The sequence below is a fragment of the Arvicola amphibius genome, chromosome 4 (genome assembly GCF_903992535.2).
Source record: "Arvicola amphibius chromosome 4, mArvAmp1.2, whole genome shotgun sequence".
Taxonomy (NCBI): domain Eukaryota; kingdom Metazoa; phylum Chordata; class Mammalia; order Rodentia; family Cricetidae; genus Arvicola; species Arvicola amphibius.
In genome coordinates, this window is record NC_052050.1 from 18,574,941 (window position 1) to 18,857,071 (window position 282,131).

General features: G+C 48.1%; 12 protein-coding genes across 21 annotated transcripts in view; 6 read left to right on the top strand and 6 right to left on the bottom strand.

Moving 5' to 3' along the window:
- Nucleotides 1–19,958: 19,958 nt before the first annotated feature.
- C1ql1 (complement C1q like 1) lies at nt 19,959–26,532 on the top strand. The gene is made up of 2 exons (XM_038328585.1): nt 19,959–20,555; nt 26,353–26,532. Exons 1-2 carry the CDS (start codon nt 19,959–19,961, stop codon nt 26,530–26,532), a joined length of 777 nt encoding a protein of 258 aa, XP_038184513.1.
- An 11,275-nt stretch (nt 26,533–37,807) lies between these two features.
- Nucleotides 37,808–58,411, top strand: Kif18b (kinesin family member 18B). The gene is made up of 16 exons (XM_038328742.1): nt 37,808–37,922; nt 47,207–47,533; nt 48,090–48,247; nt 48,557–48,661; nt 48,892–49,002; nt 49,081–49,278; nt 49,369–49,545; nt 50,123–50,197; nt 50,332–50,429; nt 50,835–51,003; nt 51,469–51,584; nt 55,282–55,487; nt 55,752–56,277; nt 57,222–57,305; nt 57,776–57,861; nt 58,082–58,411. The coding sequence occupies exons 2-16, from the start codon at nt 47,215–47,217 to the stop codon at nt 58,156–58,158; spliced, it is 2,505 nt and encodes an 834-aa protein (XP_038184670.1). The 5' UTR covers nt 37,808–37,922; nt 47,207–47,214; the 3' UTR covers nt 58,159–58,411.
- Nucleotides 58,412–66,774: 8,363 nt separating this feature from the next.
- LOC119812825 (glial fibrillary acidic protein) lies at nt 66,775–74,531 on the top strand. 2 transcript variants are annotated; one of them, XM_038327780.1, is made up of 10 exons: nt 66,775–67,229; nt 68,111–68,171; nt 68,386–68,481; nt 69,504–69,665; nt 70,472–70,597; nt 70,790–71,010; nt 72,106–72,149; nt 72,476–72,595; nt 73,831–73,916; nt 74,469–74,531. In XM_038327780.1, the coding sequence occupies exons 1-10, from the start codon at nt 66,775–66,777 to the stop codon at nt 74,508–74,510; spliced, it is 1,413 nt and encodes a 470-aa protein (XP_038183708.1). In that variant the 3' UTR covers nt 74,511–74,531. The 2 variants fall into 2 exon arrangements, with proteins under 2 accessions (XP_038183708.1, XP_038183709.1); XM_038327781.1 differs by lacking the exon at nt 72,476–72,595.
- Nucleotides 74,532–76,644: 2,113 nt separating this feature from the next.
- On the bottom strand, nt 76,645–77,907 carry Fam187a (family with sequence similarity 187 member A). The gene has a single exon (XM_038324796.1). The coding sequence runs from the start codon at nt 77,905–77,907 to the stop codon at nt 76,645–76,647; it is 1,263 nt and encodes a 420-aa protein (XP_038180724.1).
- Nucleotides 77,908–79,071: 1,164 nt separating this feature from the next.
- Ccdc103 (coiled-coil domain containing 103) lies at nt 79,072–82,413 on the bottom strand. Of its 5 annotated transcripts, none has more exons than XM_038327422.1 (4): nt 82,283–82,413; nt 80,635–80,786; nt 80,161–80,293; nt 79,072–79,509 (listed from the first exon to the last, which is right to left on the bottom strand). In XM_038327422.1, the coding sequence occupies exons 2-4, from the start codon at nt 80,775–80,777 to the stop codon at nt 79,072–79,074; spliced, it is 714 nt and encodes a 237-aa protein (XP_038183350.1). In that variant the 5' UTR covers nt 80,778–80,786; nt 82,283–82,413. The 5 variants fall into 5 exon arrangements, with proteins under 5 accessions (XP_038183350.1, XP_038183349.1, XP_038183348.1 ...); XM_038327421.1 differs by lacking the exon at nt 82,283–82,413 and adding an exon at nt 82,128–82,170; XM_038327420.1 differs by lacking the exon at nt 82,283–82,413 and adding an exon at nt 82,068–82,150.
- Nucleotides 82,405–124,989, top strand: Eftud2 (elongation factor Tu GTP binding domain containing 2). 3 transcript variants are annotated; one of them, XM_038327415.2, is made up of 28 exons: nt 82,405–82,502; nt 84,377–84,485; nt 95,183–95,348; nt 96,154–96,232; nt 97,486–97,561; nt 98,053–98,118; nt 98,851–98,886; nt 100,023–100,113; nt 100,547–100,629; nt 102,391–102,557; nt 105,711–105,835; nt 110,196–110,259; nt 110,576–110,666; nt 113,750–113,885; nt 115,889–116,016; nt 116,345–116,538; nt 116,863–116,974; nt 117,316–117,456; nt 118,765–118,866; nt 119,616–119,698; nt 121,271–121,357; nt 121,519–121,645; nt 121,820–121,907; nt 123,054–123,172; nt 123,308–123,402; nt 123,863–124,016; nt 124,166–124,273; nt 124,564–124,989. In XM_038327415.2, exons 2-28 carry the CDS (start codon nt 84,381–84,383, stop codon nt 124,657–124,659), a joined length of 2,919 nt encoding a protein of 972 aa, XP_038183343.1. In that variant the 5' UTR covers nt 82,405–82,502; nt 84,377–84,380; the 3' UTR covers nt 124,660–124,989. The 3 variants fall into 3 exon arrangements, with proteins under 3 accessions (XP_038183343.1, XP_038183345.1, XP_038183346.1); XM_038327417.2 differs by having other exon boundaries at nt 95,186–95,348; XM_038327418.2 differs by lacking the exons at nt 82,405–82,502; nt 84,377–84,485 and adding an exon at nt 95,082–95,101.
- A 512-nt stretch (nt 124,990–125,501) lies between these two features.
- On the bottom strand, nt 125,502–127,233 carry Higd1b (HIG1 hypoxia inducible domain family member 1B). 2 transcript variants are annotated; one of them, XM_038329113.1, is made up of 4 exons: nt 127,148–127,233; nt 126,902–127,051; nt 126,075–126,209; nt 125,502–125,563 (listed from the first exon to the last, which is right to left on the bottom strand). In XM_038329113.1, the coding sequence occupies exons 2-4, from the start codon at nt 126,999–127,001 to the stop codon at nt 125,502–125,504; spliced, it is 297 nt and encodes a 98-aa protein (XP_038185041.1). In that variant the 5' UTR covers nt 127,002–127,051; nt 127,148–127,233. The 2 variants fall into 2 exon arrangements, with proteins under 2 accessions (XP_038185041.1, XP_038185040.1); XM_038329112.1 differs by having other exon boundaries at nt 127,128–127,227.
- Nucleotides 127,234–159,506: 32,273 nt separating this feature from the next.
- Gjc1 (gap junction protein gamma 1) lies at nt 159,507–168,588 on the top strand. Its single transcript, XM_038326994.1, has 3 exons — nt 159,507–159,603; nt 165,472–165,547; nt 167,068–168,588. The coding sequence occupies exon 3, from the start codon at nt 167,088–167,090 to the stop codon at nt 168,276–168,278; it is 1,191 nt and encodes a 396-aa protein (XP_038182922.1). The 5' UTR covers nt 159,507–159,603; nt 165,472–165,547; nt 167,068–167,087; the 3' UTR covers nt 168,279–168,588.
- Nucleotides 161,804–162,734, bottom strand: LOC119812378 (cytochrome c, somatic). The gene has a single exon (XM_038326995.1). It carries the CDS (start codon nt 162,668–162,670, stop codon nt 162,353–162,355), a length of 318 nt encoding a protein of 105 aa, XP_038182923.1. The 5' UTR covers nt 162,671–162,734; the 3' UTR covers nt 161,804–162,352.
- Nucleotides 168,589–187,751: 19,163 nt separating the features above from the next.
- On the bottom strand, nt 187,752–204,289 carry Adam11 (ADAM metallopeptidase domain 11). Of its 2 annotated transcripts, XM_038326984.1 has the most exons (27): nt 204,226–204,289; nt 203,566–203,750; nt 196,058–196,134; nt 195,848–195,914; nt 194,633–194,718; nt 194,458–194,533; nt 193,975–194,041; nt 193,844–193,911; nt 193,397–193,471; nt 193,248–193,319; nt 192,931–193,097; nt 192,445–192,529; nt 192,250–192,340; nt 192,086–192,137; nt 191,557–191,656; nt 191,396–191,467; nt 191,186–191,278; nt 190,762–190,842; nt 190,239–190,289; nt 190,078–190,141; nt 189,775–189,874; nt 189,503–189,622; nt 189,250–189,418; nt 189,024–189,138; nt 188,849–188,939; nt 188,323–188,340; nt 187,752–187,859 (listed from the first exon to the last, which is right to left on the bottom strand). In XM_038326984.1, exons 1-27 carry the CDS (start codon nt 204,287–204,289, stop codon nt 187,844–187,846), a joined length of 2,322 nt encoding a protein of 773 aa, XP_038182912.1. In that variant the 3' UTR covers nt 187,752–187,843. The 2 variants fall into 2 exon arrangements, with proteins under 2 accessions (XP_038182912.1, XP_038182911.1); XM_038326983.1 differs by lacking the exon at nt 187,752–187,859 and having other exon boundaries at nt 188,292–188,340.
- A 55,804-nt stretch (nt 204,290–260,093) lies between these two features.
- On the top strand, nt 260,094–272,819 carry Ccdc43 (coiled-coil domain containing 43). The gene is made up of 5 exons (XM_038329042.1): nt 260,094–260,315; nt 263,618–263,705; nt 266,242–266,374; nt 267,876–267,925; nt 270,954–272,819. The coding sequence occupies exons 1-5, from the start codon at nt 260,118–260,120 to the stop codon at nt 271,139–271,141; spliced, it is 657 nt and encodes a 218-aa protein (XP_038184970.1). The 5' UTR covers nt 260,094–260,117; the 3' UTR covers nt 271,142–272,819.
- Nucleotides 272,820–277,657: 4,838 nt separating this feature from the next.
- The window catches only part of Meioc (meiosis specific with coiled-coil domain), an 18,787-nt gene continuing 14,313 nt past the window's right edge, over nt 277,658–282,131 (bottom strand). The window contains 6 exon segments of the mRNA XM_038324676.1: nt 277,658–277,723; nt 277,725–277,814; nt 277,816–277,886; nt 278,683–278,779; nt 278,781–278,801; nt 278,803–278,868. Of these exon segments, the coding sequence (XP_038180604.1) occupies nt 277,658–277,723; nt 277,725–277,814; nt 277,816–277,886; nt 278,683–278,779; nt 278,781–278,801; nt 278,803–278,868 (411 nt within the window).

Consider the following 282,131-nt stretch of genomic DNA (forward strand, 5'->3'; position numbering starts at 1 on the left):
AAGAGCTGTAGACACTGGATCTCTGTGAGTTCGAGGCCAGCCTGGTCTACAAGAGCTAGTTCCAGGACAGGCTCCAAAAGCTACAGAGAAACCCTGTCTCGAAAAGCAAAACAAAACAACAACAACAAAAAAGAGCTGCAGACACTTCTACTCTGACCCTCTGCTGAATTACTGAATAAAGATTGTCAGAGCTGCGTGAGATCTCAGACACCACCTGACCCTGCTCTCCCATCTTGTAAATGGAGAAAATGAGGTCAAAAGAAAACCTTAAATTCCCCAAATCATAGTGAATCTTGGTAGAACTTGTGTGAGCAGTCAGGCCCCGGGCTCAGGCCCCTGAGCTTCTCTCCTGCTATCACCTCCCACCTCTCCCTCCTTTCATGCACCTACTCCCTGTCCTGTTACCCTAGAGACACACGCTTTCAAATTCAGTCAGAGCTGAGTGGACAAGGCAGGGTCCCAGCCTGCAGTAGCAAGAACTTCAAACTGTTGTCTCATGAGGATGAGTAAAGAAACAAAACAGGGTATACAGTTCCTCATAGAGACAAAGTATCCGCTGGCCACTACACACAATTGTGTAGCAATGTCTACCAGAAAATCGGCATGAATCAGGAAGGCTCCAGGGAAGAGTAATGTCGGCCTGGGCTTTAAAGGATGAAGCAAGGAATAGGTGGCTGTGTGGCTTTTCCAGTAAGGGCAAGGGAAGGTGCTGGAAAACACTGGGAGTTCAGGGCCCTGATAATCCCTCTTCTCTGTCCTCCGAGTTCTGGGAAGATGGCGTAGGAACACTAGGAGGTGGAGAAGGAAGCGATGGCCTTTCCCTTCTGAGGCAGAGGGATGATAGAGGCCCTTAGTCCTGTAAAGCAGGCCAGGAGCTAATTGTTGGGGGTGGGGACCGCGGTGAGGGGCTGCTGCCTTTCTGCTTGCGTTCACCCATGTCTTGCCTGTTTCTGATCTCCGGTTCAGGTGGGCCAGTCAAGGGAGGACAGGTACTGACTCAGATCTTCAGAAGGCCTGGCTGATAGCCCTGCTACGTGATCTGGGCTTGGCTAACCATGACAGCTCACTGTGACCCTTCATCCTCCTTGCCACTCAGGGGGCTGAGGGAGGCAGTGGGGGACAGGGAGAGAGAAGAAAGACCTGACTCACACTTAGCCCACATCCTTGGCGAGACAGCAAGGAATATTTTTAGGAGCTCATTAAACAGGGAAGAAAGAAAGAAAAGGGAAGGAAGGAAGACGAGGATTATGCATTATTTTTCATCCAAGTGACAGCTCCGAGCATCTCCACTGGAACTGTCATGCAAAAGAAATGGCATGTCTAATATTATTATGGAACGGGTGTTCGCCAGCCTGCGTGGCTATGCACGTGTGGGAGGGCGCTTGTGCCACCAGTGTGCCACCCTGTGAGGTAGTGGGACCAAGGGTCTGTGTATGTGACACCAGGCAAGTGTTCCCAAATGTGCGGTGGAATAAGGACAGCTGCACGCGAGCATCGGATGCCTGGGATTTCAACGGAGGAACAACTCTCGAAACTATGTGTAATGGGGCGTGCAGTCGGTGTACAACTGTGTAATTGGGTGTGTGTAACTCGAGTACGTGAGGCATGGATGAAAGGCCTCTACCTCTGGAGCTGGGGGTAGGGGAGCATGATCATAAGTGAGGGAGCCATCAAGAGGGTGCGGCTGTGAGCGAGGGGACAGAGACACAACTGATTCCAAGGCTACCCCCAAAAGACAGTGGGGAAATGCCGAGGGTGAAAGGGGCCCTGCATCCATCTATCCTTGTCGTGGAAGGAAAGAGAGCTCCGGCTGGAGGGTCCCAGCTTACACCCACGCTTTTCTGAGGGGAGGACACTGCCCCCCTACTGTGAGTTCAAAGTTCTTTGGATGGAGCTCAAACTACTTAGTAGGCACTTCCCCAAAATGATCTCTTTGGATTTCCAGAGCGCTCTGGAGAGGCAAGCACTGTTATTCTCATTTTCCCGGTAAAGTGGGCCTGAGGTATCTGTCACTCGGACTGACAATTACTTCCCCGACATCATGGAATGCAGGTGATCAAAGCTAAGATGTGAATCTCCTACTGACTTCTTGGAATGGGTAGCGCTGAGCTCAGGAAGGTGACAGAGGGAGACTGGGCGTTTGGGAGGCTTCTCAGGGCTTGTCTGGGGTTAGATGAGCATCTGCCTAGATGATGAGAACCCAGAGCACTCTGGGAAGGAAGGAACCGGGAGAGATGCGGGGAGACAGAGCCATACAGCAGGGCTGGCGAGGAGATCCGCTACTGTCAGCGGCTGAGCTGTGGCGCGGGCACTGCCGACTCGGTAACTAAAGCCAACCTCGTAAGTGGCTAATTGATTTCTGTTCCCTGATTAAATGTGCAGCGCTTTACACGGCAGCAGAAGGAGGTCAGCGCTCCCCCCCACTTCTCCAGCGCGCCTCGTGCGGAGAGACAAAGAAATTGATTTTCCAATCGATGCTCTGAGCAATGATTAAATGTTCTCTGCACAGCGGGCCTAATGAGTCCCAGAGGGGCGTGCCGGCCCTTTAATTAGAGATTCCCAGGGGGCCCGGGATAGGGGCTGCCCTAGAGTGAGGGGGTCCAGCCAGAGAGGAGACATTATCTCCAGAGATTTGGTGGGCTTCCCCTCCAGGGAAGCGTCCTGGCCTGAGAAATGCTGTCTAAAGAGTCCCGGGATAGTCCTGTGGAGGGGTCACTAGGCGGTCTCCATGGAGGAACCCTCCATCAGGGAGATCCCATGAAGGGACTTATGGGCTGAGGGTCCCTGAGCTGAGCCTACCAGGAAAGACCTGGGCGAGGAGAGTTGGAGACTGAACCCCTACCTCCCCCCTCCCCCCTCCCCCCACGGAATCCATAGACCCATCTGCGTGGGCATGATCCATGGCCTCCACCCAGTGGGCTGGGGGCTCAGGCCCTGTGCCACGACCTCCGGGTAGGTAGCAGTTCTCCCGCCGGTCTGTCCAGCTCCTCCGGCAGCAGAGACCCAGACAGGAAATGAATCCCGTCTAAGAGGCTGCTGCGTTTTCATTACCCAGCTGCCCCATTGGAGGAGCCGACTAAAGACTTTAGAAATTCAAATGAGGCTCTCGGGGGAGACCCGGGCTTAAACATTCCCCTGCGCAGGCGGCTTTATTGAAGGAATAAACTATATTTGCAAAGTAAGATATTGAGGCTGTCAGTTTCTCTTAGGGATATAATGAGATCCTGAGAGGGAGGGAGGCAGCAAGTTGGAGCTCCCAAGGGCGGGAGCCCCAGGCTGGAGCTTTGGGGTGAGCTGACTCCCAAAGGTCAGACCTGCCCTTCCTGTGGAACCCAGTTCTCCCCACATCCGCTATCCCTCCTGGTGTCCAGGGAGGAAGAGGCTATTGTTGTGACCTGGAAATCCCAAGACAGTGGAGACCTCGGAAGTCCCGCTGGTCTCTCTTGGCTCTTGGTCTAATACAGCTCTACTGGGAACACAGGAATGGAGGGCAGGAGTTGAGACTGGCTTGTAGGTTAGGGCTAGCTGTATGACCTTGAGTAAGTGAGGTACTTAACCTCGCCATGCCTCAGCAACAATTCTTTCAAATATTAATACCTACTTCATAGGGTTGTTGGGAAGAGTAAATGAATTATTATGTATAGAGTGTTTGGCATGTTACTTGCTTATGGGTAACACTCCATAAATCACTGCTACTATTAAAGAATTGCACGGGGATTGGGGGCGGCGGCCATGCGCTCAGCTGGGATAGTGCTTGCCTAGCACGCGCGTGCGCGGTGAAGTCTAGGTTCAGTCCCAGCATTCTATAAAACCAAGTGGGCCACACCTGTAGTCCCAAACTCAGGATGTTTAAATAGGACTGTAAATTCAAGGCCATTCTTGGCTATGTAGAGAGTTCGAGGCCAGCTCGAGTTGAAGTAGAATTGGCCAGTCGGCCTCTTTCCTGAGAGAGCTTAGTCTGTGGTGACCACCCAAGAGCTACTAGGCCACCCTCACATCCTCCGTCACTGTCACCATCACCGTCATCGGCATCACCATCACCCCTGGCATCACCGGGATTTGCACTCTAACACATTTCCTGAAACAGAAGGAATGGTGCAGGTGGACCAGACGCCTGGGATGATGGGAGGAATCCCGGAAGGCTTCCTGCTGGGGGTGTTTGGGAATCATATACAGCAAAGTTCTCTTGGCCAATAAAGAACTAGGATAGCAAGATCGCTAGATCCCCAAACTTACCATCTCAAAGCTCAGAGACAAGGGAAGAAGGGTGCCAGCCAGTGCCTTTCCATCTCTGTGCCACTCAGAGCCACTATAGCATGGTGTCGAGGCCAAAGGAAGCCCACAGTCAGACCTGGGAGCGGAGCTATCGATTTAATGGGTCAGGCGGCGGCAACCGGGCTGCCTGCCACTCTCATCTGAGGCCAGAGGGGAGATTGCACTTGACAGTGGACAGGGTGAGGAGACCACAGACGACAGACTCAGAGTCTGCCCAGGAGCGGAGGAGGCGGAGTTAGCAGAACTCCGAGGGTCTGTGGGCTCGTGGTCTTCACATCTTCCTTGGTAGGACCTCAGTCTCTGCTGACAGGAGGGCTCCCGAGATTGAGAAGTGCAAACAAAATGTCCGGGGCCTGCTGCTGAAAGTGGTAGTCACTAAAGCATCCAGAATGGCCGTTTCCATCCAGTTGGCATGCAGTGGGTGGCCTTGTGATGGCACAAGAAGGCAAGAGGGAGTGAGGGGTGCAGTTCACAAGTGCACCACACTAGTAGGCCACCTACCAAGAATCTTCAAAGCCCAGCGTAGCCATTTTTTTAAAACAAACAAAAACCAAGAACTTGGGTTAGAAGCCAAAGATAGCTCTGGGCTCAGAGTTTTGTTTATTCAGAGTCTCACTGTGTAGCCCAGGCTTGCCTGGAATTTGTGATTCTCCCCTCAGACTGACTGCACGCAGTTCTGTGTACTCCATCTGAGGAAGGAGACAGCACTCCCCTGGCAACGTTGTGAAATCGAGGCAGACACCACAGGACCTGGCATACAGTAGGCCTTCCGGGCTCAGCTGAAACAGAGCTCCTTCTTCTAGCACTCATCTGAGTAGAGCGATCTTTTTTTTTTTTTTTTTGGTTTTTCAAGACAGGGTTTCTCTGTAGCTTTGGAGCCTGTCCTGGAACTAGCTCTTCTAGACCAGACTGGCCTTGAACTCACAGAGATCTGCCTGCCTCTGCCTCCCAAGTGCTGGGATTAAAGGCCTGCGCCACCACCGCCCAGCAGAGCGTTCTTTACTAATCTTTTTTTTTTTTTTTTTTTGGTTTTTCGAGACAGGGTTTCTCTGCAGCTTTTTTTTTAAGAGCCTGTCCTGGAGCTAGCTCTTGTAGACCAGGCTGGCCTCGAACTCACAGAGATCCGCCTGCCTCTGCCTCCCGAGTGCTGGGATTAAAGGCGTGCGCCACCACTGCCCGGCCAGCAGAGCGTTCTTAAATGAACTTCCAGCACGTGGTCACCACTCTTGCCATCTGTCACCGCCGTCTCCTCCTGCAGCAGCAGCAGAAGGTCCACGATTACCTTCCCCAACACTATCATGACCACCAGCAGCACCTCCTACATCACCACCATTGCCACCTCCACATAAGGGTCACACACGAACAATACGCTTTTGTCCCTGAGTCAGGGTGAGGAACAGTGATGTATGCAATGTCTGGGAGGTACAGAAGCAAAACCAGACCTCCCGACTCCCTCCCACACAATGAGATACTCCCATCCAAGAGCAGTCAGACTTGGAGAACAGCGTGAAGCAAAGGTACGTGGGGCAAGGGAATGCTGGGTCTCCTGCAGCCCTGACTCCCAAGCTTTGGCACCCAGTTGCTGGCTGTTAAAGATGCAGCAGATACATAAAATTGGCAAAGGTGCAAGCATTAATTTAGGTCCTACTGTGTGCCAGGCACTAACTCTGGTGTCTACATGTATAATCTTTTTGACACTATGCTAGCATATGATGGGTATTAGTTACCTAATTTCAAAAAGAAAGAAGCAACAACTCAGAGATGGGGAGGATTTGCCTACAGTCACCTGATCAGTTACTGTCCAAGGTGGGATTCATACCATACCCTTTTATTATTATTATCTTACTTCATGTGTACGGGTGTTTGCCTGCATGTGTATACTTCTCCGTACCACTTGCATGCCTGCTCCCTGCAGAAACCAGGAGAGGGCATTGCGTCCCCTGGAACTGGAATCACAGATGGTTATGAGCAGCTATGTGGGTGCTGGGAATCAAACCTGGGTCCTCTAGAAGAGCAGTCATCTTAATTACCAAGTTGTCTCTCCAGCCCATATCACACTCTTGCTCCCATTCCTAGATGGCGTACTCAGGAGAGCCAAACTGCAGGCATATGGCAGGAAGGTGTTGATCCTGGCATGGTAGTGGCTTCTGGACCACATTATTTTGTAGCTTGTTTATTCATTTATTTTGCCTGTGTGTTTTGAGTCCCCAAGAAGGTATCATAAAGCCCAGGCTGTTTTAAGCATGATAAACAGCTGAGGATGACCTTAAAGACCAGATCCTACTCCTTGCATCTCCCAAATGCTGGGAGTGTCCAGATGTTTGCTACTATACCAGAACACCCAGCTCCTCCTTGTTTTTTTAAATTAATTATTCCTTCCTTCCTTCCTTCCTTCCTTCCTTCCTTCCTTCCTTCCTTTCTCCCTTCCTTCCTTCCTTTCCTTTCCTTTCCTTTCCTTTTTGTTTGTTTTTTGAGATAGGGTTTCTCTGTGCAACATAGCTGTCCTTAAACTTGCTCTGTAGATCAGGCTGGCTTCAAACTCACAGAGATCCACCTGCCTCTGCCTCTCGAGTGCTGGGATTAAAGTCGTGCGCCACCACCATCTGGCTAAAAATGTCTTACATTTATTTAGTGCACATGCACTCGAATACATGCGTGTCACAGCACATGTGTGGAAGGCAGAGGACAGCTGTGGAGCTGGAGGTTGGTGCTCTCCTCCCGCCCTGAGGGTCCCGAGGTCGCCAGAGTTGGCAACAGGCACCTTTACCCACCGAGTTGTCTTACTAGCCCCAATCCTTAAAAAACAGAACCAAACCAGGTGGTGGTGGCGCACGCCCTTAATCCCAACATTCAGGAGGCAGAGGCAAGTGGATCTGTGAGTTCAAAGCAAGCCTGGTCTACAGAGTGAGTTCCGGGACAGCTGAGGCTACACAGAGAAACCCTGTCTTGAAAAACCAAACCAAACCAAACCAAACCAAACAAAACAAAACCAAAACACACACACACACACACACACACACAAAACAAAACCACCACCACCAACAAAAACAACAGGGTCCTGTTATGTAGCCCAGGCTGGCCTTGAACTTTTTTTTTTTTTTTTTTTTTTTTTTTTTTTTTTGGTTTTTCGAGACAGGGTTTCTCTGCAGCTTTTTTAGAGCCTGTTCTGGAACTAGCTCTTGTAGACCAGGCTGGCCTCGAACTCACAGAGATCCGCCTGCCTCTGCCTCCCGAGTGCTGGGATTAAAGGCGTGCGCCACCACCGCCCGGCTTGGCCTTGAACTCTTTATCTTCCTGCTTCTTCCTCTTCAGTGTTCACGTCAGACAGGCAACACCACATATAGCTTCTGGATCATTTTCAAACCTTCTGCTAGGAGAACAAGATGTCTTTGTCTCCAAGCTATGCACTATGACGTTGCCCCTAGACCCCGAGGGAGTCACTCTGTCTTGCATTTGCTCGTCTTGAACCAGTTCTTAACATCAAGCAAGCAGGAACCTTGCTGGCTTTTCTCACTGGCTGCAGAGACACGGCACAGGGCCTGGCACTCTGATGAGTAATGGTGGCTGAGTGAATCCATGAATGAACCTGTAAAAGCATGAATCAATCAGGACGTCGGGACCTGGGGAGAGCTGCACTGACGACCAGAGAGCAGGAAAACAGTAGTGAGCACCATTTCCCCTGCATTTTCTTCTTCTTTTTTCCCCCTTTCTGATTTTATAGAAATGGTTCTCTTCAGATTGCTGAGCAGAAACTGACTGATTGATGCCCCGGAACTAACACCCTCAGACAGACCCGAGGCGAGAGGACGATTATTTAACACAGCACCCAGGGGCATGTGGTATGGGAACATCATTCTTGTGTAGTATAAAGTCGATGAAATAAAAAGTTTATGCCAAAAACAAGTCAGGCTCCTCCTCAGGGTGGCTTCCATTTTCCCCGCAGCCCCTGTCTGTGCTCCCTTTCCTCTGCATGGCTGGCGGATCCTGGATTCCTAGAAATAGAGAGCGGCTCCATGCTCCCCCCGAGCCCCATTTGGGAGCCCAGGTCCCTGGGCAAGGTCTGATTAATACTGCCCATGCTTTCTTCCCCTAACGCGACCCTTCAAGGTAAGGCTAGTGCTGATCTCCGGTCTCATCTGGGTCCTTTTGGGTGCCGAGATGGACACTGATGGGTGAGCTGGCAGTCAGGCTGGAGCGGCACAGTCAGATGCCCTGGGCGCTGTCTTCCCTGCTTGTCACCACTCCCGGCTGCCCAAGCAGCAAAGCAAAGCCACACTGACAAGATCCAGAGGGGAGAAGCTCCAGCTGGGGCTGTGCTGGTCTCATAGTCCACTGGAGCAGCAATGTGACAGTGTCTCATACGGGAGGGGGGCACTGTCCCTACTTTCTGCCCTCCTCTGCTTCAGTCCACGTCAGTCTCCATTTCTTTGGCTTGCTTTTATTCCGTCTTTTCGCTCCAGACTGACCTCAGCTCCAAATGGCCCTCAGTCCAGGCCTCTATCCATTTGCTCCTTTTTCCGTTACTCCTTAGACGCACGCACACACACACACACACCATCTCTCCTGGGGGACCTTCATTAAGACTGCAGTGAATGACTGGGACTTGATCCCCCTGTAGGTGGTTGTGAGCTGGTGTGTGTGCAAAGGCACGAGCCTGAGCGCATCAGTGCAGATGTGGGTGTTACAATGTGTGATTGCCACACAAGTGTGCAAGTAAAGGTCCTTGAAAGTTGAAAATAATGTGTGCGAGTTGGGGGTGAGTGTGGCCTTGGCCTCGTGAGCCCTCGGGTAGGCTGGGTGAGGAGGAAGGATGGGGACGACTCTGCGTGTGGAACCCCAACTGGGGACAGATGGACAAATGCATCCTTCCAGCTGGCCTCTCTGGATGTAGAAGCAGCCAGCCCCACAACCTATCTGACCACCCGCTTTGTCAGTCGAGACTTTCTCAAATCAGGCCAGAGAGCAAGGAAGCTGCTGAGCTGCAGGCAGAACCCTTGCCCGCTCCCTGGGCCTGTCAGCCACTGATCTGTTCGTGTTCCTATAAATATTTACAAATCCCAGCTGCTGAGGAGCAAGACATCCCTTGCCAGCTGGGGCTCCCAGGCTGGAAGCTGGTGGGAGGGATCTGGCAAGTGAGGACCATGGGAGGGAGGGTAGGGCTGCTGTGGAGAGACAGGTGTTCAGGACTCCTGAGTTCACGGCTTCTGACTTTGCAAAGCTCAGCCCACTGCCCCTGTAGGTCTAGAAATATCAGCCACAGCTCTGGATCAGGAAGACTGCACTGTCCTTATCTAAGAGAGGGTCTTTCTCTGGCACCTACCCACGTCTCTCAACTCAGATACAGGAAAGGGCCTTCCTACATCTTAGATGATACGGAACTCCCCCGCAGTCTCTGGAGGGTACGGCCAGGAGCTCTCTGGATTGGGGGAGGCCAGTGGGCATGCAGTTGGGAGCTCCTCTCTGTAGACTAAAGCATTTTCAGCTGGAGTTATCCTCTGCCCCAGTCAGCCCCATCACTCCTATTACTGAACTGGGGCCTGCATGCCCAAAGCTGTCCACATTATGGTCCAAGGTGGGTGCTCAGGCATCATGGTGAACTGGAGGAGACGGAGTACCATTTCCCAGACAGAGACTGAAAAACTAATCCTCCATGTCTGTGCCTGGCACAGTGCCTCACACGCACAGGCTCTGGGGCATCGTAGGAGTTTTGAATATGCTATGTAGCCTAGGTTGGTCTCTGTCTTATGACTCTCAGGTGCTTCATTTACAGATGTGCTACCATGCTTGGCATCCCCATCCTTTCTTTTTTTCTGCCTGGCCTGGAACTTGCTATGTAGACTAGGCTAGCCTCCAAGACCCAGAAATCTACCTGCTTCTGCCTCCTGAGTGCTGGGAACAAAGACATGGGTCACCACACCCAGCTACAATCACCGTGTTCCCAGAAGCACTTCAAAGCTGGCAGACTCCAGCTCTTTAGTGGCAGAAGGACCCAACACAGACTATCTATGATTTCAGGCTCCTTGCTGGTGAACCCCTCTGAGCCTCAATGGTACAACCCACTTTTACCTTGCTCAGACGATACCTTACTGCCTAGGTGTTTTGAAGATGTCAGGCTATGTAATAAAAGGAAAAATTTAAAAAGTAAGCAGGGGACCTGGTGACTCTGAGGGTCTCTGGTGGCTTGTTTGAGTCACCCAGCTGGAACTGTACAGGCAGACAAGGGCTATGCTCTGCCAGGGAGCACAGAGAGCCCCAAGGGTTTCCATCTTACTCTCTGGCAATCAGGTCTAACCACTCCACATTTGGGTTGGTTTTTGGTTTTTGTTCCTTGGTTTGTTTGTTTTTGAGCATGGATTCTCTGTAGCTTTGGAGTCTGTCCTGGAACTCACTCTGTAGAGCAGGCTGGCCTTGGATGTGCATAGATCCGCCTCTCTCTGCCTCCATTCCACGTTTTTAAGACGAGAAGGGGGCTCAGTGGTTAAGAGCATTTCCTGCTCTAACAGACAACCTGAATTTGGTTCCCAGTTAAAAAGACGAGAAGGGCTGGGAAGATAGATGCTCAAAGGGATTGCTCTCCTTACTGCCGGTAGGTAAAGAGCAGAGAACTGGGTTCAGGGGCCAGGCGTTTTCTTTGGCGAAAGTCAACTCCAACCTTCTCAACTTGGGAAGAAGAGCAGAGGCTGGGAGGAGGGAACAGAAGGTAGGGACAATTTTGAGCCGGCATGTGTTCTGGAAGAGAGATCTGGTGATGGCAGCGGTTCGGGAAGGGTTAAGAATATTCCTAAAATAGCTGAGCCTGAGCCCAAAGCAGCCAGCTAGTGCCTCTCCCAGAGAGCGTGGATCTATAGCAGGGAAAAGCCAGCTTACTCTACACCCCACCGCCTGCTGCTTGGCATGGCTGCTAATTAATCTCCCAGCACACCCCCAACACACATACACCAACTCCTTCTATCCCAGCAGGAGGCCAAGGGAGGAGAAAGCAGAGGGGCTGAATTTCATTTTGCCAAAGGACAGGAAATTCCAGCTGGGACCAACAGTCTGGTGTCCAGTGCCCCCATTTCATGTATACCCCTGGCCTTGGGTTAGGAATGAAACACAGAGGGACAGCCAGGCGCAATGCACTGACGCTGACAATACACTGTGCCAAGTCCTCCAACACATGCATGGTTGACCATAATAGGTGAAGACCCTAGGAGGCTCACCAAACACCGGTTTTTCTTAGATCTGTGTCCCCTCTCCACTTTGGGATATTGGAGTGGTGTTTGGGCATGGGGATATCAGGGAGATCTCTCCAAGATGAAACTACATTTTTAATCCAGGAGCAGAACCAGCCAGAGTCTTTGCAGAACTCAGTGGGAAGTGAACGTGGTTCAAAAACTGGTAGGAATTTCAGGGTGGTGAGAACAGAGCATTAAACCAAATTCAAGTCTGTTCTGAATGCAGGCCTCATACTACTGCACAGACTTCATGCCCGTCCTTGCAGCCAGCCCTGTGTAGGGCTCCATTTAGTGAACATGTACTATGTGCCCCTTGCTCAGTTCAACTCGTCTCCATGGCTTTCATATACCCCTCTTTATAAAAAGATGAGACACATTCTGAACACAACAGGAAGGAGAGCACCATGCTACCCCCAGGCCCGGCTGACTTGGGCTCTCCGAAGATGCCACCACAGCCATAGTTCCAGCATTCCTACCAACTGCTGTAACTCCCCGAAGCCTTAATCCTCCATTACCACCCGAGAGGGTCTGTCTGTGTGGCCCACCCAGTCCAGTGACGTGTTGTCTAAGCTTCTCACCAGCGTGGCCTTGGAAAGAGTCCCAGGGATTCGTGATGGTTCTGTCTCCGATTGACCCTGCAACCTTGGGCAAACCAACCCTCCCTCCCTGGGATGACTCTGTTTCCTTCTCTGTGAATGGACAGGTCTCTAAGACCTCTCCAGATCCCGTCTCTGCCTCTTGAAGTAGGTATAAGCAGGGAGGTTTTTCCTTAAAAGGGAGGTGCTTTTGAGTTGGGTTCAATGACACAGGCTTATGCTCCCAACTGCTAAGGAGAATAGTAACTCTAGCTGGTCTACAGATAGAGTTCAAGGCTAGCCTGGGCAATATAACAAAATCCTGTCTTAAAATAAAAATTAAAAAGTGGGGGCTGGAGAGATGGCTCAGAGGTTAAGAGCACTGACTGCTCTTCCAGAGGTCCTGAGTTCAATTCCCAGCAACCACATGGTGGCTCACAACCATCTGTAATGAGATCTGGTGCCCTCTTCTGGCCTGCAGGCATGGAGGCTGAACACTGTGTGCATAATAAATAAATCTTAAAAAAATTAAAAAGTGGGCTGAGGGTATAGCACTAGGAATAGAACTCAGTGAGCTGGGTGGTGGTGGTACATGTCTTTAATCCCAGTACTCAGGAGGCAGAGGCAGGCAGGTATCTGTTCAAGGCCAGCCTGGCCTACAGAGAACAGTTCCAGGTCAGCTAGGGCTGTTACAGAGAAACCTTGTCTTGAAAAACAAAAACAAACAAACAAAATAGAGTTCAGTGGTAGAGTGAGCACTTGCCTAATAGGCATGAAGCCCCAGGTTCTGCCTCCTGTTTCTCCCCTCCAAAAACAGAATCCAGTGCTTTGGAAGAGAAAGCCTTTCCAAGTCATCTTTCTTGGGAACAAGGCATTCTCCCCCACCTCGCATCTTAGACCCAGAAATCTCTGAAACCCCTCATGAGTTCTTCAAGAGTCCTGGTTTCTTCTCTATCCTGGTTTCTCCTGCTTTTCTGGTGGGACTGGAAGAGTTAAGGCCTGTGGCGAGGGAACCTAAGGGAGCCTGCAGATCCTACTGGCCAGATGGGGCTTCGCAGTTGCCTTTGCAGGAGGCTCGGCATAATTGCACTGCCTGTCACTCCTGCGTCCTGATATCTGCCTCTCCGGCTGACCCTGCGCACCCGCTATTATATTGGTTCCTGTTGGGCCTGTGGAGCCTCATCACTTATACATGCAGCTGGGAGAGGCAGACTGGGCTGGGAGAAACAGCCCCTCCCCTTAGTTCTCCTCCACCCTCAGCCAGGGCCTTTTTTGAGCTGTCTCCCTGGAGTTGGATCTGAGATGGCAATAGGCAGCTACTGATCAGAATGGGTGGAGCAGGGTGCACAGGCCTGGGCAGGTCCCTGGAACTCCCGCACCCCCAGGCATGAGGTCCAGGTTCTGTGGTGACAGAGGAATAAGAAAACCTACCAATGACCTGGGAACTTTGTTTTTGTTTCTGGATCCCTCTGTCCTCCACAGAAGATGGGGCTGGAGGCAGGGACCTGGAGGAGGTCTCCTTTCCAACCTCTGAGATGGGTCAGACTTGAGTTCTGAGAGCCAGCCTGGATCAGCCTGCTGAGGTATGCACCCCTCCCCCAGATCATAACTCAAAATCTGTTCTCCTGTACTTTCTGACCCAATGTCATACTTCTCCAAGGGGGAGGGGGGCCTAAATTATGGAGGGACTTTCATGAAAGCTCTGGAAATATCTAAATTAAAATGTCATGGAGCGAATGGAGATATTTTAATGGATGCCACTGGGGAGATGTCCTTACTGTGAGTAACACATCCTTCCAGAGCTTTCCTGGACAATTATTCAGTCCAGAGAAGTAAGAGGAAGTCCTAGCCAGGCAGTGGTGGTGCACGCCTTTAATCTCATGACTTGGGAGACAGAGGCAGGTGGATCTCTGTGAATTTGAGGCCGGCCTGGTCTACTGAGCAACTTCCAGGACAGTCAGAGTACCCTGTCTGGAAAGAAAGAGAGAGGGGGGGGGAGGGAGGAGGAAGAGGAAGAGAAGGAGAAGAAGAAGAAGAAGAAGAAGAAGAAGAAGAAGAAGAAGAAGAAGAAGAAGAAGAAGAAGAAGAAGAAAACAAAAATTCTAAAATGTGACAAGACTTCCCCAAACACACTACACCCACTGCTAACAAAACTGGGCATCTAAGCCAGTCTTTGCCTCTGATGCCCAGTTCCTCATCTAGGCCAAGCTAGAGCTTAGAGATTAGAAAGGATATATGCTTTCATCTATCTGGGCCTTGATCCTAAAGTCCTCTTCTTTGTCCTCCCTCTCAGGATGTACCTGGAAGGGATGGAGAGATGAATGGTCCCAATCCAGGCTCCAGTAGACCAGTGTCCCTGTCCTGACTCTCTCTTTTACTGGTTGCATGATCCTGGGAAAGTTACTTAACCCCTCTGTTCCTCAGTGTCCTCCCCTTCCACGTGGAGATGGTGGCACTGATTCTTTGGACTCTGGTAAGAAGTCAATAACTAGAATGCAAAAGAACATAGTCCGTATCGGTACCCAGGCAATAGCACTAGTATCCATCCATCCTTCATTCCCATAATACATACATTTCAAGATTCCTCCAGAAATCTGGAAGTCCTCTGTCCCCCTCCCTGTCCTTTTAGGATCCCTCTCATCAGTCGCTAACGTAAATTCTTGTCTGCCTATTCTAGGCTATCATGTCTTACCTGGACCACAATCACCTCCTAGTCTCTCCACAAATGTTCTATTTTAATCTTTCTTCCCCACAGGAGCCAGAGTAATCATTCTCATGCAAAAAATTCTGATCATATTTCTCATTCAACATCCTTCAGTAGTAGTCTTTAATTGCCTTGGGATAAATTGTAAACTTCATCACAGCCCACAGACACATCCCCCCCCCCCACCGCAAGCTCAGTCCTTAACACATGCTGTTCTTAACACATGCTGTTTTCTCTAGCTATACCTTTGTCCTATCCCCCTCCCCAATCCCTTTGATAGCCAGCCCCTCACCTTGCTGACTTCCTTTGTCAGGGCTTAATTTAAATAGCACCTGGATCAGGAAGTGTCCCCTCTTTCCAGCCTCCAGAAGAATTCTGTGTGACTGTCACACATTCCCAGGCAGCAGGCTTGTCAGGCTTAATAGCCACTGCTTGTTTAATAGTCCAGAGTCCAGTGGTACGCTGTAAACTACATGAGGTCGGAAGCCTTTTCTTGCTCATCATTATGTCCCGTGGTAATAAATTGGACCCCGAGTCAGTTAAAATTATGTTACAGAATGGATGGAAGAAAGATGAATGAACAGACAGACAGGTGCAAAAAAAATGATGGCGCCTTTGTAATGCCTCCCTAGAGTCCTGCGGGCTTGCCAATCTTCATCTGTAAATCATTTATGCTTCATAACATCTCGTGCAAACCCCTACCCAAACCCGGGCTCCTCAGTCATAGAACAGGACAAATAACAGTATCTACCTTGAGGATTGTACTATGAAGACGCATACTAGCTGGGCATGGTGGCACACGTCTTTAACCCCAGTACTTAGGAGGCACAGGCTAGTGGATCTTTATGAGTTCAAGGCCAGCCTGGTCTATATAGCAAATCCTAGGATGGCCAGTGCTATATGGAAAGAACTCATCTAAAAATAAATAAATAAAGATATACAATAACTTCAGCATTTAAGAGCACTGGCTGCTCTTCTAGAGGACCTGGGTTCAATTCCCAGCACCTATACGGTAGCTCACAATCACCTATAACTCCAGTCCCAAGGAATCTGATGCCCTCTTCTGGACTCCACAGGGCCAGGAATATAAGTGGTGCACAGACATACATGCAGGCAAAATACTCAAATACACAACACACTAATTTTTAAAAGACACATAATGACTTTAAGTCCATGATAATCAACTATTTGTTTTAAAGAGCAGAATACAAATAAAGTGCTTGAGGTAGGTTCTGGTATTTAATAAGTGGATCAAAACTCACACTGGCTGCATAACATTATTTTATAATTTATTTCTGCCCATGTCTCCTGCCCAACGGTGCTTCCACTGAGCTCTTCCAGTGGGGCAGATCACCACTACCATCTTGCAGCACCCAGCTAGGTGCCTCCAGTCAAGGCAAACACCACTGACTGCGGGCCTGCCAGCTGCTCAGCCAAAGTCTGTTTCCCTTCATCCGCTCACATCCCAGACACTGCTAACACAGTCTCTCACAGCCACGCCCACCCACTCACACTCATTCAAAGCACCTCCAAATACCAAGGACAGCTACGCATTTTCAAAGGCAGCCATATGTAAGTCAGAAACCTTGTACTCCTTTTCCTGTGCCCTCCCCAAGCAATTCACTCCAGCACTGAGGACCAACCCCCACCACGAAAATGGAGGGACCAGATGGATGAATCCTCCATCAGAAAAGTCAAAGCCACATATGGCTTTGCCCTCAACAACTACGGAATCCCAAATGTGGAAGGGTGCTGCCTGCCCTCCTGGCAGGCAGAGTCCTCACTTCTGGGCCTCCCTGAAGACCTAAGCCCTTATTTTGCCCCTTAGTTAAGGCCTGGAACCTGACAGTGGTGGCACATTCCTTTAATCCCAGCACTCGGGAGGCAGAGACAGGAGATCTCTCAGCTCAAGGCCAGCCTGATCTACAAAGTGAGCTATAGGATGGACCAGGGCTACACAGAGAAACCCTGTTTCAAAACGAACAAACAAACAAAAATTAAAAATAAGAAAAGATTCGTGTGCCCTCTCTAAACCTAGAAACATGCATACATCCTCTGTGCTCTCCTAGCCCAAATACGGCAATCTTCAGGAAGAAGACAGTTTAACACACAGCCAACTTAGGCCAAGGATGGGTGGTAAGAGGACTTTCTTAGGTGGCACAATTATATTAGCAACTAAGGCCCGACATTCTACATACATTGTATCTCATTTAATCCCCCACAACCACCCTTTTTCCAGAGGAGGACACTGGAGGTAATGGACACAAGGCCATTGATCTAAAATCACCAGGGGTGGGGGGTGGAGATATGGCTCAGAGGTTAAGAGCATTGCCTGCTCTTCCAAAGGTCCTGAGTTCAATCCCCAGCAACCACATGGTGGCTCACAACCATCTGTAATGAGGTCTGCTGCCCTCTTCTGGCCTGCAGGTATACACACAGACAGAATATGGTATACATAAAAAATAAATAAATATTTAAAAAATAAAAATAAAAAAATAAAATCACTAGGTGGAATTGGCACTTAGTTCTTTAATTCCAGAATTTTGGATCCGGCTTTTGAGAATGAAGAATGCTTGGAGAAGGTTTTTACGAATTAAAATGAGGAAACGACGTTAATGCAGCATCCTCTCAATCCGTCCAGACCTGATCTCTCAAAGGTGCTGAGCTCCGGTGGGGTGGGAGTAAGGATGGTCTCCTATGGGGACCTGGGCGGGGCCGGGAGAGCCTAGGGGAGGAGCTCAGGGGAGGAGGCGGTGGCTCAGGCTCACAGGCCAAGATGGCTGTTAATTAAAGTGCTGGCACCAGCTCCTTTCTGCAAAGTTTGAAGCCGTTATTTTCCACTCCAGCGAAGCGGGGAGAATCCGGCTGGGCTGACAGAGACGCCACACCGCGCCTGGAGAGCGGGCGCGCTTTTGGGGCGGGGAGGGGAGCGCGGTTCGGCGACGAGCGCGCCTCTCGGAAGGCGAGGCGAGCGAGGGGGTGGCCGCCTTCGCCCCCACCTCGGCGGCCACATGCTGTTGGGTTGGTTCCCCCGCCCGCCAAGCTACGGTTGCGGGCAACCAACGAACGCCAGTAGCCTAAGGGACTAGGGTCTCTAGCGTGTGTCTTGAAGGCTAGGGGTCTGGACAAATTAAACTCCCATGACCGCGCATGTGCCCCTCGGGTCACCAGCCCGATCGCTCTAAAAGGAATTGTACTTAAGAAACTATCCCGAGAGATCAGGAGGTCTCCTTAGCCTGCGTCTGCCTGGAGAAGCGTAGGGGCACTAAGGTGTGCTCGCATCACCTTGCACTTTGGACAGTAACTAGTCCCCAGGGACCCTGTCGCGTTGAGGTTGGAACAACTGGGAATGAGGCTGCAGGCCTGAATGCTAGCCACCTCCGCCATATCTTACTTTGGTGACTTGGGGGCAAATCTCTTAACTTCACAGAGCCTCTGCTCTCCATCTGTAAAATGAGGCTATCGGTGGGCTTTATGTCTAGATTGATTTGAAGATCAAATATGTTCATACATACACAGCATCCAACGCAGTTTGTTTGTTTTAGCTCCCTCCTTCTTGGTGATCCATGTCATTCTGACCTGGGTTAGTGCTTAGAAGGTCCTCTCTGGCAGCATCCCGCCCACCCCCACTCCTACCATCGGTTATTCCTGTGTCCCTTAGTCTCAATCTTAGGTAGGAATAGTCACAGAATCAAGTGGACCGCAGGGGGCCGGGGGTGGGAGTGTGAGCTGGGAGGAGTCTTGCAGTCAAAGAGAATGAGCTGGAGTGTCATTGTTTTTGGTGACCAGAGGCCTCAGAAAGACACAGTCTTCCTCTGAAGGGGAGGGGGGTGAAGGAGGAGCAGAGTGCAGCAGCCCATGCTGGGCCTCAAATAATATGACAAATATTTTGATGGAAGCAGACACATTTCAGTTTATGCAACCTAAACACTTTATTTACTGCGCTCAAGGAAAAAAGAGAGCCTCATGCAACCTGATGGGGATAAGAGTTAGGGAGTCCCCTAAGGGGTTAGGGGAGATCAACCCCTCCTCTTTTGGCAGCTAGAAAATAGCACTATCCAGGACTGGTGAGCATTAAGAGGTAACATGGGGCGTCCTTCGCCTTCTCACGGGCCTGTTTCTCCCTTGTCTAGCTAGTTACTGGGATCAGAGGAAGCCGCCGCGGGAAAGAGGTCCCAGGCAGAGGCAGCCTAGCAGATAGCCCCAGGGGCAGTAGAAAAGAAAGGGTTGAAGATGTTGACACCCTGGGAGAGGGTGTTCCTGAACAGTTATAATTAAAAAAGAAAGACGAGGTGGCTGCTTTTAGAATTCAGAGATCCCTCTGGGCATCCTAAAAACAAAGTATTCAGACTGGTTATCTGGATGCTAGACTCCCTAGTCTTCCTTTCCCGCTGTTTGGCCTTTATCCTGTCCCTCTTTCTTGGTCTGTCCTCTTGCTCCTCACTTTGCACTTCAACATCTCTTTGTCCCCTACAGATAAGGGAAATGTTTCATCCTTCAACCTCCTGCGTGTGGTGGTCTTTTGCCCTTCTGTCACGGTTTTCCTCGGGACTGACCCCTGGGACATCTATCTTGATGCCACTCTGAGCTCTCTGCCTCTCCCTTCCGTTTGCTCTTTGGTCCTACTCATCCCTCCTCCCTCTGGGATCCTCCTCGTTTACCTGACTCTAGTCCCCCCACTCCCCATTTCCGAACCTCTCCAGCTACCTCTGTGGCGCCCACCCGAGTCTCATAAACCCCGCCCCTCTCTGCCCCTCCCTCCTCACAGCTTCCGCGGCCCAATTAGGCGCGTGTCCCGCCCGCAGCCCCACCCCTCACCCTCTCCGAGCCCCGCGAAGCGGGTGGGCGGGGCCCAACGGAGGGGGCGGTGGCCCCCAACCCGAGAAGGCGGGAGGAGCTAAGCGCAAGGCGGGAGGCGGCGGCACCGCGTTCAGTCCGGCAGCGCAGCGGGAGGGAAGCACGAGGCCGAAGCCGGCTGCTGGGCTCCGCAGCGCAAGCAGCGCAGCGCGGCGCCCGGGCCCCGGCCCCATGCCCGCAGCCCCGCCGGACCGCTCTTGAGCGCGGGCGTTACGCCCGCGCCCCCTACCCGCCGGCACCATTGCCCCGACGGCGCGGCCGGGTGGCCCGGCTCTCCCCAGGCTCCGCGCTGGCCGGAAAACACTGCTGGCAGCTGCCGCGGGCGTGGTGATGCTGCTCGTGCTGGTGGTGCTCATCCCGGTGCTGGTGAGCTCGGGCGGCCCGGACGGCCACTATGAGATGCTGGGCACCTGCCGCATGGTGTGCGACCCCTACCCTGCGCGGGGCCCCGGCGCCGGCGCGCGGTCCGACGGCGGCGACGCTCTAAGCGAGCAGAGCGGTGCGCCCCCGCCCTCCACGCTGGTGCAGGGCCCCCAGGGGAAGCCGGGCCGCACCGGCAAGCCGGGCCCCCCCGGGCCTCCAGGGGACCGGGGCCCTCCGGGTCCCGTGGGACCGCCCGGGGAAAAAGGAGAGCCAGGCAAGCCTGGTCCTCCTGGCCTGCCGGGTTCAGGAGGCAGCGGCGCCATCAGCACGGCCACCTATACCACGGTGCCACGCGTGGCCTTCTATGCCGGCCTCAAGAACCCTCATGAGGGTTACGAGGTGCTCAAGTTTGACGACGTGGTCACCAACCTAGGCAACAACTACGATGCGGCCAGCGGCAAGTTTACATGCAACATTCCTGGCACCTACTTTTTCACCTACCACGTCCTCATGCGCGGCGGCGACGGCACCAGTATGTGGGCGGACCTCTGCAAGAACGGCCAGGTGGGCCATGAGGGGGCATGGGGCTGACCTGGGGGCAGGGCACCCAGGGAGCCCCAGCAGAATGCGTTTTGAATCAGAGTCGACAGGCACACCAGACAGGCGTAGGTGGAGACCCTAAAGCGGCCCCCCTAACTATCACATGAAGAATGGTTGCAATTAACAGGCACCCCTGACTCTTCAGCCCTTGGGCTCGAGCTCTTAAGGCAAGTGGTTCAGGGCACCCGGGGAGTGAAAATGCCTAAGATAAATCCAGCTAGTCAGATCATAGGGCTCTAGGGCGCGCGGACTGGTCCTTGGGGGTTTGGCCCTTGGGAGGCTGATTCAGGTTGATTTCACTCGAGAGCTAAGATTCAAGCTGACGCCGACTGGCTTTAAGGGAACAGCAAAGATGTGCTCTAGGGCACGGATAAGGAGAAACAGTCTCCGCGCCGGAGGACGCTAAACCGAGTGGCTAGGGCGCGCAGGAGAAGGAGGGCTGCAGGAAATGTTTTGGGCACAAAGGCAGAGGGAGTCCGGCATCCAATAGCCTTAGCTGCAGTACATCTCTGGCTCTAGAGAAGGAATCCTCGAGCTGGTCTGATACGCTTTGCAAAACACCGTGGAATGCGCAACCTTTTTCCAGAGTCTCAGAGCTATCCAGCGCCTCCGGGGAAAAGTTTCCTCCAGAGGCGGGGCGGAGTGATAGAAACTCCCCTCCTTAAGGTCTCCAGGTCCAATTCCTCCATTATCCTAGAAGATAGGGAGGTGGAAAGGTTTTCCTTGTTCCCTGGATTGCTTGGGTCTGAGATAGGGACGGCGGGCGGGCGGGCGCACAGCGTTTTCCTTGGAACCACCCACCCTGGTTTCCCAGTTTCCAGCGCTTTCACCTCTGGGTTACGTGAGCCCCACCCCGGGGGCGTGGTCAGGTTGCAGAGGCCAGGGTCAGAACTGAGGTAGTCTAGTGAAGTTAGAAGGAACCCCCTGTGATTGAGACTCCAGATCTTCTCGGAACCCCTCCCACTGCAGCACTACCCTGCTCTCGGATCTGCAAAGTTTGGGGACAGGAGAGTGGGCAGAAAGCCTATCAGTATGGAAGTCTGTCTTCTTTTTTCTATCTTCTGCCTGCTCCCTCCACTCCACAGTATGGTTTCTGCCTCTTCTTTCTCTGTCTCTTGACCATTTCTTAGCAGAATCTGCCATTCATCTCTGTCTGTCTTCTCTGGGTGCACCCCCCCCTTCTCTAGAGCTGTATCTCTCTCCCATTTGTGTCTTTCAGCTTCTGGTGTCTCTCCTCTTTGTCCTTGGTTCCTGACCAAATGGGAAAGCCCCAGAATCCAGAAAAGGCTCATTCTGCAGACAGCCCCACAAGTCCCCTTATTAATCACCAATAAGGCATGCAGCAATGTCACCTTCATTGATGACATTCCTTCCTTCCTCAAAGAAAGTTTGAGCTGGCCCAAAGCCGAGGTTTAGGGGACTGGAGGCTTGCTGGAATTGAGTGGTTACTAGGCCTTTAGACTCTGCCCCACCACAGGGTTCTCCCAGCAGGGTCCCAGCAATAGAGCTGAGGAGGCTCCTAAGATAGCATGTACTTGGAGTGGGGCCACTTGCCCCAAAAGTCTTTCCCCTCCCTCAGAGACACAGTGTTAGCACAGCCTGATGAAGAAGAGTTCTCAAGGCAGGAGGACCACAGGCTGCCAGAGGCTCACTGAGGGTGATTTTAGGGTTTCAGAGACTCTGCACATTAACATTACTCAAGACATCCCCCCCCTGGGCAGTGGTGGCGAGCGCCTTTAATCCTAGCTCTCAGGAGATAGAGACAGGTGAATCTCTGTGAGTTCGAGGCCAGCCTGGTCTACAAGAACTAGTTCCAGGACAGGCTCCAAATCTACAGAGAAACCCTGCCTCAAAAAAAAACAAACAAAAAAACCCCCCATCCCCCCCCAAAAAAAAACAAAAAAAAGACATCCCTCCCAAACAAAAATAAAAAATATGATAAGAATAGCAATGGAGTCTGCGGCCTCCTCCCCATTATCCTTTTGTGCCTTCTAGATTGTCCAAGAGGCTCACTGAATCTCACCAGTTATTCCACATGTTTGTCATGACCCCCCTACAGGAAACAAGGTGTGAGGCTTGTTTGGCAAAAAGGGTTGAGCCCATTTGCCCACTGAGTCTTTATGACTTATGTAGTAGAGACAGTAGTGGTCATATAATAACCCACTCAATAGATACTGCATTGAAGGTGGGCTTGGAATGCATCTGGCAACTCTTGTCTCCAAATGTGTTGTTTGAGAGAGTGATTCAGTCGGCCGGTCCTACCCTAGCTCAGAGCCACTTGGCAGGAAGGAAAGGATGCTGAACCTGGGTTTGCCAGGTAAGGAGAGGCCACTAAAGAGGAAGGAAACAATCAGAGGAAGGTGAGAACATTTTACTAAGGAGAGAAGAAAATGACAGGGCTGCATGGTGGGTGGAAACAAGAAAGGAGCTTCTGTCTTCCGTGCCTTCAGGACAGAGGTCACCAGAGTGTTGAGTGCCTAGATTCCTGCTTTCAAAGAGGTTGCAAATTCTTTGGTAAGGCAGACCAACTCTGGGCAAGAAGAGGGGAGAAAGGGGTTTGCCATCCGATGCCTAGTGCCCAAGGACCTTTGTCCAAGTCCACTGCTCTCCCTTCACAGGGATAGCCTTGTGTCAATCACCCCAATCTGATAGCACCTGGTACTAGTGCTTAGGATGAGGCGGCTTAGGAAAGGGTTCTAGGATGGAGTGACTGTCTGCCTCCATATCTGGTTCAGACAGGTTGGGGTGGACACAAAATTGATCAACATGGCTATAGGAAGAGGCCGTGTGAGGACATGCCAGTGGTCAGTGTTGTTTGTCCAGGGAAGAGAACACGGGGAGGTGAGTCTACACATGGGTGAGGGCTTGGAGGGCTAAGGCCAGCAGAGATATGTAAATTGAGGTTTGTGCCATAAAAATACTCCTGGGGATCACTTTCTCACCTGGAGAGTGGAAAGAGACCCAGCTGTCCTCGCTAATTTCTGGTACCATTCACAGCACAGAGCCTAGTACCACGCATAGAAAGGGCCCAGTAAACCTATGAGTCTCTATGAACCAGGCATCTTGGCCACTTCTGGGAGCCACATCTGTATACCCAAGACCCCAGCCTGGACTGGGGACAGGAGCCATTTCCCTGACTATAGCCTAGCAACTCGGTTCTCTTGGTTGAACTACTGCCTCAGTTTCCCCTCTTGGCAGTCCCTCCTGACAAGGAGCAGGCTGCTTTCTGAATTCCATGGCAACCTCAATTCTCCCATCTTTCCTACGGTTCCCAAGAGGAGCTGGATGCCTCAACGGCTTCCAGTCTGGAGTGGAGAACTGGGACCCCTGGGTTCCATTTCAGGATCTCCCACTGTCTAAGGACGGAAGGGCATCAATTCTTGCTGCTTCCATGGATAATTAGGATAATTACAGCAACAATCATGGTGATGAATAAATAATAAACGTAAGCATAACACTTCTGATGCCTGTCACATCACCCGGAGATTCCTGTTGACGGATGGCTGTGTTCTAATGGATTTGGCTATTAAAGAGCACACTGTTTTAATGAGTTAAGTCTAAATTAATCTGGGTAATAAAAATAATTGTTATTAGTAGTAATTTATTAGCGAAGATAATGAAGTGCACGTGTAATAATAAATACTACCAGGATTAGGGCCCAGGGAACAATACAGAAGTTGGCTGTTTGCTTTTTGCTCTTCTCTGCTAGTTTAAAGCCCTATCAAGGCTTAATTTTTTTCTTTGCCATTTAAAGGCATTTGTGAAGGTGGCAGTAGTGAGAAAGGGACTTCTCATCCAGTTTTCTAGACAGAGAAACCAAGGCTTTAAATTAACAGAGTCTCTTCCTCATTTCTTCCCACTTTTTTTTTTTTTTTTTTTTTGAGGGGTGGAGAGACAGGATTTCTGGCTGGCCTTGAACTCCACCTGCATCTGCCTCCCAGGTGCTGGGATGAAAGGCTAGCGCGAGTATTGTCGGGCACACCTTTAAAATTTTATTACATTTATTGAGGTGGGGGGGGGACACAACACTTTTTGTTGTGAAGATCAGAGAACTTGCAGGAGTCAGTTCTACCCTACCATGTGGGTTTCCATCTGGGAACTGAATTCAGGTCATCAGGCTTGGCAGTGGGTACCTTTACCTTCTCACCAGCCCCTTCTCCTGCTTTGTTTTAGGAGATGTCTCCCCAGTTAGAATCCACATAGTTCCAGCCCTGGCTGGAGAAGAGGTTAAGGAGAGATAACATTGGATAACAATGGAAGGACACTGACTTTTGGGAAGCTGCATTCAAATGTGCTGGGCCCTCTGGGGTGCTGCTGTGCTTTCCTTATCTCCTCCCCTGCACCCCGCGCTTACCCCCACTGCCCGCTGTGCTTTGGCATCTGCCCAGGTTGCAGGAGCTGCCTTCAGAGGAGCTGGTAGAGAGGAACTGTGGGAGAGCCTGCTTGAGAACCCAGTTCAACGTAGCCTTCCCCACTGCTGGCCACAACCCAGGGGATGGCTTTTCTTCTCTCGCTCTCTCTTTTTAATTTTTAAAGTTTATTTTATGTGGATGGGTGCTTTGCCTGTACATATGTCTGTTCATCACATGTGTGCCTGGTGCCTTTGGAGGACAGAAGAGGACATAAGATCCCCTGAAGCTGGTGTTACAGGTAGTTGTGATGTAGGTTCTGGGAATCGAACCTGGGTCCTCTGGAAGAATAGCCTGTGGTCTTATCCACTGAGCCAACTCTCCAGCCCCTCTTTTTCTGTTCCTTACTCTTTATTTTAGGGAGGTCCTAAGTCTTAAAGCTTAGTTCTCTCGTTGCTTCAGAAATGTCCACAGATAATTCAACCACCAATATCCTCCCCTCAATGTCTTAAAACTAGTCAGAGCATCCAAAAGTCGTGGCAATATTCAAATTTCTTTGCTAGTGCTTCTCTTGAGCGGTCCCCTCCTGTCCTCATGTCCCTTCAAGACAAGGACCACTGAGTATGTAAGGCCTCAATTCCTTTCTTCCCATCCCGTTTCTCTCTGCTATCCTAGGATGAGACATGATCATCCTTTGGCCAGGGATATAGCTGTAACTCCCAGAGGCCTTAGGCAGGGAGGTCAATCAAAGGCCAGGAGAGGAAATAATTACCAGGCCTTGAGTCTCAGTGGCAAGGTAAAAGAGACTCTGGAATGAGCTTTGGATAGGACCAAAGGTTCAGCCCCTGTTCTTGGGTGGCTCCTTACTGGCAGCCTGGTATTACCCCAGCTGCTTTACCTCTGGCCAAGCTGTATCCTTTGTCCATCCATTGCCGTGAGAGCAGGTGGGTGTGAGAGAAAGGAAAACATCGTCGATATTGAAGCAGAGAGGAAGGAACGCTAAGGACAGATCTTCCATCTCAGGAAGCACAAGGCAGCCCTCTATGCAAGGAAGGACTTCCAAGCTGGGCCACCCTGGAGGCCCTGAGGTGGGCAGCAGGCAGATGGTAAGACCTGCAGGAGTTACAGAGGAAGACTCCATCTGGACTTCGGATTCGGGCGCAGATGTGCCCTGCCCTAGAATCCAGGGCTTCTCTATGGCTGCTCCCAAAATGTGATGCATGATTAAAAGGGGGTAGGGTGGGCTGGTGGGTGGCAAAGCAGGCAAAGTCCGGAATGGCCGGAAAACTGGACCTGAGGGCCCCCAGATCCTCACCGTGTGGCTGCCTCACCTCCTTCCCCTCTCACACTGCCCCATTCCCCATACCTAACCCCACCTCCACCCCGCCCCCGTGCCCCTCCCCCACCCGTAGGTCCGGGCCAGCGCCATCGCCCAGGATGCAGACCAGAACTACGACTATGCCAGCAACAGCGTGATCCTGCACCTGGACGCAGGCGATGAGGTCTTCATCAAGCTGGACGGAGGCAAAGCGCACGGTGGCAACAGCAACAAATACAGCACTTTCTCTGGCTTCATCATCTATTCAGACTGAGCCCCTGCACCCCTTTCCATCCGTTACTCTTCGTCCCTGGGGCTCCCCTCTCCGGAGAGGCAAATGAGAACCCATTCCCTACTCATTTTCAAATTGCCTGGCCCAGACTGCCAACCCTCCCAGGCTGAATCGCCCCCAGCCCGCCTCCAATCACCCAGTCCAGGCCTTTACTCCTTGGAGCGCTAAATCCCCTCTACGGCTCTTCCCCCCAGCCCCCCACCCGCACGCAGTTCCGGCTCGGGTGGCAGGTCGCCTTCCTGGTCCCAGCCTGCACTGTATATGTGTACAATAGGACTGTTTACTGCCCACCCTGTCCTGCCAGCCAGCCCCAGTCTGGGGGGCGGGGAGTTGGCGCTGTTGCTTCCTGCGGAGTGACCCCGCCTCGGGGAGAAGCGGGTTAGGGGCTGGATAACTTCCTAGCACCCACAAAACCCTGGAACAGCTGCAACTGGTCTGACCAAAGCTATAATAAAAACATTTCCACCCCGTGGGGATTTCAGTCTGTGCCCTGGGCAAGTCTGTAGGAGGTACCCTTGACCTTGTCCTCTAGACTGGGAAGAAGCATGGTAAAAGTTTCTAGGGACAGCCAGATGCTGGAATCAGAGCTGCTCGGGGAGGACCAAAGGTTTGGTGCTCACCACAACCCACGTGGGCAGCTGGAGTGGGAGGAGTGGGAAGCAATGCGGTTATATGTTACGTGGGGGTAAAGTGCCATTTTTGCATTGGCTACGCTGGGAACTAGGTACAGACAACTTTTTAAGCAGAGAGCCTAGGTTCTTGTGAGGCTGCCTGTGATCCAAGTTCCTCTCCAGCTGGTGAAAGCCATAGAAAGAACCAAGCTTTGCACTAAAAGCTAGTTAACCTTGTTCCGAGTGCTACTCCTGGCCTCTGGTTTTTCATCGGTAAAATGTGGGAAAGGAGACCCACTTCCCCTGATTGAAGATTAAAGAGGTATTATGTACATGCTCAAAGTCCATAGCTCTTCCTGTTTAGATGTCATTTTAAGGTTTGCAGAATGCTTTAAGGTACTCTCCCACCCACGCTGGAGTTAGGTGAATGGGTAGGTTTGGTTGTCCAAGTCACCCCAAGTCTCTTTGGCCCGCCTCTGCCTCTTTCGACTTCTTGTAACTGGCAAGCTGCAACACCCAGACAGAACATTTCTAAATAATTATAGCTAATATTTAGAAAACCCCCACTGTGTGTCACACTGGGTAGGCACTTTATAAATATTTCCTCACAGATGCGTGTAAGGTGCAAAATGGGTTCATGAAAAGATTTCCTACGCCCACAGATGCTTTTATTTTGTCTAATTTTTGTTTGTTTTTTGAGACAAGGTTTCACTGTGTAGCCCTGGCTGGCCTGGAACTCACTCTGTAGACCAGGCTGGCCTACAACTCGCAGAGATCCGCCTGCCTCTGCCTCTAGAGTACTGGGATTAGAGGTGTGTGCCCCCACTGCCCAGCATGTTTTGTGCATTTTAGCGATATGTTTGAGATGGAGTCTCGCTCACCATCTTACCCAGGTGGGTCATCACTCCTGAGCTCACATGGAGCCTCTTGTTCCAGCTTCTCGGGGATTACAGGTGTACTGCTTTACTCCTGGCTATTTTATCCACTTTTAGATAAAGAAACCAAAGCTCAGAGAGGTTACCAAACCACAGGGCTACAAACCAGCAAATGCCAACCTTTGAGCCGAGGATAGTGCTCTTACCTAGTGCTCCTACCTAGTGCTCCATATTCATAAGGAACTGTCATATTCAAAGCAGAGCTGAGACAGGAGCTGAGGTAGTCCTGCCCCTTTCTTCTTCCACCTCAGCCCTACAGAGGCCTGATGCATTAATAAGCATCTGCCATGGGCCGCAGCCACAGGCTGGGGCTTTTGGAGAATGCTAAGGCTCTACATTGAGGGAAGGTCCCATCTGGCTCGCCAGTCTGGCTCAGCTGGAGAGACAGGAAGGAGGGGTAGCCACCCTCCTGGCCAGGCCCCATGTATGGACCCTTGTCGTGGCTGGCAGATTTGAATGGCTTTCTTTATCTTCTCTTCTCTCCCCTATTTCCCCCCTCTGCCAGCTGTGGCCATTTAATAAAATTAGTTTAATGCTTGTTCCCTCCCTGTGGGATCTGGAGATTGAAATCTGCAGGTCCCCACAAACCCAATAAAACCCCTGGCAGCTCTGGATGGAACTAGAGACTCCGTGAGAAGTGTGATTAGATTAGAAGGTACTCCTCCTGCCCCCAGGGATGTCCACAGCTGCCTCTGACTCTTTAATAGCCACACTGGCTCAGAAATACCCAGTGACATACTTGGGGGTGTCTGCCCTAACCTAGAGACCAATAAGGACTGTCCAGGACCTCTAGTACAACCAAAAGCATGCTAATTATGTCTACAGTGAGTGCTTGGCTAGCTGGCTGCTTTGCATTTCTTTCTGGTGACTTGCTAATCCTCATGTCATTTTGAGAGATGGGGGCTCACAGACTCGTGACATGCCTATGGCCAGGTAGGATGTCAGGCACATCTAGGAATGGATTGAAGCCAAGGTGTTTTTCTACCTTTGCAAGGCTTCAGGAATGTCCTGCGATGCCAGCTGCTTGGCACTTAGGCGATAGCCTAGCTGCAAGGGAATCTACTAGAAGGTGTCTTCTCCATCAAACAGTAACTCCCTAAAGACAAAAATCTGTTCTCTCCCTCAGATGAGAGACAACTGATGAGGGGCAAGAGCTATATCTCCACTATTCAGACTGCAAAGTCTTCTGAAGGCAAGGCTTGTGTCTCCTGCATCAGACTCATGGGACCTCAAAGTCTGTATTTTCTTTAAACACTGTCATCTGACTCCTTGACAGAGAGCTGTATATCTGCTTCCAACAGTAACTGATCCCTCAGTGAAGTGGTGGTGGTTCCCACTAGCAGGTCTGTGGGTAGTCACAAGTTTACTTTTCTGTTTGTCTAGGCCTTTCTGAGATGAGGGGACTGTTTCTACCCGTGAGCTATGGTAACCTTGAAGACAAGATTGTCTCCTTTAATCTGGGAGTTCTCTAAGAGCAGATGGCCTGTCTCGCCTCAGCCTCCTCAGTCAGGGGCTTTTGAAATACATGGATATTCCAGGGCAGGGCTAGGTGGGGAGTGGAAGAAGGCTGGACAGACAGAATGTGAGGCCACTGTAGGGAATGGAAGCAAGAAGTCTCCCCATGTTACCCCCACCCCACTCTAGGGAGTGGAAGCAAGAAGTCTCCCCATGTTACCCCCCCCCCCACACGCTGCTTTAGAAAGATGTGTGACTAATTAAGGAAGAATGTCTCTGTCAGGAGGGGAGTGAGGATGGAGATATCCCCAGAGTTCACTCACACAGGAATGGCAGCCCATTCTCTATCCAGGCAGCTGCCAGCCGAAGGTGCTAGCTTCACCCTGGTTTCTGAGGTTACTAGGTCCAGAGGGGGCAGTGGGGCCCACTGCTGGGGACTGCCCTAATTGGATGACTTTGCAGGAAGGCCAGGCAGGTGCACTGAGCCCTCCGCTTCAGCTTCCTACAACACATCTGCCATGTCGAGGTCTAGGGGTTAATTGGCTCCTGCCTCACTCCCGGTGACCAATATTTCATTTACTGCTCAGAGGGGGAGCTGCCCAGACAATCAATCCTGGACAAGTGTCCAGGAGGTAGGGGAGCTGGGCAGGCACAGGAGCTGTTCGGGGAGGAGTTTGGGGGCGCTGGGGAAGGGGCGGTGGCCGACTAACTCTTCAAAGTAGCTCTGACCCTGGCTGGAGTTCTGCTGACCATGATAACAGCCCAGGACCCTCAAAGGCCAAGAGCAGATTCCAGGGGTCTAGAGGCTTCTGCACTGCAGCCAACCATGCTGTTTCCCTGCCCTGGCGCTGCTGCTTTCCTTGATCTAGATGCTCCCCAGACGAGGCTATGACAGGTTAGGTACTGTTAATAAGGCCTCTTTTCACACGTCATGAAGGTATATATGAAAAACCAAATTGGAGGTGTGAGTTCCTAGCTCCCAGGTAACGAACCTTAAAATTCTACAAATGAAGTGATAATGGGGTGGAAGTGGAAAGTCTGCATGCACTTGGGACTGGAAGGGCCCGGAAGGGTGACTGCGAAACAGCAGCTAGTGGCTGAAGGGGACCAGAGGACTCTCCCGCCCCAGGCACTTTCCACATGCCACCCAATTGTCTTATCTGCAGAAGCTGAGAATCAAAGCCACAGAGTGGGTGGCTTCCATTCCACAGCTGGAAACACAGGGGCCCAGAAAAGGTTGTCCAGGGCAGAGCTCGAACCAGACATTGCGGGACCTAGTGGACAAGCAAGGAGTGAGGGAGACGAAAGACCCGGGTCAAGTCCTGGCCGTGGTACATGTTCTAGAAGACACTTCATTTTCCTGACCCTTTGTTTCCTCATCTACAAAACAGGGCTGGGTGACAAAATCGACTTGCAAGGCTCTTGTGAGGATGTGAATGAGAACTTGTAAGTTACCACGAAAAATGCGTATGTGTTGTTATTGCTGTAATCCAAGTCCTCTGAGCCCTGCAACGTACTGCTCTTTGTATGTCAGGGCCTGGGGTTAACATGATGCTTCCTAAGAGACAACACCTGGGTTGTTTTCCAGCCTGGTAACAACCAAGTAAGCGGGGGACTCTAAGGGGAGGATCTGGTATGGGGGATCCAGGAGGGAGAGCTAAGTATTCAGATGTGCTCTCTGGTCTCCATTCCGGACTCTACTACCCTTCTGCTGTGTGGTTCCCAGTTGGAGTGAGAACAAGGCCTCTATCTGCTCCTGTCTGGATCTCCTCTTTACGCCTCTGAACACCTGTCTATAAACAGCCAAGAAGCCACTAGAGCAGTGGTTCTCAATCTGTGGGTCGCGGCCCCTTTGAGGAGGTCAAGTGGTCTTTTCACAGGGATCGCCTAAGGCCATTGGAAAACAGATGTTTACTTTACAATTCATAGCAGTAGCAAAATTACAGTTATGAAGTAGCAACAAAAATAATTTTGTGGTTGGGGGGCCACCACAACATGAGGGACTATATTAAAGGGTCACAGCATCAGGAAGGTTGAAAACCAGAGCACTGGAGATTCAAGATACCTGTGGAGACAGTGTACAGCCACCCACAGCATGGTGGCATGTGAGGGCAGGGGAAGCTGCACCAAGTGTGAACAGGGTTTGCTGTGGTGCAAGTACACTAAGGGGGAATTGCTTTGTTCGTGTTTTATGCACATATGCTGGTCTCTAAAATCTGAGCCCCTGTACCAGGAATTGTTGTAGCTGAACTTTTGGGGTGACAGTGTTTCTTCTTCCATTCCAGGCTCAGCAGCTCTCCTTCCGCCTAGTCACCCAGCAGGCCTTCTGTAATGCCTCCTTCCAGATGGCAAAGGGCAAATCTGAAGGCTTCTCCCCAGGTCCCCAAAGGAGAAGTCCCTTAGGTCCCTCAGAAGGAAGCTCCAGCCTGGGCAGGGAAACTCCAAGGGCAAGAAAGCCACAGACTTCTCCCCCTGACTGACTGACCAGATGTAGAGATGGATCTGCTAGGACCCTTGGCTACCAGAGCTGCCTGTAGAATACCTGTGCACTAGTCAAAGCCCAGGTCCATCGCCTGTTCTTCCACAAAGCCTTCTGGTGAGGGCCAGGCTTTTCCATAGAGGACAGTGTTTCCTTTAGTACACGACACTGTGCCAGCCACATAAGAACCATTCTGCCATAATGTTAGCTACCCCCTTCTCTCTTTTTTTTTTAAAAATATTTATTTATTATGTATACAATATTCTGTCTGCGTGTATGCCTGCAGGCCAGAAGAGGGCACCAGACCCTATTATGGATGGTTGTGAGCCACCATGTGGTTGCTGGGAATTGAACTCAGGACCTTTGGAAGAGCAGGCAATGCTCTTAACCTCTGAGCCATCTCTCCAGCCCCCCCCTTCTCTCTTTATCCTTCCTTCTCTCCTTCCCTCCTTCCCTCCCTCCCTCCCTCTCTCCCTCCTTCCCTCTCTCTCTCTCTCCTTCCCTCTCTCCCTTTCTTCCTTTCTTTTTTGGTTTTTTGAGGCAGAGTCTCCTCTGTGTAACTTTGGAGCCTGTTCTGGCACTTGCTCTGTAGACCAGGCTGGTCCCAAACTCACAGAGATTCCCCTGCCTCTGCCTCCCAACTGCTGGCATTAAAGGCATGAGCCACCACCACCTGGCAATGTTAGCAATTTCAAATGTCTCTCACCCTCCTTAAACTCCCCCGTTTCCCTCCATGCTGGCGGATGGGCACTGCAAGACACCAGTCAGGTGTCCTTCAGGGTGAAAGGATCTGTTCCCTGACTGCTGGGGGTGCTGCCAGCCAGCCATGTGCAGCTGCTGAAACTCCCTCTCCTGGGGAACTTACCTCTGCCAGCGTGAGTGCGCCTGTCCTCTCATAGCTCGCTCCCGCATCTGAGTTTGCCAAGGGCTTTGAGGCCACAGCTCCCTGCCCAGTCCTCCCGCCCCACACAGGACCACTCTGAGGTGCCCTCCTAGCTTCAGAGAGCTCGGCACAGTCTCTCCCTTTGCTCCACCCTGCACTGTCCTCTTCCACAGGCACTAACTCCCAAAGCAATATGGCCGAAATTAATGAATGAATAAAAACTTGGTACACATTGATTTGCTCCGTGGAACTCTGCAGTGTACCCAGCCTGTCACACTTTGTCTGATTTAAAAAAAAAATTTTGAGTCAGGGTTTTACTATATAGCCCTGGCTGGCTTCAAATTCTCTATGTAGACCAAGCTGGCAGAGAACAGAGATCCACCTGCCTCTGCTTCCCATGCTGGCATTAAAAGTGTGCTCTACCAATCCTGAGCCCCTATTTTGATTTTTTTGTTTGTTTGGGGTTTTTTTGTTTTGTTTTCGAGACAGGGTTTCTCTGTAGCTTTGGAGCCTGTCCTGGAACTAGCTCTGTAGACCAGGCTGGCCTCGAACTCACAGAGATCTGCCTGCTTCTGCCTCCCGAGTGCTGGGATTAAAGACGTGCGCCACCACCACTACCTGGTCCTACTTTGATTTTTTGAGACAAGTTGCTCACTGGGGCCTGGGAATTTCTCACCAGGCTGGAATAACTGACTGGTGAGCTTCCAGGATCCACCTGTCTCTACTTCTCCAGCCCTGAGATTACAAGTGCATGCCACCATGCTGAGCCTTTTACATGCGTGCTGGGAATGGAACTCGGGGATTCATGTTTGCCTGGCAAGCAGCTGACAGACTGAGCCAGCCATCTCCCCAGCCCTGATAATCTCGGTTTTGTATTAGTCTTCAACTGCTCATACTTCATCAGCTCCTTTCCATCACGGTTTAAATCTTTCTTCTGTGTCAAAGGCCTCCTTTGACACTGTCGTCCCTCTCACCTACCTACTTCCTATCTGTTCCCCTTGAGAATTAAATACCCTTAAAGAGTGGTTACTACTTTCCTTTGTCCCATCCTGATCTGGAGGCTGCCATCCCTCTGAAACTGTGCAAGTCAAGGCCACTGAGAACGCCTCCATGATAAAGCAAATGGACTCCTTAGCCCTCATCGTGCTTGGCTTCTCTACTAGGTTCGCCTGGGTTTGATTTAAGTTGGTAAGAATGATGTTGTAAAGCTGTCCCTGATGAGCCCGGCGGTGGTGGCGCACGCCTTTAATCCCAGCACTCGGGAGGCAGAGGCAGGCGGATCTCTGTGAGTTCGAGACCAGCCTGGTCTACAAGAGCTAGTTCCAGGATAGGCTTCAAAGCTACAGAGAAACCCTGTCTCGAAAAACCAAAAAAAAAAAATAAATAAATAAAAAAAATAAAAAAAAAAAGCTGTCCCTGATGGTATAGGCTTGTAAACCCAGCTACTTGTCAGGCTGAGGCAGGAGGATTTTGAGTTCAAGGTCAACCAGGAAGACAGTGAGTTCAAAGGCATCTTGAGCAACTCAGCGAGACCCTGTCCCAAAATAAAAATTAAAATGGAGGGCTAGGGCTATAGCTCAATGGGAGAGCACTTGCCCTAGTTTGTGGGAGACTCTGGGCTTCATTCTCAGTATTACTAATAAATAACAGAATGATGGGCTTGATCCAAGGAACTTTTCTTTTAGTTGTTGTTTCTTTTGTTTGTTTGGTTTTTTGAGACAGGGTTTCTCTGCGTAGCTAGTAGTTCTAGTCCTAGAACTGGCCTTGTAAAACCAGACTGTGTTTGAACTCACAGAGACCTACGTGCTTCTGCCTCCCAAGTGCTGGAATTAAAGACATGTGCCACCACTGCCCAGCCAAGGACCTTTTCAAATTTTCTATCTTTTTAAATTTATTTGTTTTATTGTTTGCTTACTTGTTCATGTGGTTGAGGTTTTGTCTGCATAGATGTCTGTGCGTTGCATGCATGCCTGTATCTGTCTGTGGAAGCCAGAAGAAGGTGTCAGAGTCCCTGGGATTGGAGTTATAGACCATGGTAAGTAGCCATATGGGTGCTGGGAATTGGATTGGAAGATCACTTAGTATCTCTCCAGCCCCTAAAATTAGTCTATTTCTGAAGCATCTAATGCCAGACCTTGGTGCAAAGATTGTATAAGTTAGGCACATAAGGGATGTGGCTTGGTTGCACAGGGTCTGCCTGGCATGCACCAGGTCCTAATTTTGAGTCCTGAAATTTAAAAAAAAAGGAAAAAAAAAGAGTGTCCAGATGTGCTTCTCATCTGCATCCCCTCACCACCTAGGGCTGGCTGTTTCAGCAGTCACAGAAAGTAAGACATATACACCCCACTGGATGTAGACCACACCAGCCAAGAAGCCCTTCTTGCCTGAGCAGAAGACCAAAGGCTAAGACTGCACAGTCTTCAGGGTTAGAGTCTATGTCTTGAGGGTATTTTTCTACATTTATTTATTCACTGTGCATTATTTCACATTTATTTACGTGTTGGGGCAGCTGGCCCAATCCCTGCGTTCAGGGGCGTGGCTGCTCCAGCGGGGTAGCATTCCCCTTAAATAGGATTGGGGCGCCGGGAGGCGCCCTGTTCTTTTGCGCTCCCCCGCGCTCACCTTCTGCTCCGCTGGACCCTTGGTTCTGTAAGTTCCCTTATCTCCCCTTGTATTAAAATTGAGTAATTATAAAAGGACTATTTTTGGTTATTTCCAATCTTCGCCGCATCAATTTATGCACACCACAATAGGCATGTGGAAGCCATAGACAACCTGAGGAAGTTAATTCTCTCTTCCACCATGTGAATTCTAGGGATTGAACTCCAGTCATCAATTTAGCGGCTTTTAGCACTGAACAACCATGACAACCCTGCCTTGAGCTTGTGTGTACTCACATACATATTCTACAGTGTTGGGCATCGAAATGCAGCTTCCTGATTATCAAGCAAGCACTCTACCACTAAGCTACATGCTCAACCCTAAGCCTTGAAATCTTTGTGTTTTGTTTTGTTTTGTTTTGTTTTTAGACAAGGTTTATTTTATCTTGGCTATCTTGGAGCCCAATAGGTAGACCAGTCTGGCCTCAAACTCAGAAAACCTCCTGCCTCCTGAGTGCTGGGATTAAAGGCATGCACCACCATGCCCAGCTGAAATTCTTTGGGTGGGGGAGGGTGGTGAATCAAGACAAGGTTTCTTTGGGTGGTTCTGACTGTCCTGGAACTAGCTCTGTAGGCCATGCTGGCCTCAAACTCAGAGATCCACCTGCCTCTCTGCCTCTCTGGGTGCTGGGATAAAAGGCGTGCCCCACCATACCCAGCTGAAATTATTTTTTTAGGATTTAAAAAATAATTATGTGTACATGTATTTGTCTATGAGTGGGTGTTTGCATGCGTGTGTAGGTGTTGCAGAGACCAGAAGAGGGTGTCAGATCCTCTGGAGCTGGAGTTACAGGCAGTTCTGAGCTCCCCAATATGAGTGTTGAGAACCCAACTCAGATCCTCTGGAAGAGCTGTAAGTTCTCTTAACCAGTAAACCATCTCTCCAACCCCTAAGCTTTGAAATTCTTATTGGACTAATTGTAAAGTCAATTGACCTTCTCACAATAGATAAATAAATAAATAAATAAATAACTCTTATCTTGGCTTCTAAGATCCAAGCAAGAGACACTTTGCCAGACTATCCCAGGGGCTCGCTCTATAGTTCCAGCTGGCCTCACAGTTACTATGTCTATGAACCCGGCTTTGAACTAGTAACATTCCCACTCTTTTTCTGCCTTAGCATATACCGCAATCCCCACCCCTGATACATACCTAATTTTGCTTATAGATTGCGAGCTCCAAGTATCACTCATCGCTGTATCCTCTGAGCCTGGCTCTCATAACAACCGTTGAAGGAATATAACAACACCTAGTGTCAGTTCACTGAACGTCTACAAGATGTGTTGCTCCCATTATGGCTTTTTAATTTTTTTACTTATGGGGTTGGAGATTAAGCTCAGTGGTAGAGCAAAGGCCCTGGATTCAATCCTCAGCTTTGGGAAATAGGGGTCGGGGCAGGGGGAGAGGGAAACAAAAAGTGCCAGACTTGGTACCTGTTCTCTTCATGGCCTTCAAGGTTCTGAGCCCTAACTACACCTAACACCTCTGTACAAACACATCACTGTAAGAGGGAGAGCACTGTTAGCCTGGAAGCTATCCTTAAACAACCGATGCCTTTTGTTGATGGAGAAGGCAAGATTATCCAGTGTTCTGGCTGCTTTGCAGCAACTGCACCTTCATTCAGTTTTCTTGTTTTGTCCTCACTAAGGGCTGTTCTATCGTTTTGGGTCTAAGAGTTCGGGTCACGTCAAGCAGGTATTCAATAAAGACGCTACAAACCTGTTGACAGTTGTGCTGGAGGAAATTTTTTTCCTTCCTTATATGATCTAGATCAGCACACAATGTCACAATTTACTGAAAACAGAGAGCAACTAGAGGTCTCGTTTTGTAGTCTTGGCTGGCTTGGAACTCACACAGATCCGCCTACCTTGAGAGACGAGATTAAAGGAAGGCGCCACTACAGATAGGAGGGTGCCCGTTAGAGCAACAGAAGCAGATTTAAAATCCTGTCGAATACGTGGTCGCTGTAACTGAGGCGGAGCTCAGCAAACAGACGACAGAGATGGGGCGGGGCCCCTCGTTTTACAGCTGGGGGTGGGGACTGGTTTCGGGCGGCAACTATGGTCAGTCTGGTCTCGGCCAAAGAACCTCCGGCAAGCTAGACCGCAAGTGCGCAGGCGCAGCTCGGGCTGTCTTTGTTACTTAGGAAACAGCCAATTAGCGAGCTCGGCGGCGGCCAATGGGAAGCGCGGATGAGCGGACCGGCTAATTTGAACGCGCCGCGCCGGAAGAAGGCTGGCTCGGTGGAAGAAGGTGTGGGGGGAGCTCTCTCCTGAGTCCGTGGGCTCGGGTCTGCGGCGGAGGGACGCGTGATCCACCCGCGACACCAGCGGCGGGAACCGACGTAAGGTAAGCTTTGGCCCACGACGGGCTCGGTGCGGAGGGCTCGGACGCGCGGGTCCGGCTGCCGCCGCCCGGAGCCCGAACCAGCGCTCGTTTGGCAAGGGCAGCGACGAGTAGGAGGGCACATTACACCAGACGTACAGCAGATCGCGACCCCTGTGTCCGCCGTCCGGCACCCATATTGGGCCCGGTCAGGTACATCGGTCCTTTGAAAGATGCACCCGGCTCCCTAGCAGCTACCTCTCCTCGAGTGTGAGGTGGAATTGAGACTTTCTATGTGCTAGACCTGGAGAGCTGGGACGCCCTGCGGCACGCTCCTCTACACACATCTTGTCAGAGTGGATTACACAGCCTTGTGCGCCAGGGGTCGGGGGTGTGGAGGCGGTGCAACTTGGTTTACGAGGCACTCAGTAAACACTGTCGTGAACGAAACAGAAAAGGAGTGAAAGAAAACCAGGTCTGTGTTTTACCAGGAAGATCGATTTTTTTTTTTAAAGCTTTGAACAGTTGAGCTGCTGACGTGACATTTCAAAGACAGAGTCAAAGAACTTAAAATAGTTTATTGAACTTACTGGTTCTGTGTATCAGGAGAAATGCTGTATCCTATAATTTTACTAGCAATGTCTAATATTTATTTGTTGGGCACTTACATGAACTCAATTTCAGGTTGGAGCGAACTCATTCAAGCCTCACAATAACCTAATGAGACAGATAATAATATTACTTACAATTTGCATATTGTGAAACCGAGGCACAGAATAGCTAAGCCTGACTCGGCAGAAGATCTATAATTTTATTTTTCCCAATGAGCTTTTTGGTGTTAACACTACTTCCCTCAGTTTCCCCGCCCCATTTTTTTTTTTGCCTATTTCATTATTGAACCCCACTCCCACCCAGGTGTCTCATTCTCAATTAATTGATAATATATGTATACAATATCAATTTTGCTCCATTTGTACTTTTTTTCCCTTTCTCTTTTCACGGTCTAGGGATCAAATCCAAGACCACGAGCACTCTACCAAGGAGCTCTATTCCCAGCCCTGGTACCATTTAAAGAAAGTATAAAAGTAGCATATTGTTAGAGACGTTTGTAAAGCCTTTCTCTGTCTGGTGACAGAAGTGACTGACTGTGGGGAATTATCGTAATCCTGTATAAACTGCATACTCTCTCTACAAGCGGCTAAATTATAAACACAAACCAGGCCCAGGAAAATACTTTCGTGATCCTGGCACCTGTGATCCCAGATGAGATGTGGAAGAGGAGGATCTCAGAGTTTAAGGCCAGTCATGGTGAGACTCTTTCAAAACAAACACAAATACCAATGAAAGAAATAAATTTGTATTTGGGAATTTAAAAAAGTACACAGAACTCAGTTAAATAGAACGTCAAAGTTAGAATTAGAAGGTGAGTAGTAGTTGTTGGGGACGGGATTTAGTGGCAAATGCTTGCCCAGCATGTACTAAGGCCTGAGTTTAGTTCTTAGCACCCCCACCCATTCCTCCCCAAATAGAAGTTATGAAAATTCCTAATTGATCTAAGGCCAATGAGGAGATTAAATTAGTTTAAAATTTACCTTCACACAAATGGAAACCCCCGACTGAATTCCCAGATATTTACAGTCAATTAGAAAAGCAAACATTTGCATTCTATCTTAAGATTTAGACTTTATGTTGAACATGATTAGAATTACAAGTACATAAAAAATAAGTGTGATTGTTAAAACTTCAAATAAAACATCAGGAATCAGAAACGAGCATGTTCAGGGCCCTAAGTTCAATCCTCAGCACTGCCCACATCCAGTGTCTGTGTGTATTTGTGGGGTGAACTGGAAACGGAGACAAATACCCTTAAACTTACACTGTATGAAATAATGAGAGCATTTCCTTTACAGCGAGGAGAGATGAAAAATGCTCACTATTGCTGCTTCTGTTCAATACTGTAATAGAATTCCTAGCCAGAACTGTAAGACAAGAAAAAAGAAAAGTAAATCACGATTTAGAAGATAGGAAAGGATAAGCGAAGGAGACATGGTGGCCCGTGCTTAGAGTCCAGCACTTGGGAGGCTGTAGTGGGAGGATCTTAAGTTCCAGGCCAACCTGAGCTGTGGATCCAGACCACAGAAAATGGCAAACTAAAAGGACAGACAGAACTATTAAACAGCTCAGCGCTAGGACACCTGCCTGGTATGCGCAATACCCAGCCCTGGATATAGAAAGAATAGCCTATGATTTTCTATTTAAAAGTCAAGCCATGCATAAGAGAATCCAGTTATTGTAGCACACTGTTCTCTGGATACCAAGGGGAGGGACATACAAAGCCCACAAGTGGGACAAAAAGACTAAATTGGAGCCGGGCGGTGGTGGCGCACGCCTTTAATCCCAGCACTTGGGAGACAGAGGGAGGCGCGATCTCTGTGAGTTCGAGACCAGCCTGGTCTACAAGAGCTAGTTCCAGGACAGGCTCCAAAGCCACAGAGAAACCCTATCTTGAAAAAACCAAAAAAAAAAAAAAAAAAAAAAAGACTAACTTGGCTGAAGGGCAGGAGTAGTGTGGAAGGGTGGAGCAGTGCTTACCATCTGTTGGATGGGTTGTCTTGCTTCCACGTCTCGGGTAAGAATCCTATTCACAGAACGGGCTTGTTTTGAGGAAACTAAAAGAAGCCATTTGTAAAGCATTTAGCATCGAGTGCTCGGCACACAGGCACACTCAGCGAAGCGCTCCGTAAATGTTAGCTATGACACTTATTGTTAGGCTTTCGGGTTCCAACTCTGTTCTTCTCTGGCCCTTATTCCGTCCCAGGACGAGTATTGCTCAGCACCTGCTGCATGCTGGGACAGGTCCCCAAATGGCTGGGGTGCGTGGTGAGACAAGACACACATCTGAGGACTGGTAAAAATCAGTGAAGGGGCTGTAGCTGGGCCTGCTCCAGGGGTGCTCTAAGGATGCACCCCTTCATCCCCCTCCTCAGCTCCCATCATCTGCAGGGGCATCCCCTCAAGTCCTAAGAAATTCTCCTCCAGGGCCCTCAGAGGTTGATCTCATCCCTACAAGGATGAGCAAAAGAAGCCACCCCTAATACATCTAAATCTTGGTTTCCCGGCCCCAGCTCAGCAGCGCACTTGCCTCTGGGTTTTAATGAGCTGCCCAGGGTTAGAAATAGGACTTGAGTGTGCCTGCCTGAGAACCCTGAAGATCTTATTAAAGAATCATCTCCCTTGTACTTTGGGCTGAAATGCTCTTTCCAAGCGAGGATCAAAGCAAACTTGACAAACGTTCTCTCATTAATCTCCCCATCCCCCTGGGGTGGGAGCAGATTGGTAGCTCTTCTCGCTGGCTTCCAAAGCGGGAAGCTGATGTGCCGCTGACGGTGGCGTGGCTCTCGGAAAGACCACCCCACTAGTCGGAAGCAGAGGGCAGACCAGGACCCAGGTGTCCTTGGGGCGCCCATGGCAAGTGTTACCCTACATTCTGCACCTGGTGCCCTCAGCACTGTCTCGGGAAGAAAGAAAACATCTCATTAGGCAAACAGACTGGCCTCTCTGGCCCTCAGGAGGCGGGAGGAGAGAGCTGTAAAGGTTACTCGCACTCTTTGCCAGTGCCCTTTTTAATTTCCTGCTTAGAATGTTAGGCCGCTCTGAGGCTCCTCCTCAGCCAGAACCCTCCCCATAGGCCTCTGGAACTGCCAGGGAGGCAGCCAACGCAGACCTAGGCATGCTCTGCCTTCATTCTCCCGCAGAGAAACGGGTCTCCGGGGGCTGTGAATGTAGAAACAAGAAAAAGGAACTCTGGTGTTGAAAATTTGGTAGAGTCCATATATCTGCAAGTACTTCCGGAACATGCCATCTAGTCCCTAAAGAGGGATTATAATTATACAAGCATAAGGGACCGTTAAAATCATGTGATCATCAGAGCATAATACATAATATCATTATCAGACAGGATGGCAGGCTCTGCGGTCAGACTGCCTGGGATGGAACTGGGGCCCCATCACTCACTAGTATTGGAACCTTGGGCAAGTTGCTTAACCCTCTCTGTCTCAATTCCTCACTGAAAAATGAGTGTAATAATGCTATCCATCTTGTGAGACTGCAGAGGAGATAAAAGGGGATGATGTGTGCACGGTGCTTTGACCGGACCTTGACAGCGAGCTCTTTGCTAATGTGTGTATTATGACAATCTGATTGCTGGGACAAAAACTGGATTATACACACATAAAAGGATTATTGCTGGTTGCTATCTTTCCCTTGTTCAGTGCTGGGAAGAAGTTAAGTTTAAGGGTGAAGGAACAGGAGTTTCAAATCAGCTCACTTCTACCCGAAGCTGTTGGCCAGAATACTCAGCAGAAGCCCCACCTTGCTGAACAGCCTTCATTATGACTGATCAGCAGACATTACCTTTATTGGGAAAGCATTCATCTGTTCGTGTCCCTCAGGAACAACCCCATTACTCCCCCATGTTAATACATCCCTAGAACCGGGATAAGCTGCCTGACTCCTGCCTGCATCCCCCAAACTCCACTCCTACCTTTGGTAGTCTGCTCAAAGGAGAAATGAAGAGGCAGGCGCAGAGGTATGAAGGAACACCAAATGATTACAGGCAGGAAACCTCTGGAATTATTACCAGATCAACATTGGGGAATCTGTTGTCTTACCCTCTGCATCAACAGATTTGGGGAGCGACACAGAGAAACCATCTCACCAAGTACCCATTCCCACATCCCTAATGGGCAGTGGAGGGCAGGCAACCAAATAAAGAGAGCTGAAAATAGAAAGCAACTGTCATTATTTGCAAACTGTATTATCATGTAATTGAAAGGCCTAAGAGAATCAATGGCAGTCTATTAGAACTAATAAGGACATTTGGTATTCTGGGCAGATGCACGGTATGCGTCCAGATATACAAAGCTTTCCTATATTCTGGCAAAATATGGTTCTGAAAATGCAATTTTAAAAGGTGTCTATTCACAATATAACAAAGACTGTAATAACTAGTAATAAACCTAACCAAGAATGTACGATACTCATGGGAGGAAAATTATGAAATTTTACTGATGATTATAAAGTTGTAAGCACATGGAAAGAGATAGCAAGTTCCTAGGTGGGAAGCTTCCGTTTCATCAAGATACCAAGTCTTTTCATATTAACCTATAAATTAAAAATAATCCAAGCCGGGCGGCGGTGGCGCACGCCTTTAATCCCAGCACTCGGGAGGCAGAGGCAGGCGGATCTCTGTGAGTTCGAGACCAGCCTGGTCTACAAGAGCTAGTTCCAGGACAGGGTCCAAAGCTACAGAGAAACCCTGTCTCGAAAAACCAAAAAAAAAAAAAAAAAAAATCCAAGTTTCCAGGTGGTGGTGGCGCATGCCTTTAATCCCAGCACTCAGGAGGCAAAGGCTGGTGGATCTCCGTGAGTTCGAGGCCAACTGATCTACAAGAGCTAGTTCCAGGACAGTATCCAAAGCTACAGTGAAACCCTGTCTCGACATTAATATTAATAATAATAGTAATAATCCAAGTTAAAATCTTAGCAGGATTTTCTTCATGGAGCTTCACGAGATAATTCTAAAATCACATGCAAGGCAAGATGTCCAAGAATAACTGAGAAAAAAGTGCAAGAGGTGGCACATTACAGAGGAACTATAGCTGTGGTGTGCCAGAAAAGCGGAGTAAAGTCACAAATCAGTGCGTGTCTCTATAAAACATTAGTTGTATTTGAAATAGGTGGGAAAGAAATTGTCTTCAATAAATGATCTTGAGATCACTGATTGCCAGTTGGAAAGAAAGATATTTCTAAAATTCCTTCACTATTCACAACAAATTATCTCCGTAAAGCACAAAGTGGAAGAAGGGAAGATATTGGACAGGAATGGAAGAAAAGCACTTGTTGCTTTGGAGAAAAAATGTCTTCTTTTTTTCTTTCTTTCTTTCTTTCTATTTTGATTTTTTGAGCCAGGTTCTCACGATGTAGTCCTGGCTTCCCTGGAACTCACCACTGTGTAGACCAGGCTGACCTCCAACTCAGAGATGGACTCTCCTGCATCTGTCTCCCCAGCGCAGCAACAAAATGTTTTATAAGTCATAAAAAAAAATACCTGGGCATGGTGGTATGTACCTGTAACTCCACCATTTGGGAAGTAGAAGGATCAGCATTCAGGATCATCCTGAACATACTGATGCTGAGTTCAGGGTCAGCATGGGTGGCATAAAAGGAAAGAATAGACCTATTTGACCATTTGAAAATCTATATCAAAAAAATAAAAGTAAGCCAGGAGTGGTGGTGTGTCAATCCAAGCACTTGGTAAGTAGATGCAAGAAGATCAAGAGTTCAAGACTAGCCTCGGCTTCGTAGTTAAAAAACCAATATGGGCTTCATGAGACCCTATCTCAAAAAATAAAATAAAATAAAAATTGTTGCATAAAGGATAAAAAGCCACCTGAAAATTGCTGACTATACTTGTCTGTCCTTTCTGGGTATACCCAGTAAATTGTGTGGTGCACACATCTGTAATCCTGCCGGGCGGTGGTGGCGCACGCCTTTAATCCCAGCACTTGGGAGGCAGAGGCAGGCGGATCTCTGTGAGTTCGAGACCAGCCTGGTCTACAAGAGCTAGTTCCAGGACAGGCTCCAAAGCCACAGAGAAACCCTGTCTCGAAAAACCAAAAAAAAAAAAACATCTGTAATCCTACCACTTGGGAGGTGGAGGCAAGAGGGGCAGTAGTTGAAGCTTCTTCTTCTGCCGACAAGTTCAAAGCTAAGCTGAGCTACATGGGACCCTATCTCAACACAAATAAAAATGTTACAAGTTTACCACATTTGAGGCAGGTTTTCCCCTATGAATACATGGTTGCTTTTGATACCAGTAATAGCCAATGATGTACCCCAGGCAGAGAAGACACATAAACATTATCAGAAGATGTTTGGGTTTTTTTTGTTTGTTTGTTTTGTTTGTTTTTTGATACAGAGTTTCTCTGTAGCTTTGGAGCCTGTCCTGGAACTCTCTGTGTAGACTAGGCTGGTCTTGAACTCACAGAGATCCACCAGCCTCTGCCTCTTGAGTGCTAGGATTACAGGCATGCGCCACCCCACCTGGCTTCAATAGCTTTCTAATAGCAACTCTATTTAAAATAATAGAATACACTGGAGAAACGGCTTAGTAGCCGGTAAAGGTGCTTGCTGTACAAGGTATTCTCTGACCTTCTCACATAGACATGGACTTGGTTTTCTTGGTTTTTCGACAGGGTTTCTCTGCGTAGCTTTGTAGAACTTGCTCTGTAGACCAGGCTGGCCTCGAACTCACAGACATCTGCCTGCCTCTGCCTCTCGAGTGCTGGAATTAAAGACATATACAATCACTACTACCAGGAAGCGCCACCACTACCCAGCGACTATTTTTTAAGTAAGAAAAAAAGTTGTTTTAAAGATGGAGAAAAGAGTGAGGGGGAAATCCTCAAATATTAAGTGTTTGACAAGTCCAAGAAACATAAAAGTACTGAGATTAAGCTTGGCAGTGGTGGCACATACCTTTAATCCCAGCACTCAGGAGGCAGAGGCAGGTGATATCTGAGTTTGAGGCCAGCCTGGTCTACAGAGCAAGTTCCAGGACAGCCAGGGCTACACAGAGAAACCCTGTCTCAACCCCCCTCCCCCAGAAAAAAAGTACTGGAATTAAATAAGAGAATTTGAGTGTGATCAGTATAAGACCCATATCCAAAGCTCAGTTGGAAATGGAAGTGGGGAAGATGTTCCATTTATAATAGCAATTAAAATGGACCAATCAGATGATTTTGTGGGTAAAGGGGCTCGCTGAAGAACCCTGGCAGCCTGAGTTCCTGTGTAAATATGAACGTAGAGAGCCACTTCCACGAAGTTGTCTTCTGATCCCCTCTCACACACAATAAATGGGTATTTTTGAAAAGCAATTAAATCCATACTTTTGCATATACATATACACATAATTAAAATAAAAATATAATATTTTGAAAATGTAGTAACATAATATCTGGAACTTTTTTAAAAACAGAAAATCTCTTGTTGCGGTGCTGTCCTAGAACTCAGAGAAATCCTCCTGCCTCTGCCTCCCAGTGCTAGGATTAAAGGCATCTGTCATCACACCCATCCTAAAATGTTAGTAAATATGTAAATTTGATGTAATTTCAGCTGTAATCACATCGGGGTTATTTTTGAGAGGGAAAGGGTGTTGTGGGTTGGGGTTAATAATACAATTTTGTTTCCTTATATATTTAGATATGTATGCATATATGTATTTATTGGTGCTGAGTATCAAACCCAGAAACTCATGTATGCTAGAATACATGTTCCGCTACACTACATCCCAACTTCCAATTTACTTCTTTTTTACTTCCCGTTTGGTACTAGGATGGAAGCCAGAGCTTTATAAACACTTGGCTTCAACCTTCTTATTTACTTATTTATCTGAGCCGGGACCTCACTCTGCAGCCCAGGCCGACTCCGGACTCGTAGTCTTCCTGCCTCCTCCTTTCCTATAGCCAGGACTGTAGTCTTGTATAACCAGGGTTAGTGCCAATAAAATTTATTTAAAAGTCAAATGGCATAACAAATGCCTGGGGATGACTAAGAAAGTTACAGGAAAGTCCAGTGAGGGCATCTTGCTGCTAGCTTTAAAGTGTGTTTAGCAGTAGGAAAAGTGTGGCACTGGTGTAAGTATGGACAGATTGTTTACTATGTTTTATTTATCAGAAGGGGCCATGCCACAATGCATGTGTTGCAGTCAGAAGACAACTTGCAGAAGTCCTGGGGATTGAACTTATGTCATTAGGCTTAGCAGCAAGCATTTTTGCCTGCTGAGCCATCTTGCTGGCTCTATAACCAAATGACTTGGTTGGAAAATATTGGAAGTTCACTAAAAGACTTTTGGAAGCATAGCCATTTGAATATGACAAAAGTGGTATTTCAAGTGAGAAAAATATGCCTTCATAATTGATACTGCTGCTGGGCGGTGGTGGGCACACACCTTTAATCCCAGCACTTGGGAGACAGAGGCAGGTGGATCTCTGTGAGTTTGAGGCTAGCCTGGTCTATAGAGCTAGTTTCAGGATAGGCTCCAAAGCTACAGAGAAACCTTGTCTCGAAAAACAAAAACAAAGCAAAATAATAATATAATAATAATTGATACTGCTACTGATGTCTTGCTTCCTTGGGGACAAAGTAAAATGGAGGTCAGCCACTTTGGAAGGTGGGGAAAGACCCTTTAATGTTGAAGCATACTCTTGAGTTGGCTTGGTCCTCATCTCAGTCATGTCTCTGCACAGGTGTTGCCATGGTGATGGCTGTGGAAGACAGCGTGGTTCGAGTGGTCGTGCGGGTGAGGCCTCCCACCCCTAAGGAGTTAGAGAGTCAGCGGCGGCCTGTGATCCAGGTGGTAGATGAGCGGGTGTTGGTGTTTGACCCCGAGGAGTGTGACGGGGGATTTCCTGGCCTAAAATGGAGTGGCTCCCACAATGGCCCCAAGAAGAAGGGCAAAGATCTGACATTTGTCTTTGACCGGGTCTTTGGCGAGGTGGCCACTCAACAGGATGTGTTCCAGCACACTACACACAGCATCCTTGACAGCTTCCTCCAGGGCTACAACTGCTCAGGTGAGAACTGCCTGCTGGGTAGTGGGCTTCCCTTTCTGTTCTGAGATAAGGGGCTCATGGATCTTCTGATCTCTGCTTTGGGTTCCATTCATTCACTTGACTAGACAATGCATTCCATTGAATCCTAATCTACAGTACTAGCCAAATAGTTAGACATGGCTATGAACTCCTGGTGCTTAAAATGCTCTAGAGGGAAGGAGTGTGTGTGTGTGTGTGTGTGTGTGTGTGTGTGTGTGTGTGTGTACACACCATAAACCCAGGTGAGTGATGGCAAGAGAAAACTGTGAACCTCGATCAGTTTGGAGAAGGAAGGGGTAGTCAGTCCTCAGCTCCAGTGCAGATCCACAGGTCCTGGGGAGCCAGGATGGGCCCAGGGAGAACACGACTAAACTTGAGCACTGAGGGAACGCCTGTGGTGGAGGCCTTGGGACTGCGGTCTCAGACAGCAGGGGAAAGGGACTTGGGAAGGTTGAGCCTGGCGGAAATGTGCTGGGATAGCCCTAAGAGAGGGAGATTTGGCCCAGCTGCCACCCTCTTCCCCATTTTGTCCTTATAGTGTTTGCCTATGGAGCCACTGGGGCCGGGAAGACACACACCATGCTGGGAAGGGAGGGAGACCCTGGCATCATGTACCTGACCACCATGGAGCTCTATAGGCGTCTCGAAGCCCGCCAGGAAGAAAAACAGTTCGAGGTGCTCATCAGTTACCTGGAGGTAGGGCTGCTGCCTCTCTGGCCCACATCGTACTTTATTCTCAGAACACCTGAAGAGGGGGTGGAGTGGGACCTGGGGAAGAGGGTCCAGGGGACACAGACATCGCCCAGTGGGAGACCATGCAGAAAGGAAACCTGTCCTCCCTACTCATTTCATCGGACATGACCTGCAAAGTGCTACTTTCAGGCTGGTGTCTCAATGCCAGTTCCACTAAGTCTGTCCCCTCTGCGTCCCCCCAGTCAATGCTCTCTTGCTGTCCCAGGGAGCATGCTCTTCCTTAGGTCTCTTCTTCTTGTCCTTTTTCCTAAGGTGTATAACGAGCAGATCCATGACCTCCTGGAGCCCAAAGGACCCCTCACCATTCGTGAGGACCCTGATAAGGGAGTGGTGGTGCCGGGACTCTCTTTCCACCAGGTACATGCTGGGCCTCAGGTGTGGCAGCCACTCCATTGGTCCTCTGGGGTTCCCTCAAATGGCAATTTGGGAATCTCCTGAATGCTGTGGTGGTGATGGTGGCGATGGTGGTAGTGGTGGTGGCAGCAATAGCAATGGAGGGTGACAGGCTCTGAAGAGCAGCCTTTTCTGCCAGGAGAAAAGCCCTGGTGGTAAGACCACAGCCCCCTTCCTGGGTATCTCCTCTGTAGCCAGCCTCAGCTGCACAGCTACTGGAGATGCTGACCAGAGGCAACTGCAGCCGCACACAGCATCCCACGGATGCCAACGCCACATCTTCCCGCTCTCATGCCATCTTCCAGGTGAGTGACATCATGTGCTCAGTCTACAACTGGGAGCCCTGATGTCTACACTCCTCATTCTACCCTCTGTGCCCCCAGATCTTTGTGAAACAGCGGGACCGGGTTCCAGGGCTGACTCAGGCCATTCAAGTAGCCAAGATGAGCCTGATTGACCTGGCTGGCTCAGAGCGGGCATCCAGCACCCATGCCAAAGGAGAGCGGCTACGGGAGGGTGCCAACATCAACCGCTCTCTGTTAGCGCTCATCAATGTCCTCAACGCCCTGGCCGATGCAAAGGTAATGCCGAGCAGAAAATGAGCGCCTGAATCAGTGGTCTTTACCCCCAGCACAGGACGATCTAACCCAGCTATCCACTTACTTCCCCAGGGTCGCAAGTCGCATGTGCCCTACCGAGACAGCAAACTGACCCGCTTGCTCAAGGATTCCATTGGGGGCAACTGCCGCACTGTGATGATTGCTGCCGTTAGCCCTTCCAGCCTGACCTACGAGGACACTTACAACACCCTCAAATATGCTGACCGCGCCAAGGAGATCAAACTCACGGTACATGCCGCGGGGATGTCCTGCATGTGGAGGGTGCCCCAACCTGAGAGGAGATGGGGACAAGCTCTAGACATCCACCTTAGATCTCTATTTATTGTTCCCTAGCGCAGGAAGGTTCCCTGTGTCATGAATGCTCTTTGTGATAGAAGCAGTAATATTTTGTCCTGAGGAAAAGCTCAGCTCCACTGAGGCAGAATGTCCAGACTTGCTCCAGGCAACAGAACTGTATTGCCAATACAGTGATATCAATACCCATGTTCACTGACTCAGACAAAAGCAGAGGAATTCCGGTCTCCCCTGCCTGTCTCCGCAGTGAACCCCGCTTACCTGGAACTGCTACAGAGCAGGCCGCTGCCTGGGTAGAGTGTTAAGGTCAGAGTCAGGGTTCAGGCCACACACAATCCTCTGCCTCTTGCTGTGGTCCTAGGCACGTTACAGTAGACCTCTGGTCCGTTACCTGACTGGGGAGAGCCAGTCACAGAACCATGAGTGAGGCTTTGCACACAGCTCGTGGTCATGGAGAGCATTGTCATTTGTTTGAATAAACAAACGAGTCTCTTCTGTGTGCCCACTGCAGCTGAAGAGCAACGTGATCAGCCTGGACCATCACATCAGTCAGTATGCCACCATCTGCCAGCAGCTCCAGGCTGAGGTGAGGAACCATCTAGTAGGCAGACTTGGGGCAGGGAGCAAGACACAGAAGCTTGGGATCCTGCTGAGGTTCTGTGCCCACCCTGGCTTTTGTGGTCCCCTGGGGCTCTGAGGACTGTGCTGCTCTTGTTCCAGGTGGCGGCCCTGAGGGAGAAACTCCAGGTGTATGAGGCAGGAGCCCAGGCCCTGCAGCAGAACTCCCCACAGTCCCCCAAGTTGAGCATACCACCACAGTGAGTTTGGCTGCCCTTTCCTGCTTCATCCCTTAGATCAGCTGCGGAAAGAATGAACCCCATTCTTTTTTGCCACTTGCTAGGTTAGGAATCTTTGCCTGCATTCTAGCACCTAAAACGAGGGGTTCCTAGCCGGGACCCAGCAACCAGCCACTAATAGTAACCTAGATGAAGCACTAACACCCAGCCATATAAGCAAACAGTGACTTCTCATCAGGAAAAGGTCAACAGGGATCGGGTGTCATTGTCTCTTGAACCAGAAAATCTCTGACGCCTCCCACTCCCAATGGCTTCTCACTTGTCACTCAAGTGTTGCAGATGGACTCTGCCACCAGATTCCAAAACATTCTGCCTCCCCTTGCTTACTCCACCTCTTAAGCCTCTCAAAATTCACTTCTTCTTTAGCCTTCCCAGCTCCCCATTACAGCCTGGGCGCTCCAGCCAATCCTACACCCCAGAACTCCATGCACAGTGTGGGACCCTTCAGGAGGAGAGCCTGGAGTCAGAGGTTCAGGACCAGAAGGTTTTGGAGGACAATACTTTTGAGCAGGAGCGGTCCCCACAGGACAAGCAGGTAGGACATGTAGGTGGGAAGCCTAGGCCTTGAGAAGGCTTGGGCTGGTGGAACATCATAAAGGAACTCCCTTTCTCCACCCTGGGAAGTGGCTGGGAGAAGGGGGAGACGGATTCTACTATTTTTTTAACACTTATTTATCTGTCTGTCTGTCTATCTATCTATCTGTCTATCTGTCTATATCTATCTATCTATCTATCTATCTATCTATCTATCTATCATCTATCTATCTAATGTGTCTGTGTGTGTGTGTGTGTGTGTGTGTGTGTCCATGCCATATGCATATGTATGAGTCAGAGGACGAGTGACAGTTGGTTCTCTCCTTCCTTCATGTGGGTCCCAGTGATTGAACCCAGGGTTTCAGGCTTAGTGACAAGCCCTGTTGTCTGCTGATTCCTGTCAACAGCCCAAGGGAAGGATTTTAGGAGATCATCCTAGCTATACTACTAATGCCGTCTCCTTTAGTTTCCAGACCAGATGCCAGAGCCGAACCTGCCAGGGTCCCCTAGTCTAACTTTGCAGCCGAAGCCAGTCATGAGTCAACATTCATCACAGAAACTGGACGGGAACCACTTTAAGCAGTAGGTGTCTTCTCGCCAATTGAGTACAAGGTGGGGAGGGACAGGTCAGGTTCCTGAGATGGGAGCTGATGTTCAGATTGTCATGAAAGTTCCAGTTCTTAGCTGACAGTTAAGTCCCTTCTTTTGTTTGTTTGTTTGTTCATTTGTTTGTTTTTCATGATAGGGTTTCTCTTTGTGACCCTGCCTGTCCTGAAACTCACTCTGTGGACCAGGCTGACCTCAAACTCAGAGATCCTCCTGCTTCTGCCAATGTAGTTCTAAGATTAAAGGCATGCGCCACCATGCCCAGGTTCAAGTCCCTTTTTGTCAGCCTTACCCAATGCAGTTTTCAAGCCCTTGCTGTGGTCATGGATTCCATCTTTATTCTGCCACATTGTTGGCAACCTAACAGGCAAGGAAAGCAAAACAACCATAGACACACACACACACACACACACACACACACACACACACACACACACACACATATGCGCGCGTGCGCTCGTGCACGCACGCAGGCACACCTCTCCTAGATAGACAGCAACAGCTGAACTGGGTAGGGCAGACTGCTAGGGGTGCTGGCAGGCAGCTTTCCAGTCTATGGGCAGAGCTGCTGTCCCCATACAGCCAAGAGGAGCCGGGTCCCAGGTAGAAGGGGGGCAACCTTCATGAGTCAGGTTTTCCTATGCATCCTCAACAACAGATTGTAAATAAGATCTCCCACCCCAAGCCAAAGAGGAAAAGATTTGGACCATTTCTTCTGGGCCACAGAGTGGGGTTTTCTCTGGTTTTCCCATGGCCACCGGTACACAAACCCCCTGCCACTTAGCATCGCTACTGTCAGCCCCCTCCCCCTCCCCTGCACGGTTCACACTAGGCAGTGTATTTAAAGCTTCCGGACAGAAGGGCCTGCTTAATTTTATTTCTTGTCGGGGAGTGTCTGTTCCCGACTCAGCAAAAATGCTGCGGCCTGAATAATCAAAGGCTCATTATCTGTCTCCTGCTGCTGACTCCCTGGGCCCCCGAGGAGGCAGGGAGATGTGGGTGGGGTGTCCCATTGGCCTCCCAACTACTGGCTCCCATGGAGGACTCAGTGTCTTTCTGCTTGGTGTCCCCCATTATAAAGAGAGGCCACTTGGACATCATTTTTGCTCTGCCTGTGGTTTAGTGGCCTCTGACAAGTTATTTTTATCTAGACTGATTTGAAAATCGCAAGTCTTACACTCTCTGAGTTCTCTGAGATGAAATACTAATAAAATATGGCACAGGATCCCAAGTATCAGTTGCTTCAGCGCATAGTGGTATCCTTTGCATTTGAAAAAGTTCTGACAACCAGATAATAGGAATTTCCCTTTGACTTGATTAGAACCCAGAGCTTTGGGCCACCAGAGCACAGAACAGATTTGAGATTTATTTTTTCCTGTTCAGTTTTTCAAGACCTTTTTTTTTTTGTTGGAATAATCTTTCTTTTTTATTTTATTTATTTGTTGGTTAGTTGGTGTTTTGAAGTAAGGTCTCTATAACCCTGACTGTCCTGGAATTCACTATGTAAACTGGGTTTACTTTAATTCACAAAGATCACCTGGTTTTACCTCCCATGCTGTTTTACAAATACTGGAAACCTGATTTGAAAGTCCAACTGCCCATGTGTCAACTGGGGAGCTGTAGCCTTTGTACAGGGTGCAGAGCAAGGACAGAACCCAAACCTGAGTCATCTGACATCCGGGCCAAGTATTTCTCCCAATGCACACTCTTTTTAAGTATTCAGAAGGGGAGCCGGGAGGTGGTGGCACCAGCCTTTAATCACGGCAGAAGCAGGCAAATTTCAAGGCCAGCCTGGTCTACAGAACTAGTTCAGGACAGGTTCCAATGCTACAGAAGAAACCCTGTCATGAAAAAGAAAAGAAAAAATTTCAGATGGGGTGGGAGCAGTCTGGAGAGATGGCACAGCTGTTAAGATATCTGGCTGCTCTTCCAGAAGTCCTGAGTTCAATTCCCAGCAACCACATGGTGGCTCACAACCATCTGTAATGAGAACTGGCACCCTTTTCTGGCCTGCAGGCATATGTTTAGACAGAACACTGTGTACATAATAAATAAATACATCTTTTAAAAAAAAAGAGAGAGAGAGACAACCAGAACTATTTCACAGAGAAACCCTTTCTCAAACAAAACAAAACAGAGAGAAAGAGAGAAGAAGAAAAAAGAGAATTCAGATCTTCCTCATAATAGTGGCTCAGAAAGATATAGAGCTTCCTCTGTGTCCTTGTTAGTTAATGTCCTGCCTGCTTTCACAAAGTGAGGCCTTGAGGGTCCTTTGCCAAATGAGTTTGTGTTTCCTGAGGACACGCTGACTGGCCAGTGAAGAGGTTCAGAGAGTCCAGACAGGTGGTTACCTGAGGATAAATCATTTGCCATAAATAATCCTTACCAAGGTAATTGTGTTTATTTCTTTTATCACAGGCATGCCTTAGAGGAAGAAAATTTGCTTTATGAGATTCTAAATTTACAATATCAATAATCACATTACCCTCAGAATTTCCTTTAAATAGTCCCCTGGTGCATGTGAAATGTGTGTTGATTTTCAAACACTTTTTCAGGGTCCCTTCTATTAGCTAGCAAACACAACTCCAAATGCATTTCAAGGGTCTTTTCAAAGCCACAATCAACATAGCCTCTTATTTAATCTCCTCTTATTCCAACAAGGGTAGATACCATTTTACAGAAACACTAGCTTACAGTGTGCCAGGCATTCTTTAAATATTCTGCATCTAAAATAAGTCACTTAGGCCAGGTGTGTGGCTCACACTTTAGTCCTAGAACTTAGGAGTCTAGACAGGTGGATCTCTGAGTTCTAGGCCAACCAGACTTACGTGATGAGATCCTGTCTCAAACCATAGTAACAAAACCAGATGTGGTGGTGCACCCTTTAATCCCATCCCTTCAGAGGCAGAGATAGGTGAATCTCTGATTTCTAGGCCAGCCTGGTCTACAGAGCAAGGTCCGGGACAGCCAGGGCTATCCAGAGAAACTGTGCCTCGAAGAACCAATAAATAAATACCTCAGCTAATGTCCCCAGCAGCCTTGTGATGTAGTGGTACTTGTTACCACCCCATTAAAGTTGCTGGGCCTGAGGTTAACCAGTGCAATGAGGATCCTACATTGAGATTTGAATAGGACTGATTGAATCTGGGCTCTTAACTAACCTTGAGGGTAGAGATAGGACCACAGCTCTAAGCTAGGAGTGGTGGTGCCATCTATAAACTTCACGCTGGGCGATGGGGACTGGAGGGAAGATCAGGAGTTTGAGGTCATTCTCAGAAATGTAGCATGTTCAAGGCCACTCTGGGCTATGTGAGACTAAAGACCACACTATTTATTAAATGGCAGAGCTGAGGAAGAACTCAGACTTCCCAAGTCCAAGGTCACTTGGCACCTTTTTCCTATTTCTCAAGTCACTGCCTTTGTCATAGGGAATGTATAATAGGGGATACCTCCCACCATGATCTGTGGAGGTGTTAGCTTTCAGTAAGGGTATGTCAGAGCAGGATCCATGGCCAGGGGGAGAGTGACACAAGCCAGTGTGGGGCAAGGCCGGAGGGCGATAGTAGACCAAGTGCCCTAAGCCACATCTAGAGCGATGGGTCAGCATACAACACAGACCTGCTCGGGCTGGGTCTAAATAAGTTACATACAAATTCTCTGTCCTCTTTTCTAGGTTGGCCCTCCGGGTGTTATGCCTGGCACAGCGACAATACTCCCTGCTGCAGGCAGCCAACCTCCTGACTCCTGACATGATCTCAGAATTCGAAACCCTACAGCAGTTGGTTCACAAGGAAAACACGGAACTTGGGACTCAGAGCCCCAGGACTCCTGGTCAGGCGAGGGGGAGCCCTCTGGCTCAGGAGCTGTATTTGGAGTCCAGTGAGTGTCATTTTTGCTCTGTCTCACCTGCTGTTGCAGTCTCTAAGGCCCACTTGTAGCCAGGAGCTAGACTGGGGCCTCAGATGCTGGGGTATGCTATGGTGGGAGGCTGGAGCCTAAGGTCGTGGGTTTCTGTGCACAAGCAGGCCAAAGAGAACTGAGGAGTTAAGGCCTCTTCTGTGCCTCCCGTGTCTGCTCCCATGTTCTGTACACTCCCTCTGGCCAGCCCCAGGTCCCCTTTCAGCATGTTCCTTCTCTATCCAGAGTCTTCAGGGTACTGTGGTCCTGTGACCCGGACCATGGCGAAGCAACTGAATGGCCTCACTCACAGTCTGGGAATCCCGCTTGGACCTGACCACACCTCAGATAAGACATTCCAAAAGCCCGCCGAGGAGAAGAAGAAGAAAAGGAAACTAAATCCTAGAGAGCCAGGCAGTCCTCCAGACCCTAATCAGGAGACTAAGCGCCAGCGCCAGTCCTTTCTTCCCTGCCTGAGGAGAGGCTCTCTACCTAAGGCCCAGCCTTCCTCTGAACCCAGAACTCCCAAAGGAGAAAGGGCCTCCTCCCCCTCCTCTCGAATCTGCCCATCTACAGTCATTAAAAACCGGGCACCCCTGGGCCCTTCTGCCTTACAGAACTGCTCCACTCCTCTTACCCTACCCACTCGTGACCTCAACACCACCTTCAACGTCTATGAGGAGTCCCCCTTCAAACCCAGCTCTCATGAATGTGCTGGCTGGAAGGAAGTCCCCCAGCAGCTGAACAGCACAGATCAGCCTTTCATCCCCAGGTGAGTTCCCAGGCATCTCCCACATCTCTCAGAGTGGAGACCTTTGCCATCGGTCTCTCCTTGGTCACTTGTCAGCCCAGGCCCAGGAAAACAAAGCATGCAGTTGTAAGGCAACATGGCTTATCTTAGAGTCCCCTGTGCCCATGCCTCGTCCCGCCAACTCTGCTGGTTCATGGCATGCTAATGGGACGTCAACTTAAGAAGGGTCATCAGAGAACCTGGAATTAACAAGTCCAGCTCCATCTGTTCTTGGGCTTTGCTTCGGTTCCGTGACAAATACCTATTTCCTCTACTTGTACTCCAGATTTTTCTCTCTATCCCAGCATCTGGAATAGGGAAGGAAGGCTGAGTGTGGTGGTGCCCAGCATTCAGGCAGCGACAGGCGGATCTCTGTGAGTTCAAGACCAGCCTGGTCTACAGAGCGAGTTCCTTTCTAACCATGGCTCTGTAGGGACACCCTGTTTCAAAAATCCAAAAGGAGATGTGGAACACTAGGAAAGGAAAACTTTTCTTCCGTGTTTTCCAGTGCAAAGGTGAAGCTGTTACCTTTGCCCTCGAACCACATGATAGGGGAAGGGAATGGCAGCCAGCTCAGGACTGAGACCGAGGCCAGCAGACTGCCCAGCCGCAGCCCCACACCTTCCGTGCCCCTGAGCCAGCTCTCAGTAACAAGCTCAGAGCTGGGCAGGTGGAAGGGTGAAATTGCTTGAACTCCAGCTCCCAGGACACGCCAGAAACTGACATCTGGATGTTCTCCCAGAGCAGGGCTGTCACTCAGCTGTCAGTGCAGGCTGAGAGAGGCAGGGAGAGAGACTACCTCTTAGCAGAAAGAAGCCTCAGGTCATTTGGTCCAACCTCTCTCCCTGCGAGCTTGGGGCTGGAGGGAGGAGACTGGTCAGTGGCATTTCTGGCTTCCTCCTGATCTGTCCCTCCTACCCCCACAGTGCACCTGTGCTCCTGTTCACCATGAAGGGCCCCAAGTCTTCTCTACCTACGACCACTGCCGGCAAGAAGAGGCAGACTGTGAGGTGAGGCTGGAGGTGGGGAGAGGAAAGCCCTAACCAGATCAGTGGGTGCCAACTAAGCACAGGCCCCCACCTGGTTTCCTCTGGCCTCCTTAGAGAAAGTAGCTGAGGTCCTATGAGCAGGGCCAGTGTTTAGTTCTCTGACGGAATCTCTCTGGTCTTTGCTTATTATTTATCAGGAAGTTTTCCCAGAGGTGATATGGTCCTTAGACCCCTAGCCCTGAGGGAGATTGGCATCATTCATTGGCTAATCCACTGATTGGATGGTTTCTCTCACCTCACCTTTCTTGTGTGTCCCTCAAGCCTCTCCTCTCCTCATTGTGCCTCCCATTCTCTCAAGTGGTTTTGAAAATGGCTGTTCAGCTTTTGCCCTTGAGGTTTAGCGTCTAGCTGCCTCCCTTCGGCACGCATCCCTGTCCAGGACACACCTGTGACCTTCTCACCTTCTTGCCTCCCTGCCTTCCCTTCTTCAGGGCTTCAGTTTCCCGAGGCCGCAGCTGCATTGCCCGCCTCCCCAGTAGCACTTTGAAGAAGGCAGACAGAACCTTCACGGTCCCAGGTAACTGGAACTAGGAGCAAGTATGGCTGACCAGTGGAAGCAGATGAAAATGGGATGTGGGACAGGGTGGATGGAGAGCCGGATAGAAGGAGGGCCTGAAAAACTTGCAAGCATTTCAGGGACCCTAAGAGGGAGGAGAAGGATGGAATGAGAGGCAAGGGGACTGGGACAAAACCTTACTTTGTCCCTCTGTACCCTTCTCTGTCTAACTGGCCTGCAGGACCACCCTTGAGTCCCCAGTGCCTTGGCGACCAGAGAACTCACAAGGGACTGAGTGGGGTGACAGAGTGCTGTTAGCTGACCGTGAGGCCTCCAAGTTCATCCTGATCCGCCAACACCTCTAGGCTGACAGCCTTCTCTGGAGCTGCCAATACCATGAGCCCCTGACCTGCCCTCCTGACCTTGGAACAATTAACACGTGCCTTTTTGGTGTTACCACCCCTCCCCAACCATCCATCTGCCATTTGCCATCTCTATTAATCTCTGTTACACTCAGCTTCTTGGTATATGTGTATCGTTTGTGAGTATTAAACATGTCTATGTTAAAGGATCCTGTCAGCCTTTCTAATTCACAAAGCCTCCATATGAGCAGGGAGCTCTTGAGCTCTCTTCTCTACCCCTAACGCTCATATCTGACAACAGGCTCTGCATAGTGGTGGCCTCTACACAGTGAAGGTGGATGAGGACCAAGGGGGGATTTGCTGGCAAGTATGGCATCTTCAACCCTGTGCCCACAGCCTGGGTTGGGAATGCCTCACCCCTTGTTGACAGTAGAGCTCCTGACAGGTGCTTTGGCTCATAAAGCTCTATTACTTTCACTCACTAGACACAGGGCATAGCCCAGTGTATAAGAAGAGAAGGGAATATAGCCTTAATGTTACCACCACTTAGATATAAATGCAAGCTGTGTTACTGGTATTTAAGCGTCCTTCTCATCCTTGGCTTCTCCATATGTGTGTGTGTGTGTGTGTGTGTGTGTGTGTGTGTGTATATATACATATATATTTTGTATTTATATGTATATGCACAGGTATATGCCTGTAGATCTATAGATTTTTCTGCTGTAATGATCATCTCTCTCCCTGGAATGTATTCTTTCTGCTACACCCTCATGGGTTAGTGGCCCCTTTCCTTTCTTACCCCAAGCTGAGTGTGGTTGACACATGCCTGTAATCCCAGCACTTGGGAAACTGAAGCAGGAGGATCATGAGTTAGAGGCCAACTTCTGCTACATAACATGAAGAAAGTCAATAGACAACTTCTGGGGCTGTATTTCAGGGGTAGGGTGCTTGCCTAGCTGCCTGCAGCCTTCTGTTCTGGGGTCTGAACCTGGCTCTTTGCTCCAGGGAGGAGCCTCTCCATGGGCCTAGGAGACAGCTCAGCCAGTAAAAGCGCTCGTTTTGCAGGCCTGCCTGACAACCTGAGTTTAATCCCCAAACCCACCAGAGTTGTCCTCCAACCACACACACACACACACACACACACGTGCTGTGGCATGCATGTTGCCTGCGCATATGCACATACACGATATTTTCTTCCTTATAAGATCTTTGCTCCCAGCGGGTTTAAAAGAAATCTCACTTGGATGTCTATTACACCCTAGGGATGGGTCATTCTGCTGTCAGGAAGGGCCTTTCGGTACAACCCAGGCCCGGGGTGAGGCTCCAAATGGATCCCAGCTGGAGTACCGTGCAGCCTGCTCCTCTCCCTACTCTACTGCTCTTGGGGGGAGGGGACTTCCTTCCCACTTGCCGGATTGTATAGCAGCAGTTCAGCATGGTTATCTCTGTTCTCCCCATAAAGACATGGTTGGCTGGCTGAATTAATAGTGTAAACAAAATTACAGGAGCTGTGTTGCACTTACTCCTGAAAACAGACATTGTGAATAGTATGTAAGTAATGCTGCCAGGTTCCCAGAATGCCTGGCCCCTCCTGCTCGGTTCTGTCACTTATCTGGAGAGTGAGGAAAAGCAGGTAGAAGAGCTTCCCTGTGCTGCCACTGCTGGGCTGTGTCCCAGCTGACGTGGGCCCTGCTAGCCTGATAAGAGAGACAAGGTAAAAAGCCCTCAGCCCTGTTTGCCCACAGTTGGACAGCAAGTGTTTGGGACCCAGCCCATGTTCTGGTTTTGACATAACACGGGACTGCTTCCTTTCTGAAGTGAACAGGAATAATTTCTCTTCCCAGGCATGGGGTTCCCGCCTCCCCAATTAGTCTTAATGAGTTTGTTCCCCTGGGTACCATGGCTCCCTGGAAGCAGTCACACTCACATCTGTATCCCCTGGCGGTTGGCACAGCACTTTCACTGAGGGATGGATTCCGTTGGAACAAAGTCTCCATTTCCTGGGGTCTTCACATATATTACTTCTTCCGATCATCACTGTTGCCCTTCAAGCCCAGAGGCAGTCTGCATGGGGCAAGGCAACCGGTAACGAGGGCCAGGAGGGCACGCTCTGCACCATGGGGGCCTTGCATGAGGCAGAGTTTGCCAGGCCGGGGGCAGTGTGACAGTGGAAGAGGTCACTTTTGACAAGGGTGTTCGGCAGGCGGCTGTTCACCCCGCAAACATTTGCAGCTCTGTGATGCAAAGTGTGCTCTTGGGTGACCCATAAAATGTACAACGTCTCTGGGCTGATAGAGCTAAGCACGGGTGGCTCCTGCCCTCAATCACAGGAGGTCAGGCTGAGAGCTTGCTGTGTGATGTCCTGCATGCCATAGGCAGTTGGGCTGGCAGGGACTGCAGGGGGGCAGCAAGCTGACATCCAGCTTCCATCTGACTTGCATGGGTGATGAGCCTCTGAAATTGGATTGTTCTTTCATAGAGTCATCCATGAGGCCTGATAATCAATGCCTGTCCATGTACCACAGACCCAGCCTGGCCTAACACTCCCTCTCCCTGCATCATCTCAGGCCTGCTTCTGTGATTTTAGAATCTTGTCGCCCCACACCCCTTGTAGCCACTCCCTTGCTCACGCTGAACCTGCCATTGAAGTATTCATTTCTACCCTGTTCATGAAACCAGGCTTGTGGCAAAGAGCTGAAAACCTTTGTGTTGGGAGAAGGGGCAGCACCTGTCCCTGTAACAGCAAAATCTACCATCATTGCTGAAAACTGTCAAGGGGAGGGATCTGGTCTTTTCTGTGCTCCCCCCTTATATGTAGCCTTCAGCTTGCCCCTTCCCAAAGAAGGTGGGCATCATTCCAACCTGGGGAATCTCCTCGACAGTTAATTCATGAGTTCTCTCCTAGAACCCCACTTACCTGTCTCCAGATTCTCCCTGGAATGACCCCACAGCTCTCTTGGCTGTGCTTGAGGGTTCCTGGCTCCAGGTAGAATCTAAGTCATGACTGTCTTCTCCAAAGTTTTTTTTTTTTTTTAATTGGTGTGTGTGTGTGTGTGTGTGTGTGTGAGACCGGGTCTCTATGTAATGTTGTCTGTCCTGTAACTCGCTATGTAGACTACCTGGAACTCACAGAGTGCCACCATGCCTAGCTTTCCGTAGTTCTGTGAAGAGGCATCCAGGGTAGTTGGGGATGGATGTTGGGGGAGGAAGGGAACAGATTCACACCCAGGAGTCTGAGGACTATGTTTCGTTTCATCTAAGCTTCGTGGTTCCTCTGCTCCATCCGTTGGCCCATCCTATCCACTTGGAGAACTGGAGGCTAGAAATAGTGGGTGATTGTCTACCCTCTTCTCCTACTAGGGCCACATCTAGTCCCCACCTCTCACCCCTAATCAGGCAGGAGTGGGAGGAGGGATAAGAGGGAGGAGGCATAAAGCAGACTGGGAAAGCAATTAAAAAGCAGATCTCAGGGTTGGAGACTGGGAGGTAAAGGATAAAGGACAAGCTGAAGTGGGTCTGACTGGCCCAGTAGAGGCGAGGGAGAAGGGCCCGAGCTTATTAACCCTGCCACAGCAGCCTGGCCCCAGGACCTCTGAAAATGAATAAGCTGCCCACTCCAACCATAGGAAGAGGCGGGGCCCAAGGAGGAGGAAGAAGGGATTCTGGGGTCCGGTCTGGAGTCATTCTACAGCCACAGGCACCGATTTCTGGCCAGCAGAGCCTGGCTGGGTGTAGGCTAAAGGTGGCAGAATGAATGGCTCCCGTTCTGAGGCTCCAACTGAAGCCTCCTGCCTGCAGAAACTTCCATCAGTAAGAAGCTAGCCCTATGCTGTGTCACCTTAATCTGGGACGTGTAAACCCTGGTCTGAGAGGGAAGACAGATTCTAGCATTGGGAAATCTTTGCCTGCAGGAGAAGACACAGCTCATCTCCCCCGGGGGACTCGGGCAGAGGTGCACAGGGAACCCATGGGGATCCAGGCATGAAAGGCATCAGTAGGAGTCATGATCCTACTAGGGATCATGGGATGGGGGAAGGCAAGTGAGACCAGAGCCCACGAGGGGATAAGGGAGGCAAGAATGTGGCTTAGGGGGCAACATCTACTTCAGTCACCAGTTTCAAAAAATTTGCATGTTGGACTGAACTGTGGGTGTAGCCAAAGTGATTGCCTAACACCCATGATGTCCTGAATTTGAACATCAAAGAAACCAGGCGTGGTGGTGCACACATGTAATCCCTAACACTCAGGAGGTGGAGGCAGGAAGGTCAGAAGTTCAAGGTTATTCTTGGCTACATACCTAGCAAGTTTGAGGCCAGCCTGAGATATAATGAAACTGTCTCACAAAACAGTAATAAAAACAAAGAAACAACTAAAACCTAATTACATCCCCTTGTAGGACCTGAAGCCAACAGCTAGAAGTCCAGGAGGAAATGATATTGACCCCCACTCTCTCTACTCACTGCTGTTCCTCAGTCCTATCTGCATGGCCATGTGACCTCCTTTAGAAATGGCTCACACACTCCCAGTAGACGCCGTAGGACTTGGCAGCCCTTTCTCAGGTTCCTGCCCCTGCTGGCCAAGCCATCACAGAAGCACTGGCACGGGTGAATGGAGCACACGGGAGGCAGGAGATGAATGCTGTTTGTCGACAGTGCCTGCTGTGGCTGTCTCTCGCGGACTTCATTCTCACACAGTTCTTAGAAGGTGAGTCCTCGTTTCACAGATCTGGAGATGGAGATTCAATAATGGTTCCTGGGTCATCCAAGACGTCACAGCCCCTGAGAAGCTGTGTTGCTTTTTTCTCAGGAGGGCACCATCACGGCAGTTTCTAAAAGAAAAGAAAACAAAACAGAATACAAACAAAGGTGGACTCTAGAGAAACCACCAACCTCTAGGAAACCCTATTTCCTTCCACTTTTTGGACTTGGGCAGCTGAGCTCTGCCATCTAGTGGCCCTGGGGCTCAATTCCCTTCTTTCCAGCAGCACCATGGGAAAGGGTCAGCCAGTCTATCTCACCTCTGTGCTGTGCTTGCACCCGGCAGGAGCAGGTGACACTCAGGTGGCAAGGCCACTTGGAATAGAGACTGGCATCAGTGGGAAACACCAGGCACTGTGTAGATGGGTTGAGACCAGAAGTGGCATTGTCCCAGGAGGCACTGAGGCTTTGCCCTGTGAGCAAAAGATCTGTCAGATTTTAATACAGGCAGAGGGACAGAAGGAAGTCATCCTTCCCCACTTTGGCTTGAAGCAGGGCTCAGTTTGGCTGTAGACTCTGTAGTGAGGTATCCTAGCATCTGTCTCCATGGTTGGCAGCACCCTGCTGTGGAGTCTAAAAGTCGCTGGAGTTTGGCCTGAGGCTTTTGTTGTTGGCGACTTCTGCTTGGGAAAGTTGAAAAGGAATAAGCCTTTTCAGGATGAGGCATGAGCCAGGCTAGGAGGATGGGAATCCCTGTAGCAACTGGGAGGGCAGAGAGCCTGCCTGTTTTCCTACCAAGTGCCTGTCTTGGGCAGATATACATGAATATGGTAAGAAGTGGGCTGGGAACTTGGCTAGAGAGCTGCCCAGCAACAGGGCTTAGTCACATGGGGGCATAAAGTGGAAACGATGCGGCTGTTAAGTGATGATGCAGGTAAACGTTTATAGATTCGGAAAGATGCTCACAACATATTGTTGAAGGAAAAGCAAATTGTAAAATAATTGGTGCAGTATGGGCCTGTTTTGAAAAAAAATGTATTTATATGTGTAGAAAAGTCTGGCAGTGTTTATCTGCATGTGGCAAAATTATGGCTAATTAAATATTTATATTGCTTATGTGTACTTTCTGATTTCTCTACAGTGAATGTATAATAAAAACACTAATAAAGTTTGTACATCAAGTGCAACCAAGAATGTCTTTTGTCTCTATACACAAATACCCCTTGAGAGAGTGTAGCAAGGATCCGAAAGCCCAGTGCAGTTAGAATGGAACTTGAGCCTGCATCAGTGGTCTAGGGAGGGGGCTGAGGGACAGAGGCTGGGGGAATCCTTCTTTGTACTGAAACAGACTCATATAGACAGGGGGAATTCTCCAGTTCTGTTGACACACCTCTCCTGCCCTTGATCTTTTCCTTCCAGAACCACTTTGCTTACACCTAGAAAGGTAGGCCACTCCCACCCTGTGAGGTGTGTCCTAAGTTAAAGGTTGCCCTCTAGTAAGGCTCTTCCTCTAAGTTCCCTGTTCTTTAACGTCCCAACTTTTAAGAGGATCAGTAAGTCAAAGGGGCAGGAAGTGGTCACACAAACCTTTAATCCCAAAGGGGCAATTGGATTGCTGTGAGTTCCAGACCAGCTTGATCCAAATAGTGAGTTCCAGGGGACACAATGAGATCCTGCATAAAGGTCGCTGGGAACTGCTCTCAAGATCTATATTACAGGGCTAGAGAGATGGCTCAGAGGTTAAGGGCTCTCATTGTTCTTCCAGAGGTCCTGAGTTCAATTCCCAGCAGCCACATGGTGGCTCACAGCCATCTTTAATGAGATCTGGTGCCCTCTTCTGGCCAGCAAGCATACAGACAGAACATTGTATACATAATAAATAAATCTTTTTTTTTTAATCTACCTTACTATGCCATTGTCCAAGATGGGGGCGGGGAGATATGACTAGATCCTAAGGAGCTCCTTCCTTCCCATGCTGGGACTTGCTAGGGGACCCTCAGCACCCATTGCATGCTCAAATACCATGCAATAACATGAATACCATGTCCCTGATATGGAATAAGGGATGTCGCTATGCCAGGAGTTTAGGGGTCTGAACTGGCTCGAGCAGTGGGAGGGGCAAGCAATCAGGCATTGTGTGTAAGCTGGAGACCTGGCAGTGCTGAGCTGGTCAACCCCCTGCCCCAGGACCTCCTCCTTGTGCCCACTGAATGACTCACCTTGGCATAGGCACAATGGTCAAGGGTGGGCACACAGCCTGCTTCCCGCTGTACTCCAGGCCCCCTTCAACGCTTTCTGAGAAACCCATTGAGCTGGGAGCTTGTACAGCACCCGGGGCTGACATCCTGGCATCTTGGGATAAAAGCAACCCAGCCCCTGTGGGGCTGCCCTCGCCGTATGGCTCCCTCACTGGCGGCAGAGAACAAGGCTCTATTCAGCAAGTGCCCTGGAGTAGAGATCAGAAGCTCAGGCATGGACAGAGGAAGGCAGGGGTGGGGGGAGCTGAGCTGTCTGTTTTCCAGAAGCCCAAGGGCACAGATAACTAAGGAGCCTGGGAGGGACCAGAGTGGAGAGGATAGATAGACCTGAAGTCTCGTGGCAACAGCCTCATCCCCACCACTGATGATGGTGAATTCTGATTTCCCAGACCTACATATCCCCAGAGGCCTGAAGTGTGGGAACTCAAAGAAGATAAATCTCCTGGGAGAATGAGGGGTGGCCAGGGGGACAGGGTGTTACAGAAATAAAGACCCTAGCATGTACAGCCAACTCACTGAGGGCTACTCTGTGGAGCTGTCAGGGGCCAGGCTCCGGGAGGAGCAAAGGGAAGCTGGACCAGGAAGCCAAAGAGGGGCTCAGGAAGGATGCCTGCTATCTTACCCTATTAGGAGCCTCACACATTCCTTCTGCCATGTCCCCTTGACACACTGCTAGAGGCTCAAGGTGACCCTAGAGTTATAGGGAGGACCCCAAGCCCAGCCCTTTACTCCTGAACACCAGGAATGAGAAGACACGATGGTGGGTTCTGGGGAGAGGACTCTGGACATCTGTTGGGAATAGGAGTCAGCAGGAAACCATAGTATTATAGGCTGGTCCTGGAGGCAGGGCATACGTTCTTCAAGTTCCTAGCATCTCACAGGCCCATGGAGAAGTGCAAAGTGAGGGTAGCCCTGGCTTATAGGCTCTAAGAGCTGGAGGCAGCTCACCATCCCAGCTTCTTGTTTGCTCTCTCTCTCTCTCTCTCTCTCTCTCTCTCTCTCTCTCTCTCTCTCTCTCTCTCTCTCTCTCTCTCTCTCTGTGTGTGTGTGTGTGTGTGTGTGTTGTGTGTGCATGCGTGTGCACCCACATACAAGTGTTTGTTCACTGCATAGATGTTCATGTGCTGAGACCAGATGTCAAGCTGAGGTATCTTTTTGAAACAGCATTTCTCCCTGGGACCTGGAATTCACCAATTAGTCAGTGAGACCCAAGGATCCTCCTGATTTTCATTCCCGGGCACTGGAGTATGCATTGTCAAACCTGGCCTTTTGTGCTCGTTTTGTGGCTAGAACTTGGAACTTCATGCTTGCCTGGCAAACAATTTATGGACTAAGCTGTTTCCTCAGCCGCTCTAGCCCTCTCTTGACCCCTCTCACCAGAAAGGGGGTTTTCTTCATCACTAGTGAAGCTAAGCTGGTATGCCCAGGGAAGCCTTGAATCTGATACAAAGACCTCAGTGGGGTGAGAGGAGCTCGCCCCATAGCTGGGTTAGGGCCCAGCTCCACCCCCTCAGGCTATTCAGTGGGGTGCTGCTGCCGGGAAGTCAGGGCAGAGCCAGTTCAGCCCATTCCTTCATAAAGCCCTGACATCCCAGGTGCCAGCAGATGCAGGGAAGGATGGAGCGAAGACGCATCACCTCTGCACGTCGCTCTTATGCCTCCACCGAGACGGTGGTCAGGGGCCTGGGTCCCAGCCGCCACATGGGTACCATCCCGCGCTTCTCTCTGGCTCGAATGCCTCCCCCACTCCCTGCCAGGGTGGACTTCTCCCTGGCAGGTGCTCTCAATGCTGGCTTCAAGGAGACTCGAGCCAGTGAGCGCGCGGAGATGATGGAGCTCAATGACCGCTTTGCTAGCTACATCGAGAAGGTCCGCTTCCTGGAACAGCAAAACAAAGCGCTGGCAGCTGAGCTGAACCAGCTTCGCGCCAAGGAGCCCACCAAACTGGCGGACGTCTACCAGGCAGAGCTGCGGGAGCTGCGGCTGCGGCTGGACCAGCTTACTGCCAACAGTACCCGGTTGGAGGTGGAGAGGGACAATTTGGCACAGGACCTCAGCACCCTGAGGCAGAAGTGAGGAGGGGGACAGGGGAAATGGCTAGTGAGCAGTGAGACTGACCCGAGAAAGGTGCCTGTAAGGAAGGGTGCTGATTCTGTCAAGGGCAGGGCCTCTCAGCTGCCTTGTGTGTTTCCCCATACCTGGGAAAGGGGGAACTATCTTCACTCCCTAATAAGATAGAAATAGCCAGGACACGACCAAACCTTCAGGGGTCTGATTCCCAAAGGTCTGCTGCCAGGGAGCTGGGCACTCTGGGGCACCTCCACACTGAGGAAGGCTGTGTGGGTAACAATGGCACCAGCCACCAGCCAGCGGGTGCTCTGCCCTTGCATTCATTTGTCACTGGGAATGGTCAGAGTGGAGGTCTGTGCCCACAAGGAGGCTCTGGTCTCTGAAATATAGGAAATGCAAGAAAGAGCAGGCTGGCCTGGGTGCAGAACCCAGATGGCGGTCTGTCACCAGCTTTTGACCACACTCAAGTCATTCTGATCGTCATAGCTGAGAAGTAGAGGTCATGATACGATCTGTCCTAAAAGACAGTGACCAGGGGTCACAGTGTGGGGCGTGGTGCTTTGCATGGTGGACGTTCGTGGGCCCCTCTGGTGCAGGAGGGGCACTGGCGTCTGCACAGAGAGCGCATGGTGGTGGGTGCATCTGTGAGAGCAGGAGCAGCTGCACCGGCTCTGATAAGGCGCCTCAGTAATGAGTAAAGCAGAAGCCCGTATCTGCTGCTCACTCTCTCAGCCAAGGCCTCTGTCTCGGAACCCTCTGACCCTTACTTCTCCTGCCATTCTGTGGGTCCTGTGAGAGCGTTTTATGACAGTCACCTCCAGAGAGGTTGGGACATGGATCCGAGAGTCCTCAGGAAATCCTAAATCTGTGTCCCCTATCCCAGGCTCCAAGATGAAAGCAACCTGAGGCTGGATGCTGAGAATAACCTGACTGCTTATAGACAGGTCAGAGAGATGGGAGGGATGGGCGGCGAGGTGGGGGAGAGGTCGGACAGACGGACAACAGGGAGGTTAATGGCAGCCCACCCAGACACAGTCCCTGGACTTAACCTCCACAGCAATTGCCTGCTTCCCAGAGCCCCACAAGGACAGGGAAGACAAAACTGGAGGTTGTCATGGGGCAGGCTCTGGGGTCAAAAAGGTCCTCTTCCCATCCCAGGAGGCTGATGAAGCTACCATGGCCCGTCTGGATCTGGAGAGGAAGATTGAGTCGCTGGAGGAGGAGATCCAGTTCTTGAGGAAGATCCATGAGGAGGTGAGGCCAGGTGGAAGGAGGGAGGCCCAGCAGGTAACTGTAAGTAAGAGAAAGAGAGAGAAATACTCAGAGAAACAGAGACACCAACTGTCAGGAGGAAAGAACATGGAAGAGAAAGAGTGAAGACAGAGAGGCTAAGGGATATGCTTTCCAGTATCTACTACCCCTGGAAAATGCACACATCCCTCTGCCACCACCGTGGTCTGAGAAACACAAGGCCAGGTCTTTGGTTTCTCCTCATCAGCTCTGTGAGCCCCTCTCGTGGTCCCCTTTCACAATGAGGAGGGCATTGAAACCCAGAGAAGCTTTTTTTTTAAAAGACACCCTAAAGTCAAAGTCACACAGCCTCTCTGGTTTCACCTGCTCCCCCACCTGTCTCCAGTAAGGTGGGACCCTCATGAAACCCCCGCTGAGGACATGGTGGCACACTTTTCAGAACCTGGGAGATAGAGGTAGGAGGTTCAGTGTTTAAGGCCAATTTCAGCTATACAAAAAAGTTGAGACCAACTTGGACTACATGAGACCCTGTCTCAAACACACACACACACACACACAAACACACACACACACACACACACACACACACACACACACCTCTGTTCTCTGACCTCAGGGCCTGGATACAAGACATATTCATGTCTGGTTCCTGGCTCTGTGGCTCTGGGAAGAAAATGCCCTCAGACTTCCATGCCATAACCATTAGGGTTTTTACTTTTACTTTTTGACAGGGTCTCACTGTGTACCCTTGACTGACCTAGAACATGTTATGTAGACAAGTCTGACCTCAAAAATCATAGAGATCTGCCTGCTCCAGCCTTCCACATGCTGGGGCTAAAGGTGTGTGCCAGTGAGCCTGGTGCATGCCTGTTAGGTTAGGTCGTATGCCTCTTCCAGTAAAGACTGCCCCATTTCCCTGAGCCGATGCCATATCTGTGCAGGCAGAAGTGTGATGCTAGGAGACCCCCCAGAGGTACTCTGGACCTGAGATTAAAGCCCCCAAACTCCCTCTTCCACCCTACTAGGAAGTTCGAGAACTCCGGGAGCAGCTGGCCCAACAGCAGGTCCATGTGGAGATGGATGTGGCCAAGCCAGACCTCACAGCAGCCCTGAGAGAGATTCGAACTCAATACGAGGCAGTGGCCACCAGTAACATGCAAGAGGCCGAGGAGTGGTATCGGTCCAAGGTACCTGTGGGCCAACCTGCCTCTTCCAGGCAGCCCTTCCTGATCCATCCTGGAGAATAAGGAAAGGAATCTTGGAAAAGCACCCATATAGGTGACCAGACTTCCTCAGAGAAGTGAGATGTCTTGCTCAGGACCACATAGGCATCACTACTTCCCAAACTACTAACTGTTATTACGACAACTGCTTTTAACCAGCAAGGTTAAAAGGTTGACTAGCTTGCGCAATGTCACACAGCTCCTGAGTGATACAGGGATAAGGCTATCCATTCTAACCCATCTCATTTGAAACGCCGCCTTTCGGGCATCTCTGCCAGTCTGTGTCCTGTGCTCCTGAACATCTGCTGTGTGCTGGGTACTCCCGAGACACAGAAACATTTGGTCAAGGTGCTGTCAGAGTTCATACAGACTGTGGGAAACAGGGAAGGTGAGGGGTTGGGTCTTGTGCTAGACAGACAGCCTAGAGACTCAAGAGAAGAGGGAAGGGCATCTCAGGCGGAGAACAAGCTTTGCCTGGAGGACTGAGACAGAAAAAGCACAGACTGGAGATGCCACTGAGCCAGGTCACCAAGCCCAGTGTGAACTGCCTAAGGCAGAGACAGCCTGAGCAGAATGAAGGCCTGATAAATCCTTCAGTTACAGATGCTCCTGGGGTGGGGCGGAGGGGGGGACCTCCTGAGGTCGACCCCACTTTTCTGATTTTCCAGAGACCATGTCTATCACCCATCCCAGGCAGTTCCCTGGTCTGTGCACTGTGCCATTGGGAGGCTCCAGTCCTCCCTTCAACTTCAGGTCCTCTCTCGCTTTAGTTTGCAGATCTCACAGACGCAGCTTCCCGCAGCGCAGAGTTGCTCCGCCAGGCTAAGCACGAGGCTAATGACTATCGTCGCCAACTGCAGGCCTTGACTTGCGACCTGGAGTCTTTGCGCGGCACGGTGAGCGCGGGCAGGCACCGCTGGTCGGATGGGGGCAACGCCACCCAAGATGTTGCTGGAAGGGGACCAGGGTCAGGGGGTTGGGAGGGGTGGTGATATCTGAAAAGTTGGAAGCGGCATAGGGGGCCGGGGCAGAGCCTCGAAGCCTCTTGGAATCGCCAGACTCTTGGATCAGTGGGCTCTATCCGGCAGAACGAGTCCCTGGAGAGGCAAATGCGTGAACAAGAGGAGCGCCACACACGAGAGTCGGTGAGTTACCAGGAGGCGCTCGCCCGGCTGGAGGAGGAGGGTCAAAACCTCAAGGAGGAGATGGCCCGCCACCTACAGGAGTACCAGGATCTACTCAACGTAAAGCTAGCCCTGGACATCGAGATTGCCACCTATAGGAAACTGTTGGAGGGCGAGGAAAACCGGTGAGCTCATCTCCGCCCTAGGGAACTGTTGTCTCCGAAGTTTCAATTCCTCTTGTTCTCTTAAGTACTCCAGCTTTGTGTCCCCTCACACCCCCAGAGTCCAGCCTAACACACAATAGCTATTAAAGAAATGTCCGAAGAATAGATATGTATCCAACCAGTATTAAGTACCAGGGCTGAGACTTGAATTATTCCCCAAACTAAGCGGCTGACCCCCAAGACTGGCCACAAAGATGGCACTTCCCAAGGCCTGATGGGTTTGTTCTGCATCCTTGGAGCTATTGTGATCTTTTTTTTTTCTCCTCCCATTTCCCAAGCCTCCACTCTCCTTCCTGGAGGTATTCTACGGGCAGATAACACACAAGCTCCCTGCAGACTTTTTCAGCTCCGGGAGAGTATTGGCTTCTGGGTTGAAAGTTAGGTGGTGAGCCGGGCGGTGGTGGCGCACGCCTTTAATCCCAGCACTCGGGAGGCAGAGGCAGGTGGATCTCTGTGAGTTCGAGGCCAGCCTGGTCTACAAGAGCTAGTTCCAGGACAGGCTCTAAAAAAGCTGCAGAGAAACCCTGTCTCGAAAAACCAAAAAAAAAAAAAAAAAAAAAAAAAAAAAGAAAAAAGAAAAAAGAAAAAAAAAGAAAAAAGAAAGTTAGGTGGTGGAGGCCGGAGAGGTTACTCTGTAGTTAGGGGTTAGGTTCCCGGCAGCCGTTTGATTACTTGCAATGTCCTGTAGTAACACTCCAGTTCCAGGAGATCCAACACCCACTTCTGCACTCGTGTATGTATAGGCATGGTAGCTCGTGGCCTTCATCCCTTGAGAGGAAGAGGCAGGCAGATGACTGTGAGTTTGAGATCACTCTGGTCTATATATTGAATTCTAGGCCAACCAAAGCTGTATATAGAGAGATCTTGTCTGAAAGAGCTGGGGCCAGAGAGGAGAGAGAGGAAGGGAAGGAGGGAGGGAGGAGAGAATTAGAGGATGTCGGGAATGGAGTCAGACTGGCCTGACAAAGGACTTTGAGAGTTTCATGCTGTCCCTGGCCCAGGACCTGGGGATGTCTCAGGGTGAATCATCATCCGTATTTCTCCTCTGTTTTTCAGCATCACTATCCCTGTACAAACTTTCTCCAACCTGCAGATCCGAGGTCAGTATAGTGGGGCCTTGTGGGCAAGGGTGTTGAGTTCCCACCTCCTCCCCCAGGCCTGTGGACAGCTCTTGGGAACTGGGGGCAAAGGGATCCGGGTTCTCCTTGGGAGCCCTTATGACCCTTCACTGAGATCCTAGACAGTGCACAGAATCCTAGGGCTCATTGCTGTTCCTGTCTCACTCTGCCCTGGGCCCCCACTCCCTAGCTGTGCCCCTGCAGAACCGGTGATGTCTCCACTGATGCCAGGTCTGCTAGCCGTGGACCAGCTCTGCCCTTCTGAATGTTTTCTGTTTTGTTTTGTTTTGAACTGCTTGTCACTACAGGGGGCAAAAGCACCAAAGAAGGGGAAGGCCACAAAGTCACAAGACATCTCAAAAGGCTCACAATACAAGTTATACCAATACAGGCTCACCAGATTGTAAATGGAGCCCCGCCAGCTCTCGGTTAGATAGATACCTGCTTTTCAGTTGTGCGCTTTCCCCAGCTTGACAGGGAGTAAGCCTTCCCAAGCCTATTTCCCCAGTCCTCTCGGCATCTTCCTCCCAGGCCTCCTCTAAAGGACTGGGACCTTTTCCCAGAAGCTTCAGTCCCCAGTCCAGGTCTTGGTTCTGTGTAATTAGGTTATACCGACAGAGCTAGCCCATGATAAAGGGGCTTGTCCCTGGGAGCTAAATGAGAGGCTCCGAAGCCTCTGAGCAAATGCCAGCCTCTGCCTCGCCTCTTTTCTGTCGCTAGGTGGTCCCCTTGGGTCCCGCAGTGCCTCTGGGCAGGCTCTGTGTTTGATTCATGTGTCCCCAAGGTTCTGTTGCCTCACTCGGCGCTGATTCAGCCCAGAGGACTAGTTCCCTCTAGACTGCTGCTCTTGTAGTGAATAAAGTTTTATGTTCCCAGCTCTTCATTTTAAATATTAGTGAGTGTGACATGTTACATTTTTCTCTCTAAGGGGGGCTGACCAAATTGCTTTTTACTGGTATGCGGCCCTTAAATGATTCTTGGTTACAGGGGAAAATTCCATTTGGGAATATTGGCCATACATATTTCAGAATGTAGTTCAGCATTAGAAAGTTAATTATGCTGACCGGGTAGAGGTAAGAGTGCCAAATGTTAGACAGTCAAAGGTCACTAGAGTCCAGACAAGTGACAGAAAAAGGTAGGAATGGGGAAGGGTCCCACACGCATTAATCACTCATTTGTGCCATACATTAACATGCATTAGTTGCCCCCCCCCAATTTCCTAGGAGAGTAGGCACCTTGAACCCTTATTTTAATAGAGGAAACTGAGGTTTCTTTCTTGGCGCAGCCTTTGGTTGTCAGGAAGCCAGGTACCAGAACAGAAGGCCAAGTGAGCTACAGGACAGCTGCGGGACATGCCCGCACTGGGGAGGGGGGGCAGCAGCAGGATATGCCCGGACTGGGGAACAGCTGCGGGACGTGCCCACACTGGGGAAGGGCGCGGCAGCAGGATGTGCCCGCACTGGGGGGGGGGGCAGCAGCGGGATGTGCCTGCACTGGGGGGCAGCTGGGAGACTCCAGTCACTTTGGATAAGTCAAGGCTCTCCCTGCCTAGTTAGATAGCCCTGTAGTCATGACCCTGGGTGCATGATTGGGAAGTTGGGCACAGGACAGGATGCTTAGTATCCCAAGAGCCCACGGAGACTTCCTCTCCTCACACCTGCAGAAACCAGCTTGGACACCAAGTCCGTATCAGAGGGACACCTCAAGAGGAACATCGTGGTAAAGACAGTGGAGATGCGTGATGGTGAGGTGAGGAAAGGTTCTGGTCGGTCCCAGGAGTTCTTTAAGCTAGACTAGAGAAAGCCTGGGACTAGCTCACGGAAGGTCCTTAGCTAAGTACCGGGGACTCCCAGTGGAGCTCTGGAAGAAGGGACTGACCTTGAATGTAAGTCTCCTTTCCCAGCCCTTCCCCAGGTGGTGGGTTAAGGACAACCCATGTTCCAAGGCTACCTGAGGGTCCAGCTCTGACTGGGACAGTTAGGGAAAGAAAAGGCCTTCAAATTTTACTCAAAGGAATTTTCCCGAGAGGAATGGGAATAGGAGATAGGTACAGCACACATGGGGTGGTGGTGGCAGCAATAACTACTCTTATGCCATAGTGTCAGGAATGGCATTCAATGCTTTATAAATGGCATTTCACACCCCAACTGGACCTCAGCATGATGTAATTACAATGACAGTCAAGGGAAGACAGATCTAGGACAGTTGGGGACTTGTGTCGGGATGCACAGCCTAGCACATGGGCCCAGAAGCTGTGTCAATCCCTAACTGTGCACTGTGCACCTTCTCTGTCCCCTGCAGGTCATTAAGGAGTCCAAGCAGGAACACAAGGATGTGGTGTGAGGTGTGCCCACCTGCTGGCTCCTGCCACACAGCGTGAAGGGCCCAAAGCTCCTCCTCAGATGTCCTCTTCCCATCCATGTCGGCATTCCCCTTCCCTTTGTTTTCATGCCTGTCTGCTGCCCAAGGCTCAGTCCTTACTCAGCCTGACAGATGGCACATACCCTGCACCTCCAACTAACAGGCTACTCACCCCAAAGGGGCAGTCAGAGGGGAGGGGCCGGCAGCTGGGTTAGAATTGGAAAGAGGAAAGTTGGGCAGAGCAGGGAGTCTTAACGAATCCTTGTTGTTATGGAAACCGTTGCTAGAGCTGGAAGGCTCTGGGAACTGGACTTTGAGTTTTCACAGGCTGCTGGAGGGAGACAGAAAGTCGGACAGAAAGGGGAGGTCCCAAGGCAAAGTAGCTCTAGTCAGAGACTTAAGCTTCTGGAAAAGTCCTGACTGATTGAGGAGTGGGTAGGGCAGACCTGCTACCTGGAATGGCCACTGAGGCAGTCCTAAGGGTCCTCCAGAGTGGTGACTCATGTCCCAATCCCACTGAGTTGCCACACAGCTCAGCAGCCTGTGAGCATATGGAGACTTGGTTCTCAGCGCTTGAAGGGGGGTCTATAGCATAAGTGGAGAAGGAAGTAGTACTGGGAGGGAGTATAGATGGGGTGCCTGGCCCCTAAGTGTGGGTACAGAGAGCTCAAGCCCTGGAAGGCTCCCCTACTCAGGCTGGAGGAGCGCCCATGGTGGTGGCACCGGAGGAGATGATTTGGACATTCGAGTGGGAAGTTATAGGCAACCAGTTACGCTTGGCTCTGAATCCTGGGAATCAGGGAAATGGCTCATTCTCCTGAAGACAGCGAGACGGGAGGGAGGGACTTCTGTCCGTTGGGTAGGGTAAAGCTGTACATCAGTAGTGAAGGTCTGTTCCTGGCTGCCTAATCCCTACCCGCTCAATTCTCTGCCCCGTGACTGCTGCTTCTCAACCCTGATGAAACCACAACCACCCTTATGAGGCTCTCCATCCCATAATTACTAGCTGTTGTTCTCCAAGGCAGGGGCCTGTGTCCTTTCTTATGCATATACGTAATACTACTTATATTTTAGGCATCATCCTATATGACAATTTGAGAAACTGAGGCATGAGCCTAGTGGACTGGCTCATATACAAGCCGCCTGGAAGCAAGTGACATCAGACTGTCCTTCCACACCAGAGCACCCTCTCCCGGGCTGGCTGGTGGGCAGGTGATGGAGAACTGTGCCCAGAAATGGGGCTGAAAGTGTCTGCTCCACTGCCCTTTCCTCCCCTCTAAGGTCGAAAAAGGAGAGTGGGGCCCCCTCCTCCTCCCGGGACATTGTACTTTCTCTTCCCATTCCTTGGCACTTCTACTAATCTTCAGAACAGCGCCGTCACCTTTGCTTACTAAGAAGAAATAAAGACACGTGTCACAGCCTTCCACAGAGTGGGTCTGATTTGTTCAGAAGGTGGGATGAAGACCAATCAACTTGCTTATCAACACAGATAGCACTGAGATCCTGAACTTCTATTGCGGCTGCCGCCTGTCAAATCCACCTCCTACAGAGCCCTGGGGCCATGACCTTTGCTCCAGACCCTCTTCTCATGCCCAATCCCTAGCCTGGGTGCTGCCATTCAAGAAAGTCCCATGTTGGAGCTCCACTTTCTCCACCCATTTCTGGTCCCCAACTTTATCTTCATCTTCATGCCTGCTGCTCTGCTCTTCCCAGAACAGATATAACTGCTCCCTCCACTTTTCTTCCTTCTTCTCCATCCCACCCCATCCAGTTCAACCAGAGCCCAGCTGTAGTCCTTAGGAGTAAACCACTTCCAATGTCAACGACACTGATGGGTGACCTGATGGGTATCGGTTCACTTCCTCCTGTAACCTGAGTGTGATGTGAGAAGACACATGTACCTGTCCACTTCCCTCCTGACTCCAGTCTCTGACCTCTGACCTCCCTCAGGCTTCTCCACTTTCCAGATTAGACTCAGGTGCCTCCCACATAACTGGGGGGTAAGTTGTAAATAATAGACTTGTATATACATCACCTTGTTATGTGTCCCAGCCCAAGGTGCCCATCCAGAAGCATCTGGTATCATTTAACAAACATATTAAATCACAACTGTTTTTCACAGCTGGAGAAGGGTACGGGTTGAGAAGTTGGGACAATGGCGAAATGAGTAGCAACAGCAATGACAGATGTGAATGGTGACAAAGATGGCCGTGATGAGCAGGTAGGCTATCAGGGTGAGTTCCACAGCAATGCGAGTCTCAGGGTCTGAGAGTGAGGCTGGGTAGCGTCCGCGAGACGTTACTCCCAACCGGAAGCCAGCGATCCTCAACCCTTGCCGCCAGCAGTAATAGATGCCCCGGTCACTCAGCTGCGTGAAACGGATGTGGAGATGGTTGCCATGGTCGATGAACACTCTCATGGATCTGTTAACACCTTGTAGGTACTGTGTGCGGTAGAGGGGCTGATGGTCTTTGTCCCAGGCCACAGCATGTTCTGGCCTGGCCCCGGGACAGGAGATGATGAGGCCATGGCCTAGCCTCTGCTGATGGAACTGAATGGGCACCTGAGGCAGCCAGGGCCGGCTGCCCAGTTTGGACACGTAGTTGTAGATTGTCAGCACACCCTTCTGGACCTGAGTCTTCTTCTCACAGGACACTAGGCAGCTCTGGATCAGCAGCTCAGGCGTGTGGTACCTGGTCTTGGCGCGCAGTTTCCTTGGCACAGCCCGAGAGCCACAGGACACAACATCGGGCAGTGTCTTCAGGTACCGAGGGGAGAGACCAGGGTTCTGCAGGTAGCAGAGCCCAAGGCGCCACTGTTCCCCATGCACCCCACAGCGGTCACAGGGGGTCCACTCCCAGAAGGTGGTGAAGACGTGGAGGCTTCCGTAGTATTCATCTGGCAATGGCTCCTGGCCCTTGTCCTTGAAGGTGGCTACCATTCCCTCATGACTTTGGATGTCCACATCATAGGCATAAAAATAGTCCCCCTTACGGGTGCCACAAAAATATAGGCCTGAGTCCTCTGGCTGAGCCCGGAAAACCAACAGGCTGAACATGCGTATGCTGAAGCGGACCAGCATGCTGCTGCCTACTCGAACATGAGCTGCCTCTGTGAGCAACCGCCCATCGAAGTCAGTAAGCACGACGGTGTGGCTGCTCCCCAGGTGCTTTTGGTAATACCAGACCACGGTCGAAACATCCTCAGGTTTGCAGTGGCAGGGAAGCTCAAAGCTCATGTCAGCCAGATAGGCAGCGTTATCAAACATCAGGAAAGCAGGGCAGGGCGTCCTCTGAAAGATGTTCTCCTTCTCCACGATTTCAAAGGCCTGGAGACTGCCCCAGGCACACAGGAGCACAGTGGTGTGGGCCAGCCTCATGCTTGTAGGAAGGAGGGTCTTGAGGGGCCAGGGAACCAAAGACCTGTGGCTTTTTAGAAATCACTGCTGAGAGGAGGCCACTACATAAAGAAAGGTTCAAATAACCAATACAAGAAGCCAGAAAGTGCAGGGGAGAGAGCCAATGCAAGACAATTTATTCCCAGCTGATGTACAAGGTGCTGTTCTAATGCACAGGACTGATCTGGTGGGGGTGGGGAAAGTCATTCTAGAACCTAACACTCTCTCATCTTTCTAGAACACTGGCACTCACCTAAGAATGAGCTAAGGGAAACTAGAATGAGCTCTAAGCACCCTTGGCCCCACCTGCCCTGGAGAACATCCCTTCAGCAATCTGAGAGATAGGACAGAAACCCTCTGGTCATCTGGGTTGCTGGCCAGACCTGAGCCAATGGACTGGGGATTTCCCAGGCTCAACCTGAGAAAGAACTAGGCCTCTGGGGGAAAATTCTGCATCTTAAACAAAGGAGCCTTTGCTTATTATTGATTGGCTGTTCATTCACTGGCTTTGGGTTATAAATATTCTGGTTAAGTGTTATGATCAGTGTTTATCTTTTACCAGAGGTCAGTGAGTTTGCTTTTTTTTCCTCTAGGAGGGATTTTTGTGTGGCCAGAATTTAGTTGCAAATACACCCACTTCTCAAGGCTAGGGACATGGCCAACTCATAAGGTAGGGAGCAAACACTCTCAACCAGTAGGGCCCTTGGCTATCCTGGGGAGCCACATAAATAAGATTATGGGTTGGAGAAGTGGGCAAGCCCACTGCTTGAAAAGGGAAGTGGGCGTGGCTTTCTCATGATAGTTCTTTCAATACTTCTGCAGAAAACCCAAGATAACTACCATAAAATGCCTTCCAATGGGGCTGGCGGGATGGCTCAGTGGTTAAGAGAACTGGTTGCTCTTCCAGAGGACTGGGGTTGGTTTGATTCCAGCACTCAAATGGGAGCTTACAACCATCTGTAACTACACTTCTAGAGGCTCCAACACCCTCTCTGGCTGCCTCAGGCACTGGGTACACACATGGTAGACATACATACATGTAGGCAAAACACTCACACATATAAAATAAAACAAGTCTTTTTTTTTTTTTTTTTTTTTTAAATGCTTTCTGAGACCACTGGGGATTGCTGAGGGCAGCCGGTTCCATCAGTGGACCCCATACAGCCCTCGCAGCTCCTGTAGGAGCCCCTCCTCTCCCTGTAGCCCAGCAGATGGCTCCTCCAAGCTGAGCCCCTCCTGCATGTGTCTGGTGGTGCCCATGGCCTGTAACTTCTGAAACAAGTGCTGGCAGCTCTCGCGTTCTGCCTGGCTCAGCAGGCTCAGGTTCAAGGTGAACCGCCCCGTGTTAGCCAAGCTGTGCAGAATCTCTAGCACTGCCCCCCGGTCACTTAGCCTCACATGCTCAGCCAGTGCCACCAGCAGCTCCCCGAGAAGTCCAAAGCCCACATCCATCTGGAAGAGGTGGCCCAGCGTGGGACCCCCAAGCTGAAGCAGGGCTTGGTAGCGCACTGGCCCACCTCTAAGGTGCCTACGCCAATCGCGGTAAAACTCTGCAGAGGTTGCAGGCTGGAAGGGTGATGTCTCCTGCATTACAAAGGGAAACAAGGCCAGAGCTCAGCTTGCCACTCTGCAGCTGTGATGGGGAGGGGGTTGTGAGTTCTCATCTTGGTGCTGCAACTGTTCCCTGAGCTCTGGGAAGGCTGGCCTCTGCGGCCTCATTTTCAGATGAGGAGCTGAGGAGGGAGGAGGAAAAGAGCTGGGGAGGGAGGAGGGAGGAGGGCCCAAGGGATCCAGGCTATGATTTGAAGGTCTCCTTTGTACTGGGGTTTTCCTCCTGAGAAAGGAAACATAGCTCTTGGCCTTTTAGAGTAAGTCAGAGCTTGCTGGAGAAAAGGCGGCCGGGCAGGGAGGGGGGAGTTTACTGTCAATCTCTGACAGAGAAGAAGGAATTCAAAGTAAGCGTCAAGGGTCTATCAGGCTAGGTCCCTCTGTGATACTGCCGCAGGGTTGTTATACCATTTCCCATGGGTCTCAGAAGGAATGCTGAAGGACTGCTGAGCCCAGCTCATCCCAGTCCCACCATCTGACTCCTGTTCTAGGATTAGAGGGGGAAAGCCTGTTTCTGTTGGCTTCTGGGAGACATAAGGAAGTGGTGTGTGTTGTAAGAAGACAGGGCCATAGCTTTAGCATGGAGAAATCCCGCTGGGCTAAAGAGGCTGGCTGGCCCGCACCTACCTGGGGTATTTCAGTGGCCACGTCCTCAAAAGTCCTCTCCCTAGTAGTGTGACAGTTCCAGGGCACAATTCCTTTTCCCCTTGTCTTGTCCTTCCGGTCCAGAGGTTTCAGGTGTGATGCAAGGACAATACCTCTGGGTCAAAGATAGAGATTGACACTTCGTTTCCCTGAGTGTGGGGCAGCTACTCGGCTGGGTCACAACAGCAACCGTGGCACAGTTAGCTAACAGCACTCAAGCACCTCAAACGGGCGACATGCTGTGCTTACACGTGATAACTCAAACAACTGTAGCAGCCATTTCTCTGTTACAGACACAAGCGAGTCTCAGCTGGTTAAGGAGCTTGGGCAAGATCACCCAGTAGTAGAGGGTGGGGCCAGGACGGGAGCTCAGAGAGATCTGAATCTAGACTGCTTGCTTTTAACTTCTGTAGCCCACCATGCCCGAGGGGCCTGATAATAGAGCTGTACACCAACCTGAACTCCTCATAAGACGGCACTCTTTGTTCAACCGCCCGTAACTTGGCAGCGTTCTCCCTTTGGTACTTCTCGTCGGCAGCAAGTGCAGCCTGCAGCTCTCTCTCCAAAGCCTTGAAGTTGATCACATCATTCTTTTCCATGGCTCAGGCCTGGAAAGACAAGAAGAATACCTATCAGCAGAGGTTCAGCATCAGGGTAAAGGTGATGCCTTGAGATTCTTTGCCAGAACGTGAAACAACCCAAAGCAATCCAGTATGTATCCCGGAGTGCTACAAAAACCTAGTTCCCTCCTTTAGAGATCAAATGGAATTGCATGATGAAGACGTATTCAAGGCTTCTCACAGAAACAGAACAGAAAGCTTCCAGTTTGAAGTCTCAATTTTGTTCTCTGCTTCTAACACTATGTTAGATGCCAAGGGCTAGTGCAGCGGTAGTTTGCCTAGTGAACACAAGACTTTGGGTTTGTTATCCAACACCACCACAAAGCAATTAATTTGGATGTTTCAGTTGAGAAAGCATTTAGATTTTTGAACCTTTATTCTTTCACATAGGCTTTCTCTATGGCAGGTGTTGCCACAATGGACAATGGAGCACACCACACACACACACACACACACACACACACACACACACACACACACACACACGCACGCACGCGCGGGCGTCCGAGAGAGAAACCAGGATTCTTGAGCTCAGGAACAAAATTTCACACTTCACTAAATATTTTTAATGGAGGAAAAACATATTTTCACCTAAACGAAAATCAGTGACTACTCACGGAGTCGAGGGAAAGCGGCAGAAGGGAAAAAGCTCAGTGGCTTCCATCCCCAGGGAAAAAAAAGTTCAGTGATCTACATCCCCAAGTCCCTGATCAACGGAGGGCTGCAGGCACAGGTTGCGTGGTGAGTGGGCATTAACTCCAGTCCTACCACTGCAGTTCTGCAGCCTCCCGGTGTGAGTCTCACGGGCTGATTTCACCAGAATCTACGTTCCAGTCTGAGCTCTGGCATTCACGTATGAGACTTCTCTCGACCTCAGAATTCTGGTGAACCGGAGCTAGATAGCGTAGTTCACTCATGATTGTCCCTAGGGCAGGAAATGAGCTGGTCCGCAAGCAACTCCACCACCACCCACGCCGACCCCAAACGAGGGGAAGCGGAATGCTAATTGGGCTGTGTTAGCAAGCCAGCAATGGATTCAAGTGTCTCAGATCCTGTCCAATCATTTTTGTTGTGTGTGTGTGGGGGGGTGTCTCGCTATGTAGTCCAGGTTGTTCTCTCCAAAACATCTGAGTTCATGATCTTTCCTCCAGGCTCTGCCTCGGGAGCAGCTTAGACTCCCACCACCCGCCCATCTCCCTGACGAGGTCTAAGCATTCCCCAATCATAGAATAACTAGAACAGTCCTCTTTACTGTCCCTAGACCCTCACCCAGAAGCCCCGGTCTTGGACCCCTTGCTTTGGGGGAAAATCCCCGATCTGTTCAAACACCTGTGTATTGCCCGCCCAACAGCGGTCGTCGCCTAGCAACGGCTCTACTAGCATGATCTCGGGGCCCGTCCGAAGGCCCTCCCCTTCAGGGTGTCCCAAGGCGCCTGGTCAGATTCGTGAATCCTCCGGCTTTGTTTTTCTTGGGAGCAACTCACGCTTTGTTTCGAGGACCAACAAGTTGGTCTTTCCCGTTTCTGTCTCCGAGGCCAACATTCCTCGAAGCCGTTTTTCAGGCAAAGGGCTGTCCGCTCAGGCGAAGCGGCCGGCTACGCGCTCGGGGTCCTTCCTGGAGCCTGGCGCCGGCGTTGTCGCGGCGTGCAGCGGAAGCGCGGGCTCAGGCAGCGGACCAGGAGTGCTCTACTGAGCAGGAGGCGGGTGAGCTGACTGGGGAAGGTTGGGACATGAGAGGACATGAGCTTGGGAGAAGGCGATTTATATAGTATTTATCCCTTTCCCTTAACATAGGGACAGAGTGAAGCCTGGAGTGGGACAGGGAATGAAAGCCCCCCCCCCCCCAACACACGCACCCACCGACGGTTCCGGGGTGTCCTCGATTCCCTGCATGGTTTAAATCTCGTCCCTGGGTAGGGAGAGGTGGCGCTCTAACGACCCAGACCCCTGCCACTCCTACTTCCATTGGTGCTTCCTTCACTGCCAAGCTTCAAAATGTTCGGTATCCGAGCTGGCTGTGATGGCTAATGCCTGTTTCTCCCGCTCTGGCGATCGAGGCAGAAGATTGTCGCAGGTTCAAGGCCAGTCTAGGCTAAGCATTGAGTCTGGTTCAAAAAACTAAAGCAGAAAAGATTGAGCATTCCTTTGAGGATCTGCGTTGTAGCGGTAAGATGCAGGTTTAGTATTTAGAGACTAGCTCTTAACTAAGCATGTTATTAATTCACCCCACCCCCCAAAAAACCCCGAAAAACTTGTTGAGGGCCTATTGAGGGTCTGTTTTGTGCCATACGCTGTTTTTGTATGTTTTCCCCTCCGATTTATTATTAGCGTTTATCAGTGACAAATATACACTCCCGTTCCCCAAGTACTAGTCAAGCAAAGGCTTTGTTTACTTGCTGGGGATATAACTCAGTGGTGGAGTGTTTAGTGTGAGGCCCAGGATTTGATCCTAAGCACCAAATTAGTATGGGGGGGGAGTGCTTGGCAAGTGTGTATGGGGGGATTTTTAGAGTGACAGATAGGTAACATTAAAGGAGAAACTAACTTGAATGTGTTGACAAGGTATAAGTAGCCTGAGATGATGGGAATGACCAGTCCAGTGGTTCTGAGGCAGAAGTGAGCCTGGCTTGTTCCCTAAACAGCTTTCTATACAAGTTTGTGCCATCACCTGATGGGAGTCTTGGGAGAATAAAATGAACATAAATGGGGTAGTTTCTTAGAAGTAAAAGTATATATATCAGAGTTTCTGTAATGATTTACACTTAATGACTGGTGACCAGCACTCTGATACTGTATTTAATTTACAGTCAGTACTCAGCAGATCTCCGTGAGGTATTCAGTCTGCTACAGAAAATATCAGAATTTCAACCCTAAACATTACACTCATTTACCATTATTAAGTTTCTGCTTGTGCAGGGAGCTGTCTGGGCTGTTGGCAGGTGAGCACAAAGGAACACAGGGGTTCTCATGCTCAGGAACGGTCACGTTTTATGCTCACCAACATTTATTGTTTGTTTGTTTGGTTTTGGTTTTGTTTTTGGTTTTCTGAGACAAGGTTTTTCTGTGTAGCCCTGGTCATCTTGGAACTTGCTTTGTAGATCAGGTTGGCTTCGAACTCAGAACTCAGGGGAATCTCACTTTTTTGGTTTCTGTGGGCATCATGTATGTGAATGTGGTCTACAGACATACATGTGGGCAAAGCACCTATACACAGAAAATAAAATAAATAAATAAAATTTAAATAAAATTAAGCCAGGCATGGCACATATGTTTATCCCAGCACTTAGGAGGCTAAGGCAGGAGGTTCAGGAGTTCAAGACCAGTGTGGACTTTATAGAGTTTGATGCCAGCTTGGGCAACAAGAGGCCCTGTCCATTAATACAGTGGAGTGTGGGGTGTGTGCAAATAGATTAAATGAGTAGGGCAGAGAAGTGGAGAAAGTACTGGATTCTGGGGAGATTCTTCAGTAGATTGGTCAGTCACGAGTTAACTCCTGAAGGATGGATGTAAAGGAGACAGTCTGTGATGCAGGCTTTCAGGACTTGCCATGTACTGACTGTTCTCTTCTTGAATTTTAGCATCATGGATACTGACTTGTATGATGAATTTGGGAATTACATTGGACCAGAGCTTGATTCTGATGAAGATGATGATGAACTGGGAAGAGAGACAAAAGATCTTGATGAGGTAAAACAAAACAAACATTGGGTTTTTTTTTTTGTTTGTTTGTTTGTTTGCTTTTCTTTTTTTGGTTTTTTGAGGCAAGGTTTTTCTGTGTCATAGCCCTAGTTGTCCTGGAACTCGGTCTTTATACCAAGCTGGCCTCAAACTCATAGAGATCCACCTGCCTCTGCCTCCCGAGTGCTGGGACTAAAGGCATGCGCCACCATTGCCAAGCTGAACATTGTTTTCTTTATCCCTCTCCATTTTAAAACAATGCTCCCGTAATAGCCTGCATGTATTTCTAATATTGCCTTTTTTATAACATGACTTTTATTGGGATTTTGTGTTGACCCCTGAAAGCTTAGGCAGGACTATTAGAGTTTCATTCATGAGATGGTCTTGGAATCTGGACTCTAGTAACAGTTCTGTGGACTCTTCTAGTTCCCTGCAGTGTCTCCTGACAGGCACCAGCGAACTCGTTCAGGACGGGCAGTCAGCTACATCAGCACATCTACACCTGGAACAGCCTTGTAAACTCAGATTTTAAAAGTGGCATGCAAGCCGGGCGGTGGTGGCGCACGCCTTTAATCCCAGCACTCGGGAGGCAGAGGCAGGCGGATCTCTGAGTTCGAGGCCAGCCTGGTCTACAAGAGCTAGTTCCAGGACAGGCTCTAGGAACTACAGGGAAACCCTGTCTCGAAAAACCAAAAAAAAAAAAAAAAAAAAAAAAAAAGTGGCATGCAAAGCTGGGCGGTGGTGGCACATAGATTTAATCCCAGAATCGGGAGGCAGAGACAGGTGGATCTCTGAGTTCATGGCCAGTCTGGTCTACATAGCAAGTTCTAGGACAGCCTGAGCTACACAGAGAAACCGTGTTTGGGGAGGGGCGCAGCATACAAAAGGAGGGTGCAGATTCCTATTACTCCAGGTTAGGAGTGGGAGATAGTTTAGAATAGTTTAAGGCTTGCAAAAGGCACTTTATATAAGGCACTATATATAAGCCAGGAATGTTATGTAATCCCAATACTTAGAAATGGGGGCAGGAAATAAAGAGTTCAAAGTCAGCCTTAGTTTCATAACGTATTTGAGGCAAACCTGGGCTACATGAGATCCCATCTCTAAAATATAGCTCTAAAGAATTAGTGAGAAGATGAGGGGTACGATTCTTGTTTTTTTGTCATCACAAATACCTGATGAGAACCAACTAAAGGAGGAAGGATTTATGGCTCATGATTTGAAGGACTTCAGTGGCTCATGGTGGAGAACACATGACAGCAGTTGGTTCTGTGACAGCTACTTATTCACATTTCAGGACACTAGGAAGCAGAGAGAGGACAGAAGCCAGAGCCAGACTGTAAGGTTCAAGGCTCTGTCTTCCTAATGTTCCATAGCATCCTGAAACAGTACCACCAACTGGGGGCCAGGTGTTCAAACAAGCAAGTGCTGGACATTTTCATCCAAATGGCAACAGGTACTGAAAGTGGCTCTAATGTTTTAGCATTGTTCAGAACATGAGTAAAACGTAGATTTAAAGAAGTAGGGTCTTTAGGGGATGAATGATTTCAGTGGAAATGAGACGGGAATGGGGTGAGAACAGCTAGCGTCATTGTATAAACGTATAGAACTGTCAATGAAAAACAGAGTCATCCCATTTCTTGGCAATGGATTAGTCAGCTAGCAAGGAGATGATATTCTTGGGACAGCAGAAAATGGAAACAGTTTTGGCTGCCATCAGTCGCTGTGAAGGGCAATGTTACTCAAGCTAGAAAAAATACACTCTAGAAAAAAGAAAGTTGAAGCTAGCCAGGCGATGGTGGTACACATCTTAATCCCAGCACACAGGAAGGCAGCGGCAGGCAGATCTCTCTGAGTTTGAGGCCAGTCTGGTCTACAGAGTGAGTTCCAGGATAACCAGAGATACACAGAGAAACCCTGTCTCAAAAAACGGAAAAGAAAGTTGAAGTTTCTTGTAGGTGTGGTGAAGGAAGGGTGGCTTTCATCTTCAGTGTGTTCAAGTCTGCAGGTCCAGGTGAATTGCACCCTATGGGGTGTTAGGAAAATTTTGAAGAGATAATCTGAGAACCACGGGAATATGCTTCAGAGGGAGAGTACTTCCCTGGTGTGCATGACAAACCCTGGGTTCAGTCCCTAGCCCTGCCAGATTGAGGGTGGAGAGGAGAGGCCATGGAACAAAAAAAAAGAAAAATGAGTCAAGAAATTCATCTTAAAATGGAATTCGAGTCAAGTGTAGTAGTACACACCTTTCTTCCTAGTAATTAAGAGGCAGAGGTAGGTGGATCTCTGTGGGTTCAAGGTCAGCCTGGTTTACATATTGAGTTCTAGGACAATCAGAGCTACACAGAAAGACCCTGTCTCAAAACATTAAACAAAAGATGGAGGTAGGACACTACATTTTAAGATTGTTAAGTGTGAAATGTATCCATGTAGAAGTAGTGACTGGATGATTTTGAGGGGCTCCAGGTTGAAGCAGTATCTTACAGCATAATCCAAGCTGGCCTCAAATTCATGACAGTCTTTGAGGCTCACAAGTATAAACTACAGGAAAGTAATTTTAGGGGCTGGAGAGATGGCTCAGCAGTTAGGAGCACTGGCTGCCCTTCCAGAGAACTTGGGTTCAGTTCCTAGCACACAGTGGGTAAGTCACAACCACCAAATAAATAAAAATAACCTTCTTTTGGTTTCTGAAACAAAGTTTCACTGTGTATCTCTAGCGGTCCTAGAACTTACTCTTTAGACCAGGCTGGCCTCAAACTCATCTGCCTGCCTCTGCCTCTTTAGTACTGGGATTAAAGGCGTGTACCACCACCACCTGGCCCCAATAAAGTAATTTTTTAAAAATAAAAAGTAGTTTTTAATATAGATGACCATTGAATACAACCTGGGAGGCTGAAGAGATAACTCAGATTAGGAGCATTGGCTCTTCTTGCCAAGGACTCAAGTTTGCATCGCAGCTCCCACATGACAGCTCACAAACCATCTATGACTCTAGTTCTTGGGGATCCGACACCCTCTTCTGACCTCTGATAACACTTCTGCAAGGGCGGCACACGGTGCACAGACTACAGACAGACAGAAGACTCAAGGGCGACACATGGTGCACAGACTACAGACAGACAGAAGACTCAAGGGCGGCACATGGTGCACAGACTACAGACAGACAGAAGACTCAAGGGCGGCACATGGTGCACAGACTACAGACAGACAGAAGACTCAAGGGCGGCACATGGTGCACAGACTACAGACAGACAGAACACTCAAGGGCGGCACACGGTGCACAGACTATAGACAACACTCAAGGGCGGCACATGGTGCATAGATTACAAACAGACAGAACACTCAAGCACATACATGTACTTATTTATTTTTAAGCTCTTAAAATTTTTATTTATTTATTAATATTTTTGGTTTTTTGTTATAGAATTTTTCTGTGTAGCCCTGGCTGTCCTGGAACTTGCTTTGTAGTCCAGCCTGGCCTCAAACTCAAGAGATCCGCCTGCCTTTGGCTCCCGAGTGCTGGGATTAAAGGTGTGTGCCACCACCCAGCTCCAAGCACATAAATTAAAAAAAAAAAAACAAAAAAAAACAAACAGATAAGGGTTTTGTAAAAATGGTGTTCTCATGCTTTGTTGCTAAGTTGAGATACAGGTCAGGAATATGCTATGGAAATCATATATGTAAGTGTTTTTAAATGTGGTACAAGGGATGGGACCCGTGACCTCAAATTTGCTAGTCACATGCTTTACTAGACATTTGAATTTACTCATGCCTTATGAACTTCTTTTTAAGATTTAGATTTATTTATTAATGTGTGTGAGTATTTTGCAGGCATGTAGTCCCTAGGGCTCACAGAGAATAGAAGGGTGCGTTGGTTCCCCTGGAACTAGAGTTACAGGCAGTTGTGAGTTGCTTTGTGGATCCTGGGAACCAAACTCAAGTCCTCTGCAAGGGCGGCAAATACCATTTTTCCTTTTTAAATGATTTTATATGCATATGTAGAGTGAATGGTCCTATGTGTGCAGGTGCCCCTGTGTGCTAGTGTGGAGGCCTGGGGACAACCTCTGGTGTCATTTTCAGGAATGTTGTCCACCTCCTTTGAGACAAGTTTTCTTACTGGGAGGTTAGTCTAGACTGGCTGGCCACTTAGCCCGGGATAGCCTCCTATCTTGTCACACAAAGACCTCTCTGCTTTGTTCTGTCCTTTCCAACCTTTCTGTCATTAACTTGCATGCAGGTAGAGACTGGAGCTCATCAACTTCCACAGCACATTAAAGCTGACACATTAGATAACAGAGTCAGAATTCAAAGTGATCGCAGCAAAAGGAGTCCAGACGACGTAACGCCCAGTGTTTCATTCAGTAGTGTTTGCAGAGCTCTTTGCAAAGATTCAGGATGCAAAGAGAGTGGGCTGCAGCTTTGCCTTCCAGGAGGAGATGAAGTACAGAAGTATTTACCATAGGAGACAGGAGGAGACAGGAGGAGACAGGTGCCGCTTAGGTGATGCACATTCAGTACCATAGTAAGAGTCTGTGAGGAGGCATTCCTGACCTGGGGACCAAGAGATGCATCTAAGGAAGCAGTCTTCCATGTGGACCCGGAGAATGGGGGCGCAGCTATAGAAACAAAGGGTGACCAGAGGGTGCTCAGATTGGAAGGCAAGAACTCAGGAGGACAGAGTTCCTTTCAGGGATAAAGTGGAGTTGTTCAGGTAGACAAAAAACACTGAACTGTGTTTAAGATGGTGGGTTACAGCTCCATAAACCTGCTAACAAATGCAAAGAAGAGAAATGGAGAGTTAGGAACACCGCTTCTTCCAGAGAATCTGGGTTCAATTCTCAGCACCCACTTGGCAGCTCATAACTATCTGTAGCTACAGTTCCAGGGGATCTGTACACCTCACATAGACATGCATGTGGGCAAGATACTAGTGCACATAAAATAAATATAAATCATAATAAGAAAGTGAATGGGGGGGGGCATATGAATGCTTTTCCTGAGCTCCTCGGTGTCTTTGCTGTGTAAGTCTCTGCTCTTGTTTAGTTAATTTGTTAATCAGTCTTACTCCCACACTGCCGCCATAGTAGGCATTCTAATAATGGGTGTTTGGTTCTGTTGGTGGGAGTTGCTAAATGCGTAGTCTATACTTTGTGCATATGTTTAAACTTGAGTACATGGTGTTGTGTTCCATTTCGTGCTGTGTCCCCGCTTTGTGATTAGTGGAGCATTTGGGAGTTCTCCCTGTAGCAGACCAGCATCTGATGATGCCGACCTCTCCCTAGTGTGCAGCACTCAACCCAAGGCCTTGTATTTGGTATGCAAGTGTTCTACTGAGGTTTACACCAGCTATTTTTTAAATACTTTCCTTTGGGGGGGGTAGAGGGGAGCGGGCACTTGCTATTTATGTAAGAGTTAGATAAGAGTACCCTGGAATTCACTATGCAGCCAATCTGGTCTTGAACTAATGATCCCTCTTCCAGGTGCTATTTTAGGTGTATACTGCTGTGCCGAGACAACAAGGTTTTTGTGATCTTTTTTTTTCTTTTTTATATGAGACAGGGTCTCACACTGTAGTCCAACCTGGCTTAGAAGTCATTAAGTAGCCCAGGATGGCAGTGAACTCGTGATTCTTGTGCCTTGGTCTCTCAGGTTCTGGGATTATAGGGATACATGTGATTTGGCTAGTGGAGATGTGCATAGGATTTTGGGGCTTGTTGGACATGGTAGCACATTCCTGTAATCCTAGCAGTTGAAAAGCAGGAAGATTGGGCTGGAGAGATGGCTCAGAGGTTAAGAGCACTGCTTGCTCTTCCAAAGGACCTGAGTTCAATTACCAGCAACCACATGGTGGCTCACAACCATCTGTAATGAGATCTGGTTCCTCCTTCTGGCCCACAGGCAGGCAAACCACTGTACAGTTAATAAATAAATCTTTTTTAAAAAGGAAGAAAAGCAGGAAGATCACAAGCTCAAGGCCAGCTTGAACTCCAGAGTGAAACTCTTTCTTAGAAAAACAAAAGAAAACTGGGTGCACATCTTTAATCCCAGCACTTGGAGGCTGAGACAGGCAAGACTCTGAGTTTGAGGCCAGCCTGGTCTACAGAGTGGGTTCCAGGACAGCCAGAGAAACACAGAGAAACCCTGTCTCAGAAAAACAAAAGCTAAACCAAAACAACCTATTTGGAGCTCTAATGCATAAGAGTTTGTAAGAAGGTTGCTCATTCTTCAGGGAAGGGTACAGTGAGAAGGGTCTGCAGGGAGCCGGTCAGCCGGCACTAAACTTACTTCCTCAGCTTCCAGAGTAGCTGAGATGGCAAGCAGAGGGTTTTTGTTTGTGAGGTTTGTTGGTGGTGGGGGGGTGAGGCATGATTTCTCCATTATGTAATTCTGACCATAGACCAGACTGGCCTCAAACTCGCAGAGATCCTGTGAATTTGCCTCCTAAGTACTGGGGTTAAAGGTGTGTACCATCATACCCGGAGTGAAGGTTTAAGGCACACTTACTGGATGACCCACCAGGGAGGGAGAACTAATGGTGCAAGACAGGGAGGGAGGAGTGCTGGGTGAAGGTCTCAAGTGGTGAGGAGGGATTGGGGATGGGGCTTAGTTGACTGAAAACAAACAGTTCACCCACAAGAACAGAGCGGAAGGCATCGCACACAGTGAGGTGGGTAGATACTGTGGTGGGCGTCTGTTTTCCTTCACACAAATCCCAAAATGTCAACCAGTTTTTTAAAAAAGAATGCAAATACCTCCAGTGGTGGGCTGCCTGGTTACCTCCTGCCATCTGTATGTTCTACTTCTGCTAAAGCGGCCTGAGATTACATCAGCTCTTTCAGTAGCCAAACATATCCTCCTGATGGTGGCTTCAAAATAGCTAAGCCAGTCTTCTGCCACATACGGCTGAGTGCGTTAGGAATGTAACCGTGGGCTTTTCTGTAGTAACTTCAGCTCCTCTAATGTCTCCACCTGCATCATGCAGCAGCTCAGACAGACCTAAAGCGAAGCTAATGAGCATCCTTTGAGCATTCCCTCCTGTCTGCTGACAAGCAGCACTCCTGGGCCTTCCCTCACATTCAAGCAGTGGCCCAACCCCACATCTTCACATGCATGCTGGGAGCTCTGTGGTGAGCCCCTGGCTGGTTTCAGGCCTTCAGCCCTCTGCTCACTGAAGGAAGAATGCCAGCATTTTGCTTTGACCATGCCATCCCTTGCTCTCGGTTTTCTTTTCTTTTGATACAGGGTCTCATTGTGTAACCCTGGCTGTCTTAGAACTTGCTGTAGGACCAGGCTGGCCGTGAACTCACATCTGCTAGCCTTGGCCTCTCCTGGAGTTCAGATGTGCACCACCTCATGTGGCTCTTACACCCTGATTTCTATGCAAGGCCTTCCCTTCAACTCTCTGGCCACCTCCTGTGCTTCACACCCACAGTGGTCCTCTAAGGACTAGATGGGTGGTCTGGAGAGTGATCTGGACAGCTTAGTGAGATCTTGTCTCAATTTAAAAAAAAGCATTTGTCTAGTTATATGAGGACTTGGGTTCCATTTTTAGTATCACCCCAGAGCTCTGACTCCATGCCCCTGCAGGTATCCTCTATTTCTTTGCTTCCCTAAATGCAGGTGTCCACGCCTTCCATTTGCTCTCAAACCTACTCCTACTCCCTGGACACTGCCCTAGTTGGAGTCACCAGTGACCTGGCCTGCCAGCCTCAGAGTCTCACTTGACCTGCCGGCAGGATCCGGTGAGCTGATCATTCCCTTGTTTTCCAGAGAGGCCCCTGGCTTTTACCTTGTGACCATTCTTAGTCTTTACTGCTGGCTCCTTAGCACCCAGGCCTCCAGATGCCAGCATGCCTAGAGTTTCATCTTTTTTTTTGTTTGTTCTTTGAACAGGGTTTCTCTGTGTAGCTCTGGCTATCTTGGAACTTACTCTGTAGAACCGACTGACCTTGAATTCTCAGAGATTGGCCTGCCTCTGCCTCCCCAGTGCTGGGACTAAAGGCATGCGCCGCCCCCGCCTCGGCTAGAGTTCCATCTTTCTACCTCTCCTCCACCCCCATACGCTGTACCAGTCATCGTATCTGGGCTGTCAAGTGACTTCTGTGTCCACAAACTCTTGGGTTTCTGTCTTCAAAGACCTTTGTCTTGTGCCTCAGCGTTATGTGTCCTGTATCTGTCTTGCCTTCCCTCCTTGGTGTCTGGTGGAGGGTCTCAAATGTAGCATCTCTGCCATACTGCTCTTAAATTCTTCCTCATCCCTGTAAAAACAGTTCCGTGCTCTGTTGCTCATGTCAGAGGCCTCTCCCCTCATATGCATACTTTCATTTATTAGAAAGTACTTGGTTCTACACAGTATTTCTAGGATTCAACCTCTTAAACCACCTTCACAGCTGCTGTGTGCAAGGACTGTCTTTACTAAATTCTTGCAGTAGGCTCCTAACCAACATTCCATTCTGCATGTTCTCAGGGTGGGAAACAGAACAAGTCATCCAATCCTCCCCCATCACACACAGTGCTGAAATTTGAGCCCAAAGCACTGAGCTATAACTGCTCCTGCGGATTACCTAGTTGAAAACCATTATTCTGAAAAAAGTGAAGTCAGTGCTGAGGACAATTTCTCAGTTGCCGCATAAGCATAATGGCATAAAATCAGTTCCCAGAACCCACAAAAATGCCAGTTGTGGTAGTGTGATCTAATAGTCCCACTGTTGGGGAGGCAGACACAGGTGGATCCCCGGGGCTAGGACTGGGTGGTCATCCAGTTTCAGCTAATCCACAGGCCCCAGGTCACAGTGAGAGAAAGACAGCACTTTGCCAGCCTACACACACACACACACACACACACACACACACACACACACACACACGTGCGCGCACACGAGAGGTTGGGGGGTCAGATTACTTAAATAATCTGGAAGGTCCTTCTCTGTGGCTTCAGTTTATTGTCCCATTGTTCCCTTTACTCCTAAATATGTTGGATTCCTGGCTAACCCTTAGAGTCTCCACATGTGCTTAACTCAAGTCTTTTCATTGCTGTTTCAACTAAATAAAATGTTCTCCTACCCCCACCCCAAGACCCTTTTAGCTAATGAAGAATAGTTTTGCTCAGTATTGCTCATAACCAAGAGTTGATACGTAAGGACTTACATTTGGGGCCAATCAATTGTTAAACACTTAATTGTTTTTTAGGATATTCACAAAGTCATACAGCCATCATCATTATCAACTTTAGAACATTGTCATCATCCCAGGGAGAAACTACACCTGCTAACCCTTGCCTTCTCTGAGCCCTGTTTTCTTTCCCTTTGTATTTGCATGTAAATGAGATGATACACCTTGAAGACTTTTATGCCAGTTGCCTTCGCTTTGCATCATGTTTTAGAGTTCATCTGTGTTGTAGCTTTATGTACACAGGTGATATGTGCATTTCTTTCTTTTTATTGCCAATATTGTTCATATGAAAACAGTATATTTCACTACCCAGTCATAAATTGGTCTTCTTTTGGGTTTCTAGTTTTGGTTTTGTTTTTGCTACTATGAATAATAGTACCAGGATAATTATTTAGAAGTCTTTGTGTATCTGTAATTTTGTGTATTTGAGGTTTATACTTAATACCAGCTAGTTTTATGTCAACTTGACAAGCTAGAGTCCTCTTAAAAGAGTAAACCTCGCCAGGAAGTGGTGGCATATGCCTTTTATCCCAGCACTTGGGAGGCAGACATAGGCAGATCTATGTGGTAAGCATGTGTTGCATTTTCTGGATTGACTGATGAGGAAGGATCCAGCTCACTGTGGGTAATGCCACCCCTGGGCTGGTGATCCTAGGTACTATAAGAAAACAGACGGAGCAAGCCAGTAAGTAGCATTCCATTCCTCTGTGAGTTCTTTTCAGCTCCTGCCTCCATGTTCCTACCCTGACTTCCCTCAAATGTACTATGATTTGGAAGTATTAGCAGAATTAAACCCTTTTCTCTCCGAGATGGTCATGGTGTTTTATCACAGCAATAGAAACCCTATGGATGGTGGTGCACACCTTTAATCCCAGCACTGAGGAGGCAGAGGCTGGTGGATCTCTGAGCTTGAGGCCAGCCTGGTCTACAGAGTGAGTTCCAGGACAGCCTGGGCTACACTGAGAAATCCTGTCTCAAACCACAACAACAAAATAGAAGCCCTAACTAGGACACTGTTTAGGACTAGAATTGCTTGGTTGTATTCCATACTGTGTTGACCATTTTGAAGAGCTTTCCAGAGCAGTGGCACTGTTTTCCTGCCTCAGCTTTCACATTCTTGACATCTGTTATTTCACATCTGTTATCATTTGTAACCATGATCATTTTCCAAAGCCAATTTTGTTAATCTAAGTGAAAAATGTAAAGATAGAGGTTTGTTCCTGATTTCTACCTCTGACTCTTAATGTGTGCCTTGGAGAAAGTGGGGTGTTTTTTGTTTGTTTGATTGATTTTTCTTAATCTCAATCCACCGTGACCAGTGATCCCATGATCCCATTAGGAGAGGGGCAGGTTTGGTGCAGCTGAGCTGCCATAGCCAAGGCCCCCAGTGTCCCTCGAGTGGAGGGTCTTCCAGGGAGTGGGGGCCCTCCTCACCACACAGAACTTAAAGGAAGGTACAGAAGGTCCACTCTTCTGCAGAAGGGCTGTCAAGCAGGAAAAGGTACCGTTCTGTCCTCCCTCTCTCTCGCCTCTAGATGGATGATGATGAGGACGAGGATGACGTGGGGGAGCACGATGACGACCACCCTGGGATGGAGGTGGTGCTGCACGAGGACAAGAAGTACTACCCCACCGCCGAGGAGGTGTACGGCCCTGAGGTGGAGACCATAGTTCAGGAGGAAGACACCCAGCCTCTCACAGGTATGGCTGGAGGAAACCTGCCTAGCTGTCAGTGAATCTTCAAAGTTACGTGAATGAATTGGGCAATTTTTTTTCTTTAATTTCCGGTATTGTTTATGGATTAAGATTCAATTAACTTTGTTTTAATATTTAGCGAAACTCTTAGCTTGTTAGTAAACGAAGAGTTTGTACTTTTGACCTGTGGCGAAGGCTCGGTGGTTAAGAGCACTGACTGTTCTTGCAGAGAACTCAGGCTCAATTCCAAGCACCCACATGACAGCTCAAAACCATTTTTCACAGAAAATCCAGTGCCCTTTTTTTTTTTTACCTCTGAGGGCACTAGGCATACACATGGTGTACAAACATACACAGGCAAAACACTCACACACATGAAATAAGATAATTAAAAATATACATAGTTTTAAAGGAGTTAGTGCTTTACCTACTTCTTGGGGCTTAAACACTGCTGAGTTCTCTCTTCGGTCCGATGTCTCCCGTGCCCTTCTCAGCAGTCCTCAGTGGTGCAGTTGTCCAACTCTGAGTAGTGGTTCTGGAAAGCGATTCCATTTTAAAATGTAAAGAGATTTGGGGTTTTTGTGTCTGTTGTTTCTCCATACCACACCAAATAAGCTCATGCAGTTCATGTCTCTTCACTGTCTCATGCTGAAATAGCATCCCCAGCTGTCAACCTGAGTGACAGATCCATGAGAATAAAACAAATTGATGTTATATATCATAGACTCTAAAGCCCAGTCCAGCAGAATCGAGCGCTGTATTTTTGGTTTATTCCTAACTACGTGTCACTACTTTTTCTTTTTTCTCCTAGAGCCCATTATAAAGCCAGTGAAAACCAAGAAATTCACGCTGATGGAGCAGACATTACCTGTCACGGTGTATGAGATGGAGTAAGTTATAAGGTCTCAGTTCTCCAAAGAAATGCTGCAGCCATCTTTTCTTAAGGCAGGAAAAGGTGGTTTATGATTGAAGGAGCCAGAGAATTACAACAGCAGTTTTTTTGTTTTTTTTTTTTTATGATCTGCCAGAACATGGCTGCTGGGATATTTAAGTTCAGTCTTCTCTCCCTGCTCTCATCTAGATGTCAGCTTTTTCCTCTGCCTCTGTCCCAGCACAACCTCCATCTCAGGATAGTCCTGGGTGCCAGCCTTTGAGACCAATGAGGTGTTACAGTTATCAGTGTTGAGATCACCAGAGCTGTGATCAGCAGCTGAAAAATGGCTTCAGGAAGCCCCTGCTGATAACCTTTTTTTGTTGTCTCCTCTCTCTGTCTGTCTGTCTGTCTGTCTGTCTGTCTGTCTGTCTCTGTCTCTGTCTCTGTCTCTCTCTCTCTTTCTCTCTCTCTCAATGGTGGTGGAGTTTTTTTGTTTTTGTTTTTTTGAGGGGGTGTTTTTTGTTTTTAGAACTCACTCTGTAGACCAGGCTGGCCTCAAACTCAGAGGTCGGGCTCCCTCTGCCTCTTGAGTACTGGGATTAAAGGTGTGTGCTGCTACTGCCCAGCCTGATTTTTGTTTTTTTGGCTTTTTAAGAAAAAAATTCACTAGATAGCCAAGGATGACATTAAATTCCTGCTCCCCCTGCCTCCACCTACTAGGTGTTGAGATTATAAACCTATACCACCATGCTCAGCTGATCTTTGCATTCTTCTCATCCTCCCCTGTCCCAGGTCACATGCATCCTAGGCTGGTCTTGATTCGGCTGCCTCCACCACCTAAGCACTGAGACTACAGGTGTGATCCACCATGCCTGCCACTTCTTAATTCAACCTTTTCTTTTCCAGTCATTTTATTGTTGAAATCCCTGTGAGGGTGAGCATGATGGCCAGGGGGAGACAGGTGTCAATCTGAGTTGATTCCTGAGACTTGCATGGCAGGAGAGACCCAGTTCCTACAAGCTGTCCTCTAGTCTCCCCATGTACTCTGTGACGCATGCACGTGCCCTTTCATCTAGAGGGCACCGGTCTGTTTCTGGGTTGTGTTATGTCATGGGCACCGCAGCCAGGGCTCTGTAGATCCAGATGCTCTGCCTCCTTCTGCAGCTGGGCTGACAGTTGTTCCTGGCTGGAAATTTCTGAAAATCCTCTGTGCCATCGTCTTGGGGAGCTTTGTCATAGTTCCTCATCTCTTTGCCTTTCCCCTTCCAGTTTCTTAGCAGATCTGATGGACAACTCAGAGCTCATCCGAAACGTGACCCTTTGCGGCCATCTCCACCACGGCAAGGTGAGAGACTGTTCTGCTTCCCTTGGAACAGGATTTCTCTTTGAACCTGCTCATATTCTGAGCCCTTGGAGTCACAGAGATTCCAGTTTGAAGTCCTGAGGCTAGGTGGGTGGGTGGTTGGGAGGACAAGACAACACTCCTGCATGCTCTTATGGAACTGTTGTGAAATCCCAGCATTTCTGAACTCTGTTCCTGACCACTTACATACCTGAGTGGTCTGTTTACATCTGGACAGAAAAGGGGAAATTGAGCCTTACTCTGATTTTTATAACCTTTTATTTCCTGAGGGAGGTCTTTCTATGAAAGATTTCATCTTTCATTGAAAAATAATCTTGTGGCTTCTGTGTTAATCCTTTGCTGTCCCATAATCCTCCTCGTTTTCCCTCTTTCTCTCTTCACGCCTGAATTACATGGTGTGTATTGGGAGCTTGGGGAAAGGGCACAGATTTTCCTCTGTAATTGGCAGGTCTTACTCATCTCTTCTCTTTCAGACGTGTTTTGTAGATTGTTTAATAGAGCAGACGCATCCGGAAATCAGAAAGCGCTATGACCAAGATGTGAGTATAACTTGGGCCTCGCTCCTTCCCTGTCTTCACCCAGCACTCAAATCAGTGCTGTCTGCAGACTGCTGCTGTGGGATTGTACTTTATTAATAGGTGAAAGCAAGTAATTTCAGCTTTCTCAGGAGCATAGAGAATATTAACCTGCAGTAATTTTAGATGATCTGTTCTGCATTTGGGATCCCTCCTCAGTAATGTATTCTGACTTTTACAGTCTCCTCTTTCCTGTTGTTTTATTAATAGCCTGTTCTATAAATATCATACAATTGAGCCTTGTTGTTTTCGTGGTAAATTTAAATGCCTGTGAACAAGGCCAGCAGTGGCAGCTAGTCTCGGTGCAATAAACATTCAGACTCTGCCAGATTGACTGTCGAGACATGTGAGACTTGAAGGCTGGCACGTGTCTCCTTTACTCCTCTTTAAGATCCAGTGTAGTGTATACAGCTTAGCTCTCTAGCCATGGCGTGGTCTTCAATGACTGTTCACCCACCCCACTCCTGTACACTCAACCTTTTCCACGCATGCAGGAACTTTCTCCATCTGGGGGTGGGGACACTGGTCTCATTCTCTGGAATTGCTGTGGAAACACCCTCCTGTCCTCAGTGTAGTTTCCTCCTGGGAAGACCCCCTTGAGTTGGGAGGAGGTGAGGGAAGGTGATTAATGATGATGGTGTGCATACAGGAGAGAAGTCTGAATTCAGGTGGTAACATCACTGAATTTTTTTCCAGCTGTGCTACACTGACATCCTCTTCACAGAGCAAGAGGTAAGTGTGTCTTGGGAAATTAGATTTTGCATGCACAGGCCCACCAGCCATAGTTTTGTAGCGAATGGGAGGGGTGCAGTGGCAGGGGGGGCTTTGCCATGGCATTCCCATTTAGCCTTGCCCTACATGTTTGCTGCCCTCGGTCATTGATTGCATAGTGAGAAGTGGGAAGGCAGGCTGGAGCTCGGGTAGGGAGCCTTCCAGGCCTTGAGTGGACTTAATTTTACCTAATAAGACAAATACTGAGAGGTGACACTCAGATGATCTTTACAACATCTGGACTCTGTAAGATGCCTACTATGTGCATCTCCTTCGGGTGGGGGGGATTTTCTGTGGACGGCTTGTGATTCTTTTATCTTTCTGTCTGGATCTTTCTCCCCTGTCACTCTTCTCTTCCCCCTCCTTTATTGTCTGTCCCCCTTTCCCCTCAAGAACTACATGGAAGGCTCACATACATACACAGGGTTACTAAAGGAATTTAGGGCAGTGTGCACAGAATAAGCCATCATAATAACATTCTTACTGTGCTGAGGCATGCCCATCAGAAATTCAAAGTCAGCTGAGTGTAGTGGTGCATGATTTTAATCTCAACACTTGGGAGGCAGAGACGAATGGGTGGATCTCTTCCAGACCCTCCTGAGAGCTACATAGTGAGACCTTGTCTCAAAAAAAAAAAAAAAAGTTCATAGCTTACTGGGGTGACAGAACGAGAATGAGGCCAACCTGAACAACTTGGTGAGACTCTGTCTCAAAATAAAAATTTAGAGATGAGGATATCGCTCAGCCAGCAAGTGAGAAGACCCCTGTGTTCAATTTCTAATACTCCCTCCCCCAAAAGGAAATTGTCTTTGGTGTTAGAGATGTAATTCTGTGGTAAAATTCTTGCTTAGCATGCACAAGGCTCTGAGTTGATCCCTAGGACTATTCAAAAAGAAAAGAGTGTGTGTGTTTCATCTACAAGATCTTGCCACGTAGAGGCCTAAATTGAAAAGAATTACACATCAGTGTAATCAGTCAGCAGTTCACACACACACACACACACACACACACACACACACACACACTGTCCCCCTCCCCCCCCGAGCTGACGAATGTCACTGTACGGAAAGAAGTCGTGACCACTGTCTTAATTTCAGAGAGGTGTTGGCATCAAGAGCACTCCTGTGACGGTGGTGCTGCCAGATACCAAAGGGAAATCTTACCTCTTCAACATCATGGACACACCAGGTGGGACAGCCCTTGATTATTTTCTGAGTACTTTGGAATACTATAACTGCCTTCTTTTTTTTAAAATTTATTTATTTATTATGTATACAATGGTCTGCATGCATATGTCCCTGCAGATAGGAGTTGGCACCAGATCTTATTACCAGTGGTTGTGAACCACCATATTATGGTTGCTGGGAATTGAACTCAGGACCTCTGGAAGAGCAGTCACTGCTCTTAACCACTGAGCCATCTCTCCAGCCCCTATAACTGCCTTCTTAATATTATTGTAATCATCCCAGGGTGGGACTCTACTGGGAGAAATTTATGCGCTGCAGATTGCTGTGGGCAGGAAGAGGAGTACTGGGTTTGCAGACTTGGCAGTGCTCCCCAGGTCATCCCACGGGTTAGCTGCCTCATGCTACCAAGTAATGGCTGGATATTCGGTTTTCAGGACATGTGAATTTTTCTGATGAGGTCACAGCTGGCTTGCGAATCTCGGATGGAGTGGTCCTTTTCATTGATGCTGCTGAGGGGGTAAGTTAGTGTGGCCTCTTAGAAGCTAGTCCCCAGTTACTGTGCCTCCTACACATTACTCAAAGTGCCATGTGAGCTGGGAACCAGGGAACATAAAAGCCCATGTGGTTAGGGCTCAGGTTTGCTCTGAATTTAGGGAAGCAAGTGATGTTCAAAGTGAGATTGGAGTTGGAATTGTATGTTTCTAAACCAAAAAATTAGGTAATGCCGTTAACTTTATTCCTATGGTCACTAGTGTGCTACCAGCAGAGGGAGCCAGAGACACCTTATTTAACAGTTCAAACGCAATCAAGCATTGTACAAGGAACTCGCTCTCATCTATTTATGATTTCTCTCTGTACCAGAACACTCTCTCTCACGTGTCTTCTCCCATGCTGTATAAAAGTATTTACAGATTGTTTTCTTTCCTTTTTTTGTTTTGTAATGAGGTGAGATCTTACTTGGCTTGCAAAGTGGCTCAGTTTCTCCTGGTGACATGAGTTCAGTCCTGAACTCACATGTGGTAGAAGCAGAGAACAAGCTTCCAAAAGTTGACCTCTGACCTCCATACCATGCTATTACATGAACACGCCTACACACATAAAAATAAATAAATATAATTTTAAAAGTTAAAAAGAGCCAGGCTTGGGTGTCATGTGTCTTTAATCCTAGCACTCGAGAGGCCGAAGCAGGCGGATCTCTAAATTCAAGGCTATGTCTACAGAGTGAGTTCCAGCACCACTGGAGCTGCACAGAGAAACCCTGTCTCAAGAAGAAGAAATCTCACTGTGTAGCCCAGGTTGTCCTAGGACTCACTGTCTAGCCCAGGGTAGCTTTGAACTCACAAAGATCTGCCTGCCTCTACCTCTTAAATGTTGGGATTAAAGGTGTGTGCTACTATACCCAGCATATCCTCATGTATCTTGATCATCTGGTTGACTCATCTTTGGCTATCAAGAGTTCCTTGTAACTGGCTTTTCATCCTCCTGACCCACCTCATCATGTTTTGAGTACTTACTTATTTTCTTACACACTTTCCTTGCCCCAGTCCTAAACCAGACATTTCTTCAACAAGCCGTGGCTTCCTATGTAGTGGAGACCACTATTGAAAAGACCTGGGGTGCTCCTTGCTGCTGTGGTGCTTCACCTCCAGGCCCATCACTGCACACAGCTAGTAATGCCCACCCACCCACACATCTGCCACTCTTCTGCACACAGGTGTTGGAAAGGTTCCATGTTCCAGCTGTAGCTTTGTGTGTCTGTGATCACAGCTCCCGGGAAGTATGAGGACTGCTGCAAGTTTGGGGCAGGCTGAGAACACAGAGCAAGGCCTTGTCAAAAAAAAAAAAAAAAAAAAAAAAGGCTTGTTCATCCAGGCATGGTGGCACATTCCTGTCATCCTAACTACTCTAGAGGTCAAGGCAGGAAGACGGCAAATTTTGAAACTAGCTTGAGCAGTGTAGTGACACCCTGTCTGAGAATAGACTAAAACAGGGAGGGGTGTAGCTCAGAGGCAGCATTCCCCAAATGTACAAAGCTCTGCGTTTAATCCTTAGGATCACAGAAAGGGGTGGGAAGGAAAAAGGATATCACAACATCCATGTTCCAGCACTGCTATTGTTTTTACTTGCTTCTCAGACCTGCTGGGTGGGTACCCTCTTAACATTCCTGCATCTGCCCTGGGGGTGATGCTTCCAGCCGATCCTTCACCCCCAGGCAATTTACCCCCTTGTACCAATCCGTTTTGGCTCTGCTGTAGACGGTGTGCCCTGTGTTCCTCAGGTGATGCTGAATACAGAGCGTCTGATCAAGCACGCAGTGCAGGAGAGGCTAGCAGTCACCGTCTGTATCAACAAAATCGACCGGCTGATCTTGGAGCTGAAACTGCCTCCAACAGATGCTTATTACAAACTTCGACACATTGTGGATGAGGTCAATGGATTAATAAGGTATAGTCTCCTGGGAGTGGATTTCCTGTCTGGGTTTCATAAATCTTAATTTTACCCTTTAAGACTTCTGGGAGTCACTTACTTTTTGGTGTGTGTTGTCATGTGGGCCTGTTAGTTCTAACAGGTCATGTGGGTCTCTTCAGAACTGCCTCCAAGCCTAACTTCAACAGCTCCGTGTCTGAACCAGTCATGTAGTATTAACACAGCCCCGGTTTTGTAGTCAATAGAATCTAAAGCAGTTTCACCTTTTTTTTTTTATTATTTGTTTTTTCAAGAGAGGGTTTCTCTGTGTAACATTCCTGGCTGTCCTGGAACTCGCTTTGTAGACCAGGCTGGCCTTGAATTCACTGAGGTCCGCCTGCCTCTGCCTCCCGAGTGCTGGGGTTAAAGGCGCGCGCTGCCCGTAGCCGACAGCAGTCTCACTCTTACCACACACGTCACCACGGCAGGTTACACAGGTCACTAACGTCACCACGGCAGGTTCAACAGGTCACTAACGTCACCACGGCAGGTTACACAGGTCACTAACGTCACCACGGCAGGTTACACAGGTCACTAACGTCACCACGGCAGGTTACACAGGTCACTAACGTCACCACGGCAGGTTACACAGGTCACTAACGTCACCACGGCAGGTTCAACAGGTCACTAACGTCACCACGGCAGGTTACACAGGTCACTAACGTCACCACGGCAGGTTACACAGGTCACTAACGTTTATTATTCATTTGTTTGTTATTTTAGGTATCTGAGTGTTTAGCCTGCATGTGTGTTTGATGCCTACAGAGGTTGGAAGGCGTAGATTCCTAAAAGCTAGAGTTACAGGGAGTTGTAAGTTTCCATGTGAGTGCTGGGAACTGAACCTAGGTCTTGTGCAAGAGCAACGTGCTGCTCTGCCTGCTGAGCCATTTCTCCAGCCCAAAGCTCACTTTGCTTCTATTAAAAAAGAAAGAAGAAGAAGAAGAAAAAATCAGGTGCAGTGTGGTGACATATGCCTATGGTGCCAGCCCTTGGGAGGCCAAGGCAGGTGGATTAGAAGTTTGAAACTAGCTTGGTGTACACAGCAAGTTCTAGTTCGGCCTGAGTAACATCGAGGGACCTTATCTCAAAAGCTCAGATTTGGGCGGGGGAGATGGCTCAGTGAGTAAAGTTCTTGCTTCATGAAGACCTGAGTTCAGATCCTTAACGTCCTTGGGACCAGCTAGGGTGGTACCTCACACCTGGGGTCTAGCACTGCCAGGTGGAGGCAAAGCAGCCACATAGCCAGCCAGTCTGGCCAGTTGATGAGCTCCAGGTTCAGTGAGAAACCCTGGCTCAACAATCAAAGTGGAGAATGATAGAGAATGGCACTCACTGTCTTCCTCTGGTCTCTGTGGGTGTGCACACCCACCTACACAAAATAAATTAATTAAGCAAGCGACTTCCAAAAAGAAATAAGTTGGGCATAATGCTTCACACCTATAATCCTGGCACTCAGGAGGCTGAGGCAGGAGAATTGCTATGAGTTTGAGGTCAGTCAGGGCTACAGAGTGAAATACTATCTCAAAAAACAAAAAGAGGACTTAATAAGATGGCTGAGAAGATAAAGGACTTGCACAAGCCTAACTATCTATATTCAGTCCCCAGACCCCACAGAGTTGGAAGGAGAGAGCAAATGTCATAAATGTGTTCTCTGACCTCCACACTCACCCCACACATACATGCTGTACACCCATGCAACTAATAAATGAGTCGATAAATTTTTAAGAAAAAACTAAGTGAGTAAATGAAGAAAAATTGCCTATTGGCATGTTAAATGAAGTAGCTAGTTGGTCTAGCTCCCTTGCCATATGGCATCTGCTGCTGAGTGATATTGGCTGTACTTGTCTTAATGTTAACGTGGGCCGAGTAGATGAAGAAGCTTTGCTGTGTGTTCTGGGAGATCGAGGCCCACATCAGTAAGTATGGGAGGTGGCATAGAGTTACACATCTGAGTTGCTTTGAGGCCCTTGTTAGCAGTGTTGCTGTGGGGTATGGTACTGGATGAGTCTGGAGAACCCTGACACAGGCCATCTTACTCCTTGGGTCTCTGAGCCTCCTGCCTGAACCTCCCAAATGCTGGGATTACAGGTCTGCACCTCCTTCTCCTGGCTTTCCGAATGGCTCTCAAGTTGTTTGAAAAGTTTGGGCTGGGGTGTAGCTCCATCCTGGAGCTCTTATCTGCTGTGTACAGGGCCTGGGCTCTGCATTCTACGAAGCAGTGAAATGAAAGAGTCAACAGGAGTTTGAGCAACAGGAGGCCAAACAGAATGAAGACGGTGACGGGGAGGAGCAGCGCTGCTCTCTCTCTCTTCCCAGTGGTGTTTATGTGTCCTGTCCTCACCTGTACACCTCCACCCTAGAAAGGGCCTCTTAAATGCTTCAGGCTAGCCTGGAACCTCCTGTAGAGACAGGGATGACCTTGAACTTCTGATCTCCCCCTCCCCCAAGTATTGGCTAATATTAGTTTATGTGGTGCTGGGGCTCAAACCCAGGGTCTTGCATGTGCTAGGCAAGCATGACCCATCCCTGTATATGCCCATTTGTATTGGAATTGAGATGTCTCCTAAATTAAGATGTCTCCTAAATCTCTCTCTCTGATCACATTAGATTCATTTGTGTTCTGAGGTCTTTATCCTTCAGATTTCCCTTGTCTGTCCTGTGTGGTTAGCTTTTTAAAATTATTTATTTATTTATTTATTTATTTATTTATTATGCATTCTATATTCTGTCTGTGTGTATGTCTGCAGGCCAGAAGAGGGCACCAGACCCCATTACAGATGGTTGTGAGCCACCATATGGATGCCAGGAATTGAACTCAGTACCTTTGGAAGAGCAGGCAATGCTCTTAACCATTGAGCCATCTCTCCAGCCCCTGTGGTTAGCTTTTTTAAGACTGCAGAATGTCCCAGCTCTGGGACATCAGCTTTTTACTGAGACAGTGAGGGACTCCATCATTCATGTTCTTGACCAGGCTTTTGGCCAATCTAAGAATCCTAGGCCAGCACCTCCCAGGCTAGAGAATGAAGACTGGGATGGGAGCTGCTGCCCTTCCTCTTGGTGGATGTCAGTGATGCAGCAGTCTGGTCGGGGCTGCCTCGCAGTGGCGCTGGCTCACAGCAGTCTCTGTTTCAGCATGTATTCCACCGACGAGAACCTGATCCTTTCCCCGCTCCTGGGCAACGTCTGCTTCTCCAGCTCCCAGTACAGCATCTGCTTCACACTGGGCTCCTTTGCCAAGATCTATGCTGACACCTTTGGTAAGCTCTGCCTGCTGCCGTCTCGCCAGCTTCCCCAGTCCTTCTTGCAGAATGGCTCAGAAACTGGCTTCCTGTCATAGCCCTGTGCTGGGATGGGAGTTGGGGGGATTACTTTATCATTTGTTATTGTCCCATTTGGGCCTCCTTTTGGCCTCAAATCCTTTCTTCAGGCTAAGTTATTTCTAGACAATATTTTTTTAAGATAAAGAATTTTATTTTTGGTGTGAGTTTGTGTGTGTGCCCCTAAATATATGCATGTGCATTGTGCACATGCAGTGCCCACAAAGGCCAGAAAAAGTGTTGGGACCTTGTGGGACTGGAGTTACAGATGGTTGTGAGTTGCCATGTGGGTGCTGGATACCAACCTGGATTCTCTGGAAGATCAACAAGTGTTCTCAACTTCTGGGCCATCTCTCCAGCTTCCTTTTAAGATTGTGTAGGTGTAGGTTAGAGCAGGATGTGGGATCCCTTGGAACTGGAATACAGGTGGGTGTGAGATGTCTTATGTGGGGGCTGGTAATTCAACCCAAGTCTTCTGCAAGACCAGTGATCTCTGTGCAACTGAGCCATCTTTCTACCCTGTCTAAATAACAACAACAATTTTTGAGTAATTAGGAAGAAGCCAGATGTGGTGGTGCCAGTCTTTAATCCCAGCACTCAGGAGAAGCAGGCAGATCTCTGCATTTGAGGCCAGCCAGGGCTACACAGGGATAACCTGTCTAAAAAAGAGAGCTCATTTTAGAAATAAAAATCCCTCCTAGAATGAGACCTCCTCGAGGTTTGTAGGATTTTTGCCCATAAAGTACTTTCAGTCCTTTTCCAGGGTGAACAGACTTGCACCGTTAGTGCTCCTTGCTGTTTTTCCACCCATCTCTAGTCACACGTAAACGTGATAGGTGTGATAGGCCTCGTTGAGAACTCATTGGATTTGCAGTCAGCCTTTACCGGCCTCAAGAGTCCCGTATGTCAATGTGAGGTTTCTCTAGAGGGTTATTGTTACTCTGATTTTAGAGCTGAGGAGACAGGCCATATGAGAGTTCTCAAAACAGATAGATGGGGCTGGAGATATGTCTCAGTGGTTAAAAGCACTGGCTGCTCTTCCAAAGGGCCTAAGTTCAATTCCCAGCAACCACACGATGGCTCACAACCATCTATAGTGGGATTTGATGCCCTCTTCTGAGGTAAAGGTGTACATGCAGATAGAGCATTCATAAATAAAGTAAATAAATCTTTAAAAAAAATTAAAGGAAAAAAATCCACAAAAACTAATTTAAAAACCAAAACTCTAGCTGGGCGGTGGTGGTGCATGTCTTTAATCCCAGCACTCGGGAGACCTAGGCAGGTGGATCTCTGTGAGTTCGAGGCCAGCCTGGTCTACAGAGCTAGTTCCAGGACAGGGTCCAAACCTACAGAGAAACCCTGTCTCGAAAAACAAAAAACTAACTGGGCGCTGGTGGCACACACCTTTAATCCTAGCACTCAGGAGGTATAAGCAGGTGGATCTCTGTGAGATTTACTTTTGTATTTATTTTTATATATTTTTATTTATTTATTATTTATTTATACTTGCAGACACTCGTACACATAAAAATAAAAAAGTAAATCTGTTTTTTAAAAAGATATTACATCTAGACACCTGCATTTCCACACATCACTGAAGCATTGGTTCTAGTTGTTTTGCAGTTGTAAACTATGGGTGGAGGGACTGAGAGTGGAGCCCGAGGTAGCATGCACTTAGTGTGCAGGCAGCTTTGGGCTTTATCTCCAGCACCTACATAATAAATAGTGGATGGCTGAATGGGTAGAGGGACAGTGCATAAAACTAACATGAGCAGAGGTCCAAGAGGAATCTGTGTGTTCCTCAGTGTCCTTTGTAGCAGCATGAAAAGCAAAATCAAAGGTTTCCTGACTCATAAGGTAGACTTGCTTCAGTTTTCTTATGCTTTTGTCTTTTTGAGAGTTTCACTCTGTATCCCAAGTTGACCTGGAACTCAACATGTTTCTCAGGCTGGCCTTAAACTTCTACCTCACCATGGCTGGCTAAGATGGTAAAATTTCTTTTTTCCAAGACAGGGTTTCTCTGTGTAAGACAGACAGACAGATAAACAGACAGACAGACACCCTTATTGTCAGGTACAGCTGAAGGAAGGAGGGGAGGACAGTTCCTGTGACCTTCCAGCAGGACAGGCTAGAGGAAGATGGTAGGGCTTGACAGATACAGTAGAGAGCCAAGTACTTCCAGGCTTACAGGATTGGAAGAGGGCCTGTGAAGACAGGCATCATCGTTCTTGGCCTGTGCAGGTGACGGTGCACTGTGCCACCAAGGAGAAAAGGCCTATTAGAAACGGCTGGAAGACCATTTTCAGGTGTGGTACTGCACACATACCTGCCATCCCAGCAACCAAGGAAGGCAAGGATTGTGAGTTCAAGGTCAGTCTAAGTAACATAAGTCCTTTTCTCAACAAAACAAAACAAACACACACAAGTTTGAGTATATATGTCACTGATAGAGTGCTTACATAGCAAGAACAGACAAATAATATTGGGGCCTAATGGAGGAGGGTTTGAGATTCCAGGTACTTGCTTCCATTGGCATTTAGGAGCTATTAAAGACTGGTGGTGCTTGCAGAACTATTGAAAGAAGGGTGTTCAGGAAGCACTGCCTGTTTGAGTATCTTGTCAACACTCAGAGGCAGGGTTGTGAAGGGGATTATTGTTCTCCAAGATTGGAAAGGAGAGGGAGAGCTTTCTGCTCACTCTTTAATTAAACATTTATTAAACTTTGAAGTAGTAGGTCCTTTATTGCAGGTGTTGAAGGTTTTATCCATTTTGGAGACTGGGTCTTAGTAGGTATCCTAAGGCCTTGAACTTGGAATCCTCCTGCCTCAGTCTCTTGAAAAAAATTACAAACCTTCATTACAATACATAGTCTTCTGGCAACTATTTAAGAAGCTGTTGAAGTTGAGAGGGTAGTTTAGTGGTAGACCACTTGCCTAGCAAGCATGAGGCCCTAGGTTTAGTCCTCTGCACTCCAAGTTCAGTCCAGTGGCAGTTATACAACACTGTAAGAACAGCTGTAAAGGGCATGGCTGGGGGAACAGTTCACAGGGTCAGGAAAGGTTTGGTAAGTGGTAAAGTAGGAAAGAAGAGGCAGGGATGGGACTCAGTCGGCAGAGTATATAGCATGCAGGAAGCCTGGATTTGATCCTCAGTAAAACGGGCATGGTGGTACACACGTATAATTTCAGCACTTGGGAAGTAGAGGCAGTAGGATCCAAAGTTCAGGTCATTCTTGGCTACATCGTTAGTTCAAGCCAACATGGGCTACATGAGACCCCTTTTTAAAAGTTAAAATGAAAAATGCAGTGTCTAAAGAGCAGGAAGGAGAACTTTATAACTGGTAGAAGGAGAAATGGGTTTGGCCCTTCTGTGTCATGCAGCAGTAGCTGCAATGAGAGAAAAGTCTGGAGAGGAAGTGTGGCTTTGGGAAAGGAGGGTGCATTTCCTTTGCTGTCTGCGGTAAGGAGACAGCCTGCCTTCAAGTAAGACTATGTAGGAGTTAGGTGGCATTCTCTGCTCCAATTGAATGCAGCTTCAGGAGCTCTCTGCTCAGAGGAGGATTTTGTTGTTTTGTGAAACTGGGGATTGAGCCCTAATTAGGGGCCCATACATGCTAAGCACGTGCTCTGTCACTACGTAGTATTCCCCTCCCCGGGTCAGAAGAGAATGAATTTTAAAAGCCATGGCTGCTTGGTTCAGTCTGATCAAATTTCACATTGCATTTAAACTGAAAATACTAATTAGTAAAAGATGAGACAGGTAGTTGTGGTGTCGCATGCCAATAGGGTATACTGACGAGGTAAGGCTAGGCAGATCTATGTGTGAGTTCCACGCCAGACAGAGCTACATAGTGAGACGCTTTGTTCAGAAAAAAAGAATGGCTTCAGTGTTTACTCCCCAGGTTGGGTAACTCCTGGGGGTTAGGGGTCCACTCAGTGGCACCTTGTGATGACCCTGCAGCTAGAAGATGGTCCACATGGGTTTCAGAAAGGATGGATGTCACTGCAGATGGGATATCGATGTCCCTCCTAAGGACACAGGCCATGCCCCTGTTCATAGCTTGGTCCTCTGCCTAGGCCCAGGACCCTTGTACTTGGGAGATGCCTGGGTTCTCCTGCCTCTGCTAAGGCCTTGTCTCTTTGAGCCAGTCCTGTCCTCTGTGTCTCAGTGTCTGGCTGTCTAATTAGAAGGAAGTGTCTAGACCTTGGGAGGAAGGTGCTTTCACAACTTGTATCACCTAAAACAGAATTTTGAACTACCCTGTCCTAGGAAAATTATAATTGTGTGGCTTCCTCTATAGGTGACATTAATTATCAGGAATTTGCTAAAAGACTCTGGGGTGACATCTACTTCAATCCCAAAACGTAAGTATCATGTGGGGCATTACTTGTGTGGACTGGTGATGATCTGCTTTTATCTTATGCATGAACTGCCATCTCTGCAACTTGGACTGCTTGTCCTCGTGAGCTTAGTGGAGGGAGAGCCCCACCCTTACCTCGCAGGTCTTCGAGGCCAGGTCAGACGTAGCTGTGCGTCCTCTCAGGAATCCATTTAGAAACTGTGATCACCTAGAGTCTTCCCTCTGCTTGGCTTCTACTCATATTTAGAATTTAGGCTATGTACCCTTGGGATAAGTCACATTCTTCCTCCTTGGTCACTCACACTTCTTTTTCTCTTTAGGAGAAAGTTCACAAAAAAGGCTCCAACCAGCAGCTCTCAGAGGAGCTTTGTGGAGTTTATCTTGGAGCCCCTTTATAAGATCCTTGCACAGGTGAGTGATGGGCCACCTGCTTCAGGTCTGCCTTAAGTCTGCTAGGTTGTCACTTCTTTGTTTTTATTTTGTGTTGGGAGGGTGTCAGGGTGTTTGTATGGAATGCGTGTTCATGAGCAGCTGCATATGCTTATGCATACATGTGCATACATGTGTGTAGGCCAGAGGTTGGTATCAGGTGGCTTCCTCTTTAGCCCTGACCTCGTTTTTAATGAGACGGTTTAATCTGGAGCTCACCAGTTGACTACCTGCTTGGCCAGCAAGTCTCCACATTTCCTCAGTGCTGGGATTAGACATCTATGCAGGCATGTCCAGCTCTATAGGTGGGTATTGATCCCCGCTCTGGTCCTTGTGCCTGCACAGCATACTCTTTACCCATCTCCCAGCCCCATTATCAGCTGTTTAGTAATAACCTTTGAGCACTCAAGAGGTAGAGGCAGGTGGATCTCTTTGAGTTTGAGGCCAGTCTGGTCTATGGAGCAAATTCAGGACAGCCAGAGCTACATAGAGAAACTCTGCCACAAAAAAACAAACCCATTTGAGCAGTGTCACACACCTTTGTTCCTAGCACTCAGGAGGCAAAGGTAGACAGATCTCTGAGTTCAAGGCCAGCCTTATCTAATAGGAAGTTTCAGAACAGCCAGGGTTAGAGACCCCCCCCCCCCAAAAAAAAAAAAAAAAAAAAAACAACTTCAAAACCTCTGAGAAAGCTGAAAAAATGACTTAATGGTTAAAGTGCACTTGTTGATCTTGAGTTCACTTCCCAACACCCATGTTGCGCTGCTCACAAACATCTGTAGTTCCATTTCCAGGGCATATGGTACCCTCTTCTGACCTCCATGGGCATCTGCATGCATATGGTACACCACATACGTAATGTTCAGTGCATTTGTACATACGTGTAAAAGAAATAAAAGATTTTAAAGAAGTTTAGGAGTCTTGGAGTGTAGCTCAGTGCAATAGAGTGCTTGCCTGTTAGATACAAAGTCTAGGCTTTAATTCTTAGCACCGCATAAACTAGGTGTGGGGGCATATACCTATAATCCCACCAGTTGGGAAGTAGATACATAGGATCAGAGCGTCTGTTCATGGTCATCCTACCTACTTAGTGAATTTGAGGCTAGCTGTGACACCTTGAAGCCCTGCCCCTAAAAAACAAGGGGCCTGGAGGGGGGTGGTTCAGCAGTTAAGAATACTTACTGCTCTTACTGAGGACCTGAGTTCAGTTAAACACCCACGTCCACAGGTTCACAGCTGCTCTTAACTTTAGTTCTAGAGGGGTCTGATGTCCTCTTGTGGGCCCTGCAGGCATGTGGTGCACATAGACATGCACATAAATCACATTTTAGATAGGAAATACTATAATACTCCTGAAATGTTTCAGCCAAGTGTGCTAGCACACCCCTGTAATTCTAGCACTTAGGAAAAATGGTAGCAGAAAGATTAAGCTACAGAGTTCATTCTAGGCCAGCCTAGGCTACGTGAAACTGTCTCCAAAGATTGTTTGTTTGTTTTGAGACAGGGTCTCATTATATAGCCATGGCTGGCCTGGAACTCACAGGAATCAGCTTATCTCTGCCTCCTGAGTGTAGGATTAAAGGAGTAAGCCCCTACATTCAGCTAAGAAAGGTGTTTATTATAGCATTATCTATAACTGCATGGAAAGGAAAAAACTTAGAAATAAGCTAAATGTTTATATCATTGAAAGCCTGATTAAGTAAATCATGGCATGTCTCATAAAATGAAGTGTTTTGCAGTCACTAAAAGAATGCCTGTTGTTTTGTTTATTTGTTTGGTTTTAGTTTTGTTTTTGTTTAGTTTGGTTTTGGTTTTTTTGAGACAGGGTTTCTCTGTGTAGCCCTGCTGTTCTGGAACTCTGTAGACCAGGCCAGCCTGAACTCAAAGAGATCCGCCTGCCTCTGTCTCCTGAGTGCCAGGGTTAAAGGCGTCTGCCACCACCACTGCCCAGCCTGTTTGTTTTTTAGAGAGTGGTTGTAAGAGCTTCCCAATGGCTGTTTTGATTTTCTGTGTGTGTTATGGAAGGTTAGTAAGCATGTTGTCACCTGATCATGAAGCCTAGAGTCTTAAGTGCTAGGAGACTGGAGCAAGAGGATCATAAATAAGGTAAAGGCCAACCTGGGCTACTGAGTTAGGTCAAAGATAGCCTGGGCATCTTAGTTGTTCAACTCTGCCTCAAAACAAAAGAACAGGACTTGGAAAAAAGCTCAATGTTGAAATCATTGGAACCTGATTAAGTGAATCATAGTGTATTTCTAAAGCATCTGCCTCACAGTAAGAGTCCCTTGTGTCCGCAGTACCACACAAGAGAGAGGGAGGGAAAGAAGGAGGGCCAGTTAGACTTTAAGTAGAATGTAACATGCTTATATGAGTTTGTGCTAAAGTGCAGAGCTGAAAAGGTGAAAATATCATACAGGAATTTTCATGCAAACCTTTCTTCCAAGACAGTCATAAGATGTGCAGGTAGGTGTTTAATAAGGTGCTGTGTCTAGGGACACACACATGCGATCACAGCGTGTGTGGCCGTTCCAGCCCACAAAAGAGGAAAACACAGCAATAGAATAAAATGGCTCAAATTTATCAGTGCTAAAAAAAAAACTCTTAGTATCTCATGGCAGGCTGGAATGGATTAATAAAAGAAATTTACAGAATCTGCCTCCATGGTGAGACCTTGAGTCTTCAGAGGATGATTTAGCTAGGCCCTGTCCTGACAGGTGGCCTTTTTTGGTTCCTTTCAGTATGGGCCTCTAAATCTGGGCAGTCTTTAAGTAGGAGGGGTAAGAGATTTCTTGAGTGGCCTTAATACTGCTTGTCAGACGCCAGGGGGCAGCACTGACAGTAGTCAAACAATGCTTAGTTTATGGGGTATGTAAAAACTTAACCAGGTCAGCTTCACTCCTGAAGGCTAGGTAGCATAGATTCATTCCTGCAAACCAAACTGCTCTTGCCAAGAGCCCTCCGTGAAGAAGACTGCTTGTAAGGTTTCCCTTTGGCTCCCCCGCCATGTGTGGTGCCTCACTAGGACCTGTCGCTACAGAGCTGAGCCAGTGCCTTTTCTCTCATAGGTGGTGGGTGATGTGGATACCAGCCTGCCAAGGACCCTGGACGAACTTGGCATCCACCTGACCAAGGAGGAGCTAAAGCTGAACATCCGCCCTCTGCTCAGGCTGGTCTGCAAAAAGTTCTTTGGCGAGTTCACAGGTAATAAATAGCTCAAAGCCCTTGACATTACTCTCCTCATCCGGGCATCGGGGTTCACACCCGCAGTCCTACAAGTTGGCAGTTAGATCAGGAGTTCACAGGACACTCTAGGCCACAGGATACCGCAGAAAACAAACAACAACAAAAGCAGTGTTGTGTGTCCTCCCATAGCTTGCCTCAGGCACAGATCCCTGCGGGACCAACTACAGTGGACTTCCCCAGCTATGTTCTTTAGTTCTTTCTTGTGTTGGAAAGAGAGTTAGGTTTCCACCATCAGGAGAGTCAGGTGGGTGGCAGGTCATGGGCTCTGGTGGATTTACAGGATTGGGCAGGAGGTGGATGCTGAGGGAAGTAGCAGGGAAGGGACAGGCGAGGACTCAGGAGATGTTTGGTTTTCTTCATCACTGTGACAACACCTGACAGAGACAGCTGATTGTGACTCGTGCAGCGTTGTGGAGAGGAAGACATGGTGGGTTCATGGCGATGAGAGTGGGCAGCCAGGCCTCCTTCCAACTTCACAAACCAGGAAGCAGCTTGGGCTGGGGGTGGAACTCAAAACCTGTTTCCCAGTCACCTACTCTCTCCAGCTAGGCCCTCCTCAAGGTTCTTCAGCCTCCCCAAACAGTACCCCACCTGGAGACTGAGAGTTCAAATGGGAGCCTGTGGGGGACATTTCATATTGTCCACATAGGGGCGTGGTTTCAGCCTCTGTCTGCTGAGCTTCTTTCTGTTCTGTGGAAGCTGATGCCAGAGCAGGAGGAGCACTGAACTATCTGAGGAAAGGCCGGAGCTTATTTTTGTTTGAAGATAGGGTCTCATTATCCAGGCCTGGCTGTCTTGGAACTCATAATGTAAACCAGGGTGGTGGTGATGCACGCTTTTAATCCCAGCACTCAGGAGGTAGTTCGAGACCAGCCTGGTCTACAAGAGCTAGTTCTAGGACAGGCTCCAAAGCTACAGAGAAACCCTTTCTTGAAAAAACAAACAAACATAGCTGTAAAATAGGGTGTGATGGTGCATGTCTAAGCTCAATACTCAGGAGGCAGAGGCAGGCAGATCTCATGAATTCAAGACCAGCTGAGTCTACGAAGGGAAGTCCAGTCCTGCCAGGGTTATATAGTGAGAACCTGTCTTAGAAAATGAGAGCAGTAGAGGGACAAGGAAAGGGTCCTCAGCAGCCATTGATTCTCAGGCTGGTGGAAATTAGGTGTCTGAACCTCTTAAAGATCAGAATAGCCCTAGACTGGCCATCAATCTGAAGATACTGGACACATATCAAAGCAGATGCTCTTGGAACTAGGACTGTGGCTCACTTGTAGACCTCTTGGTTTGATCTTCAGACAGAGAAGAAAAAAGGTTTTAGCAGTCCCAGTATTCTAATGAGCATCTGTTTCATGGCTTTACTAATCTGTTAGGGAAACAGTAACCTATTGAGTATAGACGCGCAGTGTTTCTCAGAGGGCAGCTGGCCCCCTGAGGCCCATCCTAAGTGAGTATAAGGAATAAGGAGCTTTCCTGGCTCAGTGTCAGTACTCAGTAAATACATGGCTTCAGTAGCGCAGGACTCTCTGTGGCCATAGCTTCTTTAGAGTCTTTAAACTTTCTTGTCAGCTGGGGTCTACGGAATTATGTCTCACTGAAACCTACTTTTTGTTTAGTTGGTTTTTGTTTTTGTTTTTTCTAGACAGGGTTTCTCTGTATAATAGTCCTGGTTGTCCTGGAACTCATTCTGTAGACCAGGCTGGCCTCGAACTCACAGAGATCCGCCTACCTTTGCCTCCCGAGTGCTGGGATTAAAGACATGTGCCACTGCCCAGCTTGAAACCCACTTCTTAAATTTCTCTGACTTGGTGTGATTCCAAACGTGTTTGTTTGCTCTTCATAGGAAATTGACTTCCCTAGAAGTTAACACTTTGGCTTGAGCCTGCTCTTTCCGTCCACTTCCCCTGCTAGAGTGTGCAGCAGTGCAGTAGTGTAGTAACGGCTTCCTCTTCTCCCTCCAGGCTTTGTGGACATGTGTGTGCAGCACATTCCATCTCCAAAGGTGGGCGCCAAACCCAAGATCGAGCACACCTACACTGGCGGCGTGGACTCCGACCTTGGCGAGGCCATGAGTGACTGTGACCCAGATGTAAGGGAACATGTTTAATGGCACGGGTTTTCACTAACTCAGGCTGGCATTACACTCTCAGGAGTCCTCCTGCGTCAGCCTCCCTTATGCTGGATTGCCAGTCTGTACCACCTGTCTGGGATGTAGTAGCATTTGTATTTTTGTTGCATCCGAATCTCCTGTTGGTCCTTCATAGAGGAAGGGGGAATGCATAGTTGGGAGTTTCTCCACGAGTCCACATCGTCCTTAGTTTGGCCTTTCTCCTCACAGCTCCTGCACTGCTGTCAGGGGAAGATGTGTTCCCTTCAGGCTTTATGTGGCTAAAGCTCTTCTCTGTCCCCTCCGCCAGGGTCCCCTGATGTGCCACACCACTAAGATGTACAGCACAGACGACGGGGTTCAGTTTCATGCTTTTGGTCGGGTGCTAAGTGGCACCATCCATGCTGGGCAGCCTGTGAAGGTGCTGGGGGAGAACTACACTCTGGAAGATGAGGAAGATTCCCAGATCTGTACCGTGGGGCGCCTTTGGATCTCCGTCGCCAGGTACTGTACTCCTGACCAGAGCTACAAGGACACATGGGGGCTTCTGTCCTGGGGCTGCCACAGGTGTTAGAGGAGTCCTAGGAAATAGAGCCACCTGGTTGGTACAGTGCTGAGCGAGATGACCCCACTCCTGGCACATCTGTCGGCTTATGCATCTAGTTCTTAAGGTTTCCAGGGCTGAAGGGTGACTCTCCGTTCTAGAGAGGATCCGCACTACTCGCCTGCTCCTGGCTCTGTGCCCGGTGTGTAGCGGTTGCTAGTTGCATTTTTATGGAGTGAACTCTCTGACGAGGTTCTATGCTTGTTTACTGGATGTTACTGCAGGTACCATATTGAGGTCAATCGTGTTCCTGCTGGCAACTGGGTTCTGATTGAAGGTGTCGATCAGCCTATCGTGAAGACAGCAACCATAACTGAACCCCGAGGCAACGAGGAGGTAGTGTTTCTGAAGGGGAGCACACTGAGCTAGAAGGGCACAAGGAACCATAGTCATTGAGCAAACAAGCTTCAAACTTAGAAGGTCCTAATCCAGAGTCACTACTGGTTCTTGGCTCGGCGCTAGCATGCGCTCTCAACCTGCCACATTCTAGGAATTAGGAGACGTGCTTCATTTCCTTCCCAGTGCTGTGCCAAGATGCTGAAGCAAATGGTCCTTTACATCGGGCCTCAGTTGTGCCATGGTTCTTGGCTGGGGAATCAAGACTTCAGCTTCTCCCTTAGGCCTGTGCCTTCTTGTCCACCCCTGAGGGCCTCACTCCTCTGTATTTTGGATCTCAGGCTCAGATCTTCCGGCCCTTGAAATTCAATACCACATCTGTTATCAAGATTGCTGTGGAGCCAGTCAACCCCTCAGAGCTGCCCAAAATGCTTGATGGCCTGCGGAAAGTCAACAAGAGCTATCCATCGCTCACCACCAAGGTATGTCCAAGGCCTGCAGCAGCTGCTAGGCCATACATGCCTCAGCTTCCTGCTCTGTACGGTCACTGCGTGGCATTCAGCAAGTGTTCCTGAGCTGTTGCTTCCCACAGCCTGGTTCATGGGCAAGACAGAACTGGAGTGAGTGCGTGTTTCGTCAGGCGACTCTACATAGACTTAGTCCTTAAGATGCACACAGTTTGAAACCAGGTATGGTGGTAGATACCTTTACTCCCAGGAGGATGCAGAAAGCTCAGCGTCAGCCTTAGCTACATAGGGCATTGAAGGCCATTGTGGGCTACAAACAGGACTGGAGATGACTCAACAGTTGAGAGCACTAGCTACTCTTCCTGAGGATCCAGGTTTAATCCCAGCCCCCAGATGGCTCCTTACCATCATCTGTAACTCCAGTTCCAAGGGATCTGAAGCTCTTTTCTGGCCCCACAGGTGCTAGGCATGCATGTGGGACACATTTAAATGCAGGCAAAACACCCATACACATAAAATAATAACAGAAAATTAAACAAAAGTGACTGATTCTTATACACTCTTGAAGCTGCCACCAAACTATTCCTGAGAGGCAGGAAGGGAGAATTAAAGGGGTAGCTTACATTGGTGGATATAAGGACGGATTTAACGTGGATGACCAAGGTCGGAATCAAGTCAGTGACATTATACCCAGCAGTAGATCCTGCTGTCCTAGGGACCTACTGGTTAGGGTAGTATTGCCCTCTGAATTCTTTATTTGGGAACAGACGCTTACTGTGCAGTATTGGTTGACCTAGAATGTTTAGAACTAGCTGTACAAACCAAATTGACCTCAAGGTCAGGGTGAATCCTCTGATTCTACCTCCACCACCAGACCCAGCTTTTTTTGCTTGTTTGTTTGGTTGGTTTTGGGGTTTTTTGTGGGAGGAGAGGGATGTGGAGGGAGCTAAAGATTGAACCCAAGGTCTCAGTCATGCAGAGAAAATGCTTGACCACTCAACTGACCCTAGCTCTCCACTGAACTTTTTAAGGAGCTGAAAGAGCCTGGGCAGTGATAGTGCACGCCTTTAATCCCAGCATTTGAGAAGCAGAGGCAGGTGGATCTCTGTGAGTTTGAAGCCAACCTGGTCTAAAAGCAAGTTCCAGGACAGCCAGGGCAGAAACCTTATCTTGGGAGGGGAAAAAAACGAAACAGTCTCTGCTTCTGATAACAAGTTTTGGTACCTTCATCTCTAGTGCCTTGATTTGTTTACATCTGCTGTGTCCAAGACAGTGGCGGCGGGGGGTGGGGGGGGCATGACTGCTGTGGCTGCTGTCTTTCAGGTGGAAGAGTCTGGCGAGCATGTGATCCTGGGCACTGGGGAGCTCTACCTGGACTGTGTGATGCACGACCTGCGGAAGATGTACTCGGAGATCGACATCAAGGTGCCCTCTCCTAGCCTGGCTTCCAGTCCAGAGGGATGTCCTAAGTGCCAGACCCTCAGCTCCCCTGGATGCCCACTAGACCCTTTTGAAGAAAGCACTTCTGCTAGTCTTTGTTGGGAAGATTCTAAGAATGGGTTTACCCTGATCCCTGGGTCATTTTCAGTGTCATGCATTTAAAGTCAAGGCTCCAATCCAGAGTTATTTTTGTCCCTTTATTAGGAAAAGAAACTACCCAATCTCTGGTGATTGGTTCAGAGTGGGTGGTGTCATGGAGAGTGGGAGCTGACTCTCAGGGCTTATCACCAAATCTGACCTAGCACCTTGAACCACGCATGGTATGGCATCGTCTCCCAGTCAAAACATATTCTCTCCAAGGTGTCCTCTTAGATGCCTCTACTCCTGGGGCTGGGACTTGAGGATGGAGCAGATGCTCACAGTGGGTCCCTAGCACTGTTTCTGTCATATCCCAGGGGTTATTCAGTGAATAGCAGGTATCAGAAGCTTTCCTCGACCATAATTAAAGTCTTAGTTTTAGAGCCTAGTTTGAACCCTAGAGCATTTACTCCTGACTCAGAAATAGAATTTCTCCACTCCCAGGCTCTGGGGTTGGTAGTGTGGACAGGTCTTTAGCCTGTGGTTGCAGAGTCACTCAGGGAGCTCATGCAAAGGAAATGCTCCAGCGTTCCCTAGGTAGAACTCTTTTCTTCCAACCAAACTCAATTTCACCTCAATTTTTTCTCATTGCCTAGGTGGCTGACCCAGTTGTGACGTTCTGTGAGACAGTGGTAGAAACATCCTCCCTCAAATGCTTTGCTGAAACACCCAATAAGAAGTAAGCAGAGGGTGGGGGCAAGGGAGAGCAATAGGAGACAGACAGTAACAAATAAAGTGGTGTGTGGTAGGGATAGGAGGGAGGACGCCAAGAAGAAACCCATTACTCTGTACACTTTTTTGTTTTTATGAAGCAGAGTCTCATACTCCAGCTCAGGCTGGTCTTGGACTTGTGTCTATCTTCAAAAAAAAAAGGGGGGGAGGGGGAATATGTGGAGGAAAGGAAGACACCCAACATCAGCCTGGACACACGTGTACATGTAAACACACACGTGCAAATGCTCAAAGGAGGAAGCAGGTGTGGTGGCAAATGCCTGCAGTCCCATCACTTGGGAGGTAGAGGCAGGAGGATCAGGAGTGCTAGGCCAGCCTCAACTATATAACAAATTTGAGGGCAGCCTGGGCCATGTGAGATTGTTCATTTTAAGGGGAGGGAGCATAGTGGTGTACGGTGGTATACATTCCTTTAATCCCATCACTCAGGTAACAGATGTGGTTAGATCTCTACATAGAGAGCTCCAGGGTTAGGGCTACGTAGTGAGCCCCGTCTCAAAACAAAAAAACAGGCATGGTGGTTTAAATCTGTAATCCCAGCACTTGGGAGGCAAAGGCAGGAGGATTGCTGCAAGTTCAAGGCCAGATCCATCTATATAGCAAGTTTGAAGTCATTTGGTGCTACACATATGACTTCATCTCAGAGGAAAAAAAGAAAAATGGATGGACGCTGGGAACGCTGTGCCTGGAACTGACAGCCTCACTCTCCATACTCACTCAACCCTGCCCACCCACAGCTTTGGGTGGGGTTCCTGAGACAGGGTGAGGGCTAATGAGTGCTCGAGTTTACTCCAGACTGTAGCCCTTTCTGCTCTGACATTCCCTCCTGAGAATTTCCTAGCTGCCGTATCAGCTTTGGAAAATTTGCCCTGCATATTAACTGTTGTTTTTTTTCGTTTGTTTGTGTTTTGGGGTGTTTTGTTTTGTTTTGTTTTGAGGCAGGGTTTCTCTGTGTAGCCCTGGCTGTCCTAGAACTCACTCTGTAAACCAGGCTGGCCTTGAACTCACAGAGATCTGCCTGCTTCTGTTTCCCAAGTGGTGGAATTAAAGACATGCACCACCACCTGGCTGCTTTTTGTTTTTTAATGGATGCTTGAAGTGGAACCCAGCTCCTCATACAGCTGCCGGCTACATTCTCCAGCCCCAGCCTTATTTTTCAAGAAAGCAGACAGAAGGGCTGGAGGCATGGTTCGGTGGTTAAGAGTACTTGTTGCTCTTTCAGAGGGACCAAAGTTATTTTATTTTTTTCTAGCACATACATGTAACCAGTCCCAGTCCAGGGTATCTAACATCCTTGTCTGTCTCCTTTGAACACTGCACACATGTGGTCCATGTGCATAAATGCAAGTAAAATAACTCATAGAGAATTTAAAAAAATAAACAGAAAACAAAGAAGATAGGTACCCTTTGCTGCCCCCTGCTTCTAAGTCTTCCATGTCTGTTACTGTCTCAGAGTTCTGTGTTGTCACCCCTGCTCATCCTTTGACCCCTTCTGACTGCTCCTGTCCTTTCTGACCAGGAACAAGATCACCATGATTGCCGAGCCTCTTGAGAAGGGCCTGGCTGAGGACATTGAGAATGAAGTGGTCCAGATCACCTGGAACAGGTTAGACAGGTTCCACCTCCAGGGCTCCCACTTCGGCCTCCCTTGATGCCATCCATCCTTCTTTGCTGTTGTCTTGGATATGACGTGGGCAGAGTGGGTTACTGCCTTCCAGAAAGGAAGGATCTATGGCCCCAGGAGCCACTTTGTCCTCTTTCTTCCAGAAAGAAGCTGGGCGAGTTCTTCCAAACAAAGTATGACTGGGATCTGCTGGCTGCCCGTTCCATCTGGGCCTTTGGTCCTGACGCTACAGGACCAAACATCCTAGTGGACGACACATTGCCCTCTGAGGTAGAGTAACTGACAGAGGCTGGGAGGCCTGTGGCAGTGTTTGCCTCGGAGTGAAGAAGCTGCCATGTCCTTCCCTGATGAAAGAGGGCCTTCTCACAGCCTTGCTTTATTCGTCCTTTTAACTTGGTGGCTGTTATCAGTGGGCTGCTAAGGAGACCTCATATTTCTATGCAGGTGGACAAGGCACTTCTTGGCTCAGTGAAGGACAGCATTGTTCAAGGTTTCCAGTGGGGAACCCGGGAGGGACCTCTCTGTGATGAATGTAAGTCCACCAGCCGCCTCCTGACTCCAGTCCCCAGGACACTTGTACCTAGCCGCATAAGGTGATGACTTAGGGTTGGGTTTCCCAACTTTGGAACCCAGCAGGAGAAGACTTGGGCTATCCCAAGTCTTGGTCCAGCCTCCTTCCTGATCCCTTCCTATCTCAGTGCCATCACTTGGTTCAACCCTAAATGAAGGCATTTCTAGACTGGCATTTGCTCTTTTTTTTTTTTTTTTTTGAATTTTCGAGACAGGGTTTCTCCGTAGCTTTTGGTTCTTGTCCTGGAACTAGCTCTTTTTTTTTTTTTTTTTTTTTTTTTTAAGATTTATTTATTTATTACATATACAGTGTTCTGCTTGCATGTATACTTGCAGGCCAGAAGAGGGCACCAGATCTCATTACAGATGGTCATGAGCCACCATGTGGTTGCTGGGAATTGAACTCAGGACCTCTGGAAGAGCAGTCAGTGCTCTTAACCTCTGAGCTATCTCTCCAGCCCCCTGGAACTAGCTCTTTTAGACCAGGCTGGCCTCGAACTCACAGAGATCCGCCTGCCTCTGCCTCCCGAGTGGTGGGATTAAATTTAGGCGTGCGCCACCACCACCCGGCCTCTTTTTTTAAAAAAATATTTTATTTATTATGTATACAATATCCTATCAGTGTGTGTGCCTGCAGGCCAGAAGAGGGCACCAGACCCCATTACAGATGGTTGTGAGCCACCATGTGGTTGCTGGGAATTGAACTCAGGACCTTTGGAAGAGCAGGCAATGCTCTTAACCTCTGAGCCATCTCTCCAGCTCCAGCATTTGCTCTTGATTCCTCAGTAGATCCTGTCTTTGGTGTGCTGAAGAGAGACAGCACGAGGGTTTTCAGGCGGGAGTGGTTTATTGATGCAGACTGGACTACCTAGGACCAATTCAACTTCTAGAATGTAGTCTGTGTCCAGAACCAGCATATAGACTAAGGAGTGTCATTGTCATAGCATGGCCTGAATCAAATCTTAAGTCCATGTTCAACTGTTTGCTACTGGCCTGTGATATTTGTATCATATCATTGGGTGGCTGTACTATGGCCTCAGTGTAGCAAGTTACCTTGCTGTTCTGCCATGCCCCTGTGACTAGCCCCAGCTCTCCCATCTTGTTTCAGTGATTCGAAATGTCAAGTTTAAGATCCTGGATGCAGTGGTTGCCCAGGAACCCCTCCATCGCGGTGGAGGCCAGATCATCCCCACAGCTAGGAGGGTGGTTTACTCTGCCTTCCTCATGGTAAGTGCACCTGTCGGGAACTGTCAGCTTCCCTGGAGATTAAGTGGAGGACCAGGTAAAACCACAGGAGGACTGAGAAGACCCAGACCCTTTATGTCCTCACTCTCAGGCTGAGTCCTGTCTTGTCTGTTGCAGGCCACTCCTCGTCTGATGGAGCCTTACTACTTTGTAGAGGTCCAGGCCCCTGCAGACTGTGTGTCTGCTGTTTACACAGTCCTGGCCAGGCGCAGGTGAGCAGCCTGTTGTTAGGCTTGAGAGCAAGAAACCCCTTGATTGCTGAGGGAGGGGAAGGAAGAGGTGGCCCCAGCCGTCGCTTTCCCCACTTTCCACTCCAGAAGCCCACCCAACTTGTTTCCACAAGGAGGTGGAGAAGAATTGAGGCAGCCCCTAGCTTTACCACAGGCACAGCTGGGATCTCTCCCACCCTACCCCACCCCAGCTCCTGGGAGAAGTGCCAAAGTGAAGCCGCGATGGGGTGGTCCGTAGGGTCCCATCTCTTCAGTGTCCCTGCTCTTGTCTCCTCCTGTGGCTGCTGCTAAGAGCCCCAAGCCCATTCCCTCTGCAGAGAATGTTCCATTAGGTCTTTCTTTGGTGCTAGGCTAGGATACAGAGAAGGGCCGCAAGACCCATTGCTCTCTGCCTTGGGGACTGTGTACAACTGAGGCCTTGACCTTTGTCTTTCTCTCTCAGGGGTCATGTGACCCAGGATGCACCCATTCCAGGCTCCCCTCTCTACACCATCAAAGCTTTCATCCCAGCCATCGACTCTTTCGGCTTTGAGACTGATCTCCGCACTCATACCCAAGGCCAGGCCTTTTCCCTGTCCGTCTTCCACCATTGGCAGGTGAGGAAATCTGGTCAGCTTGGCCTCCCAGTTCAACAGACTGCCCTCCTGGCCGGTTCCCCTTCTGTCCAGGGCGTTCTCTATGATGTTCCACAGCCTGAATCTTCTGGGTAGCTACCTCAACTCCCTGAAATCTCTTTGTGCTCCAGATTGTACCTGGTGATCCTCTGGACAAGAGCATTGTCATCCGCCCATTGGAGCCACAGCCGGCTCCTCACCTGGCCCGGGAGTTCATGATCAAAACCCGGCGTAGGAAGGTGTGTGTTCTTTAAACTATTGCCATATTCTCCCCCCCCCCCCCCCGCCCCCGTCTCCACAGGAGTTGTGCGTGGCCGGTCTTCCTCCTGGAGGGCAGTGTATTGCTGTGTGGAAGATCAGTGTCTACGTTCCTCAGGTCAGCAGAGCAGGGCCTAAGGGAACAGGAGCTGTAACAGAACCTTAAAGGAACAACTCCTCCAACAGTCTAGACCAGCCTTCCTCCCCCTCAGCCCCGTACTATTACCCCTCCTGTGGAGCTCACCCTAGTGTCTGGCTCTGTTCTCCACAGGGCCTGAGTGAAGATGTGAGCATCAGCAAGTTCTTCGATGATCCTATGTTGCTGGAGCTTGCCAAACAGGATGTTGTGCTCAATTATCCCATGTGAGTACCGGACCGGCAGCTCCTGCTCCCCACAGCGCCTGCAGCTCTGGACTCAAGCTGAGACCTGTGGAACTGGGCCTTCATGCCATGAGCATCTGGGAACTGCTAGAGGCCCCTCTGAATAACCCAGAAACCTCCGCGCCAGCGTCCCAGTGAGGATGGGGCATCCTTCTGTGGCCTCTGGCTCCATTCCCAAGGAACAGAGAGGCACTAAGAACGAGAACAGGATGACAGTGTTTAACCCCAAGGGGCCTATCTTCAGGATTTACATGGAATTTTCTTTTTTTACAAGTTCAACCTTAGCCGTGGTTTGTAAATGAACAGAACATTCTGACCTCTGCCTTGGTCGCTGCTTTTGTTCACCCTCACCCCACCTTCTGCCTGTCTAATCCGAGCACTTAGATTCTGGGTACGTGATTTCCCATGAGGTATTTGCCTCTGGTCCCAGCTGCAGCTGCCTTCCTGACTGGGTCCCTAGGGGGGCGGCCTTGGTGGAAGGAATGCTTGTGTCTGATTCAGTGTTCCCATGAGCCTCGGCACCCCTTCCCAGCCCCCACTTTCCCATTCCAGGCTGCTTCTGGCTAGATGTGAGATGGGCAGGAGTTGCTGGGACCCTGGGAACTGAGGTCTGTCCTCCTCGGAGACTGCTGCACCTTGAGTCCCTCTCCCTTAGTTGGGGTCAGAGCCCTTCAGTTCCCACCCATTGTACTGGCCCACCCTCCAGCCCCCACAGTTCCCTTGCTCTGCTCTACTTAGGAGTAAGACTTTTAACTTTCTTCAACATGGCTTTATTGGGTGCATACAGAGACAGCTGGGGAATTGGGCCGTCCAGCCGTCTCAGGAGCTCTACTTCTCAGCGTCCTCTGACGCCCTCTTGACGTAATCTCTGTACATCGTGTACATGGCACCTGCGCGAAAAAGGAAGGAACATGCTCTTTGGTGTCTTCCCCTGAATACTTTCCCTCATCCTTCAAGGGGTCCCCGTGGCTCTGCTCTCCCCGCTCATCTCTGCCCCAGACATCCAGGCACTCTGGGAGAGCAACTCCTCCAGGTTGATAAACACTGTGAGTCTGTTCTGCACAGAGCAGTCTGCTGAATGGATAGGCCAAAGGTGGTTCTTATGCCTGGGGAAACTGAGGCCCAGTGAAAGGGATTAGCCCACAGTCACAGCTCACAAGTAACTGCTGCTTCTTCCTGTTGTCCCCTCTGGGGAAAGTTCATGAAGCAGACTGTCTTCATGCTGCCCCGTTACCCAGCAGTAGTGACCAGTGGGGACCCTGAAAGGCCTCAGCATACGGATTCATCAGGGAATTGATGTGGATTCTAGTGTGAGCACCAAGGACTTGAACTTTGAACCACTTAACTGAGGACACTCTACTTTGTCCCCCTTCTCCCTCTGACCCTCAACGTGCTGCTTACCAAGCATGATCGCACCCACAGCACATGCCTGTGCTGCCACTCGGGTGTGAATCAGATGTATGGACAACTTGGTGGGACCTCGAGCCTTCAGCCGGTAAATCCTGTATGCGGCTACCACCAGGCAGCCTCCTACACCTGTGGGTGGAGAACAGAATCGCTAGGCCTGTTTCCAAGTTCAGGGTCCCTTAACTCCCCTCCCGGCTTGCAGGTTGGGCACTGGGGTACTAAGATTCTTTGAAGCACCAAAGTTGGAATCTTGAGTTTCCTCTGAATGGCATTTTTAAAGTGCCTGTGACCCTCATGATGCCCCTCCCTCATGTGCAGGAGGTTTGTTGTCATGACTACACCCCCACCTAAGCTGCTCCACCCACTCCTGGATCCCAGCTCTTGGTACAGGTTTTCATGTTCTAGACTGGAAGGGAAATCTTGGGACAATCCCAGGCTGTGATAAAGACCCCATCCTGAGGCTGCTGTTAGCACTCTGTGTCCCGGTGTACATAGCATTCGGTCAGCTGCTACCTCCACCCATCCAGACTCATTGTGTTGTAAGAGTTTGTTCCTTGCCAGGCGGTAGTGGCACATACTTAATCCCAGCACTCGGGAGGCAGAGACAGGTGGATCTCTGTGAGTTCGAGGCCAGCCTGGTCTACAGAGTGAGTTCCAGGACAGGCTCAAAAACCTATTTCAAAAAACAAAAATTTGTTCCTTGGGCACTGGGTGGACCACTTGTGTTCTCTAACCATGCCCTCACTCTTTAAAAAGACCAAGAATCACAAAATCCCAGCGAGAGGAGGCATCTACCCCAACCGTCCTCTTCCCCAACTCACCTATAGGCACCAGTGGAGACTCCCTGGTCTTCCTTAAGAACTTCCCAGACAGGTTGTCCTCACCCTCAGGTGGCACCCACCAGCCCTTGTTAGCAGACATGATCCCAGGTCCAGATGGTAGCGGCTGTGAGCCTAGGCTTCTGCCCAGCCCTAGAAGGAGGAAGTCCACAATGAGGATTCTGATCTTGGTCTCCAGGGGAAGGAGGATCACCTGCAAGGACCTTACCATGCCCAGCCCAGCACAACCTGCACTTGAGAAGCTGCCCCCTCGGGTGTTCTCTCTCAGGTGTCTGGGCCGCTGGCGGCTACTTTCCTCATGTCCTTAGCATGCCTCCTTTCCGTCTCATCTGACTTTACTGTTCTCTTGCTTCCTGCTCCCTATCTGCACCCCTATGGGTGTGATCCTCTGGCCAAGAAAAACAGCTGGGAAAATCCAGAGTAGAATGGAGCCGTCTTTGAATCTTGGGGCCCTCTTGGACTTGGATCTGTTGACAGTTGCTCCTAAGGGAGTTACTGAGCAAGATTCGACTCTAGGGAGCCAGAGCTGCTCCAGACAGATGCAGTGCTAGTTAGCTAAGTGCCTGGAGCAGATGTCAGTGACGAGACATTGATATATTTTGTACCTCAAGACGTAAGGAACAAATTCTGGTCCTCAAGCTGCTCACCAACCTACTCCTTTCATCCTAATCTCTGTGAACCCCTAAAAATGCCTGCTCTGATCATCGCTAAGTCCCAGCCCTCAGAGGAGGGATTCAACTACAGGAGAGAGACTTCCTGAGCCAGCTCTTCTTGGTAGCCAAGTCTCCAGCATCCCCGTGCTTACCGTAGGAGATAGATAGCTAGGAAATGGAGCATGGACAAACGGACCAGCGCTCAGTATCTGCTGCTTTGAATCAGCCAACACCCGATGCCAGATTTGTCACTATGGGGTCAGGGAAGCAGTGTCTTTGAAGTCGTGAAAGCGGGGAGGAGAGAGAACAGTCTTCCTCCCCACGCCCCCACCGGCCAGGCCGGGCTCCAGACGCAGCAAAGTGAGGTTAGACCTGGTGGAGGAGAGACCTTAGCTAACGTGAGCCTGTTTGTGCACACGCGTGACTAGAGAGACTGATGGACAGCACCCCAGGTCCTGCCCCAGGGTGAACTGTTTAAGATACTCTCACTAGCAATGTGAAGTAAATACTTCAGTTGTAGGACTTTTCTGGTCTTGGCTTTGGTCTCCTTTTGAACCAAGCCTATAACCCCAGCTAGTTAGGAGACTGAGGAAGGAGGATCGCACACTCAAAGCCAGCCTGGGCTACAGAGTGAGTTCATGTCTAGCCTGGGAAACTAATTCAACCTGTTTCAAAAAAAGAAATAGGTGTGTGGATGCACACCATAACCAGCTCTCAGGAGGCGGAAGTATGTGAACGCTGTGAGTTCCAGGCCAGCCAGGGCACTAGACCCTGCCTTGAAAAAATAAAACAGCCGGGCAGCGGTGGTGCCCGGGTTTAATCCTGTCACTCAGGAGGCCAAGGGAGAGGCAAGCTGATCTCTGAGTTCAAGGCCATCCTGGTTACAGAGCAAGTTCCAGGACAGTCGGGGCTTGTGGAGAAACCCTGTCTTGAAAAAACGAGAGTTAAGGACTTAGAGCATAGCTTTAGTGGTGAACACTTGTTTAACAAGTGGGAGGTCCTAGTTCAGCTCCAGTTGTGAGGGGCTGGGGGATCAAGGAGTCTTTGTTGTCCAAGACAGGGTCTCACAATATAGCCTTGACTGGCTTGGAACTCGTAATGTAGACCAGGCTGGCCTCCAACTCACAGAGATTCACCTGCCGCTGCCTCCCAAGTGCTGGGATCAGAGACTTGTGTGCCACCACACCCAGCCAGAATCAAGGACTTGTCTTGGGAGTGTGAACCAGCTGGAATGGTGCTCACTTGCATGGCAGTCCCTTGGCGTGACACAAGTGTGACTCTCTATGCCAGGTGTTTGTGCTTCAGACCTGTCACGGAGAAACTGAGTTCCTTCTGAGACATCAGATTACTTGTCCAAAGATACACGGCTAATAAGTAGTGGTGTCTTAGTCTGTCCCATGGCTGACTGCCTCCAGGGAGGCCGGCTTATCTGAAACCCTTTCTCGCTTGTCCATCCTGACATCCCTGACTAAGAAGAAGCAGCTGTTGCTGAGCCAGTGGGGACAGGTCAGGACGCACTGTGGAGGGTCCCGCTCCCTCCGTGCCTCACGGCCTCTGTGTGCATGCATGCTTATGTGTGTTCCCAAGAGGAGCCTCTTTCGGCGCTGGCAGTGTGTCCAGCAGCTGATGTCCCTCTTTCTCTCCCTAGCACTCACTGCTCTGTGAGTAGGCTCAAGGTCACAGCAAATCCCTGGGGCCTCCTCATATCCCCAGTGTCCATGAGAACGCTCCTCTCGGTCGTTCACACACACTCTTATGCTGCCTCTCCACGTCCCCATACTTGCCTGAGTTCTCAGGAGATGCACAGTCTAACTCATGTAAGCTACAGACAGGCGTGTGGAAATGCCTGCAGGAGACAAGCAGGGATCGTGATCAAATCAAATCTTTTTAAAAATGGACGGACAAAGGACTAGAGACATGGCTTATTGGACAAGAGAACTTGCTCTTGCAGAAAACCCACATGGCGGCTCACAACTGCCTGTACAGCCCTTGTCCCTTCTGGCCTCCACAGGCTTATATGTGGTGCACAGACATACATGTAGCACCTCACATATACCTAAAAATAAATTGCTATTGGGCTGGGAAGTTCAAGATTTTGAGTTTGAAACCCAGCAGCCAGGTCTGGACGCTGAAGACTGCCTGAAAACTCCAACTCTGGGAGATCCAATGCCACTAGCACACACCCATTCATGTGCATGTGCACACATGTGCACGCATGTGCACACACACACACATCAGAAACGGTCTCACTCTGATACCCTAGCTAGCCTGGAATTTGCTGTGTCCACCAGGCTGGCCTTGAACCAACTGCCTCTACTGAATTAAAGTGCTGGAATTAAAGGCATGTAACAGTCCCCTGAAACCTTAAAAAATACTACTACTATGTGAATGAATATAAGATGCATGTGTGTGGGCATGTACATGCCACAGAACATATGTGGTGGTCAGAGAGTTAAAGTTTTCCTTCCAACTTTTACATGGATCTGGGGATCACACTCTGCCAGGTTTGGTGGCAAGCACTTTTACTCACTGGATCATATCTTGAAGGGCATTTTTGGGTTTTGAGACAGGATCTCACTATGTAGCCCAGGCTGGCCTGGAATTTGTCAAGTAGATCAGGTTGGCCTTGAACTCGGAGATCTCTCTGTGTCTTCTAGGTGCTAGGATTAAAGTGTGAACTACAAAGTCAGCTAATGAGATGCCTGACATCAACCTCTGACCTCTGCATACACCTGTACACAGTGGCATGTGTGCACCACACACATGCACACAGTTGTGAGTGCAGCACATACATTCTAACAACACACACATGTACACAGTGGCATGTGTGTGCACCACACACATTCTAACATACATGCACAGAGTTATAAGTGTGCACTCACATCCTAACGCATGCACACAGCAGCATGTGTGTACCACACACATTCTAACACACATACACACAGTTGTGAGTGTGCACCACACACATCTTAGCACACACATGCACAGTTGTGAGTGCACCACACACATTCTAGCACACGCACACAGTTGTGAGTGTGCACCACACACATTCTAGCACACACACGTACACAGTTGTGAGTGTGCACTACACACATTCTAGCACACACAGTTGTGAGTGTACACCACACACATTCTAGCACACATGCACACAGTTGTGAGTGTGCGCCACACACATGCACAAGCAGAAGTGCTGCTCCCTCTGCTGTTGAACTATTGAAACAATGGACTCCAGAGAATGAAGATGTCTCAGGAGTCCCATGGTGGAGGAAGGGAAAGTCTAAAGCCCTGGTTCCGGCCAGAGGAGGAACTTACTTGTGGAAGAAATTTTATCCGGTTCTGACAATGTATCTGACCACCTCACAAGACAGACCGGAACTAAACAAGGACAGGTGACTGACAAGCTAGACGCCACACCTTCACCAGGACCACTCAGTGATGCAGACTTCTCCCCTCCATCTAAACTGAAGCTTCATTTCAGTGCACAGAGATGGCTGTAGGGTCACTGGACCCCTACATTCCCTTTTCTCAGCATGACCATACTGAGTAAATTTCCTCTCATTTTTTTTTGTCTAGTCCTCTTTTGTTAGACGGGGTTTTACTGGCCTGGAACTTGCTGTTAGACCAGGCTGGCCTCAAATCCCAGATTTGCCTGCCTCTGCCTCTCCAGGGCTGGTATTAAAGGCATGTACCACCATGCCTAGCCGTTAGTCATCTTTTTTAACAGGCATAGCAGAACAGTTGGCTAAATGAACTAGCTTGTTGGGGCTTCAGGAGCCCAGACTGTTATCCAAAAAACTCTGGGACATAGACTATTATTATTCCCATTTCACAGATGAAAAACTGAGGCTCCAAACCAGGCATAGTGGCTCACACCTTTAATCCCAGCATTTGGGAGGCAGAGGCAGGCAGATCTTTGAGTTCATGGTCAGCCTGGTCTACAGAATGAGTTCCAGGACAGCCAGGGCTAAACAGAGAGAAGAAAGAGAAAGAGGAGAGAGAGAGAGAGAGAGAGAGAGAGAGAGAGAGAGAGAGAGAGAGAGAGAGAGAGAGAGAGAGGAAACAGGTTCTATTTAATGACTTATGCAAAGTTAAAATATGCAACAGAGAAAACAAAACTTTTTTTAAATATTTATTATTTATTATGTATACAATATTCTTTCTGTGTGTATGCCTGAAGGCCAGAAGAGGGCACCAGACCTCATTACAGATGGTTGTGAGCCACCATGTGGTTGCTGGGAATTGAACTCAGGACCTTTGGAAGAGCAAGCAATGCTCTTAACCACTGAGCCATCTCTCTAGCCCAAAAACAAAACTTCTAATTATCCCTCAAATCAAATTTCACTGCTCAGGACTAACTTAGAAGTCTATACTGCAGGTCAAGTCTTGAGATAGAAGGAATAAAGTTGTCTTTTTATTTCAAAACTATGTGAGGAGGGCTGCTGAATGGCACCTGGGTAGCATCTGGGCCTTGGGTTTAGTGCCCAGCACGAAACGGGGAGGGGACCTGAGGACATACAGTAAAACTTCAAGTAACGAGTTTCCATAGCGTCCTGTTTTAGTAAACAGATAAGATAAAATTATGACAGCATCATTTTTGTTAATATGCCAAGTGTTAAATAATTGTTTCCATGTAAGCACTTCTATGTCAGTAATTCGCTTGCTGAACCTTCTTTTTCTTCCAAATCGGGTCACATTAATAAAATCCGGCTTGGAGGAGTCTAAATTAAATACAAATAGATGGACTAAGTGCACAGGCCAGCATCTATAGGCCAGTGTTGGATGCAACAATCTGCCCATACACGACATGGGTCATGTCAAGCCTCTAGGTCTCTGAGTCTCCACCCACCTCTGTGGAATTAGCCTCCATCCAGAGGTTAACACTCCGCAGGGCCCTGTCTGCTCCTCTTCCTCCAGAATGAGCAAGTGGCAGGAAATGGGGTCCAGACTAAAAAGTCCCTGACAAAAGACAGGAAGGTTGCTCCATGGGATCTGAGATTCACACTGTTGCGTGACCGCTCCCTAACTGGAAGCTCTCTAGGGTTGTCCCTGTCGTGTTGAAGTGGAATGGGTTGGGGGAAGGGGACGATGTCTTGAAACTCTCTGAACACAATCTAAGGCACAGCTGTGCTATATATAGCCCGAGGGAGCTGAGTGGCTACAGAGGGCAAGAGAGCAACATGTGACTTCTGCCTTGAGCTAAGGAGAGTTGCGAGTGAGGGAAAGATGGGAATGAACTAGACGAGGAACGGGAGACAGAATGCAAAAGAACAGAACAGGACCGAGAGGAGGTCTTAGGAGAAAAAACCAAGCATGTAGGTCAAAGGGAAGTACCTTGGATCTGAGAAGCAAAAAGCAGAGAAAAGGACTGGCGGTGGCTCACACCTTGAATCCCAGCACTTGGGAGGCAGAGGCAGGAGGATCTCTGTGAGTCGGAGACCAGCCTGGTCTATATATGAGACCCTGTCTCTAAACAAACAAAACAAAACAAAACAAAAACAAAAAAACAAACCAAGTTCTAGGTCGGCTCAGGGTGACAGAGTGAGACCAGGCCTTAAAAACATTTAAAAAAAAAAAAAAAGGAAGGAAGGAAGAAAAAAAGACAAAGAATAACAGAAAGGCAGGCCATTGAAGTCTCCAGATGAAGCGTGTAGGTGCAGGTTGCCCGTGGGACGTGGCCCTGGAAAGCTGCAATACCCTACCTCCTTTTAGAAACTGGTATAAGGTTCTGAGGACCTTGCAGCATCTATCCAAGGACATCCCCGAGAGCCACAGGCGTGGAGCCAGGAAAGTGCCTTTGATATGTTCCAGAGGAGACTGTTCATATTTCAAACAGATTTTATTTTAAGGGGTCAAGAGTAGAGCTGGGCAGGGTGGTGTGTGCCTGTAGTCCTAACTCAGGAGCAGAGACAGAGGATTTGAGCCCAGGAGTTCAAACCCAGGCTAGGCAACATCGTGAGATGCAGGACGTGGATAACGGTGACTGGAGACTGACTCTGGCTGCAGTGATGTTAGTTACAGGACTCCCGCTTGGGAAGGAACAGTTCTGGCCTGTAGAACATCCTGGAAGAGACTTCCAACTCAGACAGGAAATGGGTGCAGCAGAAATTGAAATCTTTTGCTAAAGTCTTTGTGCTGGGTGTTTAGAAATCTCATGTCTATCACCCAGCTTCCTCTAAAATACCCTGTAGGCGGGATGATACCTAAAATCTTCAAAAGCCTAAAAACTTTGGGCACCTAACATATTATATTTAATCCTTCATACTGCTCTAGCAGGTAGGAGTCACAACTGTTTTAAAAAAATAAGGAACAGGCTGGAGAGATGGCCTAGTGGTTAGGAGCCCTGGCTGCTCTTCCACAGGACCCGGGTTGAATTAGTAGCATCCACTTGATGACTCACAAATGGGCAACTCTACCTCCAGGGGATCCGATGCCCTCTTCTGGCCTCCTCAGGAAATGCATGTTTGTGACTTGGCAGGCATATATGCAGGCAAAACACTTGTTCACATAAAATACAAATGAATCTTTGCTTTTTAAAATAATTTTTTATGCCGGGCAGTGGTGGCGCACGCCTTTAATCCCAGCACTCGGGAGGCAGAGGCAGGCGGATCTCTGTGAGTTCGAGACCAGCCTGGTTTACAAGAGCTAGCTCCAGGACAGGCTCTAAAGCTGCAGAGAAACCCTGTCTCGAGAAACCAAAAATAATAATAATAATAATAATAATAATAATAATTTTTCATTTTTAAGTTAAAAAAAACCAGGTAGTTGTGATACACGCCTTTAATCCCAGCACTCAGGAGGTAGAGGCAGGAGGATCTCTGTGAGTTTGAGACCAGTCTGGTTTACAGTGTGAGTTCCAGGACAACCAGGACTACACGGAGAAACCCTGTCTCGAAAGGAAGGAAGGGAGGGAGGAAGGGAAAGAAAGATAAAAAGATAGAGACAGGAATAAGGAAGATGACTCATCAGCTAAAATTCCTTGCTATGCAAGCCTGATAAACTGAGCCTGGATCCCTGTAACCCCGCAGCACAATTCTGCAATTTCCACACTGCTATGGAGTCACGAGACAGGATTTCCCTGGAGTACACAACACAGCAGCAGACAAGAGAGACCCTGCCTCAAACAAGATGGAAAGGGAGGGCAGACAGCTGATTATTCTCTCTCTCTCTCTCTCTCTCTCTCTCTCTCTCTCTCTCTCTCTCTCTCTCTCTCTCTCTCTCTCACACATGCACAAACAGCTGGGATGTAGCTCAAGGGTGGAGGGTGTGCCTAACCCCTAACATGCATAGGCTCCTGGGTTCTTCAATCCCCGCAGCGGGAGGAAAAGAAAGAAAGGCTTCTGGTCGGCACTTACCTGGAAGCCCAGCATTTATGAGGAGGAGGGAGGAGAATCAGAAATTCAGTGGCTGCAATGTGAGTGCAAGGCTGAGTGGGCTACACGTGAACTTCTGTTTGTTTGTTTGTTTCAATTTTATGTGTATGCGTGATTGCATGCATGTGTACCAAGTTCATGCCTGGTGCCCTTGGAGGCCGGAAGAGGACATTGGATCTCTCCTGGAACTATAGTGAGCTGCCATGTGGGTGTTGGGAACCAAACTGGGGTCCTCTGTAAGAGCAACAAGTACTTTCAATTAATAAGCTATCTTCACAGTCCCTGAGAACTTTTCTTTTCTTTTTTCTTCCAAGACAGGGTTTCTTTGTGTAGCTTTGGAACCTGTCCTGGAATGAATTCTGTAGACCAGGTTGGCCTCAAACTCACAGAAATCCTCTTGCCTCTGCCTCCTGAGTGCTGGGATTAAAGGTGTGTGCCACCACTCCCTGATTGAGATCTTATTTTTTATGAAAAATATTGTTTATATTATTATTAGGTGCAATAGAGATGGCTCGTCAATTAAGAACAAATTTTGAAAATTGTCTTATGAGGTTGAAGAGATGACTCAGAGGTTTAGAGCACTGACTTCTCTTTCATAGGTCTTGAGTTCAATTCCCAGTACCCACATGGTGGCTCACAACCATCTGTAATGAGATCTGGTGCCCTCTTCATGCATGTCTGGCATGAAGGCAGACATGCAGGCAGAATACTGTATACATAATAAACAAACATTTAAAAATGTTTTATTATATGTATGAGTGTTTTGCTTGTATTATGTTTGTGTACTTAGTATCTGCCTGATACCACAGAGGCCAGAAGAGAGCTTTGGCCCCCTGGAACTAGGGTTATAGACGGTTGTGAGGCACCAAGTGGGTGATGGGTGTTGGGGAATATTATTTTCAGGTGTGTGATTTCTGTTTACGCTGCATTTGATTAACTGTCAAGCTGTGATTAGTTGCCTGTCTGAAACACCTGATGGTCCTAATAACCATAATAATAATGAACGGCCAATAGTGAGGCCGGAGCAAGGATAGGTGGGGCCAGCAGGCAGAGAGGATAAATAGAGGGAGACCCCAAGCAAAGAGGAGCAAGAGAGAGCAAGGACAGGAGGATATCGGGGGTCAGCCACCCAGCTACACAGCAAGCCATGGATGGAGAAAGAAGTCAAGAAAGCTATATAGAAATAGAGAAAGATAAAAGCCCAGAGGCAGGCAAAGGTAGTTGGGATAATATAAGTTAAGAAAAGCTGGCAAGAAACAAGCCAAGCTAAGGCCAGGCATTCATAACTAAGAATAAGCCCTCTGTGTGTGATTTATATGGGAGCTGGGTGGTGCCCCTCCCAAAAAAAGGCAAAAGAATAAAACATCACACAATAGCTGGGGCTCAATCTGAGATGAGCAGAAGAGCAGCCGGTGCTCTCAAGTGTTGAGCCATTTCTCCATCCCCAAGAATCTATTTTTAAAAAGCAAAGGCCAGGGGACTGGAAGCAAGAGCGCAGATAGCTAACAGGGTCGACTACTGGACCCAGGCCTTCTGGGCATTCAGGGACTTTACCCAAGGTCAGGAGAGTCTGTCTGGTCTGTGGCACCAGGACAGCTCTCTTTAGGTCCTACCCAGCTAAGCATCTGACTATATGCATCTAGCCCTCACCCCCACCAAGGAAACAGATCTCCATTTAAAATCCGACATCAGCACCCAGAAACTACAAACAGGGCCCTGGGACACAGCTGGCAGGGGTCAGTTTACCCTTCCTGCTATACTATATGGCTTGTGTTACCTACTCAAAAGGTTTCCCACAACCAAGATCAGGGTCAGCTAACACCTTGGTAGGCGAAGACGGGAAGAAACAGTATAATATACCCTGTAGATCAACCGAAACTGCCTGGATTAGCAGAGGGAGGGAACTTTGTGCCCCTAATACCCGTCTCCCAGGGAACGGAGGAATCCTGAGCAGTCCACCATCCCACCTGGGCTGTGCCAGGCAGGACTCAGCCATTTACTGCCGCCAGTGAGTGCTCTTGGCATGCCACCTCTCCAGGCCCCCGCGCCACCCCCCAAGGCAGAGGAATCTGCTTGGAGTTCACCAGCCAAGTGGGGACCCTGGAAAGTATGTCATGGAAATAGTGACACAATGCAGCCTTCAAGCTGACCTTACTGTTCCCAAACCACAGAGCCCCAGGGTGACTCTCAAACTGGGTTTTGATCTTTTCCTGCCTGAGCCCCATGTGAATACACTGTACCGCGGTTCTCACAGCACAGGGCCCCAACCGCTCGCCAAAGCCTGGAAGCCAGACCTGCTTCCCCCTTGAAACAGGGTGTTTTGCTGCTGTTGTTGCTTTGTTTTGCCTGCTTGCTTTTTTTTTTCTCCTCAGTAGGCTGTCTCTTTTGTTCCAAGAATGGTAAGACTTCCCAAGTTCTGACCTGGGCTTTACAAGGTAGGTCTCTGAGTTCCTGTCTCCTCAGCATTTGCATTCATTCATTCATTGATTCTTTCTTTTCATTCATTCATTCTTTCATCTCTGCAACAGGTCTCTTTATGTAGCTCTGGCTGTCCTGGGACTCACTATGTCAACCAGGCCAGTCTCCAACTGAAATATCCACCTGCCTCTGCCTTTCAAGTGCTGACAAAAATGTGTACAATGTCTGGCTGGCTCTTTCTTTTCTTCTCTTTTCTTTTCTCTTCTCCTTTCCTCTTCTTTTTTCTCTTCTTGTCTCTCTCTCTTGTTGTTGTTGTTTGTTTACTGAGACAGGGTTTCTCTGTGTGTAACCCTGGCTGTCCTGGAACATACTTTGTAGACCAGGTTGTCCTCAGATTCACAGAGATCCTCTTGCCTCTGCCTCCCAAGTGCCGGGATTAAAGGCATGAGCCAACATTGCCTGACCTGGCTCTTTCTGCTTTAAATTTTTAATTTTTATGGGTATGGGTATTTACTCTGAATGTGTGCCACGTGTGTTCCTCTGCCATCAGAGGCCAGAAGAGGGCATCAGATGTCCTGGAGTTAGGATTACAGGTGTTTGAGTTGCCACGTGGGTGCTTAGAATCCAACCCAGGTCCTCTGGAAGAATGTCAGTGCTCTTAACCACAAGCTACGTTCCAGCCCCCTCATCCTACCCTGGAACTGGCTGTCCATGTGGGTGCTGGGAATTGAACCCAGGTCCTTTGGAAGAGAAGCTAGTGCTCTTAACCACTGAACCATCTTTCCAGCCCTTCTCTTTATATTTTATTATTGTTGTTATTGTTATTTTGTTGGTTTTTTTAGAGACAGGGTTTCTCTATGTAGCTCTAGCTGTCCAGGAACTCATTCTGTCGACATGGCTGGCCTCAAACTCAGAGGTCCTCTGCCTCCTGAATTAAAGCCATTGAGGAAGCCAGGCGGTGGTGGCGCACGCCTTTAATCCCAGCACTCGGGAGGCAGAGGCAGGCGGATCTCTGTGAGTTCGAGGCCAGCCTGGTCTACAACAGCTAGTTCCAGGACAGGCTCTAAAAAAAAAGAAGCTGCAGAGAAACCCTGTCTCGAAAAAAAAAAAAAAAAGCCATTGAGGAAGTAAAGGCGTGCCCCACCATGCCACGCATAGTTTAATATATTTAAAGCCACTGAGTTTCCAGGGTTTAGTTTTAAATTTTGTTTATGTGTATGAGTACTTGGCCTTCATGTATGTCATGTGTGTATGTGCACCTCACATGTGCCCGATGTGAAGGAGGCCAGAAGAGGGAGCTGGATCTCTTACAGATAGTTGTGAGCTGCCACATGGGTACTGGGAACCGAGCCCAGATTTATTTATTTATTATATATACAACATTCTCCCTCCATTTATGCCCACACGGCAGAGGAGGGCACCAGATTTCATTACAGATGGTTGTGAGCCACCATGTGGTTGCTGGGAATTGAACTCAGGACCTCTGGAAGAGCAGCCAGTGCTCTTAACCACTGAACCATCTCTCCAGCCCCCTTCTGCAAGTGTTTTCAACCACTGAAACATCTCTTCAGAATTTAGGGGATGCCTGGGAACAGAGCTGCTAGCCTAGCTTCCCCATCTGCAGTGGTATTAAACATGTTATAGTCAGCAAGATGATTGCAGAGTGGGAAGGAAAAGCAGAAGACAGGTGGCGGTGGCGCAAGCTTTTAATCCCAGCACTCAAGAGGCAGAGGCAGGCGGATCTCTGAGTTCAAGGCCAGTCTGAGTCCTGACTACAAGACAGGACCCTTATTTTAGGTCATAAGTCTGGTTTATAAAACTAGCTACTGTAAAACAAGCTACCTGACTTAAGTCTCATTGTCTTTACAAGGTTGCTGAGTTGGACAAGGTACTCCTGAAATCCAATATTTAGGAGGCTGAGACCGGAGGATTAAAATTTCAAGGCTAGCCTGAGCTACATGGTGAGGCCCTTTCGCAAAAGCCAAGGGCTGGACTGGGGATGTAGATGAGTTAGAAGACCATGTGTCTCGAATGCATAAGCCTTGGTTTGATGCCCAGCCATAAACCTGAGGCAGGAGGACCAGAATTCAAGGTTGTTATCCTTGGCTACATAGTGAGCTCAAGGCTAATCTTCCATACATGAAACCCCGTTTAAACAAAACAAACATACCAGGGAGCAGTAAGAGGGTACTCTGGTAAAGGTGCTTACTGGGGGGCCTGATCGCTTGAGTTTGATCCTCAGAAACCACGTGGTGGTTTACAACCATCCTAACTCTAGTTCCAGGAGATCTGTTCCCCTTCTGACCTCTGCAAGCACCATGCACACATGTGGTGCACATATGTGGTGCATATACATACATGTATGCAAAACACATAAAATGAACACATTTAATAATTTTTTTGTTATTTTTTGAGACACAGTTTCTCTGTGTAATACTATAATGGTATATTATTTATGTGTTAATAAATAAAGCTTACTGAAGATCAGAGTGCAAACCAGCCACACTAGTCAGCCATACAGGCCAGGCAGTGGCGGCACACGCCTTTAATCCCGGCAGCCACACTAGTTAGCCGTAGAGGCCACGTTGTTGGTGCATGCCTTTAGTCCCAGCACTAGAGAGGAATATAAAACAGGAAGAGACAGGTTTCAGCCTCAGTCTCAGGATTTATGGAGGCAGGATCACCCATTTCGGCCTGAGGTAGAGGTAACAGTGGCTGACCGCTTTGCTTTTCAGATCTTCAGCTTGAGCCCCAATATTTTATTATTATTTATATTATATATATTTATATTATATAATATCTATTATATTATTTGTGCTACATAACAATCCTGGCTGTCCTGGAACTTGCTCTGTAGATCAGGCTGGCCTTGTCACAGAGATCCACCTGCTTCTGCCTCCCAAGTGCTGGGATTAAAGCTATGCAACACCACTACTCAGCTTAATTTTTTTTAAAATAAAATAATAAGCCAGGTGGTGGTGACACACACCTTTAATCCCACCACTTGGGAGGCAGAGGCAGGCAGATCTCTGTGAGTTTGAGGCTAGCCTGGTCTACAAGAGCTAGTTCTAGAACAGGCACCAAAAACTGCAGAGAAAGCCTGTCTTGAAAAACAAAACAAAACAAAGCTAATAATAATAATACACAAAGGAACTCTGCTTACTGGCATCCCCCTCATTACTTTTTTTTTGTTTTTGTTTTTGTTTTCGAGACAGGGTTTCTCTGTAGCTTTGGAGCCTGTCCTGGAACTAGCTCTTGTAGACCAGGCTGGTCTCGAACTCACAGAGATCCGCCTGCCTCTGCCTCCCGAGTGCTGGGATTAAAGGCGTGCGCCACCACCGCCCGGCTCCCCTCATTACTTTTCAGCTTACTTTTATACAGTGGAGGACCATGTGCCCAGGGGTGGCACGCCCACAGTCAGCCCCTACAGCTGAGATCTTTCTCTGTCCGCCAGCTCCCAAACAATGACATGGCAACTTCTTATTAATTATGAAAGCTCAGCCTTTAGCGTATGCATGTCCCACTAGCTCCTAGAACTTGATTTCTTGCTATTCACCTACATTTTGCCTGGGACTTTTTACTTTTTTAATTCTTTTTGTCCTGCTTTCCTGCTTCCTCCAGCTCTTTCTGTCTGTCTGTCTGTCTGTCTGTCTAGCTCCTGGCATCTCTCCTTCTCCTCTGTCTCCCTCCATCTCTGAAACCTAGATTCCTCTTCCTACTTACTCTCTCTGCCCGGAAGTCCCGCCTATATTCCTCCTGCCTAACTATTGGTAGTTTAGTTTCTTATTAGAATCAGGTGCCTTAGGCAGGCAAGGTGAACAGTTAAACTAATTCCACAACAGGCTGCACCCTCCCACATCAATGATTAGTCAAGAGGAATGCCCCCACAAACCAGTCTTACAAAGGCATTCCTCAGTTAAGGTTCCCTCTTCCCAGAGGACCCTCGCTGTGCCAAGTGCACTAAAGAGAACTCCGCAGCACACATCTAAAGAGATGATGATCGATGCAGAGGCAACATTTTACAAGGAGCTGTCCCCAGTATCCATAAGAGATAGACAAAGATAAAGGATGGCTTCCCTGGCAGGCTTATTCATCAATTTATAGGAGGTTGATTCTAGTGTGTATTTGATTCTCCATGTATATAATTCTCTATCTTTAATTATGTAAAATGTATAATGCAGGCACTCAGCCTTTTGGAACAGGACTAAGATTTATTAGTTATATTGATGGGGTCGTAGCACAGTGAATGCTCTGTAGGGCGCAGTATCCACGGCTTGTCCAGGGAACCATAACTGATATATCTGACACTATATCCATCCAGGATGAGCAGCTTATTGGCCACCATGTCTTTACAAACATTGCAGATGGGTGAAGTGGCCACACACCTTTAATCTCAGCACACAGGGGGCAGAGGCTTCAGATCTCATGGAACTGGAGTTACAGGTGGTTGTGAGAGGCCATGTAGGCACTGAGAATTGAACCCCGGTCCTCTGGAACAGCATCCATTGTTCTTAACCATCGAGCCTTCTCTCCAATCCACAGTAAGGTAGCATACTATTAAAATTATACAGTGTACGGTTCGCGCTACTCCGTGTACTACAGCACTACACCTGTAGCATACCGCCTGCACTACGGGATGGTTCACGAGCTGGGAAAGGGGCTGGAGATTTAAACACACACACACACACACACACACACACACACAGGCGAGGACACGGGTCATCCTTGAACCAAGAATGCCCCCTTTATTGTGTTCCAGGGAAGCTTCTATAGGGATCCTTGACTGATAGCCATGCCCCAGCCAAACCCACCAGAAACCACTCCCCTGCCATCAGGAACTCCTGAGAGTCTCGTGCTCAGAGCAGCTGCAAACACAGGAAAACAAGTTGTTTTGCTCAGAGCAGCTGCAAGCATAGCAAGTTGTTTACGAGAAATTCAGGGTCTGGGGGTCCACAGCCCCCAACAATACAGGGTTGGGAAGAGAAGAGGATGCACAGTAAAGTGCTTGTCACGAAAGCAGGAGAACCTGAGTTTGGATCTCCAGCACCTACATACAAAGTGGGATGTGACTGTGTGTGTGGGTGTCTGTCTGTCGTGTTTAGACAGGGTCTCTCCATGAAGTCCTCTATGTTCTGAAGCTAACTATGTAGACCAGATTGGTCTCAAACTCACAGAGATCCACCTGAGAGGTAGAGAGAAGATCCCTGGAGATTTGGGTGGCTGGCCAGTCTAGCTGAATCAACCAGCTCCAGGTTAAGTGAGAAATTCTGTCTCAAAAAATAAAGCAGAGAGGAGTGAAGACATCTGACATTGACCTTTAGCCCCTCCACACAGGAGCGAACACTACACACAAACACACACACAGAGATACAGCTCAGAGTTTGGGGTATAGTTCTGTGGTAGAGAGCTGCCTGACATGCAGGAGATCCTGAGTTTGAGTGTCACCACCAAGAAAGGAAGAAAAAGAAAACCCATCTACAGCTCAACATACCAACTAATTCCACCTGTGCACTCAGCATCCAGGTCAAGACCAGACCTGGCCCCCCAGAGTCCCATCATGCTCCTTTCCAGGACTGTCCTGCACACCAGGTAAGTTTGTTTCTCACTTAGCAGCAATTCCTTTTGCCTGTTTCAAACTATATATAAATGGAAACTATTAATGAGCGTGTATAAGCTGGTGTTTATTCTCCTGGATGCACATTGTACCAATGTATGATTATAGTAGCGTTTATTCGGTGGTTGATGGGCATTTCGAGTGGTTTCCTATTTTTTGTTTGCTGGCCATTGTGAATAGTGCTTCTATGAACACCCTGTCACAAGTATTTTGGTGATCATCTGTAAGCGTTTCTGTAGAAGTCCCATGGGATCTCTAAAGTTCTAGTGAGTTCCTATGTTGACACTGTAGTGGACATGTGCTCTCCAGAGTGATTTGTACCAATTTACATGTGTGTCCAGGCTGTGGCTTTCTTTCCATGTATTTAAAAGCACTTCACATTTGCCCCTTGCCATATATCACTAGAGAGGTACCATGACAGCAAAGCCCGACTGGGGAGAACTTTGATACTGAGGCCAAGCGAGTTAAGGAATTAAAAAGACTCAAAGCAGCTGAGTGGGACAGTGTTGACTCTCAACAAACCCGATGTGAATCAGAAGTAGCTATCGCCTAAAAATAGAGGCTCAGAGCTTGGCAGGGTGGCCCTTACCTTTAATCTGGCAGAGGCTGGAGAATCTCTGTGATTTAAAGATGAGCCTGGTCTACATAGTAAGCTTCAGAACAACTAAAACTACATAGAGAGACCCTATCTCAGAAACTAGCAAACGAAAACGGGATCAAAGCACTGTTGTGACACCACCGCTCAAATCCCACCTCTCAGGAGATGGAGGCAGGTGTCAGGAGTTCAAGGCAGTTCCCAGCTATAGTCTGAGTTTGAGATCAGCCTGGGCTACATGTGACCTTGTTTCATAAACAACATAACAATAAAAATGAAGATTGAGGCTCAAGTGAGCACGTGCTTTGATTTTAGAGAGAAGCTAGAATCCAACATTTAAAAGTTTAGGCAATTTACATTTTTGGAAAACCTCATAGTAACCAAACAAAACTCCAGGGAGGTAGGAAGGCAGCCCTTGCAGTTCTGAAACCTGTGAACGAGCCCTTGGGGCATGGCTTCAGGCAGAATTTGACCTGCAAGTCATCTCACCCGTTACAGCTTAATTCCTTCCCTGGCCAGGGCCAAAACTGAAAGCCTGCCCATTTGTAGTTCTAGAGTACAGGAATGGTCCGCACCAGACTATACAAAACAGCCTCGTGTCCCACATCTCCAGTAAGCTGTCTTTTGTCACCCAGTCTCACTCTATTTAAAATATTTAGGGGAATTATTCGTGGTTTTTCTTAGACATTTATTTTTATTTTAAATTATTTGTCTGTGTCTGTATGTAGGTGTGTGCACATCAGTACAAGAGCTCACAGAGGAGTCGGATCCCCCAGGGCTTGGATTTACAGGTGGTTGTGAACGCCCGGTGTGGGTGTTGGGGATCCGCGGCAACAGCCTACAAACTCTTCACCGCTGAGCCATCTCTCCCGCCCCAGGTTTCCTTTTCTTAACTGGCAGCTCCAAGCAGGGGAATTCCAGTCCACGCACATTCTTAAAATGTCTTGTACTTGGGATCTTGCTGGGATGCAAGGAGTTAAGAGGAAATGGCCTATTAGGGTTTTGCTAATCCGAGAAACCCAGGACCTCAAAACTATGTAGAACGCCTGTAAAAGCTACGATTCCACCAGGCGGGGATGGTTGGCCGAGAGGCCCCGGAGGTTCTTCGAGTAACTGCAGAGCAGAACCTAGAACGGCCATGAGCATCCCGAGATCCGCTGGACCAAGGCCCTGACCTAGCGCACGAGATAACGGCGGCGCTCTCTGGCCCGACCCGGGGCAACTCAGGTGAGGCGTGTCTCCATCACGCCGTTAGCTGCAGGCTCCTCCGAGATTCACACCGGAGTGGAGCCCGGGCTGCAGCGCGCCAAGTCGGCAGCCCACCCGGGCTCCCCGGCTCCATGCGCAGGGGTCCCCCCGCCCCGCGCGCCCCCACCGCCGACGGGACCGCCCGGGAGCGCGCGCAGCCGGTCACGGAAAGTTGGCGCCGGCGCGGGGGCCGCGCGCTCCGGGCGTCCCCCCTCCCACCCATCCGAGGCGCACGTGCCGCCGCGCCCCCGCTCCCAGGCCCAGACGGGACGCCCCCCACCCCCACCGCGGCACGCAGTGCGCAGGCGCCTCCCCGCGGGTCCCGGCGGCGGGAGCGGGAGCGAGAGAGGGAGGCGGCGGGCCCGGCGGGAGCGGCTTCAGCCTCGGCTGAGGGCTGAGGCGAAGAAGGCGGTGGCGGCAGCGGTGGCGGCGAGGCGGCGAAGGTGATGGCGACGCGGGGCCCATGAGGCGGCGGCCGGCGGGACGGGCCGAGGCCCGGCGGAGGAGGCGGCTTCGGGGGCGCCCACCGCCGGGTGAGCGGCGGCTTGAGGGGGGACCCGGGCCGGGCGCGGCCGGGCGAACTCTGAGGCGCCTCGAAAGCCGCGGGAGCGGCTGCGGGCCGGGCTCCCGGGAGTGGCGGGGCGGGAAGGGACGCCGCCAAAGGCTTCCCGCCGAGCCCGGAGGGGCGTCGCCACCCGCGTCCCGCCGCCGCCCCCGGCGCGCCCGCCCTCTTTGTCCCCATGCGCGCGGTTCCCAAATTGGGAGGGAAACGGCTCGGGCGGGCCGGGAGCGGGCGGCGGCGCTCCCGCAACTCCTCGGGCGGTTGGGGGCCCGGCGGGGCCGGCGCTGGGCGGGCTGGTCTTTGTCTGGCGACGGCGGCCGCTCCTCCGTGGCGTGCTGCCGGGTCCGGCGGCTCCTCCGTCTCCGTCGGAGGTTTTTTACCGGGGGTTCGGTTCGAGCGCTCTGCGCAGCGGGAAAGGGGCTGGCGGGAGGACCCGACTCGTCGCCTCTTGTTGGACGCCTTTTTTTTTACTTGAGACGACTTTATACTCACTTCGTAAAACTTTGGAGCTCTGTTGGTTTGTAATTTTTGTTTAATTGTTCTTCGTGAGTCTCCAGATTGAAAATAGAGGGGAGGCGCTAATGCTGTGATTGGGCTGGCTGCTGCGGTTGGAGTTTTTGAGTTGAAGTGATTTATGTGATTTGTATTTAGAATCTGGGGGTCTCCCGCCCCCTGACCCTTTTGCGATTATATTGGATTGCTTTTCTTCTGCGAAGTGAGTTAGTTGGGTTTTTATTATCTGATATTTTCGGTCCTCGAGAATTGGCAGTGCTTCAGAATTCATTGTGCTCATGCTTGTGTTTGATTCTCATCAAACTCGGTGAAATCGAGGAAACCAAGGTAGACAAAGTTCTGGATAAGATATTTTCTGTGTGTCTTAAGTCTGAAAGTCCTTGTTTCTGTGTGTATCCTTATAAGTGAATATTTGTGAAAGTGCTGTACAAAGCTATACAAAGGAAAGATTTTAATTCTCTGTTAAGCAGAAATTATGTATTCCAGATACTCAGGATTAATGATGTAATCTTGGAATCAATCCTCCCCCCCCCCCCCCGTAAACAGTTGGTAGGAATTTTTCAGAGCAAGAATGAAAAGCAAAAAGAAACAAAAAAGTCCCACAAACTTAATTGCGTAGCTCCTAACTAAACTGCTTCGCTCCCAACTAAATTGTGATTTTTTTTCTTAATTTGCAGGTTTCTTTTGGTGTAAGCAGGGATTTGTGTGCAGTTACTTTGAGTTTCTGAAGGGCTGTGTAATGGCAGCATGCTAGGAACCCGAGTGGACTCTTCTGGGTGAAGGGTGAAAAGCTTTGTTAAACTATCCGTCACCCAGATCTTCGGGTGCAGAGTACTGAAGGCAAAGGGCATTTTGGAGAGAAAACAGGCAGTGTAAGTTTTATAAATGTGTCGATTTGTCATGATCTCAGCCATTGGTTTTATTCTAGCAACTGAGCAAGGTATTCAGTGCTGGCTACATACAGCCGTAAATTATTTCACAGTCTGGAGTTGACTGTCAGCTCGCCGTCGTTTATCTTTCAGACTTGTGGAATGTCTTTACCCAAAAGGGTTTTCCTAGGTAGGAGCATGAGATGATCTCATTAAAGATAACATTTTACTTTTTATTCTCTTCTTTGAAGCAGGAACTTGTATGCAGTTCCAGTTGATCTGGAACTTGTTATACATCCCAGGCTAGCCTTGAACTCTAGTTGCTACTGCCTGACCCTCAGTGTGATGGGGCTATAGGTGTGTACCACCACTGGTGGCTCATTCAACAAACTTTTGTGATGCTGGAGACATAGGCTAAGCATGCAGGTTCTCTGTCACTGAGCCATACCCTCAACCTCAGCAGATTTTTCCCCTGGTTAAGTCCTTGTGTGATAGAGCTCAGTGTTGAGTAAACAAAGATGTGTACCATCTTTTTTTTCCCTCTCAATGTGTTTTGTTGGTTGTTTTGTTTTTCAAGACAGGGTTTCTCTGTATAGCCCTGACTGTCCTTGAAATCACTCTAGACCAGCCTGGCCTTGAACTCTTAAAGAGATCCACTGTCTCTGCCTCCCAAGTTCTGGGATTAAAAGCATTTGCTACAACTGCTTGGCTCCTCTCAATGTTTTTGTTTGTTTCTGAGACAGAGTTTTTCTGTAGCTTTAGAGCCTGTTCTGGAACTAGCTCTTATACACCAGGCTGGCCTCGAACTCACAGAGATTCGCCTGCTTCTGCCTCCCAAGTGCTGGGATTATCCTCTTAATTTTTTTAATGTGCAAAAAAAATTAGCAATCTAGAAATTATCTAAAAGCCTTGAAAACAATGTACAAACTTTTAGAATAAGTTTATTTTCCCTCTATGGAAGAGGTGTTGTTTCACATACTATTCTTATCCTCTAACCTCTAAACAGTGTTTAACTCCCTAGTTACATGGCTTGTTGTATCCATGTTTCTGTGGGACCTAACTGGTTTTGACTAAATTAGTTGTAACCTCATGATGACTTGTACATACCTTTTGAGGATGTTTGGAGTTAAGTGGAGTTAGACTCTATTTTTAGGGAATTCCTTTTGACTCATTCTTGGACCTGGGATTCCTACTTGCCCATCTAAAGTAGGTATTTATGTAGACTTAGATTCCATCCTGAAATGCTGTCTCCTCAAAGGTTCTGATTCTGCTCCAGTTCTTCCTCAGGCCCCTCTCTGTTGTTGGCCCTGTCTTTACCTGATGATAATCTGCTCCAGCTCTTCCTCAGGGCCATCTCTGATGTTGGCCATGACTTTACCTGATGATCTTGGCCTTAGCCCTTACTCTTCTTTTCTGCTTACTCTAAACTTACCCACTCTTGGTCTTCTGTTATCCGGTGTATTTTTAATTTTGTTGTGCTTTTGAGACAGGGTCTTATTCTAGCCCAGGTTGACTGTGAACTCACAGCAGTCCTGCTTCAGCCTCCCCATGTGCTTGTGGAATTGGAATTACTGGTGTGAGCCAGTGTTCCATTAGTATATATTGCACTGGAGATTGAGCTATAGTCTCTTGCATGCTAGGTAAGCACTCTGCCAGCTACACCTCCAGCTTGCTTTTATAGTTCTTTCTTTTCCTTCTAGGGATTGAATCCACAGCATGGTAGACAAACACTTGGCTACTGAACTACATCCCTAGCCCTGCTTGTATATATTTTTCTCATTCTGTGTATTCTTGTCATACTAATGTCTTTTTCCTATTTCCTGAAAGTTTAAAGCCTACCCAAAGAGTCTTTGCATACACTCTGTTTACTTTATCCCAGAGGCAACTTTTTATCTTTACTCCTGTCAAGAAACCTTTTAGGATGAAAGAGATGACTCAGTGGTTAAGAACACTTGTTCTTATAGAGGACATGGTTCGATTCCTAGCGCATACATGTCAGTCAGCCATCTATAACTTCAGTTCCAGAGTATCTTAACACTGTCTTCTGACCTTGCAAACACCAAACACATAAGTGGTGCACAGATAAAAACATGAACAAATACTCATACACATAAAATGAAATTAAAAAGAAAGAAACCTATTTCTTTCTAGTTTAGCCGAGGGACCTCTAAAATACAGTACTCTTCTAGGAATCTATCCATTGTATAATGTCTGTGTCACCATTAGGCCGTATAGTGTATTCTGTAATGTTTAGAGTAATATCTTGTCTGTGATATCTCAGTACCCTCAGCACCTAGCTAGTTCATGTCTGTATTCAGCAATTTGGTGCCTGTTAATTTTTTCTTTGTAGTTGTTTGGTATAGTAAAGTACTTCTGATAAAGCTTTAGGGTCTCTATCTGGAAGGTTTGCTGTTACATATATTTATATTCTTTTCCTTTGTGTGTGTGGGTTTTTTTTTTTTTTTTTTTTTGGTGAAGATTCTTCCCCTATACAACCTAAGGTGACCTTAGAACTAGTCTGTGTGCCTTAACCTCAAGTACTAGGATTATAGATGTGTACACCTGGTTTAAATATTGTGTTTGTATGTTAATGGCCTTATGTGTGGTTATAATGTTTTGTTGTGGTTTGTTTAAAGATTTTATTTTTAGTTGGACATGTGTCCCATAGCTTAAATTCCAGCGCCTAGAAGACAGGCAAATGGATCTCTTGTCAGTTCGAGGACGCCCAGGACTGTATACTGAGACCCTGTTTCAAACAAAACAGAGCTAGAGAGATGGCTCAGGGGTTACGAACACAGAGAACCTTAATTTAGTTCCTAGAATCCACATGAAGGCTCCTAACCTTCTTAACTCCAGCCCAGGGATCCAGTGTCCTCTTCTGGTTTCTGCAGGCACTGCATGAATGTGGTACACATACATAACCTACCTGGCAGGCAAACACCATACACATAAAATAAGTTTACACAAACAAAAAGATTTATTTTATGTGAATATGTGTGTGCCTGATACCCATTAAATCCTGTAGGTGATTGTATGCCACCCATTGTGGGACTCAAACCCAGGTCCTCTGAAAGATCAGCCAGTGCTTTTAACTGCTGGGCCATCTCTCCAGGCCCTGATGTTTTCTTTTTAAAGTTAAAAGAAATAAAGAAAATTTATGACTTTTTCTCTAACTTTGGTTAAACCTCAGAGATGATGTCTCAGCCTTTCATGTGCTGATGTTGTGGGTGGGTAGTGATGGTGTATTTGAATGTTAGAACATTCACCAATGATGCTCAGGGATCCAGATTTGATTCCAGCACCAAAAACAAAACAAAAAATACCATGTTCCACTCCTTTACCCCAAACAACTAGTTCCCATAAACAAAGGTACTATATTACCTGTAATATAATATGTATAACATTGAGGAATCTTATTTTCAGCAGGATCTTTGCTAAGCTTGAGCAGTCTGTCAAGTGAAATAAAGATTTTTTTTACTTTTGACACACTGCATCCATCTAGTTTTTAAATTTTGCTTTTTTTGTTGTATGTTTTTCAGACAGAATAACTTAAACTCTGTAGTCTAGGCTGCCTCAGACTCATAATCCTGCTGCCTCAGCATCCCATGTAGAGGCTCGTACATTATTGATTTTATCCTATTTTCTGATACATAATTAGAAACCCATACTAGCCTTAAACTTAGACTATTCCTGTCTCAGACTCCTAGTACTGGGATTACAGGGTTGAATCACAAGGCCTGGCCTAGGCCATCTTATTTTGAGTTTGGAAAAATGTTAGGAATTGTGATGGATTGAATAAGAATGGCCCCTATATGCTCATATATTTGAATGCTTACTTCTCAGGGAATGACACTTCTTGAGAAGGTTAGGAGGTATAGCCTTGTTGGAGGAAGTGTGTAACTGGAGATGGGATTTGAGATTTCAAAAGCCCAAGCTAGGCCCAGTGTCTTTTTCTTCCTGCTGTCTGTGAATTCAATGTAGAACCCTCAGCTATTCCAGCAATATGTCTGCGTGCTAATATGATCCCCACCATAATGACAGTGAACTGAACCTCTGAAACTGTAAGCAAGCCCCATGTAAATGCTTTCTCTTGTAAGAGTTGCTGTGGTCATGGTGTCTCTTTACAGCAATAGAACACTAAGACAGAAATGATAGAGATATCTTAATTTAGAAAAAAAAGTTGTGTATCTGAAGCCATTGCATCCTGTTATACTTAAAGCTAGAATGTAGAAGTGGGAATATATGTCTATGGTTTGAGATATTATCTAAGAAAAATTTTGTACGATTTATGGTTTGCATCTTAGGTGTTCCCCTAAAGCATGAGTTGAAGGTTTTGATCTCTAGGTGATGATGCTGCAGGAGGTGACACTGTGCCTTTGGAGGCTGTTTTTGTGCTTCCTGGCTTCTGTGTGTACAGTCGTGTTCTTCCCCACTCCTCCCATGAATCTGTGTGTCCAAAGTAATGGTGCCAATGTCCTTTTGCTGAGACTGATACCACAAGCAAAGTCCATCCTCCTTTCTTGGTTTATCGTTGTTATTCTTTGTCATTGGAAGCTGATGGACGCACAGAGGCTACAAAGTCTTTTCTTCTCTTTTTGCATTGAGGCAGCATTTCATGTAGCTGAACATAGCCCTGAATTCGTGATCCTCCTGCCTCCAGGTGTATTCCAGGTGTGCACCACATCCTGTAAGAAAAGTGGCTTTAAAAACAAAGGACATTGAGCCTATATAGTTCATGATCCTAGAGAAGCTAAGTGCAAGCTGAATCCTGAGAAAAACATACCTAGCTCCACCTGGAAAGGGGAAATAGACAAGATCACCTGACAGAATTGGGAGCTTGGGTTGGGGGTGGGAGGAGTAGGGAGGGCAGAAGGGGAAGAGGAGGGGGGAGAGGGATGGGATAGTAGAGATGAGAGCAAGGAAAGAGATATCTTTATTGAGGGAGCCATTATGGGACTAGCAAAAATCCTGGCACTAAAGAAATTCCTAGGACTCCAAAAGGGTGACCCCAGCCAAGACCCTAAGAGGAGAGCGTGCCCGAACTGGCCTTGCCCTGTAGTCAGACTGATGAATATCTGAAATATCACCATAGAACCTTCATCCAGCAACTGATGGAAACAGAGGCAGAGACCTGCATCGGAGCACTGGACTGAGCTCCCAAAGTCCAGTTGAAGAGTGGGAGGAATGAGAACATGAGCAAAGAGGTCAAGACCATGATGGGTTCACCTACTGAAACAGTTTGCCTGAGCTAATGGGAGCTCACCAACTCCAGCCGGACAGGGAAGGAAACAGCATAGGTCCAAACTAGTCCCCCTGAATGCTGGGGCAGACTGCAGTACCACTAGCAGTGGCACCAGGATTTATCCCTACTGCTTGTACTGTTGGTTTTTGTTTTGTTTTGTTTTGAACCTATTCTCTTTGGATGGATACCTTGCTCAGCTTAGATATAGCAGGGAGGGCCTTGGACCTTCCCCAAAGCAATGTGCCTTACCCTCTGTGAGGAGTGGATGGTGGGTTGGGTGGGGGGAAGTGGAGGGAATGGGAGGAGGGGTGGGAGTGGGAACTGGGATTGGTATGTAAAATGAAAAAAGATAGTTTGTTTTCTTTAAAAAGAAAAGAAAAAGGAAAAAATAGTAACACACACAAAAGAAAGAAGGAAAGAAAAAGAAAAGTGGCTTTATTATTTGCACCACAACAGAACTCTCAGCATCTAGGAGCTTTGTTTCTAGCTGCTTTTTATGTTTTTCACAGGGAAACTGTCCCCTCACTCTGGAGGTTTGAAATTGTATATATGTGAGCATAATTTCTTAAGATAGGGAAAAGAAAAAGGAGATCTGTGTTCAGAATAGTATTCTTAAATTCTAATAGCTAATCTTAAAGCCTCAAAGTAACATTTTGGTTTTAAAAGGGAGTGTGTAGAACTATATATTAATACCATAGGATAGGCCCATTGGGCTTGTACTGAATCTCATGGCATGTTGTTATTCCAACAAAAGAACCCGTGATATGAAGGAAAGTGGTTAGAAGATGAAAATTGTACAACATTTACGTTGCAAATAAACATTTAATGGAACTTGTAATTGAAACTGACTTTTTTTCCTACTATGTATGTGCAGGGGGATTAAGCCCTGAGTCTCCTGCATGCTACACAAGTGCCACACTCTTGATCTAAATCCTCAACCTCTGGTGGCTGTTTTAATCAGTTTTTCAAATAAAAGCAAATTCCTTCCAGTGCCTAATACCGGATGAATATCAACAAAGAATAATGGCACCAACTGTGGGTTGTCAGGGACTGTTGGGCTGAGTGTGGAAGCACAGACCTGTGATATCAGCACGAGAGGCAGAGGGAGAGAGATGAGGAGTTCAGTCATTTGATGCCAGTCTGGACTGTGTGAAACACTGTCTACAAAACCCAGCAATTTAAAAACAGAAAGGAAGCCTGGCGGTGGTGACACATGCTTTTAATCCCAGCACATGGGAGGCAGAGGTAGGTAGATCTCTGTGAGTTAGAGAACAGCTTGGTCTACAGAGAGTTCTAGGATAGCCAAAGCTACACATAAAAACTCTGTCAAAAAAAATTTTAAAAAGGATATTAGGTGTGATAATTTCCCTTTTAATTAAAAAATTAAATTGTGTATTTGTGTCCTTGACATTCACAGATGAAGGTCAGAGGACAATTGTTTTAAAATATTTTTTAAAGATTTATGTTATGTGTATGGTGTTTTATCTGTATGTATACCTACCTACATGCCAGAAGATGGCATCAGATCCGATTATAGATGGCTGTGAGCCACCATGTGGTTGCTGGGAGTTGAATTTAGGACTTTCGGAAGAGCTACCAGTGCTCTTAACCCTGAGTCATCTCTCCAGCTCACTCATGTAAGGACCTAGAAGGGGCCGGAGACATAGCTCCACAGTTAGGAGCACTGGCTGCGCTTCCAGAGCACCTGGGTCCAACCCCAGCAACCACAGCTCACAACTGTCTGCAACTTCAGTTTCAAGACATTTGGTTTTTGTTTTGTTTTGTTTTGTTTTGTTTTGTTTTGTTTTTGGTGGTGGTGGGGTTTTTTGGTTTTTTTGTTTGTTTGTTTGTTTTTGCCTCTGCAGGCACCAGGCACACAATGAGGTACAAAGATATACCTGCATGCAAAACACTCATATACATTAAAAAGAAGAAAATAAAACTTCCAAAGAAGGTTTGTGGTGTATGCACAAGAATATATAGATATCACTATGGGTATTTAAGAGTACATTTTGTTCCTCTAAGAAGAATATTAATATCCTAAAGGCCGGGCGATGGTGGCGCACGCCTTTAATCCCAGCACTCGGAAGGCAGAGGCGGGCGGATTTCTGTGAGTTCGAGACCAGCCTGGTCTACAAGAGCTAGTTCCGGGACACGCTCCAAAGCCACAGAGAAACCCTGTCTTGAAAAACCAAAAAAAAAAAAAAAAAAAATCCTAAAGTAATATCACCACCCCTCATAGACTTAGACAACCACTAATCCACTTTTAGTCTTATTACAGATGCTTGAATTTGTCTAGATAATTTTGTATTTTAACTAGATAATTGTGGATATTTAAATTTTGTGTTCTGTGCTAAAAAAAAAATTACAAGACAGGCGTAGTAGCACATGCTTACAATCCCAGAACTGGGCAGTTGGAGAGGAAGGCAGAAGAGGAGTTGTAGCGTCGTAGCGTCAGGCTTTGGCAAGCTTAGCAGGGCTGCCTCATGGTCTTTCTTGGGTGGGTGGTATTTCATTTTACACTTCCGCATTACAGTCTCTCTCTGAGGAAAGTCATAACAGGAAGAGGTCAGGGAAGAAACCTGGAGGCAGGAGCTGAAGCAGAAGCCATGGAGGAGTGCTGTTTACTGACTTACAAATAATGTACTTTAAAAGATTTTTTTCCTTATTTTATGTTTGTATGCCTGAGTGTCCTGAGTGTGTGTTTTGTGCACCATATGTGTGCAGGAGCCCTCGGAGGTCAGAAGAGAGCACTGGATCCCTTGGAGCTAGAGTTAGGTGGTTGTAAACTGCCATATGGGTGCTGGAACCTAAACTGATGTCCTCTGCAAGAGCAGCAAACATCTCTCTAGCCCTTCAAAGAATAATGTTTAAAAAAACAATTGTAGATACAGGTTGACACACACCTGTAATCCTGGCATTTGGGAAGTAGAGGCAGAAGGATCAAGGCCAGCCAGGGCAACACAGTGACAGTGAGACCCTTTCTCAGCCCCTACACCCTTACCCCCTCAAAGTCATTGTTTGTTTATTACAGAGGCTTATAGCATATAAAATATTCTTATAGCAAGTATTCTGTATTTAGGAATATTAACAAATGTAGTATTACTGATCAAAAGGTAGTATTTTAGAGTTTTTTCTTGGTGAAAAGTGGCTTTTTAGAGAAGGTCTATTTAGACCAAGTGTCCTTGATTGAACTGTGGCTGTCTGTCTGCCTCTGTGCATTGGTAGTATTTTAGTTCTGGATAAATATTGCTCAGATGTCTGTAAGAAGTATGCTAGATCACACTTGCCATTGCTGTATGATGACGTTAGAAGTTCCACAAACCTAGCAATATTGGAAATACATTTATTTGACGTGTTTACTTTCCAAGACTGAATATTGTTTAGAATTCTCAATTTGATCTATGCTTAGGCTGTTTTAGATGTGGATACCAGTACTGTCCTTTATTGAATGAAGACAGCCCCACTTAGGAAGCGTTGTGGATGAATGTGGTATCCCATACTTTTCCAGCTGGTTCCCGAATGTTCTTGAATTCAAGCAGAATGGCTCTTTGCCAGTGTAAATTGGCACTTCAGCCCACAATGGTGTGTTTTATTTCCTTGTTGGTTGATAGAGCCAACATTTCAGATGCCTCTCTTTTCAGTTGGTTTTATAATTTGATTCATGATAAATTATATCTTATGTTTCTCAAATGTTGTTCATAGCCAGGAACACTTTTGAAAGCAAGTTGTTTTCATGTTTATGCCACATAGATTACTGTTTGCAGTTAGCCGCCACAATTCTTTTTCTTAGAAATTGTCACCAGCTAGTTATTAAGCATCTATTATCACTGATGTGGAATTAACTTCCACTTAAAACGTTCCAGTTAAAACAAAACTTTGTTGTAAACCCCTTAATTGATTCCTTGTCTGCACACTGCAACGTTACTCATTCAGGGTGTGAGTCACTAGCGCGATTCTAACGGATCGCTCAGCTCTCTATCTGGGATGCTCAGAGAGTAGTTATGTAGTGAGCCCATCTTCAGTTTGTTTTTTTTTTTTAAGTTTAGTCCAGATTTTCTGGAATGGCTGTTTGGGAAATACTGTTGTTTTGTTTTGAGACAAGGTTTCTTTGTGTAACAGTCATAGTTGTTCTGGATCTTGCTCTGTAGCCCAGGCTGGCCTTGAGCTCAGATCCGCCTGCCCCTGCCTCCGAGTGCTGGGATTGAAGAGTGCTGGGATTGAAGACGAGTGCACCACTGCCCGTCTGGGAAACATCTGTATGGAAATTGACATCTTGTTATTGCTAATGTCATCGCTGTTACTTTGCTTCCTTCCTTACCCTGGAGTGCTGCATTTTCTGTAATTTTTCGGTTGTTTTAGGAAGTTTATTGTGCCAGAGATAATATTAAGCAATGTGAACCCTTAGAAAATCAACGAGTTTGTTAGTCTCCATTTGATATTCTCCATTATGTCACAATTGGAAAATTGGAAACATGGAAAGAGGGACTGGAGAGATGGCTCAGTAGTAAAGAGCATGTACTGCTCTTACAGAGGACCTCTGTTCAGTTCCTAGACACCTGTAACCCCAACTCCAGGAGATTTGAGATGCCTCTGACCTTAGTGGGTACCTGCATTCATATGCTTGTGTGTGCATGGAAAGAAATACGGAAAATAAGACCTGATTTCTGAAGCATGGGAATCACATTGTGAAATCACTGTCCTTGGCTCCTACTCCATTCTGCTCAGTTTTACAAAATTTAGGGTTAAGAATCAATCACTTAGTTTATCTATAGATTTTTGTTTGTTTATTTTTGGGGACAGAGTTTCTTGGTGTAGCCTTGGCTGTCCTGGCTTCTTTTATTTATTTTTTGAAGATTTATTTATTATTTATGCAATGTTCTGCCTGAATGTATGCCTGCAGGCCAGAAGAGGGCACCAGATCTCATTACGGATGGTTGTGAGCCACCATGTGGTTGCTGGGAATTGAACTTAGAACCTCTAGAAGAGCAGCCAGTGCTCTTAACTGCTGAATCATCTCTCCAGTCCTGGCTTCTTTGTAAATATTTTAAAGCTTTGTGCTGAGTTCATTTGAGTTTGGTTCTAGCTTGTTTCTAGGCCTGGGCCTGAGCATGCTCAGAGCTCCCAGTCTAAATCAGCTTTGCCTCCTTCTGAATGCTCTGGTGTTAGGATCTTTCCCCTTTGGTTGGTAGGAATACAAAGCATTGCTTGTCCTGTATCATGTCCAAATTGCCCCACTTTGGGTATTTTCTTTATACATGAACTAAGCAGTGCTGAAGACGGGAGGCCCTTCACAGATATCCAGGGCCTGTTTCTGTAGCATGAAACCTCTCACATCACCATTCATTTCCCTGTGAACTGTGGTCTTTTCTTCATAGTAGTCACCACTTACTGCACATATACCAAAACTATGCATCTATAGCATTAATAATATTAATAATGATATTAGCTGGGCATGGTGACCCAGACTTTAATCCCAGGACTTGGAAGGCAGAGGCAGGTGGATCTCTGAGTTTGAGGCCAGCCTGGTCTACATAGAAAGCTTCAGGATAGCCAGGTGTAGCACGAATTGTAATTTATTTTAATAATTAAATTTATTAAAATAATAATAAATTTAATAATAACCCATAGTCAGATATTTAGGGGTGAAAGCTATGAGATCAGAGGAACAGTGTAGCCTGCCATTAGAGAGACCTCCTACTTCTACTGAATCCTCAGACTGCTGCCTCAGACTGCTCTGAGCTCCTATCTCCTCCTATCTTATATTCCTCTCTCTTCCCAGCCATATTACTCCTGTCTCCACCTCTCAAGTGCGGATCACCTTTGTGTGAGCTCTGTTTCTCTTTTAGACAGGATCAATTTTGTGTAGCCCAGGGTGGCTTTGAACTACCAGATCCGTCTGCCTCTGTGTCCCAAATCTTGTGATTCAAGGTGTGTGCCACACTGCCTGGTCTCTAGTGGCTTTGCTCTGCACTCTGATCTTCAGGCAAGCTGTATATGTTAACACACAAACAAAATATCACTCCGTGTTTCTATGTAGCGTGCTACCCTGAGGTCCGTCTGCTTCCTTTGTCTGGGCTGTCTCCTCAACTCAGTGAGTCTACTATACTTTGTTTATTTCTTCCTCCTTGCTCTGGAAACCCTCTAGTTAGCTTAGATAATTAGAGGTCTCATGTTGTTTCCCTCCTCTCAGGCATTGCCTATTTTATTTAAGAAGTGAATAACTACTGCTTTATAGACTTTCCCCTAGTGTTAATTAAGATACAGACATACATTCTGGACCCTGTCATATCCCCGGATGTCCTTCAACTGATGTGCTCTGCTTCAGCAAACTGAGTGCTGCGGTTAGAAACTAGGTACTATGCCTAGTCTGTCTGACCTTTTGTTTTGTTTTGTTTTTTGGTTTTTCGAGGCAGGGTTTCTCTGTGTAACAGTCCTGGCTGTCCTAAAATTCGTTTTGTAAACCAAGCTGGCCTTGAACTCACTGTCTCTGCCTCCCAAGTGCTAGTGCTGGGATTAAAGGTGTGCACCACCACTGCCTGACCTTTTTTTTTTTTTTTTTAAGATTTATTTTATTTTTAATTCCGTGTGTATAGGTGGTTATGAGCCACTATGTGGCTGTTGGGAATTGAATCTGTGTCCTCTGGAAGAACAACTAGTCCTCTTACTGTATATACACATGCACACGCACGCACGCACAAGGAGATTGAATCTGGGTCCTCTGGAAGGGCAACTCGTCCTCTTACTGTATATATACATGCACACGCACGCACGCACAAAGAGATTGAATCTGGGTCCTCTGGAAGGGCAACTCGTCCTCTTACTGTGTACACCTGCACACCCACACCCACAGCAGTGTGTAGGTATGTAGTGGCTCACACTTGTGATCTCAGTACTTGGGATACTGAGTCAATAGAATTCCTGAGAGCTCAAGGCAAGACTACAAAGACCCTTTCTTATAAAAAGAAAATGAGAAAAAGAAACTGTTCATTGTTCCCTTGTACTGTTCCTAGTTAGCTCTTTTTTCTCTAGGGGTAGGGAGAGGAAGCTAAGCTTGGTGGTATTTGCCTGTGTAGTTTGAGCACTCAGGAGGCAGAGGCAGGAGGATTGTCACAAGTTCTAAATAGTAAGTTTGATCTAAATAAGTTCTAGGCTAGCCAGGGCCAATTTAGAGATGCTATCTTGAAAACCCAAAAACCAAATATTTAGATAAGTAAATAAATAGAGGAGGTTGATCACATTTCTATGTATTGACTTTTGTTTTCCTCAACAAAATATGAGAGCCATCCATAATCAAAGGTCACTGCCTTATGACGCTGCTTACTCTCTTTTTGAGATAGACGGATAAAATGGGAATCCAGAAGAAAAGTCTAAAGGGTTGTAACAAATGGTAAAAAAGCAGGTACTAGAGAAGTGCATCTGTCCATCTGCTGATCAGATGCACCTTTCCCTACTTCCAGATGCTGAAGTAAGGGTCTGGCATTTGTCTTTTAGGGGCTCCCAGTCAAGTTGAGGTGACAAGACAAATGTTGAGGCACTCGTAATAATCATGACACTGTGTCTGGTTGGCCTTGAGTCCAGACGCAGCCCTCAGGACTTGGTATGTACAGTCTGCATATCTCCCCCTTTAACAGTTGCCTCAAGCTTGCTGTCCCCAACCTGAATATACTAACTTCTCAGTGACATTACCCCATTCAGCCATTCCTCCCTTCCTGATCGAAAGGAACCTTGCAGTATTTTTGTTTTGTTTTTAAGCTTTAATTGCTTTATTCTACATTTAAGATCTTAAACTCTGAAATTTCCTGGTCTTACCAAGCGTTTTTATATTCATTTTATTCTTTAGTGTTATACCTGTATATTTGTGCACCACTTAGATGTCCAAGAAGATCAAAAGTTGTCAGATCCCCTGGAACAGAATGGTTGTGAACTACATGTGCTGGGAACTGAACCTGGGTCCTCTGCAAGAACAGCAAGTGCTCTCAACCTCTGAGCCATCTCTCAGACTTTAAGAGTTTCTTTTTATAAATCAGATCCCAAGGATTGGAATAAAGTCCTCTCTACATGAAGCCTGTATGTAGTCCTGTTTGCACTACGTGTGTGTGATGCTGGGAATCCAACACAGGCCCTTGAGCATGCTAAGTGAGCCCTTTACCACTGAGCCACAACCAGCTACAATAGCACAATTCATCACTAGCAAGACTCGCTGGCTTCAAATTCTGAATTTACAATATTTGGTAATTAGATGATCTTAGACAAATTACATACATTATCTGAATCTCACTTTGTAATGTTTATGATGATCCCAATAATCAGACTCTACCACCTGAGATAATCCAGATAATATGATTTATACTTGTTTTAGAAATTATATAAACTTCACTTAACAGAAAAATGCAGTAAATTTTTACTTGATCCTAATAGTGTATAACTAATAGAAAATTGTTATGAATTTTGGGCCTAATGTAACTCAGTGATATAACACTTCTAGTGCAAGACAAGGGAGATTTATATCTTAAGTTACTTGGAAAATAGACTAAAAATAGCGTATTTTGTTTCTGTCCAATTACTGTTATATAAGCAAACATGATTTTCTTTAGTATGTATGTGGGTGCGTGAATAGTTTTGAACTATGGACCACCATGAGCTGTAGTATACTTTTTAAAAAATTAGTGTTGGTTCTGCTGTTCCTTTGGAAGCCCAGGCTTTTTTATTTTAGAAAGAAAATTGCCTATCACCAATTTTATGTGATGTTAAAATTAGTAAAACATATTATTTATATAGAAAGGGATACAGTAAATGCTGAAACAGGCTGCTTTTTAAAATCAGGTTTATAAGCGGGGTTGTGGTGACACACGCCTTTAATCCCAGCATGAGGAAGACAGAGGCAGGTGGATCACTGAGTTTGAGGCCAGCCTGGTCTACAGAGTGATTTCCAGGACAGCCAGGGCTGTTACACAGAGAAACCCTGTCTCCAAAAAAAAAAAAAAAAAAAAAAAAAAAACAGTTTGTTTAGCACCTATGGTGCTAGCTTCTGGTTGGTAGGGTACCCAGGCAGCAGGAGACTGGCAGCAGATCACCTCACCAGACAGAAAGCAGGAGGGATTCAGGGATCAGGATCGGGCTTTTATAACTCCTTCTCCACAGTATTCAGTGCAAGAGACCAGCTTTACCTTCTGAGGCCAACATACCATTGGCCTGTAGACCGTCCATTATGCCTTTTTTGTTTGGTTTTAGTTTTGGGTTTTGATTTTAGGTTTTGGGGTTTTTTCGAGACAGGGTTTCTCTGTGTAGCTCTGGATGTCCTGGAACTCACTGTGTAGACCAGGCTGGCCTCAGAGATTTGCCTTCCTCTGCCTCCCAAGTGCTAGGATTAAAGGTGTGCGCCACCAACACCTGGCTCGGCCATTCTAAGGAATAAGACTCCAGCTTGTGAGGTAGAGGAGGAGAGAGATTTAAATCATACTAAAGAGAAACCAAAACAAATTCATTTATTACTAAGCTCCTTGTAAGATAATGCCATTTTTTTAATGTAGAAAGGTATTTTTAAGGGTTTGTTTTTATTTTATGAGTGTTTCGCCTCCATGTATACATGTGTATAGTATGCGTGCCTGGTGCACTCAGGTCAGAAGAGGGCCTTGGATTCCCTGAAATTGGAGTAAACAGTGTTGTGAGCCACCATGTCGGTACTGGAAATGAACCTGGGTCTTATGCAAGAACAGCCAACCAGTACTCTTAACCATCTCTCCAGCCCCTGATTTTTTAGGGTTTTTTTCGGATTTATTAATTTTTTTTTTTTAACATTGCTAAATACTCTTTATTTGAAATATTTTTTACATAGACCACAGTAAGTGCCTTTCAATGGTAAAAGGCAGCATCCTTTGACTTAGGGAAGTCTAATAAAATAACACGACAGTTGCCTCCTGACCTTTAGCCATTGCCTGTTACAGCAGGGAGTACAAACTTTACCACAGGCGAGTCTTCTCGGTTCTGAGATGGTGACAGAATTCCCCCAGTGTTTAAACATATTCATATGTCCAATTATATAAATTTAATTATAAGACCATTTAGTAGGTCTGAGGTGACACCTCCATCTTTGTGGAAAGTAGAACTTTAATAATTAAGTCCAATCTTATCTTGCGAAAGGGTGCAGTGACAGTGTTTATGCAACTGAAATCATTACTTTTAAAAAAGATCATATCCACTTTTCTACAAGTCAGTTTTACTTAAATCAGGACTGTCCAACAAAACATTGTTAGCCATTCATGATCTGAATTTTGGGGTATGAATTAAATTATGGTACACATTAAAAGTCATGAGACATTTGTTTTGTAATAAATAAGGCAGTGGAGTTACTCCTTAGTAGCTTTTTTAAGATAAGCTATTAGGTCCGCCCTTTCTCCCTTCTTCTTAATTCCAGCGAAGATCATTTTTGTTCCAGGGATGTACTTTTTGGGATTCTCCAAATACTCCATCAGGGTATCCTCTCCCCAGGTGATGCCTTTGTTCTTGTTGGCATCTGTGTACGAGAATCCAGCCGCCTGACCTGTCTTCCTCCCAAACAGACCGTGGAGGTTTGGTCCAGTCTTATGCTTGCCTCCCTTTTCCACAGTGTGGCACTGGGCACACTTCTGAACAAAAATCTTCTTGCCTTTCTCAACGTCACCCATTTTTAATTCGCTCCTGGGTGATCAACACCACCAACGCTGCTGCGACCCGAAGACGGACGTCCCGCTCTCTCTCGGATTTATTAATTTATATGCATTTTTTGTATGTATGCACACCATGTGTGTGCCTGAGAAGGTCAGAAGAAGACATTGGACCCACTACAACTGGATTTACAGGTGGTTGTAACTGTGTAGGTGCTGGGAGCTTAACCTGAGTCATCCCCAAGAGCAGCAATTAGTCCTGCCCATTGAGCCATTTCTCCAGCCCAGCTAATGCCATTTTATACTTGGAAGTTCACATTGATAAAAGACTGAAGGAAACAGCTGGGTGGTGGTGGTGCACACCTTTCATCCTAGCACTCGGGAGGCAGAGGCAGGCAGATCTCTGTGAGTTCGAGGCCAGCCTGGTCTAGAGTTCCAGGACATCAAGAACTACACAGAGAAACCATGTCAAAAAACCAAAAAAGAAAAAAAGCTTTCTTTCTTTCATGTATATGGATGGATGCTTTGTGTGCATGTATGTCTGTGTTCCATGTGTGTGCCTGGTGGTCAGAAGAGGACAGCAGATCTCCTGGGACTGGAGCTTTATGTGGTTGTGTGTGTACCACCATGTGGGTGCTGGGGATTGAAACTATGGAAATGCTCTTAACCTCTGAGCCGTCTCCCAGACCACTTTGTGACAGTTTCTTGTCATGTTGTTGGTTTATCTTGCCTCCATGGAATTAAGAAAAAGGATGACATAATTTGTGTTGAGCATAAATTATAGGGAGACATGCAGCAAAGACTTCAGGATGTGGATCTAGCAGTTGGGGTTTCATAAAAGCTCATGGAAGGAAAGACTGGGTCGGTTTAACACTCTCTACTCTCTTTCTCTCCCCTTTTATCTCAAGGACTCATGTGTCCCAGGCTGGCCTTGACTTTGAACTTATTCCTGATTCTCTTGCCTCCACATCCTAAATGCTGAGTTGTAAGTGCTCTCTACTTACGTGGTATTGGGGATCAGATCAGGGCTTTGTGGGTACTAGGCCAGCACTCTACCAACTCAGCCATAGCCTCAGACTTGGCCTGGTTCAGCATTCCTAAGCTCTCAGTTTAACTAGTGCACAAGACTCAATTCTGGGTGTGTTAAAATTGGAGGTGCAGATGGTTGTGAGTCACTCTGTGTATACTGCAGATTAAACCTGAGCCTTCTACAAAAGCAACACCTGTCTAACCCACTGCACCCTCTCTCCAGGCGCATCTTGTCGCGCCCCCCCCCCCCCCCCGCCCATCACCCTGCCTGTCTCCTGAGTTCTGACATAGCAGGCCTTGCACTAGTTTGGCTTTGTGTGTCAGCTTTCCACATAGAAATTTTGACATGTGATTTTTGGCAAATCATTTTCACTTTTCTCTTAAAAGTTTTTTTCCTATATCTTTTTTGTTTTGTTTTTCAAAACAGGGTTTCCCTGTGTAACAGTTCTGGCTGTCCTGGAACTTGTCTCAAAACAACCAAACCCTAAATTCCAGTTAAATTACCATGAACACTCAGGGATTTTTGTTTTTGAGACAGTGTCTCACTTTGTAGTCATGGCTACACCACATAAACCAGGCTGACTTCAAACTCCAGGAGATCCGCCTGCCTCTGCCTTTTGAGAGCTGAGATGAAAGGTTATGGGCCATGAGGCCCAGCCTCAGCAATTGTTTTAAATTTATTTGTTAAAGAAAATGATAGTCATGAACAGAGTTGGTGCTGTGTGGATGACATTTGACCGTAGCTTTTCAAGGTTACAGAGCTTGATAATGGGCACTAAATTCTCCTGCATTGGTTTGCTTTGTTGATTGTTTTGTTGTCTTGAGACAGAGTCTCTCTATATAGCTGGCTAGCCTGGAACTTGCTGTGGAGACTTCACACGGGCCTCAACTTCACATTGTTTTGTTTTTCAAGCTGTCTTTGTTTTGTTTTTAATCACAGTCCAGGTGTTTTCTCTCTGACTTTGTGAGCCTTTAGTATTTGTAAATCACCTCCTGTGGGGACTGGTGCTGCAGTGACTGAGCCAGCTGTTGGGTGTTTCAGCTGAACAACTTGCTCCTACTTGGCTGCTCAAATCCCAGTGAGAAGTATTGGCTGTGGCAGAGACAGGGCTGTTGGTAGCCTGCTTTAGCCTTGCAGTGCTGCTGCTTTTGTTTTTGCTGTAGTTGCCAACGTTCATTAGCGGTGGGTTGGTTGGTTGGTTTGGTTTTAGTGAGGGTCTTGCTTTTAACCCTGGCTGGCCTGGAATTCTAAGGGATCTGCCTGTCTCTGCCTCCCTCTTCCAAACGCTGGGATTAAAGGTGTGCTCTGCCCTGCCCAACAGTTTTGAGTTTTCACAAATGACTCTTTTCTCTATTAGGTTTTCTTATTTTTGAATTAATTGATTTATTTAACCTGCATGTATGTATGTATGTGTACTATGTATACTCCTGTGCCCGCAGAGGCTAAAAGTGGACATTGAATCCCCTGGAACTAGAGTTACAGTTGTGAGCCACCATGTGGGTTCTGGGAAAGAGCAGCCAGTGATCTTAACTGCTGAGTCATCTCTCCAGCCCCTATCAGGTTTTTGTAGAGCCTGATGAGTTAAAAGACTTTGATCACTGTTAATTTCTCCTGCCACTTATTTTGGGAGGAGGAAAGAATGGTATTCACAGTCAAGCCTGTTTCCATCTCATTCTGAGTGACCTATGTGGCACACAGAAAACTTTGTTTCTTCCTGAAAGTGACACGTTGGTGATTCATTGTTTTCTGTGGGAGGAAGCTCATGATCTGCTCTTTTCTTTTTCCCTTTCAGAGAGAGTTTGGGAAAGTAACAAACAAAATAGCATTTCTGAAAGAAGGTTTTGGGTAACAGAAGTTGTGGATAACAGGTAAGTTTGGCGTTACTTGGTGGTGATGATTACCATAGTCTTCAAGTGTGGTGGGGAGAGGAAGGAGAGGTTGAAAATGTAGGTGGACTTTGTGTCGAGTGTTACTAGGGGTTTGACATGTGACACAGATTCTAGGCATAAATGTGAATATCTTGTAATTATTTTTAAAGATGGGTATGATGCCAGACTTAGGGTGACTCACAACCATCTGTAATGAGATCTAGTGCCTTCTTGAGGAAGAGACCTGGTCAGTTGTTCTCATCAACTTAGACCATGAAACCCAATATGGACAGGTTCAACAAAACCACCATATTCGGGCTGCCCATGCATGCTTCAGCATTGCCTGGGAATAAATTTCATTTTCATTTCAATTTCATGATGACAAACACATGTAATCCCAATATTCCAAGGCTGAGGTTAGAGGTCAGCCTAGGCAACATTGACCCTCTGAAAAACAAAAACAACAACAAAAAATCAAAAATAAGAGCCATACATTGTGATGCATGCCCTTAGTCCCCAGTGCTTCGGAGGCAGATCTCTGTGAGTTTGAGGCTAGCCTGCTCTAGACATTGAGTTTCAGGACAGCCAGAGCTACATAGTGAGACCTTGCTTCAAAAAACAAAAAAATATGCCGCTTTTTAATTGGTGTGCCCACCAGTTGGATTTGTTGTGCTTATAGATCAGTTTAGCATACTTTTTTTATATCTGTCATTGAAAAATATATATATTTGTTGTAAGAGTTTCCATTGTGTGCTATTTAAGTAATGAAGCTGTGTGGCCTAGCGGAGAATACTCCCTGCTTCCTTTCTGTAAGTGCTCATCATTGCCAGTTATTGACAGCTGTAATTTTTTGATTACTTTGGAAAAAAAAATTGAGAGAGGCTTTCATTGTGTTAGTCTGGCTGGAACAGACTTTGTAGACCAGGCTGGCCTTGACCTCACAGAGATTCACTTGCCTCTGCCCCTCAAGAGTTGGGTTTAAAGGTGTGCGTCATCACTCTTGACTTCTTTAATTACTTCAGCATTTTGTTAACTGATCTAAAACTTAAAGCTTTCTAGCAAACTGCCTCTTCACAAGGAGTCGAGCCCAAGGTCCCTTTTATTATGTTCTCAGTGGTAACTCTGTGACTGGACCAGAAAGCTACCCCAGTGCATTATTTTGTTATATATATGACACAATGTCTAGATGTCCCATAACACACTAATATATGCAAAAAATACAGTGTGCTATATCTGAGAAATCTCAATAAAGTAGGAAAGCAAACAAGACTCTCTGTGTCCAGACATGGAGTAAGGTGTGCTGTCTCTCCTAAAGCTGTTGGAGTCGGGTGTGACTATTCTAACGTCTGTTCTGCCGGGAGTCTTGAAGTGAGCTACATTTTGGGGTTACAAAGTCCCTAGAAATACTATGAATTAAAATTTACACTGTCAAGGTTTGATTATTTGTTGGGGCAGGGCACCAAAAATAGAAAACTATTTTTAGCATTTGTTGATTCACTGGGTACTTTTTCACATACCAGGGCAAACCAGTCCCATCACCATGAGTTGGAGCTTCCTGACTCGCCTGCTAGAGGAGATCCACAACCATTCAACGTTTGTTGGGAAGATCTGGCTCACTGTGCTCATTGTCTTTCGAATTGTCCTAACTGCTGTGGGAGGAGAGTCCATCTACTATGATGAGCAAAGCAAATTTGTGTGCAACACAGAGCAGCCGGGTTGTGAGAACGTCTGCTATGACGCCTTCGCACCGCTCTCCCACGTGCGCTTCTGGGTGTTCCAGATCATCCTGGTGGCAACTCCCTCTGTGATGTACCTGGGGTATGCCATTCATAAGATTGCCAAGATGGAGCATGGAGAAGCAGACAAGAAGGCAGCTCGGAGCAAACCCTATGCCATGCGTTGGAAACAGCACCGGGCTCTGGAAGAGACAGAGGAAGACCACGAAGAGGATCCTATGATGTACCCAGAAATGGAGTTAGAAAGTGAAAAAGAAAATAAAGAGCAGAGCCAGCCAAAACCTAAGCATGATGGACGACGGCGGATTCGGGAGGATGGGCTCATGAAAATCTATGTGCTGCAGCTGCTTGCCAGGACTGTGTTTGAGGTGGGCTTTCTAATAGGACAGTATTTCTTGTATGGTTTTCAAGTCCACCCATTTTATGTGTGCAGCAGACTTCCTTGTCCTCATAAGATAGACTGCTTTATTTCTAGACCCACTGAAAAGACCATCTTCCTCCTGATAATGTATGGTGTCACAGGCCTTTGCCTGTTGCTTAACATTTGGGAGATGCTTCATTTAGGGTTTGGGACCATTCGAGACTCACTAAACAGTAAAAGAAGGGAGCTTGACGACCCGGGTGCTTATAATTATCCTTTCACTTGGAATACACCATCTGCTCCCCCTGGCTATAACATTGCTGTCAAACCAGATCAGATCCAGTACACCGAGTTGTCCAATGCTAAGATTGCCTACAAGCAGAACAAAGCCAATATCGCCCAGGAGCAGCAGTACGGCAGCCACGAGGAGCACCTCCCGGCCGATCTGGAGACTCTGCAGCGGGAGATCAGGATGGCTCAGGAGCGCTTGGATCTCGCAATCCAGGCCTACCATCACCAAAACAACCCCCATGGTCCTCGGGAAAAGAAGGCCAAAGTGGGGTCCAAATCTGGGTCCAACAAAAGCAGTATTAGTAGCAAATCAGGGGACGGGAAGACCTCCGTCTGGATTTAATCTTGGTTGGGCTTACAATTCGGATTTTCATAGTTTATGGTAAGCAGCGACTCGCTGAATAATGACTTCCATTGAGTAAACATTTGGCTCTGGTTATCTTCAGGGATGCTGTTGGCTCATGATCCCAACTCAGGGACTCTGAAGGTGGAGCTGGGATGAGTGGGGAGGGAAACACAGTGTTCCCAGGCACAGGTTCTCAGCAGTAATACAGTGCAGAACTTTATGTTGTGTCTTCCAGATCCAGAGAAGAACAGATATATTTAAATCATTCTGTTGAACAGTTTTTGTATGTACAGTATTATGGTACTTTTTTTTAGTATGATAACTTTTTTTTGTATTTGTACATTGGACTGCTGTAGTTATACTTTTTTATATTAAAGGAAAAAATGGTTGTAAATAATGCCTGTTAAAAGCTACTGTGATTCTTTTGTTTATCTAATGTTACCTTGTGGTTAGAGCTGTAGTAGATGGTATACTTAATAAAAGTGCCTCGCTCAGGAAAGATTTAAGACATAGGGAAACTGAGGGAGAAATACCAGTTTTCAAGCCTTTGGAAGAAGATCCCTATTAGGAAGAGGCTTGAGCTCTTTCTTCTACCTGAGAGATCTTGGCATCTCCTTCCTGTGACCAGAGTTGTAGCCATTCTTGGAAAATGTTTCCAAAGGAAGTAAATCACTTGCTACAGGTTTCCTTTAAACACCCGGCATGGCTGCTGTATGCTCTGAGGGCGTGTCTGACTTATGTTCACGGCTAAACTAAGATGTTCCTGGTCAAGTGGCAGTGGTGTGAGGTCGGCAAAGGCCTGCCTGGAGAATGACACTGGCCTTGAGTCTGCAGAAATGCAGCTCTCTGGCTTCTGAGGGAGCTGGTCAGGAATATTCTCGTGTGTGTATGTGTGCATCATTAGAAGTAGAAACAAAAATTCTCTTTTTGATTAAGAATACTCAAAGCTACTTGCACTAAAAATGGCAAAAGGCCTAAATCCAAATATTTTAATACTTTGGTGTGAAATGTGTATGGTTCACCCATGTCTGCCAGTGTGGGTTTCTGTCTTGAGTAGCCATTGTTCAAGCTGAGTTCAGTATTTATTCTCCGTTAGCATATGTATTGGTTAATGGCAAGCACTAATGTTTATAAAAGTAGTTATTTGCAATGTTTTGCCATCTGGAGTCTTGCACCACATTGGAGAGCTGTCCCTCCTGTCACACCCCCTCCTGCTTTGTCTGCAGGTGCCGAGTCTTTGCACACAGTTGGATAAGGTAAGCAGAGCTTTGGTCCAGCAGAGAGCGTTTCATGTAGGTGTCGTGCTCTTTCTAATAAACTTTCTGCAAGCCACCTGTCTCTTAAGTTTGAAATGCGAATCCTCTGTTATTTAGGGCACGGGACAGTACCGTGTATAGCATGTGCTCACTTGCCTTTCCTGCTGCCTGTCCCTTGCATTTGCTTTCCCAAGCATCTCTAAACCACCCGAGAGTAGATCCTCATCATCTCTAACCTTTAGCAGGTAAAAGGGGACTTTTCAGAAAACAATGTATTTTTATGTACTGTGAGCAATTAATAGATGTATAGTCTTTCCAAGCCAATTCATTAATAGGGAAATGCATATTAATAAGACAGGCAAGATTTTAACCTCCGAAGTCTAGTAAGATAATCCAGTTCTTGAACTGCTAGTGCATTCAGCAGATTTCTTAATTGAAGGACAGAAATGTACACACACTCCCAGCATCTACCCAGGGCCTAAGGGAGAAGAACGTGACCTGCCAGCGCAAAGGTTGGGAATCGGAGTGATGAGGGAAGGAGTCAAGCAGAAACGCCAGAAAGAACCAGGCAAAGGCACTTGGTGCCAGGAGCGTCCACTGGCTCCTAACAGTGCCCCTGGTGCTGCATCTTGACCCGTTATGATGAGAATCTTATCTTTTCTGTCTAGCTAATTCTTCAGCTTCTCAAAGTCAACAGAAAGTTCCTCTGGGTCACCTTGTGCATCCACTGTGAAGTTTATTTTTAACCTCTCGTTAAAGTTTTAGTCATGACAAGGACTTCCCAACTCCCGTCGCCTTCTTAGTATATTTCTTCCAGCTTTTGAACATAGACTTTTCCAAAAAACAATGTTTTCCCCTCGTGATATTTTATGGACCTACATTAAGAAAATGTGGGGCTGGAACAGTTAAGTGTACTGGCTGCCCTTCCAGAGGGTGGCTTTAAAGCCCAGCATCCACATGGCAGCTCACAGCTCCTTGTAATTTCAGCTCCAGGGGACCTGACGACACTGCCTGCATGCAGTGCACAGGCATGCTTGTAGGCAAAGTACTCATACACATGAAGTAATAAGAATATGCCTTTAAAAATAAATAAATGATTTAAAGAAGAAGTCATGCTTTAGAAAAAGAATGAAACGATCCTGCCAGTGTCTGGCTTAACCTGGTGAGAATCTGTAAACTCCTTATCAAATGGCAGCATCAGGGTGGAAGTCCTGATGACCTTGTTTGCCTAACTGACTACAGCACTGATTGTGATGTGTGCTCACACTTGGTTCTGCCAAAACCCTGTGGTCAGAAGAGATGTATAGAGAGCAGGTGGTGGTCACACACGCCTTTAATCCCAGCAGGCAGAGGCAGAGGCAGGCAGATCTCTTGAGTTTGAGTACAGCTAGGGCTACAGTCAGAGAAAACCCTCTTTTGAAAAATAAACAAAAACCAAAAGCAGGCTTGATTTTCTTAGTACAGGTAGGAGGGTGGGTGAGATACCATCTGCCCCTAAAGTAACTGTTTCTTTGCCCACTTTGTCTTTGGTTATAATTTACTTTTGCCTGTTTTCTTTCCTTCTCTCATTCCCTTCCTGTCTTCTGCCCCCACCCCCGGTTTTGATTTTTGAGACAGGGTCTTGCCATGTAGTCCCGACTGGACTCAGCCAGTCAGTCGTGCCTCAGCCTCTCAAAAGCTGTGATTACAGGCTACACCATCATGATGGCTGTACTTGTTAACTTAAAGCCACAAGTATTTATTTCAGCTGAAATACTATTTTAATAATTTTGTTTTTCTTACCTATAAAATTATTTATTCTAGATAAAAATAAACTTTGGAGGGTGTGATAAGATCAGCGGCAGCACGTGTTGAGTGCGCCTGGGTTCGCGCCCAGTGCCACAATACCCATTTACCATCTTTAGAGGAGCAGGATTACAGACCTGTGTCAGCACAGCTGGCTATGCCTTTCTCTTAAATGAAGGGAATCCCATTATTAAGCATCTTAACTGTTACTCATAGGAAGAAATTAAGAAGCTCAATTAAATGTTGGGGCTGGAGAAATGGCTCAGAAGAGCACTGGCTGTTCTTTTTTTTTTTTTTAATATTTATTTATTATGTATACAATGTTCAGTCTGTGTGTATGCCTAAAGACCAGAAGAGGGCACCAGACCTCATTACAGATGGCTGTGAGCCACCATGTGGTTGCTGGGAATTGAACTCAGGACCTTTGGAAGAGCAGGCAATGCTCTTAACCACTGAGCCAACTCTCCAGCCCCTGGCTGTTCTTCCAGAGGTCCTGAGTTCAATTCTCAGCAACCACATGGTGGCTCACAACCATCTGCAATGAGGTCTGGTGCCCTCTCCTGGCCTGCAGGGGCACATGGAGACAGAACACTGTATACATAATAATCTTCCAAAAAAAAAAAAATGTAAAATCAGCTGTCAGCAAGCAGTCTGATGTCATGTGAAGTGAAGCTTGTGTGTTGCATGAGCAGCTAAGGAGTATGCTGTGTTAGTGCCAACAATCACCCACTGCCAGTTTGTTCTGTAGAGTCTGTAAACTTTCCATGTCAGAGGCGAGCACTGTGCCTGTGGGTCTTGGTCTCCAGGGTGATTTTGTCAGTTACAAATACAACATAGAAGATCCTTCTGTTACCTGCTCATCCTCTCTCAGAAAACAAACCCATTGACAGCCAGGATGTCAGGAGATGCTTCTCAGTCCCCCCGCCCCCCATGATTATAGAAGATTGTACCGGAAGAGCTTAATAGCTAACACAGAAATCTTGATGTAAGAAAACTTCCTCCATTCTGCAAGTGTAGGAATCGATGAGTGCAGAGATTTCTTAACACAGCTGGATCCAAGGAGGCCCTTTATCATGGCAGGGCTGGAGCGCCTCTGGGACTCTAGCGGATTGGTAGATTTGTGTCGCAAACTGGGAGGAATAGGTCACCTTGTGTGAAACTGGGTGAGGCCGTGTTCTAAGCTCCGGAGCTGCGAACACTTCCATCTTTTGGGTCCCTTTGGTTCGTGGGCATCTTTGAAAGAGGAGGAGGCAGAGGGCTAATCCTCCTTTGAAAGGGGAGGGAGAGAGTGGGAGCATCAATCTCCAACAATGCTGCTTTCCCAGAGCAGACCCAGGAGAGTTGTCTGGTCGCACACAGGGCCCCGACCTCAGCAGCACACTGTAAACTAGTCAGCCAACCATATTTGGTCATAAACTCATGAGCCATTTAAAGCTGTTGGAGCGGTTAAGGCATTGACTCCGCTTTGAAAATGGATCTTTGGTAGATAGGCTGTGAGACGAGACACCGAGACCTAGAGAAGGTGGTGGCATCACAAACCACGAGCCTGAGTTTAAAACAGTTTTCAAGATTTAAAAGTTTTACATATAATATGCTTTGTGTATGATTGTGTGTTCATGTGCATGTATGTAAGCCAGCCTACATGTAGAGGCTATTGGTCAATGTCAAGTGTCTTTCTCAATTACTTCTGTTATTTTTTTCTGATGAGGTCTCTTGACTGAACCGAGAGTTTGAGTTTTGACTCAAAGACAAGAGGCCACTGAGTCCCCAGGATCTACCTGTCTCTGTACCCCAACACTGAGGTTACAGATATGCAGCCATACCCAGCTTTTTGTGGGCATGTTAGGGATCTATACACAAGTCCCCAGGCTTGCTTAGCAAGTCCTTCACCCACTGAGCCATCTCCCTTCTCCCCAGTACATCTCATGCTTATGCCCTTAGCTCTCTGAGTGTGGAGACAGTTTCATAGGTGCGGGAAGAAGGTAGAACTGGAGGCTGATGAGAACAGAGTCCAGGCCTCTGGGATAGTTGCCCAGTGGCTCATCCAGTGTTCTTTACTCTCTTCTGGTGCGGGGGGAGGGGTTCTGAGGGACAGCTTTAACAGACCTTGTGTCTATGGTGTTTGTGTCCCTACCCCACGATCACCTGTTAAATACAGATTTCTTAGGCCTATTTCAGTCCCATCAACCAGAAAAATCAGTTCTCTAGAACTCGGGGTCATGGTCATGCCAGGAATATATTTTGTCCCCAGGTTTATCCCCAGAGCCCCCCAAAAAAAGATTGAACCCAGGACCTCAAACATGAGAAGCAGGTTTTTCGCCACTGACTTTTACACCCGTCCCTGTGTATTTAATTTTGAGACACATTCTCACTTAGATGCCCGCAGTCAGACTTGAAATCTTCCTGCTTCCTCCTGAGTAGCTGGGATTATAGGTGCCTGCCACCATGTTTAGTCTAAACCTTTTGAATTCTCATATACTTTTCATGCAATAAGTATATAAGTCCATACTGCCACCAGAATTCTCTCTAGTAGATTGTTAGGTTACGGCTAGAGAACTATCAGAGAAGGAACAATACTTTGCAGTGTGGGCCGTGGTGAAAGGGGAGAGGGGGATCTTCTGATCTCCATTGCAGAGGTTTGGACCTGCTGTAGTGAGTTGCATCTGAGCTGAGTGATGTGGGTGCCTGAGGGGGAGGACTTTGCACAGGGTTCACGCTTACCTGGGTGAAAGCAAAGAAACTGACTGGAGACGGGGCGGGGCATACCCAGAAGAATGCCATCTCCAGCTAGTTACTTAAGGCTACAATTTCAGAGCGGGGAGTGTAGACTCAGGACTTCCTGGTTTGTGACCGTGATTAGCCCTGTGAGAAGAGTCATCTGCCCCTTGATGAGTCAGTGTTAGTACCTAGGAATTTCTCCAGCCTGGGCTAAGCAGCGTCTTAGAAGTAAGACCTAGGAAGAAGCAACTTGGTCGGAAAGTAAGGGGAAAAATTCTGGGAAGCATTCATTGTCACTTGGTTTCCTCTGGTCCCTCAGTCCTGAGGAAATGGGGCAGCATTTCCTTGCCCTGTCCTTGACACACTATGCCAACTTTAAACTAGATTAAGGAGCTGTGAAAGAAAATCTCAGGAAGCCAGCCCAATGCTAGTGTCTGGAGGAAAACCGACTGGATTGCTTCGCTGAACCCCCGGCAAACAAGTGTCTCTCTGCTCTGCTCTCCCTGGGGCGCCGGGGAGGCTGGCAGTCCTGAACCCCAGGCAAGACAGAACCAAGCAACTGTTCATAATGCGTCAGTACATGGCCACTGACCTGAATGAGACCTGACCATCGGGGGAAACGATACAGAACTGGATAGCTTTTAAAATTTGTTATTTTTAGTATGTGAAGTCTTGTGAAAGTGAGATGTTATCTTTGTGCCAGGAACATAAATAAACACTGACAGGGAGGAGTTTTGGCCTGGCCCATCTTTCTGAAGGCATGTTGCAGCTGTGGCCTCTATCCAGCAGGCAGTGGCCACCTTAGGACCCTGCGTCCAGAGCTCTTTACAGCAGTGACAGGTCTTGGCCTCTGTGGCGGGGGAGGGGTCAGCATCAGGACTGGGTGAAGTCGCTTCGCCCGAGAAGGCCTGGACACAGTGCAGGCTGTCCAGACTGTCTATACATTCCTGCTAGGAAGTGGAAGTAAGCAAGAATCCTGAAACAGACCCCGATTTACAGAGTCTGGGCCAGTTAGAGCCTTTAGTTCCAGTGCTCTGCTTCAGGGTGGGTGTGGTGTTGGATTTTTGTTTGCTTTTAATTTGTGTGTGTGTATGTAGTGTACGTGTGTATACATGTTCACAAAGGTGTGTGTATATATGTGTACGTGTGCACTTGAATGCACATGTGAAGGCCAGAAGTGGATGCCTGACTCAGTCACTCATGTCTTAGGTATTGAGGTAGATTCTCTTAACTTGGACCCGTAGCTCACCAACTGTAGCTAGTTAGATAATTTCAGAGATCTTTCTTGCCTCCAGAGCACTGGGATATACAGCTGGGCTGCCATGGCTGTGCTCTTGGTGTTTACCTGGGTGCTGGGGGGTCTGCAGTCCGGACTGCATGTGTGGCCAGCACTTACGTAGCATCTCCAGCCTGCCGGTCCTGTTCTATCTTTATTAAAGTTATTTGGGTTCTTTAGTGGGGAGGGTGCTGTGTGTGTGTCTGGGTGTGCGCAGCACATACGAAGTCAGGGTTCTCTCCTTCACTTTCGTGGACCAGGGAACAGCACAGTTCATCAGGCTCTGGTACAAGTGTCTACCTGCTAAGCCATTACACAAGCCTATTGTTGTTGTTTGTTTTTGAAGCAGGGTTTTTTTCTCTAGCCCTGGGTGTCCTGGGACTTGCTCTGTAGGCCAGGCTGGTCTCAAACCCAGCCCGTTTTAAATTTTTTTTAAATATTTATTTATTTATTATGTATACAATATTCTGTCTGTGTGTATGCCTGCAGGCCAGAAGAGGGCACCAGACCCCATTACAGATGGTTGTGAGCCACCATGTGGTTGCTGGGAATTGAACTCAGGACCTTTGGAAGAGCCAGAAATGCTCTTAACCTCTGAGCCATCTCTCCAGCCCCCCGTTTTAAATTTTTTAAAAGATTTATGTGTATGGACAGGCAATGGTGGCGCACACCTTTAATACCAGTATTCAGGAGGCAGAGACAGGCAGATCTCTGTGAATTTGAAGCCAGCCTCCTCTATAAAGCGAGTTCCAGGACAGCCAGCATGGTTACACAGTGAGACCCTGTCTCAAAAACCGGCCAAACAAACTACTGACCAGCAGACCAGCAGGTCGACTCAGTAGGTAAACATAGAAAATAAGTGACGTTGTGAGGGACTGCGTGTTGCTGACACAAGCATGGGCTGCCAGGGACCCCAGTGGCTTAGTTCCGTGGAGGCAGAAAAGCCTTCCGTGCGTGAGGAGGCTCAGAGGGGGATGGTGAAGCCTTCCTCGGGTCCAGGACCAAATGTGGACACAGCACAGAAAGTGTTCATGTGGCTTTCTCCACCTGGGTGTTCATGCCCCGAGACTGTCCCCCTACTGAGATGAGCTGAACCTTGTACAGCTGTGTATGACAACCCCGCCTCCGTGTTTATCTGTAATAACCCCTCCTCCTTGTTCAGCTGTATATGATAACCCTGCCTCTTTTTCAAATGTATAGAACAAACATGCTGAGCTGGGTTGCCACCACTTTTCCAGCAGAGCCCAGTCTATCTGATTCCACCCCTCTCCCCCAAAAAACCTATGTATATGTGTTTTTCCCGCATGTATGTATATAAATGCACAGCTTGCATACCTGGTGCTCATGAAGTTCTGAAGAGATCACAAGATACCCTTGGACTAGAGTTGTGGATACTATGTATCCTATGTAGATGCCAGGAACTGAGCCCAGGTCCTCTGCAAGAGCAGCAAGTGCTCTTAACTGCTGAGCCATCCCTCCAGTCCTGGGCTGCCTTGAACTGCCTCAGCCGTCTAAGTGCTGGGATAACTGTTCCCATCATGTCCATACTGGGGACATACGTGGCAAGGACAGACGTACTGGATGTGGACTTACTGTCTTTCAAGCAGCAAGTGGCCACTTGAAGCTGGGTCTTCCAAGTAGTCGGTAGTCCCAGTAAATAGCCGGACAGCAGGGAGGACCACTTGGCCCAGACGAATTAAAGGTGTTGGGGCAGGTCTGCCGAGATTCACACTATGGTGGGACCAGCTGCTATATAAGAGAGTTGGCCTGGAATAGATGTGTGGGTGCGTGCAAGTGCCCCTTGATTAGAGTAGCCAGGGAAGACACAAGATACGTGATTACCAGCTCACCAATGAGTTCTTTAAAAATGACACATTAGCTGGGGGATGGTGGCGCACACTTCTAATCCCAGCACTCCAGAGGCAGGCGGATCTCTGTGAGTTCAAGGCCAGCCTGGTCTACAAAGTGAGTTCCAGGACAGCCAGGAATGCTACACAGAGAAACTCTATCTCAAAAAACAACAATTACACACACACACACACACACACACACACACACACACACACACAGAGCTTTCAAGGGGCTGAAGAGTTGGCCCAGTGGTTAAGAGTACTCAGTGCTCTTCCAGAGGAACTAGGCTTGGTTCCTAGTTCCTACATTGGGTGACTCATGACCACCTGTAACTCCATTTCCAGCAGATCTTTTCTGACCAGTGGACACCCCACACACGCACATAATGACACATGTGCATACATTTTAAAAGTTGCTTCAGATTGAGGCATAGCTCTCAGTGGTTAGGATACACGTGTCTGGGTTTAATACTCTAGCATTTCCCCTCAAAAGTTGTTACTGAAATTAAAATGTAACTGTAGCCTGTCTTTTCATTTGTCAAATAATTTATAATTCATTTATAGTACTAAGACTTCTGCAAGGTAGCAGGTAGCCAGGCATGGTGGTACACATCTTTAGTCTCAGCACTTGGGAGGCAGAGGCAGGTGGATCTCATTGAGTTCGAGGACAGCCAGGGCTGCAGAGACCCTGTTTCAAAAAACAATAGTAAATTGATAATTAGTTCAGCATTCCACTTCAGGGCATGTATCTGAAATAGTTGAAACAGGATCTCCACAAGCTGCTTGCACACCCCTGTGTAGCATTCCTCACAGAAACTAAGATTACAAACAGCACAGATGTCATGGAGGAATGAACGCATTCAGACTGAAATGTGGGGCCTGGAGAGATGGGTCAGCTATTGAGAGCACTTTCTGCTCTTCTGAAGGCGGGGGTGGGTTCCCAGCACCCACGTTGAGCTGCTCACAGGCACCTGTAACTCCAGCTCTAGAGTGTCCAATACAAGTGCACTCACTCACACACAAAAATATTTAGAAGAAAAAAACACTGTAGGGACTGGGGCAATAGCTCAGTTTGGGAAGCGCTTGCCACAAGCGTGAGGGCCCAAGTTCCCATCCAGTCACCACATAAGAAAAGATGGCCTGGTGGCACACTTGGAGTCCCAGCTCTGGGACAGGCAGATCCCTGAGACACTCTGGCCAACCAGCCTTGCTTGTGTATTTCATGAGCTTCAGACCCCTGGAGGACCCTGTCTCAAAAACCAAGGCAGACGCCTCCTGAGGAACCCACATAGGAGGTCGATCTCTGGCCTCCACACACACACGCGCCTACATGAACACAGTCCCCCATACAGAAAATATGGATGTCTACAGTGGAATTTTATTCTGCCCTAAAAGAGGAAATTCCATGGTGCTGCACATGGGTGAAATTTGAGGACATTATGCTAAGTGAAATAAACTCTTCACAAAAAGTCAAATGCTGTATGAATCCACTTAGACATTTAAAATAGTCAGAACCATGGAAACAAGCTAGGAGGGTGGTTGCCAAGGGGCTAGGAGTGGAAACAGATTTGATGGACAGAGTTTCAGTTTTGCATGAAAATTGAGTTATATATAGTGTGTGTATATATATGTGTGTATATATATACACACATAGAGTATGTGAATGTAGTTAATGCCACAGATCTGTCTACTTAAAGATGACAAAGGGCTGCTGGGGGCTGTAGCTCAGATGTCCAATACATGCTTACTGTGCATGAGGCCTTGGGCTTGACCTCCGTCCCAAAACTAAAGCTATAAAGAAGGTAAATTTTTGGCTGGGGAGATGGCCCAGCAAGTAAAGGCGTCTGCTACCAAGCCTGATGACCAGAGTTTAATCTCCAGAACCCACGTGTTCAAAGGAGAGAAAGCTTACTTACTCCTGCAGGATGCCCTCTACCATATGTACACTGTGCATGCACACACTAAATGTAATTAAAAAAATATTTATCTATTATGTATAGTGTTCTGCCTACATATATGCCTGCAGGCCAGAAAAGAGCACCAGATCTCATTACAGACAGTTGTGAGCCACCATGTGGTTGCTGGGGATTGAACTCATGACCTCTAGAAAAGCAGCCAGTGCTTTGAACCTCTGAGCCATCTCTCTAGCCCCTAACTGTAATTTTTTTTTTTTTTTTGGTTTTTTCGAGACAGGGTTTCTCTGCAGCTTTTAGAGCCTGTCCTGGAGCTAGCTCTTGTAGACCAGGCTGGTCTCGAACTCACAGAGATCTGCCTGCCTCTGCCTCCCAAGTGCTGGGATTAAAGGCGTGCGCCACCACCGCCCGGCCCTAACTGTAATTTTTTAAAGGGTTTTTTTTTTTGCTTTATTTTTCATGAGTACAATAAAGATTTCTCCAAAATTTATTTTTAAATTTTATTTTTGTTTTTGAGATGATCTTGCTATGTTGTCTTAGCTAGCACGAAACTCTATGGAGATCAGGGAGCTGGGACTTCATGTGTACCTCCTGCCTCTGCTTCCTGAGTCCTGGATCATGACATGGGAAAATGCAGTTGTTCACATCTGTGAAGACTGTCGTGGGGAGGGGCGCTAGAGGGTAGAAGTTATGGGATGGATGGCAGGGATCTGGTTACACAAAGGCCAGTGGTACAGAGAGATGAAGGGCAGGGGGTGGGCACCTCAGTTCTCCTCTCCAGACCCCATCCCCTTTCAACAGCTCATTGCTAGAACTTTTTCTTTAGGTCCTTAAAGAAAAAAATAATTCATGCTAGGAGGCGGTGGTGCACACCTTTAATCCCAGCACTCAGGAAGCAGAGGCAGGCAGATCTCTGAGAGACCAGCCTCGTCTACAGAGAAATTCTACTTCCAAAACCAATGAAAAGTCATTCATAGTCTCTCTCTCTCTCTCTCTCTCTCTCTCTCTCTCCTCTCTCTCTCTCTCTCTCTCTCTCTCTCTGTGTGTGTGCGCGTGCGCACACATGCTTCTCCTTTCCCTGAGGCAGGGTGTTTTGCTGCCTGAGCCTTCTCACCAGCCCGGGATCTTTTATTTTCCCTTGAGCAGCTGCAGATGCTGGTCAGGTATTTTGGTAAGTAAACACTATGAGACTTTGACATTTATTAAGCGGGAGAGGAGCAAGCCCATAAAACCCCAGGAGGGGAGTAGGTGTCCCGTGTCTTGCCTTTTTCTTTTTCTTTTTTTTTTTTTAAATATTTATTTATTATGGATACAATATTCTGTCTGTGTGTATGCCTGCTGGCCAGAAGAGGGCACCAGACCTCATTACAGATGGTTGTGAGCCACCATGTGGTTGCTGGGAATTGAACTCAGGACCTTTGGAAGAGCAGGCAATGCTCTTAACCTCTGAGCCATCTCTCCAGCCCTGTCTTGTCTTTTTCACCTTAGCACTGTTTCCACTGCGGCCATGCCAGTGTCCCCTCACCCTGGGCTGGTCATGTCAGGTGGCCCTGTGAGGCAGAGCTGTCCAGCTAGTGTGGCACAAACAGGAGCGTTGCTGGCAGCACAACGGGTAGGCTCCAGGGGGTTTATTATCTATGGAGTGGGGGTGGCCATAACCCTATGTGTCTGGTGGTCATCAGGGACTCCTGAGATGCTGTGCAGGGCTGGCCAGCAGCACACAGCAACTTGGTGTGGGGGTTCCCTGGCTTTCTGAATAGGACACCATGTGACACAGGACAGATGAAGGGTGGGTGAGGAGGAGAGCTAGCAAGTAGGGAAGGTGGGACAGGGAACAGGGCCCCAACTTTGCTGGCAGCATTCATTGCTATCGTGAAATGAGAAATTGACACCCCCCCCACAGTGCTCATGACTTGCTTGGAGGGTGTCCGGGATTGACGTGTTTTGTTCTAACACACCCCAGAACTCACTCCAGTTCCAGACTAAAGCCTAGTTAGGGTGAGTGGGAGCCAGTCAGATCCCATGTCCCATTGTGCATCTCCCCTTGGTTCTCTATCTGCCCTATGACCACCCCACTTGTTTTAACCAAGATTGGGGCGGCCGGTGTTGCTGGCAGCTGATAAAGAGGAAGTGCTATGGGAATTAAGAGCCCAGACCCCTGCATCTAGAGACAAGTAGTGCAGCCTAATGGGTAGGGATGAGACAAAATGAAGCTCTAGTTTAAATATGAGGAAAGTTCCCGGATGCGAACCTTCAAAGAGCGGAGAGAAATGCCTCGGGTCTGTAAGGAAAAGATGGGCTGGAGGAGGAGGAGGGAAGAGTCAGTGTCAGAGCCCCGGGTACAAGAGATGCTGTGATTGCCCCGCTGGATGAGCAGAGCTGGCTGGTGTCATAAGCCAGATGCTGGGAGGGAGGAGGTGGCTTTGGAGTTGACAGCCCCAGGTTTGCTCTCCGACTTGGGTGGGTGGTAAGGAACTGCCTGTGAGGACCTGGATTCCGTGGAGGACTGGACTTTGAGGACGTTGATCTGGGAGGGATTTGTGCTTTGTTTTTGAGACAGACTGGCCTCAACTTCACTGTGTAGCGTGAAAATGACCGTGTGCTCCCAATCTTCCTGTCTTTACTCCCAAGTGCTGGAATTACAAACCACTCTGCCCAGCATGGTGGTTTTTGCTTTGTTTTTATTTTTTTTAAGGACAGCAAGGCCTAGAGTCATGGAAAGAATTAGAAGCTAGAGGTAATTTGGGATCCATGATTGGCAGGGGAGAGGCGAGGGGGTTGTTGCTGGCAGCTAATAAAGAGAAAGAGCCACAAAATGGCAGAATGGTGCCCTAAAATGGGGAAAGGGGCTGGGGCTCAAAGAGGGAGGGCAGAGGGTCAGTGGGAGGGGATACGCAGAGGGGTCTGGTGTAGAGCACCTGCCAAGCAAATCTTCAACATCACAGTAAGCTAACAAAAAGTAGGTGCGGAGGGCTGGAGAGATGGCTCAGCTGTTAAGAGCACTGCCTGCTCTTCCAAAGGTCCTGAGTTCAATTCCCAGCAACCACATGGTGGCTCACAACCATCTGTAATGAGATCTGGTGCCCTCTTCTGGCCTGCAGACATACACACAGACAGAATATTGTATACATAATATATAAATATTTTAAAAAAAGAGAAAAAAAGTAGGTGTGGAGTTTTGGGGCTACAAGAGTAGGAGGAATGTCTTCTGGATGAGAGGAAGTGACATGAAGTCCTGACTGCCAAGGCACAGAGCAAGGAGAGCCACTCTGTGATGATCTGCTTTTGGGGTCACATCAGCCCCAGCCTGACTGAGGCCACATTTCCCTCTGAGAAACAGCCCTGCCTCCCAGAACCCCTCTCCACCACCAGTGGTGACTGTCTCTACCAGCTTCCTACAATCGGCAATCACTGTGTTCAGCACAATTGTTCACTGTGTTCAGCACAATTGTCTCAGCCGCCCCTGGAATGATGGGGCTATCTCATTTTCAGAGTCAGCCGGGCTTGGGCTCGGGTGGGGAGCTGCTGGGGTCAGCTGAAGGAAAGGGAGATAGCAAGTTTATTTTAAACCCAAGTGGGCACTGGCGCTGCTAACGTTACATTACATTCTCTCGGGGAGAACGGAGATTGGCAGGCAGCCTCTCAGACGCTTGTCAGGAAGCCTGAAGGCTACCCAGGAGACAGGACCCTGCCAGAGGGATTGGGCATTGTGAGAGGGGTAAAGCCCAGTTTACCTGCTGGCTAGTGCTGGCCAGTGCTGGCCAGAGAACTGGGACCTGAAAGCCAGCAGCCTTCCAAAATAACAGACCCAGGCCATGAGGACTGTTAATGTTCCCTTTCCTAGGGGTGCAACTCTATCTGTGGCCAGACGGACCCTGTGCATAACGTTGTTTGGGATTGGAGGGCAGCTAGGATGTGCTCTAGAGACCCCTTTGAGCTAACGCTCCCTCGTGGAGGTGTTCCCCCACCCCCAGCATTCCACCCTGAACACCCACTCAGAATGGAGTGTGTGACCTAGTGGAATACTGTCCCCTGTGTTCTGCTTGGAAGACATCCTCCCTGGCTTTACAACCCATCACCTCACTGAAGGGGATGGAACTCCTGATGACGAGGGCCCGATTCAGGGCATTTCCCTGGATAGAGCTGAGATCTCTAAAAGAACATGACAGCCATAACTCAGACCCCGGCACTATTTACTTTGAACACTGGAGTGCCTAAGGAGCCGAGGCCAGTTAGATTGTCCTGGGTTTGGCTAGAGCTTGCCAGGGTCTTCCACATCAGGCCCAGCCAGGCCAATCTGTCTTCTGTCCCAGAAAGGCTGGACGATCTTATTTCATCACAGAACGCTCTAGGGACAGGGCAGATTTCGGTCTCTCCCTGCCGGTGAGATCCTGCTCTTCTCTTTCTTCTGAAATGGTTTCACTGTGTGCGCTGCTCTGTCCTTGGATTTGCCGGGTTTCCTGTCTCAGCCTCCAGTGAGCTCACAGGTGCGAGCCACCACACTTTTCTTTAGATCTCCTCTTGCCTTCTAGCAAGGATGGTGCACACAGGTCCCTCGTACCTCGTACCTCCAGCTGATCCAGGTCTGTCCTGCTCTGTATCTTCCGCTCTTACCTGATTTCACAATTTCTGGGTTTCCAGATTGCTCCTTCAAGGTGTCAGTGGCCGCCCAAAGGTCACCGGGTACTTGAAATGTAGTTAGTTTAAACTTAGGCATGCTTCAAATGTAGACGAGCTCTCTGGATATGTGCTGGCTTGTTTTATGTCAACTTGACACAAGGTGAAGTCATCTGAGAGGAGGAAACCTCAGTTAAGAAAAGGCCCCCTTAAGACTGGGCGGTAGGCAAGCCTGTAGGGCATTTTCTTAATTAGTGATTGATGGAGGAGAACCGGGCCATCCCTGGACTGTGGTCCATGGTCTCTGGTTGAGCTATTGCCTCCAGGCCCCTGCCCTGCTTGGGTTCCTGTCCTGATTCCCTTCGATGATGAACCCCTTTCTCCCCAACTTCCCAACTCTTTGGTCAGCAATAGATACGCTAAGAAAAGGCTTCCTGATTGTTTCTCTCCTCCCCACCCCCCTCTTCTTTTTAAAGGCTCAGGAAAAGGAATGTACCATCTTGGCGCGGAGATGTGGCTGAAGGCAGAGTATCCGCCTAGCGGTGCCGGGTTGTTATATGTTGGGTTTTTTATGTGTTGAAATGAGGGTAGTTTAGGTAGACTGGGTTGAATAAAATCGCTAATCTTTTCCCATTTCTTTTAAAATAGTCTGTACGAAAGTTTTAAAATATGTATGCATCTTGTCTGTGTGGCCCGAATCCTGTCCTTGGAGACAGGAGGGGCTCTGTCCTGTTCTAGACTCTGGAATGAGCTGTGTGATGGATGCGTGGTTCCTTCAGTTCAGCGGAGAACTCAGTGCCTGTGGGGTACAGAGAAGCCACCTGACCTCAGCCTCCGCCCTCACCTCCTGCACCTGGTGAGGGAACACTGCTAGCCAGAGAAGACGCAACTGGGACCCACAGCGGAACTCCACGCCCATGGCTCACCCAGAAGCCCTGACTGAGGAGCGCTGACTAGCTGGAGGGTGCAGAGGCAGGGGCAGTGCGGGAAGGAGACGGGACCCAAACAAAGGGGCGTATCTTGGTTTTTGGTTCTTTGAGGCAGGGTCCGGCTATGTAGCTCTGGCTGACCTGGAACTCACTGTGTAGACCAGGTGGTGACCCTGCTAGTTTTCAGATTGGGGTGCTCGTGCCCTTCGCCTGCTCGGACCATCTGTCTGCCAGCTGCCACACTCCTCACTACCTTTGGGGCCAGTGATGGGGCACATCCAACAGAAGCCGGGAACTGAGAAGGGGCTAAGCAGGGAGACGGAGGATCTGAGAGACAGGAGCGCTGGAGAAAGTTAAAAATAGGACGATCCAGCCCAGAGCAAGGAAATGGGGCAAGCCTCGGCTGTGGTGGATGACTGACAGGTTGAGAATGACTCTTTTCAGGGCCCTGAATGGATAGAAGCCACCATGGGCCTCTAGAGATACATCACATTTCCTATACCCTGGGATCTGCGATGCCGGAGCTCAGAGGACCAGCAGGGGTCTAGGTTGGATGTAGCCCTGCGCCCTGCCTCTGCTTATGGACCCAGGTGGCTACAGTCCTGGACCAGTGCCAGTTCCTGCAACTCCATGCCTGCTACATTTTCTCCTCTGTCCTCCCCCTATTTATATCCCCCTCCCCTAACTCCTCCCTGGAACCTCGCCTCTCCCAGTAGTGGCTCTGCCCTCCATGCCCTTTCCCCAGTCTGTCTGCCTCCAGCGTGGGATTACAGCAGTGGCTCCAGCTTCACACTTGATCTTTCAGCCAGTGATGGTGCCAGTGTTACCCAAACAGGCTCAACCAGACAAAGATAAGTGTCAGATACGTCATGGGCTTCTCTGGCTTCAGTAAATAGGGAATTAAGTCCCAGTGTCCGTGGCCCTGAACCCCCCCCCATCTCTAATTTTGCTTTTGGAAAGCAGAGGAGGGGTACAGTGTCATTGTTGGGACCGTGAGGAAGGGAGGATCTAGCTCCACCCACTGCCAACTTCCTCACTGACGGAGGGAAACCACACCCCTTCCTTCTACTTCCCTCCCTGGCCTCGGTGCTGTCCTGTCCTCAGGACTGGAATAGGCACTCGAGTCTGTGTAGAGAGGACTGATTGACTGGAACGGTCACTTACAGAGAGGAGAGACGCGGGTCGGTGTGAGCTCCATGGAAGCCCAGAATGTGATCTTTAATGTGGGCCCCTGGCCCCGTCTCCCTGCCCCAGCCCAGATGACATATTTACAGGATGTGTAGGAACCCAGGTCCAGGCCAGGTGAATGCAGTCCCCCTCCCCCCATTTCCTCCTGGGTGCTGCCAGGCCAGGCACTGCTGGGGTGGGACAGGAGGATGCAGAAAGTCGGGGACCAGGGCGGACTGGTCACGGGAATCTTGTGTTCTTCATGTTCCCACCAAGGACACGCGGACACATATGGTCATGCCCTTGTATGCAGAGGCCTTCACAGTGGTACAGAGGTGTAGATCCACGTGCCTGTGCCCAGGTGCACTGCCATCTGTGTGCAGGTGTGTCACCTAACGGAGGTCACAAGGTATTCTAGCAACAATGCAAAATCCAGCCTTTTCCCTAGTGGGGCTGGTGGCCTGAGTCTGTCTTTTTGTCCCAGGACAGTGCCAGCTGGGGCTCAGTGCTGTGACTGACACCATCTGGCCATCCCAAAGGCTCCGGGGTGCCGCGGGGATGGCCTAGAGAAACGAGGCCTTTTTGTTTGTTTTGTTTTCCATGAGCCTTCCTCAAAGAGGCCTCAGAAACAGGATGAACACAAACGGGCAACTCTCTGGCCCTGGGGTATCCAGAGCCACTACTTAGCCTGAGTGGGGTGTCCCCAAGAAGGGGGCTCCTTTCGTTTGTGGCTTTCATCCATAAGGGAGCCTGCTCCGTCCTGCCTGTCCAGCTGGCTTTAAGGGCAAGAGGCCAGAGCTCATCCGTCCCACATGGGGTCCTGAAGGCAGGCCACAATAGACTGCGTGGGAGGGCCGAGCAGTTCGGCCAGCCTTTGGCCTAGCTCTCAGGCTGGGCTGCAGCTGGGACCAGACAGGACAGGGGAACTTCTGTAAACTTACTACTCAGCCCCAGGATGCAGGCGATGAGTAAAGGCTTTGAAAAGCAGGGGGCCCCTGAAGACTTCCCTAACAGCCTGTAGTCAACCATGAGGCTTGCCCTTTCCTGGTGTCTCTTCCATATCACAGGCACTGACCCTGGGGGCACCAGGTCTCCCCAAGTCCTCCGTGGGAGCTAGCCTGCTCTGGAACAGCCAGGCCACATCAGGGGGCACTTGAACCCTGAGACAGCCCCAGAATCACCCTTCTTTAAAGGGGAAAGGTGCCATTTTATTTTAGGGACTATATTTTCTATACCCCCAAATGCATGCACCCTGGCAGGGACAGGACGGTTGGTTTGGAATCAAAGACAGTCCGGGACAGAGGGTCCCGGCACCCATGAACTAGGCAGTGGGCACAGAACAGGCAGCTTTGGTTTGAATCTCAGCACTCTGACTTCTTCTGAGCTGGGTGGAGGCAGGACACACAGGGCTGCTCAGCCCCTGCTGGGATCCAGTGTGGGCCTCCCAGAGAGGGAGCTGGGAGCTCGCAAGGCCTCAGGCCTTCCAGAGCCTCCTGTAAGTGTCAAAACATCCCTACAACTGCCCCCTGGCCCCAGCAACCCCAAGGTTACATTCATCAGATAAAATCCATTGGGAAAAAAAAAAAAAGGAAGAGAAAAGAAAGAGAAAAAAACGTGTAGATCAGCTCCTTCCCTTGAGGTCCCAGAGAGCTACCACCCTGGTTCCAGCTGCCCGCTTTTGAAGAAGGGGCACTCAGCTGTGTCCACTGGTGGCTACCTGGCCCCACCAGGCACGGCTCCAGGCCCCACCCTGAGCTGTGGCAGTCTGTGACGATGGACGCTACATTCACAGGGGGAGACCTGGGCAAGGCCAAAGCCGCATGAGGTGGGGTGGGGAACCGGGCAGGAGGTGCCCTCCTCCAGGCCCCTCCCCCCGGGTGGTCTGAAAGATGGGGCCACTGTCCCAACCCCCAACCCCTGGCAGCCAGGAGTTGAAGGGTTTGGACCTGGAAGACATTTGCATGGTGCCTCCCTCTGTGGCAGGGTGGAGGCAGCCTCGTGGTTCAGGGCCGAGACGGTGGGTGCCAGGCTCGGAGGGAGCAGGGTGGCACTTAGGCCCCTCCGGACCTGGAATGGAGAGAGGGCATCAGGAGAGTACAGGAGGCTGGGCCCTGAGGGAGAGCCCTCCAGATGCCCCCCTCCTCCCCAGAGGTCCTGGAGGCATCAAGTCACAGGCTGGCCAGGAGGGGGTCTGCAGAGGTCAGACAGCGGTGGCATGGTAGACAAAACAGATGGGACAGGACGCAGAGGGAGACCCCCTCCTAGGGGCAGGGGTAGCGGGGGCACAGTTCCAGCGCCCACCCGGCCATGGGACCTGGCTGTAGAAAGGACAGCTGAAGGTGGACCAGGGCCCAACAGGCGGGTGGGCAGGAGGAAGGGCCGGGGCGCAGGCTGCCCGCCGGGCTGCGGGAATCGGACCATCCCAGCTCCAGGTCAACAGAATGCAAGGGGACGAATGAAATGGAGACAAGGACAGCGGAAGGAATGACGTGGCCGGCATCACACTGCCCCCTGCTGGGTCGGGTCGTACCTTCCGCGACGGATGTTTCTTCCGTTGCCAAGGGGGAGGAGGGGGGAAGAAGAGGGAAGGGGAGGGGAGGGGAGAGAGGAAAAAGTTGTGTGAACCTCCTGTTCTCTGAAGGAGTGGCCTTCTATCCCAGGAAGACCTTCTGCCCCACAAATGGACCATGCAGATCTATTCAGATTGGTGGAGGGTTCAGGTCCTGGCTCTGTCACTAAGTCGCAACGTGACCTTGGGCCTCAGGATTCTTCAGGTGCCCAGTATGGGGTCTAGAGCAGACCCTAACAGCAATGTCCTGGAGTTCATGGGCTGAATGTGGATAGGGATTGGGGGACATCTCAGACAGTAGACCTCAGTAGTTACTGTAAAATCTGGTGTTTAAATATGAACAGGTGATCCTTTTAACTGTTCAAACAAGACCCTGTGGGCTGATGTGGGTAAGCTAACCTGTCATGGAGGCCATTAAACTCCAACAGTCTGGGGTGATGAACCCCCAAGCACCTGGAGGGGAATCTAGGGAGTATGTGTCTCTTACTTAAATCCCCAGCCCGTGCCGCCCAGGACGATGGCTGCGACCAGGACAGCCCCGGCGATGGAGCCAATGATGATGTTGGTGCCGCTGGGACCTGGGGAGGAGGGCAGGGCTTGGTTGGCAGGGACAGGCATGGAAAATGGGCGACAGGGAGCACACCGGGCGGCTTCAGCCTCACCTTTGTATCTCTCGGTCTCCCCGGTTGGAGGGGATGTGGGCAGGGGGTTGTGGATGCTGCAGTCTTTGCCCGTCCAGTCTGCCTGGCAAATGCACTTCCCTTCGTTGCTGCAAACCTACAGGCGAGGTGGGGCCAGCACAGGTAAGCAGCAAGGCCGCGTCCCTGCGTCCCTGCGTCCCTGCGTGAGCCTCCTCCAGCGTGCTACCCCTGGCTTTCAGACACCCACCCCGTGGTGGGAGCAAATGCGCCGTTCCCCGCTGCCCGGGCAGGTGCTGAAGTTGAAGGCAGAGGCTGGCAGGCAGCGATGGTCAAGACACAGCATGTTGGGTCCGCAGGCTGTGCCGTCCTCTACGTAGCTCAGGTCTGAGCCATCGGCTAGCTGTACGTGACCGCCCCTGGAGAGATGGGATAGCCAGTCTCAAGCGCAGTGCCCTAGTCTGCTTAAAACTTCATCTTCCCAGCCACGGCCTAGACAACACCTGCAGTCCAGCTCCTTGCCCTGGTGGTAGAAGGTGACGCTGCTGATGTCTCCCCCCAGGTCCCCTAGCCGAGGAGCTCCAGAGATGTTGACGCAGAGAAGGAAGCCACAGAGCACATCCCTGTTGGGGTGCACGGGGACAGTGAGCCCAGGTTTTGCCTCAGACCTGTGTTCCCTCCCCTCTGGGCCTCACGGGCTCTCCCTAGAGCAGCCTCCACCTCTGTAGATCCCCTGAGCCCAGAGCCAGGATGCCCCACAGAGATGGCTACTCACTGCTTATTGCACTGGACCCAGCCAGATCCCTTGCGCCCACAGTTCCCACGCTCTGTCCCCTCCACATTCAGCTTCTCATAGCAGAAACGATCTGCAGCCGCTGGAGAATGCGAGAGGAAGCATTCATCACCCCACGGACTCCTGGGTCCCCTCTAGAGCGACATTTCCAAAACTGCCTGATCCCTGGGCTTGATGCCCAAGGTCCTCAGAAGCCACACACATTCACCTAGAAGCAATCCCAGCCCAGCTCTCAATTCTAGGTTTTCCCCCAAACCTCTGTTCCCTGTACCCAGCTGGACTCACCATGACCCCAGAGGGCTTGGCACTGCCGGTCCCGGGTTTTACAGCGGCCTCCATAGCAACGGCCCTATGACCCATAGGAGACAAAGTATGAAGACACTGGAGGCTGCAGAGTTCAGACGGAAGGACCCCCTCCCCCGGGAGGACCCCCCCATCCCTCATACCTGTTCATGATCACAGTAGTAGCCATCCAGCTTGTGAAGGTTAGGGGGACACTGTAGAGAGAGGGGCTGGCTGAGCAGGGTAGCCCAGGCCTGAGCTATATGAGGTACCCGGGGAAGAATGTAGGAAGCAAATTCTTCCTTAAGAGGTCTCGTGTTGCAAGACTCTTCCGCAACAAGGACAGGGGCCTTTTTGGCTCTGAGGATTTGATTGGTAAATCCCTAGGCTTTTATTGGCTTCTTCAGTTTCTTGCACCATTACCCTGGAGGCCTGAGATTTAATTAACCAACGTTACTACCCACTGGATCCCTAGCGTACACTAGACACTGGCTCTAGGCAGTAGGAGTACCAGCCTGACTACAAATGCTTGTTTAATGACCGAAGGAACAGGGCTAGGACGCTTAACGCTTAGACTGGTTAGCGGCGGTGTGGGCAGCGGCTAAAAGAGAGGGGCCAAGAGTAGTCAGCTCTTCAAATCCAAACTTATAGGGGAAGGGGTTGTCTTGCACGACAGGTTTGGCAGACCTGGCTTGAGTCGCCGGTGCAGGTCTCTGCGATGTCACACTCATTCACCGCTTCTCGGCAGGAGACACCTCGTGGCTCGTACTAGGAAAAGCATGAATGTGTTTCTGGAAAGGATAAATATCTCGCCGCTGCCCTCCCAGGGTATTCTACTGTCCTCCTGGAACCTGGCTCCCAAGGCCAGTTTCTTATTTCCTGTCCCTCTTCGCCCTCATTTCTAAGGGTAACTTCCCCCATTCCCCCATCACTTCCCAGACCTGGCCTCCTGCTCTAACCCCCACCCAACCCCTGCACCACGGACGCTTCCTTTGGAATAGGCCCCGCCCACACACACTCTGCTCCTCCTCCCTCCCGCCTCTTGTCGAGGGCATCCAATCGTTTTTTTGCTCCTGGCCCCTCCTTCCCGTGCTCGCTTGGTCCTTCTCACCTTGCAGCGGCGACAGCAGAGCCCATCGCTGCACATAGCGTCGTGAGTCAGGGTGCACTTCTTGCAGCAGTTGCCACCCGCCCGGCTGCACTCCTGAGAGAAGCGGGGAAAAGCGGAAAGGCGGGCGAGCCCTTATCCTTGATCCTCCCCACTCGGTACTCTCCCTACCTAAAGCCCGGGCCCACACCGGAGACCGCCCAGACCGCTCACCTGCACCGAACCACAGTCGCATTCCTCCCCCGCCTCCACGAAGCCGTTCCCACACTCGGGAGGGTCCAGGAGCTGAATGAAGGGGAAGGGGATGTCGGGAGCCTGGCTGGGACCCTGCCCACCCCACCTCCACCCCACTTCCCGGTTCTCCATGCTGGTACCTTGAGGGGCTTGTTGAACAGGCAGCTCCCGCCTCCCTCCTGCAGAAACTGATTGTATTCGTCGATGCTGCAGCGCGAGAACTTGCGGGGCAAGTAGAACCTGGGCAAGTGTGAAGGGACTGTGCTGCTGGGGGCAGCCCTCCAGCCCTCCCTTGGGGGACTTGGTTATCACTACAAGGAGGCTGAGGAACTGCCCGGTGATTGCTCGACAGTCAATCCCACATGCCCATCTAGGAATGGGTGGAGGACGCCACTTGGCGTTCGCTTCACTGAACGTTTGGGACCAAGAGCCCACTGTGGAAACGCTCCGAAGGACCGCAGCTCGCACGGGGCTCGGGCGCCTCCCAGTGTCCAGAGAGCGCGCTGCAGTCTAGCCAATTTGGGTGTCCTTGCCTCCCTATGCTGTTTGAAGATGTGTATTCTTGGAATCCTAAATGGTCTGTCTCTTGAGCTGGGCCTCTTGACGCCACCTATCTAGACTGCCATTGCTCCCCAAAACCCTTCCCCAAGTCTTTCCCCAAGAACTCACCCAGTGTCCTCCATGATGCAGCCCAGCCAGATGTCTGGACATTTGCAGTCCCCTATGAGGTAATTTGGGTACACATGAGATAGGGTGGAGGAGCACACCCCCCCCCCCACTGACCCCTCTACACTTCAGGAAGTGCTGGGTGTGTCTGACTTCAGGGTTGGTACCTGCCGAGCTCCGGTGTTTATTCCACATCATGCCCAAGTTCTGCCCTAGCGTCTGGGCCAGGGTCACTGCCATAGCACCCATGTTGCCATACTAGTGGGGGAAGATGGAGCACAGGATGTCGACACCCTTCCGGTCGCCATTGCATCTTAGCAAGTTGCCCTCTTGGCCTCCCAGCCTTGACCCTCTGTGCTTACCTCATTCACGCCTCCACCCCGGGACAGCGAGCAGATGCCTCCCACGTAGGCTGCCCCACTGCTGGTGCTCTGGAAGGTTCTACCCCTAGAAGGGAGAGAGGTGTCAGGAAGGCTTTGTAGAAGTAGCAGTGAATCCCAGCCCTTCACATCAGCCTGGTGGCCTCACACCAGCCCCTGTCCTGTTTGGGTTCATTCACCGTAAGTCAAACCAGAGGTCTGAGGGCCTCAAATTGTGTTTGTCCCTCACTAGGGTACTGGGTCACTGAGGTAGGGACGATGAGCAGTCTGGCAAGAGAAAGGCAAAGAGCACATCCCTTGCCCAGCCTAAGAGGCAAAGGACACTCAGCTGGTACATGCGGCTGGGAGCAGGTGTCAGGTGCAAGGCAAGCCCCACCCGCAGACACCGACTCCGAAAAAATCTCCTGGCACAGGCAGTCAGAACAAGCCAGCAGGCAAAAAATGGCAGGGTGTCACGTGGGGACTCACGAGAAGAGGTGGGTGGCATCACTGGGCTCAGGTAGACCCTCCCGCCGGTAGACCATAAGCCGGGCCAGGGTCTCCAGTAGGTCATCCTGCACCTGGATCTTGTCTCCATCTGCCCATGTTTCCATGGCAACCAGCACAATTCTGGTGTTGAGCTGCTCCTTGTATATCTGGGCTCAGAGAGAAGATGAGGGGAGGTCTGGAGGGGAGGTGCAATCTATATTCTCAAGAAATGGGGGCCAGTGACTGACAGTGACCCCTGAGTGTATGGCTGTGTGGTGGGGGAAGGAGGAAGAGAGGGGAGTAGGGGTGCTGCTTACCACATCCGCCAGGTTCACAACAGACTTGGCGAAGTTGCTGGTGAGGACCACTGACTGCCGCATCTGCTCGAACTGCCGAGAGAGGTGGGGAAGAAGGCGAGGCTCCCCGGGCCTCTCCTCCCAGGGTCCCCCTTCTCCTGGGAACTTACCAGCTGGTGGTCATTGATGACAATCAGTTCTACATACTTGGTCTCGCTGTGCACCGTGGGGTGGCCCCTGCGGACCTGGAGGGCGGGTGGGCACTTGGAATCAGTCCCCTCCACGTCTGGGCTCAAGGCCAAACCATGGGCAGATTTGTCGGGAGGGGGCATTCTGGTCTCCAGTCAGGGACAGTGCCAGCCCCTAACTGGCAGAAAATGCCATCCCTCCCAGCCTGGAAATAAGGGCAGAGGACATACAGTATCTGAGGGTCCCCAAAATGGGGACCTGTGTAGACACCAATGTTAGGGAGCAGTTGAGGGGCCCTTCTGGGAGGTAGTTCCCTGGCTCCTGGCCCCATGACTCTGAGGTCTTCTTTGCCCAGCCATAGGTGGGGATGACCTGCCCTGGACCATAGTCTAAGGTCTCTGCAGCCCGAGGCTATGCGGGCCCCGTACCTGCCTTTTCCTTCTCAGCCTGGGCCAGGTGGGAGGATCAGACTGGCCAGGGACAGCAAACAGGCAGCCTGTGGGGAGCAGTAGGTAAGAGGGGCCCAGCTGTCCAGTCCCACCCCCTTCCCCTCCCTTACCTGGTTCCCTGCATCCGAGGGGGGCTGGGAGGAGAGGGGTCCGGTAAATGAGGTGGGGAAGGGGTCCCTGCAATGAGGGGAATGAGTTCTTGGGGAGCCAACCAGGTCTGCTCTGGGCCCAGATTGGAGGCAGCTCCAGCCCTTCCCCCACCCCACCCTGGGGTGACCCAGAACTGGCCAGAGCTCCCATGTCGGATCTGATCTCCCAGATGCTCAGATTCCAGGGTCAAGACCTGGGGGCGCCCTGAGAGACAGGGGCAAAGGACACTGGAGCCCAGGGAGAGAGGTCACTTGGGGGACAGAGGGGACATTGGAGATGGGGGCACAGAAGGCAGGACCCAAAGCTGGGGTCACCCAGGACAGTGAGGCTGAGGTTACTGCAGGGGAGGAGGAGGAGGCACCATAGCTGTGTGTGGGGGGGGGGGTAGTCCCAGCACGCACAGCCATCAGGAGGGCAGAAAGGCCTGTGCAGGCTTGGCTTACCTGTGGGGGTCCCCATGGCCCAGCCATCTCCTTGGGCTCTATGATGTAAGTCAGGTTTCCATCAGAGAAGACCCCACTGTGGAGAGAGGCAAGGTTCTCCTCCATCCTGGGCCAGGCAGAGCCCTTCCCCCACCCCGCTGCACAGTGCCTCTCCCCGCCCCCCCCACACACTCACTGCAGCCCCTGGCAGGTGGAGAGAGCAGCGAAGGAACTTGGGTTGCCTCGGAGTTTCCCGTGGTAGTAGCAGTGGTCTCCAGCCCCCTGGGGAGCAGTGGTGCTGTGAGTGGGGACACCCTGGCCAAACATGGGACTAGGAACAACAGAGGCTCTAAGCTGCTGGGCCTGCTAATTCCTCTGTCACTGTGAACAAACTCCTAACACTTTCTGGGTCAGCTTCATCTACCCCTTAAAATGGGGACATTGGACCACAACAGCAGCTCCTGGCTATTTGTTGGGGCTGGTGAGGGATCCCAGACTCCTCTGAGACCAACAGATGGCTCTTACATAGTACCTGCCATCCCCCAGGGCCCTGTGAGGAGCGGTCACATACAATGTGTCCTTTAACCAGAACCTGCTGTAGATGCACCCCCAACCCTGGTGCAGGAGCTCCCAGTCACATGTGGTCTGTAGCTGAGGAACTGTGACAGCATGGGTTCTCCTGACCTGGCTCAAAGGTCAGAGGGGACCAGTCACACCCGCCTCTCCCAGCTCCGCTTCCTGCGGAATTACTTGTGCTCCAGTTCCAGAACAGGCTTGGGGGGGGGAGCTATTTATAGACACTCATTCATCTTTGTTCAGGCTCCAGGGCCTCCAGGATTGGGACCCTAGTGTGGCAGGCATCCGGGACTCCCAGGGCAAGAGGAGGCATTTTGATCTGCTGCTCAGGGGAGGGTGGAGTTTTTGCCTAAGAGGCACAAGGCCCCAGGTTTGATCCCTAGCACTCCCTAAGCGAGGGAGGGGTTGTCATTTCTTCCAAAACTCTCTCCCAGGAGATTCTGGGAATGCAGTTAACATGACATAACAAGGACCAAATTACACCTTCGTGCAAGGGAGGAGGCTGGGGAAGTCAGACCTCAGCCTGAATGAGGGGGGCTCAGGGGCCCACATCACCCAGTCAGCCTGCCCTTTCTAACTGCTGGTACCCCAAGCCTCTAAGGTGGGGAGGGATAGGAGGTCCCCAGACACCAGGCCATGCTGAGTGTGCCCTTGACATACCTCCACCAGCCACCTCCCCGTCCTCCCCATTTCTCTGTGCTGGGGTTCTGAGGATCAAAGCCCCCCACATGCCAGGCCAACCCCCTCTGATTCATACTTCTACTGCCCCACCTTGGCACCCGTAACCATGGAGCAAGCACCTCTGTCCCACTTGGTCCCTTCCAGAGTCACTCACAGTGCTGTGTTGAGTTGTCCCCTCCCGGCTGAAGTGGCGTTCCACATACTGAGAGGACAGGAGGTGGCTGAAACAGCAGGAGGAAGGAGGGTCACTTGGTGAGGACAGGTCCTGCTTAGGTCCCACTCCAGCTAAGAATACAAGTCCCTCAGTACCCCCCTCCAGCCGAGCTCCACTGCCCGCTGCCCACTGGCTCCAGGCTCCACTCACTGGTTTAGCTCCAGGTCCAGGGTGAAGTCAGAGTTGAAGGCTGGGATGACGAAACTCACCTGGGCCAGGTGCACGGGCTGGCGTGGGGAAGGGCAGAGAAGAGTCAGCCTGAAGCTGGGGTGGGGAACCCCAGAAGATCCTTGGGGAGGGGCAGCCAAGCTCCAGCAGCTGAGGAGACCCCTCTCGGGGGTTCTTGTCCTCTGAGAGCCCATTCCTTTCCTGGGTATAGCTGTTCAACCTTGACCACAGCCCACCTTCCACCCAGGTCCTGAGAACCCTCTGTCCTCTGGCTACTTTCTGGGTTAGTCTCCTTAAGAATCATGGCCTCGCCGGGCGGTGGTGGCGCACGCCTTTAATCCCAGCACTCGGGAGTCGGAGCTGTTGACAGGGTCACCCCAGCATCACTGGAATGAAAGGAAGCCCCCCAGACATTCCACAGAAAGGCAGAAGGATCCTCAGCTTATGGGTGGGCAGGGGAAGGAAAGCAGGCCCCAAGCCCAGTCAACACAGGACGACTTGGGTTCTCAGACTCATGGATCAGGTGGGAATTGACCATGGGGCCCTGATGCTGGACAACGGCAGGTGCTACTTTGAAGAAGGGTAGAGCTCCCGTACAGCGCCAGCCCATTGCCCTCTGCCTGCCCAAGGCAGCTCATCTTTAATATTTCAATCCCACAGTTAATTTTTAAACATGGAAGTTTTCCTGATAAATTTTTCAAAGGGGCATATGCAGTGGGGCTGGGAGGTTCCAGGTTGCCATGGCAATGGACTAGGCCTGAGCAAGATGGCTGCCCTCTCTGCCTGGGTGCCCAGCTGCTTAGCGGGTGGGGGTGGGAAAATAGAGACATCAAAGGCTAGAGGGAAAACTTCACCCCACTCCCAGAGAAGGGCAGCAGAGCTTGGGCTAAGGGGGAGCTTGTCTGAGAGTTACAACCACTTAGGGGACACACCTGGGGGCCCAAGCCCCACCCCAAGCTGGCAACTCGTTTTTTGTCTCCCAAAACACTTGGAAAGGTCTGTGGGCTGAATTCAGGGGTTGGAGTCTGCCTCCTACCCCATCTCTTTAGGAGGGTAGACCTGCAGATGCCAGGCAAGAGCCTTGCCACTCTCCTGTCCTGGTAGGAGTGTCTATTCTCTGACTGGCTTTTGAGCTGGAGAGCACCTTGCAGGACGAGAGCCCTGACACTAAGGTCATCGGGTTTCCCAACCCATGCCTAGTTGACTCCTCTATCACCTAACCACAACTAATCCGTTCTGAGCACTGTGTAGGGCCCATGCATTGGTGCGTTGCTTGGACCCATGCAATGGTGAACTGCTTAGGGCCATGCATCAGCACACTGCTTAGGGCCATGCATTGGCTCACTTCTTTGGGCCATGCATTGGTGCGCTGCTTAGGGCCCATGCATTGGTGTGCTGCTTAGGGCCATGCATTGGCGCGCTGCTTAGGGCCCATGCATTGGTCTGAAACCCTTTATGAGCACTGCCATATTCGATCTCTCCAACAACCCCATGGGACAGCTGCTCCTGTCTTTCCTGACAGCTGGGAACCAATGCACAGAGACACTAACTGGTGTGACAAGGCCACACAGGTAGGAGGCGTTAATGCCGTGTGGTGGTGCAATCTACAATCACAGTACTTGGAGGATGAGGCAGGAAGATCATGAGTTTGAGGCTAGCCTCGGCTACATAGTTCCAGGTCAGCCTTGGCTCCATACTGAGATCTTGTCTCCCAAACAGAAAAGGAAGAAAAACAACAACAACAACAACAACAAGAAGGCTGATATTCAACCCCAGGGAATAGATAGATATCTAAGGCCTTCCTCCTATAGAGATGACAGGAGATTGAAGTAGGCCCAGAGCCACGGGAGGCTCTGGGAATGCAGGCAAGGAGAAGCCAAAGGCCAGGGCCTGGGAAGACAGACCTGTGAGCCCAAGGACACGGACTCACCCCATCCCAGGCCGTCTGAGGTTCCAAGCTCCACCCCAAGCCCCCAGAGCATCGATCAGACTCAAAATAGAAAGCCAAGGGCAATGAGTTCTTGCTGCCTCCCCTCTAAGCCCTTAACCTGGCCAAGTCTGTTTTCCCCTCTCCTAGGCCTGTCTTGGCTTGGGTCCTTGCTCCTCTGCCAGGGCATCTCTGGATGGCTTCTGCTTCTCTGTCTGTATCCTGCCAGCCTGGAGAAGTAGCTTTCCAGGCCCCTTCCCTTGATCCTGTTCTAAGTTGTGCAACCTTAGGGATGGCCCAGAAGCCTCCCTGAGCCCCAGATGTTCCCTCTGACGAAGGCAAAGTGAGTGCAGGTCAGAGTTGGGAGTCTGGCTTTGCAGGGCCATGCTGGTCCCATTGTGGGGAAAACAGTGAGAGATGCCTGCCAGTAGGGTTCTCTTTCTCCAATACCCTGTAGCCAGTGAAGCTCAGCCTGGGACACAACACCCTTCTCCAGGGGACATGGGACTCAGTTGAGAGAAGACTGGCCATGAGGCGAGTCTGTACAGGCAGTGGGAGCCAGTTGAGAATTCAGACACCAAGGCCTGTTGGCCTGGCCCAGCTCAGTCTGCTCCTGAAAGGGAGCACCTGATAATGCAAGCCCAGAATACCTCAGGCACTGGGCTGCTGGCTCCAGGACCTGCAAGTCCCTGTCAAGCTTTTGGCCAGTGCTCTACCAAAGTCAGTGGCTCTCCGTGCCAGGCTGGCCCACTGTCCCTGCAGCAGCCACAGCCCTGCCTCCTCCCATTACCCTCAGTCCCCAGGGCCTTCCAGACATGAGGTCACAGCAACTGCCTCCCCCCCCCCCCCCCCCCGCCTCTCCTGCTCAGGACTGCTCTGGACTGGACATGACCCCATGCCCCGCGTTTGCCTCTTACGTCTTGGCGACCGTGGCGCTTAGGTGCTCTGTTCATTTGATCTCACCCTGCCTGGGCTGGCAGGTCCACAGGGAGCAACACCAGATGGTGACAGGCCCAGGGTCATGCTGGGGAGGTGCCAGGCCAAGTCTCACTCCTGGGCTGGAGGCTGCGTCTGCATACCAGCTGCGGTGACCCGGCGGGTCCTCCCTGCGTCCCAGGCATCTGCTTCTGGCAGCCCAATGCCTCACTTCCTCCGTGCCCCCTAGCCAGGTTATAGAACACAGAGGAGGACAGCCACCTCTGTCTCAGACCTTGAGTCTCCGTGGTGGGAAAGGCAGGGGCGGGGCGCTAAAGACCACCAGAATTCTAGGGTGCCCCAGAAAACCTGAGTTACAGAGTTCTGCTCCCCACAGCCTCCAGGTACTGCCCCTCAGTACTCTGAACCCCATCTCCTCTAGCTCCTCATCAGCAGAGCCAACACCTGCTGGTCCCCAGAAGGCTCAGCTCACTCACAGATCTCAATCTCTAAGTGTCCAGTTTTTCTCTTCTTTTTTTTTTTTTGTTTGTTTTGTTGATTTTTCAAGACAGGATTTCTCTGTGTAACAGTCCTGACTGTTCTGGAACTCACTCTGTAGACCAGGTTGGCCTCGAACTCACAGAGATCTGGCTGCCTCTGCCTCCTGAGTGCTGGAATTAAAGGCGTACACCACCACTGCTCGACTTAAGTATCCAGTTTTTACACAAACACACACACACACACACACACACACGTGAACAAACACATAAATACACCACATACAGACATATGCACATATACACTCACACACATGCACACACACACATATATAATCACTAATTCACCTTTTAATGACCTTGAGTCCTCTGGGGCAAGGGCTATTGTTTCCTTCCCCCCCATCCAAGTGCTCAGCACTCATTGGGGTGGATAGACAGTATAAGACCTAAGGAGCCATTCACCCCCATCCTCAGTGTCTCTATGGGTAAATGGGGTATCACGAGCATGGTATGAAGCCCAACTCAACACGTCATTACAGTCAGGGTCAGTAATCGCGATATGGAGGACCTCCGCAGCCTGACAGCTGAACGGGGTTTTGAGAGTAAAATGCTTCCTTGGTTTACCTCCTGCGATGGGGACATGAATCGTGGCTTTGGGCTCCAGATCTGCTTGGAGTGATTTTACATGTGAGGGTCTCACTCCACTCTCTAAGCTTGGAGACACTACCACCTCTTGGGGCTGGCGACAGCAAATGGAGAAGGAGCCCCTTATCCAACAGCAACCCCCTGCCTCAGCAGCCACCAGCAAAGGTAGAAAGGCCCATTCATCAACAGGGCGGCAAGCCACAAACAAGAACAGGTGCACAGATTTCCGATGACTGGGCTTGACCTACATTTTTGAGGACGGAGTCACCTCTTACAGGGTCATCAGTCCCTCTGGGGACAGACTCCTGACAGCTGGGCTCCTCGAGGCAGCCGGGAGGGTGCTTGGGTGAGGTCAGGCCCACAGGCTAGAGTCTTGTGGGGGGAGGACTACAGAGGTCACCTCTTCAACCCCCACCTGGAGCTGCTCAGGTAACAACCCCCTGATGCCCTGTCCTCGGCTTCCAGCCACTTATCCCCGCCAGAGAGCCCCCTCCTCCCCAAGACCTAGACAGAGCTGGGTTGCTTCTCTGCCATACACAGCAAATCACAGCATAGCCTTGTGTCTGGGGGGCCTGCGTCCCTGACCTTGCTGTCCCCAAGTCCCTCTTGCATGGATTGGGGCCTCATTCACTTGCCCTCGAGTCCTGAGCAAAGACATAGCACGGCAATGGCTGCTCTGGCAGTTAGTTCTGCAATGTTCTCTCCCAGTGACACCTGGTGCAGGTGAGAGTTAGCTGCAGGCCTGGGACCCCAAGTCCTGACTTTGCTTGCTGCCCACAGCCTGACTTCCCTTTGGTCCCCCAAGGAGTCTGGGTTTCTCAGGGTCAGGCAAGATCCACACAACTGCTTCATGGGCCATGGACTCAGTCAGCTGGCTTCCTCTGCTCAGATGCACATAATCCATGAAAACCAACCCAATGCACACCACGGACCTCTTGTCTTCCTCCCTTGCCCCTTAGCTGCATGCTCCCCGAGACCGTGGCTTTCTGGGTTTTCAGGAATTCTTCCACTTCTTCAGGACACAGGCCCAATCTTCTTCCAAGTAGGAGAAATGAGGTATTGAGAGCCTCGGTAAAGAGAGCCGCATCTGTGATATGGAGTTCTGATAAATACTAACCAACCCAGACATTCAACAGCTGAGGAGGTCTACCCCAGCAAGATGGGATGGTCTAATTTCTGTCCCAGCTCTTCCCTCCCCCCAAACCAGGGGGACCTCAGCACATGAAGCCGCCTGGGGAGAGCTGAGACTCATGTTATCGTCACCCAGAGTTTAGGAATCAGGACAATGAAACTCAGAAAGGGGGCATGAGCAGCCTCCAGCCAGAGCAGGTTCCCTGTAGCCAGTGCAGGCCTCTACCCTGCATCACCGGGGATGGTACTGAGAAGACTCAGGCTGCAATGCAGTGCTGCCTCCCCAGGAGAGGGTCTGGGCAGAGGCAGGGTACCTCCTGTTGAGTCCTGACCCTGGGAAGAAGCAGTGCCAGGTTGTGTGTGTGTGTGTGTGTGTGCGTGCGCGCACACGTATACATGTGTAGGGGTTTGCCAGGACCTAGTTCAGTCAGGGGACTTTTTGTACATGCATGTGTCCTCTGTCCTTCTAACCTGAATCTGGGAGAATTGGAGATGTTGCCCCTCAGACCCAAATTCGTAAATTCCTGGGCTTGGAGAACACCACTCCTATCACCAGTTTAAAGTCTATCAACTTTGGGCAAGCCTGAGTCTGCGCTAGTTCATCTAAAGAGAGGGACAGAAAGAAGCATCTGTCTATGGAAATTAAACGATGTAATTAATACGTGTGCAGTAGAGAGCCTGGCCCAAAAGAGTCATGGCGTTGGCTTTTTACCTCCCTTTACCCACCTGAACAAGTTTCTAGACTTTGGAAACTGAGGGACGGAGATGCCAGGGCCCCAAGAAATTCCCCTGGGGAAGATGCATGAGGTCCCTATAAAGGGTCTCAGGCCTAGAGAAACCTCTACTGGAGAGCCGCGACCCCAGATCCACAGAACTCTCCACTCCCACACCTCGGCCACTTGGTATGCGTTGGATTCAGTTGGCTGCAGAGACCCAAGTTCACACACACGCTAACCCACTCACCCAGCAGGAGCCCAGCCCAGCCCCAGGGCCCTGCCTCATCTTTCCCTATAGTCCGGGCCTGCTGTGCTAACAAGAACGAACTGGAGGCACAGCCTACCCAGCCGGAGCTCCCACTTTTTATCACCCATGCTTCCCAGCTATACCTCAACCCCTGTAAAGCTCAAGCCAGAGTCCCAGGGGTCAGGCAGGGTCAAGTCCACTGGGGAGAGCTCAGTTCATAGAAAGCTACACTAGGAACCAGACAGCGACCAGGTTACCGTACCCCTGGGCCTGGGACATCCCTGAGGCTCACTCAGCTGCCCACCCTGAGTGCCGGAGTGGGCACCGAAGCTGGCCTCTACCTCCCCCCTTACCCCTGTAGCAGCTGCCAACTCAGGACCATTAGCCCCCTCCCCTCTCTTCCACGACAGGGCCCTGAGCGATGGTCCATCTATTATGCATGTTCCTTCCTGCTCCGCTCCATTTCTCAACTACTCCCCACCCCTGCACCCCCACCCCCCCTTTCTTAAGGGCTTTTAACCAAGTACATTAGGCAGAGCCAGACGCCAGTCTCATGGGTTCCCCTCCTCCCTCTGCCCAGCCCAGTTCACCTCCCACCACTCCCAGCTGCCCCAACTTGGGTTCGCCCCTCTTTTGAATCTCTCTCCACCTCCCATTCCTGCCCGGCTTCACTATCCAGCCCTCTGCCGCCCCTGTTGGCCTGGCTAACTTTCATCTTCAAGCTACCGGAGAGCTAAGGCATGCTGAATGAATATTCCATCTGGGTGATTTTTGTTCGCATGAGCTTAATTAATTATTAATTGCACTTAATCTCCTTCATTCCTAACCTTCCTCTGGGAGACAGAGGCCCAGCTGCTTGAAAGGCACAGGACACAGGTAGAGCTGGCATTTGCAGATGAATTCTGGGCCTCAGGTCATTTTTTCAAGGCCCACCTTCAGGACAAGAAGGATAAGCCTGTGTGTGCCCAATGGGAAACTGAGGCAGAAGTAAGCATCACACTGTTCCAAGAAAGTCCACTGAGGGTGGCTTTGGTGGGACTTAGGAGCAGGAATCCCTTACTGGGCACTTGGCTTCATGGTGCTGCCCTGCCCCCAAGACCTGTTTTAGACAGAACCGCTGATTCTGGTGGGCACTGGGGACTGGTTGAAGGATGACCCCAAGCAAACTGAAACCTGAGCATGCCAGTGTCTATGGGTGCGCGGGGCAGGGGGTTTCCACAGTGATTGGAGGGGCTTGGAGCTGGAGAGTCCCCGTGTCCCCACTGTGGGGCTGCAGCCCCACCTGATGGACCACTACTCGGAAAGGGAGGCGACAGAAGCTGCAGCCTCGGCGGGTGGCACCGAACCCTGGCTACTTGGTGGACTGGGAGGCCTCTTCCAGCCCCCTGACCTCACCACGCAGCCCCACTCACCGTCCCCCTGGGAGGATCCTGGCGGACCCTGGTGTCCACTTGCTGCTTTCGGACCTCTCCCCCGGTGCTCTCCCTTACCAGCCGACTGGGCTCTGTGACCTCGGGGCCCTCTGGCCTCTCTGGGCTCCCCACCTGGGCTGAGCTCCTCCAGTGCAGAGCTCCACTGGGACCCAGGGCCCCAAGACCTGAGAAGACAAGGCCATAGCTGCAGGCAGATGCCCTCCATGGGGCAAAAGACTTGGGATGGGGGAGCATGCCCCAGCCCCCCCCCCACTCGGTCGTAGCCCTTGGAGCCCAGTGGGCATATGGGTAGGTGGATCTAGATGCATTGCCAAGGGAAGAGCCCCGCGGGGAGGGGGCCGAGAGCTTCATTCTGCCCAACAGTCACGACTGCCCCCCCCCCACTTCCAAACCCGCAGAGACCTGCAGAGTCCGCCGGCCAGCTTCAGGGGGATGGTAGCGGTAGGGCCAGCAAGATCCGGACAGGTGGGTGGAAGCACCTTCCCTCCTCGCCCGCTCCCCTACCCTCCCGCGCTCGGGACCCGCTGTCACCCGGAACACTGCAGGAAAATGTGGCTGCAGCAGAAACCGCCGCAAAAGCCCGGGGCACGGGCCGACCAGGGGCGCGGGGGCAGGGACCAGGCGGTCAGGGTCACTTACCGGGCGGGGGAAGCAGCGGCAGCAGCAGGAGAGCCGCGATTGCCCAGCGCCGCAGCCGCCTCATGGTTCGCTCATAATCCTCCGGGTCCGGGGGCTGCGGCTGCGAGCGGCGCGGGGAGGGAGGGAGGGAGGAAAAGAAGGGAGGGAGGAGGGCGGAGGCGGGCAGCGCCGGCGGCGAGAGGGGCGGGTGTGCGGGCCGGGCGGGGGTCGCGGGTGGGTGGCGCGGGGCTCAGCGAGCTCTGGACTTGGCCATCCCCGGCGGGGCCGCAGGGCCGGGTTAAGAGGCAAGCGGCGAGCACGTGAGCTTTGGGCCCGCCCCCCGCCCCCCAGCCGGGCCCGGGCCTCCGCTGCGGTAGGACAAAAGGGGCACCGCCCGGGGACCCCTCTTCCCGGCACTCCCTCGGCAGGTGCACCCTATCCTGCGACCTCTCCGCAACCACCCCTTCGCTTAAGGATCTGCAACCCGTGGATTGGCAGGTGGAGGCTGGCCGGGTGAAAAGGGTCGTGAGCTCTAACTCAGCGACGTCCCAACTGGGGAATTGGGTGTGGGGCGTGGCTGATGGTCCCGGCGCTCCTCCAGGGCTTAGTACTTGTGAATGGGGTACCCCAGCCCCAGTGCCTCTGCTGACAGAAGGTTGTAGCATTTGGTAAGGGAGGGCTTGGTGGCGTGAGGGACAGAGGTCCTTATTGAACACCTATACGCACACCTCGGTTCTTCCTCCAGGACCCCTAGACCGTCTATAGCAGAGGTGCTAATGCAGCCCTCCCACGCCCTGCCTAAATCTGCTCCGCAGGCTGCCTTCCCTTGACAAAGAGGCCCTGAGTTCCTCAGGTGGGGGCGTTCCAATCCTTCCCCCTAAACAAAACACAAACTGCCCAGGTCGTTTACATAAGACCAGCCTGCTCCCTTTGTCTCTTGTGTCCGGATCTTATTTAAGGAGTAGAAGTTACTTGGAGCCACCAGATGTATGTCTCTGGTCCGCTTAGGCTGCTCTGGCTATAAAATACTTGTGACCCACCTTCTCAGCCATGTCCCCAAGCCTCACTGCCCCAGCTGAGCCTTTAAACCCACTTCTTGGGTTTCTTGGGCAAGAGAGATGCAATGTCAGGGGCTGGGATCCTTGACCTCTCGGAGAGGTGGAAGAACTCAATACCTGGTTGAGATGTCCTGGAGCATGTGGGACATGACACGGGTCCCTGCCTCTGATTGGTGATGCCTGGCCTGGTTGTGTGGCCACCGCTAGGCCCCATCGTGACCTCCGAAGACCGTGGCATTTTTATGCCAATACTTGGGAACCACAGGTCACTAAGGAATAAGAGTGGGGACAGGAAACCCCTTCCTGGGTCCTCTGCTCCCTCAGGGCCTCTGCTGGGGACTGGGGAGCTGCCTCTAGCTTGTGACAGCAACCCCCACCCCCAGCTCTATTTTAGGCCCAGGAGAGGTGAGAAGGCGATTTCCCAGGAGGCACTGACATCAATGCTGGGAATGAGGTGACTTCCCCCTCCCCAGCCACCTGCCACTCCAGCCCCAGATGCTTAGCAAAACTGAGCAAATTCTTCCTTTGCTCTGGAAACATCTTGAAAATCTCCAGGATGCTTGGGTGAAGGGGCTTCTGGGAAGAGGGTCCTACCATGTGGTTTCCCCTAGAAACTCAGGTTTCTGAGATGGCAAGATTGTGCGCCCCATTTTACAGAACTCAAAGTCCCCCAGCTGCTAATGAGAGGTCTGTGTCACAGGCAAGAGTCCCATTCCTCACTGGTTAAGCCTGTTCCCACCTCTGCTTCTCCGCAGGTTCAGAGGGGGACTGGTACATCTGACTCCTAAACTTCCAAGCCACTTGGTATGCCAGACCTGAGAGTGAAGGTCCGCTCCACCATGAGTCAGGTACCATGGCACACTGGCAGACCCTGACACGGTAAGCCTTCAGACAGGCAGGTGGGGCTTTTCCACAGTGGAGGGCCCCGGGGCTGAAATCTCTGTCTCTCCATCCATCTAGACAACACAGGGAGTCTGAATCCAAGGTTGAGTCACTGTAGTTTCTGACTCGGATACCTTTGCTTCTTCTGGGGAGTCTTTCCTGGCCCTGAGTGACATTGTTTTTTTCTGGTGGCACCCTAAACCAGTTTGGGTTCAATTGTATGACTCCTTGGCCCTCAAATCACTTATCTTTTGGGTTCCTGGTTCTGTGTGGACCCAGTTGGATGTCTTTACTGTCCTATGACTGTCTCACTTCCCAAGGCAAGGTCCCATCACCCTACTTGAGCCCTCTCAGCTCTGCTACAAGGTGCCTGGCCAGCTGAGCTGGCTTCGGCTTTCCTGTCCACCCCCATGGGTCAGGAGCTATTTCTGTCTTCAAACTGGTGGCCCGCCTGTTGGGAACTTCAGAAGAACAGAGACGGTCTCCCCCGTTAGACAGGCTCCTGATGGAAGTTGCTGTTTTCTTCTCGCATCGGGACTTGCCCGTGCCCCTCTTTAGAGTTGCCTATGGCATCCCTACCCCAGTGCCACAGCTATGGCCTGCCACTTTGGCGTCCACCCAGCCAAGGCGTCTCCTTGGCTAGCACCTTTTCTGTCCTCATGCCACACCTAAGGTCCCATTTACCCTCATGAGAGGGAGAGGTCTACTCCGCTTTAGAAACCCCACACTAGGGGCCCCTTCTCCGTGTATCTTTGTCTGCTCTTAGGCAACTCTCCTCAAGTTTTCCTACTAAAGGGCCAAGATGGGTGGGTGAAGGGCCCAGATCTTGCTTTAGAAGCTTCAGGTAGGGGAGGTTGACGTGTGACAATCTGGGCATGTGATAGACAGGGACCGCTGCTGGTAGAGCCACTCGGGCCTGGTCCCCAGTCTGGAGCCTACACCATAGACTGGGTCTATCCAGGGGACAGAATGAATGATGAAGGGGATAAGAATGGGCCTTGAGGGGGGAGTTGGGAGGACCTTGGACTTAGCATAGAGTGGGGAACCCTGTTGGCTCCTTGGCCTTGAGAGGGAGGGAGGGGAGGTATGGGTGGAGGGAAGGGGAGGGAAGGGGGAGAAGGAGGGGCGGGAAGGGGGAGGAGGAGCGGAGGGAGGGGGAGGAGGAGGGAAGGAGATGGAAATTTTTAAATATAAAAAAAAAAACCATGAGAAAGAAAAAAAAAAAGAATGGGCCTTGAGTGTTAATTAAGTTATTTAAATACTGTGAGTTCAAGGCCAGCCAGGGCTACATAGTGAGCCCTTGTCTCAAACAAACAAAAATATTATTGGAGCCAGACGTGGTGATGCCGTTATATATAGATTGCTATATATCAAGCTCCAGGCCAGCCAAAACTATATAGTGAGACCCTGTACAGGAAGTTCATCTTGCTTCATCTCAGACCAGCCCAGGCAGACTGTTCTTCTCCTTTGGGCCCCAAACCGGCTGCTCTCATTCCAGTGGCTCCTTGGGAACCTCTGCAGCTCCCGGGATCCCCGACACACAGCCTGTGAGGTACTTCTCAAAGATTCAACTGTCCCTTTTCTTCCCCATAGAGGTCTTCCTGGAGAATGGAGACTTAGCCTCAAGAGAACCTGGGGACAGGTGTGACAGTGACCCTTAGCAGCCTTAACCACCTTTTTTTAAAAAAAATATTTTATTTTGAGACAGAGTCTTATCTCAGATATCCTTGGCTGGCCTCAAACTTTCTATGTAGCTGTGGATAACCCAGAACACCCACCTTTTAAAGACTGGGATTGCAGGTGTACACTATCACTCCTGGATCATGCAGTGCTGGGGCTTGAACCCATGGCTTTGCGCCTGCTAGGCAAACATTTTAAGGACTGAGCTATGTCCTCAGTTGTTCATCACCCGTCATTTATACCACAGACATGGATAGAGGTTGTAAGAGAAGAAAAAGCCAGTCTAAGTGTGTGGAGGGAAGAGTCCACAGCAGTCTGTTGAGGCAGTGTGCCAAGCACTCACACATGTAGCTCGGTGCTTTTTCATTTCCTGGTGGAACTACCACGCCCTTCATTTTTCTATTTTTCTTTTCTTTTTTTCTCTTTCTTTCTTTCTTTCTTTCTTTCTTTCTTTCTTTCTTTCTTTCTTTCTTTCTGTTTTTCAAGACAAGGTTTCTCTGTGGTGATCCATCTGCTTCTGCCCTCTCCCCAAGTGCTGGGACTAAAGGCCTGAGCCACCACCGCCAGGCGACCTTCATTTCTCAAAGCTTATGGAGTTATTAAGCAAGACCTGGACTTAAACTTAGGTCCATGTAGCTGCAAAGCTCATAATCAGGGCTCCTAGTCACAGTCAGACGCAGTTCCGTGGTACAGCAACCGGCCAGCATGTGCAGGTCTCCAGGATGAAGCCCAGGGAACAGCCACAGAGGCTGAGTGGACCCAGGCGAGAAGACCTGGACCTCACTGGGCTGGAGGAGGGACAGCGGAGGCAGGTGGCTGAATTGAATGGGCCAGGAAGACTGAGAGACTGAGGGTGTGGAACTTGAATTTAGCTGGCTGCAGCCAGTGACAGAGCAACTCAAGAACAAAAGACAAAGGGAACCAGGTCTTGTTTTGAGGATGAATTCTTGGGTAGGGCAGGGTGAGATTTGATGAGGTCAAGGTATTTCACCACTGGGAGGGACTCACAAACCATCTTCTTCCCTCCCTCCCCTCCCTCCCTCCCTCCCTCCCTCCCTCCCCCCCTCCCTCCCTCCCTCTCTCCCTCCCTCTCTCTCTCTCTCTCTCTCTCTCTCGCTCTCTCTCTAAATATTTTTTAAGACAGGAACTCACTGTGTAGCTCTGGCTGTCCTGGAACTCACTATGTTTACCAGGCTAACCTTGAACTTGGGAGATCCGCCTGCCTCTGCTTCCCAGGTGCTGGGATTAAAGGTGTGCGCCACTGCACGGCTGGACAGGAGTTTGTTTGTTTGCTTGTTTTATTTCATTTTATTTTTCGAGACAGCGTTTTTCTGTGTAGATTTGGAGCCTGTCCTGTAACTTGCTCAGTAGACCAGGCTGGCCTTGAGCTCACAGAGATCTGCCTGCCTCTGCCTCCTGACAGGAGGTTTTTTGACAGCAGGTGACAAATTTCTCTCTAGAGCGGAATTAAAAGTACCAGACAGGACAGGGAAGAGTGGACAAGGTAGGGATAGGTACCCCGACCACTCTTGGTCCTAGGCCAGGCTGCAGGAGGTAGTGGCATTCACACAGCCTTCTTTGGCAGAGACCTAAGTTGCTCTCCAGTGTCTGTGGACAGCGGTCAGCCGGGCCCTAACCTGCCTTGGGTCACTAAAGGGCAGACTGGAGACTGACACACCGCACTCTAGCCTGGTCTCTTCGCTCTACGTTATTAACAAATTTATTGACAGTTCCTGAACCAGGATTGTAAAACTTAAATAGAATAAAAAGGACAAATGGGGCTTCCGAGGAAGCTGGTGCACACAGTTGCTCTATCTCCAAACTAACAACTCAGGTCCTCACCCACAGCCCCCCTTTCTTCCTCCAAAAGGAGACAGAATAGCACCAGACTTCTGGCAGCTTCCACATTTAAAGAGACAAACACACAGGCAGAGACGGTGAGAAGGACCACAGCACAAACTGTAATAAAAAAAATAGTGGCCAAGGAATCGATAGCAAGCCCATTTCTGTCTCCAGATTAATGGCTCGGCTGTAAGAAACGGGAGGGAGGGAAGAGGGTGACGCACACTTGGCAGGTGAGATGCTGACCCTGGAACAGCGATGCTCTTGGTGGGAAGTTCAGACTAACTGGGGTGCAGGGAAGAGCTGAGAGGGCTCCCCAGAGGGCTCCAGCCTCGGTCTGGTCTTGGTGCTGGGTTCCAGCTAAGTGCATGGGGGAGGGAGTGCTGGGAGCCCCGCAGCCCTAGCCCCTCCTCTGCTTCATATGTTCCCGAGGATCTGTGGGAGCGTGGGGGGCTGGGGGAGGGGACATAAACAGCCATCTCAGAAAGCGGGAGAGACCACATGCTTGTGGGAAAGAGGCTGCCATGGGGGTGGGCAACACCAGCTAACCCTTGGCTCTGGAAGGAGGCAAGTGCTTAATGGGGGTGGGGCGGAGTGGTGGTGGCAGGAAGCTGGACCACTGCTCCAGCTTCTCTGTGGTCCCTCTCATGCCAACCTGTCTCTGTGGGCAGCTGCTTGTGGCTGGGCAAACCTACTGCAGAGTTCTGTCGGCTCTCACTCGTGGATGGAGGTAGAGGGCATTCCCCGTTCGGAATCTTCCAGTCAAAGCCCAGGCAGATTCGTGGTGTTTTTGTACCGCAGAGCTGAGTGCTACAGTCGCATGCTTGTACCCCAAAGGTCTGGGACTCCCGACTCTTTTTGGGGTAGTCTTAGGCTTTGGTCCTCCTTGTCCCAGCCAGCCCTGGTCAGAGGGCAGAACCAACACAGGTATACCTGAATCTAGTCCTGCCGTTAGGAGTGGTCTCTGGGGTTCACAGGAGCAGCCTTCTGCCAGCACTGAGCAGGGGCTGGGCCTGGGAGACAGAGAGACAGGACACTCGGAGAGGCTGGGGGCCCCAAAGCTATCGGGAGCAATGGGATCCTATACCAGCTGGCAGAGAGTGGGGAAGCAAGGGGGAAAGCGAGGGAGTGGTGAAGACCGTGAGGGGAGCTGGTCAGTCTGCTGGGGAAGAGCACCAGGGTCGCTCACTTAGAATCCTCAGATTCTATGGGCTGTCTTCCCATAGGCCTGGGACTGGATGGTCCAAGACTTTGCTGGTCTGTCTGAGGGTTGCCAGAGAATGGGGTCTAGAAAGTTCTGTGAGTGGCCAAGGGCAGGCAGGAGGCTAAGGGTCTTGACCCAGGATGCAGAAGAGGAAAGGAGAAACCATATCTGCTACCGCAGAGACTGGAGGCTCTTGGGACAAAAGATGAGGTGGTTTAGCCAGATGGTCCCTGGCTTCTTCTCAGCACTGCCACCAGGGAACTGAGTATTGCGCTGGTGGCCAGAGAGTGCCAGGTCTGGGTCAGAGCGGAGGTCCATGAGAGCAGAGCTGGTCAGAAGGTACGCGTGGGGCCGTGGCATGTACAAACACCACACCGACCCGTCCCCAGACCCTGACTCCTTGCTTCTAGTCCTGGCACCTCACCAAGCCTCGGCGGGTTCAGCTGGTGCCATTCTACTTTGAGATACCTGGAGTCTGGCGGCCACTTCCCTCCTTCATCCCTGAGATGGGATGGTGGAGTCCTACGACAGAGTGGGGTGCAATCAGAGCCAGGGAACCCAATGGCTTGTGGGGACAGACACACATTCTATAAGATGAAGGGAGCCTACTGGGTTGGGCGGAGGACAAGGAAGCATGTTGAAGGTGGAAGCCTTTGTTTGGGCTTGCCACTCCAGGGCAGCCAGGGCTTGCGCTTCTTTTGGGTCTAAGGTCTGCGGTTGGGGTTGGTCACAGAGTGGATCAGAGGTTGTTCCACTTGGTGGCTATGCCCTTTGGGAACTGCAGAAAGCAGGACAGAGTCCGCTGTACAAGTTGAATCCAGAGGTGGTGATCCAGACAACAGTTGGAAGCCCCAGCTCCAAGTGGGCAAGTGTCTGTCCCGGGGGAGGGGGGGAGGAGCTGCAGAGGAGAGCTGGGATCGGAATGCAATTCTTTCTGGGTGGATAACTTTTTTTGTTTTGTTTTTGTTTTTTTGTTTTTGTTTTTTGAGACAGGGTTTCTCTGTGGCCTTGGAGCCTGTCCTGGAACTAGCTCTTGTAAACCAGGCTGGCCTCCAACTCACAGAGATCCCCCAGCCTCTGCCTCCTGAGTGCTGGGATTAAAGGCATGTGACACCACCGCCCAGCTTGGGGTGGATAACTTCTAGAAAGTGAGAAAGACATTGCTTGTCACTCATCTTGAAGGGACCCAAGGACTCATTTTAGCTAGCTAAACTTGCTCATTCTCCCCCTGCCAGCGGCCACCCCTGACATGAACTGTACAGCAGAGAGTGGGAAGGAAGAGGAAGGGGAAGGGGGGAGGAAGAACAGTACAGCCTGGTTTCTGATGCCGTTCACCTCACTCAGGGTTCTGGAGAGGTGACAGGTTCTGCTCATCTGGGGAGACTGGCCCGAGAGGGCATGTCCACAAAGCTGTGGCTGAGCTCAAAAATGATTCGATCTACTCCTGTATGTGGATGATCATCTAGGGCAAAGCCCTGCCTAGTGCTGGGCACTCTGGAGATGTTGGCCAGGGGGAGGCACAGCTGGGGTGGGGCAAGCTGAGATCCCAGTGCTTCTGGCATTAGACACAGCAAAGAGGAGACTGGGCAGGCAAGGCTCATCCTTGACGAACGGGACACCCTCAGAACAGCGTGGGGAGTGGATGCCTGGTAGGGAAGGGGCTCACCACATGGAACAATGCCTCTCGGTAGCGGGGTAGCTGTAGCATTCTCAGAACCCGCTTCTTCCTCCGGGGCATGGCGCATGCAGCTGACTATGCAGCTGCCTGCAAGTTCGGTTCCACACCCTTAAGTTCTCTTGGGAGGGTGCAGAGTGGAGACAAGGGATCACAGCTGGGGCCCTCAAGGAGGCTGCTGCTTAGAAGCTGGAGCTCAGACTGGGGACGGGGACCTAGATGGCACAGAGGGCAGGCCTGACCCCCATCTGATACCACATATCCCAGCAGCACGAGAAGAACAGAAGAGGCCTCCCTGTGGGCTCTCTCTCATCCGTGCCCTTCTCACTCCTGCATCTGACACCACAGGTAACAGTGATGGGGCCGGCTGTGCCAAGAGCCCCTTGTCAGGAGTTCCTCCCGTATCTACATCCACCTGACAGGCGAGATGAAGGGGGAGAGCTCCCAGGAGCAGGAAGGGATGCTCTGTCCTCAGCTTCTTCCACTTGAAGTCTCCCTTCCCTGTGCTAGCTTGGTCCTCTCCTCGCTGCCACTCTTTACTCAGGACTTCCAAACCTCTTCCTCAAAGTCAGGCACCGTGGTTCACACCTGGATTCCAGCACCGGGAAGCCATGCAGGAAGGTTGAGAGTTCAAGGCTCACACCTGGATTCCAGCACCGGGAGGCCATGCAGGAAGGTTGAGAGTTCGAGGCTCACACCTGGATTCCAGCACTGGGGAGGCCATGCAGGAAGGTCGAGAGTTCGAGGCTAGTCCGGCCTAAAAGGTGAGACACTGTCTCAAATGAGATGAATAAGCCAGGCCTCTTCTACGAACTATGCTCTGTATTTCAGCCCTGTATTGCAAATAGGCTAAAGGGCGTTGCTGTTTGGCATCCCAGCAAATTCAGCAAGTCCCAAACATTCCCTTTTAAGGACTTTGTAAGTACAGTACTAACTGTAGGAAACACACAGAAAAGCTGATAAATTTGACTGTACACAAGGTGTATGTGCAGCAGAAATCACAAGCACAGTTAAAAGAGAAGCCACCAATTACAAAGATGCTCAAAGTTAATAAAAAGGGGCTTAGCACCCTAATGCATGGAGGGCTCTTTACAAACCATGGAGAAAGTGATCAATAACCCAGGAAAAATGAGCACAGAAAACTCAGATGAGCAAACAGGAGAACCCGTCTAACACGGTTCATTGTAAGAAAAACTGAAGATTAGGACTGTATGACACACTCCCATTCATCAGATTGCTGGGGGCCAACAAGCCTGACAGCATACAGTGTACAGCAGGTGACGTGGAAACACTGAGATTGTGTGTGTGTGTGTGTGTGTGTGTGTGTGTGTTTAAAGTCATTTGTCATTTGGGCACTCGGATGAAAATTACAAATGCAGGCACCCTCTGATCCAGCATCGCTACCTCAGGACTTTATTACTCATTTCTTGTAAACCCTTATTTGCTGCAGCGAATCTGTGTCCATCAGTAAGAAACGGGTTAAACAAAGAACAGCAGATTCAGACAATGGCATATTTTGCAGTGGGGGGGGGGAAATAAGGAAACTTTTTAGTAGTTATAAACTATTGGAGATAACACTGGGGGGAAGCAGCGCGCGTGACGCCACTCGGCCCACGGCACAGTGAGGCAGTTGGAGGCCTGGGCACTCGTGCTGACCTGAGGGCAGGTGCGGAATACAGACTTTTACATGAAGCCTTTCATAATTCTTGAGTTTTGAGTGCATATGCCAGCTATATATAGGCATGCTATATATATGCCATATATATATAGTGCTGTATATGTGTATACATATATATTTCTATCTATGGAAGGAGAGAGAGAGTCCCACTGAATAGACCATCACCTTCCTTCTTCACGAGTGTTAGGTTATGTGTGCACCGTGCCCAGTGCATTATTATAAAAATGTAAAGATTGTCTATTTCTTCCAGTAATTCTTATATACACATCGTGGGTGCTATATAAACAGAGAACCTGATTTGGGCCAGTCCCCCGCTAGGCTCCTCACAGCCCAACACCAAAGTGCATTGCTTCATTACCCCACTTTCCTCTTCCAGTTTTCTCGGCTGCACTGTAAGCCCAAGGCCATGCCAGGCCTAGCTCGGCTGCCGCACCTAGGCCACCTGGTGTATGGTAGGAAAGGGTGTGAGCACTGGAGCTTAGCCTCAGCTGCTGGCTCCTGAGGAGGCTCTCATCTCCTCCACCCTCCCACTGCCCAATTTCCTGACCCGCGGTTCTCATCTGCTGACGGACATGGGCTCTCCTTGGCTTTGCAAGTGCTTTGGCTCAGCTCTCCTTGTCCTGCTCCTGTGCTCTGTGAACTAACCCTGTGACTCAGAAGTTAGAAAGGGTCTGACAAGCCGGGCGGTGGTGGTGCACACCTTTAATCCCAGCACTCAGGAGGCAGGTGGATCTCTGTGAGTTCGAGGCCAGCCTGGTCTACAAAAGCTAGTTCCAAGCTCCAAAGCTACAGAGAAACCCTGTCTTCAAAAACAAAACAAAACAAAACAAAAATAAATAAATAAAAAGAAGGGTCCGACAACATGCCAGGCACGTCCTGTAAATCCCAACACTGGGAAAGATGAGGCCCTGGGGCAATGAATTCAGGGCCAGCCTGGGTTACACAGAGAGAATGTGTGTGTGTGTGTGTGTGTGTGTGTGTGTGTGTGTGTATGTGTGGGGGGGGGGGACGGAGGGAGAGAGACAAGAGAGACACATACACAGAGATACATATACAGAGACTGTGGAGAGACAGAGACAGAGACACACAGTATGAATAAATGGTAGGATCCGAGAGGACATTGAGCTGAATCCCTTCTTTACTTGGTCAGTGAAAGTCCAAATTCTCGGCTCTGCAGAGTAGGAACACTGACAAGCCTGTATGTCACCATGGCCATACAATTCAGCAAGAGACCCACCCCCAAAACCCTTAGTCAGGCCTCATTTGTTAGCCCAACAAGTGCCAAGCTTTGGCATGAACGGAAAGCACCCCTGCATGTCTAAGGCCCCGTCTCTGGGGTTCTAATACCAGAGGTGCTTTGCATGTGTGTGAGTGTCCACGAGGCCGGGATCAAATCCAAGGCTTTGTACATAACAGGAAAGTGTCCTGCTACTGAGCTAGAGCCAGTCCTTAGTCCTTGGTTTTCTGAGACAAAGTCCTACCTTGTAGCTCAGGTGGGCTTTGAATTCATTACTCTCCGGCTTTTGCTAAGATTATAGGTGTGCACCATCATGAGCTTGACTCTTACCATTGCAGATTCTGATTCTGCAGGGATGGGTAAGAGTCCAGAAGCCTGCGATTATTTATTTATTTATTTATTTATTTATTTATTTATTATTGTTTTTTCGAGACAGGGTTTCCCTGTAGTTTCTAGAGCCTGTCCTGGATCTAGCTCTTGTAGACCAGGCTGGCCTCGAACTCAGAGATCTGCCTGCCTCTGCCTCCCAAGTGCTGGGATTAAAGGCGTGTGCCACCACCACCCGGCTGCCTGCGTTTATTTTATCTCATTTTAAAAAAAGATTTATTTATTTGTTATGCATAGTGTTCTGTCTGCATGTATGCTTGCACATCCGAAGAGGGCACCAGACCTCATTACAGATGGTTGTGAGTTAGCATGTGGTTGCTGGGAATTGAACTCAGAACCTGGAAGAACAGCCAGTGCTCTTAACCTCTAAGCCATCTCTCCAGTCTGCTTGCATTTATTTAGAAAAAAAAAAACAACAACAACTGGGGGACCTGCTTTGTGTCTGTGTATGTGGTATATGTGCACAGAGACACAAAGGGATCAGGGGAGGACATTGGTTGTCCTACACCTTGACTCTCCGCCTCATTCCCCTGAGGCAGAGAGAGACACATACACAGAGACTCTGTGGAGAGAGAGACAGAGACACATACAGTATGAACAAAAGACAGTGTCTGAGAGGAGACAGGGTCTACTGCTGAACCAGGGGCCAAGTTGGCAGTCAGAGAATGCTCCAGTGATCCTCCTGTTTCCATCCCCAGAGTGCTGGGGTTTCGGTGTGCACAGCCACGCCAGGCTTTTCTTACAGGCACTGGTGTTCCTTCCAGTGTGCACAGCTGTGCCAGGTTTTTCTTACGGGCACTGGGGATTCAAACTCAGGTCATCATGCTTGTCCAGAAAGTGTCTTTACCCTTGAGCCATCTCCTCCACCACTGGGACCTGCATTTTCAGGGGGACCCAGGGCACTCTGATGATGGTGGTTTTATAAATCTGAATTTCAGGAAACAGTGTATTGCTCTCTGAACATTTAAGTCAAATTTGTCAGTAGGGTTAAAGAAGACCACTGAAAAAATAAAAAAGTCCTCGTGTGTCCCTTCTCTGGGCTAAGTTCCCAGAAGAGACTTTGCCAACGGAGCCAACAGATGACCAGCAGGCTCCTGAGGGTGGACTCTGGCCTGCAGCTTAGCCACAGCACTCAGGAATCAGAAGGGCCTATCTGGTACTGTGTGATCTGTCTGGGGTTGCTGGAGCCTCTGGATCCCAGAAAAGAAACTTCAGGAAAGGATTTAAACAGATGGGAGAAGGAAGGAACTTTCTGAAGCACAGAAGCCTTCCATTTGACTACGGTGAAGGGACAGGACTGAGGAAAGGCACCGGCAGCTGTCCGGGCCTGGTGCCTATGTGGAAGGAACTGTGGCCTTCCCTGCTCGTCTCCAGACATGTTATCCTCACTACACATCCGACTGCTAGAAGAACCCCGGAGGCTGGGCAGAGTAAGGGGGGCACCCCATTTTGCAGGAGCAGAAAGGGGACCAGAAGGTACAGGAACTTACAGTTTGGAAGGAAACAAGGCTAGACCAACAACCACGACTACAGACACCTGAATTAGCTCTTCCCACTGTGTCCCTTGACTCCACACCGACTTCTGAAGATTCTAGTCTGGCAGAACCTAAACAGATGTTTTAAATGACAGCAGTGATATTCATGACCTGTGAAGGGAATCCTTTTATTTATTTATTTAAATTGCCTTGGTCCTTGGTATCATTTAAGGGTAGGTGGCTTCTAAAAAAAAAATTTTTTTTTTTTTTGAGACAGAGTCTCATTGTGTAGCCAGTGTTGGTCTTGAACTCACTGTGTCTGAGATGGGCCTTAACCACTTGATTGTCTTGCCCCCATTTCCCACAGACAGGAATTATAAACATTGCCACCACTCCAATGAGGGCTGCTGTTCCGAGTAGAGAGGAGAGGCACGGTGAAGGTTCTGGATAGCTAGACCTGCCCCGAGTGCTTCTTGCAGTTTGCCTTAAGTTGCAAGCATGCAAGACACTTTTAGGGTCAGAGATGATTTGTGTGTATTTGGCAAACCCTGCTGACTGAGGTCAATGCCAGACACACCATTTGGTTATGCCAGCCCGTGCTGCAGAGGGGCAGAGTGCAGTCCCCTGGGTTCCTGTGGGGAAGATGGAAGTCTGTGACCTCAGGAGGAAATTAAGAAGAGTCTTCTAGGACCTTTGAGGAGAAAGGAGCACCCCACAGCTCCAGCACCCTTCTGCCTTCTTTCTGAGTGATGTTTTCTCTCTGCTTGGAGGCTACAGACAAAGTTGGCCAGGCTAATGAGCTCTGATGTGCACAAGCTTCAGAAGAGCGCATGAAAAGAACCACACAGAAACCCAGTGCTGCCCTCGGTCTCCTCTCTGGCCTGTGGTCCAGGCACACACAAGCTATGCCTCCCTCTATTGGCAATGCTACCCGTGCCTGCCTACACTCTCAGCTGTACCCTGAGTGCCAGTTCCCTGTGTCCACCCTGGTTGTAAAGGAGATGGGGGTTGAAGGACACATGCTCAGTCTCATAGGAAAGGGGGTGTCCGGATACCCACCGTGTTCTTTCCATGTTCAGTGTCATAGGAAAGGGCGTGTCCAGATACCCTCCTGTGTTCCTTCCATGTACTTTGGGCCAAGTTGATCTGTACAGTCCTCAGACTCTGATAGAGGAACCGGGGCCCTTTGGGGGAAGGAATAGCATGCAAACTCTGGGGCTGTCATTAGTTGCTCTCCTTGATTGAAGGGCATAGAAATTTCTTGTCCCAGGTAAACATGGTCTTAGATCTTTCAATAAGCTAGAAAACAAAATATAGATTTGCATAGACTTTTGATCAAGTACTTTTTGAAGACTCAATGAGCAATATGGCTACTAAGAGCTCATGGGGTTAACATCCCTGTAGAAGGAGCAGCAGGCTCTGTCCTGCCACCCAGCTAGCTTTACACCCGAAATAATTACACGGAAACTGTATTCTTTTAAACACTGCCTGGCCCATTAGTTTCAGCCCCTCACTGGCTAACTCTCATATCCCGATTAACCCATTTCCAATAATCCGTGTACCACCATAAAGTAGTGGCTTACGGGGGAGATTCTAGCCACTGTCAGTCTTGGGAAGGAGAAGCATGGCGTCTGCCTGAGGCATCTGCCTGACTCTGCTTTCTTTTTCCAACAATTCTGTTCTGTCTACTCCGCCTACCTAATTTTCTGTCCTATTAAAGGACCAAGGCAGTTTCTTTATTAACCAATGAAAGTAACACATAGACAGATGACCCTCCCCCATCACATCCCCAGTCAGCATAGCGGTTCTGCTCTTGGAGAGCGGGCCCATTAAGGAGGGCAGAGAAGAGAGAGTGGAGATACACTGGGTGGGGCTGTTAGGAATCCTGACTTTGATCCTTGCTCTACAATTGTCTGGGAAAGTGGCAGTACACATATCGTTCGCTTTTTCTGACTTCAGTTTTCCTAGTAAGTACTAGGACAAGGAAGGACTCTCATGTTTCCACCCAGAAAGGCTTCATTTACTCTAAGGTGAATCCTCAGTGCCCCTTCCCACACCTTCAGCCAGGGGGTATAGTGTGTTAGTGCTACGACCACGCCAGTAATAACTCTACATCAAGCACCAGCATATATCCTGCAGCAGCAATAATGAACCTGCACGGGACATCACTGGCTCACAGAAACTGCGTATTACGTGGAGGTAATTCACACAGGATCATTAACCTCTGACTCATCTTCAGGAGCACCAATGCCATTCTCAGAGCCCCCCGTGGGCTGTGGGAGCCTTCCGACAGTGGGGACGAGTGGCTTCCTAGGAACACCAAGGTGCAGGTACTTGTTCTGTGTCAGCTGGGGTTCCATGAGTACCTTCCTTCCTTCCTGTGGCGACAAGCAGAGGGCAGGGAGGTCTCGCTCACCACCTCACACCTTTGTCTTTGAGGCATGGTGCCTTCAGTCTGGCCTCTGTAAAGGGAAGAGCGCACACTTTAGCGGTTCGTCTGTCCCAGAGCAGGCGGCACCACCCGCACCGCACCGGAAGTTCTCTGAGAAGCATGTCCCTGCCAAAGCTTAAGAGCCCACACCGGTCCATTTGGCAGAGGCAAAGCACTCCCCGAACCTCTTCAGCCTCTAGCCCAGGGGGACAGAGTCACCTTACCGAGGGACAGGCCACAGGGTTGCCCTACAGCCCTAGACACGCCCTCCCACAGAAGGACACAGGACTTGTCTGAGGTTCTCAGGCAAGGATGCCATCTCCATCAGAAAGCTGGCTGATGGGAGTAACTGGGCCCTGGCAGTTTCTGGTAAAAACACTGAAGTCCTACAATGTGCCAGGTTCTTCCTAGACCTTGGATCCAGGTACCTCAGAATCTTGAGGGACTTGAGAGCATTGTCCAGGCAGAAGTCTCCATGAAGACTGTTTTGTTTTATGGGGATAAAAATCAGAGACGACAAGGGATGATGACAGTGTGGGCCAGGCGTGGTGTCACAATGCAAAGCCAGCACTTGGGCAGTCAAGTAGGAGGCCCACGATGCGTCTGAAGTCAGTCAGGGCTACACATTAACACTCTAGAAAGCAAACAAAAACAGGAAAAAACAGTGTTTGTGATTTTAGTAGCAGGGTGGGTGACAGAAAACCACCGCAGGGGAGCTCTACTTCCTGAGGATGCAGAGCAAAGGGGGCCAAAGGGACAAACAGGATCAGTAAATCACAAGATTCACTCCTACCAGCGAGGGGTGTGCAGTTTGCAAAAACCTGCGGGCATTAAGACAGCTTCTATCTACTCAGAGCTGCTGGAGAGGAAGCAGCAGGCTGGAAGCCAGAGCTAAGAGCTACATATTACCCAAAGAAGCTGGTGACCCACAGTCCCAGCCCCACTGCGGGCCATCCTAGCACCCAAGCAAAAGGCACCCCCTTTTCCTCGGTTTAACAGCTCCATTAATTACTTTCAAGGGATAATTTCTGGTCTCTCTAATTAACGAAGACAGTGATTAAAATCAAGTCCCCCATAGAATTCCTTGAATTCAGAGCACAAGGAAGTGCCAAGCAACTTTTCTTAGCTCCTGCTTGTTCACGAATAAATGCCACTTAAAGAGCAGCTTTGGGAGAAACATCCAGGGGAGAAAGCTCCGGCTGTCCAAGAGGAGCCAGGAGACAGAGTCCATCAATCTGCCTGTTTGTCAGTTTCAGAGAGTTTGGCATTTCTGAAAACGGTAGGCAGCTGTCAAACTGCCCACCCCAAACTGCTACTGAATCAGAAGGAAAAGGATGCTGAACTTCAGTGTGGAACAGCCAGGAGATGCGGGAGCCAAGGCTCCTGCATGGGGTCCTGGCTCTTGAGGAGAAGCCGGGGCCTAGCAGCTTTGCACTTGGACTTGGATGCAATTCTGAGTCCCCAGAGATCTAAGGCTTGAGCCCTGGAAACATGAGGGGGTAACACAAGCTGGACTTGCTTCCTGTCACAGAAAAGTGAGCAGATGCTGCCTCAGAGGGAGCCGTGGGGAAGTGTTTATAGAGGGAGGGATCGCAATTAGACGAGGGAAAGCTACCACACTGACCTTTCTGTGTTCTTGACTCTGTTCCTGGATGTGTTCCTTAAAGGAAAAGGGAAAATAGGTTAAGGATGTAAGGGAGCTATGGGGGGTCGAGGAACTGGGCCTGGTGGGGTGAGCTGCTGCAGCCTCACTTGGCTTCCTGCTGTTGGGAGGGTTGCAGAAGCTCAGTCTCAGGCTGGGAGCTGGAGGTGACCTGGGCAGAGCCTCCCAGGGCTGCAATGAATGCAGCCTTCTGTGGATCCTGGCAGTGGCTCACTCTATAGGATGAGAGCAGAGCAGGTGCTTTGAGATTCCCCAGGCCCAGGTGGGAACTGGAGCTGCCCTCTGTGAGTGACCCCAATGAAACTAAAGACGGTAAGTTCCCAGAGGGTGGGTGCTCACGACAGCTTTTATTTTCTAGATGCCTTCCCGGACCATAGGGAGAATACACTGGACATTCTCTTCCTAGTGCCTGTTTTTTAAGTCAAAACCAATACTAAAATCAAGATCGACTTGGGCTGATATTCAGATGATATGGGGTGGGGGCTGGAGAGATGGCTCAGCTGTTAAGGGTAAATACTCTTTTTTTTAATGTTTGTTTATTTATTATGTATACAGATATCATTACAGATGGTTGTGAGCCACCATGTGGTTGCTGGGAATTGAACTCAGGACCTCTGGAAGAGCAGCCAGTGCTCTTAACCTCTGAGCCATCTCTCTAGTACCAAGGGTAAATACTCTTCAGACCAGTTCTCAGAACCTACGCGGGACAACCCCAGGGGGTTCTGTGGCCTCTGGCCCCCTAGAGCACCTGTGCTCATGTGCCCGTACCTACACACAGATACATAATTAAAAATAAAAAAATAAATCTTAAAAAACATAAATGGAGCCGGGTGGTGGTGGCTCACGCCTTTAATCCCAGCACTTGGGAGGCAGAGGCAGGCGGATCTCTGAGTTCGAGGCCAGCCTGGTCTACAAGAGCTAGTTCCAGGACAGGCTCTAGAAACTACAGGGAAACCCTGTCTCGAAAAAAAAAAAAAAACCAAAAAAAACCATAAATGGAGACAAAAATGCTAAAGAACCGGGGAGTACAGATATTATCCAAAACTCATTCCAAAGACTCCAAAATGATCATGTTAAATAAAGCAAAGCAGAATACCACGGATTTTCATAAAAGTTTCTTTTCTTTTCTTTCTTTCTTTTTTTTTTGTCTGTCTGTTTCTGGGTTCAAACTTAGGGCTTGGTGTGTAAGAGGCAAGTGCTCTACCCGAGCTAAGAGTGCTGAGCAAGAGTTCTCCCTTAGCCCAGGAGGAGAGGCTTTCTGACATATTTGAGTACTCATGGTCAAATCCTAGGAGACCTGACAACCTACCTGTTCACACTGCTTCTATCAGGGAGACTCCAATGGCTACGGAACCGGAGTTGGGCGTGGAAACTTCCTATTATATATCTTTTCCAATTTTGCATATAAACTTATTAGACAGAAGCAAGTGCCCTACTACCACCACACACACATACACACACCACACACACACACTCACACACACCACACACACACACTCACACACACACACACACACACAAACACACACACAAACACACACACTCACACACACTCACACACACACACACTCACACACACACCACACACACACACACACACACACACACTCAAACACCTGGACTAGGGCTGTGGAAAGGGTAGGACAGGCTGAACCCTCACTCAGTCTGGATGTTTTGGGATTGTTAGTGCTGCTCTGGATGATACAAAGACTTGAAGGTTGAATTCTTCCTCAGCTATGCTCCATAAAGACACTGTGGCCTTAAACTGGGCGGTGGTGGCACACACACCTTTAATCCCAGCACTCAGGAGGCAGAAGCAGGCGGATCTCTGTGAGCTCGAGGCCAGCCTAATCTACAAGAGCTAGTTCCAGGATAGGCTCTTCCAGGATAGGCTCCAAAGCTACACAGAGAAACCCTGTCTCAAAAACAAACAAACAAATAAATAAAATAATTAAAGATGCTGGCCTTAAACAAGCCTGAACTCTTTTTATATTTAGTTAGCCATTTAATTTTTGTGCTGCCTATTGAACCTGGGCCCTTGTGCCCACTAGGTAAGCTCTTTACCACTGAGTCACATACCCAGCCAAAGCCTGGGCTCTCTATGAGGGTATACGTGGTTCTAACCCCAGAAAAGAAGGAAAAACTCAAAGCATTTGGAAGTCGGCAGCAACGAGGAACTACGGCACACCTCCCCCACACACGCAATCTGTAGGTTTATTCCTAGGCCAAGAGCTGTTCCTGGCCAGCAGGGCAGGTGCATTTGCACGTTTTATCTGGGCCAGGACAACCCGGAGGCAGCCCCTGGCCCAGGCCACAGTGACTGCTTCAGCCATGTGGATGGAGCACAGCCAAGCCGAAGGGTGGTGCAGAACTACAGACAATGAGGACAGGACCCCCACTGGGCGGGGCACAGACGACCAGAGAGGTCCTAGAGAGCCATCTGCTGCCCTTCGGGGCAGGAGGACCCACCTTTGGCTCTTGTTCTTGCTCCTTGCACACAAAGAACTGAAGGGCAGATGCTGCAGGAGCATCATCTTGTCTTTGGAGAAGACAGGGCTACTGGAAGCAAGGCTTCCAGTATCCACCCAGTACAGAACCTGTCCTGGCCAGAACCAGACCCGAGCCCTAGCCTGGCCTGCAAGATCATACCAGCCTTGTCTGCCATCTTGTGGCTAAATGTCACCTCTGCATTTAGTGATAACAGGTAAGGGCCTCCGGCTCTATCCCATGGAAGGATGGTCTCATGCTCCTCTATAGTGAAGAATTTAGTTCAATTTTGGAGCGAGGTATTTCATGATTCACCAAGGACTGTAAACCAGAACCATGGTGGTGCCTGTGGGAGAGACCTGATTCACACAGGTATGTCCTCAGGTGGACGGCCCAGCAGGCACTCAGATCACGTCAGAGGGGACTGACATGTGAGATGTAGTCTCCTCACACCAGACCAATACGTTCTTCTACAACCCTTCGGTCCCCGGGAGATCTTGACACACCAAGGACTATCTGGACCAAGCCCCTAAGACAGATCAGGGAAAACCTGGCTCAGTGTGGAACAGGGTATAAAATCGCTCACTGCCAGCTATTCAGACAACTATTCTACGGTAAACTTATCCCAACAGCAAACAGATCTTTTATATTGTGAGGACACAGAACTGGCAGTTAGGCCAAACTGGGCTGGAATATGGGCCTCGATGCTCAGTCTGGAGATAAGGTGGTATTTACACAATGCTTCTTCATTTGTCCCACAGGGCAGAACTATATAGGTAGTAAGTAGGCGATTCCTCACACAGAATAAACAAAATAAAGAGTGGCCACCAGTTTCAGGATTGCGTCCTTGTTGGGAGCAGTGATACCCCAGATCCTGAATTTCTTGTAATCCCCTGATCTGAGTGCCTATAGCTGTTCTGAGCACGAGACCTTCAGGAGTTCCTGATGGCAGGAGAGTGGTTGGTTTCTGGTGGGTTTGGCTGGGCCGTGGCTATCTCTATATAATCTGCCCCTGAACACAATAAAGGGGGCATTCTTGGGGAATTCAAGGATGACCCGCTGTCATTGTCTCTCTGTCTGTGTGAGTCTTTGTGTTTTTTAACCTCCTGTCCCTTGCCCGAATCTCGTAAACTGGGTTCAAGTGCACCGAGTGCAGACACGGGGGCGTGGTGCGTGGCAATTGGAGGTCCCAGCCGAGATATTGGGAACTAGGGAATGCTAAGAGGTCGCCCTCAGAAGGTGAGGGTGGATTGGGGTATATGTGTTAATCCTGACGTCCTTCTCTTGGTTTGGCAGCAAAGCAAAGTCCAACCGAGAAAGAGGGGTAAACAAACAGGGTTGTCCCCAGCCGGAGGGGACGTATGTATTGGGAAAAGATAGAATGTATATAGCTTAAAAAGATAAATGTGTACAGATGTATGATATGTTGTGTTGTCTTTTGTGTTCTGGACTGGAGAAAGACATTTGATTCTAGGAACTAAAAAAGGTATCTTGACTTTAAAATATGGGCTTAAGAATTTGATGTTTTGGAAAGGAGATTGTTTTTGTCTCCACAGACGATGAGAGCCTAAGGATTTATTCGATATTCATGTGGTTTGAATCCCCGAGACCTCCTGAAATGTTGGCAGTGGAGTGTGAGTGGCAGCGGCTCCAAGGCCAAGCAGCTCCAGGCGGCGGGCGCTGAGTGGCTGTGATGCATGCAAACCCCTGGACCTGCCTCGAGGACCGACGAGGCAAGAACGCTAGGCCTGCTTCCAGCGCGGGCTTCAGGGCGCAGAAGCGCAGCACGACCTGACCCGCGTCTGAGCGTGACTGGAAAATGGCAGTGAATTGCAGTAAATACCCCTAAGAATGCAGCGTCCCCGCTCAGCAGGAAGTAGCCAGACAGATTGACAACGCCCAATTCCCTAAGTGGGGCCCCTTCAGTCGTTGCAGAGCAGTAAACCTGCTTTCCTAAGTTCTGTTCCACTTCATGCACCAGTTTGGACCCAGAACGAATGCAGCTGGGGCTAGAAGGCAGCTGGAGCAGAGCTTTGCTAGGTGGCTGTGGTGGAAGGCACATTGCCTCAGCCCAGTTGGTGCCTAGCCTTGCGGATGCCACAGCAGTGCACAAGTGCTGGAGCTGAGACAAACTGGAGCACAGACCCCACTGAGCTGCCCGAGAACGCAGCAGCCGGACAAGGAGAAAGCAGTGAAGTTGCTCTCTTGTGTTCCCTAAAAGCCAGTATTCTCCTGAGGAGATGCGGTAACTCTCTCCTGAGTACAGGTTCAATCAAAGTGACCAAAAGGCTGTGTGGTCAGGAGGGTCTTCTGTTTTATAAAAAATTTAGGGGAGAGATGTTGGGAGCAGTGATACCCCAGATCCTGAATTTCTTGTAATCCCCTGATCTGAGTGCCTACAGCTGTTCTGATCACGAGACCTTCAGGAGTTCCTGATGGCAGGAGAGTGGTTTCTGGTGGGTTTGGCTGGGCCGTGGCTATCTCTATATAATCTGCCCCTGAACACAATAAAGGGGGCATTCTTGGGGAATTCAAGGATGACCCGTGTCGCTGTCTGTCTGTCTGTGTGTGTTTGTGTATTTTAACCTCCTGCCCCTTGCCTGAATCTTGCGAACTGGGTACCAGCGCACCGAACGCAGACACGGGGGCGCGGTGCACGGCACGTCCTCACTTTTAAGATGGGACCATAACAACCATCAAATTAGCCGGAGGACAACTGTATTAATTAAAATGTTCCAGGTCCTTGCCTAATGCATCAACCAGCCACAACCCACACTTGGATGATATGGGATGCCCTTCTATACTGTGAATATGTTTTATTATCATTGGTTATTAAAGAAGCTGATTTGGCCAATAGCTAGGCAGAGTGGAGCCAGGTCGGAAAGCCAAGCAAAAATAATGGGAAAAGATGGAGCCTGGGAGATGCCAGCAGCTGCTGAGAAGGAGGTGAGGTAACAAGCCATGAGCCTCGTGGTAAAATAAAGAATAATAGAAATGGCTTAATTTAAGTTGTAAGAGCTAGTTAATAAGACTGAGCTAATGTCAAGGACCGGCCTTGACAAAAATTACCTCTTACCAGGGTAGGCGCATAGGAATTTAGAAATATAAGAATATGAAGAAGATACATGAAGAATAACAGAACAGAAACCATAGAATAATACTGGGAGAACATTCCAGTGATTACTGAAATCGCTGCATTTATTTTTCCACAGTTTTTTATATCCAGTGTAAATGGGGGGAGAAGGTAACAAAAAACTTTATTAACATGATACAAAGCACAAGTCAAGCAGTCAATCACTTTTCCACACTGAGACACCAAATCATTGGCATTCTGTTGTCTAGGTAGTGAAGCTGCTCTAGATCATGTATGATGAAGGCAGCCCCTCCCCAGGTGACCTCATAGTTACAACAGAAGGAGCAGAGGTATATTTGCATATCCTGAGTACCCGTCAGGATGGCATGGACCTACTTGAATGAAGTATTTTAATGATAAAAGAACCAAGCAATCATATCCTGAGCTGGGACATGCTACTACACCTGTCAATCATTTGAGTAACTTCCAACTGACAGACAAGGTGGAAATGGGCCCACATTTTTGGGGCTCCACAAGCTAATAGGTTTAACAGTTTGTAATTAATATTAAGCCTCAGGGTGGATATTCGGGAATGGGTGGGTAGGAGACACTTGGGTTATCTGCTACCCCACCTTTCCATTCCCTCCCACCCTGTGGACCAACAGAGTAACTGAGCACTCTAAGACTCTCTTTTAAGTGCCCCTGCATTCCTCCGCAGGTAATACAGTAAATGCTTCATCTGAGGTTTTTTTTTCCTCTTTTCTTCTGTTTTTTTTTTTTTTCGAGACAGTCTCTTTGTGTAGCATTGGCTGTCTCAGAACTCATTGTATAGATCAATGGCCTTGAACTCACAAAGATCCACCTGATGTGTCTCCCCAACCTTCCCGCCCGCCCCCACAGCATGTGTTGAGAACTTTTTTTATTTTGTGTTTTGGAAGTCTTGTCCTAATGTGATGGTAATAGTGTATCTTCATAGATGTTTTATTATTAGCCTAAATTAAACAACAAATAAGAATGCCTTAGAGGAAGAAAGTCAGAGTAGACTCTAAGTCAAAATGAGATGTGGGGCTGGAGAGATGGCTCAACAGTTAAGAGCACTGACTACTCTTGCAGAACACAGGGGTTTGATTCCCAGCACCCACATGGTGGCTCACAACTGTCTGTAACTCCAGTTCCAGGTGGTCTGATGCCTTCTTTGGTCTCTTTGGGCACTGCACACACATTGGTGCACAGATACACATGCAGGAAAACACTTATACAGATAAAAATCAGTATGTAAAACATAACAAAGAAACAAGGCATGTAGCTCAGTTGATAGAGCGCTTGCCTGTCAGGCACAAAGCCCTGGGTTTGACTCCCATTCTGGTATAAAACCAGGTGTGGTGGGACTTGCCTGTAATCTCAACACTTGAAGATGGAGACAGGAAGATCAGAAGTTCAAAGGTCACCTTTGGCTTTGTAGCAGTTCAAGGCTATATAAGATCCTTGCCTATAAAAAAAGAAAAGGAAAGGGATGTGTGTGCATCTCATCAACCCCTGGCCCTCCCTTCAGGAGAACAAGGGAGAAGGAAACTGCTGTGGCTTCAGGACACTCCTGCCCAAGCTCAGAACAATTCCAACTAGCCTTTTGGCTTTGTAAAGGATTCTTCTACTTCTGAACGTCTAACTCTGAAGTCCTCATAAGAAGTGACGTAGTGGACAGGCGGTGGGGGTGCACTCCTTTAATCCCAGCACTCGGGAGACAGAGGAAGGAGGATCTCTGTGAGTTCGAGGCCAGCCTAGTTTACATAGTGAGTCCCAATTTAGGCAGAAATATATAATAAAATCTTGTCTTGAAAACAAAAACCAAAACAAACAAACAAAAAAGTGAAGAAGAAGAAGAGGAGGAGGAGAATGAAGAAGAGGAGGAGCAGGAAGAGGAGGAAGAGAAGGAAGAGGAGGAGACTGAGGAAGAAGAGGAGGAAGACAGGAAGAGGAAGAGGAAGAAGTGATATAGCAGCCGGGCGGTGGTGGCGCACACCTTTAATCCCAGCACTCGGGAGGCAGAGGCAGGCGGATCTCTGAGTTCAAGGCCAACCTGGTCTACAGAGCTAGTTCCAGGACAGGTACCAAAAGCTACAGAGAAACCCTGTCTCGAAAAACAAAACAAAACAAAACAAAAAAGAAGTGACACAGCATAGGAGAAACGGAGAAACAGAACCGAGCAAGGACGGCAGGGTGCTGAGTAGCTTGGACCAGGGCTGTGCTCAGTCTCCATCTGTGAATGCAAATGAGATTAAATTAACCCAGGGGCTGCCAGGGTTCTAGAAAGCCCACTGTCTTTGCTTACTGAAGGCGCTTTCCTACCCCACACTAGGACTTTCTGTCAAGTCCTCACGTGTCTGTCTTTCGGGATGTCCGGGGCAGTTGTGACCTCATGGGGGGGGGGGAGAATATCTGGCTTGTCCCTCCACTCTCTACCTTTGTGTCTCTGGGGCTGGACACAATGTAACTTACTTCTTTGCTTAGAAAACCCTCAATTACCCGAAACCAGATCAGAGAGATGGCTGAAAACCAAGAAGCTGATGTAGAATTGTCAATATCAGGAGGCTGGGAAAGGAAATCTTTGCTGCCAGAAGTTCCAGAATCAATCTGTCTTTAAATAGACTAACTGCAGTTCTGAACTGAAGCCCTCAAGAAGACGTCATCCTGAAATGGGAGACGGTGTCTACATACAATCCAGGTCTGGCCTCCAGGAACTGCTGTCCCTGACCCAGCTGCAGAAGGCCATATGCTCTCAGTCCTTTGGGAATGTAAGACTAGGTGCAGAAAGGACATTAAGAGCGGCTTGGTTAAGTCATTGTTTTTCTGTGTTATACCATGAGCTAGACATGGTGAGCCATGCCTTTAGTCCCAGCACTCAGACCCCACGTCTATGCTGTGAGTTAGGCTATATAGTCAGTCGTAGTCAGGACCCCCCCCCCACACACACACACACTCACTCTGCCCAGCACAGCTTCTGAAGCGTAATGACACTGACTTCACTGCTGTGGGAAGGAAAGACAGACATAAAAAGATGAAGTGGCAGGTGAATCACAAGTGGCATTCTGGAGAACGAAAAGCCCTGCTTGCACATCTGCTCAGTCTGGGAATTACAGTCACAGGGCATTGACTCTCTGTGCTGATCTGAAGCCACTGACATCATGACAATGCAAGATGAGGATGCTCCAAAAGTGTGGCTTGATGGGAAACCTGGCACTTAGGTTATTAGATTCCTTGAAAAGCTAAACAAAGAGTTATCATAGGGCCAACAATTCTACTCCTATGTATTTGTTTCCAGAGAACTGAAAACAGGCATTCAGACCGATATTCACGTAATGTTCCCTAAAGGATTGTCCACAATGTCAAAATGTAAAAAAATCCAAACAGATGAATGAATAAGCAAAAATGTAATCCATAGGACTAGAGAGATGCCTCAACAGTTAAGAACAGGTCACAGAGCGGTGGAGGTGCACGCCTTTAATCCCAGCACTTGGGAGGTAGAGACAGGTGAATCTCTGAGTTCGAGGCCAGCCTGGTCGAGAGAGCGAGTTCCAGGATGGCAAAGGATACACAGAGAAAGCCTGCCTCGACCCCCCATCCCCCCCAAAAAAGGAAAGGAAAAAGGAACAGGTGCTGTTCTCCTAGCAGACCTGCGTTCTGAGTTTCCAGTACCAGGAATCTGAAGGCTCTGGATACTGGGGACACCTGCACTCAGATGCACATACCCACAAAGAGATTAAATAAAAACAAATCTTGTCAGTGGTGGGGACAAGAACTCGGGAGGCAGAGGGAGGTGGATCCCTGAGTTTAAAGCCAGACTGGTTTAGAGAGCTAGTTCCAGGACAGCCAGGGCTACATAGAGAAATCCTGTCTCAAAACAAGAAACAAACAAAATATTTAAAAGTTGGGAGGACCTTGGTCTTAGCATAGAGTGGGGAACCCTGATGGCTCCTTGGCCTTGAGAGGGAGGGAGGGGAGGTATGGGTGGAGGGGAGGGGAGGGAAGGGGGAGAAGGAGGGGAGAGAAAGGGGAGAAGGAGGGGAGGGAGGGGGGGAGGAGGAGGGAAGGAGATGGAAATTTTTAAATATAAAAAAAAAATAAACCATGAGGAAAAAAAAAAAAAAAAAAAAAAAAAAAAAAAAAAAAAAAAAAAAAGAGAAAGGAGAAGCAGAAAAAAAAAAAAAAAAAAAAAAAAAAAAAAAAAAAAATGTATGTATTCATGCAATGGCTATATTACTCGAAAGAAGTGAAGCTGTGACAGACGCGTCAACATGGGTGAACCTTAGACATCATACTAAGCCAGGCACTGGGACACATGACTATGATTCCTGCACCCAAGAGGCAGAGGCAGGACACAAATTCTAAGCCAGGAAGGGCTGTACAGAGATACTCTGTCTCTCTAAACAAGGGAATGAAGTTTTAAACTATGGAGAACAATCTTGACCCAGAAGGACAGTGTCAGGTCTGATATGAAGGAGTTAAACTCATGGAACTGGGAAGCAGATTATAAATGACCAGGGCCACGGACAGAGGACATGGGAATTATCAGTTAATATCTATGGATTCTGTTCATGGCTCAGGAGGTTTTGAAACAGTGTTGATGGCTTCATAGTAGTGTAAAAGTTAATTAACGCCAATTAATATACACTGGAAAACGACTAACATGTGCCAGGCACAGTAGTGCATGCTCTTCATGGAGAGACCTTGCCTCAAAAAACCACAAAGGGCTGGGTATGGTGGTGCATACCTTTAATCCCAGCACTGGGTGGGAGGGTGGGGAGACAGGTGGATCTCTGTGCATTCGAGGCCAGCCTGCTCTACATAGCAAGTTCTAGGATAGACAGGACTACATAAAAAGACCCTGCCCCCCAAAACAAACAAACAAACTACCGCCAACAAAAAGGGCTCAATTTGTATATTTTGTTGCATTTTTAAAATTCTTTAGAGGATGGAGAGATGACTCAGTGGGTAAAACGTTTGCCCCACAAACATGAAGACCTGAGTTCAAACTCTCAAAATTCATGAGTCAGTACCTGTAATCTTAGTGCTCCTACATCCCATACACATACACAAGAAAATAAATAAAAATGTAAAACCCTTAATGTTATAGGTTAGGATTTATTTGTTTTCTTTAAAAACTTTATTTATTTAATGTGTGCAGGTATTTTGCTTGCATGTACGTCTGTGTATCTGTGTGTGAAGTACCCATGGAGGCCACAAGAGGGCATCAGATTCCCCGGGACTGCAGTTAAAGCTGGTTGTGAGCTACCAAGGGGGTGCTGGGAATCAAACCTGGGTCCTCTACAAAAACAGCCCATGCTCTTAACTGCTGAGTCATCTCTCTAGGCCCTGATTCTTTTTACCATATGTACATATGTGTGTGTCTGTCTGGAGGTACAAGCACAGGTGCCAGTAGAGGCCAGAAAAGGGTGTCAGAGTCTCTGGAACTGGATTTACAATCATTATGAGCCACCTAACCCGGGTGCTAGGAAAAACTGTACATCTTCTTAACCACTGAGCTGCCTCTCTCGCTCCTGAAACTATAGCTCAAAGGACAGTCTACTGTCTTCAGAAATAAGTGCTACAAGGCAGGAGTGGGGCATCAATCACCTTATATAAATGTGGCGATTGTTCAATGGCCACACACTCCTCCCATACCAGCACACCCACTCCTTCTGCAACTTAGCTGCTGCTGCTTCTCCCATCAGGAGGCAGAGCCCACATTCCCACATCTTTTTTTTTCCCAATACAGGGTTTCTCTGTATCTTTGACTGTCCTGGAACTCGCTCCATAGACAAGGCCGGCCTTGAACTCACAGAGATCTGCCTGCCTCTGCCTGGTACACGTTCCCATATCTTAAATCTAACCTATTTTCATTGTTTTCTCTACAGCCTAGGACCGACAGCTTCCATTTGGGGAAGGATGTTTATGTCTACTGCATAACCAGCTGGTCTGCCTTACTGCAGACACAATACATATGTGTAACATATGTTAGAAGTTTCTCATACAATGTAAAGAAAGTCACGTAGTATCAGATATAGGGCCGTTCCTATTAATACTCAAAACTCAGAGATAGGGCTGGAAAGATGGCTCAGTGGTTAAGAGCATTGCCTGCCCTTCCAAAGGTTCTGAGTTCAATTCCCGGCAACCACATGGTGGCTCACAACCATCTGTAATGGGGTCTGGTGCCCTCTTCTGGCCTGCAGACATACACACAGACAGAATATTGTATACATAATAAATAAATAAATATTTTTTAAAAAAACCTCAAAGATAAAGATCTCCTACCCATAGCTGACTCCTGGTCAGTAAGTCACTTACCTTCTGGTCCTGTATTGTTCCCTGTAAGTCATGGGGATAAAGACAGAATGTCACCAGAAAGTCAGTTTGGTGAGAATGGTGGTGCACAGCAGTATTGGAGTGCATCTTGGGGTGCACGTGTACACGTGACTCACAAAGCTGAATATGCGGTGGACGCTGTTAAGCCAGGCTTAGTCACAGTTGATCTGAAAGCAAAACCCCATGCTGCTGCTGTTTGCACTGAAGAAGGCAGCCAGAGATCGTAGCTCAGCAGGAAGAAAAAAAAAAACCCTCCATGTTGACAGGCATAGTGGTGTCTCAACTATGAACCTTACTGTTGATGTTAGACTGTTACGTAATCTCACACACTAATAAGTGTTTGTATTTCAGATCTGCGTTTGACAGACTGCTTCCTATATCATGTCTTGCTTGTATCTCTAATTGGAAACAAGACCCAGACACCAACAAGAGAGTGTGGCCAGAGACCATATGGTGTGGGGGGCTTCCTGCTGGGTAGGACGTATGAGTCCTCACATTCCCAAGCCTGTCCACCTGCTATTTCAACTGCAGTTATATGTCCACTGGAGCTCATTTTCAACCAGCTTGCACTCGCTTAGAAAAACATATGTCTAAATTTATGGGATGTAATTTAAATGAAATGGTCAAACACAGTCTGTGGGCCTTGAAAGAGCAACTGTCTGCAGAAGAAAAGCTAGCTGCAAAGGATGTTCCCACTGGGACTGCTGGGGGAGACTTGACAGCTACCAGAAGACCCCAGGGAAAGGAACAACCACACAGCTAGCTGATGAACCAACGGAACATGAAATGATAAGTCAGTCAGTGCACATGTTATCACATCCGTAAGCATGCTGAACTTTCTAATGATGACGGTCAGCGGTGAAGCAGAAGGTAGAGTGGTGAACTGTACGGTTTAGGAATCAGTATACATGTATTTCTGAAGACCCTCACTAAACTACACAAAGGGGTTCTTTGAGGAGGTCTATGCAATCAGTTTTCTACAAAGTATTTTTACTAGTCAACCAACTAGCATCTCTTCTTCCCATCCCTCTCTCCCCATGCTGGACTCAAACCCAGAGTCTTAGAAAAAATAGGCAAGTACTTTCCCACTGAGCTGGGACCCTACCTCCTAGACTGAGGGTATTTTTTTGTTTTGTTTCATTTCGGACAGGGTTTCTCTGTGTAACAGTCCTGGCTGCTCCTGGAACTCCCTTTGTAGACCAGGCTGGCCTCAAACTCAGAGATCCACTTGCCTCCGCCTCCCAAGTGCTGGGATTAAAGGCATGCCCCACCACTGCCTGGGTGAAGTTTTTTATATGAAGAAACTGTCTTTTCAAAACTCTTGTGTGTTTGCACTTGTGTTGGATGCGTGTGCGCGTGCAGGAAGGCCAGAGGACACTTCGGGTGCTGACGCCTGCTTTCCATTAGTCTCAGACAGGGTCTCTTGTGGTTCAGCACCACGTACACCAGGCTAGCGGGCCTGAGCTCCCGAAGGTTCTCACAGGTGCACAGGAGCACAGATGTGTGCTGTTGTGTCCGGCTTTACATTGGTCTCAGGGATGTGTGACAAGTGCTACACACAATGAGCCACCTCCCCAGATTGTTTATTTATTGATTGATTGCTACAAGGTTTTGTTATAATGTCCAGGCTAGCCTGGGATTACCATATACTGCCACTCTGACTGACACTTTGAAAAAATGTGTATTAGTGTTTGGCCCACATGTATGGATGTGTACCATGTGCATGCCTGGTGTTGGATCCACTGGAGCTGGAGTTACAGATGGCAGTGTGCCATCATGTGGTGTCGGGAATTAAACCTACACGCTTGTTGCAAGAGCAATAGTGCTCTAAATCACTGAACCATCTCTCCAGCCCCTGGATGTCTTTGTTCTAAAGATGACCAAGAAATAAAATTGTTTCACTTCCAGGGCAAGGAGTATAAGAGAAAATCACTTTGACAGGGCGGTGATGTGCACGCCTTTAATTCCAGCACTCGAGAGACAGAGGCAGGCGGATCTCTATGAGTTCGAGGCCAGCCTGGTCTACAAGAGCTAATTCCAGGACAGGTTCCAAAGTTACACAGAGAAACCCTTTCTTTCTTTTTTAAAAAATATTTATTTAAATATTTTTAAATATTTTAAATATTTAAAAAATATTTATTTCTTTATTATGCATATAGTATTCTGTCTGTGTGCCTGCAGGCTAGAAGAGGGCACTAGACCCCATTACAGATGGTTGTGAGCCACCATGTGGTTGCTGGGAATAGAACTCAGGACCTTTGGAAGGGCAGGCAATGCTCTTAACCTCTGAGCCATCTCTCCAGCCCGAGAAACCCTTTCTTGAAAAACCAAAAAAAAAAAAAAAAAAAAATCACTTTATATCCACTAGGATGGCTACCATCAGAAGACTTGATGCTGGTTTACCAGATGGCCCAGTGAGTCCATGTGCTTGGTGAGAAGCCTGATGACTTGCCTTTGGTCCCAGAATCCCACACAGAAAAGAGAACTGACTCCAAAAGTTGTCCTCTGACATACACATACATGCACACTTACACTTACACACACACACACCTATACTTCCACACACACGCATGCACACCTACACTTCCACACACACGCACACACACCTACACTTCCACACACATGCACGCACACTTACACTTACACACACACGCATGCACACCTACACTTCCACACACACACATACACACCTACACTTCCACACACACGCACGCACACCTACACTTCCACACACACGCATACACACCTACACTTCCACACATACATGCACACACACCTACACTTCCACACACATACTCATGCACACCTACACTTTCACACACACGCATGCACACCTATTCTTCTACACACACACGCACACACACCTACACTTCCACACACATACTCATGCACACCTACACTTCTACACACATGCATGCACACCTACACTTCTACACACACACATGCACACCTACACTTCTACACACATGCATGCACACCTACACTTCGACACACACACACATGCATGCACACCTACACTTCCACACACACACATAACTACACTCCTATCTCTCTCACACACAAATAATAAAGAAAATATCTGCCGGACGGTGATGGTGCACGCCTTTAATCCCAGCACTCAGGAGGCAGAGGCAGGCGGATCTCTGTGAGTTCGAGGCCAGCCTGGTCTACAAGAGCTAGTTCCAGGACAGACTCCAAAAGCTACAGAGAAACCCTGTCTCACACACACACACACACACACACACACACACATACACACACACACACACACACACACAAAAGTGGAAACTCACACAAAAGACTTATTATATAAATGTCTAGAAGAAATATATGTCTAGACAGGGCATATAACTCAATGCAGACTGATTTCCTAGCATGCATGGGGTGCTGGTCTTGGTCCCCACACAGCAAAGAGATAAACAGCAAGAGTCAAGTATGGCGGCATAGACCTATGACCCTAGCACTTAGGAAACTGAGGCAGGAGGACGGCCATGAGTTTAGGCCTAGCATGGGCTACACAGTGAGTTCCAGACTGAGACTGTCTTGAAATATAGAATCAGAAAAATGCAGCCGGGCGGTGGTGGCGCACGCCTTTAATCCCAGCACTTGGGAGGCAGAGGCAGGCGGATCTCTGTGAGTTCGAGACCAGCCTGGTCTACAAGAGCTAGCTCCAGGACAGGCTCCAAAGCCACAGAGAAACCCTGTCTCGAAAAAAAAAAAAAAAAAAAAAAAAAAAAAAAAAAAAAAAAAAAAAAAAGAATCAGAAAAATGCAAAATCCAAATGCAGAAGATCAACAATAGCAGAGAGCAGAAGATTCTTGAAGAAATAATGATCCAGACTTGACAGTGCCTATGAAGGGAGACCACAAGAATGGTTCTCCCCAAACTTCACTGAAGCGACAGGATGAAACGGACCAAGACACTGCAAGAAGATGAAAACACACAAGAGATGCTATAAAACACAGGAAGGTTGAGCCAGACTCAATAGGCAGAGGCAGGTGTATCTCTATGAGTTCAAAGCTGGTCCAGGCTACATAGCAAGTTCTAGGCCAGCTGGGCTACATAGTGAGACCCAATCAATCAATCAATGAAATTTGGAAAGTACAGATAGGAGGCCAGAGAGCCAAAACCTAAGCCAACAAGAAACAAGCTGTTGCGTGTCTATGAAATGTCCCACAGGCTCACGTGTTGAAGGAATATTTCCCAGGGGGTGGCGCTGTGTGGGGAGGCAATGCAGACTGAGGAGCCTCTCTGGAGGAAGTAAGTCACTGGGGCATCCCTGGAAGGAGCTGCCTTCTTCACGGTTGCTTCCTGTCCACTTCCGGCTGCCGTGAGATGAGCAGCTCTGTCCCAACATGCCCTTCCACGTAGTGATGAGATGAGCAGGCCTGCTTTTCATCCTGCCCAGCTCCCGCATGGCTAGCTTAGCCCTGGAAATAACAACACACAAACTGTATTCATTTAAACACTGCCTGACCCATTAGTTTCAGCCTCTTATTAGCTAATTCTCACATCTTGCTTTAACCCATATTTAGTAATGTGTGTAGCACCACAAAGGTGGTGGCTTACCAGGAAAGATTCAGCATGTCTGACCTGGTGGCTGGCTCCATGGCGTCTGTCTCAGAGAGGAGAGGCATGGCGATTGACTAACTTCCCTTCTTCCCAGCATTCTGTTCTGTCTAGTCCACCTATCTAAATCCTGCCCTATCAAAAAGCCAAGGCAGTTTCTTTATTAACCAATGAGAGTCCTCCACCACTTCCATGTTGCTCTCTCTTACGAAGGGCCACCAGCCACACAACCAGGCAACCACGGCCATAGCCTATGACATCATCAGCCGAGATCTGTCCCTTTTTAAACCAGTTGTCTCAGGTGTTTTTCACAGTGACAAACTCTAGTTAACACAATAAACAAGATGCTTAGAGCTGAAAGGCCAGGAAACCAGAGGCGAAATGAGCTCTCAGAATGCTAACAATCAAGTTTATATTTAATAAGCAAGGAAAAAGCCAGAAGATTGCTCTCTAGAGAATGGAGTGGGCCAAGGCAAATACATACAAATTAGCCACATTAGAGAATCTTCCCTTATAAAATGGCTAGGACCCAGCCTGTTCACCACAATGAAAGCCATCAGCTGACCACACCCTCTCCCTGGGACCTTCATTAGCATTTTATTGCTTTCTCTTTGTTAGTTTTTCTTGTTGCTGTGTTTAAGGGGTACCTGTGCCTGTTGGCCTGTGCCTACCACCGTGTGCTAGTGAAGGTCAGAGGACAACCTTTGACAGTCAGTGCCTGCCTCTCCTGGGTTTTGGGGATCAAACCCAGGCTTATGCAGTCACCTCACTGTCTCTACTGAATAGAATGGATAACCAGCAACCACCAGGCAATCTAAAGAAAGTATTTAGAGTTGGTCACGGGTATGGTGGTACATATCTGTAACCTCATCGCTAGGGAAGCTGTCGCGGGAGAATGTTTGAGGAGGGCAGGTGGTGAGTTCTAATCCTGGAACCCACATAACAAGCTATGTGTTGCTTGGGTGCCTAGCATGCTAGTATTGGGGGTGCAGAGTCTGGTGAACCTGGAGAGCTCACTGGCTGGCCAGCCTAGCTACTGTCCCTGGCTTTATTTACTTATTTATGGGCCAGGCATGTTGGTGGGCACTGCTAATCCCAGCACTCAGGAAGCAGAGACAGATGGATGTCTATGAGTTCAAGAACAGCCTGGTGCCCTCAGATGACTATAGCTTATGCCAGGTTGGTATAAAACAAACCAGCACAAACAGGGCGTAGCTCAACGGCAGAATGTTTGCTATGTTCCAGGCCCTGGGTTCAAACCTAAGTAATGGAAACCCCCAAATACAATACCAAACCAACCCACAGAGGGAAAAAAAACAAACCACTAAATATTATATAGTATATATTATACTCTCAGCAGACATTCCAACAGCAACAATAGAGTCCAGAAACTAGTACAAGTCCAGTGATGGTAGAGGGGGTGATGCCTTTAATCCCAGTGCTTGGGAGGCAGATGGAGTTGGATTGCTGAGATCAGTGTCAGCCTGGTCTACATAGAGAGTTCAAGGATAGTCAAAGCTGTACAGAGAAACCCTGCCTTGAAAAAAACAAACAAACAAACAAAACAGTACAATAATAGTACTGGGATAAATAAACGTCAGCTTAGACTCTGGTATTCCAGTACCAGTTATTTAAGGAGGAGAGCAGGAAGTCAGGCATGGTGGCACACACCTTTTAATCCTAGCCTCTAGGAGGCAGAGGCAGGTGGATATCAGTGGGTTCAAGCCCAGCCTGTTCTACATGGCACCCTGTCTCAATACCACTATCCTACAAGGCCAGTCTAGAAGAGAACAAAGGAGTAGGCAGGCAGAAAAACTCCAGAGGGTACCATCAGTATTATAGTCTCAAGATGCACAGGCCCAATGGCTTGGCTTTGATCCCTGGAATCCACATAAGGATGGAAGGAGAGAATTGACCCCACAGCTTTCCCCTGTCCTCCATATGTGCTCCGGCAACTGTGTCTCCAACTCCAGTCCCAGCACACACACATACAATAAGTTCAGTCAAATCTTAAATAAAAGAGATAAGAATGCAGCATTTAAATAAGAACGGGCATGGAGGTTGCTTAGTGAGGCTTTCTATTGCTCTCAAGAGACCATGACCAAGGCTGCTCTGACAAAGAAATATTTAATTGCAGTGGCTCATTTACAGTTCAGAGGTTCAGTCCATTATCATCATGGTGGGACATGGCAGAGTGCAGGCAGACATGGTGCTGGAAAGGTAGCTGCTACATGTTAATATGCACTCAATAGGAAGTAGACTGTCTCACTGGGTGTAGCTTGAGCATATGAGACCTCAAAGCCCACCTCCAAGTGACACACTTCCTCTGACAAGACCACACCTACTCCGACAAAGCTATACTTCCCAACAGTGCCACTCTCTTTGGGGGGCATTTTCTTTCAAACCACCAGAGGCTCACACCTGGAGTCCCATTACTTGGGAGGCAGAGGCAGAAGTTCAAATCCAACCTGAGCTACATGACACCTTGCCACAAAACAAAATGAATAGTAAGGTACAGTGTCACATGCCTGTAATCCTAGTACTTAAGGTTGATGCAGGGGGACTGTGGTGAGTTAAGAGACCAATGTAAAATTATAAAGTGAGACTGTCTCAAAAAACAGGGGGTGGGGGACCCACAAAAGGAATGACTAAGTACTGAAACTTATCCACATAGAGATTATTTATTTTATTTTATTTTATTTTTGGTTTTTTGAGACAGGGTTTCTCAGTAGCTATGGAGCCAGTCCTGGAACTCACTCTGTAGATTAGGTTGGTCTCGAACTCACAGAGATCCACCTGCCTCTGCCTCCCTAGTGCTGGGATTAAAGGTGTGCACCACCACCGCTCAGCCCACGTAGAGATGTTTAAGCTTCCCGATAAAACAGTCATGCATATGAGCAGAGTTTTTTTTTTTTTTTTTTTTTTTTTTTTTTTTTTTTTTTTTTTTGGTTTTTTCGAGACAGGGTTTCTCTGCAGCTTTTTTAGAGCCTGTCCTGGAACTAGCTCTTGTAGACCAGGCTGGCCTCAAACTCACAGAGATCCGCCTGCCTCTGCCTCCCGAGTGCTGGGATTAAAGGCGTGCGCCACCACCGCCCGGCATGAGCAGAGTTTTTAAAAACTGTATCCTGACTGTTCACTAATCTTATTTGTAATAGTTTGACATTTACAATAAATTCCAAAATTACCTATGATGCCCCCCTGCAAATGTACACTAGTAAGGAAGCACTAGTAAGATGTGTTCTTCACAGCCTCCAAGAGACCCTGAGGCAAAGGACAGAGCACTGACTTCACATTCCCTTCTGAAAACAGGAGAAGCAGTGCACACCTGTTTAATTCCAGCACAGGGGATGGGGAGGCGGGAGAATCAGCGGTTCAAGGTCGCCCTTGCCTATATCTCGAGTTCAAGGCCAGCCTGGGCTACAAAGACTGTGTCAAACAAACAGAAAATTAGCCACCATCAACAAGACAAACACTCCCTGGTTCTGACTATCCACCTGAGTCCAAAGCCAGAGGTCTGTTCTCAGCCATGGAACTCTCCAGATTCAGGGGACAGCTGCCTAGGGGCAAAACAGCAGCACAGCCACCATCAGCCTTTGACTTTCCATCCTCGCCCCGGCCACCATCTCAATCACCTCCCAGCCTCCCAGATAGCTGGCAATTGAGGCTCAGGAGAGCAGCAAGGCAACTCAGCCCCTTGGTCTCTCTGTCTTTTCTCCTTCAACTCCTGTGATTTCTTTTGTTTTATTATTACATTCATTTATTTATGTACATGTGTGGGTGCTCATGGAGATCAGAAGACAACTTGGGGAAGTCGGGTCTCGCCTTCCACCGTGTCTGTCCCAGGAATAGAACACATGTCCTCACGCTTGGCTGCAAACGCCTTCGCCTGCTTGAGCCATCAGTCTTTGCTGCTCGGTCCTCTCGTCCTTCCCACTTTAGTTGCCTCAACTCCGGCCACACGCCCCCACCCCCAACCCCTTCCCTCAATTCCTTCACCCTCTTCCCAGCGCGAGCCGCCCTCAGCCTCTAGGAACCGGGCCACCTATTGCTTACCTCCTTCTCCCTTCCGGGCATCCGTACCTTTTCGGCTCCTTCTCGGCCTCCGTATCCCTTCCTCAAAGCCGTGAGGCTCCCGCAAGTCCCGGAACTCTTTCAGACTCCCGAGTCCCGCCTCAAGTCCAGACTTCGATTTAAATTTCCCGGTGACTCTACCCTATGGTGTCCCTGGAAGGATAATGTTAATCAGCATTGCCTCCTTCCGTGCTCACACTTTCTGCACCTTTTGGCTCCGGCTTCTGTAGCTGGTTTTTCATTTCTTCTCTGTCCACCGCTCTTTGCTGGAAAGTAATACCTTTCACTGAATCCCGACATTGAATCTGTTCAAAATGTCTAGAGAGTCGGCGGGCTAGAGTTAGTAGGCTGCTAGTCTAGCAGGCATGAAGCTGAGTTAGACCCCCAGCGTTCTGCACCTATCAGCCCAACTCAGAATCATGATTCCTGGCAGTCAAGACGTAAAGGTTGGAGGATTAGAGGTTCAAAGCCGAGATGAGCTTGTATACCTGAGACCCTGTCTTAAAAAAAAAAAAAAAAAAAAAGGCTGGGTGTGACCGCACTTCAGACAGAGGAAAGTGAGGCAGGTGGATCACTTGGAGTTTGAAGTGAGTCTAGTCTACATAGACCTTGCCTCAAATAAAAAAAATCCTAGGAGTTCTAATAAATAACTTAGTATTTCATATTCTCATTTGTTCCCTGCCTTTTAATCATGACCTGACCCATCCCCAAAGAAAATTCTCGAAAGAAGTCTGTTTTAATTTTCCATAGTTTATTCCCAAGTAGTTTTTTGTTTTGTTTTATTTTTTTATTTTTTATTTATTTATTTTTTATTTTTGAGACAGGCTCTCTCAGTTGTACAGCTCTGGCTGTCCTGGAACTCTCTGTGTAGGTTGATTTATGGGGTTAGGGCTGTGCGCCGCCACTACCAGCCTTGCTTTTCTTGGCCCCATCTACTTACACGTAGGTCCCCACCCCTCATCCTCATCGGCCCAGTTCACCAATGACTTCCATGGTGAAAGAAGCAGAATTGACTCAGGACCCCCAAGACCAAGTTCTCAGCACCAAGGGGATTCATTTGCCTCGGAGGGACAAAGGGCAGGGAATTAGAGACAAATCAGGAGCTAGAGGATGAAGGAGAAGGGGCAGGGAACAAGGGAGAGGGGGAAAGCTATCGTGTCCTGGTGGGAGGGCAGACAAAGATTACCTCGTATAGAGAGGAGACAGACATAGCCCATAAGAAAACGGCAGCTTATAAAGGTAAAAAGGGAGACTCCATGGTAGGATTTAATTTTAACGTTTAATTTTAACTGGGCATATTACTTAGGGCAGCCCATGGGGAAATTTGGTTGCTGGGCTTTTTAATACTTTGATAATTGGACCTTGGTAGTCAGCCTTAGGAGGAGGAAGTGACCAAATAAGGGAATAGACCTTTCAAATTTTTTTTTTTTTAAAAAGGAAGACTCTTGCCGGGCGGTGGTGGTGCACGCCTTTAATCCCAGCACTCGGGAGGCAGAGGCAGGCGGATCTCTGTGAGTTCGAGACCAGCCTGGTCTACAAGAGCTAGTTCCAGGACAGGCTCTAAAGCTGCAGAGAAACCCTGTCTCGAAAAACCAAAAAAAAAAAAAAAAAAAAAAAAGGAAGACTCTTGAGAGATGATTCAGTGGTTAGAGCACTTGCTGCTCTTCCGTAGGCCCAGGTTCAATTCCTAGAACTAACATGGCAGCCCACAACTGTCTGTAACTCCAGTTCCAGGGCATCGGATGCCCCCTTCTGACCTCTGTGAGCACTGCATACATATGACCCACAAACATGCATGCAGGCATATGGCGCACAAACATACACGCAGACAAAACATAGACACACATATAACAACAAGGAAAATAGTTGTGAAGTGAGACAGCAACACAGCAGGTGAAGGATGATGGGAAGAGTAGCCCCCTGGGAGGTCGCGGGAGCTCCTTCTCACAGTCCCGTTTGGTGTGTGTGTGTTGTGGATATGCAAGAGGACAGCACACTATCTTGCTGAGTAAGACAGTTGTACGGCACCGGCGTTTCTCTTGAGACTGGTCATCTGGAATAAGACATCATGGATTCCAGGTTCATTAAGAGTTAGGCGCTATCTATCATCTATCTATCTATCCATCCCATCTCAAAAAACCAAAGAAGGAAGAAGGGAAAGAAGAAGGAAGAGGAGAACAAGAAGACGACGACCACGATGGTGACAATGACGACAAAAGACCCCATAAGACCTTCCCAAGAAGATTCGGGCGCTGGGCAGCAAGAAGATACATTTTAATTTGCGAGCTTCACTTAATCCCTGAGTGATATTGGGAACAAGAGCTGGACCATAATCAGACTGTAGGGATGGGGAAGCCCAAAATGAGGAAGGATGCAGTCTATGAGGGTAGTGGTTACCGACAAGGCCTTTGCCCTTCCACTAGGAAATTCCTCCATCTGCCTGGCAAGGGTGTCTACAGGAATAACTACGTATCTGAGTCTCACGCTTGGAAGCATCGTGAGTGAAATCCATTTGCCGGCATCCCCTGGCAGAGGTCCACCACACTGGCCAGGCTGTACAAAGGGAAGGGTCACGAGGCCCGCCACCCCAGGACTGGCCCGCCATTAGGTAGGACAAGGTTTAGAAATGGATCACAGATTCTGAGGAGTGCCCGTGCCTGTGGAGAGGCTCTGTTGGAATTTGTCGGGCGTTAGATCCCAGGTGTGTGTACCTTTATGAAAACGGGTAAGGAATACAGGGGCCAGAAGCTTGTTTTCGGGGCCGTGTAACCGGCCCCCCACTCTGGAGGAGTTGCGAAGGCTTGACCTAAGCCTTTGTGAGTTTCCTTGGGTACATCCAGGATGTGGGAGAGTGTATTCAGAAACTAAAGGCTCCGAGAGCAGAAGCTGAGGGGTCTGTTTAGCCGGCTGATCTGCTCCGGTGTTCACCTGAGAGATGTTACAACGGGCCTTACAATGTGTAAGGGCCAAATAGTGTTAATCCCCACGGTGAGAATAAGACCACTACCACAATTTGACGACAATTGTTCTGTTTTGCTTTTGTTTTTCGAGACAGGATTTCTCTGTGTAGCAGTCCTGGCTGTCCTGGAAGTTGCTTTATAGACCAGGCTGGCCTCAGATTTACTGAGATCCACCTGCCTCTGCCTCCCAAGTGCTGGGATTAAAGGTGTGCGCCACCACTGCCAGGCTGAAGCCAAATTTGAAGGAAACTTTAATTAGTACTGGCCAGGTGGAAGGGCTCTGGCCAGGTCCGTACCGAGGTTCCTGGGAAATGGCCCCAAGTCACAGTTTGCAACAGTTTAAGAATGAAAACCCACCCAGGGTCGTGGTGGTGCATCCCTTTAATCCCAGCACTTAGGAAAATAGGCTGGTGGAGTTCAAGGCCATCCTTGAGCGAGAGGCTTGCAGATCAGAGGCATTTTTGTTTCATGGATCTCTATGGCATAGTAATTAAAACTTAAAATGTAACTCTGGCTCTCACAATAGTTTCTGAAAGCCAGAATCTCATGGACATTTTTAATTGAGATACAATGGGCAGTGGCAAGGCCTTTTGTCTCCAGAAGGCTGTAGGGATGTAGGTCACAGGTAAGCAGAGGCCGGATCTTGCCTCCAGCTGTGAGCTCTAGTGGTGGTACGCCTGAGTCATGAGCCCAGAGACCACGGGGAGTCTGAGTCCGTCTGCCAAAGCAAAGGGACTTAATGCAAGCTTGAGCTCGGAATCTCCATCTGTTCTGACAGGTTGGATCAGAAAGTCCCGAGTTCTGTTATAGCAAGGTTTTTAAGGAGAAAAGGATTGGGGGCGGGTGTAGGGGAATTCCAGGTCCAGATGGGGGTTAACTCTTGATTGGGGAGCAGTGGGGCAACAGAAGTCTTGACAAACAGGGATTGGTACTGGCGTTGCTGCAAGGGAACTGGCAACCTCTATACAAGTTATGTAAGCTATCCTTAATGTTCTGGAGCATCTAGGACTTGTTTGGCTCAATTCTGATTGGTCCCTGGACTTGGGGCCATTGTAAGGGTAAGGCCTAGTCCCAGTATTGGTAGCCTACAGCCTGTCATGGCTGCACTGATACCAAGTTAGGCATCTTCAGTGGAGGCAATTAGTTATGCTTACTGAACTGACATGAAATTATCCAGGAGGAGTCAGAACTGAGCTCTGTGAGACTTCCTGTTGCATGTGCTATAAACCATCAGGCAGGTCAGTAACCAGCCACAGGTTAAAAATCTTGTAGACCTGGTCTAGAGTTGCAGGAAGGTCAACCCTTTGTATTTTGGAATGTTCTATACCCTCAGAGGAGGAAGGAACGGGTAGCAGGGTACCAGGGTGAAATTCTGGCAAGTTTTTATAGTAATCTGTGGCATTTGTAAGGGGAAAGGTTGGTGTTTGTTGAATGAGACCCAGTGGGAGGCCCTCAAGTTGAGAAGTTCAAGGGCCTGGAGAGGTATGTAACCTACAATATTCTGTCCCAGAGTTAATTTAGAGGCTTCTCTATCAGAGCTACCAATGTCTTGAGTGAAGGGGCCAGCCTGGGCCCACATCTAGTGAAAGATAGCTGGATGTAAACAGAGACTGCCCTTTCGTTCCCAGCTGCTCAGACCTGAATAATCACACAGGAACTATATTAATTACAATACTATTTGGCCAATAGCTTAGTCATATTCCTTGCTAGCTCTTACATCTTGAATTAACCCATTTCTATTAATCTATGTATTGCCACGAGGCTGTGGCCTACTGGTAAGGTTCTGTCCAGCATCTGTCTAATTTGGCAGCTACATGGTGTCTCTCTGACTCTGCCTACTCACTCTTTCTCTATCTCTGTTCTGATTTCCAGCCTGGTTTCACTCTGCTAAGTCATTGGCCCAAACAGATTTATTTATCAACCAATAAAAGCAATGCATATACAGAAGGACCTCCCTCATCCATTGGGTGCTGGGAGGACCCCAAGGTTTGGGTTAACACTGTAGCACTATTGCCTTTTGCTCATATACATATAGAGGAAGAAAGGTTTATTTTGGTCAGGGACACAAATATTCTGGACTGAAGGAACCAGTGGACTAGCACTTCCCTCTAGGTCTCCCAAGGCCTCATGGGACTTAGTTGTCAGACTGAACTTGGGAATTAACATGCAAAACCCAATTATGCCCAGGAAAAGCCTTAGCTGTTTTTTGTAGCAGGGTCCCCATAGTTACAGGGATTCTCTGCTGTGACTTGAAGGCTCCTTGTGCCTAGGTTAGTGCAAGTTCTAGGAACTAGACTTTTTATAGGGCTATTTGGGCCTTTTTGAAACTGAGATTCCAAATCCATCTGAGGACAGGGTTTTGAGGATTAGGGCAGAATGTTGACCCAAAGTGGGTTCATTTAGGCTGGGATTAGTAAGCCATTTATATACTGAAAAAGACTACACACAGGTGTACAGGTCTCAGGCTCGGGTCTCAGGCAGGGACTCCTGAGAGCCCTGTGGTAAGGCAGTGCAGGCGAGTTGTCTGCAGCCAGGGTGGATGGGGCCTGCTTCGCAAAGACAAACAGGGCCTGGAAGTCTGGATGGCTAGGAATGTAGGCAAGGCACCCTTAACATCTCACACCGAGAACTTGGTAGCGTGGGAGGACACCACCCCCAAAAGATCTAAGGACTGGGGACTCTTGGACTGGGGACTCTCGGCAGGATGTGGCCCACAGTCTTCACACCTTAGGCTGTCCTCTAGGGTGAGTTTGATCCCCTCATGGCCAAGGCAGGGCTGTTGTGTGGAGGGTTACATGAGTGCCTAGCCCAGAAGCCTGGCTGGAGCTGTCCTTCAAGCTCTAAAGGGTTTGGAGGCCTTCAGGGAACAGGATCAGGGTCCTTAAGGGCAATTGTGATGGGAGTCACAGTGAGCAAACTTTTGACAATGCTGATATCCAGACTTTGGGAGGAGCTTGCTGGGCGACAGGTGTCTGCGGTAACCTTTATGGAGATGGAGTGATTTGTCACAGAGCTGTGGTCCAGCACCCGAATTGGGTAAACTGCCTTTGATTCCAGCCCCAAGGGGCTTCAACGCGGCTGCTAAAGGCTCCTACAGACAGGTGCACATACCCTTCCCTACACACACATACACAATTTTTTTTTTTAGACAGAATCTCTATGCAGTCTTAGAGCTTGCTATGTAGATCAGGTTGGCCTCAAAACTCATAGAGATGTGTCTGCCTCTACCTCCTGAGTGCCAGGATTAAAGGCGTGCACCACACCCAGCCAACAGTAAGGTTTTATATTAATTATATAACAACTTGTCTGTTTCCGTGTTTTTTCTGTGTGTATTTATGTGCACCCCATGTGTGCCTGGTGTCCTTGGAGGTCAGAAGAAGGCACTGGATTTCCTGGAAGTGGAGCTATGGCTGCATGTGAGCTACTTTGTGGTGCTGCTACCAGGGTCCTCTGCAAGAGCAGCCAGTGCTCGCAACCACTGAGCCATCTCTCCAGCTCAGAAAACATTTTAAAGACTGGAGATTAGTCAGTGACAAAAGAAAGAAAGAAAAAAGAACATTTACTATGTGGCAGAAAAAAATATGAGATAATTAAAAATATTTCTATGGAAAGATCTAGGAGAGGGATAAATATGGTTAAATTATATTCATGAAAAAGATCTAGTCGTGGTGGCACACGCCTTTAATCTCAGCACTCAGGAGGCAGTGGCAGGCTGATCCCTGAGTTGAAATTAGCCTGGGCCTACATAATGAGTTCCAGGCCAGCCAGGGTTACACTGTAAGACCCTGTCTCAATAAACAAGCAAACAAGTCATTTCCCCCACCATCTTCCTTAACTCCTAAGGGGAAAAGGTTGTTTTTTTTTTTTTTAATGTTCTAGCTCACATCACAAAGCAAGGACTGATTTTTCCAATACCAGATTTTATTCAAACAGAAAAGACCAAGAATTCAGTCAAAAGAGACAGGGCAATATTTATAGACAACGAATACAAAGAGCATTCAAATGTACTAAACTTTACTTAGAGATACATGCAAATTAAATCTATACTGAAATACCATTTTTCACTTAGCAGACTGACAAAGATCAATTTCGCTACCGAGTGCCAAGTTGCCTCACATAGGGGTTGTATCAGATCCCTCTCTAAGGCAATTTGGCGCTGGCTTGCACAGTTACAATTGCACATGTCTTCCCACCCAGAGATCCCATTTCTGGGAGTTCCCTGCTGTAAATGGAGGCTGCTCGTTCATTTCCTAGCCTCCCAGATCCAAATAATCACACAGAAACTGTATTAATTATAACGCTGCTTGGCTAATGACTCAGGTGTATTTCTAGCTAGCTCTTACATCTTAAATTAACCCGTTCCTATTAACCTGTGTATCGCCATGAGATCATGGCTTACAGGTAAGGTTCCAGCATGTCCTTCTCCTTCGGCAGCTACATGGTGTCTCCTTGACTCTTTCTGCTCTCTCTCTATCTCTTCCAGCCTGGCTATCAATGCAGCTTTATTCATTAACCAATAAGAGCAACACATATACAGAACATCCCTCATCACTGCGTAGACACATTCACATGTAAAGCAGAACTCACACGACAGGGGAATCTACAGCTGTACTGTTTGGAACAGCAAAAGATCAAAAGCCACTGAAATACAAGCAACAGATTAAAGGATTTCACTATACAATGCTGTACAAAAACAAGACAATCCCTTAAAATATGAATACATTATATTACCAAGTCCTCAAAGTGGACCTTTCATTTTGTTTTTTGTTTGCTCAAGACAGGATTTCTTTGTGTACCCTTGGTTATCCTAGAACTAGCTCTGTAGACCAGGCTGGCCTTGAACTCACAGAGATCCATCAGCCTCTGCCTCAAATGCTCGGATTAAAGACGGCATGCACCCCCACTACCCAACAGACTTTCCTTTTAATTTTTTTTCTTACTTAGTTTTTATTCATAATCATAAAGTTAATTCTGCAATCCAGCTAGACTTGGAATAAGGAGAATATAGAAACCAAAGAACTTCAGTGAGAGCAGAGATTGCAGGGTTTTGCGGGCAGATGAGGTGGGGGTGCTTTCCTGAGCTACAGAAGGAATAACCTGGTGGATAAGAAGCCTGCAAATCAAAGGAATTAGAGTTGTCCACTGTCAGAAATGGTGAACTTCTTGCTGGTCTTGCCGTTCCTGAACCCAGAACACCGCATGGCTTCCACAATGTTCATGCTTTCTTTCACCTTCCAAAGACCCCATGTTTGCCATCCAGCCCTTCATTCTTGGCGCTGCAGATAAAATACTGGGAACCGTTTGTGTTTGGTCGGCATTTGTCATGGACAAGACACCAGGACCTGTATGCTTCAGGGTGAAGTTCTCACCCTCAAGTTTTTCTCCGTAGATGGATCTGCCGCCAGGGGCCATTGTGGCGTGGGAAGTCATCACCCTGGCCCATGACTCCTGGAATAATCCTGTGAAAGGAGGGACCCTTATATCCAAATCCCTCCTCTCCACTGCTCAGAGCACGAAAGTTTTCTGCTGCCTTTGGAACTCTGTTTGCAAACAGCTTGAAGAAGATGCAGCCTTTGGGGGTGCTGGAGAGATGGCTCAGGGGTTAAGAGCACTGGCTGCTCTTCCAGAGGTCCTGAGTTCAATTCCTAGCAACCACATGGTGGCTCACAACCATCTATAATGAGATCTGGTGCCATCTTCTGGTGTGCAGGCAGAACACTGTATACATAATCAATAAATCTATAAAAATGAAGAAGATGTAGCCCAGGGGCTCGCCATCAGTCGAGACTTAGAAGAATACAATGGTGTTGACCACAGTTACAGCAAGCGACAACAGGAGACAGCAGTATCTGCAAAGCCCAGACTTTTATTTTCTTAGACACTGTTTTTTTATGCAACCCAGGCTGGCTTCACATTCACTATCTAGCCAAGGATAATCCAGAATTTATCTTCCTGCCTCCACCTCCCAATCCTGGGATTACAGGCATGTATCATTACTTCTGGCTGAAAACAATTGAAAAATAATAATAATGAAGAATTGGCATGGGTAGACATACATCTAACAGCAGCTACTGCGGGAGCAGAGGAAGACTAAGAGTCTACGACTAGTCAGGCGAGTCAGCGAGATGTCTCATGATAAAAAGGGGGTGGGAAGTGTTGCCTAGCCGGGCGGTGGTGGCGCACGCCTTTAATCCTAGCACTTGGGAGGCAGAGGCAGGGGGATCTCTGTAAGTTTGAGCCTGGTCTACAAGTGCTAGTTCCAGGATAGGATCCAAAGCTACAGAGAAACAAAAAAGCAAAACAAAAACACAAACAAAAACCAGTGCGAACCCATCCTTTCATTGCGTGACCCTTCTCCAGAACGTGAACTAGAGCAGGCACTGAGGGAGACTTCCAAGATGACAAGAGCAGCCTGAAGAATAATCACTCCAGATGGGGCAGGGACACGGAGAGCTCCAGAAGAACGAGCTGCCCTGAATCAGGCTTTTGTGTTCCTGGGACCGAATACCTAAGAAAAACATCCTGAAAGAGGCACGGTCTGTTTTCCTCCCAGCTTCAGAGCATCCGCACTGAATGGAGGGCAAGGCACACTTGAGCAGAGCAGTTCATATCATGGCGTCCAGGAAGCAGAGACAGGCAGAGGAGAGAGCAAGTCTAACAACCGATGAATGTATTAAAATGCTCACACTTACCACCAAATAGGAATATGCAAATTAAACCACCACCGATACCATTATCTTACAATCTTCTGGAAAAAAATAGCTTATTGAAATTAAGTTGGCACATGGCTTTGATCCTAGCCCTCAGAAGGCAGAGGCAGGCATGATCTCTGAGTTCAAAGCCAGCCTGGCCTACAGAGTGAGTCCCAGGGCAGTCAGGACTACACAGAGAAACCCTGTCTAAAAAAAAAAAAAAATCGGGGCTGGAGAGATGGCTCAGTGGTTAAGAGCACTGGCTGTTCTTCCAGAGGTACCGAGTTCAATTCCCAGCAATGGTGGCTCACAACCATCTGTAATGAGATCTGGTGCCCTCTTCTGGCCTGCTGGCATACATGGAGGCAGAATGTTGTATACATAATAAATAAATAAATCTTTAAAAAAATAAAAATAAAAAACAAAAATCAAAAATAAAAATCAAAAATAAAACAAAAAACCCCAAATAATTAAATAACTAAATAAAATCAAGTGTTTTAAATTGGGTATGGTGGTTCACACTTGTAATCCTAAATGTCTGTGAGGCTGAGGTAGGCATATCACCGAAGGTTTGAGCCCAGCCTGGGCTACACAGCAACTTCTAGGACATCCAGAATTTCACAGGGGGAGCTGTCTTGAATAAATAGATACATAGATAAATAAGTAAATAAATAAGAAAATTGATAAATAAAAAGTTTAGTGGGAGAAAAGTAGTAATGTAAATGGAATCAAGCCCTCAGAAGAGCAGTTTGGTGAGAGTCCTAGCAGGTGTGTGCTCTTCACTCTGAGAGCTCTGTTCCGAGCTATGCTATCCTAGTCTATGCTCTGGTGGTCTTCGAAGAGCCATACCTCTCGCGTGGATGACCAGAAGTGAGGTAGCTGTGACATCTGGGTGGGGGTCCCTGAGAGCTTCTTGGGGTGGGGCTGGAGGTTATTTGTGCTTGTTCAAAGTCCTGTTGTATGTGTAGTTTTGGCCAACTTGATAGGAACCTAGGACGAGGGAGCCTCAGCTGAGGAACTGACTCCATCAGACTGACCTGAGGGCGTGCCTGTGGGACATTTCCTTGATTGCCAATTCATTGAGAGGGCCCAGTCCACTGTGAGCAGTTCCACCTCCGGGCAGGTGGCTCTGGGAGGGGTGGAGGCATGCAGGCCACGAGAGCAAGCCAGTTTCGCAGTGTTCCACCATGGCTCCTGCCTCTGCTGCTCGAGTGCCTGCCCTAACTCCCGTCAATGATCACCTGCCACGGGGCGTGAGAGCCAAATAAACCCCTTCCTCCTCGAGTTACCTTTGGTCATGGTGTTCTCCACAGCAATGGAGAACCAGCCAGGACACCTGAGGCCTGCTTGCGTTTCTGTGTTCTAGAGTCTGTATTTGTTCTGATTAGTGGTTTTACATTATGCTCTCTGGATTTAACTTTCCCAACCTCCCAAAACAGACATGAGACTTAAGATGCCTGCAAAACAAGCTGACAATTACAAATGACGCCGGGGAATCCACGCACCAGCTCCTCAGATCAGTGACAACCTAGTGTGAAGAGGGGATTGGCGGACCAAGGATGAAAGCACCTCTAGTCTTCAGAAGCATTCCAAAGAACACTGTTCATTTGTTTTGAGATAGGGTCACCATGAGAAGTCCAGGCTGGCTTTAGACTCACGGTCCTGTGTCAGCCTCTGGAATTCTGGGATTACAGATGTGCGCCACCAAGACTGGCTGGAAGGCTTTTGAAGACAAATGTTTGGAAATGTTCTGATCTTTAAGTGACTTTGTTTCTAATAATAGTACATGTGCCATCTTTAAAAACAAAAGCTCCTGCCAGGCATGGTGGTATCTACTTGTAATCCTAGGAGACAGAGGCTGAAGGATCAGGAATTTAAGGTCTTCCTTACCAACACACAGGGAGCTCAAGGCCAACCTAGTAAGGCAACCGTGAGACCATATCTCAACAGAATGGACAAACAAAACAAAATCCTTAGTTGCACACTTAAAAATGTACAGAGCAGAGGCAGGAGAGAGGGCTCAGCGGTTAGAGCACTGGCTGCTCTTCCTGAAGACCCGTGTTTGAGTCCCAGCACCCACACAGTGTTTACAACCACACACAACTCCAGTTCCAGGGGTCCGATGACCTCTTCTGAACTCCCCTAGCACCAAGCATGTACATAGAACACATAGACATACAGGTAAGACACTCCCAAATAAAATAAAATGAATAAATCTAATTTTAAAACAATCCATGAAACAAAATTTCCTAAACCATTAAAAAATGTTCCAAGAAAGTATTCTGATGGATTTAGAATCTTCTGACAAAAATATAAAATGCAATATTCTGTGATTATTTTGTTGAAAAAAACAACTGATAAACATCAGGGGAGATAGAAACTTATTCACCCAATTTCAATAAGAAGCCTTCAAATATAGAACTGAAAAATGACTAACTTTATTGAGTGCAAAGACATAGATTTTTAAAATGGAGATAACAAATATTCATAAAAGTTGACAGACTGTAATAAACCCCTGTGTGTCCATCATTTGGCTCCATTCACATCTTACCCACTGAAAAAATCATCTGTCACAACAGTCCCCCAAACACAGAAAATTAAAAAAAATAGAATTTAAAGTCAAAGATTAAATGGCTGCTATATAAAATATGAAATCAATCTTTAAAAGAAAGGAATAAATCTTTAGCATAAATAAACAGCATACCTAAAATGGTTGAGCTGATAAACATCACTACAATCAAATTAAAAAGTAAAGACTGGGACTGGAGAGATGGCTCAGTCATTAAGAGCACTGGCTGTTCTTCCAGAGGACCTGAGTTCAATTCCCAGCACCCATACTGTATCTCCCTATTATCTATAACTCCAGTTCCAAGGATGACACCCTCTTCTGAACTCCAAGGATACCAGGCATGCACGTGGTGCACAGACATACACATGGAGACAAAACACCCATCATCATAAAGAAATAAAAAAATAATAATAAAGGAGGGGCTGGGGACAAAGCTCAGCTGGCGAAGAGTCTGCCATGCAAACATGAGAATCTGGGCTTGACTCTCCAGAATTCACTTAAAAAGCCACTAATGTGGGAAGAGGCAAAGAGACATGTGGCTGACTTTTGTACAGTGCACAGTCTGTACTTGTATTAGTGAAGATGCGTGTGTTACCTTTAAAAGTTTATGCATTTTCAGAGCAAGGTGACCAGACACCAGTAAAAAACAAATGACCCAGGTGATCCAACATCTCAAAATGCCCATGTTACAGTCTCCTCAGAATTCTGCATCCAGAGCAGCTTCAGGATGCTGACCGAGATGATCCGGACCTACAGAAACTGCATCCAGGATTAACCATTAATCCTAAATTTTCTCAGAGTCCCTCAAAGATTACCAGTGCCCCAGTCAGCAGGAAGTAGTCTGGAGAACTATGCCCACATTCCCCAAAAATGGGTTGTCAATATTTATTATTATATTTAAGCGAGGTTGGGTACAATGTTATTGGTATGGTCAGAAAAAAAGCTAAACAAAGGAAATGAGATTCAGTGATCTCATTCTAAAAAGGAAAGGGGGGACATAGAAATGATAGGATAAAAGGGTAAATTATTGACTCTACTTTAACCCAAAAAACAACTATAAATTTTATATATCTTACATTGATATAGATTTGATTTATTGATACAAATTTAAATTTAATTTATTATACTGTATGTGGATGTTTACTCTTGTTTAGGGTATTATGTTTACGCAGCTCATTTTAAAAATTAATGTATAATTAAAAATACATATTAATAGTCATATATAATAATCAAATTTATAGTCATGTTAGATATATTTTCAAAGTCATACAGAAATATATTTCAGATAGGCAGGTAATCTTCAAACACTTCAAAGACCTACAGAATATGACATTTAATATGTTATTAAACTGTTTTGTTGTATATAATCTTACTTTGTTAAAATTAAAACCTTCCTTTTTAATTAGACAAACAGGGGGAAATGCTGTACACTGTAAAAATTTGTCACTTGAACTGATTTAATAAAATGCTGACTTGTCAGTAGGCAGGCAGGAAGTAGAGTTAAGGTGACCAAACTAAGGAGAATTCTGGGAACAGGAAGGGTGGAGAGTTGTGGGCAAATGCAGAGAAGCAAGATGAGGATGATATACTGATAAAAGGTACCAAGCCACGTGGCAAAGCGTAGATAGAAATATGGATTAATTTAAGAATAAGAGTTGGCTAGTAACAAGCCTGAGCTACCAACAGACATTTATAAGTAATATTAAGCTTCCCAGTCAATTATTTGGGAAGCGGCTGTGGGGTTTTTTGAGATCAGACGGGAGGTAAGAAACTTCTGATTTCACATGCTGATCCCAAAATAGCCAGTCAACCTAGCCAATTGCTCTGGGATCAGGGAGAAGTAAGCTGGGTACCCGAAGAGATGTTTTGTGGTTAAGAGCATGTACTGCTCTCACAGAGGACCCACATTTGATTCTCAGCACACACCGAGAGGCTCCTAACTGCCTGTAGCTCCAGCTCCAGGGAGCCCAATGTCTCTGAGGCACCTGCACAGACATACCCACACACAGAAACGTAAAATTCAAAATAAATCTTAAAACACAAAATAAACTGGAAACCCATAGAGCAAGAGAGATGCTCAACATCAATTTCCGGTCTCCACACACATGTGCACACTCACAAAAGTAGGCTCATGTGTGCACTTGTGAGGATAGACTCATATGCACTGCACACACCTTCCAAAAATAAAGGGAGAGAAGTGGTAAATGTCTTTACTTTTTTTTTTTTTCCTGGTGAAGAGCTGGCCTCAGTTGGTGTTTCCGTTTTGTTGGTATCTTAAGGCCATACTAATTGCAATCCTGTTGAGCATACCTGATCAGCTTGTTCACCTGGGTTACATCAGTGTCAGAGAACTCACAGACTGACCTGAGCTGTGTTGGCCTTGACAAACACAATGAATACAGGTCCCTTCCTCCTGTCTTCTTCCTCATGGTTTACCCACTGTCAACAGGAACTCCAGCAAGCAAAGCCCCAAAGTTTTTTTTTGTGTGTGTGTCCTAGAATTCTTTTCCAAGCACCCCCTCAGGTTTTATGTGGAGCGCCAATTTGTTGTAAAGAGGCTGCTTCTTTGTTTTCTGGCCAACCATTTTTTTTAAGGAAGTCTTAGGGAGCTCATGCTGACCTTGAGCTGATTTCTGCCCCCACCTGCCAAGTGCTGGGATCGGGAGCAGGCACCATCACTCCCAGCTTCTGTTGCTTGAAAATGTGGTGCTGCCCTGACTTAGGGCTTGACATTGGCCTCACACTATGCTTCAGTGAGGTGGCTACTTACTGATAAAGATCCACCTGCTTATAAAACAGTTACTGAATCAGGAGTGTCTGTCATTAGGATGAAAAGCAAGTGCTTACCACATATGAGGGCCCTGGATTCAACCCTCAGTGTCCAAAGAAGAAAAAAGTCTATCTGGGGGACATGTAAAAGAATGAGACTTTGGGGACCAACATTTTAATGCCATATTCTTTCTTTTCTTTTCCCGCCCCCCTGAAACAGGGTTGCACTATGTAGCTCTGGCTGGAACTCAGTATGTAGACCCAGGCTGACCTGAACTCACAGAGATCCGCCTGCACCTGTCTTCCATATGCTGGGATTAAATTCGTGCATGACTACACCTAGCTTTAATGTCATGCTCTTACAGAGCTTTCAGAAGCTACGAGACTAAAAACCTATAAAACTCTCTATTTCTACATTTGTATTGTGGTATTCCATTTTGTGCCTATTCATCTACTCTATCCTAATACTACAAAGAGCACAGAATTCTTTGAAAAGGCTCTTTACAATCAATCCCTTTACCCTCTCCAATTTCTCTTGGATGTTGCCAGTTTAAACCCTTTTTATTTGAGCTACTGGGATCTCTAGAGATATCCTAGCAAGTCTTTCATAGTTTCCTGTACCATAGTTAGACTGGTCTGGCCTCACGATCTTGGATTAGAGATGCTATCATGCCTGATTCTCTTACTCATTTTCCAAGAATGTTAAAGTCCCATCACTGTTGAGAAGTATTCCTGGATTCCTCAATTCTCCCAACTCCCGTTCCATTGCACACCCACAAGCAGCATTAACCTATGGCTTAGAGATTCCTGCCACACCCTTATCAAAACACTTATCCAACTAGCACTTGGGAGGCAGAGACACAGTTTTACAAGTTCATGACAAAACAAAACAAAACAAAAAACATATTAAGTCCCAGGCAAGTCTGGATACATAGCAAGGACCCTGTCTCAATACCACCAGCACCATATAAACAACCCCCCCGCCCCAAAAAAAAAGCATTTATCTCTGAGCTGGACAGATGGCTCAGTTGTGCTCAGGGCACTTGCTGCTCTTCCAGAGGACCCCAGGTTTGATTCGCAGCATTCACATGGTGGTTCACAAACATCTGCTTCAGGGACCTACCCACTCCCTCCTGGCCTCCACAAGGGCATCAGGCACAGACCACATGCAGTCATACGTGCAGGCAAAACACCCATACACGTAAATGAAGAATTATGCCATTAAAATTGTCCTTATTTCTATAAGCACCTATTTTCATGGGACTGATTGGCCCTGAGAACAGACTTTGCAACAATCATCTTTGAATTTTCAGTCTTGCAACAGTGACAGTGAATGCATTTAGTTAAGTATCAGTGAAGGAAACAGTTGGACTAGGTCTCTGCATAGCCTCCTCCTCTGTAGTTTGGGCATAATAACTCATAGTAATTCATTTCAGGCCAGAGATGGTATTCTGCATAAGCCGAAGCACGTGGTGATTCTACTGGTTGAGCTCTGTCCCCTGGTTAGGTTCTTTCTGACTGAGTATAGTTTCGTTATCCTTTTTTGTTTGTTTTTTGATTTTTTTTTTTTTCAAGACAGGATTTCTTTGTGGAGCCCTGGCTGTCCTGGAATTCGCTCTGTAGACCAGGCTGGCCTCAAACTCTAGAAATCTGTCTGCCTCTGCCTCCTGAGTGCTGGGATTAAAGTAGTGTGCCACCACCGCCTGCATGTCCTTACCTTTTAATTAAACACAAAATATACTATCCTCGCAGGGTTGTTGGAAAGTTCGCAACAGGTACATCATGAAAACGTCTTTAGCACAGTGCCTGGCAGAAGACAAAATAAGTTCCTTGTGCTGGCTACTTATTGCCTGCCAACTTGACCTATGAGTCATTTGGGAAGAGGGAACTTCAATTGAGAAAGTGTCCCCTACAAAATAGGCCTGTGCGGCATTTTCTTGATTAATGATGGCCGTAGGAGGACCCAACCTATTGTGGGGGTGTCACTCCTGGGCAGGTGTCTCGTGGATGGTTTAAGAACAAAGCACGAGGAACAAGCCACTGAGCATCGACGTTCTAAGACTCCTGCTTTCAAGTTCCTGTGCCTTCCCCTCAGTGATGGGAGTAGGACCTAAGAGTGGAAGCAGAAATACATCCTTTTCTTCCCAAGTTGCTTTCGGTGATAGTGTCTTTCTCCCAACAATTAGAAACTCTAAGACATTCTTTTAAAGACATCCCTGTGGGGGGCTGGAGAGATGTCTCAGAGGTTAAGAGCACTGCCTGCTCTTCCAGAGGTCCTGAGTTCAATTCCCAGCAACCACATGGTGGCTCACAACCATCTGTAATGGGGTCTGGTGCCCTCTTCTGGCCTACAGAAATACACACAGACACTATATTGTATACATAATAATAATAATAATAATAATAATAATAATAATAATAAATAAATAATAATAAATTTGTGTGCCGGAAGTGGTGGCGCACGCCTTTAATTCCCACACTTGGAAGGCAGAAGCAGGCGAATCTGGGGAATCTGGGTTCGAGGCCAGCCTGGTCTAAAAAAAAAAAAAAAAAGTGAGTTCCTTCCGGGACAGCCAAAAATACACAGAGAAACCCTGTCTCGAAAAACCAAAACAAACAAAGATATTTCTGTGGAAACATGGGAGCAAAGCGTGAAAGCAATGACTTTGGCTGCTGTTCTATGGGTCTCCGCACGGCGATTGAGTCAGAGACCGTCTTCTGGAATTTGGGTTTTCAGAGAGGGAGGTTAGGAAATAGTAGCGACGGAGGTATTCGGGGCACAAGACTCGCTGGGCATCCTGGCTTCACATCCCACCAGGGCTCGCCGAAGCGCAGCAGAAGTGCTGGAATCCCTGGCGAGCGCCGGTCTTCTGAGCTCTCCGTCGCACAGCTGACCATGACGCCGGATCTGATCGTTGCCAACTCTAACCAGTCCGTAAAAACTCACGTGCCGGCGGTCCGGGGAAACCCTGCGACCGGGGATTCACCACGAGACCTGGGCGGCCGGTGCGCGCTCTCCCGGATCGCTCTCTGCGCCGGGCGTGCTGGGCGGTGGAGGCTCCCTCTCCAGGCATGCGCGCTGTGGCCAGTGGCGCGACCCGTCAGGCACTGCGGTAGGCACCTCCGGGTCCGGCAGGACCCTATCCCCAGCATGGCGGCGCCCAGCGAAGTGGCCCCGGCAGTCCTCGGTGAAGGCGATGGCGGGGGGTTTGGGTCCTGGTTGGACGGACGGTTGGAGGCGCTGGGAGTGGACCGAGCCGTTTATGGCGCTTACATCCTTGGTGTCCTGCGGGAGGAGGAGGAGGAAGAGAAGCTGGACGCCCTGCAAGGTATCCTCTCTGCTTTCCTGGTGAGTAGAGTAGTCCGGGCACATTCCATCAACCTCACCGAGACCTGTAGGAACCTCTGGCATACTTCACAGCTCTCTTCTCCCGTTGCTGTCACGAAGGCTTAGTGGGTTTATCGGGGGGGAAGTGGGTTGCTGCTCCCCAGCCCAGATTTTTGGGAAGCCTGAAGGTTGCAGGTGCGTGGAGAGGAATGGGATTCTGTTTTCCTGGCAGCAATGCTCCCTGGGGTGCCTTTGGGTGTGACTGGAGAGTGTTCTGAAGTCACTGAGATGTGTGTCAGTTTGATCATAAACGTCAAACAGTTCCATTCCCTTCAGTTTGCAGTTTGCTCTTGAGATAGCTGCCCATTAGGGGGTAGTATTAGGCCTGTCCCGTGACAAAAGCCAGTAGGAAGTTCCCTCTTGGCTCCTGTTTCAGAGATGAATCTTCAAAAGGTAAGCTTGGTAGTGAAGATCTTTTCATGATAAGCAGTATTTGGAAATTCAGTAATTATTGATGGGTGTTGGGTGGGGCAGCGCGATGAGACAGGCTGGAAAAGCAGATAAAGCATTTAGCTTCTTAGAAGCAGATTCATGGACAGGGCGTGGTGGTGCACGCCTTTAATCCCAGCTCTCAGGTGGCAGAGGCAGGCCATTTTTGTGTTCTATATAGAGAGTTCAGGACAGCCAGAGCACAGAGAAACACTGTCTCAAAAATCCAAAAGCAGATTCATGCCACGTGTGCCTGGATGCATGTCTGTTATCCCAGCGCTGGGGAGGACAGCAAGTTGGAGGCCAATTTTGGGCTTACAAAATAAGATCCTATCTGGGCAGTGGTGATGTACGACTTTAATCCCAGCACTCGGGAGGCAGAGGCAGGCGGATCTCTGTGAGTTCAAGACCAACCTGGTCTACAGAACGAGTTCCAGGACAGACTCCAAAGTTACAGAGAAACCCTGTCTCAACAAATAAATAAATAAATAAAACAAAGTGAGACCCTGGGAAAACAAAACAGGCAGACTCACTCATGTAGAAATTTGTACTTCAAAGTGTTTATGTATCAGGTGGCCAAGATGCCCACTTTTTTAATCTGATCATTTGTGTGGAGTTCATTCCAACAAGGACAACTAATTAGATTGGATGCATAGATTAGATCCCCTACCTGTGTTGTCCGTGACTGTCCTGCAGTCTTTTCTTTTAATATAATTGCCTTGGGGGCTGGAGAGATGGCTCAGTGGGTAAGAGCACTTGACACTCTTACAAAGGACCTGAGTCCCATTCCCAGCACCCACAGGGTGGCTCACAATCATCTGTAATTCTAGTTTCAGGGAACCAGATGCCCTCTTCTGACCTCTATGGGTAACAGGCACACATGAGGTACACAGATATACATGCAGGTGAAACACCTATAATATATAAAACAAAATAAATAAAAATCTAATAAATGAATAAATACCATCAGCTCTAAAGTAAAATTTGCTGTGTCTTCACTAAGTCCCACAGAAATTGTTGCTCTCACACAAGGTTTAGGGGAGCTCTTGAAAACCTAACTGTTACTATGGGAGTCTCCAGCTCATCAGAGCCTTTGCTCTCTGGTGTCTATCACAATGAGCAGGTTTGGAGAATGGGTTCGTCTGTTGTCCTTAAAGTCAATATTCAAAGACACTAAGAATCAAAGGGTGTTGTGAGCATAGATATAAATATGCATGTCCATCCCTTTATATAGACAGATAGAAGGCAGAGTTTTGGGTTTTCAACCCGAAAAGTAATTTTTGGATAAGGGGCTCATGCTGGAGACACCACCCTGAAGGTCCAGCCCATTGATGAGAACTTGCTGGAAATAAAAACAGTGCAGCTGTCCCTGCTCCCACTGGCAAGAAACCCTTGGTCTATAAATGGAAAAGAGCTAACGCAGCTTGGGAGGCAGCTTGGAGTTGGAGGTTCAGTGGGGAATGCAGCAGGGTAAGTTCTTTCCTTCGACCCTGAATTGCAGATTGTAAGAAGGAAGAATAAGAGGCAAGGACTTTGGGGTGTATTTCCAACTGTGAGGTTTGTAAGGGCTCCGGGAATAAGTTGAGTTTGAGACTTAGTATTTTCCATGGTGATAGCGATGGAGTCTGTGTCTGTTGCTAAGGAGAAGTAAGTGATTGTTCTAGACTCTTGGTAGAAGAGGCAGCATTATCAAGACACTTATTTGGTTCTTCGCTTCCTCTGTATAAACTGCAGAAGACAAAAATCGTTTAACTGTGATTTCCCCCCCTGCCAAATTCACATCTCGTGTAATTTTCTCATCGTTTTCTGAAAGCCCACCTGTATATAAACTGTCTCTGGTAGAATGCCAGGAATTGTAGTGGGGCAAGAGTCCTTGGGATGAAGCAACTGAGAGCATCCTACAGAGAATATGGCTTCTGCAGAGAGTATTTTACATGCTTGGTTCTGTTTTGACTGCTTGTAATGCCAGAGGCCCTTGACTTTTTGCAGAATCTCATTCTTGGAGAAAACAAAATGGATTTGCTGTTAGGGATTAGGGAGTTTGTTAGCGAGAACTTGAGGTAAGATCAAGGTAGTATACAATCAGGAGTAAATAGAAACTTCCCCCACTTTTCCTGTTTTTTTCTCTCAAGTGCTGCTTGTGCTGAATGATTGACTCACATATCATATGTGTATTTTTTTTTAATCCATGGAATTACTTTCTCCCTGACACTGCTGAAGTGCTTGGGGGAACAAAATAAAAACCGCTGGCATTGTGGAGTGCTCTTCCAGAAGGAGAAAGGAGAGCCTTTGCCGCTAAGTTGCAGTCCCGTGTTAGTACTATAGGTGATGAAGTAAGACTGGTGTAATCTAATCATCCCACAGCATAAACACAGTCACAGGCCTGGTGAGATCTAGATCTGAAGGGCACGTGGGGGTAGGGGGTATGCTGTAAATGGTCAGGTGTGAAGGGAGGGCTGCAGCTTCAGGTAAGATCATCAGGATGTCGTGTTATGGGAGCTGAAATCTTTGGTGTCCTGACGACAGTGTGTGTTACCTCAGCACTTGGGAGGTAACTCAGGAGGCAGAGGCAGGCGGATCTCTGTGAGTTCGAAACCCAGCGTGGTCTACAAGAGCTAGTTCCAGGACAGGCTCCAAAGCTACAGAGAAATCCTGTCTCAAAACAAAACAACAACAACAAAATTACTCTGACGAGCACACTCTTCTGGGGCCTAAGCTGTCCTTGGGTTTCCTCTTGTGCCCAGTGGGGAGAGCAGTGTTCCGCACATGGCTGCCTTGGCTTGCTGTTGGTTTTGAAGGCTTGTCAGGAATTAACTGTGTGCTTTTCCCACTAGGAAGAAGATTCCCTCCTTGATATATGTAAGGAAATTGTGGAACGATGGTCACAAACGCAAAATGTCATCACCAAAGTGAAAAAAGAAGGTAGCATTGGCCTTTCTTCTTAGAAACATTTATCCTTCTCTGTGCCCTGTGGTGTGTTGGCGTGCGTGCGTGTGTGTGTGTGTGTGTGCGCGTGCGCGCACGCGTGTGTGTGGTGCGTGCGTGCGTGTGTGTGTGTGTGTGCGCGTGCGCGCACGCGTGTGTGTGTGCGTGCGTGCGTGTGCGTGTGTGTGTGTGTGTGTGTGTGTGTGTTCCTGAGGTTGTATGAGGGTCAGGACAACTTTCAGGATTTGAATCTGTCTTTCCATCTTGTGGGTCGTAAGGATGGAATTCAGGCCATGAGGACGGCCCTCTCCTCACCAAGCCATCTTGCTAGTCTCAGTTACTGTTTTGGACCCAATTCCCAGGGCCTATTCCTATATCGTTGTTAAGGAGCGAAAGTTTCATTTTCTTTGAGTACTCACTCTTCTGAAGATAATTTGCAAACACTCAGAGACTCGCTTTAAGGTTTTACTAACCCTGGATTTCCCTTTGTGTCTTTCCAGTCCGCCCTGACCACAGTCTTCGTTGTGGTGTAGGTGTGTGTTTCTTTCCTTGTGGTTTTGAAGCAGTGTCTCATTGTTTATAGCCCATGTTTGCCTGGAACTTTTTTGGTTTTTTGAGACAGGGTTTATCTGTGTAACAGTCCTGGCTGTCCTGGAACTCACTCTGTAGACCAGGCTGGTCTTGAGCTCAGAAATCTACCTGCTTCTGCCTCCTGAGTACTGAGATTATAGGTGTGCGCCACCACTGCCCAGTATGCCCGGAAACTCTTTATGTAGCCCTTGCTTGCCTTGAATTGCTAACTCTTTTTACCTCCACCTTCTCCGTGCTACAGGTATGCATCACAATCCCTGTATCTTTCCGGTCTTTATTTTCCTCCCATCCTATGCCCCTAGTAGATTTGCATCACACATACAGGGTCAGCTATAGTCTTCCAGACTCAAGTTGACAATGGTCTTAAAGGCTGGAGTCTTCACCCACTGAGCCATGCCACAGGCTCATCCACCTTTTTCATATTCTCATTACATAGCATAATTTATGGTTCAGCTTCTGCTTCATTTGGCTGAATCCTTCACCCTTGAAAATAAAAGAGGAGCCAGGCGGTAGTGGCGCACACCTTTAATCCCAGCACTCGGGAGGCAGAGGCAGGCGGATCTCTGTGAGTTTAAGACCAGCCTGGTCTATAAGAGCTAGTTCCAGGACAGGCTCCAAAGCTACAGAGAAACCCTGTCTCAAAAAAAAAAAAAAAAAAAAACCAAAGAGGGAGGGAGGGAGGGAGGAAGGGAGAAGAGAGAGAAGAGAGAGAGAAGGGAGAAGAGAGAGAGAGAGAGAGAGAGAGAGAGAGAGAGAGAGAGAGAGAGAGAGAGAGAGAAATGGGTTTATATGTTCATTAGGATGATAAATTAGTCTACAGAGAACTCAAAACATAGAAGCTAAACTTGAGTAGAATCTAATCTAAATTATACCACTATTAAGGCAGGCTGATCTCTGTGAGTTCAAGGCCAGCCTGGTCTTCAGAGTGAGTTCCAGGACATCTAAAGCTACACGGGAAACCCTGTTCTCGGGGAAAAAAATTATACACATTTAGTTCTAGGTCTTGAATATACAATAGGATCACATGATATAACTTGGTTTGGGCCCCAGATATTTGTGTTTTGTTGTCTTGGTTTGTTTTGTTGTAATTAAAGGCATGGTATTAAGGGCTGGGAGATGGCTCAGTGGTTAAGAGCACTGGCTGCTCTTCTAGAGGAGCTGGGTTCAATTTTCAGCACCCACATGACAGCTCACAGCTGTCTTTAACTCCAGTTCAAGGGAATCTGACACCCTCACACAGACATACATGCAGGTAAAAACACCAATGCACATAAAATAAGTAGTATTTTTTTAAAAAACCGTGGAATTGAAAGCTGTTTTTTTAAGATAAGCCTCTTTATTTTACTGTGTATGTGTGTTGGGTGTGCACGTGTGAGTGGAGGCCCACAGAGGCACTGGAGCTCCTCAGGCTGCAGCTCCAGGTGCCTGTAAGACATCTCATGTGGGTTCTGGGAACTGCGCTCGGGTCCTCTGCAAGAACAGTATGCACTCTCAGCACTGAGCCATCTCTAGCCCCAGGCATTGGTGTTCTTAAAAAGTTCCTCTAGGGCAGGTGAGCTGGGTCAACAAGTAAAAGGTGCCTAGTACAAAAGTCTGGTGTCCCAAGTCCCTCCCTGGGGGCCCCCGGAAAGGAGGGAACTGGCTCCCCACAGTTGTCCTCTAGACATCAGTGCACACACAACCCCAGTAAGAAACATTAATCCAAACCATGTCTGAGAAGCCCTGAAGCCTGGGTAGCTTTCCCTTCTTTCTGTGGATGACTTCGTGTCCTCAGAGACCAGCACTGAGTGGTGGGGGTTGGTGATTTGGGGGCCTGTCTTCACCTTGTCTCTGGATGACTTCGCGTCCTCCGAGGCCAGCACTGACTGGGGGCGGGTTAGTGATTTGGGGGCCTGTCTTCACTCTTACGCTCTCCTCGTGTCTCCTTCCGTCCGCCTTGCAGATGAGGTTCAGGCCATCGCCACCTTGATTGAGAAGCAAGCACAGATCGTGGTGAAGCCCAGGATGGTTCAGAAGAGGAGAGGCAGAGGAAAGCCGCCTGCTGGCCCAGTTGCCGATGTGACAGACGAAGAGGAATATCCTTTTTGGGGCTCAGCACCATTTCCCGAGGCTCATGCTAAGAATGTCGGACAGTCTGTGTCACTCCTAAGAAGTCCAACCCCCATCTTCTAGCTTAGTTTTCACTTTCAAAATGGCAGTGATCCTGGGCCTTTGTGGGTTAAGAAGTGTTGTTGGGTTGGGCAATGGCGGCACATGTGTTTAATCCCCAGCACTCTGGAGGCAGAGGCACGCGGATCTCTGTGAGTTCAAGGCCAGCCCTGGTGTGCAGAATGAGTTCTAGGACAGCCAAGGCTACACAAAGAAACCCTATGTCAAAAGACTAAAACAAAACAAAAACCCAAAAACAAAATGATGTTAAATAGTTTGACATGGAACTTATATTTTCCAACACATAATTGATATATCTCAAGAAAAGTTCAGTGTAAGACAATGCCTTTAATGGACTGTTTAGTATTATTCCTAGAGTAAGAAGCTGCTGTGGGTCCTTGCACCTGTGTGACATTGCATTAGTTACTTTTCTTACTGCTGTCACCAAATACAAAGAAGAAATGAGGCAATGGTTATTTTGGCTTACAGTTTGAACTGATGCCCTCCATCATGGCGGGGAAGGCATGGTGGCAGGAGCAGGCGGCAGCTGTGTCACGTTGCAGCCAGTCAGGAGGGCGAGAGAGAAATCAGTGTTGCTGTGAACCAGTCTTTCCTTTTATTCAGTCTGGGACAAGCCCAGGGAACAGTGTCTCCAGCGTCACAGACATCCCAGAGGTTTGTGTCCGTGATGACCCCAGCTCCTGTCATCGACAGCCAAGATGACCCATCACGGATACTTTTGTGCACCAATCTAGCACCACGCTTCCCTTTCTTCCAAAAATAACCTTTTTGGACATAGAGTCTCATTGTGTAGATTGGGCTAGCCTCAAAGTCACAAAGATCCACCTAACTCTGCCTTCCGCCACTGAGCTTCCGAGGTGGCGTCACCACACCTGGCTTCCAAAAAAGGCTTTCGAAGTATGAGGTCTCTCTCCTGAGGTTAAAACACAGATTTCTGGTCATTTCCTGAGTTTCTGATCTAAAGTAGGCTCAAGATAAGAATCTATGGCTGTGGACTTCTGGAAAGTTCCTAGAGGCTCCAAGAGTTACATGTTTGTACACATGTGTGCTGCGTGTTCTCATGCAGCCCGGGTGGGAACTGAAACCCTGATCTTTGTGCCTCCACCTCCCGAATGTTGGAAACTGTGCTGTCTCAGAGTCTGTCTCACCCCTGCTTTTAGGTAATATTAATGTAGTGTCTTCTAGATCACCTGACCTTCCTTTTAGCTCTAGGAGGGGTCTTGTAGAAGCTTGAGACATCTCCCCCTCAAATTAGGGTTTTCAGAAATGGCTCTCTGGGGTTTACCTTCACACCTGTGACCCCCTCCTCACTGCATTCTGCTTGCTTCTCTTACCCGTGTCTGCTGCAAACTCAATTTGGGATGTTGTGAGGACTTTCTCAACCTGGTTTTCCTTAACGTCACTCACCGAAGCAGATGAGAAAGATGATCCGACAGCAAACATCGGTTCTGACAAACGTATCCTTCTCTTTGTCCATTCTCCTCATTTTTCTCCAAGGTCCTGGAGGTCAGTTGGTCATTTTACTGTCACTGCTGTAGGTCGTGTCTTTGCCAGTATTGGGAGCCCCATGCCTAGCACAGCCCTGCTTAGTCAACTTACATACACTGTAACACAGAAAACAAGTTAACACATGCTAGGTGCTAGTCTCCAGCTTGCTAGGATGACTTTGAATTCCTAGTCTCTGGTTCCACCTCCGCAAGTGTGTCATTAAAAGCATGTGTTAACACCCACCAAAGGGGGTGGCGGGATGTTCTGTTTGTTTGTGAGATGGGGTCATACTATGTAGTCCTGGCTGGCCTGGAACTCTGGAGATCTGCCTGCTTCTATCTCTTGAGTGCTATGCTTAAAGGAATGCACCACCACACCTGGCTTTTTGCTGCGTTTTGGTTTTGGTTTTTGAGACAGAGTCTCTGTGTGGTCTTGGATGGTCTGGAACTCGCTCTGTAGACCAGCCTGGCCATGACCTCTCAGAGATCTCCCATCTCTGCCTCCCCAAGTACTGGGATTAAAATCATGGCACACTAGATCTCACCTGGCTTGGCTTTTGTTTTTTGAGACAAGAGTTTCTTTTAGCCCATGCTAAACTCAAACTGGCTCTCTCAGAGGCTGTTCTTGAATTGCCTTTACCTCTTGTAGGGCATGAGCCACCACACCTACCTAGAAGGATTTCCAAGAGAAAAATAAAAGCTAGATTCCCCAGAGCTATTGTAGGAGGGGCCGCTTGTTGGTTCCTGGCTGCCCAGCTAGCTTAGACCTGAAATAATCGTATAGAAACTGCATTAATTAAATCACTGCTTGGCCCATTAGCTCTAGCTTCTTATTGGCTCTTTTTTTTTTTTTTTTTTTTTTTTTGGTGTTTTTCAAGACAGGGTTTCCCTGTAGTTTCTAGAGTCTGTCCTGGAACTAGCTCTTGTAGACCAGGCTGACCTCGAACTCAGAGATCCGCCTGCCTTTGCCTCCCGAGTGCTGGGATTAAAGGCGTGCACCACCACCGCCCAGCTTTGGCTAACTCTTACATATTAATTTAACCCATTTTTATTAATCTGTATATTGCAACATGGCTGTGGCTTACGGGGTAAAGTTCCCAGTGTCTATCTCTGGTGGTTCCACGGCTTCTCTCTGACTCCACCTGTCTATCTCCCAGCATTCAGTTTAGTTTTTCCCGCCTACCTAAGTTCTGCCCTGCTATAAGTGCAAAGCAGTTTCTTTATTCATTAATGGTAATCACAGCATACAGAGGGAAATCCCACATCACAGAGGTCTGTTGCCCAGGACTGGGGAGGGGAAATTAAAATGTTTAAATTTTCTCTTTACTCTCAAAGACCTCGTCATTGGAAGGAGAACTCAAGATACTAAATATTTGAAGCTCAAAATATGATCATTATTGAAATGCGTGTTGAGGAAGGTCCCCACTAGCAGGTCACTCTGAGATGTTCCTAAGAAGGTAAATTTAGAAATTCACCTCCCAGGTGAGGGCTTATAATGGGGCTATCAGATATTGTCTCAGGGGTTCAGTTTTGGTGTGAGGGTTTGACCCCAAGGCCCTGGGTATGCTTAGGTAAGTGCTCTGTTGCTGAGCTCTCTTCTCAGCCTGAGACTTTTGTAGCCTAATCTAGAAAAAAGTCATGTTTCAAGAGTATAAAGGATATTGCCTGGAATGTTTTATCTTTTTAGTGCCTGCATGTATGTATGTGCATCATGTGTGTGCTTGTTGCCCCCAGAGGTCAAAAGAGTGCATCAGATCCCCTAGAACTGGAGTTACAGATGGTTGTGAACCACTTGTGGATTCTGGGAATGGAACCCCAGTCCTTTGAAAGAGCAGCCAGTGCTCTTAACTGCTGAGCCATCTCTCCAGTTCTTGATATTTTGTTCTTAAAGTTAAAAGAAGTAAGGAATAAAATTTTTGGCTGTTTTCTCACTTTTGTTAAACTTATTTATTTCATGTCTCATAAGTTCAGTGTTGACAATATAACATGTTTTTCACTTAAACGCTAATCTAGAAAAGGCCAAATTAACAAAATTCAATAAGAATAAACCTTAATTACTTGAAAGCATTTTAATAGTGCCACATGCATAAGCATTTTCCACCCAGTGATACTCTATTGACTTCCATGGGCTCAGCAGCCAAACAGTATTCTGGAATACTGTTTGCACTTAGCTTGGAGTGACATTTTTAAATGAATTGACGTTATTTCTAAGTATGAACTTTATTTGTATTTTTTAGACCTCCCTGTTAATGAAGTACATTTTTATAAAATATTTTAAAGTTCAGGTTTAGTTGTCCAAATGAGGTTTTGTTATTGCTGCTGTTTTGGTTTTTTGAGACAGGGTTTCTCTGTGAAACAGCTCTGATTGTCCTGAAACTCAGTTTTATGTGCACTGGTGTTTTGCCATGGGTGTCAGGTTCCCTGGAACTGGAATTATAGACAGTAGTGAGCCACCATATTGTTGCTGGAAATTGAACCCAGGTCCTCTCTGGAAGAGCAGTCTCTGCTCTTAACCACTGAGCCATCTCTCCAGCTCCCATGGAACTCATTTTGTAGACCAAAGAATCCGCCTGCCTCTGCCTCCTGAGTGCTGGGATTAAAGGCGTTCGCCACCACTGCCCAGCCCAAATGAGAGGTTTTTTGTTTTTTGTTTTTTGTTTTCCTTTAGGAGTTCCCATCAAACCAAGGATTCTTTTTCCCCCTATCATATGTTTGCTTTGCCTGCGCACACACCTCATGTCTAGTGCCCACAGAGGCCAGAAGAGGGCACTAAATCCCCTGGAACTAGAGTTATTTATGGGAATGAGCCACTGTCTGGGACTGAACCTCTGCTAGAGCAAGTGCTTATGATCACTGAACCCAAATCAAAGATCCTATTTTTTACTAGGAATGCCCCGAGTGCATTTAGGACTCGGTGTGTAGAGAAGGAGCATCCAGACTGAAACTGCAGGATTGTTGCTTGTGGAATGTGTACCTTAATCCCTTAACTCACTGGTAGTTCTTTTCCGAAACACCAATGTGGAAGATGTTCTCAATGCTCGGAAATTGGAACGAGACTCGCTTCGGGACGAGTCCCAAAGGAAGAAGGAACAGGACAGGCTGCAGCGGGAGAAGGACAAACTAGCCAAGCAGGAGCGCAAGGAGAAGGAAAAGAAAAGGACACAGAGAGGGGAACGCAAGCGATAACCTCAGCCCACTCCGTTCCTTCCACCCAGGAATTGTGCGTCTGTCTATTTAAGAGACTGAGACTAATGCATTTCCCAGCATTTCCTAAGGCTTCCCCCGTGTTTACATGTTTAAAAGGAAAACCACAATCACTTGTAATTACAAAATGTGCCATGTTTTGGTAGTGTGGGCAATCAATTATAGTATCCTTACCAAAGATCTGGAATTAGGGTAACCTTTCTATTTTAGTACTGAAACCCTGTGCTCTTCTGGCTTGTTTTTAAAAAAAAGGTCTTCCCTCACTTTGTATAATTAGCCAGATTCAGAAAGTGAACATCCTGAAGGAAACATGACCATTCCTTCTGAGATTTAAAAAAAAAATGCTCCTGAGGCAATATTTGTCTCAAAACGTAGTGGGTTTTTTATTTGAAATTTAAAATGTAGTGGGTTTTTTATTTGAATTTTAAATTTGAATTTTAAATTCCATAGTCTAGACTGACCTTGAGCTTGAGTTTCTCGGCTTTAAGATTTGGGCATAAATGGCTGCACCTGGCTTGTAGTAGCAGTAGTTTATGGCTGAAGTAACTAACGAAGAGCCCTAGATCCAGACTGTGTATGACATCAAATAGGAAAGTGGAAGGTGGGTATTTGGGGTGTGATAGATCTAAGAACTTTTTATTTATTTTTTGATGTGTCAACTTGGGCTCAAGCTCTAGCTGTGTTGAGTGCCTACTTTGCATATAAGGCCCTGGGATTGATCCCCAATACTGAAGAAAACCTTAACCTATGGGAGAATCAAATATCTTTTAAAATAGAGAGCTACATACTTTTCATATAGTCTGTGGCTTTAAGAAGGATGTGTCAGTTTGGGGTATAAGTTTATCATTGTTAGCTAGATAAATCATGAGTTCCCTTGAATCCCTTCTTGATTTTAATCTTGATTTATTTTGCAGGCATGTCCAGCCTTTTGACGTGGCATGACTTTTTTTAAAACTTGCAAAAAAAAATCATGTTTTTAAAGTAAGTTTATGATTTTGTATTAGGCTGAATTTACAGCTATCCTCAGCCACAGGTTGTACACACCTGCAACATGGGTATTAAGACCTAATAATTCCTGGTTTAGAGAAACTGAAGGAATTACTCTAGAGAGAAACACTGGAAATTTTGCTAACAAGATACTTAAGTATATATAGTTGGTGGTTAACAAACTTATGAGTGGAAAAACTGGGAGAGTCGAGGGTGAGCAGAAACTCTCCAATTCTACTTCTGCCACAGCTGCATCCAACTGTAAACAAGGTCCTTCTTTACTTGACTTTAGGCAACAGCTATCTAAACCCTCAGAACAATTTCTCTGATGTGATACAGTAGATATTTTATACCAGGGGTTAGAAGACTACCACTCCCAGGCCAAGTTTGGTCCAGTCCTTTTTTGTATGGGGCAAACTAAAATGTTTTTTTACATTTTTAAAGGGTTAATAAAGACATTCATGATTTGAGACCATATGTGGCCTATAAAACCTAGTAGTTACTAGCATTTGGAGAAAGTCTTCTGACTTGTTTTTGTATCATTAACTACCTTTGTGCAGAAGAAAAAAAAAAAACATGGTTAAGAAGATAAAGCTGCCTCTTTATCCTACAACCATGACACTGCAAAAATAACCACCTTTTCCTTTTTTTAAATAAACTTATTTAAGTCAGAGTTGTCTGCCTTGTTTTTGCCAGCAGCTGGTGGAAAGGTGTGTGTGGTTGGTTCCTTGGGAATGGTCTTCATCGTCTGGTCAGCTCTGTAGACACACTCTGCAAGTGAAACGTCTTCTCCCTTAAATTTGTTTGCAAGTTTCCTGCGAAGTAAAGATTAGCTCAGAGGATTACCATGTTTTTTGGAGCTTGAGTAAATTGGCTTTGAAGTCCTCTGAGGTACTACTGGTCTTGATCCTTTATGTGGTGGTAGCAGTGAGCCACAGCTCTGAAGAGTATGGGAAAGAACCTGTTCTAATTTAGTAATCCTTATTTGGGGCTTCCTTCTAACTTTGATTTTGGCTTCTGAAGGAATCAAGATTATCTATCCCTTAAGGATATTTATTTCAATTTGCTAGTTTTTTGTTTTGAGACAGGATTTCTTTGTGTAGCCTTAACTGTCCTAGCTCTATAGACCAGGCTGGCCTTGAACTCGAGATCCACCTGCTTCCCAAGTGCTGGTGTTAAAGGTATGCACCACCACAACCCAGTTAAAAATTAAATTTTTATTCGTATGTGTATGGGTGTTTTGCCTTCATGAGTATGTGCAGTGTTATTGGAGGCCAGAAGAAGGCATGGGATCCCCTGGGACTGGAAGTACAGGTGGCTGTGAGCCACTTTGTGGGTGCTGGGAATCAAACCTGGAACTAAATCCTTTGAAGAGTAGCTGGGGTTCTTAACTGCTGAGCCATCTCTCTGGCCCTCAGTGGGATTTTAATCATAGTAGTAATTCCTCCAGAACTTTTCTGTAACCACTTATTCAAAGGATAGAATGATTAATTTTCTCTTTTGTTTTGTTGTTTTTGTTTTTCGAGACAGGGTTTCTCTGTGTAGCTTTGGAGCCTGTCCTGGAACTCTGTAGACCAGGCTGGCCTTGAACGCACAGAGATCTGCTTGCCTCTGCCTCCTGTGTGCTGGGATTAAAAGCGTGCACCACCACTGCCTGGTGGATTAACGTAATTTTCAAATAACTTCATATAAATTGTGTGTCGTGTCTTCCTTGATCTCTCCATCTAATTAAAAAAAAAACATTTATTCTATGTGTTTATGTGTGCTTACTAACACACAGACATACACATAAGTAAATCTTTTAAAGAAAAACAAAGCAAAATTGTAGAAGGAAGCGGCGGGGCTGTGTCCCGCCACCTGCCGCCAGCTAGCTTTTACACCCGAAATAATTACACGGAACTGTATTCTTTTTTAAAACACTGCCTGGCCCATAGTTTCAGCCTCTTATTGGTTAATTCTCACATCTTCCTTTAACCCATATTTAGTAATCTGTATAGCCACCCACGAGGTTGGTTTACCAGGAGAGATCTTAACCTGCGTCCATCTCGGAGAGGAGCAGCATGGAGACTCCCCTATGGAGACTGCCTGAAGCGTCTCCCCCACTCTTACTTCCTTGTTCCCACAATCTGTTCTGTCTACTCCACCTACCTACATTTTCTGTCTCTTAAGGCCAAGGCAGTTGTTTCTTTATAATTAAACCAATGAAAGAAACATAGACAGATAACTCTCCTCCATCACAAAATAAAAACATGGGCTAGGTCAGTTGATTGGATGAGGCATGTCTACCAATCCTGAGAGTTTAATCTCCAGGACCCACATCCGGACACACAGCTTGTCCTCTGATCCTACATCCACAGTTGTCATATGTGTGTGCGTACTTACACACAAGTTTAAAAAGAAAAACTTACTTCTTTTGCATTAGAGAATATCACCTTTACCAGTTTCACTGAAGATTTTGTGTGATAATTTTAAATACTTTCTTAAGCTGCAATTTAGAAAATGTAAGAACCATCTAGCAGGGTGTGTTAGTGGTTGGTACATGCCTGTAATACCAGCATTAGGAACAGCCAGGTTCCAGGACAGCTAGGAAACAGAGGGAAAGAGCCATCTTTACAGTGGTTCTCACCTTTGTAATGCTGCAACCCTCTAACGCAGTTCCTCATGTGCTGACTGACCCTCGACCATAACGTATTTTTTTATCGCTATTTCATAGCAGTAAATTTGCTACTGTTAAGAAATGTAAGTTAGGGCTGGGGAGATGGCTCAGTGGTAAGAGCACTGCCTGCTCTTCCAAAGGTCCTGAGTTCAATTCCCAGCAACCACATGGTGGCTCACAACCATCTGTAATGGGGTCTGGTGCCCTCTTCTGGCCTGCAGGCATATACACAGAATATTGTATACATAATAAATAAATAAATAAATAAGTAATATTAAAAAAATTCTTACAAAATGTAATTTAGCCAGGCATCGTGGGCACATGCCTTTAATCACTGTTCTGAGGGAGGCAGAGGCAGGCTGTGAGTTCAACACCAGCCTAGTCTACAGAGCAAGTTCCAGGACAGGATCCAAAGCTATAGAGATACCCTGTCTCGAAAAACAAACAAACAAAAATTGTAATTTAAATACTTTTTGGATGACTGATCTATACTATAGAAACTGCCACTATCGCAAAATTTCAGAAATCTTGTGACAGGATAGCCCCAGCAGGCTTTTGTTCTTTAGCTGAGGCTGGTCTTTAACTTCTGATTCTCCTACCTTGTCCTCCCAACTCTCTCAAGTTCTAACATCTATCCTTAAAAATTTTGCTCACTGATGATAGCTTTGACTTTCTGGTCCTCCTGCCCTCACCCCACTAATGCTGGATTACAGGCATGCACCACACATGTTTTATATAGTGCCCAGGAGCAACCCAGGGTCGGTCTCCTGTGTACTCTGTAAGCATTCATCCATTTGAACTTCATCCCCAGCACAGGGTTTGGTTTTTCTTAACAGACCAGTATTTATTTCATTTGTGACTACTGTCCTGTAAAGGTCTCCCTAGAGTTGTTTTTTTTTTTTTTAATTCAGCAAGGCAAAGTAAGTTTCATCTTTGAAAGAGGTCAAGTGGAATCTTATCTGAATCACAATCACCTACCAATATTCTTATGTGTTAAGAATAAAATTTAAACCAGAATGGCTTGCTTGCTTGCTTGCTTTCTTTCTTTCTTTCTTTCTTTCTTTCTTTCTTTCTTTTTTTTTTTTTTTTTTTTTGAGACTGGGTTTCTCTGTGGCTTTGGAGCCTGTCCTGGAGCTAGCTCTTGTAGACCAGGCTGGCCTCAAACTCACAGAGATCCCCCTGCCTCTGCCCTCCCGAGTGCTGGGATTTAAAGGCGTGCGCCACCACCACCGCCCGGCCAACCAGAATAGCTCTTATCAGCTAAGTGAAATTCATGTGATTTTTCAGACAAATAATACATTAGAAATTAACACAAATGTAAAAATGAAACCAAATATTTTCAACAAAGTAATTTATTTTTTTCTTGAGAGACTAAATTCAGTACATATTTGTTTTCATAACATTCAACACGTGTTATGTCAACCTTAACCACTTTCTATGCAGTGACTGTGGTGAGTGGTCTAGTTTATTTCACTACCCTCAGTGTAATTCATTGTGGTAGTTCTAAGCATATCAGTGATCAAAATGTTTTCTCCCCTACAGTACTCCTGCATTCTCAATCAGTTTCTTCCGAACATCATCTAAAGAAAATTTATTTGGTGTGATTACACTCTTTCTTTTTATTATATATACCAGGATTTCTAAAGCTAAGAAAAAACCACTAACATAAAAACATCAGTGTTTCTAGTCAAGGATATTTCAATTAAATTTCATCAGTACATTATATTATAGTTTAACTCAATTGCTAGAAAACTTTAAAACCCAAGATCTTCTGAGCACATAATATCAACATTTCATATTAATGAATAAATTATTCGGGTTCTAATACAAGATATTAAGTGATGATAAACAGAAAAAGCCAAGCTTTCAAGTGTTCTTTTTAAAAAATACAGAAGCAAACAAATGAACATAACTACACAAAATATACACTAACTAATTGGCAAAACTAAAACTAGTTAAGATTAACCTAAAAAATACATTTTAGAACTTCGTGATACCCTCATCCAAGACAGCAAACTACGGGTATTAAAACAAGAGTCATTATTTTAGTTACTAGGCATCGAGTCTAAAAGATCCAGCTAAAGGAATGTTTTATTTTGATTCAATTAAATACTTTGAAATTGGAAATATTTAATAATTGATAGTATAATTAAAATTTAAAGAATATACACTAATGATTTGAACAGGTTTTATATTCAGTAACTTGCCATGGTTTTCACACTGGCACTTTTATCACTAATTTAGGAGAATCAGATGCATTTCCCTCCATATACTTAGGCACTAAGATTTCAAATTATAAATATGGTAGTATTTTAAATATTAAATTTTACATGAATATTGGGTTTTATCCTTGTTTTCCTTGTTTCCTAGGTATATCCAGTTTCACTAAGGAAAATACTTTAAATCCCAATCAAAACTTGTCTTGGTTACTAAACTGTAGCCATAATTGGGTTACAGTCACTTAGACTCATTATTTGGAATTATACTTACTAAGGCAGAACTAAATGAAACTTATCTCCTAGAAGAATTTCACATTTGCATTTACCTGCACTGAAGAATGGATTTAAGCAATTTTTAGCTGTAGAGGATAGTTAATTAAATAAACTTGCTATCTTTGACTACTCAGAACTCCTGGAGTAATCAACTTTACCTTTGAGTTCACTTTTTAAACTGTATCTGATTCATTCCAAGCAGATTTTTTTTAAATAGAAGTTAGACTTCATTGAAAGTATTAACTTTAAATCTGAAAGAAAATTAATGTACTGAAAGTTTGACAACAAGTTCATTAAAAATTTTAGCACATCTTGATACCATTTACTTATCAGCTTTTTAACTCTTCCTTCTGCTGGCATTTCCTAATGTTTATTTGTTTCACCTCTCTGGTTCATTGGATTGCTACTATTTATGCTTTCATGGACTTTTATCTTCACAGTTTACTAGATCTTGGAAGGCCTTTTCCATGTCAGCTTGGCCCGATGTACTTGCTGTTTTTGGCAAGGTCATCTGCAGTGCCACACCATAGGGTAGTGCGTGCTTTCCGAGTAGCTACACACATCTCTTTTATTGCTGTAGCAAGAGCAAAAAACATCTGTAAACTAAATAAGGTTATTTTTTATTATTCACTTAAATACCCCTTACATCTTAAGTCACTCAATGCTGTTGCTACTAAATGACCAAACATTTTTCTTTTCTTTTCTTTTTCTTCTTTCTTTCTTTTTTTTTTTTTTTTTACAAAATGGTAATGGCTAAGCTAATGAAGTACTTTGTTTTTTAAAATACTTAAAAGTATTACTACTTTCTTTTATCTGTATAGCAATAACTATGTTTTGGTAAAAGAGACTGTATTGTAAGACAGGTATAATTAAGTGTATAAAATTAACAAAAGAGAACAAAGTACTTTGGGAATAAATAATGTGATCATTTGCTAATTTGTTTCTTTTAAATAAATATTAATTTTAGAAATCCCAATCTGTTTGGGCTGGGGAGATGCGATTAGAGGTTAACCGTACTGACTGATCCTCCTCCAGAGGTCCTGAGTTCCAATTCCCAGCAACCACATGATGGTTCAGAACCATCTATAAGAGATCTGGTGCCCTCTTTCTGGCATGCAGGCATCCAATCTTTTAATTTCAAGTATGACTTTATTAATATTCAAATTATTTCACTGCCTTTATCAAAAGAGTTTACATTAACATTTGTACCTCTGGGGCTAGAGAGATGGCTCAGCAGTTAAGAGCACTGGTTGCCCTTCAGAGGTCCTGAGTTCAATTCTCAGCAACCACAGGGAGACTCACAACTATAATAGGATATGATGCCCCATATTATGTATGAGCAGTCATACATAAAATAAATAAAAATTAAAACAAACCCCAAATCATTGTACCTCTGTCATCTTGGCACCTAGGCACTCCTTGTCTTTGTCTATTTGAAGCATTAACAATTTCATCCTTTCTTCGTGACTGTACAATGTGAATTGACTTCCAAGTGTCTATCCAGTGCAGGTAGAGATATTAGCATGAAGGGGAGAGCTTCGAAGACGTTCCATTTTGCCTAGTAAAGTCACAACCTGAAGGAAACATTTAAACTTTGATAGGCAAACAAGTCTTTTAGTGAATGAAAGATAGTAGAGATGAAAGCAACAATAATCGTTCAGTAAATACGGATGCTTACTGTGTCCTAACACTATGCTAGGGGAAAGAAATTAGCTTGTGTATGTTAGTTTTAAAAGTTGGAGTTGATTACTGAGAACAAACAATAATGAAAAATAAATATTAAACACAGTCATGTCACCAACTGTGCAAAGGTAAGATCTGATATTGTTTTTGGCAAGTCTATAAGTAGAGCACTGTTAGTAAGAACCACCTAAAGGAGAATTTGAGTTATAGGGACAACTACAGCTGGGCATGATGACATGCACCTTAATCCCAGCACCTGGGAGACAGGCAGGCTGATCTCTGTAAATTCAAGGCCAGCCTAGTCTACAAAGCAAGTTCAAGGACAACCAGGGCTACACGGAGAAACCCTGTCTGGAGCAGGGGAGACACAGACCACACAACAACAACAACAACAAAACACCCCACAAAACATAAAGATGACACCAGGGAATGGACTGTTAAAGTGCTTGCCGTACAAGTTCAAAAACCAGAGTTCAGATCCCCCACAGTCATATGTAAATCTTGGCAGCCTGCCTATAATACCAGCACTCCACAGACAGAGACAAGATCCCCTGGGTAAACTGGCTAGCTAGATTAGCCAAACTGGTGAGCTATAGGTTCAAGTGAGAGACCCTGCTTCAATATATACAATGGAGAGCGAATAAGGAAGATATTCAATACCAACCTCTGGCTTCTACAGGTCCTTGCACATACATACATATTAACCCCCACATAAGGGCCAAAAGATGTAAAATACATACATACATACATATATATGCATGTATATGCATGTAAACCACACTCTCATGCATGTGCAAAACTAAAATGTCACTGGGTATATTAAATTAGTATGGGGAGTATGTTTAATATGCCTAGCATGTTTCAAAATTTAAACAATGTAAATTAAAAAACTTTTTGATTAATCAACATGTGAATATCAAGTAAGTAGAATAATTATCATTGGGAACTAATTAACAAGTCTGTTCCCAGTCTTAAATATTTTCCTTCTATTATACACCGGTTAGATCCTTGAGGGGTAAATAGATAAAAGGAAAAAAATATGCAAAAACTCCAGTGAACTAAAATTTATGTTTCTAAATAGGGAAGGGACAAGAGAGTAATGGAGGTAAGAAAGACATATTTGTTTTAATCATGTGGAATCTGGATTTAAGATATTACTTAAAGGGAAATGTGGACAAAGAAGGTAATGGGGCAGGTAATGAGCAATGTACAGTAAAATGTATTATGGAAATATCATACTTTTAATTTTTAAACATTTTTTAAAGATCTGTTTGTGTGTGTGTGTGTGTGTGTGTGTGTGTGTGTATGCATGTACATGGGGTTATGTGCATGTGAATGCAGGTGCCCTTGGAGGGCAGAAAAGGGGACTGAATTCCCTGTTGCTGAAATTGATGGATATGCTGCCTGATGAGGGTGCTGTGAACTGAACTTGAGTCTTCTGCAAGAGCAACACATGCTCTTAACCACTGAATCACCTCTCCAGCTCCTACACATTTTTCTATGTATACATGTGGATATACATATGCATGACCTCATTATGTTAAAATTCAGGTGATAACCTCTTCTTCCACTCACCATGTGGGTTCTAGAGATCAAATTTAGGTCATCAGCCTTGGCATTAAGCACATTTACACACTAAGCCGTCTTTCATGCTTTTTTAAAACATTTAAAGTGTTGGATTTTAAAACTATTCTTCCGTTTGGGATTATTTGCCAAGATGGGTTTGAAGTGGGATTATTTTTTAATTTTTTTTTTAAAATATTTGTTTATTTATTTTGTATATAACATTCTGTCTGTGTGTATACCTGCTGGCCAGAAGAGGGCACCAGACCTCATTACAGATGGTTGTGAGCCACCATGTGGTTGCTGGGAATTGAACTCAGGACCTTTGGAAGAGCAGGCGATGCTCTTAACCATTGAGCCATCTCTCCAGCCCTTTTTAAATTTTTTTTGAAGATTTATTTATTTATTATGTGTACAGTATTCTCAGTATTCTGTCTGCATGTATGCCTGCAGGCCAGAAGAGGGCACCAGATCTTATTACAGATAGTTGTGAGCCACCATGTGGTTGCTGGGAATTGAACTCAGGACCTTTGGAAGAGCAGGCAGTGCTCTTAACCACTGAGCCATCTCTCCAGCCCTAAAATTTTTTTATTATTTGTTATTTTTTTTCAAGACAGGGTTTGTCTATCCAACAGTCCTAGCTGTCCTGGAACTAGCTCTTGTAGACCAGGCTGGCCTAGAACTCACAGAGATCTGCCTGCCTCTGCCTCCCGAGTGCTGGGATTAAGGGCTTGCACCACCACTGCCCAGCAGAAGTAGGATTCTTTAAATTAGTAAATATTATGTTATGGTGCTGAGGATGAAACTCAAGACCACATGTTAGGGATAAGTGTTTGACACTGATAGACAGCTATCTCTAGCCTACTCAAATTACTTATTAAATGATTACAAATTAAAAGACTAAATAGAACTATTCTTGCTTTTCCCTAATATTCATCATAGTTATAGAACCAAAGATGAATGTACCTGAGTTGTATTGGGGATTGAGTTGTGTTGGGGAGGTGGTTCAGTCAGTGAAGTGCTAGCTGAGCAGGCATAAGAACCTGAGTCCAGAACCCCAGCACTCCTGCTTTTTATTTTTATTTTTTAATTTTTTTAAAGCCAAACATAGTGGTGTGTACCTGTAATTCCAGTGCTGAGGAAGTGGAGACAAGAGAATACCTAAGTTTTGCTAGTAAACTAATGTAACTTGAATCCTATCTGGTCTTAATAATAAAAACCTTGAGTCAGATATTAGGGGGTGAAAGCTGAAAGATCAGAGAAGCAAACCAGCCAGCCACTACTAGCACTTACCTCTACGAAATCCTCAGACTGAATGGTGTATTCTGTCTCTACAAGTACTCAGACTGAATGCCTTGAGCTCCTGTCTCCTCCTGCCTCATATTCCTCTCTCTGGCCAGCCAAATCCCTTCCTGGTTCCACCTCCCTAGTGCTGGGATTAAAGGCCTGTGACTCATCACCATCTGGCTCTGTTTCTCTTTGAGACTGGATCAATCTACTATAGCCCAGGGTGGTCTTGAACTCAACAGAGATCCACTTACCTCTTCCTCCCGAGTGCCTGGCCTCTATGGCTAACTAGTGGCTGCTCCAC

Bases quoted from the DNA above. Each gene is read 5' to 3' on its own strand.
- C1ql1 (XM_038328585.1), top strand. From the start codon at position 19,959: ATGCTGCTCGTGCTGGTGGTGCTCATCCCGGTGCTGGTGAGCTCGGGC. The intron at 20,556-26,352 runs GTGGGCCATGAG...CCCCACCCGTAG, and splicing joins ACCTCTGCAAGAACGGCCAG to GTCCGGGCCAGCGCCATCGC.
- Kif18b (XM_038328742.1), top strand. From the start codon at position 47,215: ATGGTGATGGCTGTGGAAGACAGCGTGGTTCGAGTGGTCGTGCGGGTG. The intron at 50,430-50,834 runs GTGAGTTTGGCT...CTTCTTCTTTAG, and splicing joins AAGTTGAGCATACCACCACA to CCTTCCCAGCTCCCCATTAC. The intron at 51,585-55,281 runs GTAGGTGTCTTC...CCTCTTTTCTAG, and splicing joins GACGGGAACCACTTTAAGCA to GTTGGCCCTCCGGGTGTTAT.
- LOC119812825 (XM_038327780.1), top strand. From the start codon at position 66,775: ATGGAGCGAAGACGCATCACCTCTGCACGTCGCTCTTATGCCTCCACC. The intron at 67,230-68,110 runs GTGAGGAGGGGG...CCCCTATCCCAG, and splicing joins CTCAGCACCCTGAGGCAGAA to GCTCCAAGATGAAAGCAACC. The intron at 72,596-73,830 runs GTTAGATAGATA...TCACACCTGCAG, and splicing joins TGGAGCCCCGCCAGCTCTCG to AAACCAGCTTGGACACCAAG.
- Fam187a (XM_038324796.1), bottom strand. From the start codon at position 77,907: ATGAGGCTGGCCCACACCACTGTGCTCCTGTGTGCCTGGGGCAGTCTC.
- Ccdc103 (XM_038327422.1), bottom strand. From the start codon at position 80,777: ATGGAAAAGAATGATGTGATCAACTTCAAGGCTTTGGAGAGAGAGCTG. The intron at 80,294-80,634 runs GTTGGTGTACAG...TCTTTGACCCAG, and splicing joins CCGTCTTATGAGGAGTTCAG to AGGTATTGTCCTTGCATCAC. The intron at 79,510-80,160 runs GTAGGTGCGGGC...TTTGTAATGCAG, and splicing joins TGGCCACTGAAATACCCCAG to GAGACATCACCCTTCCAGCC.
- Eftud2 (XM_038327415.2), top strand. From the start codon at position 84,381: ATGGATACTGACTTGTATGATGAATTTGGGAATTACATTGGACCAGAG. The intron at 121,908-123,053 runs GTAAGTCCACCA...ATCTTGTTTCAG, and splicing joins GGGACCTCTCTGTGATGAAT to TGATTCGAAATGTCAAGTTT. The intron at 124,274-124,563 runs GTGTGTGTTCTT...TGTTCTCCACAG, and splicing joins TCAAAACCCGGCGTAGGAAG to GGCCTGAGTGAAGATGTGAG.
- Higd1b (XM_038329113.1), bottom strand. From the start codon at position 127,001: ATGTCTGCTAACAAGGGCTGGTGGGTGCCACCTGAGGGTGAGGACAAC. The intron at 126,210-126,901 runs GTGAGTTGGGGA...CTCCACCCACAG, and splicing joins GTCTCCACTGGTGCCTATAG to GTGTAGGAGGCTGCCTGGTG. The intron at 125,564-126,074 runs GTAAGCAGCACG...TTTTTCGCGCAG, and splicing joins TGTGGGTGCGATCATGCTTG to GTGCCATGTACACGATGTAC.
- LOC119812378 (XM_038326995.1), bottom strand. From the start codon at position 162,670: ATGGGTGACGTTGAGAAAGGCAAGAAGATTTTTGTTCAGAAGTGTGCC.
- Gjc1 (XM_038326994.1), top strand. From the start codon at position 167,088: ATGAGTTGGAGCTTCCTGACTCGCCTGCTAGAGGAGATCCACAACCAT.
- Adam11 (XM_038326983.1), bottom strand. From the start codon at position 204,289: ATGAGGCGGCTGCGGCGCTGGGCAATCGCGGCTCTCCTGCTGCTGCCG. The intron at 196,135-203,565 runs GTGAGTGGGGCT...TCCCCACGCCAG, and splicing joins AGGATCCTCCCAGGGGGACG to CCCGTGCACCTGGCCCAGGT. The intron at 189,875-190,077 runs GTGAGTCCAGCT...CGCATTCTCCAG, and splicing joins CCAAGCCCTCTGGGGTCATG to CGGCTGCAGATCGTTTCTGC.
- Ccdc43 (XM_038329042.1), top strand. From the start codon at position 260,118: ATGGCGGCGCCCAGCGAAGTGGCCCCGGCAGTCCTCGGTGAAGGCGAT. The intron at 263,706-266,241 runs GTAGCATTGGCC...TCCGCCTTGCAG, and splicing joins CACCAAAGTGAAAAAAGAAG to ATGAGGTTCAGGCCATCGCC. The intron at 266,375-267,875 runs ATATCCTTTTTG...AACGTCACTCAC, and splicing joins GATGTGACAGACGAAGAGGA to CGAAGCAGATGAGAAAGATG.